Source organism: Pristiophorus japonicus, chromosome 9, assembly GCF_044704955.1.
Source record: "Pristiophorus japonicus isolate sPriJap1 chromosome 9, sPriJap1.hap1, whole genome shotgun sequence".
NCBI lineage: Eukaryota > Metazoa > Chordata > Chondrichthyes > Pristiophoridae > Pristiophorus > Pristiophorus japonicus.
In genome coordinates, this window is record NC_091985.1 from 223,761,173 (window position 1) to 224,005,740 (window position 244,568).

At 46.8% G+C, this 244,568-nt stretch overlaps 3 protein-coding genes, 12 non-coding genes and 1 pseudogene across 22 annotated transcripts; 12 read left to right on the forward strand and 4 right to left on the reverse strand.

Moving 5' to 3' along the window:
• Positions 1 to 7,779: 7,779 nt before the first annotated feature.
• Positions 7,780 to 7,893, reverse strand: LOC139274434 (U5 spliceosomal RNA). The gene has a single exon (XR_011595492.1). It is a non-coding gene; the product is annotated as a U5 spliceosomal RNA (small nuclear RNA).
• Positions 7,894 to 18,586: 10,693 nt separating this feature from the next.
• On the forward strand, positions 18,587 to 18,700 carry LOC139274431 (U5 spliceosomal RNA). The gene has a single exon (XR_011595489.1). It is a non-coding gene; the product is annotated as a U5 spliceosomal RNA (small nuclear RNA).
• An 8,284-nt stretch (positions 18,701 to 26,984) lies between these two features.
• Positions 26,985 to 27,098, forward strand: LOC139274468 (U5 spliceosomal RNA). Its single transcript, XR_011595526.1, has one exon. It is a non-coding gene; the product is annotated as a U5 spliceosomal RNA (small nuclear RNA).
• A 7,357-nt stretch (positions 27,099 to 34,455) lies between these two features.
• On the forward strand, positions 34,456 to 34,569 carry LOC139274437 (U5 spliceosomal RNA). The gene has a single exon (XR_011595495.1). It is a non-coding gene; the product is annotated as a U5 spliceosomal RNA (small nuclear RNA).
• Positions 34,570 to 37,989: 3,420 nt separating this feature from the next.
• Positions 37,990 to 38,103, forward strand: LOC139274438 (U5 spliceosomal RNA). The gene has a single exon (XR_011595496.1). It is a non-coding gene; the product is annotated as a U5 spliceosomal RNA (small nuclear RNA).
• A 7,358-nt stretch (positions 38,104 to 45,461) lies between these two features.
• LOC139274456 (U5 spliceosomal RNA) lies at positions 45,462 to 45,575 on the forward strand. Its single transcript, XR_011595514.1, has one exon. It is a non-coding gene; the product is annotated as a U5 spliceosomal RNA (small nuclear RNA).
• Positions 45,576 to 52,957: 7,382 nt separating this feature from the next.
• Positions 52,958 to 53,071, forward strand: LOC139274457 (U5 spliceosomal RNA). Its single transcript, XR_011595515.1, has one exon. It is a non-coding gene; the product is annotated as a U5 spliceosomal RNA (small nuclear RNA).
• A 7,382-nt stretch (positions 53,072 to 60,453) lies between these two features.
• LOC139274458 (U5 spliceosomal RNA) lies at positions 60,454 to 60,567 on the forward strand. Its single transcript, XR_011595516.1, has one exon. It is a non-coding gene; the product is annotated as a U5 spliceosomal RNA (small nuclear RNA).
• Positions 60,568 to 67,949: 7,382 nt separating this feature from the next.
• On the forward strand, positions 67,950 to 68,063 carry LOC139274459 (U5 spliceosomal RNA). Its single transcript, XR_011595517.1, has one exon. It is a non-coding gene; the product is annotated as a U5 spliceosomal RNA (small nuclear RNA).
• Positions 68,064 to 75,445: 7,382 nt separating this feature from the next.
• On the forward strand, positions 75,446 to 75,559 carry LOC139274460 (U5 spliceosomal RNA). The gene has a single exon (XR_011595518.1). It is a non-coding gene; the product is annotated as a U5 spliceosomal RNA (small nuclear RNA).
• A 7,363-nt stretch (positions 75,560 to 82,922) lies between these two features.
• LOC139274439 (U5 spliceosomal RNA) lies at positions 82,923 to 83,036 on the forward strand. The gene has a single exon (XR_011595497.1). It is a non-coding gene; the product is annotated as a U5 spliceosomal RNA (small nuclear RNA).
• A 7,381-nt stretch (positions 83,037 to 90,417) lies between these two features.
• LOC139274461 (U5 spliceosomal RNA) lies at positions 90,418 to 90,531 on the forward strand. The gene has a single exon (XR_011595519.1). It is a non-coding gene; the product is annotated as a U5 spliceosomal RNA (small nuclear RNA).
• Positions 90,532 to 107,403: 16,872 nt separating this feature from the next.
• On the reverse strand, positions 107,404 to 199,427 carry LOC139273780 (zinc finger protein 664-like). Of its 8 annotated transcripts, none has more exons than XR_011595345.1 (5): positions 131,155 to 131,252; positions 130,295 to 130,381; positions 122,356 to 122,470; positions 113,761 to 113,841; positions 107,404 to 108,412 (listed from the first exon to the last, which is right to left on the reverse strand). XR_011595345.1 is itself a non-coding variant. In XM_070890874.1 (3 exons), the coding sequence occupies exon 3, from the start codon at positions 179,034 to 179,036 to the stop codon at positions 178,572 to 178,574; it is 465 nt and encodes a 154-aa protein (XP_070746975.1). In that variant the 5' UTR covers positions 179,037 to 179,391; positions 186,733 to 186,885; positions 199,267 to 199,427; the 3' UTR covers positions 177,825 to 178,571. The 8 variants fall into 8 exon arrangements, 2 of the variants coding, with proteins under 2 accessions (XP_070746975.1, XP_070746976.1); XR_011595347.1 differs by lacking the exon at positions 131,155 to 131,252 and adding an exon at positions 130,751 to 130,817; XR_011595349.1 differs by lacking the exons at positions 130,295 to 130,381; positions 131,155 to 131,252 and adding an exon at positions 199,267 to 199,427.
• Positions 137,878 to 138,543, reverse strand: LOC139273774 (histone H1-like). Its single transcript, XM_070890852.1, has one exon. The coding sequence runs from the start codon at positions 138,541 to 138,543 to the stop codon at positions 137,878 to 137,880; it is 666 nt and encodes a 221-aa protein (XP_070746953.1).
• Positions 147,406 to 147,644, reverse strand: LOC139274351 (U2 spliceosomal RNA; annotated as a pseudogene).
• Positions 199,428 to 240,251: 40,824 nt separating the features above from the next.
• LOC139274164 (histone H2B 1.2-like) lies at positions 240,252 to 243,384 on the forward strand. Its single transcript, XM_070891203.1, has 2 exons — positions 240,252 to 240,266; positions 243,025 to 243,384. The coding sequence occupies exons 1-2, from the start codon at positions 240,252 to 240,254 to the stop codon at positions 243,382 to 243,384; spliced, it is 375 nt and encodes a 124-aa protein (XP_070747304.1).
• Positions 243,385 to 244,568: the final 1,184 nt, after the last annotated feature.

A 244,568-nucleotide genomic window follows, 5' to 3' on the forward strand; every position in this document is an offset into this window, starting at 1 on the left:
AATCTGCCCTGCACCCCCTCTTTCCTGAGATGTGCTGTCCAGAACTCAGTACACTAGATGGAGTCTAACTAGGGCTCCATATACCACAAGCAAAACATCCTGCCCATTGTATTCCAAATGCCTCGAGATAAAGGACAACATTCCTTTATCCTGTTTGATTCTTTTTTTCCTTGTCTACCGGCATTCAGTGATTTGTGTGCCTGGGCACTTAAAACCCCTTCCTCCTCCACACTTCCTAGCTTCCCACCATTTAGAAAATACTCTGATCTATCTTTGTGGGTGGAAAAGCAGGACTTCGAAACATCGCTTTAAGTTAAATTGTGAGAGAAGGATTCTGGGACACGGGGTAACACTGGGAGATGATAAACTTAGGACTAATCTCAGGAAGTTCTTCTTCACCCAGAGAGTGAGCAAAACTTGGAGCAGACTCCGGGTGGAGCTGGAGGTGACACTCACTGCCAAGGCCAACCTCCTTCCACTGGGCCTGGGCTGTGCTCTCCGTGGGCCTTCTGTCATCAGGACCATCAGGCCGGGTGGTCCTGTGTTGTATTTCACACAGTAAGAACAATCCGAAGAGTGTGTGAATGTGAGGCTTCAGTGTGAGAGGAACCGACTTCCTCAGACAGTGCTGTGGTCAGAAAGTTTCACAAATGAAATGCAGATTGCCCATGTCATTGCTGCAGTGATTTCACCGCCAGATTCCCCGCCCCGCCCCCACCCAAGGCAGGATCCCAATATCGGGCGGTAACTGGACCCTATGCTTCCGCCACATATTGGATTCGGGAAACCAGGAGAAAACTCTGCCGGGATCATGGTGGGGTCACTCTGAATGTCTATGAGCCAAGGGATGAAATCCAGCTTCCAGGACAGATGTTTGTCTTTCCGCATTCGGGAGTAAAGTAGCACCTACACAGAGCACACAGAGTAAAACAGGTTGAGCTGAATCCAAATGGAGCAACGGAACTCGCCCAATGTTCCCTCCATTCATTGTTCTCTCTCCGCACCGCCCAGGCCCTATAAGGGTTGATCCGCCCTCAGGGCCTTTCACTGCCTCTGGGTCACTGCACTTGTGGCAGGCGAGGCTCGCTGGCGCCATCTGCTGGTAAGGACTCAACACACCTTCGGGCTCTTTCCCCACCGCTGGGTCACTGTACCTGCCTCGGGCCAGCGCGGTTCTCTGGCGCCCTCCCCTGGCCCGCTGTGTATTGTAAGATTGGTCTTTCCCCACCGGTGAGTCTTTGTACATTTCTTTACTTTACATTTCAAGGTACGATTCTTAATGTCCAGGATACATTATGGTACGTTCATCAAGTTACATTACATGTGTCACCATACGGTACACAGTAAGGGTACAGTTACATTTGTTTCCAACATGCATTACGCAACAGAACTTGCATTATACATGGCACTACATAGGTTTTTGCAGATCATGGTGCTCTATGTATACAAAAGCTTTACCATTGCAGCCCGAGGGGAGTTTTATACTGATTCCAGCCCCTGGGTTTTCCGTGGCAGAAGAGATTTAAACTGTGCCCCTTCCCCACCGTGCCTTTGCGGCGGCTGCACCAATTTTTAGTGCGTCCCTCAGCACGTAATCCTGGATCTTGGATTGCTCCAGTCTGCAACACGCAGACATGGACATCTCCTTGCTCTGGAAGACCAGCAAGTTTAGGCAAGACCAAAGTGCGTCTTTCACCAAATTGATGGCCCTCCAGCAGCAGGTGATGTCTGTCTCGGTGCGTGTCCCTGGGAACAGCCCGTAGAGCACAGAGTCCTGTATTATGGAGCTGCTTGGGATGAACCTCGACAGCAACCACTGCATCTCTTTCCAGACCTGCCTTGCAAAGGCACAATCCTGAAGGAGATGGGTGACAGTCTTGTCCACCCGCAGCCGACTCGGGGGCACCATGCCGTGTTGCTGAGACGTCGGCTGTGCATGAACGCTCTGACGGGTAGGGCCCTCCTCACTGCCAACCAAGCTACGTCTTGGTGCTTGTGTGAAAGCTCTGGCGATGAGATGTTCTGCCAAACGAGTTCGACAGTCCGCTCAGGGAACCACCCGACAGGGTCCACCCTCTCCTTCTTTCGTAGGGCGTCCAGGACCTTACGTGCTGACCACTGTTTTATGGCTTTGTGGTCAAATGGGTTTTTTGTGAAAAACTTTTCCATGAAGGACAGGTGGACAGGCATGGTCCAACTGGTGGGGGCGTTTTGCAGCAGCGTGGACAGGCCCATTCTTCGCAACAAAGGGGACAGGTAGAACCACAGCACGTAGTGACACTTGGTGTTTGCGTACCGGGGGTCTGTGCACAGCTTGATGCAACCGCACACAAAGGTGGCCCTCAGGATGAGGGCCACGTTCGGAACATCCTTTCCACCACTGTCCAGGGATTTGTACATTGTGTCTCTGCGGACACAGTCCATTTTGGACCTCCAGACAAAGTGGAAGATGGCCCGGGTGACTGCCGCGGCACAGGAGCGAGGGATGGGCCAGACCTGTGCCACGTGTAGCAACCCCGAGAGTAGCTCACTCCTGATGACCAGGTTCTTTCCTGCCATGGAGAGGAAGCACAGCTTCCACCATCCTAGTTTTTGCTTCACTTTGGCGATACGCTATTCCAAGTTTTTGGCGCATGCCCCATCCGCTCCGAACCATATTCCCAACACCTTCAGGTAATCTGGCTTAATGGTGAAGGGAATAAAGGATCGGTCAGCCCAGTTGCCAAAGAACATGGCCTCACTTTTGCTGCAATTGACCTTCACTCCCGAGGCCAGTTCAAACTGGTCGCAGATTGTGAGCAATCTGCGGACTGACTGCGGATCCGAGCAAAAGATGGCTACGTCATCCATGTACAGGGAGGTCTTGACCTGAGCGCCTCTGCTGCCTGGGATCGTCACCCCTCTAATGCCTGCATCCTTCCTGATGGACCCGGCAGAGGGGTCGATACAACACACAAACAAGACAGATGAGAGAGGACAGCCTTGCCTGACTCCAGATCTGATCGTAAAGCTTTCAGTTTCCCACCCGCTGATTAGAACTGCGCTACTGATGTCTCTGTAGAGCAGTTGGATCCAATTGCGGATACCCGCCCCAAACCCCATTTTGGAGAGCACGTCCATCAGGTACGTGTGCGATATCCTGTCAAAGGCCTTCTCCTGTTCTAAGCTGATTAAGCAGGTGTCCACCCCACTGTCCTGCACGTAGGCGATCGTATCCCTGAGTAGCACCAGGCTATCAGAGACCTTCCTGCCAGGGACAGCGCAGGTCTGGTCCGGGTGAATCACCAGCTCAAGAGCAAACTTGCGCCTGTTGGCGATGACCTTTGCCAGGATCTTGTAGTCCACATTGAGCAGTAAAATGGGCCGCCAGTTTTTGATTTCCTCCCTCTCCCCCTTCTGCTTGTAGATGAGGGTGATGATGCCTTTCCTCATCGATTCTGACATATTGCCAGCCAGAAGCATACCCTCGTACACTTCCAGCAGGTCTGGGCCCATCCAGTCCCACAGAGCCGAATACAACTCGACCGGTAAGCCATCGCTTCTGGGAGTTTTACTCGTTGCAAGAGACCAGACGGCCTTTGTCATCTCATCCAGAATTAATGGGTGGTCCACACTCTCCCGCTCGCTGTCGTTTAGGACCTCCGTGATAGACGACAGGAACGACTGGGAGGCCGTGTGGTCTGTGGGCTTGACGTCGTACAGCCTGGCATAGAAGGATTTGCTGATCCTCAGCATGTCAGGCTGCGAAAACGTCACAGAACCGTCTTCTCCCTTTAGGCTGGTGATCACAGAGCTCCCCCTGTGTACCTTTTGGAATAAGAAGCGCGAACATGTCTCATCCTGCTCGATGGAGCGGACTCTGGAGCGGAAATGATTTTGGAGGACTCTGAGGCAAAGAGCAAGACTTGCTGGCCCTTCACCTCTTCGAGTTCCTCCGCGACATCGACTCCCATCGACTGCAACAGGAGCAGGTTTTGCATGCTCTTCTGGAGTTGGGACAATTCCCTCTGTCTCCCTCTCGCCTCCTGAACACCATTGCGGATGAAAAACCTCTTGATGTTTGTCTTGATTGTTACCCACCAGTGCATCGGGGAATCGCAGAGGGGTTTTACGGTTCTCCAACCTTTGTAATCCCTCTTGAGTTCCTCCACGTTTTCCGGAGTCAACAGTTTCACGTTCAGCTTCCATATCCCTTTGCCAACTTTCTGGTTTTCCTGTGGGCAAAAGTCGGCCAGTAGGAGGCAGTGGTCAGAGAAGAACACCGGTGTGACATCGGTGGATCTGACCTTGAGCGTGTGGGACACAAACAGGAAGTCTATTCTGGAACGGACGGACCCGTCTGGTCTCGGCCAGGTGTATCTGCGCGGTGCTCCGTCTGCAGGGTTGCTGAAGATGTCGCACAGCTTGGCGTCTTTTACAGCATCCATCAGGAGTTTGGACGTGGCATCCAGTTTGCTGTCGTCTCTGCTGGATCGTCCAGCCGCGTTGATGATGCAGTTGAAGTCACCACCCAGAATGACCGGCCTGGACGTCGCCAGCAGCAGTGGGAGCTGCTGGAAGAGGGCCAGCCACTCGCTTCTGAGAGGCGAGACATACACGTTAATTTTTGTACATTACATCTGCTACGAGGAGGCGGATGCCCACCACCTCCTTAACTTCAGTGATGGTGAAGTGGCCTCCCCGCAGCAGAATGCCTAGGCCGGAAGACCAGCAGTCGTTACCTCCTGACCATATGGATGGTCCATGGGCCCACCATCGTGACCACTGCCGGTAACTGCTGAAGTGCAGCAGCCTGCACTCCTGCAAGAACAGCAGGTCTGCTTTGACCTTGGCGAGGTACCCCAAGGTGGAAACACATCGTGTAGTGGATTTTACGCTACGCACGTTAATAGATGCAATTTTTAAATCTATGTTTAAGTTACAGGTTACAGTTCAAAACATTTACATTTCAAATAAACTGTCCTTTACGTTGGAGACCTGTCCAGTGGCCGGTTCCTGCAAACATAGATTTTCAATGTAAAAGTCTACTTCACCTGGGCTGGCATACTGGTCTTTTTTTTAATTTCAAAATATACTTTATTCATATAAAAATTTGTACAGTACATTCAAAAGCAGTTCAGTACATTTAGCTGCGGTCAGCAATCCCATACACTACATTTGGGTGCTGACAGCAGTTCCATTCGATACATTTCCTTGCTTTTCATTTCAAGTACAATTCGGTACAATACGGGATACATTGTAGTACATTCGCCAAATTACATTACATGTGTCACTATACAGGACACGGAATGGCTGATGATACATTTACATATTTTCTTTTCAACGTGCATTATGAAACAGACCTTGCATTGTACATGGCACTACATAGGTGTTTATAGATGATGGTGCTCCATGTGCACAAAAAAGAAGTTACAAGTACGGCCCGAGGGGAGTTTTGAACAGATTCCTGCCCCCGGGTTTATCGTGGCAGAAGGGCTTTAAACTGTGGCCCTTCCCCACAGTGCCTTTGCGGCAGCTGCACCAATTTTAAGTGCGTCCCTCAGCACGTAATCCTGGATCTTGGATTGCACCAGTCTGCAACACGCAGACATGGACATCTCCTTGCTCTGGAAGACCAGCAAGTTTCGGCAAGACCAAAGAGCGTCTTTGACTGAGTTGATGACCCTCCAGCAGCAGGGATGTCTGTCTCAGTGTGTGTCCCTGGGGACAGTCCGTAGAGCACAGAGACTTGTGTTCCGGAGCTGCTTGGGATGAACCTCGACAGCAACTACTGCATCTCTTTCCAAACCTGCCTTGCGAAGGCGCAATCCTGAAGGAGATGGGTGACAGTCTCGTCCGCCCTGCAGTCGACTCGGGGGCACTGTGCCATGTTGCTGAGACGTCGGCTGTGCATGAACGCTCTGATGGGTAGGGCCATCCTCACCGCCAACCAAGCTACGTCTTGGTGCTTGTGTGAAAGCTCTGGCGATAAGACGTTCTGCCAAATGAGTTCGACAGTCCACTCAGCGAACCACCTGACAGGGTCCACCCTCTGCTTCTTTCGTAGGGCGTCCAGGATGTTACGTGCTGACCACTGTTTTATGGCCTTGTGGTCAAAGGGGTTTTTTGTGAAAAACTTTTCCACGAAGGACAGGTGGACAGGCAACAATGGGGACAGGTAGAAACTCAGCACGTAGTGACACTTGGTGTTTGCGTACTGGGGGTCTGTGCACAGCTTGATGCAGCCGCACACAAAGGTGGCCATCAGGATGAGGGCCACGTTCGGAACATCCTTTCCTCCACTGTCCAGAGATTTGTACATTGTATCTCTGCGGACATGCTCCATTTTGGACCACCAGACAAAGTGGAAGACGGCCCGGGTGACTGCCGCGGCACAGGAGCGAGAGATGGCCAGACCTGTGCCACGTGCAGCAAACCCGAGAGCACCTCACTCCTGATGACCAGGTTCTTTCCTGCCATGGAGAGGAAGCGCAGCTTCCACCATCCCAGTTTTTGCATCACTTTGACGATACGCTCTTCCAGGTTTTTGGCGCATGCCCCGTCTGCTCTGAACCATATTCCCAACACCTTCAGGTAATCTGGCTTAACGGTGAAGGGGATAAAGGATCGGTCAGTTGCCAAAGAACATGGCCTCACTTTTGCTGCGATTGACCTTCGCTCCCAAGGCCAGTTCAAACTGGTCGCAGATTGTGAGCAATCTGCGGACCGACTGCGGATCCGAGCAAAAGATGGCCACGTCATCCACGTACAGGGAGGTCTTGACCTGAGCGCCTCCGCTGCCTGGGATCGTCACCCCTCTAATGCCCGCATCCTTCCTAATGGACCCGGCAAAGGGCTCGATACAACACACAAACAAGACAGACGAGAGAGGACAGCCTTGCCTGACTCCAGATCTGATCAGAAAGCTTTCAGTTTCCCACCCGTTGATTAGAACTGCGCTACAGTTATACAGGGTATTGGTGAGACCACACCTGGAATACTGCGTGCAGTTTTGGTTTCCATATTTACGAAAGGATATACTTGCTTTGGAGGCAGTTCAGAGAAGGTTCCAGAGATGAGGGGGTTGACTTATGAGGAAAGGTTGAGTAGGTTGGACCTCTACTCATTGGAATTCAGATGAATGAGAGGTAATGGTATTGAAACGTATAAAATTATGAGGGGGCTTGACAAGGTGGATGCAGAGAGGATGTTTCCACTGATGGGGGAGACTAGAACTAGAGGGCATAATCTTAGAATAAAGGGCCACCAGAGATGAGAAGGAATTTCTTCTCTCAGAGGCTTATAAATCTGGAATTTGCTGCCTCGGAGAATTGTTGAAATTTGAACATTGAATAAATTTAAGACAGAAATAGACAGATCCTTGAGTGATAAGGGGAGCGGGCGGGGAAGTGGAGCTGAGTCCATGATCAGATCAGCCATGATCTTATTGAATGGCGGAGCAGGCTGAAGAGCCGTATTACCTACTCCTATTTCTTATGTTCAGCTCTGTCAAGCCCGTGTGGTGGCTGGTGTACAAAGACCACTACACGTGAAAACAATCCACACACAGGCATCTTCCCACGCTCCAAGATTTAGTTCGGGATCTGGAGTTTTAAGATTCTTCTGAAAGCTGGTGACCCCCAGGTGGGCAAGTTAACTCCCACAAACAAGTGCTTTACTCCGACATTGACAACTACAACAAGTAGAACCAGTAGCCAAATCATCAGTAGTTATCGCAACCTGTATAAAGCCACACCTACTACATAACGCAAAGATCAGTCTATTTTTGAACAATAAGACAGCCCCACTAAAGCAGGGCCTCGAAAAATTAATTAAAACTCTGAATGTTACTCTCCACGGAAATCTTTAGTAAAAGGCGAAAGATTTATACGATCTGAAGAGAAACCAGAGGGTACTGATTATTCCGGCGCAGCTCCTCGCCCCCAAGCGACGGTTTGCCTCTTTAACGTTGGGCTGAGCCGCTAGAACTAACTTCTAGAAAAGATATATTACCACAAATCAATACAGCGCGAGGGAAAGTAACTGGAAACTTCAGTGTCCGTGAAAATCAGTTAAACCTGAAGTTTATTTTAGTTTCTTGCTAAGTATTATGTAGAACATTGTGGGTATGTAAATGAGCTTGAGCTTTGTGTGGGCTGGGTTTACAATGACGTGTCCAATTCTTCGGTACAACTTTACTTCGGGTTTTTATTCTCTCTCAGTGTGTTTGAAGCTTAAGGTAAACATTTTGGATCAGTGCGGTTTCTGCTCGTGAGCAAACGTGTTTTAGTTCATACAGGAAGTCATTAACACAATGAGAGCAGACACAGAGCTCAGAGCCGTGCACTGTCCACGTCTAGTATCCATTTCACTGATTTCAATGATATAAACCAGACTTGTTACTGTATTGGTCTGAATTTTTTTACATTTCAAAATATACTTTATTCATATATAAATTTGTACAGTACATTCAAAAGCAGTTCAGTACATTTAGCTGTGGTCAGCAATCCCACACACTACATTTGGCTGCTGACGGCAGTTCCGTTCGATACATTTCCCTGCTTTTCATTTCAAGTACAATTCGGTACAATACGGGATACATTGTAGTACATTCGACAAATTACATTACATGTGTCACTATACAGGACACGGAATGGGTGACGGTACATTTACATTTTTTTTTCTTTTCAACGTGCATTACGAAACAGACCTTGCATTGTACATGGCACGACATAGGTGTTTACAGATCATGGTGCTCCATGTACACAAAAAAGAAATTACAAGTACGGCCCGAGGGGAGTTTTGAACTGATTCCTGCCCCAGGGTTTACCGTGGCAGAAGGGCTTTAAATGGTGGCCCTTCCCCACTGTGCCTTTGCGGCGGCTGCACCAATTTTAAGTGCGTCCCTCAGCACGTAATCTTGGATCTTGGATTGCGCCAGTCTGCAACACGCAGACGTGGACATCTGCTTGCTGTGGAAGACCAGCAAGTTTTGGCAAGACCAAAGAGCGTCTTTGACCGAGTTGATGGCCCTCCAGCAGCAGGTGATGTCTGTCTCGGTGTGTGTCCCTGGGAACAGCAAGTAGAGCACAGAGTCTCGTGTTACGGAGCTGCTCGGGGTGAACCTCGACAGCAACCATTGCATCTCTTTCCAAACCTGCCTTGCGAAGGCGCAATCCTGAAGGAGATGCGTGACAGTCTTGTCCGCCCCGCAGCCGACTCGGGGGCACCGTGCCATGTTGCTGAGACGTCGGCTGTGCATGAATGCTCTGATGTGTAAGGCCCTCCTCACCGCCAACCAAGCTACGTCTTGGTGCTTGTGTGAAAGCTCTAGCGATGAGACGTTCTGCTAAACGAGTTTGAAAGTCAAAAAATTCCAGAAGATTCGTCAAGCATGATTTCTCTTTTATAAATCCATGCTGACTTGGACCGATCCTGTCACTGCTTTCCAAATGCGCTGCTATTTCATCCTTAATGATTGATTCCAACATTTTCCCCACTGCTGATGTCAGGCTAACCAGTCTATAATTACTCGTTTTCTCTCTCTCTCCTTTTTTAAAAAGTGGTGTTATATTAGCTACCCTCCAGGTCCATAGGAACTGATCCAGAGTCGATAGACTGTTGGAAAATGTTCAACTATCAGGCACCGGGGATTTATCGGCCTTCAATCCCATCAATTTCCCTAACACAATTTCCCGCCTAATAAGGATAGCATTCTGTTTCTCCTTCTCACTAGACCCACTGTCCCCTAGTACATTCGGAAGGTTATTTGTGTCTTCCCTCGTGAAGACAGAACCGAAGTATTTGTTAAATTGGTCTGCCATTTCTTTGTTCCCAATTATAAATTCACCTGAATCCGACTGCAAGGGACCTACGTTTGTCTTCACTAATCTTTTTCTCTTCACATATTTATATAAGCTTTTGCAGTCAGTTTTTATGTTCCCTGAGAGCTTCCTCTCGTACTCTATTTTCCCCCTCTTAATTAAACACTTAGTCTTCCTCTGTTGAATTCTAAATTTCTCCCAGTCCTCAGGTTTGTTGCTTTTTCTAGCCAATTTATTTGCCTCTTCCTTGGTTTTAGCACTATCCTTAATTTCCCTTGTTAGCCACAGTTGAGCCACCTTCCCCATTTTATTTTTTTATTTCAGACAGGGATGCACAAGAGCTGAAGTTAATCCATGTGATCTTTAAATGTTTGCCATTGCTTATCCACCATCAACCCTTTAAATATCCTTTGCCAGTCTATTCTAGCCAATTCACACCTCATACCGTCGAAGTTACCTTTCCTTCTGCTGTGTATCTGTAAAGCATGCACTCCCATGTTCCACCACCAGGGAGCTCATCCCCTGAAGTCCCAAGGGATCTCAGCATCCCTTGGGAGCACTGTAAATAAGCCAGCCCCTAAGACCTGTTCCTCACTTTGGAGTGTCTTATTAAAGACTGAGGTCACTGTTACTTTAACCTCCCTCTGTGCAGCCTCATCTGTGTTAGGAACACAATAACTGGCGGCAAGAATACGAATCCAACGCAAAGATGCAGCAAATCGTGGGAATCCTGGAGAAATTCTCGGAGGGTGAGGACTGGGAATTTTTAAAATTTTTTTTAAACATTTTTTTATTCGTTGCCAATCTTTCCAATTCTTTGTCAAATCACAAATGCCAGAGGTCACCTTGCACACATCAAGGATCACTCTGCACCAATGCTCTTAGCCAAAAGGCCTGGAGCCACTGCACTGTTCCTGGAAGTACTGCAATACCAGGTTTGTGCCGTGGATGGGTCAAACTACCCCACCCACCTCCTATTTCCAAAAAGCATAGAAGAATCACCTTCATGATCCAGGGAGAACCACGTTGGGGTCATGGTTACTCCCCTGTCAGGTCAGTTACGCATGATCTTAGCCAAAAGGCCACTGGGAAGCCTTTGTCGAATGGCTAGACCAGTACTTTGTAGCCAAGGAACTGGACGGAGAAGGAAGCGCTGAAAAAAGGAGAGCGGTTCTCCTCACAGTCTGTGGGGCACCGACCTACAGCCTCTTGAAGAATCTTCTGGCTCCTGTGAAACCCACAGATAAGTCATATGAGGAGCTGTGTACACTGGTTCGGGAGCATCTTAACCCGAGGGAGAGCATGCAGATGACGAGGTATCAGTTCTATATGTGCCAGCGATCTGAAGGTCAGGAAGTGGCGAGCTACGTTGCCGAGCTAAGGCGACTTGCAGGACAATGTGAGTTTGATGGCTACCTGGAGCAAATGCTCAGAGACTTATTTGTACTGGGCATTGGCCATGAGACTATCCTATGAAAACTTTTGACTGTAGAGACACCGACCCTCAGTAAGGCCATTGCGATAGCACAGGCATTTATGTCCACCAGTGATAACAGCAAACAAATCTCTCAGCACACAAGTGCGAGCAATGTTCATAAATTAACTGGAATTGTGTTTGCGAGCAGAAATGTGCAGGGCAGAACCCACGAGTCTGCAACTGCCAGCAGGCCTCAGGTGGCTCAGATGACTCAGAGTCCCCAACAAAGGATGAATGCAAGGCAATTCACACCTTGTTGGCATTGTGGAGGCTTGAATTCAGCCTATTCATGAAGCTTCAAAGGGTATGTTTGCAAGAGCTGTGGAACAATGGGGCACCTCCAACGAGCTTGCAAACGAGCTCCAAACTCTGCAAAACCTGCTAACCACCTCGTGGCAGAGGAAGATCGGTCCATGGTGGATCAAAGCAATTTCGAGCCTCAGAGAGAGGAGGCAGATGCTGAAGTACACGGGTGCACATATTTTCGACAAAATGTCTACCTATAATGCTAAACGTAAAATTGAATGGCTTACCTGCAGCCATGGAATTGGACACTGGTGCAAGCCAATCAATCATGAGTAAAAAGATGTTTGAGAGACTGTGGTGCAACGAGGCATTCAGACCAGCCCTGAGCCCCATCCACACAAAACTGGGAACGTACACCAAAGAGCTTATCATCTGCCCTGGGCAGCGCCATGGTCAAGGTCACCTACGAGGGCACAGTGCATGAACTGCCACTCTGGATTGTCCCAGGCGATGGCCCCACACTGCTTGGAAGGAGCTGGCTGGGCAAAATCCACTGGAACTGGGATGACATCCGAACGCTATCACATGTTGATGAGGCGTAATGTACCCAGGTTCTTAACAAATTTCCTTCCCTTTTTGAGCCAGGCATTGGAAACTTTTCTGGGGTGAAGGTGCGGATCCACTTGGTCCCAGAGGCATGACCCATTCATCACAAGGCGCGAGCGGTACCTCACATGATGAGGGAGAGAGTGGAAATCGAGCTGGACAGGCTGCAACGCGAGGGCATCATCTCCCCTGTGGAATTCAGTGAGTGGGCCAGCCTGGTTGTTCCAGTACTCAAAAGTGATGGCACGGCCAGGATTTGCGATGATTATAAAGTAACTATTAATCGTTTCTCGCTACAGAACCAATACCCACTACCTAAGGCAGACAACCTATTTGTGACGCTGGCAGAAGGCAAGACATTCACCAAGCTCGACCTGACTTCAGCCTACATGATGCAGGAGCTGGAGGAGTCTTCAAAGGGCCTCACCTGCATCAACACGCACAAGGGACTATTAATCTACAACAGATGCGCATTTGTAATTCAGTCGGCTGCAGCGATCTTCCAGAGAAACATGGAGAGCCTACTCAAGTCGGTACCACACATGGTGGTCTTTCAGGACGACATATTGGTCACGGGTCGGGACACCGCCAAGCACCTACAAAACCTGGAGGAGGTCCTCCAGCGACTGGATCGCATATGCTGCGGCTGAAGAGGTTGAAATGCATCTTCATGGCAACAGAAGTGGAGTTTTTGGGGAGAAAGATCGCGGCGGATGGCATTCGGCCCACAGATGCCAAGACAGAGGCTATCAGGAACGCACCCAGGCCACAGAACGTCACGGAGCTGCGGTCGTTCCTGGGACTTCTCAACTATTTTGGTAACTTCCTACCGGGGTTAAGCACCCTTTTAGAGCCCCTACATGTGTTATTGCGCAAAGGTGAGAACTGGGTATGGGGAAAAAAAACAAGTAATTGCTTTTGAGAAAGCCAGAAACATTTTATGCTCCAACAAGATGCTTGTATTGTATAACCCATGTAAAAGACTTGTGCTAGCATGTGACGCATCGTCGTATGGAGTTGGGTGTGTATTACAACAAGCTAACGTTGAGGGGAAGTTGCAAGCTGTCGCCTATGCTTCCAGGAGCTTGTCTACGGCCGAGAGGGCCTACAGCATGATTGAGAAAGAGGCATTAGCGTGTGTGTTCAGGGTAAAGAAAATGCATCAGTACCTGTTTTGCCTCAAATTTGAGCTGGAAACTGATCACAAGCCCCTCACATCCCTGTTCTCTGAAAACTAGGGGATAAATACTCATGCCTCAGCCCACATACAAAGGTGGGCACTCGCACTATCAGCGTATAACTATACCATCCGCCACAGGCCAGGCACTGAGAACTGCGCGGATGCTATCAGTCGGCTACCATTGCCCAACACAGGGGTGGAAATGGCGCAGCCCGCAGACTTGTTGATGGTCATGGAAGCGTTTGAAAATGATAAATCACCTGTCACGGCCCGCCAGATTAGGACTTGGACCAGCCAAGATCCTCTGCTGTCCCGAGTAAAAAACTGTTTACTGCATGGGAGCTGGGCCAGCATCCTAGGTGAAATGCAAGAGGCAATCAAGCCATTCCAGCGGTGAAAGGACGAGCTGTCCATTCAGGCAGACTGCCTGTTGTGGGGTAACTGAGTAGTGCTGCCAAAAAAGGGCAGGGAGATGTTAATCTCGGATCTCCACAGCACACACCCGGGTATGGTAATGATGAAAGCGATAGCCAGGTCCCACGTGTGGTGGCCCGGTATCGACTCTGACTTAGAGTCCTGTGTATGGCAATGCAGCATATGTGCTCAGTTGAGCAACGTGCCCAGAGAGGCACCACTAAGTTTGTGGTCCAGGCCCTCCAGACCTTGGTCAAGGATCCATGTCGACTATGCGGGCCCATTTCTCGGTAAAATGTTCCTGGTGGTGGTGGATGCTTTTTCAAAATGGATTGAATGTGAAATAATGTCGGGAAACACCATCACCACCACCCTCGAAAGCCTGAGGGCCATGTTTGCCACCCACGGCCTGCCTGACATACTGGTCAGTGACAACGGGCCATGTTTTACCAGTGCCGAATTTAAAGAATTCATGACCCGCAATGGGATCAAACATATCACCTCGGCTCCGTTTAAACCAGCCTCCAATGGGCAGGCAGAGCAGGCAGTGCAAACAATCAAACAGAGCCTTAAATGAGTAACAGAAGGCTCACTCCAAACCCGCCTGTCCTGAATACTGCTCAGCTACCGCACAAGACCCCACTCGCTCATAGGCATGCCCCCGGCTGAGCTACTCATGAAAAGGACACTTAAAACCAGACTCTCGCTGGTTCACCCCAACCTGCATGATCAGGTAGAGAGCAGGCGGCAGCAACAAAATGTAAACGATGGTCGTGCCACTGTGTCACTGGAAATTGATCTGAATGACCCTGTGTATGTGCTAAACTATGGACATGGTCCCAAGTGAATCGCGGGCACGGTGATAGCTATGAAAGGAGTAGGGTGTTTGTAGTCAAACTAGACAATGGACAAATTTGCAGAAAGCATCTGGACCAAACGTGGCTGCAGTTCACAGACTGCCCTGAACAACTCACAGCAGACATCACCTTTTTCAAGCCCACAACACACACCCAAAGGATCAATGACTACACGCCAGACCAGAAAATCGAATCCATCATGCCCAACAGCCCAGCAAGGCCAGGGTCACCTAACAGCCCAGCAAGGCCAGGCTCACCTAGCAGCCCTGCAGGGCCAACAACATGCCAGCCCAGCGAGGGCACAGCCAACACACCAGAACAGACATTTATACTGAGGCAGTCCACCAGGGAAAGAAAGGCTAAGCATGGGCAAGGAAACCTCCTACTGATTACTACCTACCACTCTCCCTCAGCTGGTGAATCAGTACCCCACTATATTGAACACCACTTGAAAGAAGCACTGAGAGTAGCAAGGATTGATTGAGTCCTGAAGGACATAGCTGCCAGATTGGGCCTGCGACACAATTATCACAGCCCCAGGAGATAGCTGCAGGGGTTTCTCAGGGCAGTGCCCTAGGCCCAATCATCTTGAGCTGCTTCATCAATGACCTTCCCTATGACCATCATAAGATCAGAAGTGGGAATGTTTGCTGATGACTGCACAGTGTTCAATGCCATTCGCAACTATTCCAATAATGAAGCAGTCCATACCCACATGCAGCAAGATCTGGATGAGATTCAGGCTTGGGCTGATAAGTGGTAAGTAACATTCACGCCACACAAGTGCTATCTCCAACAAGCCAGAGTCTAACCATCATCCCATGACATTCAATGGCATTACCATCGCCGAATTCCCCACCATAAGCATCCTAGGAGTCCATTGACCAGAAATTTAAATGGACCAGCCAAATAAATAATGTGGGCAACAAGAGCCGGTCAGAGGCTGGGCATTCTGCGGCAAGTGTCTCACCTCCTGACTTCCCAAAGCCTTTACACCATCTACAAGGCACAAGTCAGGAGTGTGATGGAATGCTCTCCACTTGCCTGGATGAGTGCAGCTGCAACAACACTCAAGAAGCTCGAAACTATCCAGGGCAAAGCAACCTGTTTGATTGGCATCCCATCCACCACCTTAAACATTCACTCCCTCCATCACCGACATACTGTGGCTGTCATGTGTACCATCTACAAGATGCACTGCAGCAATTCACCAAGGCTTCTTTGGCAGCACCTCCCAAACCCACAACCTCTACCACCTAGAAGGACAAGGTCAGTAGGCGATTGGGAACACCATTACCTCCAAGTACCCCTCCAAGTAACACACCATCCTGACTTGGAAATATATCGCCGTTCCTTCATCGGCGCTGGGTCAAAATCATGTAACTCCCTCCCTAACAGTACTATGGGAGTTCCTTCACTACCTGCAGTGGCACCAGCGACCTGAAAGACTTGCACGGGATTTGGACCAGCGCCAGATCCAGGTCACCATGAAAGTGGATGCCAGCAAAACCATCCTGCACCCCCCCTCCAGCTTTGCCATCGGAGGAATTCGGGGCGACATGGTGTACGCTGGCCAACCCAACGTGTGCCGGACCTGCGGGAAGGCAGGCCATGTGGCGGCAAGCTGCAAAACTGTCATCTGCCGAAACTGCAAGAACAAAGGCCAACAGACAAAGGACTGTAAGGAGACCAAGTGCTGCAACCTCTGTGGTCTGGCTGGGCACCTTTACAAAAACTGCCCCAAACACAGCTTCAGCTATGCACAGGCAGCAAAGAACATTGCACCAGAGGAGGAGGAAGCTGAGGAACACAATGTTCCAGAGGAGACCTACACCCTCCCCCCGACCAGTGCCCTGAGCAAAGAAGCAATCGCCCTCGTGGACTCGGAACAAGTCAGGGAGGAAGAGAAGCCTGCTACGGCGAGCTGCGAGACACCAGCACCCAGCAGTGAAGCTCTCCCCCAGCGCACCGAGTCCAGGAATGAGGAGACAGCAGATGATGAAGCGGGATGGGAGACCATCAAGAAAAAGGCCTGCTAGCGTAAGGAGAACAGGCAAGCAAGGGCCCCTGCGGAAACGAAAGGGAAGAGGCGGCTAACGTCCACAACAGACAGCAGCGACGGCAGCTCGTCTGATGATGAAAGGCGAGACAAAGCCCCTCACTACCGCCACCAGAACAAGAGGCAATACGCCAACCCACAGCCACAGGTGACCGGGAGCAGTGAAATGACCAGCACAGCCCCGCTCCGGAAACCCGGGAGCAGTGAAGCACCCAGCGCACACGAGCTCCGGAACACCGGGAGCAAAGAAGCGACCAACACAGACCAGCTCCGGGATAACGGGAGCAATGAAGTGCCCAGCACACCCACCTCCGGAATACCAGGAGCGACGCAGCGATCGCAGCACACCAGCTCGAGATCACTGCGACTGATGAAAAGAGGGAACCACCAACACCCGGCGAGGACAGTGCAGAGGACATATCGGACTTTCTGACAACACTGCACCAGTCCCCGGGTGGAAACACTCCCACGGTAGAGGACGACCATTGCAAGGAAATGGCGGACGAGACTGTCATGCATCTCCTTCAGGATTGCGCTTTTGCAAGGCAGGTTTGGAAAGAGATGCAGTGGTTGCTGTCGAGGTTCATCCCAAGCAGCTCCATAACACAGGACTCTGTGCTCTACGGACTGTTCCCAGGGACACACACCGAGACAGACATCACCTGCTGCTGGAGGGCCATCAACTCGGTCAAAGACGCTCTTTGGTCTTGCCGAAACTTGCTGGTTTTCCAGAGCAAGGAGATGACCATGTCTGCGTGTTGCAGACTGGCGCAATCCAAGATCCAGGATTACGTGCTGAGGGACGCACTTAAAATTGATGCAGTCGCCGCAAAGGCACGGTAGGGAAGGGCCACAGTTTAAAGCCCTTCTGCCACGGAAAAGCTGGGGGCAGGAATCAGTACAAAACCCCCCTCGGGCTGTATTTGTAATTTACTTTTTGTGTACATGGAGCGCCATGATCTGTAAACACCTATGTAGTGCCAGGTACAATGCAAGGTCTGTTGCGAAATGCATGTTGAAAAGAAAAATGTAAATGTACCATCACCCATTCCGTGTCCTGTATAGTGACACATGAAATGTAATTTGTTTGAATGTACTACAATGTATCCCGTATTGGACCGAATTGCACTTGAACTGGAAAACAAGGAAATGTAACGAACGGAACTGCCGTCAGCACCCAAATAATAGTGTATGGGATTGCTGACCGCAGCTAAATGTATTGAAATGCCTTTGAATATACTGTACAGATATTTTTTTTATTAATAAAGTATATTTTGAAATAAAAAAAACAGTGCAAAGAAATGTATCGAACGGAACTGCCGTCAGCACGCAAATGTAGTGTATGGGATTGCTGACCGCAGCTAAATGTACTGAACTGCTTTTGAATGTACTGTACAAATTTTTATATGAATAAAGTATATTTTGAAATTTAAAAAAAGTATTCAGACCAATACATCAACAAGTCTGGTTTATATCATTGAAATCAGTGAAATGGATACTAGACGTGGACAGTGCACGGCTCTGAGCTCTGTGTCTGCTCTCATTGTGTTAATGACTTCCTGTATGAACTAAAACACGTTTGCTCACGAGCAGAAACCGCACTGATCCAAAATGTTTACCTTAAGCTTCAAACACACCGAGAGAGAATAAAAACCCGAAGTAAAGTTGTACCAAAGAATTGGACACGTCATTGTAAACCCAGCCCGCACAAAGCTCAAGCTCATTTACATACCCACAATGTTCTACATAATACTTAGCAAGAAACTAAAATAAACTTCAGGTTTAACTGATTTTCACGGACACTGAAGTTTCCAGTTACTTTCCCTCGCGCTGTATTGATTTGTGGTAATATATCTTTTCTAGAAGTTAGTTCTAGCGGCTCAGCCCAACGTTAAAGAGGCAAGCCGTCACTTGGGGGCGAGGAGCTGCGCGGGAATAATCAGTATATTCTGGTTTCTCTTCAGATCGTATAAATCTTTCGCCTTTTACTAAAGATTTCCGTGGAGAGTAACATTCAGAGTTTTAATTAATTTTTCGAGGCCCTGCTTTAGTGGGGCTGTCTTATTGTTCAAAAACAGACTGATCTTTGCATTATGTAGTAGGTGTGGCTTTATACAGATTGCGATAACTACTGATGATTTGGTTATTTACTTGTTGTAGTTGTGAATGTCGTAGTAAAGCACTTGTTTGTGGGAGTTAACTTGCCCACCTGGGGTTCGCCAGCTTTCAGAAGAATCGTAAAACTCCAGATCCCGAACTAAATCTTGGAGCGTGGGAAGATGCCTGTGTGTGGATTGTTTTCACGTGTAGTGGTCTTTGTACACCAGCCACCACACGGGCTTGACAGAGCTAAACATAAGAAATAGGAGTAGGTAATACGGCTCTTCGAGCCTGCTCCGCCATTCAATAAGATCATGGCTGATCTGATCATGGACTCAGCTCCACTTCCCCGCCCGCTCCCCATAACCCCTTATCACTCAAAAAAATTGTCTATTTCTGTCTTAAATTTATTCAATGTCCCAACTTCAACAGCTCTCCGAGGCAGCAAATTCCAGATTTATAAGCCTCTGAGAGAAGAAATTCCTTCTGATCTCTGTTTAAATGGGCGGCCCCTTATTCTAAGATTATGCCCTAGTTCTCTAGTTCTAGTCTCCCCCATCAGTGGAAACATCCTCTCTGCATCCACCTTGTCAAGCCCCCTCATAATTTTATATGTTTCGATAACATCACCTCTCATTCTTCTGAATTCCAATGAGTAGAGGCCCAACCTACTCAACCTTTCCAAATAAGTCAACCCCCTCATCTCTGGAATCAACCTATTGAACCTTCTCTGAACTGCCTCCAAAGCAAGTATATCCTTTCGTAAATATGGAAATCAAAACTGCACGCAGTATTCCAGGTGTGGTCTCACCAATACCCTGTATAACTGTAGCGCAGTTCTAATCAACGGGTGGGAAACTGAAAGCTTTCTGATCAGATCTGGAGTCAGGCAAGGCTGTCCTCTCTCGTCTGTCTTGTTTGTGTGTTGTATCGAGCCCTTTGCCGGGTCCATCAGGAAGGATGCGGGCATTAGAGGGGTGATGATTCCAGGCAGCGGAGGCGCTCAGGTCAAGACCTCCCTGTACGTGGATGACGTGGCCATCTTTTGCTCGGATCCGCAGTCGGTCCGCAGATTGCTCACAATCTGCGACCAGTTTGAACTGGCCTTGGGAGCGAAGGTCAATCGCAGCAAAAGCGAGGCCATCTTCTTTGGCAACTGGGCCGACCGATCCTTTATCCCCTTCACCGTTAAGCCAGATTACCTGAAGGTGTTGGGGATATGGTTCCCAAAACCTGGGAAGAGCGTATCGCCAAAGTGAAGCAAAAACTGGGATAGTGGAAGCTGCGCTTCCTCTCCATGGCAGGAAAAAACCTGGTCATCAGGAGTGAGGTGCTCTTGGGTTTGCTGCACATGGCACAGGTCTGGCCCATCTCTCGCTCCTGTGCCGCGGCAGTCACCCAGGCTGTCTTCCACTTTGTCTGGAGGTCCAAAATGGAACGTGTCCGCAGAGACACATGTACAAATCTCTGGACAGTGGAGGAAAGGATGTTCCGAACGTGGCCCTCATCCTGATGGCCAGCTTTGTGTGCGGCTGCATCAAGCTGTGCACAGACCCCCAGTATGCAAACACCAAGTGTCACTACGTGCTGAGTTTCTACCTGTCCCCTTTGTTGTCTGTCTACCTGTCCTTCGTGGAAAAGTTTTTCACAAAAAAACCCTCTGACCACAAGGCCATAAAACAGTTGTCAGCACGTAAGGTCCTGGACGCCCTACGAAAGAAGGAGAGGGTGGACCCTGTCGGGTGGTTCCCTGAGCGGACGGTCAAACTCGTTTGGCAGAACATCTCATCGCCAGAGCTTTCACACAAGCACCATGACATAGCTTGGTTGGCGGTGAGGAGGGCCTTACCTGTCAGAGCGTTCATGTACAGCCGACATATCATCAACATGGCACGCTGCCCCTGAATCGGTTGCGGGGCGGACGAGACTGTCACCCATCTCTTTCAGGATTGTGCCTTCGCAAGGCAGGTTTGGAAAGAGATGCATTGGTTGCTGTCGAGGTTCATCCCAAGCAGCTCCGTAACACAGGACTCGGTGCTCTACGGGCTGTTCCCAGGGACACACACCGAGACAGACATCACCTGCTGCTGGAGGGCCATCAACTCGGTCAAAGACGCTCTTTGGTCTTGCCGAAACTTGCTGGTTCTACAGAGCAAGGAGATGTCCATGTCTGCGTGTTGCAGACTGGCGCAATCCAAGATCCAGTGCTGAGGGACGCACTTAAAATTGGTGCAGTCGCCACAAAGGCACGGTGGGGAAGGACCACAGTTTAAAACCCTTCTGCCATGGAAAACCCGGGGGCAGGAATCAGTATAAAACTCCTCTCGGGCCGTATTTGTAATTTACTTTTTGTGTACATGGAGCACCATGATCTGTAAACACCTATGTAGTGCCATGTACAATGCAAGGTCTGTTGCGAAATGCATGTTGAAAAGAAAAAAAAAATGTAAATGTACCGTCACCCATTCTGTGTACTGTATAGTGACACATGAAATGTAATTTGTTTGCATGTACTACAAGGTATCCCATATTGGACCGAATTGCACTTGAACTGGAAAACAAGGAAATGTAACAAACGGAACTGCCGTCAGCACCCAAATAATAGTGTATGGGATTGCTGACCGCAGCTAAATGTATTGAAATGCCTTTGAATGTACTGTACAGATTTTTTTATGAATAAAGTATATTTTGAAATTAAAAAAAAACAAGCACCATGACGTAACTTGGTTGGCGGTGAGGAGGGCCTTACCCATCAGAGCGTTCATGCGCAGCCGACGTCTCAGCAACACGGCACGGTGCCCCCGAGTCGGCTGCGGGGCGGACGAGACTGTCACGCATCTCCTTCAGGATTGCGCCTTCGCAAGACAGGTTTGGAAAGAGATGCAGTGGTTGCTGTCGAGGTTCATCCCAAGCAGCTCCGGAACACAAGACTCTGTGCTCTATGGGCTGTTCCCAGGGACACACACCGAGGCAGACATCACCTGCTGCTGGAGGGCCATCAACTCGGTCAAAGACACTCTTTGGTCTTGCCAAAACTTGCTGGTCTTCCAGAGCAAGGAGATGTCCACGTCTGCGTGATGCAGACTGGCGCAATCCAAGATCCAGGATTACATGCTGAGGGACGCACTTAAAATTGGTGCAGCCGGCACAAAGGCACGGTGGGGAGGGGCCACAGTTTAAAGCCATTCTGCCACGGTAAACCCGGGGGCAGGAATCATTTCAAAACTCCCCTCGGGCCGTACTTGTATCTTCCTTTTTGTGTACATGGAGCACCATGATCTGTAAACACCTATGTCGTGCCATGTACAATGCAAGGTCTGTTTCGTAATGCACATTGAAAAGAAAAAATGTAAATGTACCATCACCCATTCTGTGTACTGTATAGTGACACATGTAATGTAACTTGTTGAATGTACTACAATGTATCCCGTATTGTACCAAATTGTACTTGAAATGAAAAGCAAGGAAATGTATCAAACGGAACTGCCGTCAGCACCCAAATGTAGTGTATGGGATTGCTGACAGCAGCTAAATGTACTGAACTACTTTTGAATGTACTGTACAAATATTTATATGAATAAAGTATATTTTGAAATTAAAAAAAAGACCGGTATGCCAGCCCAGGTGAAGTAGACTTTTACATTGCAAATCTATGTTTGCAGGAACCGGCCACTGGACAGGTCTCCAACGTAAAGGACAGTTTTTTGAAATGTAAATGTTTTGAACTGTAACCTGTAACTTAAACATAGGTTTAAAAATTGCATCGATTAACGTGCGTAGCGTAAAATCCACTACACGATGTGTTTCCACCTTGGGCTACCTCGCCAAGGTCAAAGCAGACCTGCTGTTCTTGCAGGAGTGCAGGCTGCTGCACTTCAGCAGTTACCGGCAGTGGTCACGATGGTGGGCCCATGGACCATCCATATGGTCAGGAGGCAACGACTGCTGGTCTTCCGGCCTAGGCATTCTGCTGTGGGGAGGCCACTTCACCATCACTGAAGTTAAGGAGGTGGTGGGCATCTGCCTCCTCGTAGCAGATGTAATGTACAAAAATTAACGTGTATGTCTCGCCTCTCAGAAGCGAGTGGCTGGCCCTCTTCCAGCAGCTTACACTGCTGCTGGCGACGACCAGGCCGGTCATTCTGGGTGGTGACTTCAACTGCATCATCGATGCGGCTGGACGATCCAGCAGAGCCGACAGCAAACTGGACGCCACGTCCAAACTCCTGATGGATGCTGTAAAAGACGCCAAGCTGTGCGACATCTTCAGCAACCCTGCAGACGGAGCACCGCGCAGATACACCTGGCCGAGACCAGACGGGTCCGTCCGTTCCAGAATAGACTTCCTGTTTGTGTCCCACACGCTCAAGGTCAGATCCACCGATGTCACACTGGTGTTCTTCTCTGACCACTGCCTCCTACTGGCCGACTTTTGCCCACAGGAAAACCAGAAAGTTGGCAGAGGGATATGGAAGCTGAACGTGAAACTGTTGACTCCGGAAAACGTGGAGGAACTCAAGAGGGATTACAAAGGTTGGAGAACCGTAAAACCCCTCTGCGATTCCCCGATGCACTGGTGGGAAACAATCAAGACAAACATCAAGAGGTTTTTCATCCGCAATGGTGTTCAGGAGGCGAGAGGGAGACAGAGGGAATTGTCCCAACTCCAGAAGAGCATGCAAAACCTGCTCCTGTTGCAGTCGATGGGAGTCGATGTCGCGGAGGAACTCGAAGAGGTGAAAGGCCAGCAAGCCTTGCTCTTTGTCTCAGAGTCCTCCAAAATCATTTCCGCTCCAGAGTCCGCTCCATCGAGCAGGATGAGATATGTTCGCGCTTCTTCTTCCAAAAGGTACACAGGGGGAGCTCTGTGATCACCAGCCTAAAGGGAGAAGACGGTTCTGTGACGTTTTCGCAGCCTGACATGCTGAGGATCAGCAAATCCTTCTATGCCAGGCTGTACGACGTCAAGCCCACAGACCACACGGCCTCCCAGTCGTTCCTGTCGTCTATCACGGAGGTCCTAAACGACAGCGAGCAGGAGAGTCTGGACCACCCGCTAACTCTGGATGAGATGACAAAGGCCGTCTGGTCCCTTGCAACGAGTAAAACTCCCAGAAGCGATGGCTTACCGGTCGAGTTGTATTGGGCTCTGTGGGACTGGATGGGCCCAGACCTGCTGGAAGTGTACGAGGGTATGCTTCTGGCTGGCAGTATGTCAGAATGGATGAGGAAAGGCATCATCACCCTCATCTACAAGCAGAAGGGGGAGAGGGAGGAAATCAAAAACTGGCGGCCCATTTTACTGCTCAATGTGGACTACAAGATCCTGGCAAAGGTCATCGCCAACAGGCGCAAGTTTGCTCTTGAGCTGGTGATTCACCCGGACCAGACCTGCGCTGTCCCTGGCAGGAAGATCTCTGATAGCCTGGTGCTACTCAGGGATATGATCGCTTACGTGCAGGACAGTGGGGTGGACACCTGCTTAATCAGCTTAGAACAGGAGAAGGCCTTTGACAGGATATCGCACACGTACCTGATGGACGTGCTCTCCAAAATGGGGTTTGGGGCGGGTATCCGCAATTGGATCCAACTGCTCTACAGAGACATCAGTAGCGCAGTTCTAATCAGCGGGTGGGAAACTGAAAGCTTTACGATCAGATCTGGAGTCAGGCAAGGCTGTCCTCTCTCGTCTCTTGTTTGTGTGTTGTATCGAGCCCTTTGCCGGGTCCATCAGGAAGGATGCAGGCATTAGAGGGGTGACGATCCCAGGCAGCAGAGGCGCTCAGGTCAAGACCTCCCTGTACATGGATGACGTAGCCATCTTTTGCTCGGATCCGCAGTCGGTCTGCAGATTGCTCACAACCTGCGACCAGTTTGAACTGGCCTCGGGAGTGAAGGTCAATTGCAGCAAAAGTGAGGCCATGTTCTTTGGCAACTGGGCCGACCGATCCTTTATTCCCTTCACCATTAAGCCAGATTACCTGAAGGTGTTGGGAATATGGTTCGGAGCGGACGGGGCATGCGCCAAAAACTTGGAATAGCGTATCGCCAAAGTGAAGCAAAAACTGGAATGGTGGAAGCTGTGCTTCCTCTCCATGGCAGGAAAGAACCTGGTCATCAGGAGTGAGCTACTCTCGGGGTTGCTACACGTGGCACAGGTCTGGCCCATCCCTCGCTCCTGTGCCGCGGCAGTCACCCGGGCCGTCTTCCACTTTGTCTGGAGGTCCAAAATGGACTGTGTCCGCAGAGACACAATGTACAAATCTCTGGACAGTGGTGGAAAGGATGTTCCTGAGGGCCACCTTTGTGTGCGGTTGCATCAAGCTGTGCACAGACCCCCGGTACACAAACACCAAGTGTCACTACGTGCTGTGGTTCTACCTGTCCCCTTTGTTGTGAAGAATGGGCCTGTCCACGCTGCCGCAAAATGCCCGCACCAGTTGGACCATGCCTATCCACCTGTCCTTCATGGAAAATTTTTCACAAAAAACCCATTTGACCACAAAGCCATAAAACAGTGGTCAGCACGTAAGGTCCTGGACGCCCTACGAAAGAAGGAGAGGGTGGATCCTGTCGGGTGGTTCCCTGAGCAGACTGTCGAACTCGTTTGGCAGAACATCTCATCGCCAGAGCTTTCACACAAGCACCAAGACGTAACTTGGTTGGCAGTGAGGAGGGCCCTACCCGTCAGAGCGTTCATGCACAGCCGACGTCTCAGCAACACGGCATGGTGCCCCCGAGTCGGCTGCGGCTGGACAAGACTGTCGCCCATCTCCTTCAGGATTGTGCCTTTGCAAGGCAGGTCTGGAAAGAGATGCAGTGGTTGCTGTCGAGGTTCATCCCAAGCAGCTCCATAACACAGGACTCTGTGCTCTACGGGCTGTTCCCAGGGACACGCACTGAGACAGACATCACCTGCTGCTGGAGGGCCATCAATTCGGTCAAAGACGCTCTTTGGTCTTGCCAAAACTTGCTGGTCTTCCAGAGCAAGGAGACGTCCACATCTGCGTGTTGCAGACTGACGCAAACCAAGATCCAGGACTACGTGCTGAGGGACGCACTAAAAATTGGTGCAGCCGCCGCAAAGGCACAGTGGGGAAGGGCCACCATTTAAAGCCCTTCTGCCACGGTAAACCCTGGGGCAGGAATCAGTTCAAAACTCCCCTCGGGCCGTACTTGGAACTTCTTTTTTGTGTACATGGAGCACCATGATCTGTAAACACCTATGTCGTGCCATGTACAATGCAAGGTCTGTTTCGTAATGCACGTTGAAAAGAAAAAAAAATTTAAATGTACCGTCACCCATTCCGTGTACTGTATAGTGACACATGTAATGTAATTTGGCGAATGTACTACAATGTATCCCGTATTGTACCGAATTGTACTTGAAATGAAAAGCAAGGAAATGTATCGAACGGAACTGCCGTCAGCAGCCAAATGTAGTGTGTGGGATTGCTGACCGCAGCTAAATGTACTGAACTGCTTTTGAATGTACTGTACAAATTTTTATATGAATAAAGTACATTTTGAAATTTAACAAAATTCAGACCAATACAGTAACAAGTCTCGTTTATATCATTGAAATCAGTGAAATGGATAATAGACGTGGACAGTGCATGGCTCTGAGCTCTGTGTCTGCTCTCATTGTGTTAATGCTTCCTGTATGGGTGGGTGGGGTGGCTTGACCCATCCACCTCCATGGCACGAACCTGGTATTGCAGTACTTCCAGGAACGGTGCAGTGGCTCTTGGCCTTTTGGCTAAGAGCATTGGCGCAGAGTGATCCTTGAATGCGCCCAAGGTGACCTCTGGCGTTTGTGATTTGACAAAGAATTGGAACGATTGGCTACGAATTTCAAAAAAAAACTAAAACACGTTTGCTCACGAGCAGAAACCGCACTGATCCAAAATGTTTACCTTAAGCTTCAAATCACACCGAGAGAGAATAAAAACCCGAAGTAAAGTTGTACCGAAGAATTGGACACGTCACTGTAAACCCAGCCCACACAAAGCTCAAGCTCATTTACATACCCACAATGTTCTTCATAATACTTAGCAAGAAACTAAAATAAACTTCAGGTTTAACTGATTTTCACGGACACTGAAGTTTCCAGTTACTTTCCCTCGCGCTGTATTGATTTGTGGTAATATATCTTTTCTAGAAGTTAGTTCTAGCGGCTCAGCCCAACGTTAAAGAGGCAAGCCGTCGCTTGTGGGCGAGGAGCTGCGCGGGAACAATCAGTACTCTCTGGTTTCTCTTCAGATCGTATAAATCTTTCGCCTTTTACTAAAGATTTCCGTGGAGAGTAACATTCAGAGTTTTAATTAATTTTTCGAGGCTATGCTTTAGTGGGGCTGTCTTATTGTTCAAAAACAGACTGATCTTTGCGTTATGTAGTAGGTGTGGCTTTGTACTGGTTGCGATGACTGCTGATGATTTGGCTATTGGTTCTACTTGTTGTAGTTGTGAATGTCGTAGTAAAGCACTTGTTTGTGGGAGTTAACTTGCCCACCTGGGGGTCGCCAGCTTTCAGAAGAATCTTAAAACTCCAGATTCCGAACTAAATCTTGGAGCGTGGGAGGATGCCTGTGCGTGGATTGTTTTCACGTGTAGTGGTCTTTGTACACCAGCCACCAGACAGGCTTGACAGAGCTAAACATAAGAAATAGGAGTAGGTAATATGGCTCTTCTTCTGCTCCGCTATTCAATAAGATCATGGCTGATCTGATCATGGACTCAGCTCCACTTCCCCGCCCGCTCCCCTTATCACTCAAGAAACTGTCTATTTCTGTCTTAAATTTATTCAATGTTCAAATTTCAACAGTTCTCCGAGGCAGCAAATTCCAGATTTATAAGCCTCTGAGAGAAGAAATTCCTTCTCATCTCTGGCGGCCCCTTATTCTAAGATTATGCCCTCTAGTTCTAGTCTCCCCCATCAGTGGAAACATCCTCTCTGCATCCACCTTGTCAAGCCCCCTCATAATTTTATACGTTTCAATACCATTACCTCTCATTCATCTGAATTCCAATGAGTAGAGGTCCAACCTACTCAACCTTTCCTCATAAGTCAACCCCCTCATCTCTGGAACCTTCTCTGAACTGCCTCCAAAGCAAGTATATCCTTTCGTAAATATGGAAACCAAAACTGCACGCAGTATTCCAGGTGTGGTCTCACCAATACTCTGTATAACTGTAGCGCAGTTCTAATCAACGGGTGGGAAACTGAAAGCTTTCTGATCAGATCTGGAGTCAGGCAAGGCTGTCCTCTCTCGTCTGTGTTGTATCGAGCCCTTTGCCGGGTCCATTAGGAAGGATGCGGGCATTAGAGGGGTGACGATCCCAGGCAGCGGAGGCGCTCAGGTTAAGACCTCTCTGTATGTGGATGATGTGGCCATCTTTTGCTCGGATCCGCAGTCGGTCCGCAGATTGCTCACAATCTGCAACCAGTTTGAACTGGCCTTGGGAGCGAAGGTCAATCGCAGCAAAAGTGAGGCCATGTTCTTTGGCAACTGACCGATCCTTTATCCCCTTCACCGTTAAGCCAGATTACCTGAATGTGTTGGGAATATGGTTCGGAGCGGACGGGGCATGCGCCAAAAACCTGGAAGAGCGTATCGTCAAAGTGATGCAAAAACTGGGATGGTGGAAGCTGCGCTTCCTCTCCATGGCAGGAAAGAACCTGGTCATCAGGAGTGAGGTGCTCTCAGGTTTGCTGCACTTGGCACAGGTCTGGCCCATCTCTCGCTCCTGTACCAGGGCAGTCACCCGGGCCGTCTTCCACTTTGTCTGAAGGTCCAAAATGGAGCGTGTCCGCAGAGATACAATGTACAAATCTCTGGACAGTGGAAGAAAGGATGTTCCGAACGTGGCCCTCATCCTGATGGCCACCTTTGTGTGCGGCTGCATCAAGCTGTGCACAGACCCCCAGTACGCAAACACCAAGTGTCACTACATGCTGAGTTTCTACCTGTCCCCATTGTTGCCTGTCCACCTGTCCTTCGTGGAAAAGTTTTTCACAAAAAACCCCTTTGACCACAAGGCCATAAAACAGTGGTCAGCACGTAACATCCTGGACGCCCTACGAAAGAAGCCGAGGGTGGACCCTGTCGGGTGGTTCGCTGAGCGGACTGTCGAACTCGTTTGGCAGAACGTCTTATCGCCAGAGCTTTCACACAAGCACCAAGACGTAGCTTGGTTGGCGGTGAGGAGGGCCCTACCCGTCAGAGCGTTCATGCACAGCCGACGTCTCAGCAACACGGCACAGTGCCCCCGAGTCGACTGCAGGGCGGACGAGACTGTCACCCATCTCCTTCAGGATTGCGCCTTCGCAAGGCAGGTTTGGAAAGAGATGCAGTAGTTTCTGTCGAGGTTCATCCCAAGCAGCTCTGGAACACAAGTCTCTGTGCTCTACGGACTGTTCCCAGCGACACACACTGAGACAGACATCCCTGCTGCTGGAGGGTCATCAACTCAGTCAAAGACGCTCTTTGGTCTTGCCGAAACTTGCTGGTCTTCCAGAGCAAGGAGATGTCCATGTCTGCGTGTTGCAGACTGGTGCAATCCAAGATCCAGGACTACATGCTGAGGGACGCACTTAAAATTGGTGCAGCTGCCGCAAAGGCACAGTGGGGAAGGGCCACAGTTTAAAGCCCTTCTGCCACGATAAACCCGGGGGCAGGAATCTGTTCAAAACTCCCCTCGGGCCGTACTTGTAACTTCTTTTTTGTGTACATGGAGCACCATCATCTATAAACACCTATGTAGTGCCATGTACAATGCAAGGTCTGTTTCATAATGCACGTTGAAAAGAAAATATGTAAATGTACCATCAGCCATTCCGTGTCCTGTATAGTGACACATGTAATGTAATTTGTCGAATGTACTACAATGTATCCCGTATTGTACCGAATTGTACTTGAAATGAAAAGCAAGGAAATGTATCGAATGGAACTGCTGTCAGCACCCAAATGTAGTGTATGGGATTGCTGACCGCAGCTAAATGTACTGAACTGCTTTTGAATGTACTGTACAAATTTTTATATGAATAAAGTATATTTTGAAATTAAAAAAAAGACCAGTATGCCAGCCCAGGTGAAGTAGACTTTTACATTGAAAATCTATGTTTGCAGGAACCGGCCACTGGACAGGTCTCCAACGTAAAGGACAGTTTATTTGAAATGTAAATGTTTTGAACTGTAACCTGTAACTTAAACATAGATTTAAAAATTGCATCTATTAACGTGCGTAGCGTAAAATCCACTACACGATGTGTTTCCACCTTGGGCTACCTCGCCAAGGTCAAAGCAGACCTGCTGTTCTTGCAGGAGTGCAGGCTGCTGCACTTCAGCAGTTACCGGCAGTGGTCACGATGGTGGGCCCATGGACCATCCATATGGTCAGGAGGCAACGACTGCTGGTCTTCCGGCCTAGGCATTCTGCTGTGGGGAGGCCACTTCACCATCACTGAAGTTAAGGAGGTGGTGGGCATCCGCCTCCTCGTAGCAGATGTAATGTACAAAAATTAACGTGTATGTCTCGCCTCTCAGAAGCGAGTGGCTGGCCCTCTTCCAGCAGCTCACACTGCTGCTGGCGACGAACAGGCCGGTCATTCTGGGTGGTGACTTCAACTGCATCATCGATGCGGCTGGACGATCCAGCAGAGCCGACAGCAAACTGGACGCCACGTCCAAACTCCTGATGGATGCTGTAAAAGACGCCAAGCTGTGCGACATCTTCAGCAACCCTGCAGACGGAGCACCGCGCAGATACACCTGGCCGAGACCAGACGGGTCCGTCCGTTCCAGAATAGACTTCCTGTTTGTGTCCCACACGCTCAAGGTCAGATCCACCGATGTCACACTGGTGTTCTTCTCTGACCACTGCCTCCTACTGGCCGACTTTTGCCCACAGGAAAACCAGAAAGTTGGCAGAGGGATATGGAAGCTGAACGTGAAACTGTTGACTCCGGAAAACGTGGAGGAACTCAAGAGGGATTACAAAGGTTGGAGAACCGTAAAACCCCTCTGCGATTCCCCGATGCACTGGTGGGAAACAATCAAGACAAACATCAAGAGGTTTTTCATCCGCAATGGTGTTCAGGAGGCGAGAGGGAGACAGAGGGAATTGTCCCAACTCCAGAAGAGCATGCAAAACCTGCTCCTGTTGCAGTCGATGGGAGTCGATGTCGCGGAGGAACTCGAAGAGGTGAAAGGCCAGCAAGTCTTGCTCTTTGTCTCAGAGTCCTCCAAAATCATTTCCGCTCCAGAGTCCGCTCCATCGAGCAGGATGAGACATGTTCGCGCTTCTTCTTCCAAAAGGTACACAGGGGGAGCTCTGTGATTACCAGCCTAAAGGGAGAAGACGGTTCTGTGACGTTTTCGCAGCCTGACATGCTGAGGATCAGCAAATCCTTCTATGCCAGGCTGTACGACGTCAAGCCCACAGACCACACGGCCTCCCAGTCGTTCCTGTCGTCTATCACGGAGGTCCTAAACGACAGCGAGCAGGAGAGTCTGGACCACCCGCTAACTCTGGATGAGATGACAAAGGCCGTCTGGTCCCTTGCAACGAGTAAAACTCCCAGAAGCGATGGCTTACCGGTCGAGTTGTATTCGGCTCTGTGGGACTGGATGGGCCCAGACCTGCTGGAAGTGTACGAGGGTATGCTTCTGGCTGGCAGTATGTCAGAATGGATGAGGAAAGGCATCATCACCCTCATCTACAAGCAGAAGGGGGAGAGGGAGGAAATCAAAAACTGGCGGCCCATTTTACTGCTCAATGTGGACTACAAGATCCTGGCAAAGGTCATCGCCAACAGGCGCAAGTTTGCTCTTGAGCTGGTGATTCACCCGGACCAGACCTGCGCTGTCCCTGGCAGGAAGATCTCTGATAGCCTGGTGCTACTCAGGGATACGATCGCCTACGTGCAGGACAGTGGGGTGGACACCTGCTTAATCAGCTTAGAACAGGAGAAGGCCTTTGACAGGATATCGCACACGTACCTGATGGACGTGCTCTCCAAAATGGGGTTTGGGGCGGGTATCCGCAATTGGATCCAACTGCTCTACAGAGACATCAGTAGCGCAGTTCTAATCAGCGGGTGGGAAACTGAAAGCTTTACGATCAGATCTGGAGTCAGGCAAGGCTGTCCTCTCTCGTCTGTATTGTTTGTGTGTTGTATCGAGCCCTTTGCCGGGTCCATCAGGAAGGATGCAGGCATTAGAGGGGTGACGATCCCAGGCAGCAGAGGCACTCAGGTCAAGACCTCCCTGTACATGGATGACGTAGCCATCTTTTGCTCGGATCCGCAGTCGGTCCGCAGATTGCTCACAATCTGCGACCAGTTTGAACTGGCCTCGGGAGTGAAGGTCAATTGCAGCAAAAGTGAGGCCATGTTCTTTGGCAACTGGGCCGAGCGATCCTTTATTCCCTTCACCATTAAGCCAGATTACCTGAAGGTGTTGGGAATATGGTTCGGAGCGGACGGGGCATGCGCCAAAAACTTGGAATAGCGTATCGCCAAAGTGAAGCAAAAACTGGAATGGTGGAAGCTGTGCTTCCTCTCCATGGCAGGAAAGAACCTGGTCATCAGGAGTGAGCTACTCTCGGGGTTGCTACACGTGGCACAGGTCTGGCCCATCCCTCGCTCCTGTGCCGCGGCAGTCACCCGGGCCGTCTTCCACTTTGTCTGGAGGTCCAAAATGGACTGTGTCCGCAGAGACACAATGTACAAATCTCTGGACAGTGGTGGAAAGGATGTTCCTGAGGGCCACCTTTGTGTGCGGTTGCATCAAGCTGTGCACAGACCCCCGGTACACAAACACCAAGTGTCACTACGTGCTGTGGTTCTACCTGTCCCCTTTGTTGCGAAGAATGGGCCTGTCCACGCTGCCGCAAAATGCCCGCACCAGTTGGACCATGCCTGTCCACCTGTCCTTCGTGGAAAAGTTTTCACAAAAAACCCATTTGACCACAAAGCCATAAAACAGTGGTCAGCACGTAAGGTCCTGGACGCCCTACGAAAGAAGGAGAGGGTGGATCCTGTCGGGTGGTTCCCTGAGCAGACTGTCGAACTCGTTTGGCAGAACATCTCATCGCCAGAGCTTTCACACAAGCACCAAGACGTAACTTGGTTGGCAGTGAGGAGGGCCCTACCCGTCAGAGCGTTCATGCACAGCCGACGTCTCAGCAACACGGCATGGTGCCCCCGAGTCGGCTGCGGGTGGACAAGACTGTCACCCATCTCCTTCAGGATTGTGCCTTTGCAAGGCAGGTCTGGAAAGAGATGCAGTGGTTGCTGTCGAGGTTCATCCCAAGCAGCTCCATAACACAGGACTCTGTGCTCTACGGGCTGTTCCCAGGGACACGCACCGAGACAGACATCACCTGCTGCTGGAGGGCCATCAATTCGGTCAAAGACGCTCTTTGGTCTTGCCAAAACTTGCTGGTCTTCCAGAGCAAGGAGACGTCCACATCTGCGTGTTGCAGACTGACGCAAACCAAGATCCAGGACTACGTGCTGAGGGACGCACTAAAAATTGGTGCAGCCGCCGCAAAGGCACAGTGGGGAAGGGCCACCATTTAAAGCCCTTCTGCCACGGTAAACCCTGGGGCAGGAATCAGTTCAAAACTCCCCTCGGGCCGTACTTGGAACTTCTTTTTTGTGTACATGGAGCACCATGATCTGTAAACACCTATGTCGTGCCATGTACAATGCAAGGTCTGTTTCGTAATGCACGTTGAAAAGAAAAAAAAATTTAAATGTACCGTCACCCATTCCGTGTACTGTATAGTGACACATGTAATGTAATTTGGCGAATGTACTACAATGTATCCCGTATTGTACCGAATTGTACTTGAAATGAAAAGCAAGGAAATGTATCGAACGGAACTGCCGTCAGCAGCCAAATGTAGTGTGTGGGATTGCTGACCGCAGCTAAATGTACTGAACTGCTTTTGAATGTACTGTACAAATTTTTATATGAATAAAGTACATTTTGAAATTTAACAAAATTCAGACCAATACAGTAACAAGTCTGGTTTATATCATTGAAATCAGTGAAATGGATACTAGACGTGGACAGTGCACGGCTCTGAGCTCTGTGTCTGCTCTCATTGTGTTAATGCTTCCTGTATGGGTGGGTGGGGTGGCTTGACCCATCCACCTCCATGGCACGAACCTGGTATTGCAGTACTTCCAGGAACGGTGCAGTGGCTCTAGGCCTTTTGGCTAAGAGCATTGGCGCAGAGTGATCCTTGAATGCGCCCAAGGTGACCTCTGGCGTTTGTGATTTGACAAAGAATTGGAACGATTGGCTACGAATTTCAAAAAAAAAACTAAAACACGTTTGCTCACGAGCAGAAACCGCACTGATCCAAAATGTTTACCTTAAGCTTCAAATCACACCGAGAGAGAATAAAAACCCGAAGTAAAGTTGTACCGAAGAATTGGACACGTCACTGTAAACCCAGCCCACACAAAGCTCAAGCTCATTTACATACCCACAATGTTCTTCATAATACTTAGCAAGAAACTAAAATAAACTTCAGGTTTAACTGATTTTCACGGACACTGAAGTTTCCAGTTACTTTCCCTCGCGCTGTATTGATTTGTGGTAATATATCTTTTCTAGAAGTTAGTTCTAGCGGCTCAGCCCAACGTTAAAGAGGCAAGCCGTCGCTTGTGAGCGAGGAGCTGCGCGGGAATAATCAGTACCCTCTGGTTTCTCTTCAGATCGTACAAATCTTTCGCCTTTTACTAAAGATTTCCGTGGAGAGTAACATTCAGAGTTTTAATTAATTTTTCGAGGCTCTGCTTTAGTGGGGCTGTCTTATTGTTCAAAAACAGACTGATCTTTGCGTTATGCAGTAGGTGTGGCTTTGTACTGGTTGCGATGACTGCTGATGATTTGGCTATTGGTTCTACTTGTTGTAGTTGTGAATGTCGTAGTAAAGCACTTGTTTGTGGGAGTTAACTTGCCCACCTGGGGGTCGCCAGCTTTCAGAAGAATCTTAAAACTCCAGATTCCGAACTAAATCTTGGAGCGTGGGAGGATGCCTGTGCGTGGATTGTTTTCACGTGTAGTGGTCTTTGTACACCAGCCACCAGACAGGCTTGACAGAGCTAAACATAAGAAATAGGAGTAGGTAATATGGCTCTTCTTCTGCTCCGCTATTCAATAAGATCATGGCTGATCTGATCATGGACTCAGCTCCACTTCCCCGCCCGCTCCCCTTATCACTCAAGAAACTGTCTATTTCTGTCTTAAATTTATTCAATGTTCAAATTTCAACAGTTCTCCGAGGCAGCAAATTCCAGATTTATAAGCCTCTGAGAGAAGAAATTCCTTCTCATCTCTGGCGGCCCCTTATTCTAAGATTATGCCCTCTAGTTCTAGTCTCCCCCATCAGTGGAAACATCCTCTCTGCATCCACCTTGTCAAGCCCCCTCATAATTTTATACGTTTCAATACCATTACCTCTCATTCATCTGAATTCCAATGAGTAGAGGTCCAACCTACTCAACCTTTCCTCATAAGTCAACCCCCTCATCTCTGGAACCTTCTCTGAACTGCCTCCAAAGCAAGTATATCCTTTCGTAAATATGGAAACCAAAACTGCACGCAGTATTCCAGGTGTGGTCTCACCAATACTCTGTATAACTGTAGCGCAGTTCTAATCAACGGGTGGGAAACTGAAAGCTTTCTGATCAGATCTGGAGTCAGGCAAGGCTGTCCTCTCTCGTCTGTGTTGTATCGAGCCCTTTGCCGGGTCCATTAGGAAGGATGCGGGCATTAGAGGGGTGACGATCCCAGGCAGCGGAGGCGCTCAGGTTAAGACCTCTCTGTATGTGGATGATGTGGCCATCTTTTGCTCGGATCCGCAGTCGGTCCACAGATTGCTCACAATCTGCAACCAGTTTGAACTGGCCTTGGGAGCGAAGGTCAATCGCAGCAAAAGTGAGGCCATGTTCTTTGGCAACTGACCGATCCTTTATCCCCTTCACCGTTAAGCCAGATTACCTGAAGGTGTTGGGAATATGGTTCGGAGCGGACGGGGCATGCGCCAGAAACCTGGAAGAGCGTATCGTCAAAGTGATGCAAAAACTGGGATGGTGGAAGCTGCGCTTCCTCTCCATGGCAGGAAAGAACCTGGTCATCAGGAGTGAGGTGCTCTCGGGTTTGCTGCATGTGGCACAGGTCTGGCCCATCTCTCGCTCCTGTGCCACGGCAGTCACCCGGGCCGTCTTCCACTTTGTCTGGAGGTCCAAAATGGAGCGTGTCCGCAGAGATACAATGTACAAATCTCTGGACAGTGGAAGAAAGGATGTTCCGAACGTGGCCCTCATCCTGATGGCCACCTTTGTGTGCGGCTGCATCAAGCTGTGCACAGACCCCCAGTACGCAAACACCAAGTGTCACTACGTGCTGAGTTTCTACCTGTCCCCATTGTTGCCTGTCCACCTGTCCTTCGTGGAAAAGTTTTTCACAAAAAACCCCTTTGACCACAAGGCCATAAAACAGTGGTCAGCACGTAACATCCTGGACGCCCTACGAAAGAAGCCGAGGGTGGACCCTGTCGGGTGGTTCGCTGAGCGGACTGTCGAACTCGTTTGGCAGAACATCTCATCGCCAGAGCTTTCACACAAGCACCAAGACGTAACTTGGTTGGCAGTGAGGAGGGCCCTACCCGTCAGAGCGTTCATGCACAGCCGACGTCTCAGCAACACGGCATGGTGCCCCCGAGTCGGCTGCGGGTGGACAAGACTGTCACCCATCTCCTTCAGGATTGTGCCTTTGCAAGGCAGGTCTGGAAAGAGATGCAGTGGTTGCTGTCGAGGTTCATCCCAAGCAGCTCCATAACACAGGACTCTGTGCTCTACGGGCTGTTCCCAGGGACACGCACCGAGACAGACATCACCTGCTGCTGGAGGGCCATCAATTCGGTCAAAGACGCTCTTTGGTCTTGCCAAAACTTGCTGGTCTTCCAGAGCAAGGAGACGTCCACATCTGCGTGTTGCAGACTGACGCAAACCAAGATCCAGGACTACGTGCTGAGGGACGCACTAAAAATTGGTGCAGCCGCCGCAAAGGCACAGTGGGGAAGGGCCACCATTTAAAGCCCTTCTGCCACGGTAAACCCTGGGGCAGGAATCAGTTCAAAACTCCCCTCGGGCCGTACTTGGAACTTCTTTTTTGTGTACATGGAGCACCATGATCTGTAAACACCTATGTCGTGCCATGTACAATGCAAGGTCTGTTTCGTAATGCACGTTGAAAAGAAAAAAAAATTTAAATGTACCGTCACCCATTCCGTGTACTGTATAGTGACACATGTAATGTAATTTGGCGAATGTACTACAATGTATCCCGTATTGTACCGAATTGTACTTGAAATGAAAAGCAAGGAAATGTATCGAACGGAACTGCCGTCAGCAGCCAAATGTAGTGTGTGGGATTGCTGACCGCAGCTAAATGTACTGAACTGCTTTTGAATGTACTGTACAAATTTTTATATGAATAAAGTACATTTTGAAATTTAACAAAATTCAGACCAATACAGTAACAAGTCTGGTTTATATCATTGAAATCAGTGAAATGGATACTAGACGTGGACAGTGCACGGCTCTGAGCTCTGTGTCTGCTCTCATTGTGTTAATGCTTCCTGTATGGGTGGGTGGGGTGGCTTGACCCATCCACCTCCATGGCACGAACCTGGTATTGCAGTACTTCCAGGAACGGTGCAGTGGCTCTAGGCCTTTTGGCTAAGAGCATTGGCGCAGAGTGATCCTTGAATGCGCCCAAGGTGACCTCTGGCGTTTGTGATTTGACAAAGAATTGGAACGATTGGCTACGAATTTCAAAAAAAAAACTAAAACACGTTTGCTCACGAGCAGAAACCGCACTGATCCAAAATGTTTACCTTAAGCTTCAAATCACACCGAGAGAGAATAAAAACCCGAAGTAAAGTTGTACCGAAGAATTGGACACGTCACTGTAAACCCAGCCCACACAAAGCTCAAGCTCATTTACATACCCACAATGTTCTTCATAATACTTAGCAAGAAACTAAAATAAACTTCAGGTTTAACTGATTTTCACGGACACTGAAGTTTCCAGTTACTTTCCCTCGCGCTGTATTGATTTGTGGTAATATATCTTTTCTAGAAGTTAGTTCTAGCGGCTCAGCCCAACGTTAAAGAGGCAAGCCGTCGCTTGTGAGCGAGGAGCTGCGCGGGAATAATCAGTACCCTCTGGTTTCTCTTCAGATCGTACAAATCTTTCGCCTTTTACTAAAGATTTCCGTGGAGAGTAACATTCAGAGTTTTAATTAATTTTTCGAGGCTCTGCTTTAGTGGGGCTGTCTTATTGTTCAAAAACAGACTGATCTTTGCGTTATGCAGTAGGTGTGGCTTTGTACTGGTTGCGATGACTGCTGATGATTTGGCTATTGGTTCTACTTGTTGTAGTTGTGAATGTCGTAGTAAAGCACTTGTTTGTGGGAGTTAACTTGCCCACCTGGGGGTCGCCAGCTTTCAGAAGAATCTTAAAACTCCAGATTCCGAACTAAATCTTGGAGCGTGGGAGGATGCCTGTGCGTGGATTGTTTTCACGTGTAGTGGTCTTTGTACACCAGCCACCAGACAGGCTTGACAGAGCTAAACATAAGAAATAGGAGTAGGTAATATGGCTCTTCTTCTGCTCCGCTATTCAATAAGATCATGGCTGATCTGATCATGGACTCAGCTCCACTTCCCCGCCCGCTCCCCTTATCACTCAAGAAACTGTCTATTTCTGTCTTAAATTTATTCAATGTTCAAATTTCAACAGTTCTCCGAGGCAGCAAATTCCACATTTATAAGCCTCTGAGAGAAGAAATTCCTTCTCATCTCTGGCGGCCCCTTATTCTAAGATTATGCCCTCTAGTTCTAGTCTCCCCCATCAGTGGAAACATCCTCTCTGCATCCACCTTGTCAAGCCCCCTCATAATTTTATACGTTTCAATACCATTACCTCTCATTCATCTGAATTCCAATGAGTAGAGGTCCAACCTACTCAACCTTTCCTCATAAGTCAACCCCCTCATCTCTGGAACCTTCTCTGAACTGCCTCCAAAGCAAGTATATCCTTTCGTAAATATGGAAACCAAAACTGCACGCAGTATTCCAGGTGTGGTCTCACCAATACTCTGTATAACTGTAGCGCAGTTCTAATCAACGGGTGGGAAACTGAAAGCTTTCTGATCAGATCTGGAGTCAGGCAAGGCTGTCCTCTCTCGTCTGTGTTGTATCGAGCCCTTTGCCGGGTCCATTAGGAAGGATGCGGGCATTAGAGGGGTGACGATCCCAGGCAGCGGAGGCGCTCAGGTTAAGACCTCTCTGTATGTGGATGATGTGGCCATCTTTTGCTCGGATCCGCAGTCGGTCCACAGATTGCTCACAATCTGCAACCAGTTTGAACTGGCCTTGGGAGCGAAGGTCAATCGCAGCAAAAGTGAGGCCATGTTCTTTGGCAACTGACCGATCCTTTATCCCCTTCACCGTTAAGCCAGATTACCTGAAGGTGTTGGGAATATGGTTCGGAGCGGACGGGGCATGCGCCAGAAACCTGGAAGAGCGTATCGTCAAAGTGATGCAAAAACTGGGATGGTGGAAGCTGCGCTTCCTCTCCATGGCAGGAAAGAACCTGGTCATCAGGAGTGAGGTGCTCTCGGGTTTGCTGCATGTGGCACAGGTCTGGCCCATCTCTCGCTCCTGTGCCACGGCAGTCACCCGGGCCGTCTTCCACTTTGTCTGGAGGTCCAAAATGGAGCGTGTCCGCAGAGATACAATGTACAAATCTCTGGACAGTGGAAGAAAGGATGTTCCGAACGTGGCCCTCATCCTGATGGCCACCTTTGTGTGCGGCTGCATCAAGCTGTGCACAGACCCCCAGTACGCAAACACCAAGTGTCACTACGTGCTGAGTTTCTACCTGTCCCCATTGTTGCCTGTCCACCTGTCCTTCGTGGAAAAGTTTTTCACAAAAAACCCCTTTGACCACAAGGCCATAAAACAGTGGTCAGCACGTAACATCCTGGACGCCCTACGAAAGAAGCCGAGGGTGGACCCTGTCGGGTGGTTCGCTGAGCGGACTGTCGAACTCGTTTGGCAGAACGTCTTATCGCCAGAGCTTTCACACAAGCACCAAGACGTAGCTTGGTTGGCGGTGAGGAGGGCCCTACCCGTCAGAGCGTTCATGCACAGCCGGCGTCTCAGCAACACGGCACAGTGCCCCCGAGTCGATTGCAGGGTGGACGAGACTGTCACCCATCTCCTTCAGGATTGCGCCTTCGCAAGGCAGGTTTGGAAAGAGATGCAATATTTTCTGTCGAGGTTCATCCCAAGCAGCTCCGGAACACAAGTCTCTGTGCTCTACGGACTGTTCCCAGGGACACACACTGAGACAGACATCCCTGCTGCTGGAGGGTCATCAACTCAGTCAAAGACGCTCTTTGGTCTTGCCGAAACTTGCTGGTCTTCCAGAGCAAGGAGATGTCCATGTCTGCGTGTTGCAGACTGGTGCAATCCAAGATCCAGGACTACGTGCTGAGGGACTTAAAATTGGTGCAGCTGCCGCAAAGGCACGGTGGGGAAGGGCCACAGTTTAAAGCCCTTCTGCCACGATAAACCCGGGGGCAGGAATTTGTTCAAAACTCCCCTCGGGCCGTACTTGTAACTTCTTTTTTGTGTACATGGAGCACCATCATCTATAAACACCTATGTAGTGCCATGTACAATGCAAGGTCTGTTTCATAATGCACGTTGAAAAGAAAATATGTAAATGTACCATCAGCCATTCCGTGTCCTGTATAGTGACACATGTAATGTAATTTGTCGAATGTACTACAATGTATCCCGTATTGTACCGAATTGTACTTGAAATGAAAAGCAAGGAAATGTATCGAATGGAACTGCTGTCAGCACCCAAATGTAGTGTATGGGATTGCTGACCGCAGCTAAATGTACTGAACTGCTTTTGAATGTACTGTACAAATTTTTATATGAATAAAGTATATTTTGAAATTAAAAAAAAGACCAGTATGCCAGCCCAGGTGAAGTAGACTTTTACATTGAAAATCTATGTTTGCAGGAACCGGCCACTGGACAGGTCTCCAACGTAAAGGACAGTTTATTTGAAATGTAAATGTTTTGAACTGTAACCTGTAACTTAAACATAGATTTAAAAATTGCATCTATTAACGTGCGTAGCGTAAAATCCACTCCACGAAATGTTTCCACCTTGGGCTACCTCGCCAAGGTCAAAGCAGACCTGCTGTTCTTGCAGGAGTGCAGGCTGCTGCACTTCAGCAGTTACCGGCAGTGGTCACGATGGTGGGCCCATGGACCATCCATATGGTCAGGAGGCAACGACTGCTGGTCTTCCGGCCTAGGCATTCTGCTGTGGGGAGGCCACTTCACCATCACTGAAGTTAAGGAGGTGGTGGGCATCCGCCTCCTCGTAGCAGATGTAATGTACAAAAATTAACGTGTATGTCTCGCCTCTCAGAAGCGAGTGGCTGGCCCTCTTCCAGCAGCTCACACTGCTGCTGGCGACGACCAGGCCGGTCATTCTGGGTGGTGACTTCAACTGCATCATCGATGCGGCTGGACGATCCAGCAGAGCCGACAGCAAACTGGACGCCACGTCCAAACTCCTGATGGATGCTGTAAAAGACGCCAAGCTGTGCGACATCTTCAGCAACCCTGCAGACGGAGCACCGCGCAGATACACCTGGCCGAGACCAGACGGGTCCGTCCGTTCTAGAATAGACTTCCTGTTTGTGTCCCACACGCTCAAGGTCAGATCCACCGATGTCACACTGGTGTTCTTCTCTGACCACTGCCTCCTACTGGCCGACTTTTGCCCACAGGAAAACCAGAAAGTTGGCAGAGGGATATGGAAGCTGAACGTGAAACTGTTGACTCCGGAAAACGTGGAGGAACTCAAGAGGGATTACAAAGGTTGGAGAACCGTAAAACCCCTCTGCGATTCCCCGATGCACTAGTGGGAAACAATCAAGACAAACATCAAGAGGTTTTTCATCCGCAATGGTGTTCAGGAGGCGAGAGGGAGACAGAGGGAATTGTCCCAACTCCAGAAGAGCATGCAAAACCTGCTCCTGTTGCAGTCGATGGGAGTCGATGTCGCGGAGGAACTCGAAGAGGTGAAAGGCCAGAAAGTCTTGCTCTTTGTCTCAGAGTCCTCCAAAATCATTTCCGCTCCAGAGTCCGCTCCATCGAGCAGGATGAGACATGTTCGCGCTTCTTCTTCCAAAAGGTACACAGGGGGAGCTCTGTGATCACCAGCCTAAAGGGAGAAGACGGTTCTGTGACGTTTTCGCAGCCTGACATGCTGAGGATCAGCAAATCCTTCTATGCCAGGCTGTACGACATCAAGCCCACAGGCCACACGGCCTCCCAGTCGTTCCTGTCGTCTATCACGGAGGTCCTAAACGACAGCGAGCAGGAGAGTCTGGACCACCCGCTAACTCTGGATGAGATGACAAAGGCCGTCTGGTCCCTTGCAACGAGTAAAACTCCCAGAAGCGATGGCTTACCGGTCGAGTTGTATTCGGCTCTGTGGGACTGGATGGGCCCAGACCTGCTGGAAGTGTACGAGGGTATGCTTCTGGCTGGCAGTATGTCAGAATGGATGAGGAAAGGCATCATCACCCTCATCTACAAGCAGAAGGGGGAGAGGGAGGAAATCAAAAACTGGCGGCCCATTTTACTGCTCAATGTGGACTACAAGATCCTGGCAAAGGTCATCGCCAACAGGCGCAAGTTTGCTCTTGAGCTGGTGATTCACCCGGACCAGACCTGCGCTGTCCCTGGCAGGAAGATCTCTGATAGCCTGGTGCTACTCAGGGATACGATCGCCTACGTGCAGGACAGTGGGGTGGACACCTGCTTAATCAGCTTAGAACAGGAGAAGGCCTTTGACAGGATATCGCACACGTACCTGATGGACGTGCTCTCCAAAATGGGGTTTGGGGCGGGTATCCGCAATTGGATCCAACTGCTCTACAGAGACATCAGTAGCGCAGTTCTAATCAGCGGGTGGGAAACTGAAAGCTTTACGATCAGATCTGGAGTCAGGCAAGGCTGTCCTCTCTCGTCTGTCTTGTTTGTGTGTTGTATCGAGCCCTTTGCCGGGTCCATCAGGAAGGATGCAGGCATTAGAGGGGTGACGATCCCAGGCAGCAGAGGCGCTCAGGTCAAGACCTCCCTGTACATGGATGACGTAGCCATCTTTTGCTCGGATCCGCAGTCGGTCCGCAGATTGCTCACAATCTGCGACCAGTTTGAACTGGCCTCGGGAGTGAAGGTCAATTGCAGCAAAAGTGAGGCCTTGTTCTTTGGCAACTGGGCCGACCGATCCTTTATTCCCTTCACCATTAAGCCAGATTACCTGAAGGTGTTGGGAATATGGTTCGGAGCGGACGGGGCATGTGCCAAAAACTTGGAATAGCGTATCGCCAAAGTGAAGCAAAAACTGGAATGGTGGAAGCTGTGCTTCCGCTCCATGGCAGGAAAGAACCTGGTCATCAGGAGTGAGCTACTCTCGGGGTTGCTACACGTGGCACAGGTCTGGCCCATCCCTCGCTCCTGTGCCGCGCGAGTCACCCGGGCCGTCTTCCACTTTGTCTGGAGGTCCAAAATGGACTGTGTCCGCAGAGACACAATGTACAAATCTCTGGACAGTGGTGGAAAGGATGTTCCGAACGTGGCCCTCATCCTGAGGGCCACCTTTGTGTGCGGTTGCATCAAGCTGTGCACAGACCCCCGGTACACAAACACCAAGTGTCACTACGTGCTGTGGTTCTACCTGTCCCCTTTGTTGCGAAGAATGGGCCTGTCCACGCTGCCGCAAAATGCCCGCACCAGTTGGACCATGCCTGTCCACCTGTCCTTCGTCGAAAATTTTTCACAAAAAACCCATTTGACCACAAAGCCATAAAACAGTGGTCAGCACGTAAGGTCCTGGACGCCCTACGAAAGAAGGAGAGGGTGGATCCTGTCGAGTGGTTCCTTGAGCGGACTGTCGAACTCGTTTGGCAGAACATCTCATCGCCAGAGCTTTCACACAAGCACCAAGACGTAGCTTGGTTGGCAGTGAGGAGGGCCCTACCCGTCAGAGCGTTCATGCACAGCCGACGTCTCAGCAACACGGCATGGTGCCCCCGAGTCGGCTGCGGGTGGACAAGACTGTCGCCCATCTCCTTCAGGATTGTGCCTTTGCAAGGCAGGTCTGGAAAGAGATGCAGTGGTTGCTGTCGAGGTTCATCCCAAGCAGCTCCATAACACAGGACTCTGTGCTCTACGGGCTGTTCCCAGGGACACGCACCGAGACAGACATCACCTGCTGCTGGAGGGCCATCAATTCGGTCAAAGACGCTCTTTGGTCTTGCCAAAACTTGCTGGTCTTCCAGAGCAAGGAGACGTCCACATCTGCGTGTTGCAGACTGACGCAAACCAAGATCCAGGACTACGTGCTGAGGGACGCACTAAAAATTGGTGCAGCCGCCGCAAAGGCACAGTGGGGAAGGGCCACCATTTAAAGCCCTTCTGCCACGGTAAACCCTGGGGCAGGAATCAGTTCAAAACTCCCCTCGGGCCGTACTTGGAACTTCTTTTTTGTGTACATGGAGCACCATGATCTGTAAACACCTATGTCGTGCCATGTACAATGCAAGGTCTGTTTCGTAATGCACGTTGAAAAGAAAAAAAAATTTAAATGTACCGTCACCCATTCCGTGTACTGTATAGTGACACATGTAATGTAATTTGGCGAATGTACTACAATGTATCCCGTATTGTACCGAATTGTACTTGAAATGAAAAGCAAGGAAATGTATCGAACGGAACTGTCGTCAGCAGCCAAATGTAGTGTGTGGGATTGCTGACCGCAGCTAAATGTACTGAACTGCTTTTGAATGTACTGTACAAATTTTTATATGAATAAAGTACATTTTGAAATTTAACAAAATTCAGACCAATACAGTAACAAGTCTGGTTTATATCATTGAAATCAGTGAAATGGATACTAGACGTGGACAGTGCACGGCTCTGAGCTCTGTGTCTGCTCTCATTGTGTTAATGCTTCCTGTATGGGTGGGTGGGGTGGCTTGACCCATCCACCTCCATGGCACGAACCTGGTATTGCAGTACTTCCAGGAACGGTGCAGTGGCTCTAGGCCTTTTGGCTAAGAGCATTGGCGCAGAGTGATCCTTGAATGCGCCCAAGGTGACCTCTGGCGTTTGTGATTTGACAAAGAATTGGAACGATTGGCTACGAATTTCAAAAAAAAACTAAAACACGTTTGCTCACGAGCAGAAACCGCACTGATCCAAAATGTTTACCTTAAGCTTCAAATCACACCGAGAGAGAATAAAAACCCGAAGTAAAGTTGTACCGAAGAATTGGACACGTCACTGTAAACCCAGCCCAAGCTCATTTACATACCCACAATGTTCTTCATAATACTTAGCAAGAAACTAAAATAAACTTCAGGTTTAACTGATTTTCACGGACACTGAAGTTTCCAGTTACTTTCCCTCGCGCTGTATTGATTTGTGGTAATATATCTTTTCTAGAAGTTAGTTCTAGCGGCTCAGCCCAACGTTAAAGAGGCAAGCCGTCGCTTGTGAGCGAGGAGCTGCGCGGGAACAATCAGTACCCTCTGGTTTCTCTTCAGATCGTATAAATCTTTCGCCTTTTACTAAAGATTTCCGTGGAGAGTAACATTCAGAGTTTTAATTAATTTTTCCAGGCTCTGCTTTAGTGGGGCTGTCTTATTGTTCAAAAACAGACTGATCTTTGCGTTATGTAGTAGGTGTGGCTTTGTACTGGTTGCGATGACTGCTGATGATTTGGCTATTGGTTCTACTTGTTGTAGTTGTGAATGTCGTAGTAAAGCACTTGTTTGTGGGAGTTAACTTGCCCACCTGGGGGTCGCCAGCTTTCAGAAGAATCTTAAAACTCCAGATTCCGAACTAAATCTTGGAGCGTGGGAGGATGCCTGTGCGTGGATTGTTTTCACGTGTAGTGGTCTTTGTACACCAGCCACCAGACAGGCTTGACAGAGCTAAACATAAGAAATAGGAGTAGGTAATATGGCTCTTCTTCTGCTCCGCTATTCAATAAGATCATGGCTGATCTGATCATGGACTCAGCTCCACTTCCCCGCCCGCTCCCCTTATCACTCAAGAAACTGTCTATTTCTGTCTTAAATTTATTCAATGTTCAAATTTCAACAGTTCTCCGAGGCAGCAAATTCCACATTTATAAGCCTCTGAGAGAAGAAATTCCTTCTCATCTCTGGCGGCCCCTTATTCTAAGATTATGCCCTCTAGTTCTAGTCTCCCCCATCAGTGGAAACATCCTCTCTGCATCCACCTTGTCAAGCCCCCTCATAATTTTATACGTTTCAATACCATTACCTCTCATTCATCTGAATTCCAATGAGTAGAGGTCCAACCTACTCAACCTTTCCTCATAAGTCAACCCCCTCATCTCTGGAACCTTCTCTGAACTGCCTCCAAAGCAAGTATATCCTTTCGTAAATATGGAAACCAAAACTGCACGCAGTATTCCAGGTGTGGTCTCACCAATACTCTGTATAACTGTAGCGCAGTTCTAATCAACGGGTGGGAAACTGAAAGCTTTCTGATCAGATCTGGAGTCAGGCAAGGCTGTCCTCTCTCGTCTGTCTTGTTTGTGTGTTGTATCGAGCCCTTTGCCGGGTCCATTAGGAAGGATGCGGGCATTAGAGGGGTGACGATCCCAGGCAGCGGAGGCGCTCAGGTTAAGACCTCTCTGTATGTGGATGATGTGGCCATCTTTTGCTCGGATCCGCAGTCGGTCCGCAGATTGCTCACAATCTGCAACCAGTTTGAACTGGCCTTGGGAGCGAAGGTCAATCGCAGCAAAAGTGAGGCCATGTTCTTTGGCAACTGACCGATCCTTTATCCCCTTCACCGTTAAGCCAGATTACCTGAAGGTGTTGGGAATATGGTTCGGAGCGGACGGGGCATGCGCCAAAAACCTGGAAGAGCGTGTCGTCAAAGTGATGCAAAAACTGGGATGGTGGAAGCTGCGCTTCCTCTCCATGGCAGGAAAGAACCTGGTCATCAGGAGTGAGGTGCTCTCGGGTTTGCTGCATGTGGCACAGGTCTGGCCCATCTCTCGCTCCTGTGCCACGGCAGTCACCCGGGCCGTCTTCCACTTTGTCTGGAGGTCCAAAATGGAGCGTGTCCGCAGAGATACAATGTACAAATCTCTGGACAGTGGAAGAAAGGATGTTCCGAACGTGGCCCTCATCCTGATGGCCACCTTTGTGTGCGGCTGCATCAAGCTGTGCACAGACCCCCAGTACGCAAACACCAAGTGTCACTACGTGCTGAGTTTCTACCTGTCCCCATTGTTGCCTGTCCACCTGTCCTTCGTGGAAAAGTTTTTCACAAAAAACCCCTTTGACCACAAGGCCATAAAACAGTGGTCAGCACGTAACATCCTGGACGCCCTACGAAAGAAGCCGAGGGTGGACCCTGTCGGGTGGTTCGCTGAGCGGACTGTCGAACTCGTTTGGCAGAACGTCTTATCGCCAGAGCTTTCACACAAGCACCAAGACGTAGCTTGGTTGGCGGTGAGGAGGGCCCTACCCGTCAGAGCGTTCATGCACAGCCGACGTCTCAGCAACACGGCACAGTGCCCCCGAGTCGACTGCAGGGCGGACGAGACTGTCACCCATCTCCTTCAGGATTGCGCCTTCGCAAGGCAGGTTTGGAAAGAGATGCAGTAGTTTCTGTCGAGGTTCATCCCAAGCAGCTCCGGAACACAAGTCTCTGTGCTCTACGGACTGTTCCCAGGGACACACACTGAGACAGACATCCCTGCTGCTGGAGGGTCATCAACTCAGTCAAAGACGCTCTTCGGTCTTGCCGAAACTTGCTGGTCTTCCAGAGCAAGGAGATGTCCATGTCTGCGTGTTGCAGACTGGTGCAATCCAAGATCCAGGACTACGTGCTGAGGGACGCACTTAAAATTGGTGCAGCTGCCGCAAAGGCACGGTGGGGAAGGGCCACAGTTTAAAGCCCTTCTGCCACGATAAACCCGGGGGCAGGAATCTGTTCAAAACTCCCCTCGGGCCGTACTTGTAACTTCTTTTTTGTGTACATGGAGCACCATCATCTATAAACACCTCTGTAGTGCCATGTACAATGCAAGGTCTGTTTCATAATGCACGTTGAAAAGAAAATATGTAAATGTACCATCAGCCATTCCGTGTCCTGTATAGTGACACATGTAATGTAATTTGTCGAATGTACTACAATGTATCCCGTATTGTACCGAATTGTACTTGAAATGAAAAGCAAGGAAATGTATCGAATGGAACTGCTGTCAGCACCCAAATGTAGTGTATGGGATTGCTGACCGCAGCTAAATGTACTGAACTGCTTTTGAATGTACTGTACAAATTTTTATATGAATAAAGTATATTTTGAAATTAAAAAAAAGACCAGTATGCCAGCCCAGGTGAAGTAGACTTTTACATTGAAAATCTATGTTTGCAGGAACCGGCCACTGGACAGGTCTCCAACGTAAAGGACAGTTTATTTGAAATGTAAATGTTTTGAACTGTAACCTGTAACTTAAACATAGATTTAAAAATTGCATCTATTAACGTGCGTAGCGTAAAATCCACTACACGATGTGTTTCCACCTTGGGCTACCTCGCCAAGGTCAAAGCAGACCTGCTGTTCTTGCAGGAGTGCAGGCTGCTGCACTTCAGCAGTTACCGGCAGTGGTCACGATGGTGGGCCCATGGACCATCCATATGGTCAGGAGGCAACGACTGCTGGTCTTCCGGCCTAGGCATTCTGCTGTGGGGAGGCCACTTCACCATCACTGAAGTTAAGGAGGTGGTGGGCATCCGCCTCCTCGTAGCAGATGTAATGTACAAAAATTAACGTGTATGTCTCGCCTCTCAGAAGCGAGTGGCTGGCCCTCTTCCAGCAGCTCACACTGCTGCTGGCGACGAACAGGCCGGTCATTCTGGGTGGTGACTTCAACTGCATCATCGATGCGGCTGGACGATCCAGCAGAGCCGACAGCAAACTGGACGCCACGTCCAAACTCCTGATGGATGCTGTAAAAGACGCCAAGCTGTGTGACATCTTCAGCAACCCTGCAGACGGAGCACCGCGCAGATACACCTGGCCGAGACCAGACGGGTCCGTCCGTTCCAGAATAGACTTCCTGTTTGTGTCCCACACGCTCAAGGTCAGATCCACCGATGTCACACTGGTGTTCTTCTCTGACCACTGCCTCCTACTGGCCGACTTTTGCCCACAGGAAAACCAGAAAGTTGGCAGAGGGATATGGAAGCTGAACGTGAAACTGTTGACTCCGGAAAACGTGGAGGAACTCAAGAGGGATTACAAAGGTTGGAGAACCGTAAAACCCCTCTGCGATTCCCCGATGCACTGGTGGGAAACAATCAAGACAAACATCAAGAGGTTTTTCATCCGCAATGGTGTTCAGGAGGCGAGAGGGAGACAGAGGGAATTGTCCCAACTCCAGAAGAGCATGCAAAACCTGCTCCTGTTGCAGTCGATGGGAGTCGATGTCGCGGAGGAACTCGAAGAGGTGAAAGGCCAGCAAGTCTTGCTCTTTGTCTCAGAGTCCTCCAAAATCATTTCTGCTCCAGAGTCCGCTCCATCGAGCAGGATGAGACATGTTCGCGCTTCTTCTTCCAAAAGGTACACAGGGGGAGCTCTGTGATCACCAGCCTAAAGGGAGAAGACGGTTCTGTGACGTTTTCGCAGCCTGACATGCTGAGGATCAGCAAATCCTTCTATGCCAGGCTGTACGACGTCAAGCCCACAGACCACACGGCCTCCCAGTCGTTCCTGTCGTCTGTCATGGAGGTCCTAAACGACAGCGAGCAGGAGAGTCTGGACCAGCCGCTAACTCTGGATGAGATGACAAAGGCCGTCTGGTCCCTTGCAACGAGTAAAACTCCCAGAAGCGATGGCTTACCGGTCGAGTTGTATTTGGCTCTGTGGGACTGGATGGGCCCAGACCTGCTGGAAGTGTACGAGGGTATGCTTCTGGCTGGCAGTATGTCAGAATCGATGAGGAAAGGCATCATCACCCTCATCTACAAGCAGAAGGGGGAGAGGGAGGAAATCAAAAACTGGCGGCCCATTTTACTGCTCAATGTGGACTACAAGATCCTGGCAAAGGTCATCGCCAACAGGCGCAAGTTTGCTCTTGAGCTGGTGATTCACCCGGACCAGACCTGCGCTGTCCCTGGCAGGAAGATCTCTGATAGCCTGGTGCTACTCAGGGATATGATCGCTTACGTGCAGGACAGTGGGGTGGACACCTGCTTAATCAGCTTAGAACAGGAGAAGGCCTTTGACAGGATATCGCACACGTACCTGATGGACGTGCTCTCCAAAATGGGGTTTGGGGCGGGTATCCGCAATTGGATCCAACTGCTCTACAGAGACATCAGTAGCGCAGTTCTAATCAGCGGGTGGGAAACTGAAAGCTTTACGATCAGATCTGGAGTCAGGCAAGGCTGTCCTCTCTCGTCTCTTGTTTGTGTGTTGTATCGAGCCCTTTGCCGGGTCCATCAGGAAGGATGCAGGCATTAGAGGGGTGACGATCCCAGGCAGCAGAGGCGCTCAGGTCAAGACCTCCCTGTACATGGATGACGTAGCCATCTTTTGCTCGGATCCGCAGTCGGTCTGCAGATTGCTCACAACCTGCGACCAGTTTGAACTGGCCTCGGGAGTGAAGGTCAATTGCAGCAAAAGTGAGGCCATGTTCTTTGGCAACTGGGCCGACCGATCCTTTATTCCCTTCACCATTAAGCCAGATTACCTGAAGGTGTTGGGAATATGGTTCGGAGCGGACGGGGCATGCGCCAAAAACTTGGAATAGCGTATCGCCAAAGTGAAGCAAAAACTGGAATGGTGGAAGCTGTGCTTCCTCTCCATGGCAGGAAAGAACCTGGTCATCAGGAGTGAGCTACTCTCGGGGTTGCTACACGTGGCACAGGTCTGGCCCATCCCTCGCTCCTGTGCCGCGGCAGTCACCCGGGCCGTCTTCCACTTTGTCTGGAGGTCCAAAATGGACTGTGTCCGCAGAGACACAATGTACAAATCTCTGGACAGTGGTGGAAAGGCTGTTCCAAACGTGGCCCTCATCCTGAGGGCCACCTTTGTGTGCGGTTGCATCAAGCTGTGCACAGACCCCCGGTACACAAACACCAAGTGTCACTACGTGCTGTGGTTCTACCTGTCCCCTTTGTTGTGAAGAATGGGCCTGTCCACGCTGCCGCAAAATGCCCGCACCAGTTGGACCATGCCTGTCCACCTGTCCTTCGTGGAAAATTTTTCACAAAAAACCCATTTGACCACAAAGCCATAAAACAGTGGTCAGCACGTAAGGTCCTGGACGCCCTACGAAAGAAGGAGAGGGTGGATCCTGTCGGGTGGTTCCCTGAGCAGACTGTCGAACTCGTTTGGCAGAACATCTCATCGCCAGAGCTTTCACACAAGCACCAAGACGTAGCTTGGTTGGCAGTGAGGAGGGCCCTACCCGTCAGAGCGTTCATGCACAGCCGACGTCTCAGCAACACGGCATGGTGCCCCCGAGTCGGCTGCGGGTGGACAAGACTGTCGCCCATCTCCTTCAGGATTGTGCCTTTGCAAGGCAGGTCTGGAAAGAGATGCAGTGGTTGCTGTCGAGGTTCATCCCAAGCAGCTCCATAACACAGGACTCTGTGCTCTACGGGCTGTTCCCAGGGACACGCACCGAGACAGACATCACCTGCTGCTGGAGGGCCATCAATTCGGTCAAAGACGCTCTTTGGTCTTGCCAAAACTTGCTGGTCTTCCAGAGCAAGGAGACGTCCACATCTGCGTGTTGCAGACTGACGCAAACCAAGATCCAGGACTACGTGCTGAGGGACGCACTAAAAATTGGTGCAGCCGCCGCAAAGGCACAGTGGGGAAGGGCCACCATTTAAAGCCCTTCTGCCACGGTAAACCCTGGGGCAGGAATCAGTTCAAAACTCCCCTCGGGCCGTACTTGGAACTTCTTTTTTGTGTACATGGAGCACCATGATCTGTAAACACCTATGTCGTGCCATGTACAATGCAAGGTCTGTTTCGTAATGCACGTTGAAAAGAAAAAAAAATTTAAATGTACCGTCACCCATTCCGTGTACTGTATAGTGACACATGTAATGTAATTTGGCGAATGTACTACAATGTATCCCGTATTGTACCGAATTGTACTTGAAATGAAAAGCAAGGAAATGTATCGAACGGAACTGCCGTCAGCAGCCAAATGTAGTGTGTGGGATTGCTGACCGCAGCTAAATGTACTGAACTGCTTTTGAATGTACTGTACAAATTTTTATATGAATAAAGTACATTTTGAAATTTAACAAAATTCAGACCAATACAGTAACAAGTCTCGTTTATATCATTGAAATCAGTGAAATGGATACTAGACGTGGACAGTGCATGGCTCTGAGCTCTGTGTCTGCTCTCATTGTGTTAATGCTTCCTGTATGGGTGGGTGGGGTGGCTTGACCCATCCACCTCCATGGCACGAACCTGGTATTGCAGTACTTCCAGGAACGGTGCAGTGGCTCTAGGCCTTTTGGCTAAGAGCATTGGCGCAGAGTGATCCTTGAATGCGCCCAAGGTGACCTCTGGCGTTTGTGATTTGACAAAGAATTGGAACGATTGGCTACGAATTTCAAAAAAAAACTAAAACACGTTTGCTCACGAGCAGAAACCGCACTGATCCAAAATGTTTACCTTAAGCTTCAAATCACACCGAGAGAGAATAAAAACCCGAAGTAAAGTTGTACCGAAGAATTGGACACGTCACTGTAAACCCAGCCCACACAAAGCTCAAGCTCATTTACATACCCACAATGTTCTTCATAATACTTAGCAAGAAACTAAAATAAACTTCAGGTTTAACTGATTTTCACGGACACTGAAGTTTCCAGTTACTTTCCCTCGCGCTGTATTGATTTGTGGTAATATATCTTTTCTAGAAGTTAGTTCTAGCGGCTCAGCCCAACGTTAAAGAGGCAAGCCGTCGCTTGTGAGCGAGGAGCTGCGCGGGAACAATCAGTACCCTCTGGTTTCTCTTCAGATCGTATAAATCTTTCGCCTTTTACTAAAGATTTCCGTGGAGAGTAACATTCAGAGTTTTAATTAATTTTTCCAGGCTCTGCTTTAGTGGGGCTGTCTTATTGTTCAAAAACAGACTGATCTTTGCGTTATGTAGTAGGTGTGGCTTTGTACTGGTTGCGATGACTGCTGATGATTTGGCTATTGGTTCTACTTGTTGTAGTTGTGAATGTCGTAGTAAAGCACTTGTTTGTGGGAGTTAACTTGCCCACCTGGGGGTCGCCAGCTTTCAGAAGAATCTTAAAACTCCAGATTCCGAACTAAATCTTGGAGCGTGGGAGGATGCCTGTGCGTGGATTGTTTTCACGTGTAGTGGTCTTTGTACACCAGCCACCAGACAGGCTTGACAGAGCTAAACATAAGAAATAGGAGTAGGTAATATGGCTCTTCTTCTGCTCCGCTATTCAATAAGATCATGGCTGATCTGATCATGGACTCAGCTCCACTTCCCCGCCCGCTCCCCTTATCACTCAAGAAACTGTCTATTTCTGTCTTAAATTTATTCAATGTTCAAATTTCAACAGTTCTCCGAGGCAGCAAATTCCAGATTTATAAGCCTCTGAGAGAAGAAATTCCTTCTCATCTCTGGCGGCCCCTTATTCTAAGATTATGCCCTCTAGTTCTAGTCTCCCCCATCAGTGGAAACATCCTCTCTGCATCCACCTTGTCAAGCCCCCTCATAATTTTATACGTTTCAATACCATTACCTCTCATTCATCTGAATTCCAATGAGTAGAGGTCCAACCTACTCAACCTTTCCTCATAAGTCAACCCCCTCATCTCTGGAACCTTCTCTGAACTGCCTCCAAAGCAAGTATATCCTTTCGTAAATATGGAAACCAAAACTGCACGCAGTATTCCAGGTGTGGTCTCACCAATACTCTGTATAACTGTAGCGCAGTTCTAATCAACGGGTGGGAAACTGAAAGCTTTCTGATCAGATCTGGAGTCAGGCAAGGCTGTCCTCTCTCGTCTGTCTTGTTTGTGTGTTGTATCGAGCCCTTTGCCGGGTCCATTAGGAAGGATGCGGGCATTAGAGGGGTGACGATCCCAGGCAGCGGAGGCGCTCAGGTTAAGACCTCTCTGTATGTGGATGATGTGGCCATCTTTTGCTCGGATCCGCAGTCGGTCCGCAGATTGCTCACAATCTGCAACCAGTTTGAACTGGCCTTGGGAGCGAAGGTCAATCGCAGCAAAAGTGAGGCCATGTTCTTTGGCAACTGACCGATCCTTTATCCCCTTCACCGTTAAGCCAGATTACCTGAATGTGTTGGGAATATGGTTCGGAGCGGACGGGGCATGCGCCAAAAACCTGGAAGAGCGTATCGTCAAAGTGATGCAAAAACTGGGATGGTGGAAGCTGCGCTTCCTCTCCATGGCAGGAAAGAACCTGGTCATCAGGAGTGAGGTGCTCTCAGGTTTGCTGCACTTGGCACAGGTCTGGCCCATCTCTCGCTCCTGTACCAGGGCAGTCACCCGGGCCGTCTTCCACTTTGTCTGAAGGTCCAAAATGGAGCGTGTCCGCAGAGATACAATGTACAAATCTCTGGACAGTGGAAGAAAGGATGTTCCGAACGTGGCCCTCATCCTGATGGCCACCTTTGTGTGCGGCTGCATCAAGCTGTGCACAGACCCCCAGTACGCAAACACCAAGTGTCACTACGTGCTGAGTTTCTACCTGTCCCCATTGTTGCCTGTCCACCTGTCCTTCGTGGAAAAGATTTCCACAAAAAACCCCTTTGACCACAAGGCCATAAAACAGTGGTCAGCACGTAACATCCTGGACGCCCTACGAAAGAAGCCGAGGGTGGACCCTGTCGGGTGGTTCGCTGAGCGGACTGTCGAACTCGTTTGGCAGAACGTCTTATCGCCAGAGCTTTCACACAAGCACCAAGACGTAGCTTGGTTGGCGGTGAGGAGGGCCCTACCCGTCAGAGCGTTCATGCACAGCCGACATCTCAGCAACACGGCACAGTGCCCCCGAGTCGACTGCAGGGCGGACGAGACTGTCACCCATCTCCTTCAGGATTGCGCCTTCGCAAGGCAGGTTTGGAAAGAGATGCAGTAGTTTCTGTCGAGGTTCATCCCAAGCAGCTCCGGAACACAAGTCTCTGTGCTCTACGGACTGTTCCCAGGGACACACACTGAGACAGACATCCCTGCTGCTGGAGGGTCATCAACTCAGTCAAAGACGCTCTTTGGTCTTGCCGAAACTTGCTGGTCTTCCAGAGCAAGGAGATGTCCATGTCTGCGTGTTGCAGACTGGTGCAATCCAAGATCCAGGACTACGTGCTGAGGGACGCACTTAAAATTGGTGCAGCTGCCGCAAAGGCACGGTGGGGAAGGCCCACAGTTTAAAGCCCTTCTGCCACGATAAACCCGGGGGCAGGAATCTGTTCAAAACTCCCCTCGGGCCGTACTTGTAACTTCTTTTTTGTGTACATGGAGCACCATCATCTATAAACACCTATGTAGTGCCATGTACAATGCAAGGTCTGTTTCATAATGCACGTTGAAAAGAAAATATGTAAATGTACCATCAGCCATTCCGTGTCCTGTATAGTGACACATGTAATGTAATTTGTCGAATGTACTACAATGTATCCCGTATTGTACCGAATTGTACTTGAAATGAAAAGCAAGGAAATGTATCGAATGGAACTGCTGTCAGCACCCAAATGTAGTGTATGGGATTGCTGACCGCAGCTAAATGTACTGAACTGCTTTTGAATGTACTGTACAAATTTTTATATGAATAAAGTATATTTTGAAATTAAAAAAAAGACCAGTATGCCAGCCCAGGTGAAGTAGACTTTTACATTGAAAATCTATGTTTGCAGGAACCGGCCACTGGACAGGTCTCCAACGTAAAGGACAGTTTATTTGAAATGTAAATGTTTTGAACTGTAACCTGTAACTTAAACATAGATTTAAAAATTGCATCTATTAACGTGCGTAGCGTAAAATCCACTACACGATGTGTTTCCACCTTGGGCTACCTCGCCAAGGTCAAAGCAGACCTGCTGTTCTTGCAGGAGTGCAGGCTGCTGCACTTCAGCAGTTACCGGCAGTGGTCACGATGGTGGGCCCATGGACCATCCATATGGTCAGGAGGCAACGACTGCTGGTCTTCCGGCCTAGGCATTCTGCTGTGGGGAGGCCACTTCACCATCACTGAAGTTAAGGAGGTGGTGGGCATCCGCCTCCTCGTAGCAGATGTAATGTACAAAAATTAACGTGTATGTCTCGCCTCTCAGAAGCGAGTGGCTGGCCCTCTTCCAGCAGCTCACACTGCTGCTGGCGACGACCAGGCCGGTCATTCTGGGTGGTGACTTCAACTGCATCATCGATGCGGCTGGACGATCCAGCAGAGCCGACAGCAAACTGGACGCCACGTCCAAACTCCTGATGGATGCTGTAAAAGACGCCAAGCTGTGCGACATCTTCAGCAACCCTGCAGACGGAGCACCGCGCAGATACACCTGGCCGAGACCAGACGGGTCCGTCCGTTCCAGAATAGACTTCCTGTTTGTGTCCCACACGCTCAAGGTCAGATCCACCGATGTCACACTGGTGTTCTTCTCTGACCACTGCCTCCTACTGGCCGACTTTTGCCCACAGGAAAACCAGAAAGTTGGCAGAGGGATATGGAAGCTGAACGTGAAACTGTTGACTCCGGAAAACGTGGAGGAACTCAAGAGGGATTACAAAGGTTGGAGAACCGTAAAACCCCTCTGCGATTCCCCGATGCACTGGTGGGAAACAATCAAGACAAACATCAAGAGGTTTTTCATCCGCAATGGTGTTCAGGAGGCGAGAGGGAGACAGAGGGAATTGTCCCAACTCCAGAAGAGCATGCAAAACCTGCTCCTGTTGCAGTCGATGGGAGTCGATGTCGCGGAGGAACTCGAAGAGGTGAAAGGCCAGCAAGTCTAGCTCTTTGTCTCAGAGTCCTCCAAAATCATTTCCGCTCCAGAGTCCGCTCCATCGAGCAGGATGAGACATGTTCGCGCTTCTTCTTCCAAAAGGTACACAGGGGGAGCTCTATGATTACCAGCCTAAAGGGAGAAGACGGTTCTGTGACGTTTTCGCAGCCTGACATGCTGAGGATCAGCAAATCCTTCTATGCCAGGCTGTACGACGTCAAGCCCACAGACCACACGGCCTCCCAGTCGTTCCTGTCGTCTATCACGGAGGTCCTAAACGACAGCGAGCAGGAGAGTCTGGACCACCCGCTAACTCTGGATGAGATGACAAAGGCCGTCTGGTCCCTTGCAACGAGTAAAACTCCCAGAAGCGATGGCTTACCGGTCGAGTTGTATTCGGCTCTGTGGGACTGGATGGGCCCAGACCTGCTGGAAGTGTACGAGGGTATGCTTCTGGCTGGCAGTATGTCAGAATCGATGAGGAAAGGCATCATCACCCTCATCTACAAGCAGAAGGGGGAGAGGGAGGAAATCAAAAACTGGCGGCCCATTTTACTGCTCAATGTGGACTACAAGATCCTGGCAAAGGTCATCGCCAACAGGCGCAAGTTTGCTCTTGAGCTGGTGATTCACCCGGACCAGACCTGCGCTGTCCCTGGCAGGAAGATCTCTGATAGCCTGGTGCTACTCAGGGATATGATCGCTTACGTGCAGGACAGTGGGGTGGACACCTGCTTAATCAGCTTAGAACAGGAGAAGGCCTTTGACAGGATATCGCACACGTACCTGATGGACGTGCTCTCCAAAATGGGGTTTGGGGCGGGTATCCGCAATTGGATCCAACTGCTCTACAGAGACATCAGTAGCGCAGTTCTAATCAGCGGGTGGGAAACTGAAAGCTTTACGATCAGATCTGGAGTCAGGCAAGGCTGTCCTCTCTCGTCTCTTGTTTGTGTGTTGTATCGAGCCCTTTGCCGGGTCCATCAGGAAGGATGCAGGCATTAGAGGGGTGACGATCCCAGGCAGCAGAGGCGCTCAGGTCAAGACCTCCCTGTACATGGATGACGTAGCCATCTTTTGCTCGGATCCGCAGTCGGTCTGCAGATTGCTCACAACCTGCGACCAGTTTGAACTGGCCTCGGGAGTGAAGGTCAATTGCAGCAAAAGTGAGGCCATGTTCTTTGGCAACTGGGCCGACCGATCCTTTATTCCCTTCACCATTAAGCCAGATTACCTGAAGGTGTTGGGAATATGGTTCGGAGCGGACGGGGCATGCGCCAAAAACTTGGAATAGCGTATCGCCAAAGTGAAGCAAAAACTGGAATGGTGGAAGCTGTGCTTCCTCTCCATGGCAGGAAAGAACCTGGTCATCAGGAGTGAGCTACTCTCGGGGTTGCTACACGTGGCACAGGTCTGGCCCATCCCTCGCTCCTGTGCCGCGGCAGTCACCCGGGCCGTCTTCCACTTTGTCTGGAGGTCCAAAATGGACTGTGTCCGCAGAGACACAATGTACAAATCTCTGGACAGTGGTGGAAAGGCTGTTCCAAACGTGGCCCTCATCCTGAGGGCCACCTTTGTGTGCGGTTGCATCAAGCTGTGCACAGACCCCCGGTACACAAACACCAAGTGTCACTACGTGCTGTGGTTCTACCTGTCCCCTTTGTTGTGAAGAATGGGCCTGTCCACGCTGCCGCAAAATGCCCGCACCAGTTGGACCATGCCTGTCCACCTGTCCTTCGTGGAAAATTTTTCACAAAAAACCCATTTGACCACAAAGCCATAAAACAGTGGTCAGCACGTAAGGTCCTGGACGCCCTACGAAAGAAGGAGAGGGTGGATCCTGTCGGGTGGTTCCCTGAGCAGACTGTCGAACTCGTTTGGCAGAACATCTCATCGCCAGAGCTTTCACACAAGCACCAAGACGTAGCTTGGTTGGCAGTGAGGAGGGCCCTACCCGTCAGAGCGTTCATGCACAGCCGACGTCTCAGCAACACGGCATGGTGCCCCCGAGTCGGCTGCGGGTGGACAAGACTGTCGCCCATCTCCTTCAGGATTGTGCCTTTGCAAGGCAGGTCTGGAAAGAGATGCAGTGGTTGCTGTCGAGGTTCATCCCAAGCAGCTCCATAACACAGGACTCTGTGCTCTACGGGCTGTTCCCAGGGACACGCACCGAGACAGACATCACCTGCTGCTGGAGGGCCATCAATTCGGTCAAAGACGCTCTTTGGTCTTGCCAAAACTTGCTGGTCTTCCAGAGCAAGGAGACGTCCACATCTGCGTGTTGCAGACTGACGCAAACCAAGATCCAGGACTACGTGCTGAGGGACGCACTAAAAATTGGTGCAGCCGCCGCAAAGGCACAGTGGGGAAGGGCCACCATTTAAAGCCCTTCTGCCACGGTAAACCCTGGGGCAGGAATCAGTTCAAAACTCCCCTCGGGCCGTACTTGGAACTTCTTTTTTGTGTACATGGAGCACCATGATCTGTAAACACCTATGTCGTGCCATGTACAATGCAAGGTCTGTTTCGTAATGCACGTTGAAAAGAAAAAAAAATTTAAATGTACCGTCACCCATTCCGTGTACTGTATAGTGACACATGTAATGTAATTTGGCGAATGTACTACAATGTATCCCGTATTGTACCGAATTGTACTTGAAATGAAAAGCAAGGAAATGTATCGAACGGAACTGCCGTCAGCAGCCAAATGTAGTGTGTGGGATTGCTGACCGCAGCTAAATGTACTGAACTGCTTTTGAATGTACTGTACAAATTTTTATATGAATAAAGTACATTTTGAAATTTAACAAAATTCAGACCAATACAGTAACAAGTCTCGTTTATATCATTGAAATCAGTGAAATGGATACTAGACGTGGACAGTGCATGGCTCTGAGCTCTGTGTCTGCTCTCATTGTGTTAATGCTTCCTGTATGGGTGGGTGGGGTGGCTTGACCCATCCACCTCCATGGCACGAACCTGGTATTGCAGTACTTCCAGGAACGGTGCAGTGGCTCTAGGCCTTTTGGCTAAGAGCATTGGCGCAGAGTGATCCTTGAATGCGCCCAAGGTGACCTCTGGCGTTTGTGATTTGACAAAGAATTGGAACGATTGGCTACGAATTTCAAAAAAAAACTAAAACACGTTTGCTCACGAGCAGAAACCGCACTGATCCAAAATGTTTACCTTAAGCTTCAAATCACACCGAGAGAGAATAAAAACCCGAAGTAAAGTTGTACCGAAGAATTGGACACGTCACTGTAAACCCAGCCCACACAAAGCTCAAGCTCATTTACATACCCACAATGTTCTTCATAATACTTAGCAAGAAACTAAAATAAACTTCAGGTTTAACTGATTTTCACGGACACTGAAGTTTCCAGTTACTTTCCCTCGCGCTGTATTGATTTGTGGTAATATATCTTTTCTAGAAGTTAGTTCTAGCGGCTCAGCCCAACGTTAAAGAGGCAAGCCGTCGCTTGTGAGCGAGGAGCTGCGCGGGGACAATCAGTACCCTCTGGTTTCTCTTCAGATCGTATAAATCTTTCGCCTTTTACTAAAGATTTCCGTGGAGAGTAACATTCAGAGTTTTAATTAATTTTTCCAGGCTCTGCTTTAGTGGGGCTGTCTTATTGTTCAAAAACAGACTGATCTTTGCGTTATGTAGTAGGTGTGGCTTTGTACTGGTTGCGATGACTGCTGATGATTTGGCTATTGGTTCTACTTGTTGTAGTTGTGAATGTCGTAGTAAAGCACTTGTTTGTGGGAGTTAACTTGCCCACCTGGGGGTCGCCAGCTTTCAGAAGAATCTTAAAACTCCAGATTCCGAACTAAATCTTGGAGCGTGGGAGGATGCCTGTGCGTGGATTGTTTTCACGTGTAGTGGTCTTTGTACACCAGCCACCAGACAGGCTTGACAGAGCTAAACATAAGAAATAGGAGTAGGTAATATGGCTCTTCTTCTGCTCCGCTATTCAATAAGATCATGGCTGATCTGATCATGGACTCAGCTCCACTTCCCCGCCCGCTCCCCTTATCGCTCAAGAAACTGTCTATTTCTGTCTTAAATTTATTCAATGTTCAAATTTCAACAGTTCTCCGAGGCAGCAAATTCCAGATTTATAAGCCTCTGAGAGAAGAAATTCCTTCTCATCTCTGGCGGCCCCTTATTCTAAGATTATGCCCTCTAGTTCTAGTCTCCCCCATCAGTGGAAACATCCTCTCTGCATCCACCTTGTCAAGCCCCCTCATAATTTTATACGTTTCAATACCATTACCTCTCATTCATCTGAATTCCAATGAGTAGAGGTCCAACCTACTCAACCTTTCCTCATAAGTCAACCCCCTCATCTCTGGAACCTTCTCTGAACTGCCTCCAAAGCAAGTATATCCTTTCGTAAATATGGAAACCAAAACTGCACGCAGTATTCCAGGTGTGGTCTCACCAATACTCTGTATAACTGTAGCGCAGTTCTAATCAACGGGTGGGAAACTGAAAGCTTTCTGATCAGATCTGGAGTCAGGCAAGGCTGTCCTCTCTCGTCTGTCTTGTTTGTGTGTTGTATCGAGCCCTTTGCCGGGTCCATTAGGAAGGATGCGGGCATTAGAGGGGTGACGATCCCAGGCAGCGGAGGCGCTCAGGTTAAGACCTCTCTGTATGTGGATGATGTGGCCATCTTTTGCTCGGATCCGCAGTCGGTCCGCAGATTGCTCACAATCTGCAACCAGTTTGAACTGGCCTTGGGAGCGAAGGTCAATCGCAGCAAAAGTGAGGCCATGTTCTTTGGCAACTGACCGATCCTTTATCCCCTTCACCGTTAAGCCAGATTACCTGAATGTGTTGGGAATATGGTTCGGAGCGGACGGGGCATGCGCCAAAAACCTGGAAGAGCGTATCGTCAAAGTGATGCAAAAACTGGGATGGTGGAAGCTGCGCTTCCTCTCCATGGCAGGAAAGAACCTGGTCATCAGGAGTGAGGTGCTCTCAGGTTTGCTGCACTTGGCACAGGTCTGGCCCATCTCTCGCTCCTGTACCAGGGCAGTCACCCGGGCCGTCTTCCACTTTGTCTGAAGGTCCAAAATGGAGCGTGTCCGCAGAGATACAATGTACAAATCTCTGGACAGTGGAAGAAAGGATGTTCCGAACGTGGCCCTCATCCTGATGGCCACCTTTGTGTGCGGCTGCATCAAGCTGTGCACAGACCCCCAGTACGCAAACACCAAGTGTCACTACGTGCTGAGTTTCTACCTGTCCCCATTGTTGCCTGTCCACCTGTCCTTCGTGGAAAAGATTTCCACAAAAAACCCCTTTGACCACAAGGCCATAAAACAGTGGTCAGCACGTAACATCCTGGACGCCCTACGAAAGAAGCCGAGGGTGGACCCTGTCGGGTGGTTCGCTGAGCGGACTGTCGAACTCGTTTGGCAGAACGTCTTATCGCCAGAGCTTTCACACAAGCACCAAGACGTAGCTTGGTTGGCGGTGAGGAGGGCCCTACCCGTCAGAGCGTTCATGCACAGCCGACATCTCAGCAACACGGCACAGTGCCCCCGAGTCGACTGCAGGGCGGACGAGACTGTCACCCATCTCTTTCAGGATTGCGCCTTCGCAAGGCAGGTTTGGAAAGAGATGCAGTAGTTTCTGTCGAGGTTCATCCCAAGCAGCTCCGGAACACAAGTCTCTGTGCTCTACAGACTGTTCCCAGGGACACACACTGAGACAGACATCCCTGCTGCTGGAGGGTCATCAACTCAGTCAAAGACGCTCTTTGGTCTTGCCGAAACTTGCTGGTCTTCCAGAGCAAGGAGATGTCCATGTCTGCGTGTTGCAGACTGGTGCAATCCAAGATCCAGGACTACGTGCTGAGGGACGCACTTAAAATTGGTGCAGCTGCCGCAAAGGCACGGTGGGGAAGGCCCACAGTTTAAAGCCCTTCTGCCACGATAAACCCGGGGGCAGGAATCTGTTCAAAACTCCCCTCGGGCCGTACTTGTAACTTCTTTTTTGTGTACATGGAGCACCATCATCTATAAACACCTATGTAGTGCCATGTACAATGCAAGGTCTGTTTCATAATGCACGTTGAAAAGAAAATATGTAAATGTACCATCAGCCATTCCGTGTCCTGTATAGTGACACATGTAATGTAATTTGTCGAATGTACTACAATGTATCCCGTATTGTACCGAATTGTACTTGAAATGAAAAGCAAGGAAATGTATCGAATGGAACTGCTGTCAGCACCCAAATGTAGTGTATGGGATTGCTGACCGCAGCTAAATGTACTGAACTGCTTTTGAATGTACTGTACAAATTTTTATATGAATAAAGTATATTTTGAAATTAAAAAAAAGACCAGTATGCCAGCCCAGGTGAAGTAGACTTTTACATTGAAAATCTATGTTTGCAGGAACCGGCCACTGGACAGGTCTCCAACGTAAAGGACAGTTTATTTGAAATGTAAATGTTTTGAACTGTAACCTGTAACTTAAACATAGATTTAAAAATTGCATCTATTAACGTGCGTAGCGTAAAATCCACTACACGATGTGTTTCCACCTTGGGCTACCTCGCCAAGGTCAAAGCAGACCTGCTGTTCTTGCAGGAGTGCAGGCTGCTGCACTTCAGCAGTTACCGGCAGTGGTCACGATGGTGGGCCCATGGACCATCCATATGGTCAGGAGGCAACGACTGCTGGTCTTCCGGCCTAGGCATTCTGCTGTGGGGAGGCCACTTCACCATCACTGAAGTTAAGGAGGTGGTGGGCATCCGCCTCCTCGTAGCAGATGTAATGTACAAAAATTAACGTGTATGTCTCGCCTCTCAGAAGCGAGTGGCTGGCCCTCTTCCAGCAGCTCACACTGCTGCTGGCGACGACCAGGCCGGTCATTCTGGGTGGTGACTTCAACTGCATCATCGATGCGGCTGGACGATCCAGCAGAGCCGACAGCAAACTGGACGCCACGTCCAAACTCCTGATGGATGCTGTAAAAGACGCCAAGCTGTGCGACATCTTCAGCAACCCTGCAGACGGAGCACCGCGCAGATACACCTGGCCGAGACCAGACGGGTCCGTCCGTTCCAGAATAGACTTCCTGTTTGTGTCCCACACGCTCAAGGTCAGATCCACCGATGTCACACTGGTGTTCTTCTCTGACCACTGCCTCCTACTGGCCGACTTTTGCCCACAGGAAAACCAGAAAGTTGGCAGAGGGATATGGAAGCTGAACGTGAAACTGTTGACTCCGGAAAACGTGGAGGAACTCAAGAGGGATTACAAAGGTTGGAGAACCGTAAAACCCCTCTGCGATTCCCCGATGCACTGGTGGGAAACAATCAAGACAAACATCAAGAGGTTTTTCATCCGCAATGGTGTTCAGGAGGCGAGAGGGAGACAGAGGGAATTGTCCCAACTCCAGAAGAGCATGCAAAACCTGCTCCTGTTGCAGTCGATGGGAGTCGATGTCGCGGAGGAACTCGAAGAGGTGAAAGGCCAGCAAGTCTAGCTCTTTGTCTCAGAGTCCTCCAAAATCATTTCCGCTCCAGAGTCCGCTCCATCGAGCAGGATGAGACATGTTCGCGCTTCTTCTTCCAAAAGGTACACAGGGGGAGCTCTGTGATTACCAGCCTAAAGGGAGAAGACGGTTCTGTGACGTTTTCGCAGCCTGACATGCTGAGGATCAGCAAATCCTTCTATGCCAGGCTGTACGACGTCAAGCCCACAGACCACACGGCCTCCCAGTCGTTCCTGTCGTCTATCACGGAGGTCCTAAACGACAGCGAGCAGGAGAGTCTGGACCACCCGCTAACTCTGGATGAGATGACAAAGGCCGTCTGGTCCCTTGCAACGAGTAAAACTCCCAGAAGCGATGGCTTACCGGTCGAGTTGTATTCGGCTCTGTGGGACTGGATGGGCCCAGACCTGCTGGAAGTGTACGAGGGTATGCTTCTGGCTGGCAGTATGTCAGAATCGATGAGGAAAGGCATCATCACCCTCATCTACAAGCAGAAGGGGGAGAGGGAGGAAATCAAAAACTGGCGGCCCATTTTACTGCTCAATGTGGACTACAAGATCCTGGCAAAGGTCATCGCCAACAGGCGCAAGTTTGCTCTTGAGCTGGTGATTCACCCGGACCAGACCTGCGCTGTCCCTGGCAGGAAGATCTCTGATAGCCTGGTGCTACTCAGGGATATGATCGCTTACGTGCAGGACAGTGGGGTGGACACCTGCTTAATCAGCTTAGAACAGGAGAAGGCCTTTGACAGGATATCGCACACGTACCTGATGGACGTGCTCTCCAAAATGGGGTTTGGGGCGGGTATCCGCAATTGGATCCAACTGCTCTACAGAGACATCAGTAGCGCAGTTCTAATCAGCGGGTGGGAAACTGAAAGCTTTACGATCAGATCTGGAGTCAGGCAAGGCTGTCCTCTCTCGTCTCTTGTTTGTGTGTTGTATCGAGCCCTTTGCCGGGTCCATCAGGAAGGATGCAGGCATTAGAGGGGTGACGATCCCAGGCAGCAGAGGCGCTCAGGTCAAGACCTCCCTGTACATGGATGACGTAGCCATCTTTTGCTCGGATCCGCAGTCGGTCTGCAGATTGCTCACAACCTGCGACCAGTTTGAACTGGCCTCGGGAGTGAAGGTCAATTGCAGCAAAAGTGAGGCCATGTTCTTTGGCAACTGGGCCGACCGATCCTTTATTCCCTTCACCATTAAGCCAGATTACCTGAAGGTGTTGGGAATATGGTTCGGAGCGGACGGGGCATGCGCCAAAAACTTGGAATAGCGTATCGCCAAAGTGAAGCAAAAACTGGAATGGTGGAAGCTGTGCTTCCTCTCCATGGCAGGAAAGAACCTGGTCATCAGGAGTGAGCTACTCTCGGGGTTGCTACACGTGGCACAGGTCTGGCCCATCCCTCGCTCCTGTGCCGCGGCAGTCACCCGGGCCGTCTTCCACTTTGTCTGGAGGTCCAAAATGGACTGTGTCCGCAGAGACACAATGTACAAATCTCTGGACAGTGGTGGAAAGGCTGTTCCAAACGTGGCCCTCATCCTGAGGGCCACCTTTGTGTGCGGTTGCATCAAGCTGTGCACAGACCCCCGGTACACAAACACCAAGTGTCACTACGTGCTGTGGTTCTACCTGTCCCCTTTGTTGTGAAGAATGGGCCTGTCCACGCTGCCGCAAAATGCCCGCACCAGTTGGACCATGCCTGTCCACCTGTCCTTCGTGGAAAATTTTTCACAAAAAACCCATTTGACCACAAAGCCATAAAACAGTGGTCAGCACGTAAGGTCCTGGACGCCCTACGAAAGAAGGAGAGGGTGGATCCTGTCGGGTGGTTCCCTGAGCAGACTGTCGAACTCGTTTGGCAGAACATCTCATCGCCAGAGCTTTCACACAAGCACCAAGACGTAGCTTGGTTGGCAGTGAGGAGGGCCCTACCCGTCAGAGCGTTCATGCACAGCCGACGTCTCAGCAACACGGCATGGTGCCCCCGAGTCGGCTGCGGGTGGACAAGACTGTCGCCCATCTCCTTCAGGATTGTGCCTTTGCAAGGCAGGTCTGGAAAGAGATGCAGTGGTTGCTGTCGAGGTTCATCCCAAGCAGCTCCATAACACAGGACTCTGTGCTCTACGGGCTGTTCCCAGGGACACGCACCGAGACAGACATCACCTGCTGCTGGAGGGCCATCAATTCGGTCAAAGACGCTCTTTGGTCTTGCCAAAACTTGCTGGTCTTCCAGAGCAAGGAGACGTCCACATCTGCGTGTTGCAGACTGACGCAAACCAAGATCCAGGACTACGTGCTGAGGGACGCACTAAAAATTGGTGCAGCCGCCGCAAAGGCACAGTGGGGAAGGGCCACCATTTAAAGCCCTTCTGCCACGGTAAACCCTGGGGCAGGAATCAGTTCAAAACTCCCCTCGGGCCGTACTTGGAACTTCTTTTTTGTGTACATGGAGCACCATGATCTGTAAACACCTATGTCGTGCCATGTACAATGCAAGGTCTGTTTCGTAATGCACGTTGAAAAGAAAAAAAAATTTAAATGTACCGTCACCCATTCCGTGTACTGTATAGTGACACATGTAATGTAATTTGGCGAATGTACTACAATGTATCCCGTATTGTACCGAATTGTACTTGAAATGAAAAGCAAGGAAATGTATCGAACGGAACTGCCGTCAGCAGCCAAATGTAGTGTGTGGGATTGCTGACCGCAGCTAAATGTACTGAACTGCTTTTGAATGTACTGTACAAATTTTTATATGAATAAAGTACATTTTGAAATTTAACAAAATTCAGACCAATACAGTAACAAGTCTCGTTTATATCATTGAAATCAGTGAAATGGATACTAGACGTGGACAGTGCATGGCTCTGAGCTCTGTGTCTGCTCTCATTGTGTTAATGCTTCCTGTATGGGTGGGTGGGGTGGCTTGACCCATCCACCTCCATGGCACGAACCTGGTATTGCAGTACTTCCAGGAACGGTGCAGTGGCTCTAGGCCTTTTGGCTAAGAGCATTGGCGCAGAGTGATCCTTGAATGCGCCCAAGGTGACCTCTGGCGTTTGTGATTTGACAAAGAATTGGAACGATTGGCTACGAATTTCAAAAAAAAACTAAAACACGTTTGCTCACGAGCAGAAACCGCACTGATCCAAAATGTTTACCTTAAGCTTCAAATCACACCGAGAGAGAATAAAAACCCGAAGTAAAGTTGTACCGAAGAATTGGACACGTCACTGTAAACCCAGCCCACACAAAGCTCAAGCTCATTTACATACCCACAATGTTCTTCATAATACTTAGCAAGAAACTAAAATAAACTTCAGGTTTAACTGATTTTCACGGACACTGAAGTTTCCAGTTACTTTCCCTCGCGCTGTATTGATTTGTGGTAATATATCTTTTCTAGAAGTTAGTTCTAGCGGCTCAGCCCAACGTTAAAGAGGCAAGCCGTCGCTTGTGAGCGAGGAGCTGCGCGGGGACAATCAGTACCCTCTGGTTTCTCTTCAGATCGTATAAATCTTTCGCCTTTTACTAAAGATTTCCGTGGAGAGTAACATTCAGAGTTTTAATTAATTTTTCCAGGCTCTGCTTTAGTGGGGCTGTCTTATTGTTCAAAAACAGACTGATCTTTGCGTTATGTAGTAGGTGTGGCTTTGTACTGGTTGCGATGACTGCTGATGATTTGGCTATTGGTTCTACTTGTTGTAGTTGTGAATGTCGTAGTAAAGCACTTGTTTGTGGGAGTTAACTTGCCCACCTGGGGGTCGCCAGCTTTCAGAAGAATCTTAAAACTCCAGATTCCGAACTAAATCTTGGAGCGTGGGAGGATGCCTGTGCGTGGATTGTTTTCACGTGTAGTGGTCTTTGTACACCAGCCACCAGACAGGCTTGACAGAGCTAAACATAAGAAATAGGAGTAGGTAATATGGCTCTTCTTCTGCTCCGCTATTCAATAAGATCATGGCTGATCTGATCATGGACTCAGCTCCACTTCCCCGCCCGCTCCCCTTATCACTCAAGAAACTGTCTATTTCTGTCTTAAATTTATTCAATGTTCAAATTTCAACAGTTCTCCGAGGCAGCAAATTCCAGATTTATAAGCCTCTGAGAGAAGAAATTCCTTCTCATCTCTGGCGGCCCCTTATTCTAAGATTATGCCCTCTAGTTCTAGTCTCCCCCATCAGTGGAAACATCCTCTCTGCATCCACCTTGTCAAGCCCCCTCATAATTTTATACGTTTCAATACCATTACCTCTCATTCATCTGAATTCCAATGAGTAGAGGTCCAACCTACTCAACCTTTCCTCATAAGTCAACCCCCTCATCTCTGGAACCTTCTCTGAACTGCCTCCAAAGCAAGTATATCCTTTCGTAAATATGGAAACCAAAACTGCACGCAGTATTCCAGGTGTGGTCTCACCAATACTCTGTATAACTGTAGCGCAGTTCTAATCAACGGGTGGGAAACTGAAAGCTTTCTGATCAGATCTGGAGTCAGGCAAGGCTGTCCTCTCTCGTCTGTCTTGTTTGTGTGTTGTATCGAGCCCTTTGCCGGGTCCATTAGGAAGGATGCGGGCATTAGAGGGGTGACGATCCCAGGCAGCGGAGGCGCTCAGGTTAAGACCTCTCTGTATGTGGATGATGTGGCCATCTTTTGCTCGGATCCGCAGTCGGTCCGCAGATTGCTCACAATCTGCAACCAGTTTGAACTGGCCTTGGGAGCGAAGGTCAATCGCAGCAAAAGTGAGGCCATGTTCTTTGGCAACTGACCGATCCTTTATCCCCTTCACCGTTAAGCCAGATTACCTGAAGGTGTTGGGAAAATGGTTGGGAGCGGACGGGGCATGCGCCAAAAACTTGGAAGAGCGTATCGTCAAAGTGATGCAAAAACTGGGATGGTGGAAGCTGCGCTTCCTCTCCATGGCAGGAAAGAACCTGGTCATCAGGAGTGAGGTGCTCTCAGGTTTGCTGCACTTGGCACAGGTCTGGCCCATCTCTCGCTCCTGTACCAGGGCAGTCACCCGGGCCGTCTTCCACTTTGTCTGAAGGTCCAAAATGGAGCGTGTCCGCAGAGATACAATGTACAAATCTCTGGACAGTGGAAGAAAGGATGTTCCGAACGTGGCCCTCATCCTGATGGCCACCTTTGTGTGCGGCTGCATCAAGCTGTGCACAGACCCCCAGTACGCAAACACCAAGTGTCACTACGTGCTGAGTTTCTACCTGTCCCCATTGTTGCCTGTCCACCTGTCCTTCGTGGAAAAGATTTCCACAAAAAACCCCTTTGACCACAAGGCCATAAAACAGTGGTCAGCACGTAACATCCTGGACGCCCTACGAAAGAAGCCGAGGGTGGACCCTGTCGGGTGGTTCGCTGAGCGGACTGTCGAACTCGTTTGGCAGAACGTCTTATCGCCAGAGCTTTCACACAAGCACCAAGACATAGCTTGGTTGGCGGTGAGGAGGGCCCTACCCGTCAGAGCGTTCATGCACAGCCGACATCTCAGCAACACGGCACAGTGCCCCCGAGTCGACTGCAGGGCGGACGAGACTGTCACCCATCTCTTTCAGGATTGCGCCTTCGCAAGGCAGGTTTGGAAAGAGATGCAGTAGTTTCTGTCGAGGTTCATCCCAAGCAGCTCCGGAACACAAGTCTCTGTGCTCTACGGACTGTTCCCAGGGACACACACTGAGACAGACATCCCTGCTGCTGGAGGGTCATCAACTCAGTCAAAGACGCTCTTTGGTCTTGCCGAAACTTGCTGGTCTTCCAGAGCAAGGAGATGTCCATGTCTGCGTGTTGCAGACTGGTGCAATCCAAGATCCAGGACTACGTGCTGAGGGACGCACTTAAAATTGGTGCAGCTGCCGCAAAGGCACGGTGGGGAAGGCCCACAGTTTAAAGCCCTTCTGCCACGATAAACCCGGGGGCAGGAATCTGTTCAAAACTCCCCTCGGGCCGTACTTGTAACTTCTTTTTTGTGTACATGGAGCACCATCATCTATAAACACCTATGTAGTGCCATGTACAATGCAAGGTCTGTTTCATAATGCACGTTGAAAAGAAAATATGTAAATGTACCATCAGCCATTCCGTGTCCTGTATAGTGACACATGTAATGTAATTTGTCGAATGTACTACAATGTATCCCGTATTGTACCGAATTGTACTTGAAATGAAAAGCAAGGAAATGTATCGAATGGAACTGCTGTCAGCACCCAAATGTAGTGTATGGGATTGCTGACCGCAGCTAAATGTACTGAACTGCTTTTGAATGTACTGTACAAATTTTTATATGAATAAAGTATATTTTGAAATTAAAAAAAAGACCAGTATGCCAGCCCAGGTGAAGTAGACTTTTACATTGAAAATCTATGTTTGCAGGAACCGGCCACTGGACAGGTCTCCAACGTAAAGGACAGTTTATTTGAAATGTAAATGTTTTGAACTGTAACCTGTAACTTAAACATAGATTTAAAAATTGCATCTATTAACGTGCGTAGCGTAAAATCCACTACACGATGTGTTTCCACCTTGGGCTACCTCGCCAAGGTCAAAGCAGACCTGCTGTTCTTGCAGGAGTGCAGGCTGCTGCACTTCAGCAGTTACCGGCAGTGGTCACGATGGTGGGCCCATGGACCATCCATATGGTCAGGAGGCAACGACTGCTGGTCTTCCGGCCTAGGCATTCTGCTGTGGGGAGGCCACTTCACCATCACTGAAGTTAAGGAGGTGGTGGGCATCCGCCTCCTCGTAGCAGATGTAATGTACAAAAATTAACGTGTATGTCTCGCCTCTCAGAAGCGAGTGGCTGGCCCTCTTCCAGCAGCTCACACTGCTGCTGGCGACGACCAGGCCGGTCATTCTGGGTGGTGACTTCAACTGCATCATCGATGCGGCTGGACGATCCAGCAGAGCCGACAGCAAACTGGACGCCACGTCCAAACTCCTGATGGATGCTGTAAAAGACGCCAAGCTGTGCGACATCTTCAGCAACCCTGCAGACGGAGCACCGCGCAGATACACCTGGCCGAGACCAGACGGGTCCGTCCGTTCCAGAATAGACTTCCTGTTTGTGTCCCACACGCTCAAGGTCAGATCCACCGATGTCACACTGGTGTTCTTCTCTGACCACTGCCTCCTACTGGCCGACTTTTGCCCACAGGAAAACCAGAAAGTTGGCAGAGGGATATGGAAGCTGAACGTGAAACTGTTGACTCCGGAAAATGTGGAGGAACTCAAGAGGGATTACAAAGGTTGGAGAACCGTAAAACCCCTCTGCGATTCCCCGATGCACTGGTGGGAAACAATCAAGACAAACATCAAGAGGTTTTTCATCCGCAATGGTGTTCAGGAGGCGAGAGGGAGACAGAGGGAATTGTCCCAACTCCAGAAGAGCATGCAAAACCTGCTCCTGTTGCAGTCGATGGGAGTCGATGTCGCGGAGGAACTCGAAGAGGTGAAAGGCCAGCAAGTCTAGCTCTTTGTCTCAGAGTCCTCCAAAATCATTTCCGCTCCAGAGTCCGCTCCATCGAGCAGGATGAGACATGTTCGCGCTTCTTCTTCCAAAAGGTACACAGGGGGAGCTCTGTGATTACCAGCCTAAAGGGAGAAGACGGTTCTGTGACGTTTTCGCAGCCTGACATGCTGAGGATCAGCAAATCCTTCTATGCCAGGCTGTACGACGTCAAGCCCACAGACCACACGGCCTCCCAGTCGTTCCTGTCGTCTATCACGGAGGTCCTAAACGACAGCGAGCAGGAGAGTCTGGACCACCCGCTAACTCTGGATGAGATGACAAAGGCCGTCTGGTCCCTTGCAACGAGTAAAACTCCCAGAAGCGATGGCTTACCGGTCGAGTTGTATTCGGCTCTGTGGGACTGGATGGGCCCAGACCTGCTGGAAGTGTACGAGGGTATGCTTCTGGCTGGCAGTATGTCAGAATCGATGAGGAAAGGCATCATCACCCTCATCTACAAGCAGAAGGGGGAGAGGGAGGAAATCAAAAACTGGCGGCCCATTTTACTGCTCAATGTGGACTACAAGATCCTGGCAAAGGTCATCGCCAACAGGCGCAAGTTTGCTCTTGAGCTGGTGATTCACCCGGACCAGACCTGCGCTGTCCCTGGCAGGAAGATCTCTGATAGCCTGGTGCTACTCAGGGATATGATCGCTTACGTGCAGGACAGTGGGGTGGACACCTGCTTAATCAGCTTAGAACAGGAGAAGGCCTTTGACAGGATATCGCACACGTACCTGATGGACGTGCTCTCCAAAATGGGGTTTGGGGCGGGTATCCGCAATTGGATCCAACTGCTCTACAGAGACATCAGTAGCGCAGTTCTAATCAGCGGGTGGGAAACTGAAAGCTTTACGATCAGATCTGGAGTCAGGCAAGGCTGTCCTCTCTCGTCTCTTGTTTGTGTGTTGTATCGAGCCCTTTGCCGGGTCCATCAGGAAGGATGCAGGCATTAGAGGGGTGACGATCCCAGGCAGCAGAGGCGCTCAGGTCAAGACCTCCCTGTACATGGATGACGTAGCCATCTTTTGCTCGGATCCGCAGTCGGTCTGCAGATTGCTCACAACCTGCGACCAGTTTGAACTGGCCTCGGGAGTGAAGGTCAATTGCAGCAAAAGTGAGGCCATGTTCTTTGGCAACTGGGCCGACCGATCCTTTATTCCCTTCACCATTAAGCCAGATTACCTGAAGGTGTTGGGAATATGGTTCGGAGCGGACGGGGCATGCGCCAAAAACTTGGAATAGCGTATCGCCAAAGTGAAGCAAAAACTGGAATGGTGGAAGCTGTGCTTCCTCTCCATGGCAGGAAAGAACCTGGTCATCAGGAGTGAGCTACTCTCGGGGTTGCTACACGTGGCACAGGTCTGGCCCATCCCTCGCTCCTGTGCCGCGGCAGTCACCCGGGCCGTCTTCCACTTTGTCTGGAGGTCCAAAATGGACTGTGTCCGCAGAGACACAATGTACAAATCTCTGGACAGTGGTGGAAAGGATGTTCCGAATGTGGCCCTCATCCTGAGGGCCACCTTTGTGTGCGGTTGCATCAAGCTGTGCACAGACCCCCGGTACACAAACACCAAGTGTCACTACGTGCTGTGGTTCTACCTGTCCCCTTTGTTGTGAAGAATGGGCCTGTCCACGCTGCCGCAAAATGCCCGCACCAGTTGGACCATGCCTGTCCACCTGTCCTTCGTGGAAAATTTTTCACAAAAAACCCATTTGACCACAAAGCCATAAAACAGTGGTCAGCACGTAAGGTCCTGGACGCCCTACGAAAGAAGGAGAGGGTGGATCCTGTCGGGTGGTTCCCTGAGCAGACTGTCGAACTCGTTTGGCAGAACATCTCATCGCCAGAGCTTTCACACAAGCACCAAGACGTAGCTTGGTTGGCAGTGAGGAGGGCCCTACCCGTCAGAGCGTTCATGCACAGCCGACGTCTCAGCAACACGGCATGGTGCCCCCGAGTCGGCTGCGGGTGGACAAGACTGTCACCCATCTCCTTCAGGATTGTGCCTTTGCAAGGCAGGTCTGGAAAGAGATGCAGTGGTTGCTGTCGAGGTTCATCCCAAGCAGCTCCATAACACAGGACTCTGTGCTCTACGGGCTGTTCCCAGGGACACGCACCGAGACAGACATCACCTGCTGCTGGAGGGCCATCAATTCGGTCAAAGACGCTCTTTGGTCTTGCCAAAACTTGCTGGTCTTCCAGAGCAAGGAGACGTCCACATCTGCGTGTTGCAGACTGACGCAAACCAAGATCCAGGACTACGTGCTGAGGGACGCACTAAAAATTGGTGCAGCCGCCGCAAAGGCACAGTGGGGAAGGGCCACCATTTAAAGCCCTTCTGCCACGGTAAACCCTGGGGCAGGAATCAGTTCAAAACTCCCCTCGGGCCGTACTTGGAACTTCTTTTTTGTGTACATGGAGCACCATGATCTGTAAACACCTATGTCGTGCCATGTACAATGCAAGGTCTGTTTCGTAATGCACGTTGAAAAGAAAAAAAAATTTAAATGTACCGTCACCCATTCCGTGTACTGTATAGTGACACATGTAATGTAATTTGGCGAATGTACTACAATGTATCCCGTATTGTACCGAATTGTACTTGAAATGAAAAGCAAGGAAATGTATCGAACGGAACTGCCGTCAGCAGCCAAATGTAGTGTGTGGGATTGCTGACCGCAGCTAAATGTACTGAACTGCTTTTGAATGTACTGTACAAATTTTTATATGAATAAAGTACATTTTGAAATTTAACAAAATTCAGACCAATACAGTAACAAGTCTCGTTTATATCATTGAAATCAGTGAAATGGATACTAGACGTGGACAGTGCATGGCTCTGAGCTCTGTGTCTGCTCTCATTGTGTTAATGCTTCCTGTATGGGTGGGTGGGGTGGCTTGACCCATCCACCTCCATGGCACGAACCTGGTATTGCAGTACTTCCAGGAACGGTGCAGTGGCTCTAGGCCTTTTGGCTAAGAGCATTGGCGCAGAGTGATCCTTGAATGCGCCCAAGGTGACCTCTGGCGTTTGTGATTTGACAAAGAATTGGAACGATTGGCTACGAATTTCAAAAAAAAACTAAAACACGTTTGCTCACGAGCAGAAACCGCACTGATCCAAAATGTTTACCTTAAGCTTCAAATCACACCGAGAGAGAATAAAAACCCGAAGTAAAGTTGTACCGAAGAATTGGACACGTCACTGTAAACCCAGCCCACACAAAGCTCAAGCTCATTTACATACCCACAATGTTCTTCATAATACTTAGCAAGAAACTAAAATAAACTTCAGGTTTAACTGATTTTCACGGACACTGAAGTTTCCAGTTACTTTCCCTCGCGCTGTATTGATTTGTGGTAATATATCTTTTCTAGAAGTTAGTTCTAGCGGCTCAGCCCAACGTTAAAGAGGCAAGCCGTCGCTTGTGAGCGAGGAGCTGCGCGGGGACAATCAGTACCCTCTGGTTTCTCTTCAGATCGTATAAATCTTTCGCCTTTTACTAAAGATTTCCGTGGAGAGTAACATTCAGAGTTTTAATTAATTTTTCCAGGCTCTGCTTTAGTGGGGCTGTCTTATTGTTCAAAAACAGACTGATCTTTGCGTTATGTAGTAGGTGTGGCTTTGTACTGGTTGCGATGACTGCTGATGATTTGGCTATTGGTTCTACTTGTTGTAGTTGTGAATGTCGTAGTAAAGCACTTGTTTGTGGGAGTTAACTTGCCCACCTGGGGGTCGCCAGCTTTCAGAAGAATCTTAAAACTCCAGATTCCGAACTAAATCTTGGAGCGTGGGAGGATGCGTGTGCGTGGATTGTTTTCACGTGTAGTGGTCTTTGTACACCAGCCACCAGACAGGCTTGACAGAGCTAAACATAAGAAATAGGAGTAGGTAATATGGCTCTTCTTCTGCTCCGCTATTCAATAAGATCATGGCTGATCTGATCATGGACTCAGCTCCACTTCCCCGCCCGCTCCCCTTATCACTCAAGAAACTGTCTATTTCTGTCTTAAATTTATTCAATGTTCAAATTTCAACAGTTCTCCGAGGCAGCAAATTCCAGATTTATAAGCCTCTGAGAGAAGAAATTCCTTCTCATCTCTGGCGGCCCCTTATTCTAAGATTATGCCCTCTAGTTCTAGTCTCCCCCATCAGTGGAAACATCCTCTCTGCATCCACCTTGTCAAGCCCCCTCATAATTTTATACGTTTCAATACCATTACCTCTCATTCATCTGAATTCCAATGAGTAGAGGTCCAACCTACTCAACCTTTCCTCATAAGTCAACCCCCTCATCTCTGGAACCTTCTCTGAACTGCCTCCAAAGCAAGTATATCCTTTCGTAAATATGGAAACCAAAACTGCACGCAGTATTCCAGGTGTGGTCTCACCAATACTCTGTATAACTGTAGCGCAGTTCTAATCAACGGGTGGGAAACTGAAAGCTTTCTGATCAGATCTGGAGTCAGGCAAGGCTGTCCTCTCTCGTCTGTCTTGTTTGTGTGTTGTATCGAGCCCTTTGCCGGGTCCATTAGGAAGGATGCGGGCATTAGAGGGGTGACGATCCCAGGCAGCGGAGGCGCTCAGGTTAAGACCTCTCTGTATGTGGATGATGTGGCCATCTTTTGCTCGGATCCGCAGTCGGTCCGCAGATTGCTCATAATCTGCAACCAGTTTGAACTGGCCTTGGGAGCGAAGGTCAATCGCAGCAAAAGTGAGGCCATGTTCTTTGGCAACTGACCGATCCTTTATCCCCTTCACCGTTAAGCCAGATTACCTGAAGGTGTTGGGAATATGGTTCGGAGCGGACGGGGCATGCGCCAAAAACCTGGAAGAGCGTATCGTCAAAGTGATGCAAAAACTGGGATGGTGGAAGCTGCGCTTCCTCTCCATGGCAGGAAAGAACCTGGTCATCAGGAGTGAGGTGCTCTCGGGTTTGCTGCATGTGGCACAGGTCTGGCCCATCTCTCGCTCCTGTGCCACGGCAGTCACCCGGGCCGTCTTCCACTTTGTCTGGAGGTCCAAAATGGAGCGTGTCCGCAGAGATACAATGTACAAATCTCTGGACAGTGGAAGAAAGGATGTTCCGAACGTGGCCCTCATCCTGATGGCCACCTTTGTGTGCGGCTGCATCAAGCTGTGCACAGACCCCCAGTACGCAAACACCAAGTGTCACTACGTGCTGAGTTTCTACCTGTCCCCATTGTTGCCTGTCCACCTGTCCTTCGTGGAAAAGTTTTTCACAAAAAACCCCTTTGACCACAAGGCCATAAAACAGTGGTCAGCACGTAACATCCTGGACGCCCTACGAAAGAAGCCGAGGGTGGACCCTGTCGGGTGGTTCGCTGAGCGGACTGTCGAACTCGTTTGGCAGAACGTCTTATCGCCAGAGCTTTCACACAAGCACCAAGACGTAGCTTGGTTGGCGGTGAGGAGGGCCCTACCCGTCAGAGCGTTCATGCACAGCCGACGTCTCAGCAACACGGCACAGTGCCCCCGAGTCGACTGCAGGGCGGACGAGACTGTCACCCATCTCCTTCAGGATTGCGCCTTCGCAAGGCAGGTTTGGAAAGAGATGCAGTAGTTTCTGTCGAGGTTCATCCCAAGCAGCTCCGGAACACAAGTCTCTGTGCTCTACGGACTGTTCCCAGGGACACACACTGAGACAGACATCCCTGCTGCTGGAGGGTCATCAACTCAGTCAAAGACGCTCTTTGGTCTTGCCGAAACTTGCTGGTCTTCCAGAGCAAGGAGATGTCCATGTCTGCGTGTTGCAGACTGGTGCAATCCAAGATCCAGGACTACGTGCTGAGGGACGCACTTAAAATTGGTGCAGCTGCCGCAAAGGCACGGTGGGGAAGGGCCACAGTTTAAAGCCCTTCTGCCACGATAAACCCGGGGGCAGGAATCTGTTCAAAACTCCCCTCGGGCCGTACTTGTAACTTCTTTTTTGTGTACATGGAGCACCATCATCTATAAACACCTGTGTAGTGCCATGTACAATGCAAGTCTGTTTCATAATGCACGTTGAAAAGAAAATATGTAAATGTACCATCAGCCATTCCGTGTACTGTATAGTGACACATGTAATGTAATTTGTCGAATGTACTACAATGTATCCCGTATTGTACCGAATTGTACTTGAAATGAAAAGCAAGGAAATGTATCGAATGGAACTGCTGTCAGCACCCAAATGTAGTGTATGGGATTGCTGACCGCAGCTAAATGTACTGAACTGCTTTTGAATGTACTGTACAAATTTTTATATGAATAAAGTATATTTTGAAAGAAAAAAAAAGACCAGTATGCCAGCCCAGGTGAAGTAGACTTTTACATTGAAAATCTATGTTTGCAGGAACCGGCCACTGGACAGGTCTCCAACGTAAAGGACAGTTTATTTGAAATGTAAATGTTTTGAACTGTAACCTGTAACTTAAACATAGATTTAAAAATTGCATCTATTAACGTGCGTAGCGTAAAATCCACTCCACGAAATGTTTCCACCTTGGGCTACCTCGCCAAGGTCAAAGCAGACCTGCTGTTCTTGCAGGAGTGCAGGCTGCTGCACTTCAGCAGTTACCGGCAGTGGTCACGATGGTGGGCCCATGGACCATCCATATGGTCAGGAGGCAACGACTGCTGGTCTTCCGGCCTAGGCATTCTGCTGTGGGGAGGCCACTTCACCATCACTGAAGTTAAGGAGGTGGTGGGCATCCGCCTCCTCGTAGCAGATGTAATGTACAAAAATTAACGTGTATGTCTCGCCTCTCAGAAGCGAGTGGCTGGCCCTCTTCCAGCAGCTCACACTGCTGCTGGCGACGACCAGGCCGGTCATTCTGGGTGGTGACTTCAACTGCATCAGCGATGCGGCTGGACGATCCAGCAGAGCCGACAGCAAACTGGACGCCACGTCCAAACTCCTGATGGATGCTGTAAAAGACGCCAAGCTGTGCGACATCTTCAGCAACCCTGCAGACGGAGCACCGCGCAGATACACCTGGCCGAGACCAGACGGGTCCGTCCGTTCCAGAATAGACTTCCTGTTTGTGTCCCACACGCTCAAGGTCAGATCCACCGATGTCACACTGGTGTTCTTCTCTGACCACTGCCTCCTACTGGCCGACTTTTGCCCACAGGAAAACCAGAAAGTTGGCAGAGGGATATGGAAGCTGAACGTGAAACTGTTGACTCCGGAAAATGTGGAGGAACTCAAGAGGGATTACAAAGGTTGGAGAACCGTAAAACCCCTCTGCGATTCCCCGATGCACTGGTGGGAAACAATCAAGACAAACATCAAGAGGTTTTTCATCCGCAATGGTGTTCAGGAGGCGAGAGGGAGACAGAGGGAATTGTCCCAACTCCAGAAGAGCATGCAAAACCTGCTCCTGTTGCAGTCGATGGGAGTCGATGTCGCGGAGGAACTCGAAGAGGTGAAAGGCCAGAAAGTCTTGCTCTTTGTCTCAGAGTCCTCCAAAATCATTTCCGCTCCAGAGTCCGCTCCATCGAGCAGGATGAGATATGTTCGCGCTTCTTCTTCCAAAAGGTACACAGGGGGAGCTCTGTGATCACCAGCCTAAAGGGAGAAGACGGTTCTGTGACGTTTTCGCAGCCTGACATGCTGAGGATCAGCAAATCCTTCTATGCCAGGCTGTACGACGTCAAGCCCACAGGCCACACGGCCTCCCAGTCGTTCCTGTCGTCTATCACGGAGGTCCTAAACGACAGCGAGCAGGAGAGTCTGGACCACCCGCTAACTCTGGATGAGATGACAAAGGCCGTCTGGTCCCTTGCAACGAGTAAAACTCCCAGAAGCGATGGCTTACCGGTCGAGTTGTATTCGGCTCTGTGGGACTGGATGGGCCCAGACCTGCTGGAAGTGTACGAGGGTATGCTTCTGGCTGGCAGTATGTCAGAATGGATGAGGAAAGGCATCATCACCCTCATCTACAAGCAGAAGGGGGAGAGGGAGGAAATCAAAAACTGGCGGCCCATTTTACTGCTCAATGTGGACTACAAGATCCTGGCAAAGGTCATCGCCAACAGGCGCAAGTTTGCTCTTGAGCTGGTGATTCACCCGGACCAGACCTGCGCTGTCCCTGGCAGGAAGATCTCTGATAGCCTGGTGCTACTCAGGGATACGATCGCCTACGTGCAGGACAGTGGGGTGGACACCTGCTTAATCAGCTTAGAACAGGAGAAGGCCTTTGACAGGATATCGCACACGTACCTGATGGACGTGCTCTCCAAAATGGGGTTTGGGGCGGGTATCCGCAATTGGATCCAACTGCTCTACAGAGACATCAGTAGCGCAGTTCTAATCAGCGGTGGGAAACTGAAAGCTTTACGATCAGATCTGGAGTCAGGCAAGGCTGTCCTCTCTCGTCTCTTGTTTGTGTGTTGTATCGAGCCCTTTGCCGGGTCCATCAGGAAGGATGCAGGCATTAGAGGGGTGACGATCCCAGGCAGCAGAGGCGCTCAGGTCAAGACCTCCCTGTACATGGATGACGTAGCCATCTTTTGCTCGGATCCGCAGTCGGTCCGCAGATTGCTCACAATCTGCGACCAGTTTGAACTGGCCTCGGGAGTGAAGGTCAATTGCAGCAAAAGTGAGGCCATGTTCTTTGGCAACTGGGCCGACCGATCCTTTATTCCCTTCACCATTAAGCCAGATTACCTGAAGGTGTTGGGAATATGGTTCGGAGCGGACGGGGCATGCGCCAAAAACTTGGAATAGCATATCGCCAAAGTGAAGCAAAAACTGGAATGGTGGAAGCTGTGCTTCCTCTCCATGGCAGGAAAGAACCTGGTCATCAGGAGTGAGCTACTCTCGGGGTTGCTACACGTGGCACAGGTCTGGCCCATCCCTCGCTCCTGTGCCGCGGCAGTCACCCGGGCCGTCTTCCACTTTGTCTGGAGGTCCAAAATGGACTGTGTCCGCAGAGACACAATGTACAAATCTCTGGACAGTGGTGGAAAGGATGTTCCTGAGGGCCACCTTTGTGTGCGGTTGCATCAAGCTGTGCACAGACCCCCGGTACACAAACACCAAGTGTCACTACGTGCTGTGGTTCTACCTGTCCCCTTTGTTGCGAAGAATGGGCCTGTCCACGCTGCCGCAAAATGCCCGCACCAGTTGGACCATGCCTGTCCACCTGTCCTTCGTGGAAAAGTTTTCACAAAAAACCCATTTGACCACAAAGCCATAAAACAGTGGTCAGCACGTAAGGTCCTGGACGCCCTACGAAAGAAGGAGAGGGTGGATCCTGTCGGGTGGTTCCCTGAGCAGACTGTCGAACTCGTTTGGCAGAACATCTCATCGCCAGAGCTTTCACACAAGCACCAAGACGTAACTTGGTTGGCAGTGAGGAGGGCCCTACCCGTCAGAGCGTTCATGCACAGCCGACGTCTCAGCAACACGGCATGGTGCCCCCGAGTCGGCTGCGGGTGGACAAGACTGTCACCCATCTCCTTCAGGATTGTGCCTTTGCAAGGCAGGTCTGGAAAGAGATGCAGTGGTTGCTGTCGAGGTTCATCCCAAGCAGCTCCATAACACAGGACTCTGTGCTCTACGGGCTGTTCCCAGGGACACGCACCGAGACAGACATCACCTGCTGCTGGAGGGCCATCAATTCGGTCAAAGACGCTCTTTGGTCTTGCCAAAACTTGCTGGTCTTCCAGAGCAAGGAGACGTCCACATCTGCGTGTTGCAGACTGACGCAAACCAAGATCCAGGACTACGTGCTGAGGGACGCACTAAAAATTGGTGCAGCCGCCGCAAAGGCACAGTGGGGAAGGGCCACCATTTAAAGCCCTTCTGCCACGGTAAACCCTGGGGCAGGAATCAGTTCAAAACTCCCCTCGGGCCGTACTTGGAACTTCTTTTTTGTGTACATGGAGCACCATGATCTGTAAACACCTATGTCGTGCCATGTACAATGCAAGGTCTGTTTCGTAATGCACGTTGAAAAGAAAAAAAAAATTAAATGTACCGTCACCCATTCCGTGTACTGTATAGTGACACATGTAATGTAATTTGGCGAATGTACTACAATGTATCCCGTATTGTACCGAATTGTACTTGAAATGAAAAGCAAGGAAATGTATCGAACGGAACTGCCGTCAGCAGCCAAATGTAGTGTGTGGGATTGCTGACCGCAGCTAAATGTACTGAACTGCTTTTGAATGTACTGTACAAATTTTTATATGAATAAAGTACATTTTGAAATTTAACAAAATTCAGACCAATACAGTAACAAGTCTGGTTTATATCATTGAAATCAGTGAAATGGATACTAGATGTGGACAGTGCACGGCTCTGAGCTCTGTGTCTGCTCTCATTGTGTTAATGCTTCCTGTATGGGTGGGTGGGGTGGCTTGACCCATCCACCTCCATGGCACGAACCTGGTATTGCAGTACTTCCAGGAACGGTGCAGTGGCTCTAGGCCTTTTGGCTAAGAGCATTGGCGCAGAGTGATCCTTGAATGCGCCCAAGGTGACCTCTGGCGTTTGTGATTTGACAAAGAATTGGAACGATTGGCTACGAATTTCAAAAAAAAACTAAAACACGTTTGCTCACGAGCAGAAACCGCACTGATCCAAAATGTTTACCTTAAGCTTCAAATCACACCGAGAGAGAATAAAAACCCGAAGTAAAGTTGTACCGAAGAATTGGACACGTCACTGTAAACCCAGCCCACACAAAGCTCAAGCTCATTTACATACCCACAATGTTCTTCATAATACTTAGCAAGAAACTAAAATAAACTTCAGGTTTAACTGATTTTCACGGACACTGAAGTTTCCAGTTACATTCCCTCGCGCTGTATTGATTTGTGGTAATATATCTTTTCTAGAAGTTAGTTCTAGCGGCTCAGCCCAACGTTAAAGAGGCAAGCCGTCGCTTGTGAGCGAGGAGCTGCGCGGGAATAATCAGTACCCTCTGGTTTCTCTTCAGATCGTACAAATCTTTCGCCTTTTACTAAAGATTTCCGTGGAGAGTAACATTCAGAGTTTTAATTAATTTTTCGAGGCTCTGCTTTAGTGGGGCTGTCTTATTGTTCAAAAACAGACTGATCTTTGCGTTATGCAGTAGGTGTGGCTTTGTACTGGTTGCGATGACTGCTGATGATTTGGCTATTGGTTCTACTTGTTGTAGTTGTGAATGTCGTAATAAAGCACTTGTTTGTGGGAGTTAACTTGCCCACCTGGGGGTCGCCAGCTTTCAGAAGAATCTTAAAACTCCAGATTCCGAACTAAATCTTGGAGCGTGGGAGGATGCCTGTGCGTGGATTGTTTTCACGTGTAGTGGTCTTTGTACACCAGCCACCAGACAGGCTTGACAGAGCTAAACATAAGAAATAGGAGTAGGTAATATGGCTCTTCTTCTGCTCCGCTATTCAATAAGATCATGGCTGATCTGATCATGGACTCAGCTCCACTTCCCCGCCCGCTCCCCTTATCGCTCAAGAAACTGTCTATTTCTGTCTTAAATTTATTCAATGTTCAAATTTCAACAGTTCTCCGAGGCAGCAAATTCCAGATTTATAAGCCTCTGAGAGAAGAAATTCCTTCTCATCTCTGGCGGCCCCTTATTCTAAGATTATGCCCTCTAGTTCTAGTCTCCCCCATCAGTGGAAACATCCTCTCTGCATCCACCTTGTCAAGCCCCCTCATAATTTTATACGTTTCAATACCATTACCTCTCATTCATCTGAATTCCAATGAGTAGAGGTCCAACCTACTCAACCTTTCCTCATAAGTCAACCCCCTCATCTCTGGAACCTTCTCTGAACTGCCTCCAAAGCAAGTATATCCTTTCGTAAATATGGAAACCAAAACTGCACGCAGTATTCCAGGTGTGGTCTCACCAATACTCTGTATAACTGTAGCGCAGTTCTAATCAACGGGTGGGAAACTGAAAGCTTTCTGATCAGATCTGGAGTCAGGCAAGGCTGTCCTCTCTCGTCTGTCTTGTTTGTGTGTTGTATCGAGCCCTTTGCCGGGTCCATTAGGAAGGATGCGGGCATTAGAGGGGTGACGATCCCAGGCAGCGGAGGCGCTCAGGTTAAGACCTCTCTGTATGTGGATGATGTGGCCATCTTTTGCTCGGATCCGCAGTCGGTCCGCAGATTGCTCACAATCTGCAACCAGTTTGAACTGGCCTTGGGAGCGAAGGTCAATCGCAGCAAAAGTGAGGCCATGTTCTTTGGCAACTGACCGATCCTTTATCCCCTTCACCGTTAAGCCAGATTACCTGAAGGTGTTGGGAATATGGTTCGGAGCGGACGGGGCATGCGCCAAAAACCTGGAAGAGCGTGTCGTCAAAGTGATGCAAAAACTGGGATGGTGGAAGCTGCGCTTCCTCTCCATGGCAGGAAAGAACCTGGTCATCAGGAGTGAGGTGCTCTCGGGTTTGCTGCATGTGGCACAGGTCTGGCCCATCTCTCGCTCCTGTGCCACGGCAGTCACCCGGGCCGTCTTCCACTTTGTCTGGAGGTCCAAAATGGAGCGTGTCCGCAGAGATACAATGTACAAATCTCTGGACAGTGGAAGAAAGGATGTTCCGAACGTGGCCCTCATCCTGATGGCCACCTTTGTGTGCGGCTGCATCAAGCTGTGCACAGACCCCCAGTACACAAACACCAAGTGTCACTACGTGCTGAGTTTCTACCTGTCCCCATTGTTGCCTGTCCACCTGTCCTTCGTGGAAAAGTTTTTCACAAAAAACCCCTTTGACCACAAGGCCATAAAACAGTGGTCAGCACGTAACATCCTGGACGCCCTACGAAAGAAGCCGAGGGTGGACCCTGTCGGGTGGTTCGCTGAGCGGACTGTCGAACTCGTTTGGCAGAACGTCTTATCGCCAGAGCTTTCACACAAGCACCAAGACGTAGCTTGGTTGGCGGTGAGGAGGGCCCTACCCGTCAGAGCGTTCATGCACAGCCGACGTCTCAGCAACACGGCACAGTGCCCCCGAGTCGACTGCAGGGCGGACGAGACTGTCACCCATCTCCTTCAGAATTGCGTCTTCGCAAGGCAGGTTTGGAAAGAGATGCAGTAGTTTCTGTCGAGGTTCATCCCAAGCAGCTCCGGAACACAAGTCTCTGTGCTCTACGGACTGTTCCCAGGGACACACACTGAGACAGACATCCCTGCTGCTGGAGGGTCATCAACTCAGTCAAAGACGCTCTTTGGTCTTGCCGAAACTTGCTGGTCTTCCAGAGCAAGGAGATGTCCATGTCTGTGTGTTGCAGACTGGTGCAATCCAAGATCCAGGACAACGTGCTGAGGGACGCACTTAAAATTGGTGCAGCTGCCGCAAAGGCACGGTGGGGAAGGGCCACAGTTTAAAGCCCTTCTGCCACGATAAACCCGGGGGCAGGAATCTGTTCAAAACTCCCCTCGGGCCGTACTTGTAACTTCTTTTTTGTGTACATGGAGCACCATCATCTATAAACACCTATGTAGTGCCATGTACAATGCAAGGTCTGTTTCATAATGCACGTTGAAAAGAAAATATGTAAATGTACCATCAGCCATTCCGTGTCCTGTATAGTGACACATGTAATGTAATTTGTCGAATGTACTACAATGTATCCCGTATTGTACCGAATTGTACTTGAAATGAAAAGCAAGGAAATGTATCGAATGGAACTGCTGTCAGCACCCAAATATAGTGTATGGGATTGCTGACCGCAGCTAAATGTACTGAACTGCTTTTGAATGTACTGTACAAATTTTTATATGAATAAAGTATATTTTGAAAGAAAAAAAAAGACCAGTATGCCAGCCCAGGTGAAGTAGACTTTTACATTGAAAATCTATGTTTGCAGGAACCGGCCACTGGACAGGTCTCCAACGTAAAGGACAGTTTATTTGAAATGTAAATGTTTTGAACTGTAACCTGTAACTTAAACATAGATTTAAAAATTGCATCTATTAACGTGCGTAGCGTAAAATCCACTACACGATGTGTTTCCACCTTGGGCTACCTCGCCAAGGTCAAAGCAGACCTGCTGTTCTTGCAGGAGTGCAGGCTGCTGCACTTCAGCAGTTACCGGCAGTGATCATGATGGTGGGCCCATGGACCATCCATATGGTCAGGAGGCAACGACTGCTGGTCTTCCGGCCTAGGCATTCTGCTGTGGGGAGGCCACTTCACCATCACTGAAGTTAAGGAGGTGGTGGGCATCCGCCTCCTCGTAGCAGATGTAATGTACAAAAATTAGCGTGTATGTCTCGCCTCTCAGAAGCGAGTGGCTGGCCCTCTTCCAGCAGCTCACACTGCTGCTGGCGACGACCAGGCCGGTCATTCTGGGTGGTGACTTCAACTGCATCATCGATGCGGCTGGACGATCCAGCAGAGCCGACAGCAAACTGGACGCCACGTCCAAACTCCTGATGGATGCTGTAAAAGACGCCAAGCTGTGCGACATCTTCAGCAACCCTGCAGACGGAGCACCGCGCAGATACACCTGGCCGAGACCAGACGGGTCCGTCCGTTCTAGAATAGACTTCCTGTTTGTGTCCCACACGCTCAAGGTCAGATCCACCGATGTCACACTGGTGTTCTTCTCTGACCACTGCCTCCTACTGGCCGACTTTTGCCCACAGGAAAACCAGAAAGTTGGCAGAGGGATATGGAAGCTGAACGTGAAACTGTTGACTCCGGAAAATGTGGAGGAACTCAAGAGGGATTACAAAGGTTGGAGAACCGTAAAACCCCTCTGCGATTCCCCGATGCACTGGTGGGAAACAATCAAGACAAACATCAAGAGGTTTTTCATCCGCAATGGTGTTCAGGAGGCGAGAGGGAGACAGAGGGAATTGTCCCAACTCCAGAAGAGCATGCAAAACCTGCTCCTGTTGCAGTCGATGGGAGTCGATGTCGCGGAGGAACTCGAAGAGGTGAAAGGCCAGAAAGTCTTGCTCTTTGTCTCAGAGTCCTCCAAAATCATTTCCGCTCCAGAGTCCGCTCCATCGAGCAGGATGAGACATGTTCGCGCTTCTTCTTCCAAAAGGTACACAGGGGGAGCTCTGTGATCACCAGCCTAAAGGGAGAAGACGGTTCTGTGACGTTTTCGCAGCCTGACATGCTGAGGATCAGCAAATCCTTTTATGCCAGGCTGTACGACGTCAAGCCCACAGACCACACGGCCTCCCAGTCGTTCCTGTCGTCTATCACGGAGGTCCTAAACGACAGCGAGCAGGAGAGTCTGGACCACCCGCTAACTCTGGATGAGATGACAAAGGCCGTCTGGTCCCTTGCAACGAGTAAAACTCCCAGAAGCGATGGCTTACCGGTCGAGTTGTATTCGGCTCTGTGGGACTGGATGGGCCCAGACCTGCTGGAAGTGTACGAGGGTATGCTTCTGGCTGGCAGTATGTCAGAATCGATGAGGAAAGGCATCATCACCCTCATCTACAAGCAGAAGGGGGAGAGGGAGGAAATCAAAAACTGGCGGCCCATTTTACTGCTCAATGTGGACTACAAGATCCTGGCAAAGGTCATCGCCAACAGGCGCAAGTTTGCTCTTGAGCTGGTGATTCACATGGACCAGACCTGCGCTGTCCCTGGCAGGAAGATCTCTGATAGCCTGGTGCTACTCAGGGATACGATCGCCTACGTGCAGGACAGTGGGGTGGACACCTGCTTAATCAGCTTAGAACAGGAGAAGGCCTTTGACAGGATATCGCACACGTACCTGATGGACGTGCTCTCCAAAATGGGGTTTGGGGCGGGTATCCGCAATTGGATCCAACTGCTCTACAGAGACATCAGTAGCGCAGTTCTAATCAGCGGGTGGGAAACTGAAAGCTTTACGATCAGATCTGGAGTCAGGCAAGGCTGACCTCTCTCGTCTCTTGTTTGTGTGTTGTATCGAGCCCTTTGCCGGGTCCATCAGGAAGGATGCAGGCATTAGAGGGGTGACGATCCCAGGCAGCAGAGGCGCTCAGGTCAAGACCTCCCTGTACATGGATGACATAGCCATCTTTTGCTCGGATCCGCAGTCGGTCCGCAGATTGCTCACAATCTGCGACCAGTTTGAACTGGCCTCGGGAGTGAAGGTCAATTGCAGCAAAAGTGAGGCCATGTTCTTTGGCAACTGGGCCGACCAATCCTTTATTCCCTTCACCATTAAGCCAGATTACCTGAAGGTGTTGGGAATATGGTTCGGAGCGGACGGGGCATGCGCCAAAAACTTGGAATAGCATATCGCCAAAGTGAAGCAAAAACTGGAATGGTGGAAGCTGTGCTTCCTCTCCATGGCAGGAAAGAACCTGGTCATCAGGAGTGAGCTACTCTCGGGGTTGCTACACGTGGCACAGGTCTGGCCCATCCCTCGCTCCTGTGCCGCGGCAGTCACCCGGGCCGTCTTCCACTTTGTCTGGAGGTCCAAAATGGACTGTGTCCGCAGAGACACAATGTACAAATCTCTGGACAGTGGTGGAAAGGATGTTCCGAACGTGGCCCTCATCCTGAGGGCCACCTTTGTGTGCGGTTGCATCAAGCTGTGCACAGACCCCCGGTACACAAACACCAAGTGTCACTACGTGCTGTGGTTCTACCTGTCCCCTTTGTTGCGAAGAATGGGCCTGTCCACGCTGCCGCAAAATGCCCGCACCAGTTGGACCATGCCTGTCCACCTGTCCTTCGTGGAAAATTTTTCACAAAAAACCCATTTGACCACAAAGCCATAAAACAGTGGTCAGCACGTAAGGTCCTGGACGCCCTACGAAAGAAGGAGAGGGTGGATCCTGTCGGGTGGTTCCCTGAGCGGACTGTCGAACTCGTTTGGCAGAACATCTCATCGCCAGAGCTTTCACACAAGCACCAAGACGTAGCTTGGTTGGCAGTGAGGAGGGCCCTACCCGTCAGAGCGTTCATGCACAGCCGACGTCTCAGCAACACGGCATGGTGCCCCCGAGTCGGCTGCGGGTGGACAAGACTGTCACCCATCTCCTTCAGGATTGTGCCTTTGCAAGGCAGGTCTGGAAAGAGATGCAGTGGTTGCTGTCGAGGTTCATCCCAAGCAGCTCCATAACACAGGACTCTGTGCTCTACGGGCTGTTCCCAGGGACACGCACCGAGACAGACATCACCTGCTGCTGGAGGGCCATCAATTCGGTCAAAGACGCTCTTTGGTCTTGCCAAAACTTGCTGGTCTTCCAGAGCAAGGAGACGTCCACATCTGCGTGTTGCAGACTGACGCAAACCAAGATCCAGGACTACGTGCTGAGGGACGCACTAAAAATTGGTGCAGCCGCCGCAAAGGCACAGTGGGGAAGGGCCACCATTTAAAGCCCTTCTGCCACGGTAAACCCTGGGGCAGGAATCAGTTCAAAACTCCCCTCGGGCCGTACTTGGAACTTCTTTTTTGTGTACATGGAGCACCATGATCTGTAAACACCTATGTCGTGCCATGTACAATGCAAGGTCTGTTTCGTAATGCACGTTGAAAAGAAAAAAAAAATTAAATGTACCGTCACCCATTCCGTGTACTGTATAGTGACACATGTAATGTAATTTGGCGAATGTACTACAATGTATCCCGTATTGTACCGAATTGTACTTGAAATGAAAAGCAAGGAAATGTATCGAACGGAACTGCCGTCAGCAGCCAAATGTAGTGTGTGGGATTGCTGACCGCAGCTAAATGTACTGAACTGCTTTTGAATGTACTGTACAAATTTTTATATGAATAAAGTACATTTTGAAATTTAACAAAATTCAGACCAATACAGTAACAAGTCTGGTTTATATCATTGAAATCAGTGAAATGGATACTAGACGTGGACAGTGCACGGCTCTGAGCTCTGTGTCTGCTCTCATTGTGTTAATGCTTCCTGTATGGGTGGGTGGGGTGGCTTGACCCATCCACCTCCATGGCACGAACCTGGTATTGCAGTACTTCCAGGAACGGTGCAGTGGCTCTTGGCCTTTTGGCTAAGAGCATTGGCGCAGAGTGATCCTTGAATGCGCCCAAGGTGACCTCTGGCGTTTGTGATTTGACAAAGAATTGGAACGATTGGCTACGAATTTAAAAAAAAAACTAAAACACGTTTGCTCACGAGCAGAAACCGCACTGATCCAAAATGTTTACCTTAAGCTTCAAATCACACCGAGAGAGAATAAAAACCCGAAGTAAAGTTGTACCGAAGAATTGGACACGTCACTGTAAACCCAGCCCACACAAAGCTCAAGCTCATTTACATACCCACAATGTTCTTCATAATACTTAGCAAGAAACTAAAATAAACTTCAGGTTTAACTGATTTTCACGGACACTGAAGTTTCCAGTTACTTTCCCTCGCGCTGTATTGATTTGTGGTAATATATCTTTTCTAGAAGTTAGTTCTAGCGGCTCAGCCCAACGTTAAAGAGGCAAGCGTCGCTTGTGGGCGAGGAGCTGCGCGGGAATAATCAGTACCCTCTGGTTTCTCTTCAGATCGTATAAATCTTTCGCCTTTTACTAAAGATTTCCGTGGAGAGTAACATTCAGAGTTTTAATTAATTTTTCCAGGCTCTGCTTTAGTGGGGCTGTCTTATTGTTCAAAAACAGACTGATCTTTGCGTTATGTAGTAGGTGTGGCTTTGTACTGGTTGCGATGACTGCTGATGATTTGGCTATTGGTTCTACTTGTTGTAGTTGTGAATGTCGTAGTAAAGCACTTGTTTGTGGGAGTTAACTTGCCCACCTGGGGGTCGCCAGCTTTCAGAAGAATCTTAAAACTCCAGATTCCGAACTAAATCTTGGAGCGTGGGAGGATGCCTGTGCGTGGATTGTTTTCACGTGTAGTGGTCTTTGTACACCAGCCACCAGACAGGCTTGACAGAGCTAAACATAAGAAATAGGAGTAGGTAATATGGCTCTTCTTCTGCTCCGCTATTCAATAAGATCATGGCTGATCTGATCATGGACTCAGCTCCACTTCCCCGCCCGCTCCCCTTATCACTCAAGAAACTGTCTATTTCTGTCTTAAATTTATTCAATGTTCAAATTTCAACAGTTCTCCGAGGCAGCAAATTCCACATTTATAAGCCTCTGAGAGAAGAAATTCCTTCTCATCTCTGGCGGCCCCTTATTCTAAGATTATGCCCTCTAGTTCTAGTCTCCCCCATCAGTGGAAACATCCTCTCTGCATCCACCTTGTCAAGCCCCCTCATAATTTTATACGTTTCAATACCATTACCTCTCATTCATCTGAATTCCAATGAGTAGAGGTCCAACCTACTCAACCTTTCCTCATAAGTCAACCCCCTCATCTCTGGAACCTTCTCTGAACTGCCTCCAAAGCAAGTATATCCTTTCGTAAATATGGAAACCAAAACTGCACGCAGTATTCCAGGTGTGGTCTCACCAATACTCTGTATAACTGTAGCGCAGTTCTAATCAACGGGTGGGAAACTGAAAGCTTTCTGATCAGATCTGGAGTCAGGCAAGGCTGTCCTCTCTCGTCTGTCTTGTTTGTGTGTTGTATCGAGCCCTTTGCCGGGTCCATTAGGAAGGATGCGGGCATTAGAGGGGTGACGATCCCAGGCAGCGGAGGCGCTCAGGTTAAGACCTCTCTGTATGTGGATGATGTGGCCATCTTTTGCTCGGATCCGCAGTCGGTCCGCAGATTGCTCACAATCTGCAACCAGTTTGAACTGGCCTTGGGAGCGAAGGTCAATCGCAGCAAAAGTGAGGCCATGTTCTTTGGCAACTGACCGATCCTTTATCCCCTTCACCGTTAAGCCAGATTACCTGAAGGTGTTGGGAAAATGGTTGGGAGCGGACGGGGCATGCGCCAAAAACCTGGAAGAGCGTATCGTCAAAGTGATGCAAAAACTGGGATGGTGGAAGCTGCGCTTCCTCTCCATGGCAGGAAAGAACCTGGTCATCAGGAGTGAGGTGCTCTCGGGTTTGCTGCATGTGGCACAGGTCTGGCCCATCTCTCGCTCCTGTGCCACGGCAGTCACCCGGGCCGTCTTCCACTTTGTCTGGAGGTCCAAAATGGAGCGTGTCCGCAGAGATACAATGTACAAATCTCTGGACAGTGGAAGAAAGGATGTTCCGAACGTGGCCCTCATCCTGATGGCCACCTTTGTGTGCGGCTGCATCAAGCTGTGCACAGACCCCCAGTACGCAAACACCAAGTGTCACTACGTGCTGAGTTTCTACCTGTCCCCATTGTTGCCTGTCCACCTGTCCTTCGTGGAAAAGTTTTTCACAAAAAACCCCTTTGACCACAAGGCCATAAAACAGTGGTCAGCACGTAACATCCTGGACGCCCTACGAAAGAAGCCGAGGGTGGACCCTGTCGGGTGGTTCGCTGAGCGGACTGTCGAACTCGTTTGGCAGAACGTCTTATCGCCAGAGCTTTCACACAAGCACCAAGACGTAGCTTGGTTGGCGGTGAGGAGGGCCCTACCCGTCAGAGCGTTCATGCACAGCCGGCGTCTCAGCAACACGGCACAGTGCCCCCGAGTCGATTGCAGGGCGGACGAGACTGTCACCCATCTCCTTCAGGATTGCGCCTTCGCAAGGCAGGTTTGGAAAGAGATGCAATATTTTCTGTCGAGGTTCATCCCAAGCAGCTCCGGAACACAAGTCTCTGTGCTCTACGGACTGTTCCCAGGGACACACACTGAGACAGACATCCCTGCTGCTGGAGGGTCATCAACTCAGTCAAAGACGCTCTTTGGTCTTGCCGAAACTTGCTGGTCTTCCAGAGCAAGGAGATGTCCATGTCTGCGTGTTGCAGACTGGTGCAATCCAAGATCCAGGACTACGTGCTGAGGGACTTAAAATTGGTGCAGCTGCCGCAAAGGCACGGTGGGGAAGGGCCACAGTTTAAAGCCCTTCTGCCACGATAAACCCGGGGGCAGGAATTTGTTCAAAACTCCCCTCGGGCCGTACTTGTAACTTCTTTTTTGTGTACATGGAGCACCATCATCTATAAACACCTATGTAGTGCCATGTACAATGCAAGGTCTGTTTCATAATGCACGTTGAAAAGAAAATATGTAAATGTACCATCAGCCATTCCGTGTCCTGTATAGTGACACATGTAATGTAATTTGTCGAATGTACTACAATGTATCCCGTATTGTACCGAATTGTACTTGAAATGAAAAGCAAGGAAATGTATCGAATGGAACTGCTGTCAGCACCCAAATGTAGTGTATGGGATTGCTGACCGCAGCTAAATGTACTGAACTGCTTTTGAATGTACTGTACAAATTTTTATATGAATAAAGTATATTTTGAAATTAAAAAAAAGACCAGTATGCCAGCCCAGGTGAAGTAGACTTTTACATTGAAAATCTGTTTGCAGGAACCGGCCACTGGACAGGTCTCCAACGTAAAGGACAGTTTATTTGAAATGTAAATGTTTTGAACTGTAACCTGTAACTTAAACATAGATTTAAAAATTGCATCTATTAACGTGCGTAGCGTAAAATCCACTACACGATGTGTTTCCACCTTGGGCTACCTCGCCAAGGTCAAAGCAGACCTGCTGTTCTTGCAGGAGTGCAGGCTGCTGCACTTCAGCAGTTACCGGCAGTGGTCACGATGGTGGGCCCATGGACTATCCATATGGTCAGGAGGCAACGACTGCTGGTCTTCCGGCCTAGGCATTCTGCTGTGGGGAGGCCACTTCACCATCACTGAAGTTAAGGAGGTGGTGGGCATCCGCCTCCTCGTAGCAGATGTAATGTACAAAAATTAACGTGTATGTCTCGCCTCTCAGAAGCGAGTGGCTGGCCCTCTTCCAGCAGCTCACACTGCTGCTGGCGACGACCAGGCCGGTCATTCTGGGTGGTGACTTCAACTGCATCATCGATGCGGCTGGACGATCCAGCAGAGCCGACAGCAAACTGGACGCCACGTCCAAACTCCTGATGGATGCTGTAAAAGACGCCAAGCTGTGCGACATCTTCAGCAACCCTGCAGACGGAGCACCGCGCAGATACACCTGGCCGAGACCAGACGGGTCCGTCCGTTCTAGAATAGACTTCCTGTTTGTGTCCCACACGCTCAAGGTCAGATCCACCGATGTCACATGGTGTTCTTCTCTGACCACTGCCTCCTACTGGCCGACTTTTGCCCACAGGAAAACCAGAAAGTTGGCAGAGGGATATGGAAGCTGAACGTGAAACTGTTGACTCCGGAAAATGTGGAGGAACTCAAGAGGGATTACAAAGGTTGGAGAACCGTAAAACCCCTCTGCGATTCCCCGATGCACTGGTGGGAAACAATCAAGACAAACATCAAGAGGTTTTTCATCCGCAATGGTGTTCAGGAGGCGAGAGGGAGACAGAGGGAATTGTCCCAACTCCAGAAGAGCATGCAAAACCTGCTCCTGTTGCAGTCGATGGGAGTCGATGTCGCGGAGGAACTCGAAGAGGTGAAAGGCCAGAAAGTCTTGCTCTTTGTCTCAGAGTCCTCCAAAATCATTTCCGCTCCAGAGTCCGCTCCATCGAGCAGGATGAGACATGTTCGCGCTTCTTCTTCCAAAAGGTACACAGGGGGAGCTCTGTGATCACCAGCCTAAAGGGAGAAGACGGTTCTGTGACGTTTTCGCAGCCTGACATGCTGAGGATCAGCAAATCCTTCTATGCCAGGCTGTACTACGTCAAGCCCACAGGCCACACGGCCTCCCAGTCGTTCCTGTCGTCTATCACGGAGGTCCTAAACGACAGCGAGCAGGAGAGTCTGGACCACCCGCTAACTCTGGATGAGATGACAAAGGCCGTCTGGTCCCTTGCAACGAGTAAAACTCCCAGAAGCGATGGCTTACCGGTCGAGTTGTATTCGGCTCTGTGGGACTGGATGGGCCCAGACCTGCTGGAAGTGTACGAGGGTATGCTTCTGGCTGGCAGTATGTCAGAATGGATGAGGAAAGGCATCATCACCCTCATCTACAAGCAGAAGGGGGAGAGGGAGGAAATCAAAAACTGGCGGCCCATTTTACTGCTCAATGTGGACTACAAGATCCTGGCAAAGGTCATCGCCAACAGGCGCAAGTTTGCTCTTGAGCTGGTGATTCACATGGACCAGACCTGCGCTGTCCCTGGCAGGAAGATCTCTGATAGCCTGGTGCTACTCAGGGATACGATCGCCTACGTGCAGGACAGTGGGGTGGACACCTGCTTAATCAGCTTAGAACAGGAGAAGGCCTTTGACAGGATATCGCACACGTACCTGATGGACGTGCTCTCCAAAATGGGGTTTGGGGCGGGTATCCGCAATTGGATCCAACTGCTCTACAGAGACATCAGTAGCGCAGTTCTAATCAGCGGGTGGGAAACTGAAAGCTTTACGATCAGATCTGGAGTCAGGCAAGGCTGTCCTCTCTCGTCTGTCTTGTTTGTGTGTTGTATCGAGCCCTTTGCCGGGTCCATCAGGAAGGATGCAGGCATTAGAGGGGTGACGATCCCAGGCAGCAGAGGCGCTCAGGTCAAGACCTCCCTGTACATGGATGACGTAGCCATCTTTTGCTCGGATCCGCAGTCGGTCCGCAGATTGCTCACAATCTGCGACCAGTTTGAACTGGCCTCGGGAGTGAAGGTCAATTGCAGCAAAAGTGAGGCCATGTTCTTTGGCAACTGGGCCGACCGATCCTTTATTCCCTTCACCATTAAGCCAGATTACCTGAAGGTGTTGGGAATATGGTTCGGAGCGGACGGGGCATGTGCCAAAAACTTGGAATAGCGTATCGCCAAAGTGAAGCAAAAACTGGAATGGTGGAAGCTGTGCTTCCTCTCCATGGCAGGAAAGAACCTGGTCATCAGGAGTGAGCTACTCTCAGGGTTGCTACACGTGGCACAGGTCTGGCCCATCCCTCGCTCCTGTGCCGCGGCAGTCACCCGGGCCGTCTTCCACTTTGTCTGGAGGTCCAAAATGGACTGTGTCCGCAGAGACACAATGTACAAATCTCTGGACAGTGGTGGAAAGGATGTTCCGAACGGGCCACCTTTGTGTGCGGTTGCATCAAGCTGTGCACAGACCCCCGGTACACAAACACCAAGTGTCACTACGTGCTGTGGTTCTACCTGTCCCCTTTGTTGCGAAGAATGGGCCTGTCCACGCTGCCGCAAAATGCCCGCACCAGTTGGACCATGCCTGTCCACCTGTCCTTCGTGGAAAATTTTTCACAAAAACCCATTTGACCACAAAGCCATAAAACAGTGGTCAGCACGTAAGGTCCTGGACGCCCTACGAAAGAAGGAGAGGGTGGATCCTGTCGGGTGGTTCCCTGAGCAGACTGTCGAACTCGTTTGGCAGAACATCTCATCGCCAGAGCTTTCACACAAGCACCAAGACGTAGCTTGGTTGGCAGTGAGGAGGGCCCTACCCGTCAGAGCGTTCATGCACAGCCGACGTCTCAGCAACACGGCATGGTGCCCCCGAGTCGGCTGCGGGTGGACAAGACTGTCACCCATCTCCTTCAGGATTGTGCCTTTGCAAGGCAGGTCTGGAAAGAGATGCAGTGGTTGCTGTCGAGGTTCATCCCAAGCAGCTCCATAACACAGGACTCTGTGCTCTACGGGCTGTTCCCAGGGACACGCACCGAGACAGACATCACCTGCTGCTGGAGGGCCATCAATTCGGTCAAAGACGCTCTTTGGTCTTGCCAAAACTTGCTGGTCTTCCAGAGCAAGGAGACGTCCACATCTGCGTGTTGCAGACTGACGCAAACCAAGATCCAGGACTACGTGCTGAGGGACGCACTAAAAATTGGTGCAGCCGCCGCAAAGGCACAGTGGGGAAGGGCCACCATTTAAAGCCCTTCTGCCACGGTAAACCCTGGGGCAGGAATCAGTTCAAAACTCCCCTCGGGCCGTACTTGGAACTTCTTTTTTGTGTACATGGAGCACCATGATCTGTAAACACCTATGTCGTGCCATGTACAATGCAAGGTCTGTTTCTTAATGCATGTTGGAAACAAATGTATCTGTACCCTTACTGTGTACCGTATGGTGACACATGTAATGTAACTTGATGAACGTACCACAATGTATCCTGGATATTAAGAATCGTACCTTGAAATGTAAAGTAAAGTAATGTACAAAGACTCACCGGTGGGGAAAGACCAATCTTACAATACACAGCGGGCCAGGGGAGGGCGCCAGAGAACCGCGCTGGCCCGAGGCAGCTGCAGTGACCCAGCGGTGGGGAAAGAGCCCGAGGGTGTGTTGAGTCTTTACCAGCAGATGGCGCCAGGGAGCCTCACCTGCCACAAGTGCAGTAACCCAGAGGCAGTGAAAGGCCCTGAGGGCGGATCAACCCTTATAGGGCCTGGGCTGTGCGGAGAGAGAACAATGAATGGAGGGAACATTGGGCGAGTTCCGTTGCTCCATTTGGATTCTGCTCATCCTGTTTTACTCTGTGTGCTCTGTGTAGGTGCTACTTTACTCCCGAATGCGGAAAGACAAACATCTGTCCTGGAGGCTGGATTTTATCCCTTGGCTCATAGACATCCAGAGTGATCCCATCATGGTCCCGGCAGAGTTTTCTCCTGGTTTCCCGAATCCAATATGTGGCGGAAGCATAGGGTCCAGTTACCGCCCGATATTGGGATCCTGCCTTGGGTGGGGGCGGGGCGGGGAATCTGGCGGTGAAATCACTGCAGCAATGACATGGGCAATCTGCATTTCATTTCTGAAACTTTCTGACCACAGCACTGTCTGAGGAAGTTGGTTCCTCACACACTGAAGCCTCACATTCACACACTCTTCGGATTGTTCTTACTGTGTGAAATACAACACAGAACCATCCGGCCTGATGGTCCTGAGGACAGGAGGCCCACGGAGAGCACAGCCCAGGCCCAGTGGGAGGAGGTTGGCCTTGGCAGTGAGTGTCACCTTCAGCTCCACCCGGAGTCTGCTCCAAGTGTTGCTCACTCTCTGGGTGAAGAAGAACTTCCTGAGATTAGTCCTACGTTTATCATCTCCCAGTGTTACCCCGTGTCCCAGAGTCCTTCTCTCACAATTTAACTTAAAGCGATGTTTCGAAGTCCCGCTTTTCCACCCACAAAGATAGATCAGAGTATTTTCTAAATGGTGGGAAGCTAGGAAGTGTGGAGGAGGAAGGGGTTTTAAGTGCCCAGGCACACAAATCACTGAATGCCGGTAGACAAGGAAAAAAGAATCAAACAGGATAAAGGAATGTTGTCCTTTATCTCGAGGCATTTGGAATACAATGGGCAGGATGTTTTGCTTGTGTTGTATGGAGCCCTAGTTAGACTCCATCTAGAGTACTGAGTTCTGGATAGCACAACTCAGGAAAGAGGGGGTGCAGGGCAGATTCACCAGACTAATACCCGGGGCTCAGAGGGTTAATTTAAGAGGACAGATTTCACAAACCTGGCCTATATTACCTTGAGTATAGAAGGTTAATGGTGAACTGATTGAGTTTTTTTAATGTTAGGATAAGTTGATAGAGTAGATAGAGAGAAACCATTTCCTCTGGTCCAGAAGAAGGGTGCATAACCTTAAAGTTAGGTGCTGTGTTGAAAAACACTTCTTCACACAACGGTAGTGCAAATATGGAATACTCTTCTTCAGGCTGTGGGTCAGCCTTTGAGACTGAGATTGACAAATATTTGTTGGGTAAGGGTATCGATGGGAAGGATGCAGATGTGGAGAATATTTCCGCTTTGGATGGTGCCAGCTCCAGCTCGCGGTGTTGTGCTGATTATTCGACTGTCCTGATGACAGGAGGCCCGTGGAAAGAACAGCCCAGGCCCCAGTGGGAGGTGGTTGTTCTTGGCAGTGAGTGTCACCTCCAGCTCCACACGAAGTCCGCTCCAAATGTTGCTCACTCTCTGGGTGGAGAAGAATTCCTGAGATTGGTCCTAAGTTTATCATCTCCCAGTGTTACCCCGTGTCCCAGAGTCCTTCTCTCACAATTTAACTTAAAGTGATGTTTCGAAGTTCCGCTTTTCCACCTGCATAACAATCTTTTTCCGAGCTCCTTCCAGCTTCTCCTTTTCAGTTTGTGAAACCCATGTTTCCCCAGTCTATCTCAAACCTCAGTCCTTTGACACCAGCATCAGCCTTTGCCACTTCCCCGCACTGCCTCCAGTGCCTGGAGGTCTCCCCAGTGTTTTGCAGATAACGAGCTGTCCAGAAAATGGCCAGGACCAAGCAGACATCCCTCTAAACCTCTGGAGGCAAATCTCCTCGCAAGCAGCAACCTGCCGAGTGGTGAGAGAACCCCAGGAGCGGGGGATAGAGGAGTATAAACAGGGACAGCGAATGACAATTGTGCTCCCACTGTGAGGAGCCAGTGTCTCAGAGACTGTGAACAAACTCTGTCCCAGTGTGAGGAGCCAGTGTCTCAGAGACTGGGTGTTACTGTGGACAGAGAGTGTCCCAGTGTGAGGAGCCAGTGTCTCAGAGACTGGGTGAGGCTGTGGATACACAGTGTCTAAATGTGAGCAACCAGTGTCTCAGAGACTGGGTGAGACTGTGGATACACAGTGTCCCAGTGTGAGGAGCCAGTGTCTCAGAGACTGAATGAGTATGTGGACACGCTCTGTCCCAGTGTGAGGAGCCAGTGTCTCAGAGACTGAATGAGACTGTGGACACGCTCTGTCCCAGTGTGAGGAGCCAGTGTCTCAGAGACTGGGTGAGACTGTGGACACACAGTGTCCCAGTGTGAGGAGCCAGTGTCTCAGAGACTGAATGAGACTGTGGACACGCTCTGTCCCAGTGTGAGGAGCCAGTGTCTCAGAGACTGAATGAGACTGTTGACACACAGTGTCCAAATGTGAGGAACCAGTGTCTCAGAGACTGGGTGAGACTGTGGATACACAGTGTCCCAGTGTGAGGAGCCAGTGTCTCAGAGACTGAATGAGACTGTGGACACGCTCTGTCCCAGTGTGAGGAGCCAGTGTCTCAGAGACTGAATGAGACTGTGGACACGCTCTGTCCCAGTGTGAGGAGCCAGTGTCTCAGAGACTGGGTGAGACTGTGGACACACTCTGTCCCAGTGTGAGGAGCCAGTGTCTCAGAGACTGAATGAGACTGTGGACACACAGTGTCCCAGTGTGAGGAGCAAGTGTCTCAGAGACTGGGTGAGACTGTGGACACACAGTGTCCCAGTGTGAGGAGCCAGTGTCTCAGAGACTGGAAGCAGGAAGTGTTCCTGGAACCAGTCTGAAGTCCTGCTGTGAAATTAAATCTGGACCAGGCCTGGCTCGAATCACCTTCCCTCTCCATTAGTGCAGAACTGCCAGCAACAAAGATCTGAAATCTTTATCAAGGAACATTTTAATCCTAATTCCAATTTCATCTTCTCCAGTAATACATCATTGAGAGTCGGGAATAAGGAATGTTATAATCTTTCACACAAACATCCTTCCATTAAGCAAACGCCAAAGATGTGAATTAAATTTGAGCTGACAGGTTGTGTTTCCCATTCTGTGAAGGAGTGGCCTGCTCTATCCTCAGACACTCCGGAGCTGCCACCGTCCCATGTTTTAGAATCAAACAGAACCCATTGTCTCACCGGTTACATCAGTTGTCGCCACGGTCCACATGAAGGAAGTCCAAGGGACTGCCCCGTGTCGCCCCGCACTGTACAGAGGGGACATGTTGTGCTGGGATTGGTAAGCTCCATCCCTCTTGCTTTATTATCTCATAAATTCAGCGTCAGTTCTTTATATTATCGGCCCACACCACGGAAAATACTCCTGACCCTGCAAATGGGGCACTAAATCCGCCTGAGAGAGACAACAATGGGGCTGGTGTGGGGCATGAAACCATGTTGTACTGGGAGGCTCTCTGAGTCTGTGTCTAAGGCCCATGTGCTGCCTTTGGCCGATACTACAATGGGGCTGGTGTGGGGAGTGAAACCATGGTGCATTGGGAAACTCTCTGAGTGTGTGTCTGAGGCCATTGTACTGCCTTTGGCCGACACTACAATGCCATCCCAGCACAGTGTTAGAGTTTGAATATTACACCCCGGGAGATGCTGGGTAGATTCAGATTATTGCAGAATATAACTGGAGCCAGTAAACTCAGAAAGCCCACCAGTGGGTGAAAGCCCTTTGCTCCGGGGTGTAAAAATAAACATTTCCTGCTGAAATCACTGGCCATGGTGGGGAGAGGCTCGGCTTTGCTCAGAGTGGCCGGAGATCAGTGAATTCGGTGAAGAGAGTCTCAGAGCAATTGATCCTGGTGCTGAATTTCCACCAAGCGACACCAGACCTCAAGGTCCCATTCAACTGTGGACAGACTCCAAGAGCTGTTCTCATGTGCTCTGATTCTCTGGGACTATCCCTTTGTGTATAATGGTCTGTCGGGAATGTTTCCTCTCTTTAAAGAGCCGTGATAGAATCCTTCAGTGCTTTGCACTCCCTCCGTGGTCTGTGGGGATCTGCAGACGGATCCTCTGCTAGGGTCCAATTCGTTGTCTCACGGGAGCAGTCACACCAGCAAGGCATCACTCACAGTTTTACTCCTGTGCCCTCAGCCCCACAGGTTTAACTCTATGATCAGTAAGTTCTGGAATCTAATCCTTTTTAATCAGTAATATTTCTCTATTTGGAGTTCCAGCTCCGACTCACTCCCCTAGTTTACCAGGAGTTCACTGATCAGGTGTCCCTTCATTTCTTTGCAAAGGTTGTTATTTTCCCATCCTGTGATCCCGGGTCAGCAGCAGAAGTCACGGTACATGGTTATTAAGGAACAGACACCAGATTAGAAAGTGTGTCATTCTATATCCGCCCTTCTGTCTGTTTCCTCTGCCTCACCCAGCTGTTAGAGCGGGGCGTATTTGCACTTCCAGGGGCACAGCCGTTGGTCAGTTTTACCCTCCTGCCCATAACACAATTATTCTCAGACCATTCATCAAGTTCCCTCCAAACTCACCGGGTGTCTGGCATTACAATGTGGTACATTACACACAATAATGCCTTGTTATTATCTCATGTGTGTCCTTAATGTGGACCGTTACAACCCAGAATAGACGGCAGTTATACCTGATCTGGGCGGCTGGGATTGCTGTTTATATTTGTTAACATTGCACTGGTACACCGTGGCTGCAGTGTGTACCAAATACAAGATGCAGTAACTTGCCATGGCTTCCATCACCTAGACCTGGGCTGGGCAATTATATGGGCTGAAGAGCCACTTAACAAGTTTTGTTGAGCTGTTGAGGGCTGCCCACCAATGTTGGTCCTGAGGTGCGTGGCCGCACGGTCAGCAACAATCGCGCGGTCCCGTGCAGGCCCCTCCCCACCTGTCGCTGGAAGAGACACTGCGCATGTGCGGCAGCCTAGTATTCGATCAGCAAATTTAAAGGGACCGTATGCGGAAAAAAATTAGAGGGAACATTTGATCAACATGAACATTGCATGAACATTGCATAAACATAAATCAGATAGTAGTCAGATGCTATCTTACATACACAACATGAATTCGATACAGCCTAGAAATGAATCAAAGATAAAAGTTGAAAATGTTGTGGTATCTTCTGGTCTCTGTAAATCAGTGCTGTGAAATAGAACAGTAGCCTCTTTAGAGCCTGTATCAGCTTCAATTCCCCATTTCACTCATCCTTATGTCCCTCTGCAAAGATTACTAATGCCGGCCCAATTGGTGACAGATGAGAACTCCCCTGCCGTCATACTCTGGATACAGGGAGAGGAAAGATGCAGCGCCAGTCACTTTCTTCGGTAAAAGATCTGTGGAGATGAGCAGCCATGACTCTAAAATGGATAGGGCATATTCTAGTACGCAGTGCATTCTGGGTACGTACGTCCGCCATTGGGGCCCAGACTCACGGAACGGATCCTTTTAATCGGTCCAGGGAGAATCGATTTTGCGAATTATTAATTTGAATGAAGTAATACTATGGTTTTTCCTTGGCTGCAGTTCGGGACTGTCTCTGACCCATGCGAAGTGAAAGTGGATAGACGAATGTGCAGCTCGAGCTCCGGCTCACGTTCTATTTCTGACCCATCCAGCGGGCCGGATAGAATGACATGGCGGGCCAGATATGGTCCACGGGCTGTATTTTGGCCACCACTGCTCTACACTGTCCCTCAAACACTCTCAAGTCACGTACAGCTTGGCTTACATACAGAGTAAACCATATGTAAACTACCAGCAAACACTCCCAAGTCAGGTACAGTACGTGTTAGATACGTTTCAGATACAGGGTAAAGTTCGCTCGACCCAGTTACATCAAAAACTTCCAGGGCAGCTAGACAGGGTTAGATACAGAGTAAATCTCACTGTATAGTCGTTCATCAAACAGAACGAACTCAGATACAGCATGAGGCCGAAGCAACCTGCCGCTCCTCTGACACCATCCAATGAATCACACAATGTACAGCATGGTATGAATACAGGACAGAAATCCCTGTACATGTAAGGATCACGCACTCCCAGGTGAGGTATGAGCTAACTTTACAAACCATTCCCTGCCGGAATCATTGGCCATGGAAGGGAGAGGCTCGGCTTTGCTCAGAGTGGCCGGAGATCAGCGAATTCGGGGAAGAGAGTCTCAGAGCAATTGATCCTGGCGCTGAATTTCCACCAATCGACACTGGATCTCAAGATCCCATTCAGCTGTGGACAAACTCCAAGAGCTGTTCCCATGTGTTCTGAATCTCTGGGACTATCCCTTTGTGTTTAATGGTTTATCTGGAATATTTCCTCTCTTTAAAGAGCCGTGATAGAATCCTTCAGTACCTTGCACTCCTTACATGGTCTGTGGGGATCTACAGCCGGATCCTCTGCTGGGATCTAATGCGGAGTCTCACGGGAGCCGTCACAGCCATCAAGGCCTCACTCACAGTTTTACTCCCGCGTCCTTAGCCCCACGGGTTTAACTCTATGAATAGGAAGTTCTGGAATCTAACCCTTTTTAATCATTAGTATTTCTCTATTTGGATTTCCAGCTCCGACTCACTCCCCTAATTTACCAGGAGTTCACTGATCAGGTGTCCCTTCATTTCATTGCGATGGTTGTTATTTTCCCCATCTTGTGATCCCCGGGTATGCAGCAGAGGTCGCGGTACATGGTTATAATGGAATGGACAGCAGATTGGAAAGTCTTTCATTCTATATCCGCTCTTCTGTCTGTTTCTTCTGCCACACACAGCTGTAAGAGCGGGGTGTATTTGCATTTCTAGGAGCACAGCCAGTGGTCAGTCTTACCCTCCTGCCCATAACACAATTATTCTCAGACCATTCATCAAGTTCCCTTCAAATTCTCCGGGTCTCTGGCATTATAATGTGGTACATTACACACAACAATGCCTTGTTATTATATTATGTGTGTCCTTAATGTGAACCATTACAACCCCCTGCCGCCGCCCGCTCTCCCCCTGCCGCTGTCGTGGCTCAGCGCGAGGCTCGGCGGCTTAGCTCTCTCTCCCCCTGCCCAAACGCTTCTGCTGCTTCTCGCCCCGCCGCTTCTCTCCCATCCCGTCCCTTCTCTCCCCATGCATGACAGAACACGTCCGGGTTGCTGTCAGCAGCTGACCTCCCGTGGTCCGGAAAATTATATGGTCCGGCACTAGTCAGGTCCCAAGGATGCTGGGCCAGAGACGTCCAACTGTTTAACATTTGGTCCTCTCATCCATTGATATATATTGTGAATAGCTGAGACCCAAGCACCAATCCTTGTGGTACACCACCAGTTACAGCCTGCTAATCTGAAAATGAACCTTTTATTCCTACTCTCTGTTTTCTGTCCATTAACCAATCCTCAATTCATGCTAGTATATTGCCCCCAATCCCTTGAGCCCTAACTTTGTTCAATAACCTCATGTGGCACCTTATCGTATGCCTTCTGAAAATCTAAATACGCCGCATCCACTGGTTCCTACTTATCTGTTCTGCTAGTTACAACCTCAAAAAACTCTTAACAGATTTCTCAAACATAATTTCCTTTTCATAAAGCCGTGTTGATTCTGCCTAATCTTAATATTCACTAAGTGCCTATTACCACATCCTTAATAATAGAATTCAGCATTTTCCCTACTGCTGATGTCAGGCTAACTGCTCTATAGTTCCCCGTTTTCTCTCTCCCTCCTTTCTTAAATAGCCCAGTTACATTTGCTACCTTCCAAACCATGGGAACCGTTCTAGAATCTATGGAATTTTGGAACATGACAACCAATGCATCCACTATTTCTCGCTACCCTTTTCAATACTCTAGGATGTAGGGCATCAGGTCCAAATGATTTATCGGTTTTCAGTCCCATTATTTTCGCCAATACCATTTTTTTACTAATACTAATTTCTTTTAGTTCCTCATTCTCGCTAGACCCTGGGTTCTCCAATTTCTTTGCACCTTCTTCCATGAAGACAGACACAAAGTATGCGGTTAATTTCTCTGCCATTTCCTTGTTCCCCATTATAATTTCTCCTGTCTCAGCCTGTAGAGGACCCACATTTATTTTTGCTAATCTTTTCCTTTTTACATACCTATAGAAGCTTTTGCAGTCTCTTATTTTGTCTCTTGATAGTTTACTCTCTTATTCTAGTTGCCTTTTTTTTCCTCAATTTCCTGATCCTCCTTTGCTGAATTCTAAAATCTTTCCATGCTTACTGCTCTTTTTGGCATCATTATAAGCATCTTACTTTCATCTAATACTATCTTTAGCTTCTCTTGTTGGCCACGATTGGACCACTATGCCTGTGGGGTTTTTTGTGCCTTAAATGAATGTATGTTTGTTGTAAATTATGAATAAATTTTTAAAATGCTAGCCATTCCTTTTCTACCATCATACCTTTTAATGTAGTTTCTCAATCTACCTTAGCCAACTCTCCCCTCATACCTACATAGTTTCCTTTGTTTAGATTTAAGATCATAGTTTTGATTTAAGTAAATCACTTTCAAACTTAATGCAAAATTCTATCATGTTATGGCCACTCTTCCCCAAGGGCCACTTTCCTACAAGATTATTAAGTAACTCTTTCTTATTGAACAATACTAGATCTAAAATAGCCTGTTCCCTAGTTGGTTCCTCAACATATTGATCTAGAAAACCATCTTGTATACCTTCCATGAATTCATCCTCCACACTATTACTGCAAGTTTGGTTTTCCCAGTCTATATGCAGATGAAAGTCCCCCATGATTACTGTATTACCTTTGTTACAAGCACCATTAATTTCCTGATTTATACTGTGCCCTACATTACCACTATAAACAACGCCCCCCCCCCAATGTTTTCTGCCCCTTGCTCTTTCTTAGCTCGACCCAAACTGATCCTACTTCTTGATTTTCCGAGCTAAGATCCTTTCCCTCTGCTGTCTTTAGCCCATCCTTTATCAGGGTTGCGCCTCCTCCTTTTTCATTTTGCCATTTCTTCTAAAAGTTCGGTATTCTGGAATATTTAGTTCCCAACCATGGTCACGTTGCAACCATGTCTCCATAATGGCTATTAGATCAAACCTATTAATTTCTATCTGTGCTATTAATTCATCTATTTTATTGTGAATATTTCATGCATTCAGGTATAGTGCCTTTAGCTTAGACTTTCTTCTATTTTTCCTTGATGTCTCCTCAGTCAGTAATGCCCTATTACCTTTGTTACTCTCTCTGTCCCTTCCTGACCCATTCTGCTTATTTTTACCCAAAATTCTGCTCTGCTCTGGAGTCTTGACATCTCTCTTCTCTTGTTGCCTTTTCTCTGTATCTAAACCGTGCTGTACTTTCCTGGATCTCCCCACCCTGCCTTAATTATTTTAAAGCCCTGTTTACTGCCCTAGTTATTCGATTCGCCAGGACACTGGTTCCTGCCCAGTTCAAGTGGAGCCCATCACAAGGAAAGAGCTCCCTCTTTGCCCAGTGCTGGTGCCAGTGCGCGTAAAGCAAAATACCTGCCTCCCACATAACCATTTGAGCCACACATTTAACATTCTAATCTGCTTATCCCTGTAACAATTGGTGTGTGGCTCAGGTAACAATCCAGAGATTATTACCTTTGAGGTTCAGCTTTTTCATTTGGACCCCAACTCCTCCATCTCTTTCAGCAGAAATTCATTCCTAGTCCTACCTACGTCGTTGGTTCCTACATGGTCGACAACAACTGGATCCTACCCTTCCCATTCCAAGTTCTGACCCTGATCTGTCCCTGGGCGGGGGCAGAGTGTGCTGTCTCTGTGGAGTGCAGTATGTTCAGTGTCTGACCCTGAGCTGCCCCAGGGAGGGGGCAGTGTGTAAGGTCCCTGTGGGATGAGTGAGTTCAGTGTCTGACCCGGAGTTGCCCACATTTCTCATGCTCTCGGGGGCAGTCACTCTCCGCACAGTCAGAGTTAGTTGGAGGGACAGCATCATCTACTGGACACCGGCGGTATTTCAAGGAACATCATGTCCGGCTCCATCCCAGAGAAATCCAAAACCAACCCGCAGATTCAATTCATTTTATTATCAATGTTAACAAAGTTTAGCTCCATTTGTTGCAACTTCCAGTATTTGAAGAAATCCCTTTAAAAAGATTTAAGTATGGATGCAAACACAATCAGCATTATTTTTATCTGACCCTTTTCCCATTGATTAAATGGTCAAATATCCAGAATATTAAACTCCAGCCTAGTTATAGAGGTCATCAATATCAACAGAAAGAAACTCCAACTGTCAGAATGGACACGATTCAGTCTGGGATAACAGCAGAATCCAAACCCTGCAATCACTTGTGAATTCGCTGGTGTCTTAGCAGGTAGGATGACCGAACGTATTCTTTCCCACACACGGAGCAGGTGAACGGCTTCTCCCGAGAGTGAACTCACTGATATACCATCAAATGGGATGACCGAGCGAATCCCTCCCCACACACAGAGCAGGTGATCGGGCTCTTCCCAGAATGAACTTGCTGGTGAGTTAGAAGGTTGGAATAACAAGTGAATCCCTCCCCACACACAGGGCAGGTGTACGGTCTCAACCTGGTGTGAATTCGCTGGTGTGTCAACATGTCGCTTGACCGAGTGAATCGATCCCCACACACGGAGCAGATCAACAGCCTCTTCACAGTGTGACTGCGTTGATGTTTTTCCAGTTCAGACGGGGATCTGAATCTCTTCCCACAGTCCCGCGGTTTCTTCATGGTATGGTTGTCCTTGTGTCGCTCCAGGTTGATCAGTTGAAGCCTCATCCACACACAGAACACGTGTATGGTTTCTCCCCGCTGTGAATGGCGAGATATTTTTTTCAGGCTGTGTAACTGGTTAAAGCTCTTTCCACAGGCAGTGCACTGGAACACTCTCACTCGGGTGTGTGTGTGTCTTGGTGCTTTTCCAGTCACACTGATGTTTGAAATCTGTTCCCACAGACAGAACAGACAAACATTTCTCCTTCCAACATTCAAAGGTCGATGATATTCAGGTCCTGAGGAATCGAGTGACTGTTAGATTTTGACGTGATGTTTGGTTCGAGTTTCCCATCTGCAAATCCTGCCCTTCTGATACCCTGGAAAAGGAGTTTACAAAAATCATTACTGTAAGTACAGGACAGAAATTCAGAACAATTCTAGATTTCATGGAACATTCTTGCCTCCCGTGTTCCTCCAAATCCCCATCCCATACACTCTCCATCCTCCCTGTCCTGAAATTCAAACACAAACACATCGAATATCTGAAGACAGCTTATCCTCCGCACCCAGTTTTCACCAACAACTCTGGCTGGGTTCAGTTCTACACTCACTGGTTCCCCTCCCTCTCCTCCCCTGAAGGTGCTGACTCTGGCTGGATTCAGTTCTACACTCACTGGTTCCCCTCCCTCTCCTCCCCTGAAGGTGCTGACTCTGGCTGGGTTCAGTTCTACATTCATTGGTGCCCCTCCCTCTCCTCCCCTGAAGGTGCTGACTCTGGCTGGGTTCACTGGGACCCTGAAGCCCTGCCCACACATTGCTCTTTTGCAAAGATGGCCACACATGGGTGCTACAGCTCCATGAATCTCGATGGCAGCGCACAAACCTGTAGCTTTCTTTTATTAATAATAATAACTTTTATTTATATAGCACCTTTAATTTAGTACAATGTCCCAAGGTGTTTCACAACAGTGTTACAAGACGAATTAGCCCAACATCTGTTGCAGGACATTTGGAAAAGCATAATTCAGTCAAGCAGAGTCAGCATGGTTTTTGAAAGGGAAATCATGTTTGACTCATTTTCTGGAGTTCTTTGAGGATGTAATGGGCAGGGTGGAAAAAGGGGGAACCAGTGAATGTGGTGTATTTGGATTTCTGGAAGGCATTCGATAAGGTGCCGCATAAAAGGTTACTGCACAAGATGAAAGTTCACGGGTTGAGGATATTATATTACCATGGATAGAGGATTGGTTAACTAATAGAAAACAGAGAGTCGGGATAAATGGATCAATTTCCAGTTAACAAACATTAACTAGTGCAGTGCCGCAGGGATTGGTGCTGGGGCCTCAACTATTTACAATCTATACTAATGATTTGGATGAAGGGACGGAGTGTAATGTAACCAAGTTTGCTGATGATAAAAAGATGGGTGGAAAAGCAAGTTGTGAGGACACACAAGATCTGCAAAAGGATATAGAAGAGCTAAGTAAGTGGGCAAGAATTTGGAAGATGGAGTATAATGTGGGAAAATGTGAGGTTGTCCAATTTGGCAGAAAAAATAAAAAAGTAAATTTTTATTTAAATGGAGAAAAATTGCAAAGTGCTGCAGTACCGAGGGACCTGGACATCCTTGTGCATGAAACACAAAAAGTTAGTATGCAGGTACAGCAAGTAATCAGGAAGGCAAATGGAATGTTGGCCTTTATTGCAAGGGGAATAGAGTATAAAAGCAGAGAAGTCCTGCTACAACTGGACAGGGTATTGGTGATGCCACACCTAGAGTACTGCATACAGTTTTGGTCTCCTTATTTAAGAAAGGATATACTTGCATTGGAGGCTGTTGTTCAGAGAAGGTTCACTAGGTTGATTCCGGAGATGAGTAGGTTGATTATGATTATGAAGGGTCTATACTCATTGGAGTTCAGAAGAATGAGAGCTGATCTTATTGAAACATACAAGAAAATGAGGGGGCTCGACAAGGTGAATGCAATGAGAATATTTACACTCATAGGGTGAATCTAGAACTAGGTGACATAGTTTCAGAATAAGGGGTTGCCCATTTAAAACTGAGGTGAGGGGTTGTAAATCTGTGGAATTCTCTGTCCAGAGAGCTGTGGTGGCTGGGTCATTAAACATATTTAAGGCAGAGATAGACAGTATTTTGAGTGATAAGGGAATAAAGGGTTATGAAGAGCAGGCAAGGAAGTGGAGATGAGTCTATGATCAGACCAGCCATATTCTTATTAAATAACGGAGCAGGCTCGAGGGGCCAAATGGCGTGCTCCTGCTCCTATTTCTTATGTTCTTATGTTCTCATTACACTGTACCAGATCTAAGATAGCTTGCTCCCTGGTCGGTTCCACAATGTACTATTTAAGGAAACTATCCCAGATACATGCTATGCTCAAGGCCTATTTGGTTTGTTCAATTAATATGAGGATTAAAATTGCCCATGATTATTCCCATTCATTTTTTACAAGCCTCCATTATTTCTTGATTTATACTCCATCCAACAGTGTAGTTACTGTTAGGGGGCCTATAGATGAGGCCCACCAGTGAGTGTAGTATTTATTCTGTATCTGTCAGTCTCTGGTTAGTGAGTGTGGCTTTTCCTTTGTACCTGTAAGTTTATGGTATGGAAGAGAGGTTTTCACTCTGTACATGTCAATTACTGGTAAGTGAGTGTGGGGTTCATTCTGTATCTTTCATTCTCTGGTATGTGAGTGTCAGATTTACACAGTCCCTGTCATTTTCTGATATGTGAGTGTGGGTTTTACCTGTGTCTGTCTGTTTCTGATATGTCTGTGGGTTTTACACTCTCTCTCTCAGTCTGTGGTATGTGAGTGTGAATTTACTCTGTATATAACAGTTTTTGTTGTGTGAGTGTGGATTTCACTCTATACTTGTCAGTCTCTGGTATGTTAGTTTGCGATTCCTCTTTGCCACTGGACCAAGACCTAGCTCTGTCAAGCCCATGTGGTGGCTGGTGTGCAACGGTCATCACACGTTAAAAAAATCCACACACAGGCATCTTCCACCCTTCAAGATGTAGTTTGGGATCTGGAATATTAGGTCCTTCACTGAAAAAACTGTGAACTCATCCCTTTTTGGCATGGAAGCAAGTCATCCTCGCTTCGAGGGACTGCCTATGATGATGAATTTGCGATTCCTCTATCCCAGTCAGTTTCTGTTATGTGAATGCGAGCTGTATTCTGTACCGATCGGTTTCTGAAATGTGAGTGTGCATTTTACTCTGTCCATGTCTGTTTCTACACTGTGATTGTGGGTTTTCCTCTGGCACTGTCAATTTTTGGTATTTGAGTGTTGATTTTCTTTGTGAGTGCGGTTTTACTCTTTCTTTGTCAGTATTTGATGTGTGAGTGTGGGTTGTAATCTGTATCTGTCCGTTACTGGTGTGCGAGTGTGGTTTTCACACTCTACCTTTCAGTCTCTGGTATATGTGTGGATTGTATCTGTAAATTTCAATCTCTGGTAGGTGAGTGTGGGTTTTACTCTTGGTCAGTTTCAGGTAATGTGGGCTTTTGTCTGTATCTGTCAGTTTCTGGTATTTGAGTGGGGCTTCATTCTGCACCTTTCAGTTTCCCTGATGTGAGAGTGGGTTTTATTCTGTGTTTGCCAGTTTCTGGTATGTGATTGTGGGTTTTGTCCTGTACCTGATATTTATATGCTAGAAACTATAAGTTGATATTGTTGTTTCATTCTGCACCTTTCAGTATCTCTTGTGTGAGTGTGGATTTTACTCTGTACCCATCAGCTTGTGTTATATGAGTAAGTGTTTTAATCAATACAATACCTCCCAGTTTCTGGTAAGGGAGTGCATATTTCAGTCTGTATCTATCACTCTCGAGGATGTGTGTGAGAGTTTTATTCTTTATCTGTCATTCTCTGGGATTTGAGTGTGGGTTTTTCTGTGTATCTGTCAGTTTCTGGTATATGGGTTTGGGTATTATTTGTATGTGTCAATCTCGGTAACATGAATGTGTATTTTTTTCTGTATCTTTCACTCTCTGGGATGTTAATGTGCGTTTTATTCTTTATCTGCCACTCACTTTTATGAGTGTGTGGATTTTACTCTACAGCTGTCATTCTCTGGGATGTGAGTGTGATCTTCACTCTGTATCTATTAGTCTTTGGTGTGAGTATGGGTTTTACTCTGTATCTGTCAGTCTATGGTATGTGAGTGTGGGTTTTACTCTGTATCTGTCAGTCTCTGGGATGTGTATGTGGGTTTCCCACCTGTCAGTTGCTGTTATGTGAATGTGTGTTTTATTCAAGTATGAATGTGGATTTCACTCTGTACCTGTCAGTCTCTTGTGTGTGAGTGTGGCACTTTTTAGCTGTACCTGTCTGTTTCTGTTATGAGTGGGGTTATATTCTATAGGTCACAGTTTCTGTTATGTGAATGTGGAGTTTACCACATTCTACCTGTCTGTCACTGGTATGTGAATGTGTGTATGTTTTCTGTACCTATCAGTTGCTATTATATGAATGTTGATTTCATTCTGTGCCTTTAAGTGTCTGATACAGCTATGGTATTGTGGGTTTGACATTGAATCAGTCAGTCACTTTCAGGTGAGTGCTGATTTTACTCTCTATCTGTCACTCTCTGGTATGTGTTTTATTCTGTATCTGTCCGTCTCTGGGAAGTGAGTGTGGGTTTTATTCTGTATCTGTGTTTCTGATATTTGAGTAAGGGTTTTAATCAGAACCTGTAAGTTTTTTGTTATGAGTGTTATTTTCAGTCTGTATCTATCAGTCTCTGGAATGTGAGTGTGGGTATTACTCTGGATCTATCAGTCTCTGGAATGCAAAAGTGTTTTTTTTCTGTACCTGTCAGTTTCTGGTGAGTGACTGTGGAGTTCACTCTCTAACCATCTGGCTCTGGTATGTGAGTGTGAGTATTTGTCTGTAGCTGTAAGGGCCTGTATGGGAGCGTGGGTTTCACTGTCAGTCAGTCAATCTCAGGTACTGGAAGTATTTGTGATTCTCTCTCAATCTGTCATTCAATGTGTCTGAGTGTATGAATCATTATGTTTCTCTCAGTCTCTGGTACTGTGTGTGAGTGTGGGATTGATTATGTATCTGTTAGACTGGTGATGTGTGAGAGTATGGGATTGATTATGTATCTGTTAGACTGGTGATGTGTGTGAGTGTGGGATTCATTATGTATCTGTTAGACTGGTGATGTGTGTGAGTGTGGGATTGATTATGTACCTGTTCGACTGGTGATGTGTGCGAGTGTGGGATTCATAATGTAATTGACAGTCTCTTGTACTGAGCTATTCTTGCTCTGTGTGACTGTTGGATTTAGTTCCTTCTCCACCTGCTGTAGGCGGATGATAGTTTGAGATTATCTGTGACTGTCTCAGGAGGAGGTTTGGTTCAGTCCATTACCTCCATTTCTCTGCTCTTGTATGTTAGCTGTTGGGTTTGACAGTCAGTGTACAGACACCAGTGTGGATTGACACTGTGTCAGTGTCTATCTCTTCGTGTGTGTGAGTAAGGGGGTGAAATTGGATCTGCCTTTCAATGCGATATGATTGGACTTTGAAACAACATATTATTGTACTGCTCCAAGTGACTGTGGGATTCATAATGTAACTCTGAAAATTCGGATCACTGTGGGACTGACAGCTTCTGCTGCCTGTGACAATATGATTGAGGTCAGTTCTGTGTCTCTGCGCTCTGTGAGTGATAATGTACTTACTGAGAAGGAGTTGCCTGCACTGTTCCTTGTGTTCCGGGTTGAGGAAAGATCAAATTTATTCTGGCTTGGTGAAGTATTTTGCTTTGAGAATAATAATAGGAGAACACTATTAGTTATGATATGGACAGGTGATGGAGAGAATATAAAAAGAGTTATAATTAATGTGTTTGTTTATAACAAAGTAAAGTATCTCGAGAGAGGAATCTGTGTCATCTGACCTCACTGCAGTACAGTGGCACTCAGATTCACCACACCAGGTGTGTAGGATGGTTCTATAGTAAGTTATCAGCATCCAGACACAACCCAAACCCAGCACTGGTCCATGAATGGGACCACCTGATTGGCACAGTCCAGGTTTATATCTCCCACTCCCATGGAACGACGTGTAAAATTCTGAATTGCTTCCTGGAATATAATCACAGTTACCTGGGCTGTACAACAATTGTTCTCAGTCTATTGAAACCGCGTTGCGGACCGGTGTCATTAACAGAATGTCAGTGACCGGTTCCTGATGTATCTGAGGGAACGACAATGTATCTCTCGATCACCAGCAACACGGTTCTGAGAATTCAACGCACCGAAACAAAATAACCCATTTTTGAAAAGTCTCCTGTCACACTCCTCTTCTGGTGCCTGCAATAGATGCACTTTGTGACATCCTCAGTCAGGCTGTGTTTCCACTGTTCACTGTCCAAGAACAACAGACACTGAGATTGGAACTGAATCAGGAACATTCATTACTGATTTGGAGAAAGAAAGCAGCACTGATTTGAAAGAGCGAGGTGATTTACTTTCTCTATTACCGTACACCGTACACACACAGCCCGAGAATGGACTCTCCCTTCCCCCACTCACTCCATGTTCCAGAACTAGTTCCTGCTCCACTCCACCTCGTACAGACAGCCCCCGACTGCCGTTGAACTTACCCCGACTCAAAGCCCATCTGTGGATTCAGTCCCAATGCGATGAGCTACTGGAAGGAGGCTGCTGTTTGCTCCCTTACTCGGGCCCGGGATATCTCCGCTCCCTGATGTGTTCAATGATCATCAGCCCAGCACAGAGGAAACAGCAGCCGCTGACAGGGCTGGAGGAGGGGAGCTCGCCTGGGCCCTTCCCGTCAGTTTAAACACTGTGTGGGGAGGGGAGGAGCAGCATGTATTTAGCGCATACTCAGACCATCTTTTTGTCACAAATTAAATTAACAAAAATGGGATTGTTTCATAAGTTGCTTTTATCACTAATTAAATGGGCCACATTGAAAAAACGATTGAGAGAGCCTGACACTGGGGTAAGAATGCCTAAACTGTTTCACTTGTTCTGTCAGTCTCTGGTGTGTGTGTGTGTTTCGCTGTCAGTTTCTAATAGGCAGGTATGGGTTTTACTTGCATATTATTGTTCAGATACATAGATGTGGGTTTCATACTGTACCGGTCAGTTTCTGCTATGTGAATGTGGGATTTATTCTGTAACTCTCTGTTTCTGGTATTTGAGTGTGTGTTTTATTCTGTACCTGTCAGTTTTTGTGAAGTGATTATGAGATTTATTCTGTACCTGTCAGTCTCTGCTACGTAAGTTGGGACTTATTGTGTACCTGTCAAGTTTTGACATGTGAGTATGGGTTTTATTCTGTGTCATAACAACATAAGAAATAGAAACAGGAGTAGGCGATATGGCCCCTCGAGCCTGCTCCGCCATTCAATAAGATCATGGCTGATCTGATCATGGACTCAGCTCCACTTCCCTGCCCGCTCCCCATAACCCCTTATCATTTAAGAAACTGTCTATTTCTGTCTTAAACTTATTCAATGTCCCAGCTTCCACAGCTCTCTGAGGCAGCGAATTCCACAGATTTACAACCCTGAGAGAAGAAATTCTCCTCATTTCAGTTTTAAATGGGCGGCCCCTTATTGTAAGATCATGCCCTCTAGCTCGAGTCTCCCCCACCAGTGGAAACATCCTCTCTGCATCCACCTTGTCAAGCCCCCTCATAATCTTATACGTTTCGATAAGATCACCTCTCATTCTTCTGAACTCCAATGAGTAGGGGCCCAACCTACTCAACCTTTCCTCATAAGTCAACCCTCTTATCCCCGGAATCAACCTAGTGAACCTTCTCTGAACTGCCTCTAAAGCAAGTATATCCTTTTGTAAATATGGAAACCAAAACTGCACGCAGTATTCCAGGTGTGGCCTCACCAAAACCTTGTATAACTGTAGCAAGACTTCCCTGCTTTTATAATCCATCCCCTTTGTAATAAAGGCCAAGATACCATTGGCCTTCCTGATCACTTACTGCACCTGCATACTATCCTTTTGTGTTTCATGCACAAGTACCCCCAGGTCCGCTGTACTGTGGCACTTTGCAATCTTTCTCCATTTAAATAATAACTTTCTCTTTGATTTTTTCTGCCAAAGTGTATAACCTCACACTTTCCAACATTGTACTCCATCTGCCAAATTTTTGCCCACTCACTTAGCATGCTATGTTCTTTTGCAGATTTTTTGTGTCCTCCTCACACATTGCTTTTCCTCCCATCTTTGTATCATCAGCAAACTTGGCTAGGTTACACTCAATCCCTTCTTCCAAGTCATTAGTATAGATTGTAAATAGTTGGGGTCCCAGCACTGATCCCTGTGTGATAGAGTATTCAAACAGGCTCATTTAGACAGGCTGTGAAAAAACACAGGCCATATTGCATTAAGTCATCAATCAACTTGACATTTTAGGACCTTGGGTAGGGAGCCAATTAAAAGGTTAAAAAAGACTAATAATTGAGCCAATAAGGTCCAAGAAGGCGAGTTCTTTTCTGTAAATTGAACCGGGCATAAATACAGCCATTTTGACCATGTGGTCCCAGTAAGACAAAGGATATGGCAATCAGCCAGCAGCTTGTTGCTCTCTGCCAAGATTAAAAAGTTAAAACTACCATCGGAGTTCGTATTTCAATGGAAATTAAGAGATCTAACACTGTGACACCCCACTAGTTACTGGTTGCCAACCAGAGAATGAACCATTTATCCCGATTCTCTGTTCTGTTAGTTAGCCAATCCTCTATCCATGCTAATATATTACCCCCAAACCCTTGAACTTTTATCTTGTGCAGTAACCTTTTATGTGGCACCTTGTCAAATGCCTTCTGAGAGTCCAAATGCACCACATCCACTGGTTCCCCTTTATCCACCCTGTTCATTACATCCTCAAAGAACTCCAGCAAATTTGTCAAAAAACGGGATGAGGTCCTACAAGACGAATTTAGGGAGCTAGGAGCTAAATTAAAAGTAGGACCTCAAAAATATTAATCTCAGCATTGCTACCAGTGCCACGTGCAAATCAAAGTAGGAATCGCAGGATAGCTCAGATGAATACGTGGCTTGAGAAGTGGTGCAGAAGGGAGGGATTCAAATTCCTGGGACTTTGAAACTGGTTCTGGGGGAGGTGGAACCAGTACAAACCGGACGGTCTGCACCTGGGCAGGATCTGAACCAATGTCCCAGGGGGAGTGCTTGTTAGTGCTGTTGGGGAGGAGTGAAACTAATATGGCAGCAGGATGGGAACCTATGCAGGGAGATGGAGGGAAGTAGAATGGGGACAGAAGCAAAAGATAGAAAGAAGAAAACTAAAAGTGGAGGGCAGAGAAACCCAAGGCAAAAAGCAAAAAGGGCCAAATTACAGCAAAATTCTAAAGGGACAAAGTGTGTTAAAAAGACAAGCCTGAAGGCTCTGTGCCTCTATGCGAGGAGTATTCGGAATAAGGTGGACGAATTAATTGCACAGATAGCAGATTACGGATATGATGTAATTGGCATCATGGAGACATGGCTCCAGGGTGACCAAGGCTGGGAACTCAACATCCAAGGGTATTCAATATTTAGGAAGGATAGACAGAAAGGAAAAGGAGGTGGGGTGGCATTGTTGGTTAAAGAGGAAATTAATGCAATAGTAAGGAAGGACATTAGCCTGGATGATGTGGAATCGCTATGGGTGGAGCTGCGGAATACCAATGGGCAGAAAACACAAGTGTGAGTTGTGTACAGACCACCAAACAGTAGTAGTGAGATTGGGGACAGCATCAAACAAGAAATTAGAGATGTGTGCAATAAAGATACAGCAGTTATCATGGGCGACTTTAATCTACATATTGATTGGGCTAACCAAACTGGTAGCAATGCGGTGGAGGAGGATTTCCTGCAGTGTATTAGGGATGGTTTTCTAGACCAATATGTCGAGAAACCAACTAGAGGGCTGGCCATCCTAGACTGGGTGATGTGTAATGAGAAGGGACTAATTAACAATCTTGTTGTGCGAGGCCCCTTGGGAAGAGTGACTATAATATGGTAGAATTCTTTAAGATGGAGAGTGACACAGTTAATTCAGAGATTAGGGTCCTGAACTTAAGGAAAGGTAACTTTGATGGTATGAGACATGAATTGGCTAGAATAGACTGGCAAGTGATACTTAAAGGGTTGACGGTGGATAGGCAATGGCAAACATTTAAAGATCACATGGATGAACTTCAACAATTGTACATCCCTGTCTGGAGTAAAAATAAAATGGGGAAGGTGGCTCAACTGTGGCTAACAAAGGAAATTAAGGATAGTTGTTAAATCCAAGAAAGAGGCATATAAATTGACCAGAAAAAGCAGCAAACCTGAGGACTGGTAGAATTTTGTAATATAGCAGAGGAGGACAAAGGGTTTAATTAGGATGGGAAAAAGAGAGTATGAGAGGAAGCTTGCTGGGAACGTGAAAACTGACCGCAAAAGCTTCTATAGATATGTGAAAAGAAAAAGAAAAAAAACCAAACAAACAAAAAAGTGAAAACAAATGTAGGTCCCTTGCAGTCAGATTTGGGTGAATTTGTAATGGGGAACTAAGAAATGGCGGACCAGTTAAACAAGTACTTTGGTTCTGTCTTCACGAAAGAAGACACAAATAACCTTCCGGAAATACTAGGGGACCAAGGGTCTAGTGAGAAGGAGGAACTGAAGGAAATCCTTATTAGGCGGGAAATGGTGTTAGGGAAATTGATGGGATTGAAGGCCAATAAATCCCTGGGCCCTGATAGTCTTCATCCCAGAGTACTTAAGGAAGTAGCCCTAGAAATAGTGGATGCATTGGTGACATTTTCCAACAGTCTATCGACTCTGGATCAGTTCCTATGAACTGGAGGGTAGCTAATGTAACACCACTTTTTAAAAAAGGAGGGAGAGAGAAAATGGATAATTGTAGACCGGTTAGCCTGACATCAGTAGTGGGAAAAATGTTGGAATAAATTATTAAAGATGAAATAGCAGCACATTTGGAAAGCAATGATGGGATCAGCCCAAGTCAGCAGGGATTTATGAAAGGGAAATCATGCTTGACAAATCTAGAATTTTTTTAGGATGTAACTGGTAGAGTGGGCAAGGGAGAACCAGTGGATGTGGTGCATTTGGACTTTCAAAAGGCTTTTGACAAGGTCCCACACAAGAGATTGGTGTGCAAAATTAAAGCACATGGTATTGGGGGTAATGTACTGACGTGGATAGCGAACTGGTTGGCAGACAGGAAGCAGAGAGTTGGAATAAACGGGTCCTTTTCAGAATGGCAGGCAGTGACTAGTGGGATACCGCAGGGTTCAGTGCTGGGACCCCAGCTATTTACAATATACATTAATGATTTGGATGAGGGAATTGAGTGTAATATCGCCAAGTTTGCAGATGACACTAAGCTGGGTGGCAGAGTGAGCTGTGAGGAGGACGCTAAAAGGCTGCAGGGTGACTTGGACAGGTTAGGTGAGTGGGCAAACGCATGGCAGAATCAGTATAATGTGGATAAATGTGAGATTATCCACTTTGGTGGTAAAAACACAAAGGCAGAATATTATCTGAATGGCGGCAGATTAGGAAAAGGGGAGGTGCAGCGAGACCCTGGGTGTCATGGTACATCAGTCATTGAAATTTGGCATGCAGGTACAGCAGGTGGTGAAGGCGGCAAATGGTATGTTGGCCCTCATAGCTAGGGGATTTGAGTATAGGAGCAGGGAGGTCTTACTGCAGTTGTGCAGAGCCTTAGTGAGGCCTCACCTGGAATATTGTGTTCAGTTTTGGTCTCCTAATCTGAGGAAGGACGTTTTTGCTATTGAGGAAGTACAGCGAAGATTTACCAGACTGCTTCCCGGGATGGCAAAACTGACATATGAGGAGGGACTGGATCGACTCGGACTGTATTCACTGAAATTTAGAAGGATGAGAGGGGATCGCGTCGAACATTTTCAATTCTGACGGAACTGGACAGGTTAGATGCAGGAAGAATGTTCCCGATGTTGGGGAAGTCCAGAACCAGGGGACATAGTCTAAGGAGAAGGGCTAAGCCATTTAGGACTGAAATGAGCAGAAACTTCTTCACTCAGAGAGTTGTTAACCTGTGAAATTCCCTACCGCATGGAGTTGTTGATGCCAGTTCATTGGATATATTCAAGGGAGAGTTAGATAAGGCCCTTACGGCTAAAGGGATCAAGGGGTATATATAGAGAGAAAGCAGGAAAGGGGTACTGAGGTGAATGATCAGCCATGATCTTATTGAATGGTGGTGCAGGCTCGAAGGGCCGAATGGCCTACTCCTGCACCTATTTTCTATGTTTCTATGACTTCCCCTTCATTATTCCATGCTGACTCTGCCTGACCGAATTTTGCTTATCCAAATGACCTGCTACTGCTTCTTTAATAATGGACTCCAACATTTTCCCAACCACAGATGTTAGGCTAACTGGTCCATTGTTTCTTGCTTTTTGTCTGCTTCCTTTTTGAAATAGGGGCGTTACATTTTCAGTTTTCCAATCTACTGGGACCTCCGCAGAATCCAGGGAATTTTGGTAAATTACAACCAATGCATCCATTATCCCTGCCGCTACTTCTCTTCAGACCCTCGGATGCAAGACATCAGGTCCAGGGGATTTATCTGCCTTTAATCCCATTACCTTACTGAGTACCATCTCCTCCCCCCTATAGCCACTTGACTATCCACTGTTGGAATATTGTTAGTGCCCTCTACCATAAAGACTGATACAAAATATTTGTTCAGAGTTTCTGCCATCTCCATGAGCCCCATTACTAATTCCCCGGTCTCGTCCTCTAAGGGACCAACATTTACCTTAGCCACCCTTTTCCTTTTTATATACCTATAGAAACTCTTGCTGTCTGTTTTTATATTTTGTGCTAGTTTACTTTCATAGTCTATCTTCCCTTTCTTAGTCATTTTTTTAGTCATTCTTCGCTGGCTTTTAAAAGCTTCCCAGTCTTCTGTCCTCCCACTAGTTTGGCCACTTTGTACGCCCTTGTTTTTAGTTGGATACTGTCCTTTATTTCTGTCAGTTGGTCAGTTTCTGGTATGTGTGTGTGGGTTTTATTTTGTATCTGTCAGTTTCTGGTATCTGAGTGTGGTCTTTATCTGTATCTGTCAGTTTCTGTTATGTCAGTGTGTGTTTTATCATGTACCGGTCAGTTTCTGGTAGATGAGTGTGTACTTTAACCTATATCATCAGCTTCTGGTATGTGAATGTGGATATTGACCAGTATCTGTCAGTTTTTTGGATCAGAGTGTGAATTGCATTCTGTACCTGTCAGATTCTGGCATGGGAGTATTGGGTTTAATTGGTACCTGTCAGTTTCTGGAATCTGTGTGTTGATTGTATTCTGTACCTGTCAGTTTCTGTTATGTGAATGTGGGTTTTATTCTGTACTTGTCAGTTCCTGCTGTGCGAGTGTAGGAATTAATATGTACCTGTCAGTTTCTGGGATGTGATTGTGTTTTTTTTTGTACCTGTCAGTTTGTGGTAGATGTGCGGGGTGTCAGTTTCTGGTATCCGAGTGTGGATTTTTACCTTTATATGTCAGTTTGTGCAATGTGAATGTGGGATTCATTCTGTATCTCTCAATCTGGGGTAAGCGAGTGTGTGTTTCCTCTGTACCTGTTAGTTTCTGGTATGTGAGTGTGGGTTTTATTCTGTATCTGTCACTTTCTGGTATGTGAGTGTGGGTTTTATTCTGTACCTGTCAGTTTATAGTATGTGAGTGTGGGTTTTATTCTGTATCTCATATTCTGGGGTAAGTGAGTGGGTGTTTCCTCTGTACCTGTCAGTTCCTGGTATGCGAGTTGTTTGATCCTACATCTGTGAAATTTACAGATCAGAGACTACCCCAACAGACAATAGTTTTTTGCATTATATTGGATGAATGAGATTCAGAAATATTTGGAGTAGAGACGAGCTATTAGTACATGATATAAACCATAGCTGTCAGGGGTACAGTGAGTGTGCAATTCATTCTGTATCTGACAGTCAGGGGTACAGGGGGTGAGTGTGGGATTCACTCTGTATCTGAGTCTGTGGTACAGTGAGTGAGTGTGGGATTCACTCTGTATCTGAGCCTGTGGTACAGTGAGTGAATGTGGGATTCACTCTGTATCTATCAGTCAGGGGTACAGGGAGTGAGTGTGGGATTCACTCTGTATCTATCAGTCAGGGGTACAGGGAGTGAGTGTGGGATTTATTCGGTATCTGTCATAAATGCAAGTGTTTGTTGTTGCTGTAGAAATGAAACTTTTCAGTTACTTACGGTGGTTAACATTTACGCAGAAGAAAATGTCAGAAGCAGCCTCGTGGATAACCATCGGGAAAGTGCTGTTGCTGGTGAGATCACGATTTGCTCGATGCAAACTTGGCTAATAACTCTAGAGGTGATGGAAAAGAAAGCAACATTTGGGGACGTTTGAGCGAGATGAGAAAACATAATCAGTGCGAGGAGCCTGATCAGAGAGCTGGTGGGCAAGAAGCATTGAGCTCCTGTTTACTGCCGATGCTATTTCCAAAACAACGGGGAAGAACAGTCCCTGGATCTTGGAACTTGGAGGCCTTTCAGCACATGGAACCTGGAGGCAAATCATACCTTCGAGCCTGTTACATAAGGAACAGGAGGAGGCCATTCAGTCCCTCGAGCCTGTTACATTGGAACAGGAGGAGGCCATTCAGTCCCTCGAGCCTGTTACATAAGGAACAGGGGGAGGCCATTCAGTCCTTCGAGCCTGTTACATTGGAACAGGAGGAGGCCATTCAGTCCCTCGAGCCTGGTGATAGGAAGGGACAATATGTATGAATATAAAGGGGCTGCAGGAGGGGTCAGAACTAAAAATCATGGTTTAAAAACTAGTATTAAAACACTTTACCTAAACGCACGCAGCATTCGAAACAAAGTAAATGAGTTGATGGCACAAATCATTACAAATGGGTACGATTTGGTGGCCATTACAGAAACGTGGTTGCAGGGTGGCCAAGACTGGGAATTAAACATACAGGGGTATCTGACAATTCTGAAAGATAGACAAGAAGGGAAAGGAGGTGGGGTAGCTCTGTTAATCAAGGATAATATCAGGGCAGTTGAGAGAGACGATATTGGCTCTAATGAACAAAATGTTGAATCATTGTGGGTGGAGATTAGAGATAGTAAGGGGAAAAAGTCACTGGTGGGCGTAGATTATAGGCCCCCAAATAATAACTTCACGGTGGGGCAGACAATAATAAAGGGAATAATGGAGGCATATGAAAAAGGAACGGCAGTAATCATGGGCGATTTTAACCTACATATCGATTGGTCAAATAAAATCGCACGGGGTAGCCTTGAGGAGGAATTCATAGAATGCATACGGGATTGTTTCTTCATACAGTATGTTACAGAACCTACAAGGGAGCAAGCTATCTTAGATCTGGTCCTGTGTAATGAGACAGGAATAATAAACGATCTCTGAGTAAAAGATCCTCTCAGAATGAGTGATCACAGTATGGTTGAATTTGTAATGCAGATTGAGGGTGAGGAAGTAGTGTCTCAAACGAGCATACTATGCTTAAACAAAGGGGACTACAGTGGGATGAGGGCAGAGTTGGCTAAAGTAGACTGGGAACACAGACTAAACGGTGGCACAATTGAGGAACAGTGGAGGACTTTTAAGGAGTTCTTTCATAGTGCTCAACAAAAATATATTCCAGTGAAAAAGAAGGGCAGTAAGAGAAGGGATAACCAGCCATGGATAACCAAGGAAATAAAGGAGAGTATCAAGTTAAAAACCAATGCGTATAAGGTGGCCAAGGTTAGTGGGAAATTAGAAGATTGAGAAAATTTTAAACGACAGCAAAGAATGACTAAGAAAGCAATAAAGAAAGGAAAGATAGATTACAAAAGTAAACTTGCGCAAAACATAAAAACAGATAGTAAAAGCTTTTACCGATAGATAAAATGGAAAAGAGTGACTAAAGTAAATGTTGGTCCCTTAGAAGATGAGAAGGGGTATTTAATAATAGGAAATGTGGAAATGGCTGAGACCTTGAACAATTATTTTGCTTCGGTTTTCACAGTGGAAGACACAAAAAACATGCCAAAAATTGCTGGTCACGGGAATGTGGGAAGGGAGGAGCTTGAGACAATCACTATCACTAGGGGGGGTAGTGCTGGACAGGCTAATGGATCTCAAGGTAGACAAGTCCCCTGGTCCTGATGAAATGCATCCCAGGGTATTAAAAGAGACGGAAGTTATAGCAGATTCATTCCTTATAATCGACCAAAATTCTCTGGACTCTGGGGAGGTACCAGCAGATTGGAAAGCAGCTAATGTAACGCCTTTGTTTAAAAAAAGAGGGCAGACAAAAGGCAGGTAACTATAGGCTGGTTAGTTTAACATCTGTAGTGGTGAAAATTCTTGAAGCTATCATTAAGGAAGAAATAGCGGGACATCTAGATAGGAACAGTGCAATCAAGCAGATGCAACATGGATTTATGAAGGGGAAATCATGTTTAACTAATTTACTGGAATTCTTTGCGTATATAACGAGCATGGTGGATAGAAGATGTGGTGTATTTAGATTTCCAAAAGGCATTCGATAAGGTGCCACGCAAAAGGTTACTGCAGAAGATAAAGGTACGCGGAGTCAGAGGAAATGTATTAGCATGGATAGAGAATTGGCTGGCTAAGAGAAAGCAGAGAGTCGGGATAAATGGGTCCTTTTTGGGTTAGAAATCGGTGGTTAGTGGTGTGCCACAGGGATCGGTGCTGGGACCACAACTGTTTACAATATACATAGATGACCTGGAAGAGGGGACAGAGTGTAGTGTAACAAAATTGGCAGATGACACAAAGATTAGTGGGAAAGTGTGTTGTGTAGAGGACACAGAGAGGCTGCAAAGAAATTTAGATAGGTTAAGTGAATGGGCTAAGGTTTGGCAGATGGAATACAATGTCGGAAAATGTGAGGTCATCCACCTTGGAAAAAAAAAACAGTAAAAGGGAATATTATTTGAATGGGGAGAAATTACAACATGCTGCGGTGCAGAGGGACCTGGGGGTCCTTGTGCATGAATCCCAAAAAATTAGTTTGCAGGTGCAGCAGGTAATCAGGAAGGCGAATGGAATGTTGGCCTTCATTGCGAGAGGGATGGAGTACAAAAGCAGGGAGGTCTTGCTGCAACTGTATAGGATATTGGTGAGGCTGCACCTGGAGTACTGCGTGCACTTTTGGTCACCTTACTTAAGGAAGGATATACTAGCTTTGGAGAGGGTACAGAGACGATTCACTAGGCTGATTCCGGAGATGAGGGAGTTACCTTTTGATAATAGATTGAGTAGACTGGGTCTTTACTCATTGGAGTTCAGAAGGATGAGTGTTGATCTTATAGAAACATTTAAAATAATGAAAGGTATAGACAAGATAGAGGCAGAGAGGTTGTTTCCACTGGTCAGGGAGACTAGAACTTGGGAGCATAGCCTCAAAATACGGGGGAGCCAATTTAAAACCGAGTTGAGAAGGAATTTCTTCTCCCAGAGGGTTGTGAATCTGTGGAATTCTCTGCCCAAGGAAGCAGTTGAGGCTAGCTCATTGAATGTATTCAAATTACAGATAGATAGATTTTTAACCAATAAGGGAATTAAGGGTTATGGGGAGCGGGCGGGTAAGTGGAGCTGAGTCCACGGCCAGATCAGCCATGATCTTGTTGAGTGGCGGAGCAGGCTCGAGGGGCTAGATGGCCTACTCCTGTTCCTAATTCTTATGTTCTTATGAGCCTGTTATATAAGGAACAAGGGGAGGCCATTCAGTCCCTCGAGTCTGTTACATTGGAACAGGAGGAGGCCATTCAGTCCCTCGAGTCTGTTACATAAGGAACAGGAGGAGGCCATTCAGTCCCTCAAGCCTGTTACATTGGAACTGGAGGAGGCCCATTCAATTCCTCGAGTCTGTTACATTTGGAACAGGGGGAGGCCATTCATTAGAAGTGGAGGAGGCCCATTCAGTCCTTGGATCCTGTTACACAGGAACAGTAAGCCATTCTGCCCTTCGACTCTGTTACATTAGGAACTGGAGTGGGCCTTTTAGCCCTGGAGTTTGCTTTACAGGAATAGATGGACACCATTCAGCCCCTCAAACCTGTTACAAATGAATAATAGGAGGCCATTCAGACCCTCAAGTTTGTTGCATAGAAACAGGAGGTGGGCATTCAGAACCACAGCCTTGCTATAAAGGAATTGGTGGAGGCGATGCATCGACTGGATACTGTTACACAGGAATAGAGGAGGCCATCCATCCTCTGGAGCCTTTCACATCGGAACAGGAGTAGGCCATTCAGACCCTCAAGAATGTTATGTAGGAACTGGAGGAGGCCATTCAGCCCACCGACAATGTTATAGGAACTGGAAGAGGACAATAAGCCAGTCGCACATGTTATATTGCAACTGGAGGAGGCCACTCATCCCATTTAACTTATTACACAGGAACAGGAGGTGGCTGTTCAGCACTGAATGTTGTTAGACAGGAACAGGATGAGGCTATTCTTCCCCTCGAGCCTGTTACATTGGATCAGGAGGATGCCATTCAGCCCTTCCATTCTGTTATATGGGAAGAGGAAATTCAGCCTCTCTAACATTAGAAACACGAGCAGACCACGCAGCCTTTGATTCTGTGACATGGGAACAGCAGGAAGTTTTTCATCCCCTCGTGCTTCTTACATTAGGAACAGGAGAAGACCCTCAGTCCCTTGGGTCTGTTACATCGGAACAGGAGTAGGCCAATTCCACCCCTCGGAACTGTTAACCAGGAACAGGAGGTGCCCATTCAGCACCTCCAGCCTGTTAGAGGAATTGGAGGAGGTCTTTCAGCCCCTCGCACATGTTATATAGGAACTGGGGGAGGATATTCAGCCCCTCAAGCATGTTAAATTAGGATCACAAGCAGGCCATTCAGCCCTTTGACCCTGTGACATGGGAACAGGAGAAGGCCGTTCAACCCTTCGAGGAAGTCATATAGGGACTGGAGGAGGCCATACAGCAACTCAAGCTGATTACATTAGGAACTGGAGAGGGCCATTCAGCAATTGGAGTTAGAAAGCAGTAGGAGGAAGCAATTCTGCCCCTCGGGTCTGTTACATTAGGAATAGGACAAGGGCATTCATCCCCGCGGGACTGTTTCAGGGGAACAGGAGGAGGGCATTCAGCCTCTCGAGCTTGTTACATAGGAACTGGAGGAGACTATTTAGCCCCTGGAGTCTGTTACACAGGAATAGAAGTGGCTATTCAGCCCCTGGAATCTGTTTCATAATGGGGAACAAAGAAATGGCGGACCAATTAAACAAGTACTTTGGTTCGGTATTCACTAAGGAGGGCATTAACAACCTTCCGGATATAAGAGGGGTCAGAGGGTCTAGTAAGGAGGAGGAACTGAGGGAAATCCTTATTAGTCGGGAAATTGTCTTGGGGAAATTAATGGGATTGAAGGCCGATAAATCCCCAGGGCCTGATGGGCTGCATCCCAGAGTACTTAAGGAGGTGACCTTGGAAATAGCGGATGCATTGACAGTCATTTTCCAGCATTCCATTGACTCTGGATCAGTTCCTATCGAGTGGAGGGTAGCCAATGTAACCCCACTTTTTAAAAAAGGAGGGAGAGAGAAAACAGGGAATTATAGACCGGTCAGCCTGACATCGATAGTGGGTAAGATGATGGAATCAATTATTAAGGATGTCATAGCAGCGCATTTGGAAAGAGGTGGCATGATAGGTCCAAGTCAGCATGGATTTGTGAAAGGGAAATCATGCTTGACAAATCTTCCAGAATTTTTTGAGGATGTTTCCAGTAGAGTGGACAAAGGAGAACCAGTTGATGTGGTATATTTGGACTTTCAGAAGGCTTTCGACAAGGTCCCACACAAGAGATTAATGTGCAAAGTTAAAGCACATGGGATTGGGGGTAGTGTGCTGACATGGATTGAGAACTGGTTGTCAGACAGGAAGCAAAGAGTAGGAGTAAATGGGTACTTTTCAGAATGGCAGGCGGTGACTAGTGGGGTACCGCTGTGAATGTTTAAAAATGTATAGAGACATTGAAGTTGAGAACGTGGGAATTGTATAGGGACAGTACAAGCTAACAAAGAATTCATGGAGGAATAGCCATGACATCTCAGACTCGAGACTGCGAAATGTTACAACACTAACACATATTGAAACAAAACCCACAGCTTGCAGAAAAACCTCAAGGTCTTATTAAATCATGTTATTAACCTGAAACATTAACAGAAGATCTTTGTTTAAAATCAGACCATACTTAGGTCGGCTTATGAGTGGACAAAGGGAAAGAGGGATCAAAAGGGATCGGCTGGACTAGGATGTCACTCTAGCCCTATCTTGTTATCTTTTGCCGAAAATGTATAACCGTCGTCCCTTTACAATGTAACGTCACTTTGTCCGTAGGAAGTGGGTGCGATCTATCAGAGTTGCATTCCTTCTGTCTGATAAGGTCCCCGATCGGGATTTGCTTTTTAAATAAAAGCTTGCTTTTTTTAAAAGCATAAACGGTATTCGTTTCAGTAATTTTGCTGAACCAGATTGAGAGAAAAGAATCTACATTTACACCGCAAGGTTCTGTGCTGGGGCCCCAGCTGTTTACACTGTACATTAATGATTTAGACGAGGGGATTAAATGTAGTATCTCCAAATTTGCGGATGACACTAAGTTAGGTGGCAGTGTGAGCTGCGGGGAGGATGCTATGAGGCTGCAGAGCGACTTAGGTAGGTTAGGTGAGTGGGCAAATGCATGGCAGATGAATTATAATGTGGATAAATGTGAGGTTATCCACTTTGGTGGTAAAAACAGAGAGACAGACTATTATCTGAATGGTGACAGATTAGGAAAAGTGGAGGTGCAACAAGACCTGGGTGTCATGGTACATCAGTCATTGAAGGTTGGCATGCAGGTGCAGCAGGCGGTTAAGAAAGTAAATGGCATGTTGGCCTTCATAGCGAGGGGATTTGAGTACAGGGGCAGGGAGGTGTTGCTACAGTTGTACAGGGCATTGGTGAGGCCACACCTGGAGTATTGTATACAGTTTTGGTCTCCTAACCTGAGGAAGGACATTCTTGCTATTGAGGGAGTGCAGCGAAGGTTCACCAGACTGATTCCCGAGATGGCGGGACTGACCTATTAAGAAAGACTGGATCAACTGGGCTTGTATTCACTGGAGTTCAGAAGAATGCGAGGGGACCTCATAGAAACGTTTAAAATTCTGATGGGTTTAGACAGGTTAGATGCAGGAAGAATGTTCCCAATGTTGGGGAAGTCCAGAACCAGGGGTCACAGTCTAAGGATAAGGGGTAAGCCATTTAGGACCGAGATGAGGAGGAACTTCTTCACCCAGAGAGTGGTGAACCTGTGGAATTCTCTACCACAGAAAGTTGTTGAGGCCAATTCAATAAATATATTCAAAAAAGAGTTAGATGTAGTCCTTACTACTAAGGGGATCAAGGGGTATGGTGAGAAAGCAGGAATGGGGTACTGAAGTTGCATGTTCAGCCATGAACTCATTGAATGGCGATGCAGGCTAGAAGGGCCGAATGGCCTGCTCCTGCACCTAGTTTCTATGTTTCTAACTAAAGGAGGCCATTTATCCCATTCTAGCCTGATACATAGGTACAGGGAAAGGTCATTCTGCCCCTAGAGCTTGTTACATATGAACAGGAGAAAGCCATTATGTCCCTCGTGTTTATTACATTAGGAACATGAGAAGACCACTCAGTATCTCTGGTCTGTTAAATTAGGAACAGAAGGTGGCTATTAACCCCCTCAGGCCTGTTACACAGGAATAGGAGCAGGCCATTCAGCACCACAAACATGTTTAATTCGGATAATCTGTGTGTACCTGCACACTAGAGGCCCAGGGCAGAATGGGCCAGCCCACACTGTGATATGTGTGCGCATTAGATCCGTGCAGCAGAGCAGGTCTCCAGTCATCTTGGTTAACCCTTGCCACTGGATAAAGGCCGAGCTCTGTCAAGTTCGTGTGGTGGCTGATGTGCAACGGTCACCACACGTTAAAACAAACCAGGCACAGGCATCTTGCACCCTTCAATTGGAGTTCAGGACTGGAATATCGGGTCCTTCATTGAAACATCTGTGAACTCATGTGGAAGCAAGTCACCCTCGTTCAAGGGACTGCTGTGATGATGACACTGTGATAGGTACCGTACCTACTGTGTTTACAAGCAGCTGGTTACACTGTTCCAAATGTTTCAGGTGGAAGAAACTTCACATTTCCGGTTCCTTCAATTCCTTGCCTGTCGGAATAAAATGTATTTCTGATCATTCAACAACAGGAGAGGTAGAAAAGACTAAAGTGATGAATATAATCGTTCACTTAATATTCATTATGAACATTCACAAAGGGAAGCCAGCGATACAAACAGTGTCAGTGTCTGACTCCACTGCAGTACTCAGCTTCTGCACACCAAGTGTGTTGGGCAGATTTGCAGCAAGTTACTGACATCCAGACACAACCCAACCCCTGCCCTGCTTCAGGAATGGGACGACCCGATGGAGCACGGACTTTTACACAGCTCAGATTGCTGCTCCCCTCTCCCAGGGCACTAACCGTTCAACCAAAAACAAAGAGCCGCTGTTTAAAACGTGTCCTTCACATTTCTCACCCGGTGCCTGCAATAGATGCTCCTTGTATAAATCCTCAGTGTCCGGCTCTGCTTCCACTGCTCGCTGTCCAATGACAACAAACATGGTGAGACTGGAACTAAAGCAGGAACGTTCACTACTGGTTTGCAGGGAGAAAGCAGCAATGATTGTCAACAGCAGATCCTTCCCATTCTGTCTCCCTTACCCGGGACACACGCTGTCCACACACAGCCCGAGAATGGCCTCTCCCTTCCCCCACTCACTCCACGCACTGAGACCAGTTCTTGATCCACTCCGCCTGTTATACACAGACCCCGACTCCCCCTGAACTTCCCCCGGACTCAGTGCCGATCTCTGAGCCCATCTGCGGACACGCTCCCAAAGCGATGTGCTGCTGTAAGGAGGCTGCTGCTCGCTGCCTTACCCCGGGACCTCGGTGTCTCCATTCCCGGCTGTTTAAACCATCTGCTTCCGCTCACTGAGTGAATGGCGCTCACAGACTGGGGGAGGGGAGGGCGCACGCGCTCTTCTGCTCACTGGAAATCGACACAGGGGGCGGGGCTTATCCCCGCATGCGCAGCTCTCTGCAATAATTCAGCCTTTAAAAATCAAAGTGAACTTTTCCCAATTTACTTTTAGCAAAATCTGAGCAAAGGAACTGGGCCTGGGGGGCAAGGACAGAGAACGTTTATCATTATCATCATCATAGGCAGTTCCTCGGAATCGAGGAAGACTTGCTTCCACTCCTGAAGTGAGTTCTTTGTTGGCTGAACAGTCCAATACGAGAGCCACAGACTGTGTCGCAGGTGGGACAGACAGTCGTTGAGGGAACGGGTGTGTGGGACTGGTTTGCCACACGCTCTTTCCGCTGCCTGCGCTTGGTTTCTGCATGCTCTGAGCGATGAGACTTGAAGTGCTCAGCGCCCTCTCGGATGCACTTCCTCCACTTCGGGCCGTCTTTGGCCAGGGACTCCCAGGTGTCAGTGGGGATGTCGCACTTTATCAGGGAGGCTTTGAGGGTGTCCTTGTAATGTTTCCCTTGCCCACCTTTGGCTCATTTGCCATGAAGGAGCTCCGCATAGAGCACTTGCTTTGGGAGTCTCGTGTCTGGCATGTGAACTATGTGGCCTGCCCAGCGGTGCTGATCGAGTGTGGTCAGTGCTTCAATGCTGGGAATGTTAGCCTGGACAAGGACGCTGATATTGGTGCACCTGCCCTCCCAGGGGATTTGTACGATCTTGCGGAGATATCATTGGTGATATTTCTCCAGAAACTTGAGGTGTCGGCTGTACATGGTCCATGCCTCTGAGTCATACAGGAGGGCAGGTATTACCACAGTCCTGTAGAACACGAGCTTGGTGGTAGGCCTGAGGGCCTGGTCTTCGAACACTCTTTTCCTCAAGCGGCCGAAGGCTGCACTTACACACTGCAGGGGGTGTTGAATCTCATCATCAATGTCTGCTTTTGTTGATACAAGGCTCCCGAGGTATGGGAAATGATCCATGTTGTCGAGGGCTGCACCGTGGATCAAGGACAGGCTGATGGAGGACCTTTGTCTTTCAGATGTTTAGCGTAAGGCCCATGCTCTTGAATGCCTCAGTAACTACATCGACTATATCCTGGAGTTCAACTTCAGAATGTGTGCAGACGCAGGTGTCATCCGCGTGCTGTAGCTCAACGACAGAGGTTGGGGTGATCGTGGACCTGGCCTAGAGGCGGCAAAGTTTAAACAACTTCCCACTGGTTCTGTAATTTAGTTCCACTGCAATGGGGAGCTTGTTGACTGTGAGGTGGAGCATGGCAGCAAGGACGATTGAGAAGAGGGTTGGAGCAATGACACAGCCCTGTGTGACCCCGGTCCGGACGTGGATTGGGTCTGTAATGGATCCATTGGTAAGGATCATGGCCTGCATGTCCTTTGGAGCAGCTGAAGGATGTTGACAAACTTTTGGGAGCATCCGAAATGGAGGAGGAAGTTCCATAGACCCTCGTGGTTGACATTGACAAAGGCCTTTGTAAGGTTGAAAAAGGCCATGTATAAGGGCTGGCGCTGCTCCCTGCATTTTTTCTGCAGCTGTCGCGCTGCAAATATCATGTCCATTGTGCCCCGGGCAGCGTCAGAGAGGCCTATAAAAGGCTTGGCATTGGAGAGGTGGGAATTCGAGCAGCGGGAGTTTGGAGCAGTGTCGGAGATGCCTATAAAAGGCTCGGCATTGGAGAGGCGGGCGTTCGAGCAGTGGGAGTCTGGGGCAGCATCGGAGAGGCCTATAAAAGGCCCAACATTCGGAGAGGCGGGTGTTCGAGCAGTGGGAGTCTGGGGCAGCATCGGAGAGGCCTATAAAAGGCCCAACAGTCGGAGAGGCGGGTGTTCGAGCAGCGGGAGTCTGGGGCAGCATCGGAGAGGCCTATAAAAGGCCCAACAGTCGGAGAGGCCAGCTGGTGCAGGTGCAGCTGCAGAAGGTAAACAAAGAAGTAGAATAAATCGCAAGGTGACGTCACAGCCAAGGGGGTAAGTGATTGGCTGGTGATTGGTGAGTAGTTTTTCTTTTTCTTTTCCCTATCAGTAGGTAACCTTTATCATTGTTGTTTCCAAATTAAGTTGATCTAAGGGTTAAGCCTTGGCAGGAGAGCTCGGACAGGTGTCATGCTCCTCCTGTGCTATGTGGGAATGCAGGGATGTTTCCAGTGTCCCTGATGGCTACATTAGCAGGAAGTGTACTCTGCTGCAGCTCCTGACAGACTGCATTGTGGCACAGGATCTGCGGGTGGATTCTCTCTGGAGCATGCACGATGCTGAGGATGCCATGAATAGCACGTTTAGTGAGTTGGTCTTACCACAGGTCAGGGTTACACGACAGATAGGGAATGGATGACCAACAGGAAGAGCAGTGGAAGGAAGGTAGTGCAGATTTCCCTGTGGTCATCCCCCTCCAAAACAGATACACCACTTTGGGTATTGTTGGGGGGGATGACTCATCAGGGCAGGACAACAGCAGCCAAGTCCATGGCACCGTGGGTGGCTCTGCTGCACAGGAGGGCAGGAAAAAGAGTGGGAGAGCTATAGTGGTAGGAGATTCTATTGTAAGGGGAATAGATAGACGTTTCTGTGGCCACAATCAAGACTGCAGGAAGGTATGTTGCCAAAGGGTGGAAAACGCTAGTGGGAGTTGTGTACAGACCACTCAACAGTAGTAGTGAGGTTGGGGACAGCATCAAACAAGAAATAAGGGATGTGTGCAATAAAGGTACAGCAGTTATCATGGGTGACTTTAATCTACATATAGATTGGGCTGACCAAACTGGTAGCAATACAGTGGAGGAGGATTTCCTGGAGTGTGTTAGGAATGGTTTTCTCGACCAATATGTCGATGAACCAACTAGAGGGGGTGGGGGGGGGCATCCTAGATTGGGTGATGTGTAATGAGAAAGGACTAATTAGCAATCTTGTTGTGCGAGGCCCCTTGAGGAAGAGTGACCATAATATGGTAAAATTCTTTATTAAGATGGATAGTGCCACAGTTACTTCAGAGACTAGGATCCTGAACTTGAGGAAAGGTAACTTCGATGGTATGAGATGTGAATTGGCTAGAATAGACTGGCAACTGATCCTTAAAGGGTTGATGGTGGATAGGCAATGGCAAGAATTTAAGGATCACATGGATGAACTTCAACAATTGTACATACTTGTCTGGAGTAAAAATAAAATGGGGAAGGTGGCTCAACCGTGGCTAACAAAGGAAATTAAGGATAGTGTTAAATCCAAGGAAGCGTCATATAAATTGGCCACAAAAAGCAGAAAACTGAGGACTGGGAGAAATTTAGAATTCAGCAGAGGAGGACAAAGGGTTTAATTAGGAAGGGGAAAATAGAGTATGAGAGGAAGCTTTCCGAGTACATAAAAACTGACTGCAAAAGCTTCTATTGATATGTGAAGAGAAAAAGATTTGTAAAGACAAACATAGGTCCCTTGCAGTCAGATTCAGGTGAATTTATAATGGGGAACAAAGAAATGGCAGACTAATTGAACAAATACTTTGCTTCTATATTCATGAAGGAAGACACAAATACTCTTCTGGAAGTACTAGTGGACCGAGGGTCTAGTGAGAAGGAGGAACTGAAGGATATCCTTATTAGGCGGGAAATTGTGTTAGGGAATTTGATGGGATTGAAGGCCGATAAATCTCCGGGGCATGATAGTCTGCATCCCAGAGTATGTAAGGAAGTGGCCCTAGAAATAGTGGATGCATTGGTGGTCATTTTCCAACATTCTATCGACTCTGGATCAGTTCCTATGAACTGGAGGGTAGCTAATGTAACACCACTTTTTAAAAAATGAGGGAGAGAGAAAATGGATAATTATAGACAAGTTAGCCTAACATCAGTAGTGGGGAAAATGTTGGAATCAATTATTAAAAATGAAATAACAGCGCATTTGGAAAGCAGTGACAGGATCGGTCAAAGTCAACATGAAAGGGAAATCATGCTTGACTAATCTTCTGGAATTTTTTCAGGATGTAACTAGTAGAGTGGACAGGGGAGAACCAGTGGAGCTGGTGTATTTAGCCTTTTGACAAGGTCCTACACAAGAGATTGGTTTGCAAAATTAAAGCACATGTTATTGGGGTAATGTACTGACGTGGATAGAGAACTGGTTGGCAGACAGGAAGCAGAGAGTCGGGATTAACGGGTCCTTTTCAGAATGGCAGGCAGTGACTAGTGGGGTGCTACAGGGCTCAGTGCTGGGACCCCAGCTATTTACAATATACATTAATGATTTGGATGAGGGAATTGAGTGTAATATCTCCAAGTTTCCAGATGACACTATACTGGGTGGTGGTGTGAGCTGTGAGGAGAATGCTAAGAGGCTGCAGGGTGACCTGGACAGGTTAGGTGAGTGGGCAAATGCATGGCAGATGCAGTATAATGTGGATGAATGTGAGGTTATCCACTTTGGGGGCAAAAACACAAAGGCAGAATATTATCTGAATGGCGGCAGATTAGGTAATGGGGAGGGGGGGGGGGGCGGGGGTGCAATGAGACCTGGGTGTCATGGTACATCAGTCATTGAAAGTTTGCATTCAGGTACAGCAGGTGGTGAAGAAGGCAAATAGTATGTTGGCCTTCATAGCTAGGGGATTTGAGTATAGGAGCAGGGAAGTCTTACTACAGTTCGACAGGGCCTTGGTGAGGCCTCACCTGGAATATTGTGTTCAGTTTTGGTCTCCTAATCTGAGGAAGGACGTTCTTGCTATTGAGGGAGTGCAGCGAAGGTTCACCAGACTGATTCCGGGGATGGCTGGACTGACATATGAAGAGAGACTGGATTGACTGGGCTTTTATTCACTGGGGTTTAGAAGGATGAGAGGGGATCTCATAGAAACATTTCTCCGGCAACACCGAATGAGGAAATCTATGCTCTGCCACGGGGAAGTAGAGGTCAGAGCGACGCAAAGCCGATGTCAGTTTCCGAAAAAATTAAAGGGCTCATCAGTTAATCGTCAATAACTTCCATGTGAACGGAGCTGGTATATGAACACACGATCAGTAATCAGTCCCACACCCTCTGCCCGTCCCTACAATGGGTTAATGAACACGAAGCTCTGGTAATAGGAGATGGCAGCTCTTTCCTTTACTGATTTGTTGGCTCTGAAAAGAGCCGTTGTTGCACTTGGTGCTGAAGCTTGGAGCCGAGGCAGGGAGAGTCTAAGCGCGCTCCCCGCGGATGCGGCGGGCGAGCTGGATGTCTTTGGGCATGATGGTGACTCGCTTGGCGTGGATGGCGCATAGGTTGGTGTCCTCAAAGAGCCCCACCAGGTAAGCCTCACTGGCCTCCTGCAGGGCCATGACGGCCGAGCTCTGGAAGCGCAGGTCGGTCTTGAAGTCCTGAGCGATCTCCCGCACCAGGCGCTGGAAGGGCAGTTTGCGGATCAGCAGCTCGGTGGATTTCTGGTAGCGGCGGATCTCCCTCAGAGCCACGGTGCCGGGTCTGTAGCGATGAGGCTTCTTCACTCCGCCCGTGGCCGGAGCGCTCTTCCGGGCCGCTTTGGTCGCCAGCTGTTTGCGAGGAGCTTTCCCTCCGGTGGATTTGCGCGCTGTCTGCTTGGTCCTGGCCATTTTCTGAACGGACCTCAACACAATCTGGGACAAAGGAACTGTTAATGCGGAGCCTCCTCTGGGGCCTCCTTTTAAAGTGTGTGAGGGTCCGCCCCGGGGCTGTGATTGGCTGCAACCCGACCGCCAATCAAGTTTGACCCAAGCACCGAAAGTGAAAATGAAGGGCGGGGATTACTGGATCCTGATTGGCTGAACTGAAACTGACAGTTGGTCAATTTCAAAAAGCCCGCCAATTTCAGAATATCAACCAACAGAGATTAAATAAAATCTAATTTCCCGCCAGCAATTTAAGAATCCCGCTCTTTATAACGGCGATTGTGCCCCATTATAAGTCACCAATCCCATTCTGTCACATTCCGGTTTGAATTCTGAAGCCTCTAGCTTTCTGCAGCCGCCAATTTCAAACCGTTTTCCCACAATAGAACCGAAACACAGCGCTCCGCACAAATCCTAACAGACTCGGAATTCATCTTCAAGACTTCCAGGAACCAGAAGCTTTTAAATAAGGTCCCGTTACAATTAACAATCGCGAATATTCCCGCCTATATACAGCCCCTTCCCTGTCAATCTCAGACCTTGTTCCATCTCCCCACACTTCCTCTCACAGACGGGTTCAGCAGTTTACAAACACCTTATTCCAGCTGATTTGGAGAATGTGGTGTTTGGGGTTTGAGTTGTGAGGCGGGGTATCTCCGCCAGTATCACCGTCTCACAGACTCTCCCTCTGAACCTGTGAAATGACAATGACCAGGAACTGAGACTGGAGCCGAACACATCCCCAGTTACAGTGAGGCTCGGACCGGACATCCCATTCTCTGTGTGTTTTATTGCAGACACTGGGGGAAGGGTGGGTGCAGCCAATGTCAGCGAGTCACCAGGGATCCTGGCTTCATGTTCAATAATTTCTGTCTGAAATCTGAGCCCGGCCCCGTGACAGGGATCATTTGATTCGGGGATCAGCTCTTTTCTGAGGCGCGTGGGTGGCTCTGACAAGAGCCTTTGGGTTCAGATGTTTACAAGTTGCACTTTTTATTTACTTTTTGTGCGCTGCTTTCTTGGGTCTTGCTGATTTGGCCTTGGCCCTCGGTTTTTCCACCTTTTTGGCCGCCTTCACCTTTGCGCCCGAGGCCTTCTTGGGGCTCTTGGGCTTCGCTGCAGCCGGCTTCTTCCCAGCCGCCGCTTTCGCTGACTTTTTTGCTGTTAGCGCCTTCTTGGTGCTGGTTTTCTTGGCTGGAGATTTCTTGGCTGCTGGTTTCTTGGCCGGAGATTTCTTGGCTGCTGGTTTCTTGGCTGGAGATTTCTTGGCTGCTGGTTTCTTGGCTGGAGATTTCTTGGCTGCTGGTTTCTTCACCTTCCTTCCCACTTTCCCCTGGTTTTCCTTCTTAGCGACTTTGAAGGAGCCCGAGGCGCCCGTGCCCTTGGTCTGCACCAGGAAGCCATTTGTCACATTCCTCTTGATACTGAACCTGATCTGGGACCCGCGCTTCTCCACATCCACGCCTTTGGCCGTCAGAGCCTTCTTTATCGCGGCCAGGGACATCCCCTTACGATCGCTGCCATCGGCCACAGCCTTTAGGATCTGTTCGCCCAACGTGGGACCGGCTGGCTTGGAGCGGGGAGCCGCCTTCTTCTTGCTGGGAGCCTTGATTTGAGTGGCGGCGGCAGGAGGGGCCGTTTCGGCGGCTGCAGTGTCAGTCATGTCTGCGGCTCTGTGGAAAATCTCTCTGACAGTCAGAGCTCGGTCAGGAATGAAACGGGAGGCGGCGGCACAGAGCAACTTAAAGGCAGCGAGCGGACGGGGCGGAGACATCCTGCTGTCAGCTCCCCGCCCCTCCAGCCTCTCTGTGTTTCTCTCTCTTCATTAACTGTCCGATTCCAATTCAACCCTGGCCCTCCAGATTCCCAGACTGGCCTCTTTCTGTTCCGAACACCGGGATGTTTGCTGTCGAGAAAGTTTCATCCGAATTGAAGGCAGCAATTTGGATTTAAACCCGTTTCATTGCTGCACTGATCGCGCTCTCTCACCCGATCGCGGACATTTTTTCTGTTTTTTGATTGAAATTTGAAATCAAATCAAACTTGACGTTTAATTCCCACTTTAGACCTGAGCAGGGGAGCAGGGCGATCCTGTGACAGGGAAATCTTTGAATTTTACACAAGAGAGACTCTGGAATCCGGCGATGAGACGGACACACAAACACAGTGACATTAGTCTCACCCGGCCGCCCCTTTAACACACTCTCGCTCACACAATGTTCACATCTGCACATTCACAACACAAACTGTCCCAGATTTACAGCTCCCAGCACAAGGTTTCCTCTCCGCTCGGCCTGTGCTGCCGATTCTCGGGGTTAGTTGTAGTTTCCCAGCTCAGTAAGTGTTAAACACTCCGAGGCCGGCGCTCCTCACAATATCTGTTCCCCAGATTCAGGAGCAGGAGCCAATCACAGCAGTGGCTGGCTTAACCCATATCTGCTGTTAAGTTGTTATACTGTTCGAATGCAGAAACATGTTTGATTAACATGAAAATATAAATTATATGTTCACCGTCCCTCCAGCATTTCTTTGTCTCTCTCACCTCCTAAGCTGAGGGACATTTAACAGTAACTAGTGTCCTATCCATCCCATGCTCATCACCCAGAGACGTGTCTCCATATTACGCTCAATACTAGTGTCAGACATTCATGTACCGCACTACGAAAGATAGAGACACACACACACTTTATCAGTCTTACACTTGGTATCAGTGTTCCCATATTACGCTCAATACTAGTGTCAGACATCCATGTACAGCACTAGAGAGAGAAACAGAAACAGTATCAGGATTGTACTTCCAATAGTGTTTCCACATCATGCTCAATAGCGTTATCCCGCCTTCACAGACAGTACAAGAGAAAGAGGATTGTAACAGAGTCAGAGATGGGGGGAGAGTGCTGAGCGAGAGACAGCAAAGATCGAGGTCGGGCAGTGAGACACAGAAACATGCACAGTATCAGTTCCAGACTGACCTGTGAGGTCCGGTTTTATCCTGAAAGTCCCCATTGGAGAGACAGAGATGCAGTCCCCTCTCTCACTGATATTGTACCACAGAGGGAGGCATTATTAATTCCACACTGTGGGACAGTGTCAGAGAGTGAGAGAAACAATGCCCCACATTTAACCCTCGCTTCCCTGTTGTAGTCTCTGTAATTTTGCAGCTCAGGGCTGTTCGGTATTATTCTCAGTGACCGAGTGTTTCACTCCAATTAAATTAACCTGGGACTTTTACTGTCAGATATTAACTCCTGCACAGTCCCAGCAAACACTCCTGCTCCCTCACCCCTCCGATGTTTCTGCAGGATTGCTTTGTGAAGACGGGCTCACGAAGAGAAAAACACCCTGCATGGCATGATCCAAAATTGAGCATCTCAAAGGGACAAGGTCCCCAGCTTTCAACATTCTCTGTCCTCCAGGCCTCCATAACCAGTGCCTGCCAAGAGATACTTGGTCACTCAACCAGAAAACACCAGGACTGGTTTGATAAGAATGATCAGGAGATCCAAGAACTAATAGATCGCAAGCACAGAGCATTTCTGAGCCTCAAGCAAAAACACAACTCGGGAGCAGCAAAGCAACATTACAGGTGGCTCAAGTCTGAGGTCCAACAAAAAACCTGGGACCTAACAAACAGCTGGTGGATGGAGAAAGCACAGGAGTTACAACAACTAGCCAACAGCCATGATGTGCTAGGATTCTTCATCACAGTCAAGGCCACCTATGGTCCAAACTCCCAAGGCCCCACCCCACTGCTGGCCAAGAACGGGGAAACCGTCAAGGACACCAAGGCTGTCAGGGCCTGCTGGAAGGAGGACTTCAAAGATCTCCTCAATCAAGACTCTGCCTTTGAGTCGAGTGTTCTCAATTCCATCCCGCAGCTTGCGACCCACCACCACCTCAGCGAAACCCCAATGGTGCATGAGGTTGGAAAAACCATAAGACAGCTCAAGAACAACAAGGCTATGGGAGCGGATGGAATCCCTGCTGAGACACTAAAGTATGGTGGAGAGGCGCTGTTGACGCAGATACATGACCTCATCTTTCTCATCTGGAGTGAGGAGAGCATGCCGGGAGATCTCAGAGATGCAGTGATCATGACCAGCATTAAAAAAGGGGACAAGTCCACTGCGGCAATTACAGGGGAATCTCCCTGCTATCAACCACTGGGAAGGTTGCTGCTAGAGTCCTCCTCAACCATCTTCACCCTGTGGCCGAGGAGATCCTCCCAAAGTCACAGTGCGGAGTTCGTCCCCTATGGTGCATAGAAACATAGGAACATAGAAAATAGGTGCAGGAGTAGGCCCTACGAGCCTGCACCACCATTCAGTAATATCATGCCTGATCATTCAACTCAGTACCCCTTTCCTGCTTTCTCTCCATAACTCTAGATCCCTTTAGCCGTAAGGGCCATATCTAACTCCCTCTTGAATATATCCAATCAACTGGCATCAACAACTCTCTGCAGTAGGGAATTCCACAGGTTAACAACTCTATGAGTGAAGAGGTTTTTTCTCATATCGGTCCTAAATGGCTTACCCCTTATCCTTAGACTGTGACCCCTGGTTCTGGACTTCCCCAACATCAGGAACATTCTTCCTGCATCTAACCTGTCCAGTCCCGTCAGAATTTTTCGGATCCTGTATGTTGTGCATCGCTCGCTGATGCAGTGCGGGCTAAACTGACTGGCTTAGCAGCGAAATACAGAGCCCGGGAACGGCCGGAGCTCCCGAGAACAAAACCAGCATTCAAACTATCTCAAACCAGACCAGAATTAAACTAGGCCCTTTTATTACTACATTAATTCATCATCGCCGACTCGTTTTCAGACAGATTAAAGAATATTTAAAGAACCGGTGGCGGTATTTATACAATTGTTGAGTGACAACTGTAGTTCAATTATTCGCTGTTAACGGGAAGAATGTATGTGTGAGCAGAGAACCGTAATGCAGAGACCGGGAACTGAAAACTCCCGCATACGGATAAGGGGGTAAATCATTTAGGACTGAGATGAGGAGAAACTTATTCACTCAAGAGTTGTTAACCTGTGGAATTACCTACCGCAGAGAGTTGTTGATGCCAGTTCGTTAGATATATTCAAGAGGGAGTTTGATGTGGCCCTTATGGCTAAAGAGATATTGAGAGAAAGCAGAAAAGGGGTACTGAGGGAATAATCAGCCATGATCTTATTGAATGGTGGTGCAGGTTCGAAGGGCCGAACGGCCTGCTCCTGCACCTATTTTCTATGTTTACAGGTCTAAAACAGGCCAATCTATCGGTACATGAATTAAAGGGCTCTGACTCCATTAAGACAGTAAGCAGCCCTTTCACAGATACTGTGGGTGGCTCTGAAAAGAGCCTTTGGGTTATTAGATTAAATCTTGTCCGCTTTACTTGGTCTTGGACGAAGTGGTGGTTTTCTTGGGCAGCAGCACAGCCTGGATATTCGGCAGCACTCCGCCTTGAGCGATGGTCACCTTTCCCAGCAGCTTGTTGAGTTCCTCGTCGTTGCGGATGGCCAGCTGCAAGTGTCTGGGGATGATGCGGGTCTTCTTGTTGTCGCGGGCCGCGTTGCCGGCCAGCTCCAGGATTTCAGCGGTCAGATACTCGAGCACAGCAGCCATGTAGACCGGGGCTCCGGCACCCACACGCTGAGCGTAGTTCCCCTTTCGCAGGTGCCTGTGAACACGGCCCACAGGGAACTGCAGTCCGGCTCGGGAGGACCGAGACTTGGCCTTGGCGCGAGCTTTACCGCCTGTTTTTCCTCTTCCAGACATTTCCACGATCCACAGACAAAGAATGAGAAACTCCTCCCACATCTGCCCTTCTTATAGCTTCTGGAGGGATGCAGGGAGCGAACTTGTGATTGGTCGCTCTGAAGTGGATTTCATTGGTCTTTTCCGCTGACCAATCACAGTCTGTTTAGCCCGCCAATGAAAAGAAGGCGAAAATTACTGTTGGACTTCCAACGAATCTTCAATTTCAAAAACCCCGCCAATAATTTTTACAATGCGGATTATGATAAATTCACCATTAGCCAAAGATTTCCAAACACTTTTTATTTCCTTTTGCCGTATTCCATATTACCTTCCAAATTCCAGGATGTTACAATCAGGTTTAAATTCGGGTTCAGTTTCAAATGTTCTGTAACGGGACACATTCCAGCTCAATCTTTGTACAATTTGGGAATCACAGATCATGGATCGATCCTCCGCACAGGCGGGAGTGAGACCTGAACTGGGAGTTCTTCTGTGAAAAGAGAAGAGGGACACAGGGTTCAAACTCCCTGTTCTGGTCTCTGTAAAAACTCCCAGTCTGGGCTGTTGCACTCGGAATTTCGGATTAATAAGCGGGTTGAACCGAATTAGAATTTTTTTTATATTGTAAAGGGTTTGAGAGAGAATGAGGTGACTAAAGTCTGAGTTTCACCTCCTAAGACAAGATCATAATTCATTGACAGGCGGCCAGGGACAGTGTGTACAGTTTACTGGGAGGGAAATTTATCAGAGAAGCTAAGGTTGAACCGGACAGTAAAACCGCTTATGAGAATTCAAATCTAACTCAACTTTAAATGTTGTTAAACATTTGCTCAGGAAATAATTACAGTAAATTGAGTTAAAAGGGTGATGTGTTTGTGCAGCTCTTTCAGAGACGTTGTGGGTGGCTCTTAAAAGAGCCGTTGGGTTTCTGGTTTGTTGTATCAGGACAGCGTGGAGTTTTACTTGGAGCTGGTGTACTTGGTCACCGCCTTTGTCCCTTCCGACACGGCGTGCTTGGCCAGCTCCCCGGGCAGCAGCAAGCGCACGGCGGTCTGGATCTCCCGGGAGCTGATGGTGGATCGCTTGTTGTAATGAGCCAGGCGGGAAGCCTCACCCGCGATGCGCTCAAAAATATCGTTCACAAACGAGTTCATGATGCCCATGGCCTTGGAGGAGATGCCGGTGTCGGGGTGAACCTGCTTCATCACTTTGTAGATGTAGATGGAGTAACTCTCCTTCCTCGATTTCCTGCGCTTCTTACCGCCCTTCGGTGGTGTTTTCTTGATCACTTTCTTGGCGCCTTTCTTGGCAGTAACTGATTTCTTCTCTTCAGGCATTGTCTTGTTCAATTCAACCCAGACATGACGTAAACTTAGCTCGGAGCTCGTATTATATAGGCAGCCCCACACTCCACCCACAGCCCTATGCTAATGAGGGATGGTGAAGGCAACGATTGTGATTGGTTCACTCGCTGCGTTGTCAATTTCCATTGTTCTGTAATTCTCTGATTGGTCTCTTTAAACATCCAATCAGATTTACTGCTCGCCACAATCTCAAATTCTTGATTTATGTCATCAGTTACATCCCCTCCCGAGCCATATTCTGTTCTTTATCGATCTAGATGTCTACATGTTCGACAGACATTGACCGGTTTGTAACCGAGATTGCCTGAGGGTCACTTCTGGTCAGGACTTGGGAGTCCTTCTATGAGGCAAAAGGCCCTCACTGTCCTTCCGCCCACCATTTAATTCAACACCTTTCTTATCTGTCACTGCTGTAACTACATTAGTTGTTTCAGTGTTACCTTCACCTGGAATATGCCGTACCTTCTGTGCCGTAAAGGGCCCATTTCCCTTAGCACAGGAAGCATAAATTTCAAGTAATTGGTAGTGGATTTAGAGGGGAAATATCTTCACGCAGAGGGTGGCTGCGGTCTGAAACTCACTGCCTGAAAGGGTGGTAGAGGCAGAAAACCTCACCACATTTAAAACTACTTGGACGTGCACTTGAAGTGCCGTAACCTGCAGGGTTACGGACCTAGAGCTGGAAAGTGGGATTCGGCTGGATAGCCTTTTGTTGGCCGGCACGGACACGATGGGCCGAAGTGGCCTCATTCCGTGTTGTAAGCTTCTATGATAAATGTCTATAATTCTGAAACTAAAAGGATATTCCGTCCATCGTGCATATGCTGATTTAAAACATATAGACCTTGGCGAAAAATATATATCTAAACCGAACAAAATGTAAATGAACTATATCTCCCTCCCTGCATCCAATCCCCTCCTGTCTCCTTCCCTCCCCCCGTGAGGCGGTGGGTGGCATTTCGACGAGCCTTTGCTTTGTGCTTGGGGGAAGAGGGTCGCATTGAATCCATAGAAAGTGCGGCCCTGCCGTTTCAGAGTGTACACCACATCCATGACAGTGACTGTCTTGCGCTTGGCTGCTCAGTGTAGGCCTAAACTGACAGGCTTAGGAGAAATACACAGCCCGGAACGACCGGAGATCCTGGGAACAGAACCAGCATTCAAACTCTCAAACCAGACCAGAATTAAACTAGGCCCTTTTAATAACCGCCTAATTTCTTCATACAGCTTTCATTGATAGATTAAATAATATTTAGGGAACCGGTTGCGGTATTTATACAATTTTTGAGTCTCTGACAACTGTAGTTTAATTATTAGCTGCTAACTAAAACAGTTTGCGTGAGCAGAGAACCGTAATGCAGATACCAGGAACTGAAAACTCCCGCATACGTCTGAAATAGACCAATTTATTGGTACCTGAACACAAGGTCTCGATTAATACAGTAAGCAGCCCTTTCACAGATACTGTGAGTGGCTCTGAAAAGAGCCTTTGGGTTATTAGTTTAAATCTTGTCCGCTTTACTTGGTCTTGGACGAAGTGGTGGTTTTCTTGGGCAGCAGCACAGCCTGGATATTAGGCAGCACCCCGCCCTGAGCGATGGTCACCTTTCCCAGCAGCTTATTGAGCTCCTCGTCGTTGCGGATGGCCAGCTGCAGGTGTCTAGGGATGATGCGGGTCTTCTTGTTGTCACGGGCCGCATTGCCAGCCAGCTCCAGGATTTCAGCGGTCAGATACTCGAGCACAGCAGCCATGTAGACCGGGGCTCCGGCACCCACACGCTCAGCGTAGTTCCCCTTTCGCAGGAGCCTGTGAACACGGCCCACAGGGAACTGCAGTCCAGCCCGGGAGGAGCGAGACTTGGCCTTGGCCCGAGCTTTACCGCTGGTTTTTCCTCTTCCAGACATTTCCACGATCCGCAGGTTCAGACAAGGAATGAGAAACTCCTCCTATATCTGCCCTTCTTATAGATTCTGGATGGATGCAGGGAGCAAACTTGTGATTGGCCACTCTGTCGTGGATTTCATTGGCTGTTTCCGATGACCAATCACAGCCTGTTTAGTCCAGCAATGAAAAGAGGGCGGAAATTACTGGTTCCCAACAGCCAGAACCTAACGATTTTTTAAATTCAAAAATCCCGCCAATAATTGTTAAAATTGCGGATTATGTTAGTAACTTCACCATTAGCCAAATACTTCAAAACACTTGGTTTCCTTTTGTCTTATTCCATGTTCCCCATGCAAATTCCAACCTGTTACAATCAGGATTAAATTCGGCTTCAGTTTCAAACTGTCTGTAACGGGCGGGACTCAGTCCCCACTGATTCTGTAACGGGACACATTCCAGCTCCATCTTTGTAAAAGTGAACTTGTTTTCACAGGAGCTGCTGTGGGAGTGAGACCAGAACGGAGAGTCCTTCTGTAAAAAGAGAAGAGGGACAGAGTTCAAACTGCTCTGTTCTAGTCTCTAAGAACTCCCATTCTGGGTTGTTACACTGCGGGGAGTCTTGGGTTAATAAACGGACTGAGCGCAACGGAATAAAAAAACACGTGAAAAGGGCTTGAGTGAGAATGTGACTGAAATCGGAGTTTCCCCGTCCCCCAAAATAAATTCGTCGGCAGGCGCTGTGAATGAACGGGTCTGAAAACAAAGGGAAAGAGACCAGGGACCGTGTTTGTAGTTTACTCACTGCAGGAAATTCCAGTGACGCCAAGGTCAAGCCGGTCAGTGAAGCTACTTATGAGAATTCAAAAGTAAATCTACAGCTGGAACTACAAAGGTTCTCACACACACTTGTTCGGGAAATAATTACAGTAAATTCAGTCTAAAGGCTGATGTGTTTGTGCAGCTCTTTCAATGATGTTGTGGGTGGCTCTTAAAAGAGCCGTTGTGTTTGGGGTTTGTTCTGTCAGGACAACGTGGAGTTTTACTTGGAGCTGGTGTATTTGGTCACCGCCTTTGTCCCTTCCGACACGGCGTGCTTGGCCAGCTCCCCGGGCAGCAGCAGGCGCACGGCGGTCTGGATCTCCCGGGAACTGATGGTGCGGCGCTTGTGGTAATGGGCCAGGCGGGAAGCCTCACCCGCAATGCGCTCGAAAATATCGTTCACAAACGAGTTCATGATGCCCATGGCTTTGAAGGAGATGCCGGTGTCTGGGTGAACCTGCTTCATCACTTTGTAGATGTAGATAGCATAACTCTCCTTCCTCGACTTTCGGCGCTTCTTGCCGCCCTTTGGTGGTGTTTTCTTGATGACTTTCTTGGCACCCTTTTTCGAATTTGGTTTCTTTTTTTTTTGAAATTCGTAGCCAATCGTTCCAATTCTTTGTCAAATCACAAACGCCAGAGGTCACCTTGGGCCCATTCAAGGATCACTCTGCGCCAATGCTCTTAGCCAAAAGGCCTAGAGCCACTGCACCGTTCCTGGAAGTACTGCAATACCAGGTTCGTGCCATGGAGGTGGATGGGTCAGGTCCCCCATACACCTCCGTGGAGGTGGATGGGTCAAGCCACCCCACCCACCTCCTATTTCCAAAAAAGCAAGCATATACCTTCCTGATCCAGGGAGAACCACCTTGGGGTTATGGTGGTTACCCCCCTGTCAGGTCAGTTACGCATCATCTTAGCCAAAAGGCCGAGAAGCGATAGCCGTTTCGCTTAGTACAATCCTCCATTACGGTCACTGGGTCACACTATCCTTTCTTTCCTCAGGCATCGTCTTGTTCATTCAGGCACGGATATGAAGAAAATCTTGCTCTGGGCTCGTATTATATAGGCAGCCCCACACTCCGCCCACAGCCCTATGCTAATGAGGGATGGGCGAAGACAATGACTGTGATTGGTTCATTGGCTGCGTTGTCAATTTCCATTGTTCTGTATCTCTCTGATTGGTATCTTTAAACATCCAATCAGATTTATTGCTCGCCACAATCTCAAATTCTTGAATTAGGTCAACAATTTATACTCCCGATTTATACTCCGTTCTTTATGTTTCTATTCTGCTCTCAGGCAAAAATGGTTAATGACGGCCGGACTTATGAGGAAGGTTCATTCACGTTTTTTTTCTATATATACATTCAATAATCTGAACAGCTGTGTTTGTCGATCTACATTTCTACATGTTCGAGACATTGACCGGTTTGTAACCGAGATTGCCTGAGGGTCACTTCTGATCAGGACTTGGGAGTCCTTCTATGAGGGCAATGTCTCCATCGTTTAATTCAACACCTTTCTTATCTGTCACTGCTGTAACATGGATGTAACAGTATGGATTTATGAAGGGGAAGTCATGTTTGACAAATTTGCTAGAATTTGAGGATGTCACGAACAGGGTGGATAATGGGGAAGCAGTGGATGTGGTGTATTTGGACTTCCAGAATGCATTTGACAAGGTGCCACATAAAAGGTTACTGACTGCACAAGATAAAAGTTCACGGGGTTGGGGGTAATATATTAGCATGGATAGAGGATTGGCTAACAAACAGAAACCAGAGAGTGGGGATAAATGGTTCATTCCCGGGTTGGCAATCAGTAACCAATGGGATGCCACAGGGATCAGTGCTAGGACTCCAACTATTTATGATCTATATTAATGACTTGGAAGAAGGGACCGAGTGTAACGCAGCCAAGTTTGCTGACGATACAAAGATGGGAGGAAAAGCAATGGGTGAGGAGGACACAAAAATTCTGCAAAAGGACATAGACAGGCTAAGTGAGTGAGCAAGGATTTAGCAGATGGAGTATAATATTGGAAAGTGTGAGGTCATGCTCTTTGATTTTTTTCTGCCAAAGTGCAAGTTATTATTTCAATGGAGAAAGATTGCAAAGTGCTGCAGTGCAGCGGGACCTGGGGGTACTTGTGCATGAAACACAAAAGGTTAGTATGCAGGTACAGCAAGTGATCAGGAAGGCCAATGGAATCTGGCCTTTATTGCAAAGGGGATGGAATATAAAAGCAGGGAAGTCTTGCTACAGTTGTACAGGGTATTGGTTAGGCCACACCTGGAATACTGCATGCAGTTTTGGTTTCCATATTTACAAAAGGATATACTTGCTTTGGAGGCAGTTCAGAGAAGTTTCACAAGGTTGATTCCGGAATGAGGGGGTTGACTTGAGGAAAGGTTGAGTAGGTTGAGCCTCTACTCATTGGAATTCAGAAGAATGAGAGGTGATCTTATCGAAACATATAAGATTATGAGGGGTCTTAACAAGGTGGATGCAGAGAGGATGTTTCCACTGCTAGGGGAAACTAGAACTAGAGGGCATGATCTTAGAATAAGAGGTCACCCATTTAAAACTGAGATGAGGAGAAATTTCTTCTCTGAGGATTGTGAATCTGTGGAATTCGCTGCCTCAGAGAGCTGGGACATTGAATAAATTTAAGACAGAAACAGACAGTTTTTTAATGATAAGGGAATAAGGGAATATGAGGCAGGGAAGTAGACCCAAGTCCATGATCGTATTAAATGGCGGAGCAGGCTCGAGGGGCCGTATGGCCTACATTTGCTCCTATTTCTTATGTTCTTATGTTCTTATGTTCTAACTACATTAGTTTTTTCAGTATTACCTTCATCTGGAATGCCCCGTAAATGTCTATGATTTGAAGACTAAAAGGACATTCTGTCCATCGTGCATATGCTGATTTAAAACACCTAACACTACAATATAGATCTTGGCAAAAAACATATCTATACAGAACAAAATGTAAATCAACTATCTCGCCCCCGTTCCCCAGGTCACTGCTCTCTCTGTGAGGAGGTGGGTAGCTCTGAGAAGAGTCTTTGTGTTGTGTTTGGGGGAAAGGGTCACGTTATTCAGCCGCCGAATCCATAGAGAGTGCGGCTCTGCTGTTTCAGAGCGTACACCACACCCATGGCAGTGACAGTCTTGCGCTTGGCGTGCTCAGTGTTGGTGACCGCATCCCTGATCACATTCTCCAGAAAAACCTTCAGCACCCCGCGGGTCTCCTCGTAGATCAGGCCCGAGATCCGCTTGACACGGCCACGGCGAGCCAGGCGGCGGATGGCTGGTTTAGTGATGCCCTGGATGTTATTACGGAGCACTTTATGGTGCCATTTGGCTCTGCCTTTACCCAGTCCTTTGCCTCCTTTACCTCCTCCAGTCATGATGATTCTTTACTGAAATCGCCGCTGAATGTTAATCTCTCGCCTTACCCATTGTCTGTTGAGACCACCAATGAAACGAGGGCGGAAATTCCTGTCCTCAACAGTCACACCTCGAACGATTTTTAATTTCAAAAACACCGCCAATAATTTTTTAAAGTGCGGATTATGTTAATAAATGCACCATTAGCCAAAGGTTTACAAACAGGTTTTACTTCATTTTATTTTATTCCATATTTCCCTTACTAATTCCAGGCTGTTACAATCAAAATTAAATTCGCGTTCACTGTCAATCTGTCTGTAACGGACGGCAATCAATCCTCACTGATTCTGTAACAGGACACATTCCAGCTCAAACTGTGTAAAAGTTGGGAATCACAAATCATGGATTGATCTTCCGCACAGGCGGGAGTGAGACCAGAACTGGGAGCCCTTCTGTGAAAAGGGAAGAGGGATAGAGTGTTCACACTGCTCCCATTCTGGTCTCTGTACGAACTCCCATTCTGGGTTTTTACATTGCAGGGAGTCCCGAGTTAATAAACGGATTGACCGTAACAGGAATTGAAAAATAAACTTGTAAAGGGCTTGCGAGAGAATGAGGTGACTGAAATCTGAGCCTCATTCCCTAAACAAGCTCTTAATTCCTCGGCAGGCGCTGTAAATGGGAACGAGCGACAAGGAATCGTGTTTTTAGCTTGAATGGCGGGAAATTCAACAGCGGTCCTAACGTCGAACCAGACAGTGAAGCTGCTTATGAGAATTCAAAACTAATTCCACAGCTGGAACTGCAAAGGTTCCCAAACACACTTGTTAAGGAAATAATTACAGTAAATTGAGTCTAAAGGGTGATGTGCTTTAGGTCTTTCAGAGAGGTTGTGGGTGGCTCTTAAAAGAGCCGTTGTGTTTCTGGTTTGTTCTCTCAGGACAGCGTGGAGTTTTACTGGGAGCTGGTGTACTTGGTTACCGCCTTTGTCCCTTCCGACATGGCGTGTTTGGCCAGCTCCACAGGCAGCAGCAGGCGCACGGTGGTCTGGATCTCACCGGAACTGATGGTGTCAGATTATGGTATGAGAGTGTGTATTTTATTCTGTACCTGTCTATCTCTGGTATATGAATGTGGGGTTTAACCTGTACCTGTCAGTTTCTGGTATGTGAGTGTGGGTTTAATCTGTACATATCAGTTTCTGGTATATGAGTGTGGGGTTAATCTGTACCTATCAATTTCTGGTCTATTATTGTGGGCTTTAATCTGTACCTATTAGTTTCTGGTATGCGAGTGTGGGTGATATTCTGTATCTGTCTATTTCTGGTATGAGAGAATGGTTTTCAGATGTACCTTTCAGTCTTTGATATGTGAAAGTGGGGATTAATCTGTACCTGTCAGTTCCTGGTAGTTGAGTGTTGGTTTTATCCCATAGCTGTCAGTTTCTGGTCTATGTGTGGGGTTTAATCTGTAACCATCAGTTTCTGATAAAAAGTATGTGTTTTAATCTGTACCCGTCAGTTTCTGGTCGATGAGTGTGGGTTTAATCTATACCCATCAGTTTCTGGTGTGCAAGTGTGGGTTTTATTCTGTATATTTCAGTATCTGGTATATGAATGTGATATGTTTCAATAGTGAAACAGCATTTGATCCTACCGCTCTGTGTGGCTGTAAGATTCACAATGAAACTCAGCCACTTCGGATCACTGTTGGACTGACAGCTTCTGCTGCCTGTGATAACAGGATTGAGGTCAGTTCTGTGTCTCTGCGCTCTGTGAGTGATAATGTACTTACTGTATGCGAGAAGGAGCTCCCTGCGCTTTTTCTTGTGTTCTGGGTGGAAGAAATATCATATTTATACTGGCTCAATGAAGTATTTTGCTTTGAGAATAATAATACCATAAAAATATTAGTTATGATATGGACAACTGATGGGGAAAATATAAAATAAAGTTGTAATGAATGTATATGTTTATAATAAAGTAAAGTATCTGGAGAGAGGAAACTGTGATACAAACAGTGTCCTTGTCTGACCTCACTGCAGTACAGCGGCACTCAGATTTTCCACACCAGGTGTGTAGGACGGTTCTATAGAAAGTTATCAGCATCTAGACACAACCCAAACCCAGCACTGGTCCATGAATGGGATCACCCGATTAATACAATCGAGGTTTATATCCTCCACTCCCATAGGACTACCTCTAAAATTCTGAATCACCTTCTGGATTATAACCACAGGTACCTGGGCTGTACAACAATTGTTCTCAGTTTATTGGAACCGAGTTAAGTGCCTGTGCAGTCAACAGAATGTCACAGAGCCCGGATCATGATGTATCTGAGGGAGCGACAATATATCTCTCGATCACCTTCAATACGGTTCTGGAGAACTCAACACACTGAAACAAAATTACCAAATTTGAAATGTCTACTTTCTGTCCTGGTGCCTGCAATAGATGCACTTTGTGATACTCCTCACATCCTCACTGTCAGGCTGTGTTTCCACTGTTCAATGTCCAAGAAGGGCAGACACGGTGAGATTGGGACTGAATCAGGAACATTCACTACTGGTTTGGTGACAGAAACCAGCAATGATTTGAAAGAGTGTGGTGATTAACTTTCTCTGTTACCTTACACTGTACACACACAGCCCGGGATATCCCCGCTCCCTTCCCCCACTCACTCCACGTTCCCGAACTACTTCCTGCTCCATTCTGCCTCTTACAAACAGCCCCCGATTCCCTGACACAAAGCCCATTTGCGGACACAGTCCCAACGCGATGAGCTGCTGTAAGGTGGCTGCTGTTTGCTCCCTTACTCTGGCCCAGGATATCTCCGCTCCCTGATGTGTTCAACGATTATCAGCCCAGCACAGAGGAAATGGCAGCCACTGGCAGAGTTGGGGGAGGAGAGGTCGCATGGGCCCTTCCCGTCGGTTTAAACACTGGGCGGGGAGACGAGTGGCCGGGGGTGGGGGGGGAGCAGGCAAATATTTCAATGCTCGAGTGTGAAGTTTGGAGGTGGATCTGGAAGCTCAGAGGCCGCTGTCTCTGCTCAATCTGTCACCCTGTATAGTTCAGACTATGGGATGTGAGTGTGTGTTTTACACTGTGCAGTTCAGACTATGGGATGTGAATGTGTGCTTTACAGTGTATCGTTCAGACTATGGGATGTGAGTGTGGGTTTTACACTGTATAGTTCAGACTATGGGATGTGAGTGTGTGTTTTATACTGTATAGTTCAGACTATGGGATGTGAGTGTGGGTTTTACACTGTATAGTTCAGACTATGTGATGCGAGTGTGTGTTTTACACTGTATAATTCAGACTATGGGATGTGAGTGTGTGTTAAATTTTACATGAATCAAAAAGCAGGATGTTTAAAAGAGGAGAGACTAGCAAATATAGTTATTCAGGGGGATTTGAGTGTCATTGTACACAAATCACATATAGTTAACTTGCAGCTACTGCAAGCAATTAGGAAGGTAAAGGATATGTTGGCCTTTATTACAAGGGGTTTGGAGTATAAGAGTAAAGAAATGTGGCTGCAATTATGTAGGGCTTTGGTGAGACCACACCTGGATTACTGGGCACAGTTTTGGTCTCATTGCCTAAGGAAGGATATTAGAGGGGGTGCAACATTGAATCCTGGGATAGGGAGATTGAGTGAAATGCACCTATACACTCTGGAGTTTAGAAGAATGAGAGCTGAGCTCATTGAAACCTAAAAAAAATCTTAGAAGTCTTGGCAGGGTAGATGCTGTGAGGATGTTTCCCTTTGCTGGATAGTATCGATCTAGGGGTCATAGTCTCAGGATAAGGGATTGGACACTTAGGACTGAGATGAGGAGCAATGTATTCACTCAGAGGGATGTGAATCTTTGGAATTCTATACACATAGGTCTGAGACAGTCAGTCATTGAGTATATTCAAGACAGAGAACAAAGGGAATCAAGGGAAATGGGTATCAGGCAGGAGTTCAGGGTGAAGTTCAGCCATGAATGTAATGAATTGTGGAGCAGGCTCGAGCGGCCTTACAGCCTACTATTTCTTATTCTCTTACAGCTGTCAGTATCTGCTACGTGAGTGTTGTTCTTTCTTCAGTTTTTGGTGGGCAAAAGTGGGTTTTATTATACACCATGTCAGCTTCTGGAATGTGACTGCAAGTTCCACTCTATTTTTGCCTGTCTCCGGGATGTGAGTGTGGATTTTACTCTGTACCTGTCGGTCTCTGGTATGTCAATGTGGGTATTATCCTGTACCTGTCAGTTTCTCGTATGTGATTGGGGATTTATTCTGTACTTGTCAGTTTCTGTTATGTGAGTTTTATTCTGTACCTGTTATTTTCTGAATTTGTAACATGGGTTTTCCTCTGTACCTGCCAGTTTCTGGGATGTGAGTGTTAAGTTTTTGTCTGTACCTGTCTGTTTCCGGTATAGGAATGTAGGTAAAACTATGTAGTTCTCAGTCTCTGGGATGTGAGTGTGCGTTTTACTCTGTATCAGTCACGTCTTTGGTATGTGAGTGGGTTTTATTCTATAGCTGTCTTTCTCTGCTATGCGAGTGTGATTTTACACTTTATCATTCAGACTCTGGTATGTGAGTGGGGTTTTATTCTGTACCTGTCATTTTCTCGTATGTTAACGTGGGCTTTAATCAGTACCTGGCAGTTTCTGATATGCGAGAGTGGATTTTAGCCTGTATCTGTCAGTTTATGATATCTGAGAGTGGGTATCTCTCATTGTCTTTTATGTAAGTGTAAGTTTTACTCTGTATAGCTAAGTCTCGGATATGGGAGTGCAGAATTTACTCTATAGCTGTCTGTCTGTGTGATGCAAGTGTGGATTTTACTCTGTATCTGTTAGTCTCTGATGTGAGAGTGAGAGTTTTACTCTGTATCTGTCAGTTTCTGGTATGCAAGTATGGTTTTCCTCTATCATTCAGGCTCTGGGATGAAAGTGAGAGTTTTACTCTGTATGTTAATATCTGCGATGTGAGTCTGGGTTGTACTCTGCAACTTTCATTTTCTCAAATCTGAGTTGGGTTTTATTTTGTCCCTGTCAGTTTCTAGTATATGAATAGGGGTTTTAATCTGTACCTGTCAGTTTCTGCTGTGATAGTGCTGCTTTTGTGCTGTATCTGTCAGTTTCTGATGTGTGAGTCTGTTTTAATCTGTACCTGTTAGGCTGTGGGATGTGAGCGTGTGTTTGACTCTGCATCGGTCAGTGTCTTTTATGTGGCTGTTGATTTTGCTCTGTAGCTGTCACTCTCTGGGGTGTGAATGTGGGTTTGACTCTGTAGCTGTCATTTTCTCATGTGTGAGTGTGTCATAGACTGTATGTGTCACTCTCTGTGGTGTGAGTGTGGGCTTTACTCTGTATCTGTCAGTCTTTGGAATGTGAGTTTGGTTTTAATCTTTACCTGTCAGTTTCTGGTATGTGTCTGTTGTTGTTACTCTCCAATTGTGAGTTTCCAGGATGTGATTGTGTATTTTAATCAGTACCTGCCAGTTTCTTGTACAGGAGTGTGGATATTAGTCATATCTTCCAGTCTCTGGTATGTGAGTGTGTGTTTTACTTTATAGCTGTCTGACTCTGGGATGCAAGTGTGTATTTTATTCTGTATCGGCTGGTTTACAGAATGTATTAACAAAAACTGAGAGGTACAGAATAAAAGTTATGTGAATATCCATTTTACTCTGCACCAGTCACTTTTCGATATGTGAGTGTGGATTTTAACCGATATCTGCCAGTCAGTCAGTGTGTTACCATATGTGATTGTGATTCAATCTCAATCCGTCATTCACTGTGCCCGAGAGTATGTATCATTCTGTCTCTCTCAGTCCCTGGCACTGTTTGTAGGTGTGGAATCCATTCTGTGTCTCTCAGTCCCTGGCACTGTGTGTGGGTGTGGGGTCCATTCTGTGTCTCTCAGTCCCTGGGACTGTATGTAGGTGTGGGGTCCATTCTGTGTCTCAGTCCCTGGCACTGTTTGTAGGTGTGGGATCCATTCTGTGTCTCTCAGTCCCCGGCACTGTTTGTGGGTGTGGGGTTCACTATGTCTCTGTTAGAATGGTGATGTGTATGAGTCCGAGAGTTATTATGTAATTGACAGTCTCTTGTTGTCAGCTATTCTTGCTGTGTGACTGTTGGATTCTGTTCCTTCTTTCGGCCTATGCTAGTTTGAGATTATCTGTGATTATCTCAGGAGGAGGTTTGGTTCAGTCCATTACCTCCGTTTCTCTGCTCTTGTATGTTAGTTGCTGGGTTTGAGAGTCAGTGTACAGACCCCATTGTGGATTGACACCGTGTCAGTCAGTCCTTGTGTGTGAGTAAGGGAGTGAAAATGGATCTGCCTCTCAGAGCGTTATGTTTGGACTTTGAAACAACATCTTATTGTACTGTTCCAAGTGACTGTGGGATTCATAATGTAACTCTGGGATTCGGATCACTGTGGGACTAGACAGCTTCTGCTACCTGTGACAATATGATTGAGGTCAGTTCTGTGTCTCTGCGCTCTGTGAGTGATAATGTACTGACTGTGTGTGAGAAGGAGCTGCCTGCACTGTTCCTTGTGTTCCAGGTGGCGGAAAGATCACATTTATTCTGGGGGTGAAGTAATTTGCTGAGAATAATAATATGAGAAAAATATTAGGTACAAGTCATGGACAGGTGCTTGTAGACTATAACAATAAAGTTATAATTAATGTGTTTCTTTATAATAAAGTAAAGTATCTGGAGAGAGGAATGCGCGATACAAACAGTGACATTGTCTGACCTCACTGCAGTACAGCGGCACTCAGATACTCTCATCATCATCATCATAGGCGGTCCCTCGAACCAGGATGACTTGCTTCCACGTGAGCTCACAGATGTTTCAATGAAGGACCTGATATTCCAATCCTGACTCCAATTGAAAGGGTGGAAGATGCCTGTGCGTGGATTTTTTTAACGTGTGGTGACCATTGCACATCAGCCACCACACAGGCTTGACAGAGCTAGGACTTTATCCAGTGGCAAGGGTTGACCAGGACTGGCGACCTGCTCGGCTGCACAGACCTAGTGCGCACAGACCCAGTGTGGGCTGGCCTGTGCTGCCCCTGGGCCATCAGCTCTTCTGGGCCCTGTACCCTCATTCGCCACACCTCCGTCACAATCTAACGCCGCTCCTCCGCCACAAACATTTGCCGCACCTCCGCCATGATCTCCCACCGCACATCCACACCAAACATTCGCCGAACCTCCGCCACGATCACCCACCGAATCTCAGCCACGATCCCTCAATGCCCCTCCACCTCGATCACTCACCACACCTCCGCCACGACCATGAGCAGAGGAGCGGGACGGTCGTGGTGGAGGTGTGGTGAGTGATCAGATTCACCACACCAGCTGTGTCAGACGGTTCTATCATCAGTTATCAGCATCCAGACACAACCCAAACCCAGCACTGGTCCATGAATGGGAACACCCGATTGGCACAGTCCAGCTTTACATCTCCCACTTCCATGGGACAATCTGTAAAATTCTGAATCGCTTCCTGGATTATAACCACAGATATCTGGGCTGTACAACAATTGTTTTCAGTCTAATGAAACAGAGCTGAGAGCCTATACAGTTAACAGAATGTCACAGATGTATCTGAGGGAGCGACAATGTATCTCTCGATCACCTGCAACACGGTTCTAGAGAATTCAACGCACCGAAACAAAATAACCGATTATTGAAATGTCTCCTGTCACACTCCTCTCCTGGTGCCTGCAATAGATGCACTTTGTGACACTCCTCAGTCAGGCTGTGTTTCCACTGTTCAATGTCCAAGAACAACAGACACTGAGATTGGAACTGAATCAGTAACATTGACTACTGATTTGGGGAAAGAAAGCAGCACTGATTTGAAAGAGCGAGGTGATTTACTTTCTCTGTTACCTTACACTGTACACACACAGCCCGAGAATGGCCTCTCCCTTCCCCCACTCACTCCATGTTCCAGAACTAATTCCTGCTCCACACCACCTCTTACAGACAGCCCCCGACTGCCGCTGAACTTACCCCGACTCAAAGCCCATCTGTGGACACAGTGCTAATGTGATGAGCTGCTGTAAGGAGGCTGCTGTTTGCTCCCTTACTCGGGCCCGGGATATCTCCGCTTCCTGATGTGTTCAACGATCATCAGCCCAGTACAGAGGAAACGGCAGCCGCTTACAGAGCTGGGGGAGGGGAGCTCACATGGGCCCTTCCCGTCGGTTTAAACACTAGGCGGTGAGAGGGGGGAGCAGCATGTATTTAGTGCATGCTCAGACCATCTTTTTGTCACTATTTAAATCAGCAAAAATGGGATTGTTTCACAAGTTGCTTTTATCACTAATTAAATGGGCCACATTGAGAGAATTTTAATTATAATCCGAATTACCAACAAAATGATTCGGTGAGCCGGACACTGGAGTGGGATTTCCTAGAGAGTTTTACTCTTTCCGTCAGTCTCTGGTGTGTGAGTTTGTCCCTGTCAGGGACTGTGATAGGGGACTATGGGTTTTACTTGCTGCATATTATTGTTCTGATAACTGGGTGTGGGTTTTATTCTGTACCTGTCAGTCTCTGCTATGTGAGTGTGTGTTTTATTCTGTATCTCTTAGTTTCTGCTATGTGAGTGTGGGTTTAATTCTGTTCCTATCAGTTTATGCTATGGGAATGTGGGTTTAATTCTGTACCTGTCAGTCTCTGCTATGTGAGTGCGGGTTTTACTCTACCTGTCAGCTTCTAGTATGAGAGTGTAGGTTTTTTTTGTACCCGTCAATCTCTGGAATGTGAGTTTGGGTTTATTCTATTTTAACCTGTCTATGAAACCTGCTCCCTCGCGGCATAGGTGTCCTCTGGAAATAAACTCAGCAGATCAGTACGTGTCGCTTGCCGATTATTCAAAAGTTTCAGATAAATGCACAAAATGACCAAACTGCTTCAAAAGCAGACACAGGCTGTCAAAAATAATGGAAAACAAGGCCCAGTAGATTTAGAGAGAGAGCTCGGGCTTGTGGGAATCCATCACTGGATCGTTCACATAAGCCGAGTGGATTAATTTGGTGATAGTACGAATTCACTGGTAGGTATTCGGTGAGTAAGGTAAATAATCACCAGATTGGAATATAGCTTTTTCTTGTAACATCACAGATAAGTGGATTGCAAGCAGGGTGGAGGAATTTGGTGATAGTAGGAATTCATTGCAAATTATTGACCTGGTTAGGAAATTGACTGAGCTGTAGGAGACAGAGGGTAGGGACAAAGGTTGGTTCTCAAGTTGGCAGGATGTGGTGTCCCACAGGGATCTGTGTTGGGGATTCAACTATCCCTAGTATTTATTAATGACTTAGTTGATGGCAATAGAAAGTCATATATCTAAATTTGCCGCTGACACAAAAAAAAGATGGCATTGCAGGCAGTGTAGTTGAAAGCATCAAATTTCAAAGGGATAGCGATAGATTAAGTTAATGGGCAAAACTGCGTCAAATCGATTTCAATGTAGACAAATGTGAGGTCATCCACTTTGGACCTAAAAAGGATACAAGAGGGTACTTTCTAAATGGTAAAAAGCTAAAAACAGTGGAGGTCCACAGAGACTTGGGAGTCCAGGTACAGAGATCATTAAAATGTCATGAACAAGTACAGAAAATAATCAGAAAGGCTGATGGAACGCTGGTTTTTACATCTAGAGCACTAGAATACTAGGGGGTAGAGGTTATGCTGCAGCTATACAAAGCCCTGGTTAGCCAACACCTGGAGCATTGTGAGCAGTTCTGGGCACCATGCCTTAGGAAGGTTATATTGGCCTTGGAGCGAGTGCAGCGTAGATTTACCACAATGATACTTGGACTCCAAGATTTAAGGTATGAGGAAAAATTACACAAATTAGGGCTGTATCCCCGAGAATTTAGGTTAAGGGCTGATCTGATCGAAGTTTAAGATATTAAACGGAACAGATGGGGTAGAGAGAGAGAAACTATTTCGCTGGTTGGGGATTCTAGGACTCGGGACAGTCTAAAAATTAGAGCCAGAACTTTTAGCAGTGAAATGAGGGAACACATTTATACATAATGGGTGGTAGAAGTTTGGAACTTGCTTCCTCAAACACCAATTGATGCTAGGTCAGTTGTTAATTTTAAATCGGAGATTGATAGCTGTTTGTTAACTAAAGGTATTAAAGGATCTGATCAAAGGTGGGTATATGGAGTAAGGTCACAGATCAGCCATCATCTCATTGAATGGGGGAATAGGCCCGAGGGGCTCAATGGCCTACTCCTGTTCCTATGGAGCAGTTGCCAGGACCGGTGAAATAATCCAAATAGAGATTCATTTGCTGAGACTCTGCAGCAGTTGTTTTCTGCTGTTAAATACCAGAATCAAATTGATCAGAATGCACCAATTGAAACAGAAAATCAGCACTTTCTGGGGAGGTGAATGGCCGAGACACATTGATACTGAACTGCATTTAGTGAGCAACAGAACAAGGAGGAAGAGACAATCTCACACAGACACATACACACACGTAGAGACATACCCACAGAAGCACATACACAAGCACGTACACATTCATATATCAAAATATATACATAAACACATACACAGCTACAAAGATTGACACACATACACTTCTCTAACGGCGAGAAGCTAGGAGCTGTGGATGAGCAGAGATTTTTCGGGGGAGGGGTATAAAAGGATACGGAGGTAAAGCAGGTGGAAGGAGTTGAGAATGTGAATAGAAGAGTTGTGAATGTGTCAGTTGAATAGGATCATGGGAAGATGGCTAAAAGAAAATGTCAAGCTGAGATATTTGCAATGTCGACACAAAAAGGGGTTACTCAGAGTTGTGGTCAAACACGAGTTACGCAAAAAGCAAAGTCAGGCATGAGTCAGACGAGGGGCTGCTAATAACCAGCCATAAAATAGGGAAATGCTATGTAAAATCGAAACTATAAACACATCCCTGGAGCCCGCCCTATTTGGAGAGTTGTTAGCCTGCAATTGGGTATGCTATTGGGGGAAGTCGACCAATGATTGTATAAACTGAGTGTCACTCAAATACGTTCTGCTGTAACAATGTATAAATATTGAGCTTTTGTACTGTTACGGGCCTTGTCAGGAGAGAGGTGGACAGGCTCAAATCGAGGGTGTTCCCTTTATATTAACAGGTCCCGGCCGGAGAATCTCTAATAAAGGTCTTATGTTGCTAAGACTAAAAGTGTTCGTGTGTCAGTGAATTCGCTGAAACAGATTGAAGGGAAAAGAATCCAGTATCTACAGAGTTAAGAGACAGATCAGCCCTGATCTCACTGAATGGGGGAACAGGCTCGAGGAACTGAATGGCCTGTTCCTGTTCCGATGTTCCTTCCTCCAGTTTATCTCCAGTGTCACTATCAAGCACTCCCAGGGCACATCCTCATTACCTTGGCATTACTACTGTCACTCTGTCCCCAGCCCGACTCCAGACCATTTCTGTTCCTGAATTTATAAACTAGGAAAATGTAGAAACGATAAATCCTCAGGACTGGATGAATTGCATCCGCGCAAACTAAACCATGCAAAGGAAGAGCGCATCGAGAGAATTGTGTTCAGTTCTGGACCTCACGAATGATGTATTAGCTTTGGCGGGTGTGCAGCACAGATTCAGCAGATTGATACCGGGGCTAAAAGGATTAAATTATGAGGGCAGGTGGCATAGACAAGTCTTTTACTTCCTTGAAGATAGAAAATGAAGGATGATATCATTGACACGTTTAAGATGATAGAGAGATACTATTTCATCTGGTGGGAGAGTCCAGAACAAGGGGAATAAACTTAAAAGTTAAAGCTAGGCCATTCAGGAGTGAGGCCAGAATGCACTTCTTCACACAAAGGTCAGTCGCAATCTGGAAATCTCTCCCCCAAAAAGCTGGAGCTCAACTGAAACATTCAAGACTCAGACTGACTGATTTTTGTTAGGTTGGGTTCTGTGTCTGTATATTGACACACAAAGACAAACACACACACAAACATGCTGAAACACACACATGGGTGAAGGGTGTAGGTGGACTGAAAGGGATTAAGCAGACTTTTAAAGGCACTTGTTCGTCAGTCCATCTGCCAATTTCGGGCCTGGTTTGGTACAAATCTGACCTCTCACCAAGGACTCTGTTTGAACTCACCACATTCATTTTACACAAGTCCTTCAGATTGGTAGGGGTGAAAGGTCAGTATTTTGACCCTTTGTGATACCCAGCTCATTGCTGAAGATTGTTTCGAGTGCTGTACCATGTCTTTTCAGAATTCACTATAAAATTACATCGTATTTACTTCACAGAAACAGGCCGTTCTGCCCAACATGTTCATGATGGTGTTTATGCTCCACACGAGCATTCTCTCACCTTAGTTCACCTCACCCTATCATATCCTTCTATTCCTTTCTCTCTCATGTACGTATCTAGCTTCCCCTTAAAGGCGCTCAGCTATTCACCTTAACTCCACGTGCTAGCAAGCTCTACATTCTAACCACTCTCTGGGTAAAGAGGTTTCTCCTGAATTTCTTATTGGATTTATTAGTGACTATCTTATATTTAGTTCCTAGTTTTGGACTCCTCACACGTGGTAACATCTTCTCTACATCTACCCTAACAAACAGCTTCTTAATTATAAAGATCTCTATGAGCCTTCTCTTTTCTAGAGAAAGAGCCCCAGCATATTCAGCCATTCTGGATACTTATAACCTCTCACTTCTGGTGTCATCCTTGGAAATCTTTTTTGCAACAGCCACAGTGCCTGTATATCTTTTTCATAATATGGAGACCAAAACTGAACACAGTATTCCAAGTGTGGTCTAATCAAGTTCTATATATGTTTAACAAAACTTCTCTGCTTTGTAATTCTCTTACTCTAGAAATGAGACCCAGTGCTTTATTTACATTTCCATTGCCTTGTTAACCTGCTTTTAATGATTTGTGCATCTGTTCCCCTCGATCACTGGTGGGCAAAATACAGCCCATGGGCCATATCTGGCCCAAGACATTCTATCCGTCCTGCTGGATGGGACAGAAATAGAACACGAGCCAGATCTCGAGCTGCACATTCGTCTATCCATTTTCACTTCTCATGAGTCAGAGACAGACCCGAACTGCAGCCAAGGAAAAAACATAGTAATACTTCATTTAAATTAATAATTCGCCAAAGCGATTCTCTCTGGCCCGATCTTAAAAAGGATCCGTTGAGTAATTCTAGGCGCCAATGGCAGACATCAGTACCCAGAATGCACTGCGTACTAGAATATGCCCTATGCAATTTAGAGTGGAGTCATGGCTGCTCATCTCCACAAATCTTTTACCGAAGAAAGTGACTGGCGCTGCATCTTTCTTCTCCCGGTACAATGGCAGGGGAGTTCTCATCTTGCACAAATTGGGACGGCATTAGTAATCTTTGCAGAGGGACATAATGATGACTGAGGTGGGAAAATGATGCTGATATAGGCTCTAAAGGGGCTACAGTTCTATTTCACAGCACTGATTTACAGAGACCAGAAGATACCACAACATTTTCAACTTTTATCTTTGATTCGGTCCAAGTCAGCATGGATTATGAAAGAGAAATCATGCTTGAGAAATCGTCTAGAATTGTTTGAGGATGTAACTAGTAGAATGGACAAGAGAGAGCCTGTGGATGTGGCGTATTTAGACTTTCAAAAGGCTTTTGACAAGGTCCCACTCAAGAGATTAGTGTGCAAAATTAAAGTACATGGTATTGGGGGTAATGTACTGATGTGGTTGGCAGACAGGAAGCAAAGAGTAGGAATAAACAGGTCTTTTCAGAATGGCAGGCAGTGACTAGTGGGGTACCGCAAGGTTCAGTGCTGGGACCCCAGTTATTTACAATATACATTAATGATTTAGACGAAGGAATTGAATGTAACATCTCCAAGTTTGCAGATTACACTAAGCTGGGTGGCAGTGTGAGCTATGAGGAGGATGCTAAGAGGCTGCAGGGTGACTTGGACAGGTTAGGTAAGTGGGCAAATACATGGCAGATGCGATATAATGTAGATAAATGTTTGGTGGTAAAAACAGGAAGGCAGATTATCTGAATTATGACAGGTTAGTAAAAGGGGAGGTGCAACGAGACCTGGGTTTCATGGTACATCAGTCATTGAAAGTTGGCATACACGTACAGCAGGCGGTGAAGAAGGCAAATGGCATGTTGGCCTTCATAGCGAGAGGATTTGTGTATAGGAGCAGAGAGGTCTTACTATAGTTGTTCAGGGCCTTGGTGAGGCCACACCTTGAATATTGTGTACAGTTTTGTTCTCCTAATCTGAGGAAAGACATTCTTGCTATTGAGGGAGTGCAGCGAAGGTTCACCAGACTGATTCCTGGGCTGACAGGACTGACATATGAAGAAAGACTGGATCGACTAGGCTTATATTCAATGAAATTTAGAAGAATGATAGGGGATCTCATAGAAACATATAAAATTCTGACGGGATTGGACAGGTTAGATGCAGGAAGAATGTTCCCGATGTTAGGGAAGTCCAGAACCAGGGGTCATAGTCTAAGGATAAGGAGTAAGCCATTTAGGACCGAGATGAGAAGAAACTTCTTCACTCAGAGAGTTGTGAGCATGTGGAATTATCTACCACAGGAAGTTGTTGAGGCCAGTTCGTTAGATATATTCAAAAGGGAATGAGATGTGGCCCTTACGGCTAAAGGGATCAAGGGGTATGGAGAGAAAGCAGGAATGGGGTACTGAAGTGCATGATTATAATGAATGGTGGTGCAGGCTCGAAGGGCCGAACAGCCTACTCCTGCACCTATTTTCTATGTTTCTATGTTTCATTTATAAGCAGTACCGGATACAAGTTGTGTATGTAAGATAGCATCTGACTACTACATGAATTTATGTTTATGCAATGTTTTATTTTTTTGTGCACGGTCCCTTTAAATGTGCTGCACAGCCGGGCACGATGCAGCTGCACATGCGCAGTGTCTCTTCCAGTGGCAGGAGCTGGGGATCAGTCTGTGCGGGACCCAGCGATTGGTGGAATATTGGTAGGCGGCACTCAACAGCTCACCAAAACTTTGTTAAGTGGCCCTCCAGCCCAAATAATTGACCCCCCTGCCCTAGATCTCTTTGCTCCTCAACACCATTTAGATACTTTTTTCCCGAAAATGGAGTACTTGCATTTATATTGCACCTTTCACCACCACCACACATCTCAAAACAAAGCTTTAAAGCAAATGAAGTACTTTTGGAGCGTAGTCATTGTTGTAATGTGGGAAACTCAGCACCAATTTGCACACAGCAAGCTCCCACAAACAGCAATGTGGTGAGAACATAAGAAATAGGAGCAGGAGTAGGCCATTCGGCCCATTGAGCCTGCTCCGCCATTCAATAAGATCATGGCTGTTCTGATCATGGACTCAGCTCCACTTCCCCGCCCGCTCCCTGTAACCCTGTATTCCCTTATCACTCAAAAATCTGTCTATCTCCACCTTAAAGATATTCAAAGACCCAGCCTCCACAGCTCTCTGGGGCAGAGAATGCCACAGATTTACAACCCTCAGAGAAGAAGTTCCTCCTCATCTGAGTTTTAAATGGGCCCCTTATTCTGAGACTATGTCCCCTAGTTTTAGTTCCTCTATGAGTGGAAATATCCTTTGTGCATACACCTTGTCGAGCCCCCTCATTATCTTGTATGTTTCGATATGATCACCTCTCATTCTTCTGAACTCCAATGTGAATAGGCCCAATCTACTCAACCCATCTTCATAAGTCAACCTAATGAACCTTCTCTGAACAGCCTCTAATGCAAGTATATCCTTCCTTAAATACAGAGACCAAAACTGTACGCAGTACTCCAGGTGTGGCCTCACCAATACCCTGTACAGTTGTAGCAGAACTTCTCTGCTTTTATACTCTATCCCCCTTGCAATAAAGGCCAACATTCCATTTGCCTTCCTGATTACGTGCTGTACCCCATACTAACTTTTTGTGTTTCATGCACAAGGATGCCCAGGTCCCTCGGTACTGTAACACTTTGCAATTTTGCTCCATTTAAATAATAATTTGCTTTTTAATTCTTTCTGCGAAAGTGGACAACCTCACACTTTCCCACATTATACTCCATCTGCCAAATGTTTGCCCACTCACTTAGTCTATCGATATCCCCTGCAGATTTTGTGTGTCCTCCTCACAACTTGCTTTCCCACCCATCTTTGTATCATCAGCAAACTTGGCTACATTACACTCGGTCCCTTCATCCAAGTCATTAATATAGATTGTAAATAGTTGAGGACCTAGCACCCTGCGACACCCCACCATTCACTGTTGGCCAACCGGAAAATGACCCATTTATCCCAACTCTCTGTTTTCTGTTAGTTAGCCAATCCTCTACCCATGCAAATATATTGCCCCCTATCCCGTGAACTTTTATCTTGTGCAGTAACCTTTTATGTGGCACCTTATCGAATGCCTTCTGGAAATCCAATTAAACCACATCCACTGGTTCCCTCTTATCCACCCTGCTCGTTACATCCTCAAAGAGCTCCAGCAAATTTGTCAAACATGATTTCCCTTTCATAAAACCATGCTGACTCTGCTTGATTGAATTGTGCTTTTCCAAATGTCCTGCTACTGCTTCCTTAATAATGGACTCTAGCATTTTCCCAACGACAGATGTTAGGCTAACTGGTCTATAGTTTCCTGCTTTTTGTCTGTCTCCTTTTTCTTTTAAATAGGGGCATTATATTTGCGGTTTTCCAATCCAATGGGACCGCCCCAGAATCCAGGGAATTTTGGTAGATTACAACCAATGCATCCACTATCTCTGCAGCCACCTCTTTTAAGACCCCAGGATGTAAGCCATCAGGTCCTGGGGACTTGTCTGCCTTTAGTCCCATTATTTTACCGAATACTACTTCATTAGTGATAGTGTTAAGTTCCTCCCTCCATACAGTCCTTTGATTATCCAATATTGGGATGTTTTTAATGCCTTCTACCATGAAGACCGATGCAAAATATTTGTTCAACATCTCTGCGATTTCCCTGTTCTTCATTATTAATTCCCCATCTCATCCTCTCGGGGATAACGACCAGACAATCTGTTTTTGTAATGTTGAAGGATAAATACTGGCCAGGAGACCGGGAATAACTCCTCTGCACTTCCTCGAAATAGTGTCATGGGACCTTTCACATGCACCTGAGGGAGCAGACGGGGCTGTGGTTTAACGTCGCTTCTGAAAGACGGCACCTGATAGTGCAGCACTCCCTCAGCACTGCACTGGATTGTCAGCCTAGATTTTTGTGCTCAAATCCCTGGTGTGGGAATTGTACCCACAATCTTATAACTCAGAGGTGAGAGTGCTACTCACTGAGCCACAGCTGACACAGCTGAGTACCTGGCCTCCTTATTCCACCTACCAAAATGCACCACGTCACAGCTATTTATATTGGAAGTAGAATCATAGAAGTTTACAGCACAGAAGGAGGCCATTTTGGCACATCGTGCCAGCCAACAAGAGGCTATCCAGCTGTAACCCTGCAGGTTGCGACACTTCAAGTGCACATCCAAGTATTTTTTTAATGTGGGTGAGGGTTTCTGCCTCTACCACCCTTTCAGGCAGTGAGTTCCAGAATCCCACAAACCTCTGCGTGAATAAATTTCCCCTCAAATTCCCTCTAAATCTTCTACCAATTATTTTAATTTATGCCCACTGGTTGTTGAACCCTCTGCTAAGGGAAATAGGTCCTTTCTATCCTCTATATCTAGGCCCTCATAATTTTATACACCTCAATGAGGTCTCCTCTCAGCCTCCTCTGTTCCAAGGAAAACAAATCCAGCCTATCCAATCTGTCCTCATAGCTAAGATTCTCCACTCCCGGCAACATAAATCTCCTCTGTACCCTCTCCAGTGCAATCATGTCCTTCCTTTAATGTAGTGACCAGAACTGCACGCAGTACTCAGCTTTTTTAAAAAAAAAACAGTTCAAGCATAACCCCCTGCTCTTGTATTCTGTGCCTCGGCTAATAAAGGCAAGCATTCCGTATGCATTCTTAACCACCTTATCTACCTGTACTGCTACTTTCAGGGATCTGTGGACATGCACTCCAAGGTCCCTTTGTTCCTCTACACTTCTCAGTGTCCTACCATTTAATGTGTATTCCCTTTCCTTGTTAGCCCTCCCCACTTGCATTACCTCACACTTCTCTGGATTAAATTCCATTTGCCACAGTTTTGACCAGTTGATTGATATTTTTTTGCAGTCCTCAGCTTTCTTCATTATCAACCACACAGCCGATTTTAGTATCATCTGCAAAATTCCTAATCATACCCCCTATATTCAAGTCTATATTCAAGTATATCACAAAAAGCAAGGGACCTAGTACTGAGCCCTGCAGAACCCCACTGGAAACATCCTTCCAGTCACAAAAACATCCATCAACCATTACCCTTTGCGTCCTGCCTCTGAGCCAATTTTGGATCCAACTTGCCACTTTGCCCTGGATCTCATGGGCTTTTACTTTCGTGACCAAACAGCCATGTGGGACTTTATCAAAAGCTTTGAAAAATCCATATACACTACATCATACGCTTGGCCCTCATCCACCCTCCTGGTTACCTCCTCGAAAAATTCAATCAAATTAGTTAGACACGACCTTTCCTTAACAAATCCGTGCTGTCTGTCCTTGATTAAGCCGTGTCTTTCTAAGTGAAGATTTATCCTGTCCTTCAGGATTTTTTCCAATAATTTTCCTACCACTGAGGTTGGGCTGACTGGTTTGTAATTACTCAGCCTATCCCTATCTCCCTTCTTAAACAAAAGTACCACATTAGTAGTCCTCCAGCACCATATCTAAAGCCAGAGAGGATTGGAAAATGGTGGTTGAGCAGTTATAATGAGGGATGTTCAAGAGGCCAGAATTTGAGGAGCAAGATATCTTGTGAGGTTGTGAGGCTGAAAAAGATTACAGAGATAGGGAGGAGCGAGACCATGGAATGATTTGTAAACAAGGATGAGAATTTTGAAATCGAGGCTTTGTTTAACTGGGAGCCAATGGAGGTCAGAAAGCACAGGAGTGATGGGTGATCTTGACTTGATGTGGGTTAGTACATGGGGGACTGAGATTTGGATGACTTCAAGCTTACGTAGTGAGGAATGTGGGAGACCGGCCAGGAGTGAGTTGGAGTAGTCTAGAGGTAAAAAAGGCATGGATGAGGGTTTCAGCAGCACAAGAGCTGAGGCAGGAGCGGAGGTGGGTAATGTTATGGAGGTGGAAAAAGGTGGTTTTAGTTATGCCGCGGATATGTGGCTGGAAACTCATTTCAGGGTCAAATATGACACCTAGGTTGTGAACAGTCTTGTTCACCCTCAGATTGATGCTAAAGAGAGGGATGGAGTCAGTGGTTAGGGAACGCAGTTTGTGGCGGGGACCAAAGATAATGGCTTCGGACTTTCCAATAGTTAATTGGAGAAAATTTCTGCTCATCCAGTACTGGATGTCGGACAAGCAATCTGACAATTTAGATACCAAGCATGGGTCAAGACAAGTGGTGGAGAGGTAGAGCTGGGTATCGTCAGCGTACATGTAGAAACTGACTCCGTGTTTTCAGATGATATCGCCAAGGGGCAGCATATAGATGAGAAATAAGAGGGAAACAAGGACAGATCCTTGGGGGACACCAGAGGTAACAATGCAGGAGTGGGAAGAGAAGCCATTGCACGATATTTTCTGGCTACGGTTAGATAGGCAACAATGGAACCAGGCGAGTGCAGTCCCACCTAGCTGGACATTGATGGAGAGGCGTTGGAGGAGGATGGAGTAGTCAACTGTGTCAGAGGTGCAGCAGAGGTTAGAACCTAAAGCAAGTTTTCCACTAGATTAACAGTGACTCCAATCCACTTATGTTATAAGAACACAAAAAATAGGAGCAGGCCATTCGGCCCCTCGAGCCTGATCCACCATTCAATAATATCATAGCTGATTTTCTACCTCAACTCCACTTTCCTTATATCCCTTCACCCCTTAATATTCAAAAATGTATCAAGCTGCCTTGAATATACTCAAACACTGAGCATCCATAGCCCTTTGGGGGAGAGACTTCCAAAGATTCACCATCCTCTGAGTGAAGAAATTTATCTTCATCTCAGCCCTAAATGGCCGACACTTATTCTGAGATTGTGACTCCTGGTTCCAGACTCCCAGCCAGAGGAAATATCCTTCCTGCATCTACCCTGTCAAGCCCTTTAAGAATTGTGTATGTTTCAATTAGATCACCTCTCATTCTTCTAAACTACAGAGAATATAGGCCTAATCTACTCAATCTCTCTTCATAGGACAATCCCCCATCCCAGGAATCAATCTGGTGAACCTCCATTCCTCAATGGCAAGTATATCCTTTTTTAGGCAAGGAGATCAAAACTGTACACAATACTTCAAATGTGGTCTCACCAGGGCAGTATGTAATTGCAGTAAGACATCTTTACTCTTACACTCAAATCCTTTTAAAATAAAGGTCAACATACCATTTGCTTTCTTAATTGCTTCCTGTACCTGCATGTTAACTTTCAGTGATTCATATACATGGACACCCAGGACCCTCTGAACAGCATTTTCCAATCTTTCAGCATTTACAAACTACTCTGCTTTTCTATTTTTCCTACCAAAGTGGATAACTTCACATTATATTCCATTTTCCATCTTCTTGCCCACTCACTTAGCCCATCTATATCCCTTTGAAGTTTCTTTGCATTTTGCATCATCCTCAAAACTTACATTCCCACCTAGCTTTGTATCATCAGCAAACTTGGATATCATCCAAATCATTGATATAGATTGTGAATAGCTGGGGCCCAAGCCCTGATCCCTACGGTACCACTCCACTAGTTACAGCCTGCCAACCCGAAAATTACCCGTTTATTCCGACTCTGTTTTCTGTCCATTAACCAATCCACAATCCATGCTCGTGTCCACAGTAAATGACACAAGGTCAGCCCGCTGATTGGAACCTCGGGCACCCTGAGCTTGATCTCCGGTGTCTCCAGTCCCGACTGCCCCCTTACATCAGTCTCCCCTCACTTTTATACCCTGCAGTGATCCATCTCTGGCACCTGACTCTTCTTTGTCTTCTCTGCTGGGTTTTGGCAGGAAGCTGGGAAAAGAAGCTGGAACTTCTCTAATCTGTGATTTACAAGGACACTTTCCCTGGTTACCAGCAGTTACTTTTCTTCAGCAATTTTCTGATTATCCCTAAACTCCCCTGCCTGCTGTTAGTTATTTCTTATAGTTTCATAATTATAGGTATAAACATCACACATTATAATCTAACCTATTCTATTACTCACTCTGGTTTAAGCTTATATTGTCCTGTACTATTTTATGATTTTATAACCAATCCTCAATCCATGCGAGTATAGTACCCCCAATCTTATGAGCTCTAATTTTGTTTAATTATCTCTTGTCGAATGCCTTCTGAAAATCCAAATACACCACATCCACTAGTTCCCCCCTTATCTATTCTGCTAGTTACCACCTCAAAAAATGTTAACAGATTTGTCAAACATGATTTCAGTTTTATAAATCCGTATTGACTCTGCCCAATCCTGTTATTATTTTTAATAGTGCCCTGTTACCACATCGTTATAACAGATTCTAGCATTTTCCTTACTACTGATGTCAGACTAACTGGTCTGTGATTCCTTGTTTTCTCTCTCCCTCCTTTCTTAAATAGTGGGGTTATATTTGGTACCTTCCAATCTGCACGAAGGGAGAGAGAGCGAATGAGTGAGACAAAGATTGACACGGAAGGGAGAGAGAGCTGGACAGAGTGAGATCAAACAGACAGCAAAGTAAGTGAGACTTAAATCCAAAAGGGGGAGTGGGAGAGACAGAATGAGGCAGAGAAAGAAAGGAAAGGAAGAGAAGGTATTGGCCGGGATGGCAAGGGAGAAGAGAATGGGGCAAAAAGAGAGAGGGGCGAAAGAGGCGGAGAGAGGTAGACTGAGAGCATAGCAGAAAGAGGAACAGAGAAGCAGAGAAGAGAAAGGTGGAAAGAGTGAGACAGTGAGTCAGAGAGAAATGAGAGAGGTAGAGGTCTTATTGAATGGCGGAGCAGGCTCAAGGGGCCAAATGGCCTACTCCTGCTCCTATTTCTTATGTTCTTAATAGAGCAAATGTGAATTAGAGAGAGAGACAACAAGGTGGGGGGAGAGAGAGAAATTGAGAAAGAAACAGGTGGAGATATGAGAGTGCTTTTTCGGCAGCCCCTCCCAAACCAGTGACCTCTACCATCTAGAAGGACAAGGGCAGCAAGCACATGGGAACACCACCACCAGCATGTTCCCCTCCAAGTCACACACCATCCTGATATGTAAGAATATCACCGTTCCTTCGTCGCTGGGTCAAAATCCTGGCACTCCCTCCCTCATCATCATCATAGGCAGTCCCTCGAATCGAGGATGACTTGCTTCCAAGTCAAAAAGTTCACAGGTGTTTCAATGAAGGACCTAAAATTCCAGGTCCCGTACTACATGTTGAAGGGTGGAAGATGCCTGTGCGTGGATTTTTTTTAACGTGTGGTGACCGTTGCACACCAGCCACCACACGGGCTTGACAGAGCTAGGTCTTGGTCCAGTGGCAAGGATTAACCAAAACGACTGGAGACCAGCTCTGCTGCACGGACCTAATGCGCACGTATGTCGCAGTGTGGCTGGCCTGTGCTGCCCCTGGGCCCTCGCCTCTTCTGAGCCCCAAACTCACGCCTCTCCTGGGCCACGGTCATGTCCCTCTACAATCTCTCGCCGCTCCTTCGCCCTGACCTCGCCGCTCCATCACACGGACTGCAGCGGTTCAAGAAGGTGGCTCACGACCATCTTCTCAAGGGCAATTAGAGATAGGTAATAAATGCTGGCCTTGCCAGCGAAGCCCACATCCCATGAACAAATTTTTTTTAAAGTCACCTTCTCTTTTCAAGAGGAAGAGACCCAGCCTTTTCATTCTTTCCTAATAGACATAACCTCGCATTTCTGGTATCATAATTGTAAATCTAATTTCCACCCTCGCCAATGCCTCTATCCTTTTTATAATATGGAGATCACAATTGTACACAGTGCTCCAAATGTGGTCTAAACGAGGTTTGATACAAGTTCAGCATAACTTAGCTACTTTTCAATTCAATCCACCTGGAAATAAACCCGAGTGCTTGGTTTGCTCTTTTTAACGGCCTTATTAACCTATGTCGCTACCTTTGGTGATTTTTGCATTTGTATTCTGAGATCACTTTGCTCTTCTGCCCCTTTAGATTCTGGTTTTCCAACTAATATGTGACCTCCTTATTTCTGTTACCAAAATGCAATATCTCACATTTGTCAATGTTGAAATTCATTATATGCCAATTCTGCAAGTATATTAATGTAATAAGACATGTAGTACAGCAGGGATTAGATACAGAGTAAAGCTCCCTCCACATTGACCCTTCAAATACTCCCAGGGCATATACAACATGGGTTAGTGACAGAGTAATGCTCCCTCTGCGCTGTCCCATCAAACATTCCCAGGTCATATATAGCACAGGCAAGGTACAGAGTTAAGTTCCCTCTACATATATAGAGGAAAGCTCCCTCTATACTCCCCATCAAACACGCCCAGGCCAACTACAGCCTGGTTTAGATACAGAATAAATCTCCTTCTCTACCATCCCAGGGCAGTTTCCAGTGGGCTTCCACAGGGCTCAGTACTTGGTCCCTTGCTTTTTGTGATATATATATAATCAATGATTTGGACTTGAATATAGGAGGTATGATTAAGAAGTTTGCAGATGATACAAAAATTGGCCCTGTGCTTGATAATGAAGAAGCGGTAGACTGCAGGAAGATATCAATGGACTGGTCAGGTGGGCAGAACAGTGCCAAATGGAACTCAATCCGGAGAAGTGTGAGGTGATGCATTTGGGGAGGGCTAACAAGGAAATGGAATACACAATAAATGGTAGGACACTGAGAAGTGTAGAGGGACAAAGGGGGGTGGTTAAGAAGGCATACGGGATACTTGCCTTTATTAGCCGAGGCACAGAATAGAAGAGTAGGGAGATTATGCTTGAACTGTATAAAATACTACTCAGGCCACAGTTAGAGTACTGCGTGCAGTTCTGGTCACCACAGTACAGGGAAGATGTGACTGCCCCAGAGAGGGTAGAGGAAATTTATGAGGATGATGCCTGGACTGGAGAATTTTAGCTATGAGGAAAGATTGGATAGGCTGGGGTTGTTTTCTTTGGAACAGAGGAGGCTTAGGAGACCTAATTGAGGTGTATAAAATTATGAGGGGCCTAGATAGAGCAGATAGGAAGGACCTATTTCCCTCAGCAGAGGGTTGAATAACCAAGGGACATAGCTTTCAAGTAAGTGGTAGGAGGTTTAGAGGGGATTTGAGGAGAAATATTTTCACCAAGGGTGGTGGGGGTCTGAAACTCACTGCCTGAAAGGGTGGTAGAGGCAGAAACCCTCATAGCATTTAAAAAGTACTTGGATATGCACTTGAAGTGCCGTAAGCTACAAGGCTACGATCCAAGAGCTGGAAAGTGGGATCAGGCTGGAAAGCTCTTTGTCAGCAAGCACAGACATGATGGGCTGAACGGCCTCCTTCTGTGCTGTAAATTTCTATGATTCTCTGATTGCAAGGCTAGGAGAGGCACTCTTGAAGGTATGGGGAGCTCGGACTTATCTGTGGGAGTAACAGACGGCAAGAGAACTCAAATAATCCCGAGCAATGCGGTGTTAGTCATGGCTCAGTGGTAGTCTCTGAGTCAGTAGGTTGTGGGTTCAAGTCCACCCCCAGAGCATGGAGCATAAAATCTAGGCCGACATTCCAATGCAATGCAGATGGAGCGCTGCACTGTCAGGGGTGCCGTCTTTCACATGAGGCCCCATAAGAGCATAAGAAATAGGAGCAGGAGTCGGGCATTTGGCCCCTTGAGTCTGCTCCATCATTCAATAAGATCATGGCTGATCTGATCTGATCTTGCCTTCAACTCCACTTCCCTGCCCGCTCCTCATAACCCTCGACTCCTTTATCGTTCAAAAATCTGTCTATCTCCACCTTAAATATATTTAATGACCCAGCTTCCACAGCTCTCTGGGGCAGAGAATTCCAAAGGTTCATGTTCCTCTGAGAGAAGAAATTCCTCCTCATCTCTATTTTAAATAGGCGACCCCCTATTCTGAAACTATGACCCCTAGTTTTAGATTCCTCCACAGGGGGGAGCATCCTCTCTGCATCTACCCTGTCAAGCCCCCTCAGAATCTTATACGTTTCAATAAGATCACCTCACATTCTTCTAAACTCCAATGAATATAGGCTCAACCTGCTCAACCTTTCTTCATAAGACAACCCTTTCATCTCAGGAAACAACCTCGTGAACCTTCTCTGAACTGCCCCCAATGCAAGTATATCTCTCCTTAAATAAGGAGACCAAAACTGTACGCAGTACTCCAGGTGTGGTCTCAACAACAGTGTAGTTGTAGCAGGATTTCCCTACTTTTATACGCATCCCCCTTGCAATAAAGGTCAACATTCCATTTGCCTTCTTAATTACGCTGTACCTGCATGCTAACTTTTTGTGTATCATGCACAAGTACCGCAGATCCCTCTGTGTTGCAGCATTTTCTAATCTCTCCTCATTTAAATAATAATTTGCTTTTTTATTTTTCCTACCAAAGTGGATGACCTCACATTTTCCCACATTATACTCCATCTGCCAAACTTTTGCCCACTCACTGAGCCGATCTATATCCCTTTATTTGCATCTTCCTCACAACTTGCTTTCCCACTTATCTTTGTATCATCAGCAAGTTTAGCTACATTCACTCGATCCCTTCATCTAAGTCATTAATATAGATTGTAAATAGTTGAGGCCCCAGCACTGATCTCTGTGGCACCCCACTAGTTACAGTTTGCCAGCCTGAAAATGACCCATTTATCCCTACGCTCTGTTTTCTGTTTGTTAGCCAATCCTCTATCCATGCTAATATATTACCCCCAATCCCATGAGCTCTTATCTTGTGCAGTAACCTTTTATGTGGCACCTTATCGAGTGCCTTCTGGAAATCCAAATACACGACATCTACTGGTTCCCCTTTATCCACCCTGTTCGTTACATCCTCAAAGAACGCCATCAAATTTGTCAAACATGATTTCCCTTTCATAAAACCATGCTGACTCTGCTTGACTGCATAATGATTTTCTAAATAATGGACTCTAGCATTTTCCCAATGACATGTTAGTCTAACTGGTCTACAGTTTCCCGCTTTCTGTCTCCCTCCATTCTTAAATAGGGGAATTACATCTGCTGGGACCTCTCCAGAATCCAGGGATTTTTGGTAGATTACAACCAATGTGGCCACCATCTCGGCAGCCACTTCTTTTAAGACCCGAGGATGCAGGCTATTAGGACCAGGGGACTTGTCCACCTTTAGTCCCATTAGTTTGCCTAGTACCTTTTCTCCCCAGCAATAGTGATTGTTTTAAGTTCTCCCCTCCCAATAGCCCCTTGATTATCAATTATTGAGATGCTTTCAGTGTCTTCTACAGTGAAGACCGATACAAAATATTTATTCAAATTCTCTGCCATTTCCTTGTTTCCCATTATTAATTCCCCAGTCTCATCTTCTAAAAGGACCAACTAAGCTACTCGCTTCCTTTTTATATACCTGTAGAAGCTCTTACTGTCTGTTTTTATATTTCTTGCTAGTTTACTCTCAATCTATTCCCTTTTTTTCCGTCGTCCTTTACTATTTTCTAAAAAGTTCCCAATCTTCTGGCCTTTCATTAATCTTCGCAACATTGTATGCCTTTGTTTTCAATTTGATACCACCCATTACTTCTTAGTTAGCCACGGATGGTTCATCCTTCTTAGAGTCTTTCTTTCTCATTGGAATATATCTTTTCTGAGCTATGAAATATCTCCTTAAATGTCTGCCACTCCTTATCTACTGTCTTACCCTTCCTTTGTAATTGCCTTTATTTTTCAGGGCACTATTTTGAGACCCAAGTTTCTCACCCTCAAACCGAATTTGGAATTCTACTATACTATGATCACTCTTCCCAAGAGGATCCTTTACTATGAGATCATGAATTAATCCCAGTCTCATTACACATTACCAATTCTAAAATAGTCTGCTCCCTGGTTGGTTCCATAGCGCATTGTTCTAAGAAAACATCCCGAATACATTCTATGAACTCTTCCTCAAGGCCACCTAATCTTTATATTGATATATCCAATCAATATAAAGATTTAAATCGTCTATGCTTATTGCAGTACCTTTCTTATAAGCCTCCATTATTTCTTCATATATATGCTGTCCTGCAGTGTAGCTATTGATAGGGAGCCCATAGACTACTCCCACCAGTGACTTCTTTCCCTTATTATTTCTTATCTCCACCCAAACTGACCTACATCTTGATCTTCTGAGAATCAGAACCATCTGACCTCTCAAGAGGGCGTAAAAGATTCCATGACGTTATTTCGAAGAAATCTCTCTGGTGTCCAAGCTAACATTTATCCCTCAACCAACATCACTAAAACAGAGGCCGTGAAAGGCACTTTATAAATACAAAGGAGAAAAGGAACAGTCGATAACAGGACATCAATTAGTCTCCTCGTGGAGAAATCAAGGAATCGACTCACTGTATGTAGGAAACAAAGCTGATTTATTTGATCGTTGTTTGACAGAGGGTGCAGAAAAGATTTACAAGAATGATTCCAGGGATGAGGGACTTAAGTTACATGGATAGACTGGTGAAGCTGGGGTTGTTCTTCTTAGAACAGAGAAGGTTGAGAGGAGATTTGATAGAGGTGCTCTAAAATCATGAGGGGTCTGGACAGAGTAGAGAGAAAATATTCCCATTGGCGGAAGGATTGAGAACCAGAGGACACAGATTCAAGGTGATTGGCAAAAGAACCAAAGGCGACATGAGAAAAAACTTTGTTTTAAGCAGCGAGTGTTTAGGATCTGTAATGCACTGCCTGTAAGGCTGGTGGAGGCAGATTCAATCGTGGCTTTCAAAAAGGGAATTGGATAAGTACCTGAAATAAAACATTTGCAGGGCTACAGCGAAAGGGTGGGGAGTGGGACTTGCAGAGAGCCGGCACGGGCTCGATGGTCCGAAAGGCCTCCTTCTGTGCTGTAACCATTCTATGATTCTATGATATCCAGAAAATTAAACTCCAGCCCAGTTATAGGGATTAATTACACCAGCAGCAACAAACTCCAACTGTCTGAGTGAACATGGTTCAGTCCTGGATGTGATTAACGGCAACAATAAAAGCAGAGTCCAACCCCTGCAGTCACTTTTGAACTCGCTGATGTGACTGAAGGTTGGATAAACGAGTGAAGCCCTTCCCACACTCAGAGCAGATGAACGGCCTCTCCCCAGTGTGAATGCGTTGGTGTCTCAGATGATGAGATGATTTAGCAAACCGTTTCCCACATACGGTACAGACGAACGGTCTCTCCAGTGTGAACATGCTTGTGTTCAATGAGGTGTGAAGATGCAGCGAATTTCTTCCCACACACGGGACAGGTAAACGGCCTCTCCCCTGTGTGAACATGCTGGTGTCTCACCAAGCTGGATGAACAAGTGAATCCTTTCTCACACACGGAGCAGGTGAACGGTCTCTCCCCAGTGTGAATTCGCTGGTGTGCCAGCAGGCTGGATGAATAAGTGAAGCCCTTCCCACACACAGTGCAGGTGAACGGCCTCTCCCCAGTGTGAACTCGCTGGTGTTCAGTGAGGTGGGATGAACGAGTGAATCCCTTCCCACACGTGGGGCAGGTGAACGGCCTCTCCCTGGTGTGACTGCGTCGATGAGTTTCCAGTGCAGAGGGGCAATTGAATCCCTTCCCACAGTCTCCACATTTCCACGGATTCTCCATGGTGCAGGTGTCCTTGTGTCTCTCCAGGTTTGACGATCAGTTGAAGCCTCGTCCACACACAGAACACGTGTATGGTTTCTCCCCGCTGTGAATGATGCGATGTTTTTTCAGGCTGTGTAACTGGTTGAAGCTCTTTCCACAGTCAGTGCACTGGAACACTCTCACTCGGGTGTGTGTGTCTCAGTGCTTTTCCAGTCACACTGATGTTTGAAATCTTTTCCCACAGACAGAGCAAACAAACGTTTCTCCTTTCACATTCAAAGGCCGATGATATTCAAGTGAATCGAGTGACTCTGTCAGATCTTGATATAATTGATTTGAGTTTTCTGTCTGTAAATCCTCCTCTTCTAATATCCTGTAAAAGGTGTTTACGAAAGTCAGCACTGGAAGTGCAGGATAGAAATTGAGGACAGACAATCCTACTTTTTATGGAACATTCTTTCCTCTCTTGTTCCCCAAAGCTGTAAATTCCCATCCCACACACTCTCCCTCCACCCTGTGCTGAAATCCAAACTCATCGCACCACCTCCATCATTTCTTTCTTCCATCTGCAGTTTTCTCACTTCCTCTTCTCTGGTTGGGTTCAGTTCTACATCCCGTCTGTGCAGACTGAGTATAAATGAGGAAATGATTTTCTCTCGAGGTCACTGAGACCCTAAAGCCCCACCCACCCTCTGTTCCTGTACCAAGATGGCCACGCAGGCACGCTGATCGTGTCTAAGAATTCAGCTATTTACCCCGAGCAGTCGGGTCCATCATCGCGGGTCAAACATGTGTCCTGCCGGCTCATATTAGATGCCTGGGGCCTACACCAGGTGTTTATGAAGCTGCCCAGCCCACCCAGGGGTCTAATTCCTCCGCTGAGCCCACAAGCTCCTACTGACTCGCGGAATGTCTCTTCCACCTCAGACCACCTCCACCACTGGCAATGCGCCTGTTCAGAGCACAGCCCGGTCCCGTGTCTGGGCTCCTGGTGTCATTGATAGAGCGCTTTACCCCTGCGCGGGTAGATTCTGGTTACAGAAGTAAACGTTGCAACATTTGGTAGTAAAAGGGATTCATTCAGGACAGACAGCAGGGATGATTGCAGGAAATAACACAGTGTAGTGAGAAAGGAAATACAGTGGATGTTGTGTAGATGGATTGTCATATGGATTGTTTGATAAGGTGCCGGACAGGAGGCTTGTTGATCAAATTAAGGCTCATGGTATTAAATGGAGTGGGGCTGCGTGGAGAGGAAGTTGGGTAAAGGGCAGAAAACAGAGAGTAGTGGTTAATGGATGTTCTTCAGACTGGAGGGATGTAAACAGTGGTGTCCCCCATGGTCAGTGTTGGGATCATTGCTCTTAATATAGAGACAGGATCTGGGTTAGGGAATAAGCACATAAGAACTAGAAGCAGGAGTAGGCCATTTGGCCCCTCGAGCCTGCTGCACCATTCAATAAGATCATATTGATTCATCAATTGATCCACCGCTACGAAAAACAATAAGAATAAAACCGGACGGACCACCCGGCATCGACCTCCGCACCGGCTACGGACACGACAACAGCCCACCCAGCCCAGTCTTTCTCACCAACATCTGGGGACTTGTGCCAAAATTGGAAGAGATGGCCCAGACTAGTCAAGCAACAGCCTGACATCGTCATGCTCACAGAATCATACCTTTCAGCCAATGTCCCAGACTCCTCCATCACCATCCCTGGGTATGTCCTGTTCCACCGGTGGCGGTACAGTAGTATACAGTCGGGAGGGTGTGGCCCTGGAGTCCTCAACATTGACTCCGAACCCCATGAAGTCTCCTGGCTTCAGGTCAAGCATGGACAAGGAAACCTCCTGCTTATGACCACCCACCGCCCTCCCTCAGCTGATGAATCAGTACTCCTCCATGTTGAACACCACTAGGAAGAAGCACTGAGAGTAGCAAGGTGCACAGAATGTACTCTGGGTGGGGGACTTCAATGTCCATCAAGACTGGCTCGGTAGCACCACTACTGACTGAGCTGGCCGAGTGCTGAAGGACAGCTGCTAGACTGTGCCTGCAGCAGATGATGAAAGAACCAACACGAGTAGAAAAAAAGACTTGCGCCCATCCCTTTGGAAAGGGCACAAGAGCGGGAGCAGCGGTAAGTCTACAAAGGGCGTGAGTCAGCCGAGCAGACAGCCGAAACAGCACCAAGTGACCTGGGAGGATAAGAAGTAAAAAGATTCACAATGTGATGTCGCAGAAAAGCAGGGAAGTGATTGGTTGGTCAGTTTTTCTCTCTTTTCTTCGGCATTGGTTTAAATTAAGAGCTGGGATTAAAAATCTAAACTTTCAAAATGTGAAAAATTAATTAAATACATTAGAGATGGCAGGGCAGGCGATGTGTTACTGCTGCTGCATGTGGGAGCTGGTTGACCCCATCTGCAGTAAGTGTTGGCTACTCGAGGAACTTCGGCTCCGCGTTGATGAGCTGGAGTCCGAGCTGCAGACACTGCGACACATCAGGGAGGGGGAGAGTTACCTGGACCCTGTGTTCCAGGAAGCAGTCCCACCCCTTAGATTAATTAATTTAAGTTTGGTCCGTGGTTAGGGACAGGATGGTGTGGCTACAAGCGAGGCAGCTGTGCGGACCCAAGAGATAGTGATGGAGGTGCCTCAGTCCTTGCAATTGTCCAACGGTACGAGATTCTTGCTCCCTGTTTGGACGAGGGCAGGGACTGCAAGGAGGATGAGCAAACTGACCACAGTGCCGTGGTACAGGAGGCTATTCAAGTAGGGGGAGTAAAAAGAAATGTTGTAGTGATCGGAAACAGTATAGTTTCGGAGATAGATACTGTTCTCTGCAGCCGAGTGCGTGAGTCCCGAAGGCTGTGATGCCTGCGCGGTGCCAAGGTTCAGGACATCTCCTCTGGGCTGAAGAGGGATTGGAGTACGAGGGGGAAGATCCAGTTGTCGTGGTCCACGTAGGTACCAATGACATAGGCAGAACAAAGAAAGGGGTTCTGCTGAAGGATTTTGAGCAGCTAGGGGCTAAATTAAAAAGCAGAACCACAAAGGCAATAATCTCTGGATTACTACCTGAGCCACGAGCAAATATATTTTGGTGAGAAGGAAAGACTTTAAGCGACGAGAGAACTATCCGCGGTTAATGAAGGAAGTAACGGATGGTATCAAATTGAAAACAATGGCATACAAAGTGGCCAAGGTTAGTGGGAGGCCAGAGCATTGGCAAATGTTTTTAAAAACAGCAAATGATGACTAAAGAAATAATAAAGAGAGGGAAGGTAGATTATGAGAGTAAACTAGCAAGCAATATAAAAAGAGCTTCTACAGGTATGTAAAAAGGATAGGGTAGCTAAAGTAAACGTTGGTCCTTAGAGGATGAGACTGGGGAATTAATAATGGGGAACAGGGAAATGGCAGAGACTTTGAACAAATATTTTGTATCAGTCTTCACGGTAGAAGACATTAAAAACACCCCAATAATAGATAATCAAGCGGCTATAGCGAGGGAGGAACTTAAAGCAATCACTAAAGAAAAAGTGCTCAGTAAAATAATGGGATGAAAGGTGGAAAAGCCCCCTGGATCTGATGGCTTGCAACCTCGGGTCTTAGTAAAGCTCTCTCTACACTGTCCCATCAAATACTCCCAGGGCCGGCATAGCACAAGTTGGATACAGAGTAAAGGTCCCTCTATACTGGCCCATCAAACAATGCCAGAACAGGTACAGCACAGGTTAGGTACAAAGTAAAAATCCCTCTACATTTCCCTAACAAACACTCCCAGGGGAGGTACAGCACAGGTTAGATACAGAGTAAAGCTTGCTCTACACCGGCCAACAAACACTCCAAGGGCAGGTAAAGCATGGGTTAGGCAGAGGGTAAAGCTTCCTCTATTCTCCCCGATCAAACAATGCCAGGACAGGTACAGCACGGGTTCGATGTAGAACAAATCTCCCTCTAAACTGCCCCATCAAACATTCCTCGGGCAGGTACAGTCCGGATTCGATATAGCAGAAAGCTCCCACTATACTGTCCCATCAAACACAACGAGGGCAGGTAGAGTACGGGTTAGATACAGAGGAAAGCTCCCTCTGCAGTGTCCCATCAATCACTCACAAGGCAGGTACAATGTTGATTTCTGAGTTATTTTCCTTCAATCTGGTTCAGTGAAATCACTGAGTCGAATACCGTTGTGCTTTAAACAAAGCAGTCTTTATTTCTTACCGGCCGAGACTTATCAGACAGAAGGAGTACTCTCTTGATAGAGCGTACACACTTCCTACGGACAAGTGACGTTACATTGTAAAGGGACGACGGTTATACATTTTCGGCAAAAGATAACAAGATAGGGCCAGAGTGACATCCTAGTTCAGCCTATCCCTTTTGATCCCTCTTTCCCTTTGTCAACTCATAAGCCGACCTAAGTATGGTCTGATTTTAAACAAAGACCTTCTGTTAATGTTTCAGGTTAATAACATGATTTAATAAGACCTTGAGGTTTTTCTGCAAGCTGTGGGTTTTGTTTCAATATGTGTTAGTGTTGTAACATTTTGCAGTCTCGAGTCTGAGATATCATGGCTATTCCTCCATGAATTCTTTGTTAGCTTATACTGTCCCTATACAATTCCCACGTTCTCAACTTCAATGTCTCTATACATTTTTAAACATTCACAGTTACAGTCCAGATTGGTTGTGATAACAAATCGATGTTCCACCGATTCTTCCTGGTAACCCATTTTAACCGGTTCTGACACCGGGAATGTAGATACTTGTTCCAGGAATCCTGACAGTTCCTGTGTTTCAGTGAAGGTGGGGAGTTTAAGCTTTGATTGTACAGAAGACATGAAGGCTCCCGTATCTATCAAGAAGGGTTGCCACTCATTCCGAATTTTTAACAATATCATCGGTTCGTCATCCGGGGAGGGTCCCTGCACAATCAAGTTGCGTAGTCAATACGAATCGGGGGACGGTTGGCCAAAGAGGTTGTTCTGGGAGAAGTTAGTGTAAGATCCCCGTCCTCTTCCCCCCTTGCCTCCCTCCTCTTCCTTTTTTGTGCTGACGGGAGGGACAATTTCTATTCCAATGTTCTTCTTGCCCACAAATAAAGCATCCATCTCGTCTTTCCCAGCCTCGACCTCTTCCCATACCAGGCCGGAGACAGTAGGGTGGTCCGTAATTAGCAGGGCCCAGGCCATTTGGGTGTTTGATATAACCGTATCCCTGTTTATCCACCCAACCCTGCACGCAACACTGCGGTTCCATCTGGTATCACCTTGGGTCGGGTTTTGGTCCTTCACCCGAGGCGGCTCTTCCTTTCTAGTCACGTATTCAGTCTTGACCTGGGTTGGGGGCGCACCTCCCCCCTCTCCTTTCTTTTCCTGCCAATAATATTTAACCGCCCTTTCCATCTGGGCGTTACTGATATCTGCCCAATTCATATTATTTGTCCGGATAGCGTGAGCAATCGAATAGGGCAGGCACTGAAGTAGGATAGCGCAGAATTGAGGAGAATCCTCTCCTGCCCTGAAGGCATTATCTCCTGATTGACTTCCGTATATTTCAATAAATCTTTCCATGAATTCATCGGCAGTTTCTTCTCGTTTGGGTTTAGTTTCTAATACTGCGGCCATACTGATGGGCTTCTGAAGGGTCGTGGTGAGAGCATTAAAGATAGCGTTTAGGCGATCCTGGACATCGTTAGGGTGAGCAACCAACAATGCATCATGAGTAGCACGTCCTAGGTGAGTTAGAAATCGGGCATGCTCAGTTGGGCTCAGGGTTTGCTTTACCAGGGCCCACAGGTCCCTTGATTCTGCATTATATCCATGCATGTCGAGGTTACTCCGTGAAATCGGAGGTCAGGGTTAAGTTGGGTTTGTGGATCCCTTTCAGCTTATTTATCTTAGCCTTTTAACTCTTCAATTTGTTTTGTTTGTGTATCTATTTCTTTATTGTATCAGGCAAGTATTATTACATAAGCTAGTTCTGTTTTAATTTTTATTCTGACTATCGCACCATTCCTCTGTTAGGAGAGTCTTTTTTCTATTAAGAAATCCAAATTGATAATGTTCAGTATGAAACGGCTGTCAATGGAAAGGGTTAACTCCTTTACAGGTTTGTAAGAAGACCTGATGTCATTACGTGACTTCACGTAACCATCTGAAAAAAAAATCTTTTCATCAGGAAAGGCAGCATTTGATTAAACTCCAATATTTTTTAACTTCTTATTCAAGTACCTGCCAAACATATTTTTTTAATTGATTTAAAACGAGACCACAAATTTTTAATAGCTATTTGTTTACTGAAATTCAATTTCGTTATCAGCCTCGGTCAATGCAAAGCCAACCATTTTAACTAAGTAGTCTATGGATACATTTCTCAGAGGTCCCAGTGGAACTCTGAGTACGTTTCTCGTGCGTGCACTCTTTCTTTAAGACGTCTACGGTTTTTAATATGTCTTCCTTCTGTCAATGAAAGCCCTAATTTAATGGAGTTTTTCTGCCAACTCGACAGGAGTGATTTTTTTTTAGACTGCAGTGGAATTTTTCTCATAATTTAAAATCTCAGAACACATTTTTTTTTTCCAGCACCTAATTAGTACGTTACGTCTTTTCCATAACTAGAGGGAAGTCTGGCACGTTCATCTACACTCACTGATTCCTGCTATTGTTGTTGATGTACAAAATTTTAAATAAATGACACTGCCCTCCAAACAGCACTTAATTACAATTGTTGACATTTACACGTAGGCTGTGGACTGCTTTTCGTTATCTCAATTGTTCCAGCCTCAAGGTCGTGTTATTTAATATAATATATTTTTTTGAATCCTTTTGAATCCATCTCAGTATGTTCTGTGCCTCTCTGAATATCTCAAAATCCCAATTCAAACTTTGTAATTCAATAAGGTTCACACTCTTAAACTTCCCACATACAGGACAACACTACGAAGGGTTTAAAAAAAACTTTCATTCTGTTTGAAAAAGTGGGTGGAGCTAAAACAAACCACAACTCCCCGGCTTCCCACAGTAAAAATCACACAAGCATTTCTCATTTAAAACAGATGTTCACAAGAGTCTCTCTTCTTTCCTATTAATTTTTGGATCCATGACCTTTCAGGGAATTCGTAGTTTTATCTAAATTACCCATCCTGTGTCGCCGCACGTTGGATCAAGGTCCTAATTAGCCAGGTCCTGATTGTCTCCACGTCGCCCCGTGGTGGTTTCAGTTATCTTACCCAGAGCCTAGGCGGACCAAGTGATATACAAGATCGACGCCGTATCTGGCGTAAGTACAATTTAAAATTTACACAGTCTCGCGTAGTCCCGCGGCTTAATTTTACGTAATTCCCTAACCTCCGCGTTTCCCTACGCGGTTCGCGCGATTCTCTCTCTCTCTCTCTCTCTCTCTCCGCGTTGCCGCGCGGTTTTACTTGGGCCTCGAACCCACAGACACTGGGCCTCGAACCCAGGCAGGCTCTGGGCCTCGAGCCCAGGCAGGCTTACCTATTCTAACTTATCTTTTCTAGTCGCCGCTTGCTTTGCGTCACCGCGCAATTTCCCTATCTCTATCCCTATTCTAAGTTTGAAAGGTATTCACCAGATTGTCCTGGATCTCGTTCAGACACTACCTGAGAACCAGCGAGTGGCTAAACTTTCCTCAGACTTTTGAAACTGGGGGAAACTGGAGCAGTATTGAAAATATACTTACTCCAGTGGCCACTTTCCCCTCGTCTCGTCCAAGGCTAGTCTGGCTCTTAATTCGCAAGTTTTCGGCAGTCGTCCGTTGAGATCCCACTTCTGACACCAAATGTTGATTTCTGAGTTCTTTTCCTTCAATCTGGTTCAGTGAAATTGTGGATATCTGAACGGAATATATGGAATTAAGGACAGTAAAGTAAACGGGATATATGAAAATGTATAAGCCATGGAAGAATAGCTGGGAGAATGTCAGATTGCAAATAGTGCAACATCAGCATAGCTAACAGTCTGTCTCAAGGTTTCAAGTCACTAATCCTGCCAATAATATATAATTGTAACATGAAATACATCTGCAGAATTGCAAGGTCTCAGTAAATAGTCACACCATTAGATTGAAACATTTGGAGGCAATACTTGAGCTTTCAAGAAGAACATCTCATATAGATTGACTAATGAGTGGCTGAGTTAGACTGTCAATCCATTTGTATTTTGTTATCTGATTTCAAAACTGTATAACTGTTAACGCTTTACGATGTAACTACACCTATCCGTAGGGAGTGTGTACGCTCTATCCAGAGAGTATATCTTCTGTCTGATAGGTCTTACTGGCCGGTAATAAAGACTGCTTTGTTCAAAGCACAAGAGGTATTCGACTCAGTAATTTTACTGAACCAGATTGAAGTAAAAGAATCCAGGAATTAACATTTGGTGTCAGAAGTGGGATCTCAACGGACGACTGCCGAAAACTTGCGAATTAAGAGCCAGATTAGCCTTGGACGAGACGAGGGGAAAATGGCCACTGGAGTGAGTATGATTTCAATACTGCTCCAGTTTCCCCCGGTTTCAAAAGTCTGAGGAAAGTTTAGCCACTCGCTGGTTCTCAGGTAGTGTCTGAACGAGATCCAGGACAATCTGGTGAATACCTTTCAAACTTAGAATAGGGATAGAGATAGGGAAATTGTGCGATGACGCAAACCAAGCGGCGACTTGGAAAGATAGTTAGAGCTAGATAGGGATAGATGATCAATCATGGATCCAAAAAAAAAATTAATAGGAAAGAAAAGAGACTCTTGTGAATGTCTGTTTAAATGAGAAATGCTTCTGTGATTTTTACTGTAGAAAAAAAGCCTGGGAGTTGTGGTTTGTTTTATCTCAAACAGAATGAAAGTTTGTTTTAACCCTTCGTAGTGTTGTCCTGTATGTGGGAAGTTTAAGAGTGTGAACCTTATTGAATTACGTATATTCGGATGATAAGTTGCGGAGCCAGGAAATGCCCAAAGGATAGATTTGTTAAAAAAGAAAAAATTACATGGTCCCGGTGGTTAAAAAAAAAAAGAAAAACTTGTTGAAAGCAAACATTCAGAGAAGGCACAGCAAAACAACTGAGATGGATTCAAAAGGATTTAAAAAAAAAAATAGGGGTAAGTGTTAGAAGTCTTTGTCTATTTTGTAAATCGCGCGGCGACGCGAACCGCGCGGCGATGCGGGTAAGTGTTAGAAGTCCTTGTAAGTTTAAAGTATCTTAACTCGCGCGGCGACGCGAGCCACGGGTCGACGCGGATTGCGCGGCGACATGAACTGCGAGGCAACGCGGATTGCGCGGCGACGTGAACTGCGAGGCGACGTGGTAGTTTAGTATTGAAATCGCGCGGTGACGCGAACCGCGCGGCGACGCGGGTAAGTGTTAGCATTAGTAAAGTTTGGTTATTTGGAGTTAGTTAAAGTCCGTGTTAGTTCTGTAAAGTCTGTGTCTATTTTTAAGTTTGTTTAAATTGCATGACGACATGAACGCGTAGCGACACAGTAATACGAGGGGCAGTGTGAAAATGGGTAATCAGTTAGATAAAACCACGGATGCGGATAATCCGCTACAAAAGCTATGTGAGGAATTCCCTGAAAGAGCTGAAGACTTTAGAAAATTATCAGGAGCCCTGAACAAATTATTAGGGGATGACCAGTGGCCTCTAAGTGACACTAGAAGCGTAGAGGTAAAAAAAAAAGCACAGGGATTAATTTGGAGAAGGGGACGAGGAAAAGGGGATAAAAAATTTAATTGCAACCTGGCGACATTATTGTCAGAAATTAAAAGATGCATCACTTCTATCGAGTTGGCAAACAAATGCTATTAAATTAGGACTTGCATTGACAGAGGGAACACATGTTAAAACTGTAGACGTCTTTAAAAAAAAAGAATGAATGTGCGCACGAGAAACTTGCTAAGAGATCCTCTGGGACCTCTGAGAAAGGTATTGATCAACTACAAGTTAAAATGGCTGGCTTTGTGTTAACCGAGGCTGATGATGAAATTGATGAGTGGCCACTGACTCAGCGCCCAACAGCGCCTCCCGCACCCCCTGGCCTCTTGCTCCAGTCCTCTTCCCAACACCCTCCACCTAACACTCCGGTAAAAAGAGTTAGGAACAACCACATATCACCAAAGCAACTAACCCAAACTGACTCCTCATCCTCTGATAGCGATTCGGATCCCCAGTTTACAAGCAATATAGCCGAAAGGACCAGATCTCACACTCGAAAGGGCAGAACTATATCTCGACATCACAAACAGTCCCGTAAATCTTCGAGTCAACCTACCAGTCCAAGTTGTGAAAGACATAGCAAACACCCCCGCCGATCGAGACGCAGAACTGTCAAGCAGTCAGACAGCTCTGAAACATCCTCCGGCCTAGAAATGATTTCCAAGATCCCAAAGTCCCGACACCAATTCCCTGTCAGACCAATGCCAAACCCTGATGCACAATAAGCTGCAGACCACCTCTCTATAGATGTCTGTGATCTTCAAACAACTATTTGATTGCTCACGCTATCCGGATAGATGGAAAGGGCAGTTAGATATTATTGGCAGAAAAAGAAAGGGGAGGGGGGAGGTGCGCCCCCAACCCGGGTCAAGACTGAATACGTGACTAGAAAGGAAGAGCCATCTCGGGAGGAAGGATCAATAGAACCGTAGTGTGCCATACAGGATTGGATGGATAAGCAAGGATACGGTTATACTAAACAACCAAACGGCCCGAGCCCTGCTAATAAACCTCCCTATTGTCCCCGGCATGGTATGGGAAGAGGCCGGGACTGGGTAAGAGGAATTGACTGTTTTAATTGTGGGCAGGAAGGACATTGGAATAAAAATTGCCCCTACCGTCAACATGGAAAAGGAAGAGGAGGAAGAGGAGGGGGGCAAGGGGGGAGAGGAGGATCTTACACTTAACTTCTCCCAGAACAACCCCTTTGGTCAATTGTCCCCCGATTGACTACGCAGCTTGATTGTGCAGGGATCCTCCCCGGACGACGAACCCATTTTGAATGAGTGGCAACCCTTTTTGATAGATACGGGAGCCTTCATGTCTTCTGTACAATCAAAGCTTAAACTCCCTGCTTCTACTGAAACACAGGAACTTTCAGGATTCCTGGGACAAATCTCGACATTCCCAGTGTCAGAACCGGTTAAAATGGGTTACCAGGAAGAATCGGTGGAACATCGAGTTGTTATCACAACCAATCTGGACTGTAACTTGATGGCTAGAGACCCCCTTTGCAAATTCCAGTTGCATTTGGAGTGTGGAGATAATGGGATTATTGTAAAACAGGAAACCCTTAAGCGGCAGTATTAAAACACTAGAACCCCTCAGTGGTGGTCTCTGGACCTGCCGCAGGCACCCGATCACGTGACCCGAGCATACGATCCCAGTGGAAAGAATCAGGACCTGCAGAACTTTTATCAGGATCACGAAGGGGAAGTGAAGGGAATTCTATTAAGGGCTAGAGTGACTGGACTGGAAAGAGAGGCAGATTTTGTGGAAGTGGATAAGAATCTGTGGAAACAGCCCCTAACAATGGCACCGCATATTGCTCGTGAAGTATTAGCCCCTCACCATGCTAAAGATTTGGGAGTTATGGTACGTAAGGCCATAGATGAGGCTGACCCTACCAGCCGGGATGTGCAAATTGTAAAACATGGCCGAACAGTCCAATTTAATGGGGACCCCGAGAAAGTATTAACAACTCTACGGCATCATACTGGCTTGGACATACCTGATTATGTGGATCCTCATGTGTGGGCAGAGGACCCCTTCCAAGTGGGTTATACTCCCATTAATTGAGATCCCAGTGCAGGGCAATGTGGACTGGCCCTCTATCCGACAGAACCCACTGAAATCACAGGCAATCCTAAACTGACTTTTCGGCACTGTACTGCAATTAATCCGGCCTGTTTTCTTACTGAGCCACCCCAAGATGAGGAAGAACCCAGTCATGATTGTTTATGTATGTTGACGGAAGTACTTCTATTAATCCAGAAGATACACGAATCTCAGGATACGCCATAGTAAACCAGGAGAATCAGGTCTTGGAATTCTGCTCAACAATTCGCCCTCACCCAAGCCTGTATCTTGGCCAAAGATCTCAAAGTCAATATCTATACCGACTCTAGGTATGCCTTTGGGGTGGCGCATGATTTCGGACAATTATGGAAAAATAGGGGATTCCTAACCTCACAGGGGAATGAGATATCTCAAACATCTGATTTGTTGCAAGCCCTCATGTTCCCCAAACGCATTGCCATTGTCAAATGTACCGCCCAACCTACCGGAAATTCTCTGGTTGATATAGGGAATCGTTGTCCTGACCAAGAGGCCAAACAGGCCTCTCGTGACCAACAGATGGTAGTGCCCAAAATTATGAGTCAGACTAAAAATCCTGCGAAGGATAAGTTAGCCTCGGAAAAACCAATGCCAACCATCCAAGATGTTATAAAAGCACAGGGGGACGCTCCTGAAAAAGATAAACTGTTGTGGAAATATTATGCATGTACTTATGACAATGTTTCTAAACTCTGGACCACTCCCGCGGAACAGACTTGCATGTCTGACGAGTTGGCCTCATGGGTTATAGAATGTCTGCATTTTGCTACTCATTGTGGAGCAAGGACCACGAGTGACACACTTTTGGCTACTTGGTGGCACCCTAAACTCCAGGCGCTCACCCAGAACATCAGTAGTCGTTGCCTGGTTGGCCAGCAACATAATCCAGGGAAGGGAGTCCCCTGTGATTGGGGTAAAACGCCCCTACCCGAAGGTCCCTTTGAGACATTTCAGTTGGACTACATTGAGTTGCAAAAAGTTCAGTGTTACAGATATGTGTTAGTAATAGTAGATGTGTTTAGCAGATGGATTGAAGCCTACCCTAACCTGGACAATAAGACTCAGACTGTTGTTAAGGTGTTAATGAGGGAAATTGTTCCTAGATATGAGATCTCAGCTAGACTGATGACCACCTATGTTCTTTCTCTGACTCAGGCTCTGCGACTAGTTCACAACCAGGTTCAAGATGCTCACCTCGACCTCCCAGTTTTACCCGAATTGTCCCTCGTGGCACCAGGGAAGTATGGATTCGGAAGGGATTAGAGCCACAATAGGAGGGGCCTTTTTAGGTTTCACTCACTACCCCCACTGCAGCCAAGGTTGAGGGGAAAAGTGCCTGGGTTCACCTGCACCACTGCAAGCTCATCACCATTTAAACAAATTTTGCTGGTTAGTCTAATTCCTGTTTCTGTTCCAGATCTCCTCCTCCCTATAGCTGAACAAGGCAGTTGAAGGAGGATCAGTTTGAACTCTTACCTGTCAGACAGCCAAATACACTGACGGAGACCTGAAGGGAAACGTGAAAACAGAACTCTTTTATCAGCTAAATAATTGGACTATTTATAAGATGAGACTGTGTCTGTATGCTACTGTCTGCATAATAGTGTTGATATATGACAGTTTTGGTGCACGGGAAGGAAGACAAAGGCGAGAGCTCCATGTAAACACCTTTTTGTATATGTCTTACGTTTATGCGGAAAAAGGGCACTTCACTAGATGCTGGGTGTGTTCACATATCCCTATATATTCCAAAGGGGGAATTCCTTTGCGCACCGTTCCCCTGACCCTAACTGAGACTGTTAGATGGATTCAAAGAAACGATATTGGAACAGGTAGCTAACCGCACTGCTGAGGCTCTGGAGGGCATCACAGCTGAAATGGTAGCGATAAGGACCGTAGCATTACAAAACCGAATGGCCCTCGATTACCTGTTAGCTGAGAAAGGGGGAACGTGTGCCCTGATAGGATCTGAATGTTGCACTTACATTCCTGATAGTTCAGAAAACATAACCCACCTTGCCGATCACATAAGGAGGGAGGTGAAAAAGTTATCCACACCAGCAAAAGAACTTAGCAGGTTTGATTGGTTTCTGGGTGGATCTTGGAGATCCTATCTAATACATGGGGCAATTGTTCTCATCAAAATAATTACCTGCTGTTTGATTGTTGGTTGCCTTAACCTCTGCTGTAAAGCAATGACAAGGTTAGCAGACCCTCTTGTGGTCAAGGGTTCCCGGGTTATGATCCAACAAACTAGAGAACTACTCAACAATGCAATACTCATAGAATGATCCTAAATGTTATCATAGAATGATAAAAGGGGGGATGTGGATATCTGAACGGAATATATGGAATTAAGGACAGTAAAGTAAACGGGATATATGAAAATGTATAAGCCATGGAAGAATAGCTGGGAGAATGTCAGATTGCAAATAGTGCAACATCAGCATAGCTAACAGTCTGTCTCAAGGTTTCAAGTCACTAATCCTGCCAATAATATATAATTGTAACATGAAATACATCTGCAGAATTGCAAGGTCTCAGTAAATAGTCACACCATTAGATTGAAACATTTGGAGGCAATACTTGAGCTTTCAAGAAGAACATCTCATATAGATTGACTAATGAGTGGCTGAGTTAGACTGTCAATCCATTTGTATTTTGTTATCTGATTTCAAAACTGTATAACTGTTAACGCTTTACGATGTAACTACACCTATCCGTAGGGAGTGTGTACGCTCTATCCAGAGAGTATATCTTCTGTCTGATAGGTCTTACTGGCCGGTAATAAAGACTGCTTTGTTCAAAGCACAAGAGGTATTCGACTCAGTAATTTTACTGAACCAGATTGAAGTAAAAGAATCCAGGAATTAACAAAATCACTGAGTCGAATACCGATTGTGCTTTAAACAAAGCAGTCTTTATTTCTTACCGGCCGAGACTTATCAGACAGAAGGAGTACTGTCTTGATAGAGCGTACACACTTCCTACGGACAAGTGACGTTACATTGTAAAGGGACGACGGTTATACATTTTCGGCAAAAGATAACAAGATAGGGCTAGAGTGACATCCTAGTTCAGCCTATCCCTTTTGATCCCTCTTTCCCTTTGTCCACTCATAAGCCGACCTAAGTATGGTCTGATTTTAAACAAAGACCTTCTGTTAATGTTTCAGGTTAATAACATGATTTAATAAGACCTTGAGGTTTTTCTGCAAGTTGTGGGTTTTGTTTCAATATGTGTTAGTGTTGTAACATTTTGCAGTCTCGAGTCTGAGATTTTCATGGCTATTCCTCCATGAATTCTTTGTTAGCTTATACTGTCCATATATAATTCCCACGTTCTCAACTTCTCGACTTTAATGTCTGTATACATTTAATATCCAGTTCACTTCACTGTCTTTATTGCTTATACATTTTCACATATCCACACAGCACGGGTTATGCAGAGAGTAAAGTTCTCTCTACACTGTCCCATCATACAGTACCAGGGCAGGTACAGCATGGGTTAGATACAGCGTAAAGCTCTCTGTACACTGTCCCATCAAACACTCCAAGGGCACGTACAGCATGGGTTAGATACAGAGTAATACTCTCTCTACACTGTCCCATCAAACATTCCCAGGGCAAGTACAGCAAGTATTAGATACAGAACAAATCTCCCTCTACACTGTCCCATCCATCACTCCAAGGGCAGGTATGGAACATAAGAAATAGGAGCAGAGTAGACCATTTGACCCCTCGAGCCTGCTCCGCCATTCAATAAGATCATGGCTGATCAGATTCAGGCCTTCACTCCACTTCCCTGCCCGCTCCCCATAATCCTTGACTCCCTTATCTTTCAAAAATCTGTCTATCCCCACCTTAAATACATTCAATGACCCAGCCCCCACAGCTCTCTGAGGTAACGAATTCCAAAGATTCACAACCCTCAGAGAATAAACACCTCCTGATTTCCCTTTTAAATGAGCGACCCCTTATTCTGAAACTATGCCCCCTAGTGCTAGATTCCCTCACGTGGGGAAACATCCTCTCTGTATCTACCCTGTCAAGCCCCCTCAGAATCTTATACGTTTCAATAAGATCACCTCTAAGTCTTCGAAACTCCAATGTGTACAGGCCCAACCTGCTCAACCTTTCTCATTATGACAACCCCTTCATCTCAGCAATCAACCTCGTGACCTTCTCTGAACTGCCTCCAGTGCAAGTATATCCTTCCTGAAATAAGGAGACTAAAACTGTATGCAGTACTCCAGTTGTGGTCTTACCAATGCCATGTACAGTTGCAGCAGGACTTCCCTACTTTTATACTCCATCTCCCTTGCAATAAAGGCCAACATTCCATTTGCCTTCCTAATTAATTGCAGTAACTGCATGCTAAATGTTTGTGTTTCATGTACAAGGACCCCCAGATCCCTCTGTACCACCGCATTTTGTAATCTCTCACAATTTAAGTAATAATTTGCTTTTTTATTACTCCTACTAACATGGATACCCTCACATTTTCCCACATTATACTCCATCTGCCAAAGCTTTGCCCACTCACTTAGCCTATCTATATTTGTTTGTAAATTCTTTGCGTCCTCCTCACAACTTGCTAGGTTAGCACAGGTTAGATACACAGTAAACCTCCCTCTACATTATCCCATCAAACACTCCCAGTGCAGGTACAACACGGGTTAGGTGCAGAGTAAAGCTCCCTCTGCACTGTCCCAAAAACACTCCCGGGGCAGGTACAGCACGGGTTAAATACAAAGCAAAGCTCCCTCTACACTGTCCCATCAACACTCACAGGACAGATATAGCACGGATTGGATACAGCGTAAAGTTCCCTCCACACTGTCCCATCAAATATTTCCAAGGCGGGTACAGTAAACGTTAGATACAGCATAAAGCCCAATTTACACTGTCCCGTCAAACACTCCCAAGGCAGGTAACAGCACGGATTAGATACAGAGTAAACCTCCATTTACACTGTCCCATCAAACAATGCCAGGGCAGGCACAGCACAGATTAGATACTGAGTTTCCCATGTGGTGGCTGGCGTGCAACGGCCACCACACGTTAAAAAGAGCCACGCACAGGCATCTTCCACCCTTCAGGATGTAGTTCAGGATCTGGAATATTAGGTCCTTCATTGAAACACCTGTGAACTCATCCTTTTTTGGCGTGGAAGCAAGTCATCCTCGTTTGCAGATGACACTAAGCTGGGTGGCAGTGTGAGCTGTGAGGAGGATGCCAAGAGGCTGCAGGGTGACTTGGACAGGTTAGGTGAGTGGGCAAATGCATGGCAGATGCAGTATAATGTAGATAAATGTGAGGTTATCCACTTTGGTGGCAAAAACAGGAAGGTAGAATATTATCTGAATGGTGACAGATTAGGAAAAGGGGAGGTGCAACGAGACCTGGGTGTCATGGTACATCAGTCATTGAAAGTTGACATGCAGGTACAGCATGCGGTGAAGAAGGTAAATGGCATGTTGGTCTTCATAGCGAGAGGATTTGAGTATAGGAGCAGGGAAGGCTTACTGCAGTTGTACAGGGCCTTGGTGAGGCAACACCTTGAATATTGTGTACAGTTTTGGTCTCCTAATCTGAGGAAGGACATTCTTGCTATTGAGGGAGTGCAGCGAAGGTTCACCAGACTGATTCCCGGGATGGCAGGACTGACATATGAAGAAAGACTGGATCGACTAGGCTTATATTCACTGGAATTTAGAAGAATGAGAGGGGATCTCACAGAAAAATATAACATTCTGACGGGATTGGACAGGTTAGGCGCAGGGAGAATGTTCCCAATGTTGGGGAAGGCCAGAACCAGGGGTCACAGCCTAAGGATAAGGGGGCAGCCATTTAGAACCGAGATGAGGAGAAACGTCTTCACTCAGAGAATTGTAAACCTGTGGAATTCTCCATCACAAAACGTTGTTGAGGCCAGTTCATTAGTTATATTCAAAAGAGAGTTAGATGTGACCCTTTTAGCTAAAGGGATCAAGGAGTATGGAGAGAAAGCAGGAATGGGGCACTGAAGTTGCATGATCAGCCATGATCATATTGAATGGTGGTGCAGGCACGAAGGTCCGAATGGCCTACTCCTGCTCCTATTTTCTATGTTTCAAGGTACTGCTAATGATGATGATGAGATACAGAGTAAACCTCTCTCTACACTGTCCCATCAGATACAACTCGGGCAGGTAGAGTACAGGTTAGATTCAGAGGAAAGTTTCCCCGACAGCGACCCATCAAAGCTCACAGGGCAGGCAGAGCACGGGTTAGATACAGAGCAAAGCTCCTTCTACACTGTCCCAACAAATAATTCCAGGTCAGGTACAGCACGGGTTCGGTAAAGAGCGAAGCTCCCTTTATACTGTCCCATCAAGCACTCCCAGGGCAGGGACAGCACGAATTAGATACACAGTAAATCTGTATCAGAGGAAACTGTACCCCAGTGAGAGTCAGTGCCAGAGGAAACTGTTCCCCAGTGAGAGTCAGTGCCAGAGGAAACTGTACCCCAGTGAGAGTCAGTGCCAAAGGAAACTGTATCCCAGTGAGAGTCAGTGCCAGAGAAAAATGTACCCCAGTGAGTGTCAGTACCAGAGGAAACATGCAGCAGAGCTTGGTGTCCAGCCGTCTTGGATCCCCTTGCCATTGGACCAAGATCTCGTTCTGCCAAGCCCTTGTGGTAGCCGGTGTGCAATGGCCACCTCACGTTAAAATAATTCATGCTGTTAGCAATACAAAACAATCCTCTTCCTCTGCAGTTATCAGTCTATTGCAATTCCCCATACCTGCAGTTTTGTTATTTTACAATTTAAAATATCTTCAGTTATCAGCAACAAATTGCATTTATATCGCGCCTTAAACATAGTAAAATGTCCCAAGGCACTTCACAGGACCGTTAGCAAACAGAATTTGATACCCAGTCACGTAAGGAAATACTACCACAGGATTAAAAGCTTGTTCAAAAGGGTAGGTATTAAGGAGCATTTTGAAGGTGACGAGATTTAGGGAGGGAATTCCAGAGCTTATGGCCTCGGCAGCTGAAGGTATGGCCACCAATATTGGAGGGATGAAAATTGGGACTGCTCAAGAGGCCAGAATTGGAGGAATGCAAATATCTCTGAGGGTTGCAGGGCTGGAGGAGGTTACAGCAATCGGGAGGGGCAAGGTCCTGGACGGATTTCAAAACAAGGTTGAGCATTTTGAAATCGATGGAGCAGGAGCCAATGTAGTTCAGTGAGCACAGGGGTGATGGGTGAATGGAAATTGGTACAAGTTGGGATGAGAGGGCTGAGGACAGATTGAGTTGAATAGGCCTATATTCTCTGGAGTTTAGAAGAATGGAAGGTGATATCATTGAAACATAGAATTGACAAGGGCTGGATAGTCTAGAGCTAGCAGTCCTAGTATTAGGATAAGAGATCGGCCATTTAAGACTGAGATAAGATATTTCTTCACTTAAGAGTTGTGAATCTTTGAAATTCTGTATTGAATAGAGATCTTACTGAATGGCGGAGCAGACGGGAGGGGCCGTATGGCCTACGCCTGCTGCTACTTCTTGTGTTCTTGAGTAAGGAATACGGGCAGGAGTGTTTTAGATAAGCGTAAGCTTGCGGAGAGTGCGAGGTGTGAGGCCGATCAGGATAGCATTGGAAATAGTCCAATGTAGCGGTAACAGAGGCATGGATGAGGGTTTGAGCAGTTGAGCTGAGGAAGGGGCAGAGACCGGCGATGTTATGGAGTTGGAAGTAAACGTACTTGGTGATTGAGGGAATATGGGTTCGGAAGCTCATCTCAGGGTCAAGTACGACGCCAATCAATAAATTGCAACTCTCCATATCTGTGTTTCAGTTTATTAGAATACTACATACCTCGAGTGATCAATGCTTCAATAGTAGTACTTATCAATATATTTTCTGTTAATTCCAAATGTTCATGAATGAATAATTGATTCTGTCAGTAATAGGCCGTGCTGGTATTTCAGATTGGTTTGTGCATCGTGATCAATGAATTGACTATGATGCTTCCAGTTCAATCTTTCCAATGGCTTTCTCACCAGATGGGAAATATTTGAACATTGAGATCTGATGGTGTCGGTGTGAGTTCAGCCCCACCGAATGTACAGAGACGGGTCCATCTGCTGGTCTCTGCCTCAAACTGGAGTCATCTCTTAGATCAAAGCCCTTTACTCTAAAACACACACAAGATTCACTGTGACTGTGTTTCGAGACAGAAAGTGATCTCACTTCACATCCCATTGCACGGCCCTCATGCTGGATAATTGTGCTTGGTGGTCAGTCTCTCCCAGTCTCATTTCCTGTCTTACCTTGTAACCTGTGTGTACTGTCTACAGGACCGGTGTGTATCTGAGTAAATGGCACTTTCTCTTACCTTTCTCCCCAGTCGATCTATTGAAGCGCATTCAATCGGAAGGGGCTCACTGGTTGGTGCTCTCACAATCCTGTGCTGGTTCACCTGCTGTTGTTCCTCAGTCCACAATTCCTGTTTCCTTCCAGCTGTGGAACTTTCTCAATCACTCCGCCATTCACCGGGAGATCTAATTAAGAAAGGGCAGAAAATTAGAAGAATATTAATGTTGTGAAGTGGAATGTAGTGTAAAGTGTTTTTCCAATGTTTCAGAAAAGTCTATGTCCAGTATTTTGTTTGATTTTATCCTATTCCTCAAGATTCCTGTCCCGCCCGTCTGGACTTACAGAAAATCACCAGAATTCTCCCCGGGTTACACGCTGTCTGATCTCACTGGGCCCCCGGGTTACACACCGTCTGATCTCACTGGGCCCCCGGGTTACACACTGTCTGATCTCACTGGGCCCCCGGGTTACACACTGTCTGATCTCACTGGGCCCCCGGGTTACACACCGTCTGATCTCACTGGGCCCCCGGGTTACACACTGTCTGATCTCACCGGGCCCCCGGGTTACACACTGTCTGATCTCACTGGGCCACCGGGTTACACACCGTCTGATCTCACTGGGCCCCCGGGTTACACACTGTCTGATTTCACTGGGCCCCCGGGTTACACACTGTCTGAGCTCACTGGGCCCCCGGGTTACACACCGTCTGATCTCACTGGGCCCCCGGGTTACACACTGTCTGAGCTCACTGGAAGTTTCAGTCTATCTCCTGCATGTCCCCAAATCCTGAGCTCCGGGGCTGTGTTCAGTTTGGTGTTTTTCCTCACAGACTCACCGCACCCTCCCCGCCCGCCGGCCGGCCGGCCGGCCGACCGAGCGCTCTGCCCCGGCCCCAGCCGCCCACCATCAGTCCGGTTCCCTGCGGCCCCGGTTCCCCACATTGTCGAACCGCTGGTTACAGCAAACTGCCCGGCATCCGGGGACTGAGGGAAAGCGGCACCGAGCACAGAGCGCGTTCTGCATAAACTAATGACCTTCAGAGAATTCCCGGTCGTCTATTGGCTGCACGAAGCGATTGCCAGCCACTCTCACCAATAGGAGTCGGCAGCGCCGCAGAGCCCCGCCCACTGTGATGAAGGCGCGCTGGGGAGCTCGGGGATCACGTCGTTCCTGATTTCAAAAATTGCGGCCGTTTAACCGTTACCTAGAGACGTCACAGGTGGCGTCGTTGCTGTGGGGCGGGACCGCTCGCCGTGCGCCTGCGCCGGATACAAAACATACATTTCACACCGAGCCACAGAAGAAGAAATTGCGGCAGATGACCAAAAGCTGGGTCAAAGAGGTAGGTTTTTAAGGAGGGTCTGAAAGTAGGAAAGAGGCGGAGAGGTTTAGGGAGGGAGTTCCAGAACTCGGGGCCCAGGCAGCTGAAGGGTCGGACACCGATGGTGGAGCGATTATAATCAGAGATGGTCAAAAGGGCAGAATTTGAGGAGTGCAGACATCTTGTGGGCTGCAACAGATTCCCGAGATCGGGAGGGGCGAGGCCCTGGAGTGATTTGTAAAAAGTGATTTGTGATTATTAACAGCAACAACTTTTAACAGTGAGTCTTGTTTATTTGTACACGGGACGTGCTGGCAACGGAAGAATGACCATAATCTGATCGAATGTTACATTAAGTTTGAAAGTGATTTTGTTAAATCAGAAACTGGGGTCTTAAATTTAAACAAAGCAAACTTTTTAGGTATGAGGGGTGAGTTGGCTAAGATAGATTCGGAAACTACATTAAAAGGTATCAAGATAGATAAGCAATGGCTTGCTTTAAAGAATTAATACATAATTTACAATAATTACATTCCTTTTAAGGCACAAGACCCCCACAGGAAAGGTGGTCCAACCGTGACTAAGAAGTGAAGTTAAAGATAGCTTTAGATCAAAGGAAGAAGCTTATAATGTTGCCAAAAAGAGCAGTAAGCCTGGGGATTGGGAGCATTTTAGAATTCAGCAAAGGAGGACCAAGAAACTGATCAAGAAAGGGGAAATAGAAAATGAGAGTAAACTAGCGAGAGACATAAAAACAGACTGTAAATCCTTTTGTAGGTATGTTAAAAAGGAAAAATTAGCAAAAGTAAATGTGAGTCCCCTACAGGCTGAGAAATTTATAATGCAGAACAAGGAAATGGCAAAGAAATTAAACAAATACTTTGGGTGGAAAATTGTGGTTGGAAGCTTCTTTTGGGTGACCGCATCTGACCAGAATTTAAAAAAAAATTGCCTGGTGGTCTCAGAGGAACATAGGATTGCGGTCGGAGTCCGAGTTTCGTAGTGCAGTGTACAGGAACATGTCTTCCAGGTATGTATTTGTATCCTAGGATCACGTGGACCCGGACCACCAATGGACATCTAGTATTCTCATTGATAATAATGGGAGCTCTGGTTGTATGAGCTCCCATTGCTTTCAACAACAACAACTTTATTTATATACCGCTTTTAACATAGTAAAATGTCCCAAGGCACTTCAGTGTTATAAGACAAAGCAAATAAATTTGACACTTAGCCACATAAGAAGAAATTACAGCAGATGACCAAAATCTGGTCAAAGAGTAGCTTTAAGGGGCATCTTAAAGGGGGAAAGAAATGTCCAGAGGCAGAGAGGCTTAGGGAGGGAGTTCCAGAGCTTAGGGCCCAGGCAGCTGAAGGCATAGCCACCGATGTTGAACAGTTCTAATCAGGAATGCTCAAGAGGGCCAATTTTGAGGAACGCAGACATCACGTGGCATTGTGAGGCTGAAAGAGATTACAGATTAGAGATTGGAAGGGGTGAGGCCATGGAGGGATTTGTAAACAAGGATGAGAATTTTGAAATCGAGGCATTGCTTAACTGGGAGCCAATGTAGGTCAGCAAGCACGGGGGGTGATGGGTGATCGGGACTTGGTGCAAGTTAGGACATGGGCTGCCGAGTTTTGGATGACCTCAAATTTACATAAGAACATAAGAAATAGGAGCAAATGTATGGCCATGAGGCCCCTCGAGCCTGCTCCGCCATTTAATACGATCATGGCTGATCTGATCATGGACTCTGGTTTAATTCCCTGCCCGCTCCCCATAACCCCTTATTCCCTTCTCGGTTAAGAAACTGTCTATCTCTGTTTTAAATTTATTCAATGTCCCAGCTTTCACAGCTCTGAGGCAGTGAATTCCACAGATTTACAACCCTCAGAGGAAATTTCTCCTCATCTCTGTTTTAAATGGGTGGCCCCTTATTCTAAGATTATGCCCCCTAGTTCTAGTCTCCCCTATCAGTGGAAACATCCTCTCTGCATCCATCTTGTCAAGCCCCCTCATAATCTTATAGGTTTCGATAAGATCACCTTTCAATCTTCTGACTTCCAATGAGTCGAGGCTCAACCTACTCATCCTTTCCTCATAAGTCAACCCCCTCATCTCTGGAATCAACCTCGTGAATCTTCTCTGAACAGCCTCCAAAGCAAGTATATCCTTTCATAAATAAGGAAACCAAAACTATATGCAGTATTCCAGGTGTGGCCTCACCAATACCCTGTAGAACTATAGCAAGACTTCTCTACTTTTATACTCCATCCCCTTTGCAATAAAGGCCAAGATTCCATTGGCCTTCCTGATTACTTGCTGTACCTGCATACTAACCTTTTGTGTTTCATGCACAAGTACCCCCAGGTCCTGCTGTACTGCAGCACTTTGCAATTTTTCTCCATTTATAAAATAACTTGCTCTTTTTGATTTTTTTTCTGCCAAAGTGCATGACTTCACAATTTCCAACATTATACTCCATCTGCCAAATTTTTGCCCACTTACTTAGCCTGTCTATGTCCTTTTGCATATTTTTTGTGTCCTCTTCACACATTGCTTTTCCTCCCATCTTTGTATCATCAGCAAACTTGGCTACGTTACACTTGGTCCTTTCTTCCAAGTTGTTAATATAGATTGTAAATAGTTGGGGTCCCAGCACTGATCCCTGCGGCACGCCACTGGTTACTGATTGCCAACCAGAGCATGAACTATTTATCCCAACTCTCTGTTTTCTGTTAGTTAGCCATGCTAATATATTACCCCAACCCTGTGAACTTTTATCTTGTGCAGTAATGTTTTATGTGGCACCTTGTCAAATGCCTTCTGGAAGTCCAAATACATCACATCCACTGGTTCCCCTTAATCCACCCTTCTCGTTACATCCTCAAAGACTTCTAGCAAATTTGTCAAACATTACTTCCCCTTCATATATGCAAATATGTTTGATTAACGTGAAAATATAAATTGTGTTCAACGCCCCACCAGTGCCTCTTTGTCTGTCTCTCTCTCCTCCTAAACTGAGGGACATTTAACAATGATCTATCCATCCCATCCTCATCACCCAGAAATGGCTATCCGAGTGAGCGGCAGAGAGACAGGCATAGTATCAGTCTTAAACACCCTAACTGTGTCTGTATATTAGGCTCAATACTAGTATCACACATTCATGTATAACACCAGTGGGGGGAAGAGAGACACACACATTATCAGTCTTACACTTGGCATCAGTGTCTCCATATTACGCTCAGTAACAGTGCCACGCTGTCATGTGTAGCACCAGAGAGAGAAACAGTGTCTGACATATCAAGAAAGACTGGATCAACTGGGCTTGTATTCACTGGAATTCAGAAGAATGAGAGGGGATCTCCTAGAAACATTTAAAATTCTGACTAGTTTTGACAGGTTAGATGCAGGAAGAATGCTCCCAATGTTGGGGAAGTCCAGAACCAGGGGTTACAGTCTAAGGATAAGGGGTAAGCCATTTAGGACCGAGATGAGGAGAAACTTCTTTACCCAGAGAGTGGTGAACCTGTGGAATTCTCTACCACAGAAAGTTGTTGAGGCCAATTCACTAAATATATTCAAAAAGGAGTTAGATGTAGTCCTTACTACTCGGGGGATCAAGGAGTATGGTGAGAAAACAGGAATGGGGTACTGAAGTTGCATGTTCAGTCATGAACTCATTGAATGGTGGTGCAGGCTTGAAGGGCCAAATGGCCTACTCCTGCACCTATTTTCTATGTTTCTATGTGCCAGTGTTGTACTCACAAGTGTGTCCACATCACGTGAAATAACAGTATCCCGCCTTCACAAACAGTACGAGTGCGAGAGAGAGCCATGCACAGTATCAGTTCCAGGCTGACCTGTGAAGTCTGCTTTTATCCTTTGGGGGGGGGACAGAAGTTAAAGTCTCTCTCTGATATTGTACCACAGACGGACACACTATTAATCCCACACTGCGGGACAGTGTCAGAGAATGAGAGAAACAATGGGCCCAAGTTTCCACATTATTTGCGCCTGATTTTTAGGAGCAACTGGTGGAGAACGGACTATCTTAGAAATCGCAATTCTCCACATTTTTTTTTCTGCAGTTCTAGTCAGTTAGAACAGTTTCACTTTGGAACAGAATTTTTTCTTCAAAAGGGGGCGTGTCCGGCCACTGACGCCTGATTTCAAAGTTTCCACAGTGAAAACGTACTCCAAACTAACTTAGAATGGAGCAAGTGAAGATTTTTGTAGAACTGAAAAAACCTTGTCTACACATTAAAAAATCAGGCGCAGGTTACAAATTAGGCGTCCAGAACGAGGTGGGGGGGGAGGGGAAGTCATTAAATTCTATAATAAATCCTTATTTATACTTATACAAATATTATACAAATAAATCCAACCTGAATAAAAATTTATAAGCAAAGAAAAGATTAAATAAACCATCTTCCAACCTGTGTGAAAGTGCTTCAGCCAGGGAGAATGCAGGAAGCCTCACAAGTTGAGGCAGCCGTTCGTTCCGGGGGGGGGGGAGGAGGAAGCCGGTCGTTCCCGCGGGGAGGGAAACAGCTGCCTCAACTTTCTGAGGCTTCCTGCAGCCTTCTCACTGCTGCAAGAAGCCTCAGTGCTGATGTGCTGATGGCAATGTGCTTTTATTAAAAAATGTTCAAAAATTAAACAAATGGCCGAGTGCCAATGTTTCCTTCACACTGCGCGAGCGCGAACGCTCCAACGCGCACGCGCAGGATTGCCAGCAGGAAAAAAACTAATTTAAATGGTACCCGCCCCCTCCCACTTACAAAATCGGCGCGAGTGGTAGGCTCCGCCCCCCTGGGCGCCGCGCCAAGCAGACATGGAGCTGCAGGGCGCTCCAGAATCGCGCGTTTTTTTTCCGGCGTGAAAAACGGGCGCCCAGCTCGGAGGGGCGCCTGTTTTTTATCGTGTGGAAACTTGAGGCCAATGTCCCACATTTAACCCTCGCTTGCCTGTTGTACTCTCTGTAATCTTGCAGCTCGGGGCCGTTCGGTATTACTCTCAGTGACCGAGTGTTTCACTTTGATTAAATTTACAGCAAAGAAGGAGGCCATTCGGCCCATCATGTCCGTGCTTGCTGACAGAGCTTTCAAGCCTGATCCCACTTTTCAGCTCTTGGATCGTGGACTTGTAGGTTACGGCACTTCAAGTGCATATCCAAGTACTTTTTAAATGCTATGAGGGTTTCTGCCTCTACTACCCTTTCAGGCAGTGAGTTTCAGACCCCCACCAATCTTGGTGAAAATATTTTTCCTCAAATCCCCACTAAACCTCCTACCGCTTACTTTAAATCTATGCCCCTTGGCCATTCAACTCTCTGCTGAGGGAAATAGGTCCTTCCTATCTGCTCTATCTAGGCCCCTCATAATTTTATACATCTCAATTAGGTCTCCTAAGCCTCCTCTGTTCCAAAGAAAACAACCCCAGCCTATCCCAATCTTTCCTCATAGCTAAAATTCTCCAGTCCAGGCAACATCCTTGTAAATTTCCTCTACCCTCTCTGGGGCAGTCACATCTTTCCTGTACTGTGGTGACCAGAACTGCAAGCAGTACTCTTAACTGTGGCCTAAGTAGTTTTTTTATATAGTTCAAGCATAACCTCCCTAATCTTCTATTCTATGCCTCGGCTAATAAAGGCAAGTATCCCGTATGCCTTCTTAATCACCTTATCTACCTGTCCTGCTACCTTCTGGAATCTGTGGACATGCACTCCAAGATCCCTTTGTCCCTCTACACTTCTCAGTGTCCTACCATTTATTGTGTATTCCATTTCCTTGTTAGCCCTCCCCAAATGCATTACCTCACACTTCTCCGGATTGAGTTCCATTTGGCACTGTTCTGCCCACCTGACCAGTCCATTGATACCTTCCTGCAGTCTACCGCTTCTTCATTATCAAGCACAGGGCCAATTTTTGTATCATCTGCAAACTTCTGAATCATACCTCCTACATTCAAGTCCAAATCATTGATTATATATATATATATCACAAAAAGCAAGGGACCAAGTACTGAGCCCTGCGGAAACCCACTGGAAACTGCCCTGGAGGGTGTAGAAGGAGATTTACTCTGTATCTAAACCAGGCTGTAGTTGGCCTGGGAGTGTTTGATGGGGAGTATAGAGGGAGCTTTACTCTCTCTATGTTGAGGGAACTTAACTCTGTGCCTTGCCCGTGCTATATATGACCTGGGAATGTTTGATGGGACAATGCAGAGAGAGCATTACTCTGTCACTAACCCGTGTTGTCTATGCCCTGGGAGTGTTTGAAGGGTCAGTGTGGAGGGAGCTTTACTCTGTATCTAATCTGTGCTGTACTACATGTCTTATTACATTAATATATTTGCAGAATTGGCATATAATGAATTTCAACACTGATAAATGTGAGGTATTGCATTTTGGTAACAGAAATAAGGAGGTCACATATTCGTTGGAAAACCAGAATCTAAATGGGGCAGAAGAGCAACGTGATCTCTGAATACAAATGCAAAAATCACCAAAAGTAGCGACATAGGTTAATAAGGCCGTTAAAAAGAGTAAACCAAGCACTCGGGTTTATTTCCAGGGGGATTGAATTGAAAAGTAGCTAAGTTATGCTGAACTTGTATCGAACCTTGGTTAGACCACATTTGGAGTACTGTGTACAATTGTGATCTTTATATTATAAAAAGGATATAGAGGAATTGGCGAGGGTGGAAATTAGATTTACAATTATGATACCAGAAATGCGAGGTTATGCCTATTAGGAAAGGATGAACAGGCTGGGTCTCTTCCTCTTGAAAAGAGAAGGTGACTTTAAAAAAAAATTTGTTCATGGGATGTGGGCTTCGCTGGCAAGGCCAGCATTTATTACCCATCTCTAATTGCCCTTGAGAAGATGGTCGTGAGCCACCTTCTTGAACCGCTGCAGTCCGTGTGATGGAGCGGCGAGGTCAGGGCGAAGGAACCTGCGAGAGATTGTAGAGGGACATTATCGGGGCCGAGGAGAGGCGTGAGTTTGGGGCCCAGAAGAGGCGAGGGCCCACGGGCAGCACGGGCCGTCCACACTGCGATATACGTGCGCATTAGGTCCGTGCAGCAGAGCTGGTCTCCAGTCGTTTTGGTTAATCCTTGCCACTGGACCAAGACCTGGCTCTGTCAAGCCCGTGTGGTGGCTGGTGTGCAACGGTCACCACACGTTAAAAAAAATCCACGCACAGGTATCTTCCACCCTTCAACATGTAGTACGGGACCTGGAATTTTAGGTCCTTCATTGAAACACCTGTGAACTTTTTGACGTGGAAGCAAGTCATCCTCGATTCGAGGGACTGCCTATGATGATGATGATGAGGGAGGGAGTGCCATGATTTTGACCCAGCGACGAAGGAACGGTGATATTCTTACATATCAGGATGGTGTGTGACTTGGAGGGGAACGTGCTGGTGGTGGTGTTCCCATGTGCTTGCTGCCCTTGTCCTTCTAGATGGTAGAGGTCACTGGTTTGGGAGGAGCTGCCGAAGAAGCACTCTCATATCTCCACCTGTTTCTTTCTCAATTTCTCTCTCTCCCCCCACCTTGTTCTCTCCTCTCTCTCTCTCTCTCTCTCTCTCTCTCTCTCTCTCTCTCTCTCTCTCTCTCTCTCTCTCTCTCTCTCTCTCACATTTGCTCTATTATGAACATAAGAGATAGGAGCAGGAGTAGGCCATTTGGCCCTTTGAGCCTGCTCCGCCATTCAATAAGATCTCTACCTCTCATTTCTCTCTGCCTCACTGTCTCTCACTCTTTTCACCTTTCTCTTCTCTGCTTCTCTGTCCCTCTTTCTGCTATGCTCTCAGTCTACCTCTCTCCGCCTCTTTCACCCTTCTCTCTTCTCTCTGCCCCATTCTCTTCTCCCTTGCCATCCCGGCCAATACCTTCTCTTCCTTTCCTTTCTTTCTCTGCCTCATTCTGTCTCTCCCACTCCCCCTTTTGAATTTAAGTCTCACTCTGTCTCACTTACTTTGCTGTCTGTATGATCTCACTCTGTCCAGCTCTCTCTCCCTTCTGTGTCAATCTTCCTCTCTCTCATTCGTGTTCTCTCCCTTCGTGCAGATTGGAAGGTACCAAATATAACCCCACTATTTAAGAAAGGAGGGAGAGAGAAAACAAGGAATCACAGACCAGTTAGTCTGACATCAGTAGTAAGGAAAATGCTAGAATCTGTTATAAGGATGTGGTAACAGGGCACTATTAAAAATAATAACAGGATTGGGCAGCGTCAATACGGATTTATAAAACTGAAATCATGTTTGACAAATCTGTTAGCATTTTTTGAGGTGGTAACTAGCAGAATAGATAAGGGGGGGGAACCAGTGGATATGGTGTATTTGGATTTTCAGAAGGCATTCGACAAGAGATAATTAAACAAAATTAGAGCTCATAAGATTGGGGGTACTCGCATGGATTGAGGATTGGTTATAAAATCATAAAATAGTACAGGACAATATAAGCTTAAACCAGTGTGAGTAATAGAATAGGTTAGATTATAATGTGTGATGTTTATACCTATAATTATGAAACTATAAGAAATAACAACTAACAGCAGGCAGGGGAGTTTAGGGATAATCAGAAAATTGCTGAAGAAAAGTAACTGCTGGTAACCAGGGAAAGTGTCCTTGTAAATCACAGATTAGAGAAGTTCCAGCTGTCTTTTCCCAGCTTCCTGCCAAAACCCAGCAGAGAAGACAAAGAAGAGTCAGGTGCCAGAGGTGGATCACTGCAGGGTATAAAAGTGAGGGGAGACTGATGTAAGGGGGCAGTCGGGACTGGAGACACTGGAGATCAAGCTCAGGGTGCCAGAGGTTCCATCCAGCGGGCTGACCTTGTGTCATTTACTGTGGACACGAGCATGGATTGAGGATTGGTTAATGGACAGAAAACAGAGTCGGAATAAACGGGTAATTTTCGGGTTGGCAGGCTGTAACTAGTGGAGTGGTACCGTAGGGATCAGGGCTTGGGCCCCAGCTATTCACAATCTATATCAATGATTTGGATGATATCCAAATTTGCTGATGATACAAAGCTTGGTGGGAATGTAAGTTTTGAGGATGATGCAAAATGCAAAGAAACTTCAAAGGGATATAGATGGGCTAAGTGAGTGGGCAAGAAGATGGAAAATGGAATATAATGTGAAGTTATCCACTTTGGAAGGAAAAATAGAAAAGCAGAGTAGTTTGTAAATGCTGAAAGATTGGAAAATGCTGTTGTTCAGAGGGTCCGTGGGTCCATGGGTATGAATCACTGAAAGTTAACCTGCAGGTACAGGAAGCAATTAAGAAAGCAAATGGTATGTTGACCTTTTATTATAAAAGAATTTGAGTATAAGAGTAAAGATGTCTTACTGCAATTACATACTGCCCTGGTGAGACCCCATTTGAAGTATTGTGTACAGTTTTGATCATCTTGCCTAAGAAAGGATATACTTGCCATTGAGGAATGGAGGTTCACCAGACTGATTCCTGGGATGGGGGGATTGTCCCATGAGGAGAGATTGAGTAGATTAGGCCTATATTCGCTGTAGTTTAGAATGAGCGGTGATCTAATTGAAACATACACAATTCTTAAAGGGCTTGACAGGGTAGATGCAGGAAGGATATTTCCTCTGGCTGGGAGTCTGGAACCAGGAGTCACAATCTCAGAATAAGTGTCGGCCATTTAGGGCTGAGATGAAGATAAATTTCTTCACTCAGAGGATGGTAAATCTTTGGAAGTCTCTCCCCCAAAGGGCTATGGATGCTCAGTGTTTGAGTATATTCAAGGCAGCTTGATACATTTTTGAATATTAAGGGGTGAAGGAATATGAGGAAAGTGGAGTTGAGGTAGAAGATCAGCTGTGATATTATTGAATGGTGGATCAGGCTTGAGGGGCCGAATGGCCTGCTCCTATTTTTTGTGTTCTTATAACGTAACATAAGTGAATTGGAGTCACTGTTAATCTAGTGGAAAACTTGCTTTAGGTTCTAACCTCTGCTGCACCTCTGTCACAGTTGACTACTCCATCCTCCTCCAACGCCTTTCCATCAATGTCCAGCTAGGTGGGACTGCACTCGCCTGGTTCCATTCTTACCTATCTAATCGTAGCCAGAAAATATCGTGCAATGGTTTCTCTTCCCACTCCTGCATTGTTACCTCTGGTGTCCCCCAAGGATCTGTCCTTGTTTCCGTCTTATTTCTCATCTATATGCCGCCCCTTGGCGATATCATCTGAAAACACGGAGTCAGTTTCTACATGTACGCTGACGATACCCAGCTCTGCCTCTCCACCCATGTCTCGACCCATGCTTGGTATCTAAATTGTCAGATTGCTTGTCCGACATCCAGTACTGGGTGAGCAGAAATTTTCTCCAATTAACTATTGGGAAGACCGAAGCCATTATCTTTGGTCCACGCCACAATCTGCGTTCCCTAACCACTGACTCCATCCCTCTCCTTAGCATCAATCTGAGGGTGAACAAGACTGTTCACAACCTAGGTGTCATATTTGACCCTGAAATGAGTTTCCAGCCACATATCCGTGGCATAACTAAAACCACCTTTTTCCACCTCCATAACATTACCCACCTCCGCTCCTGCCTCAGCTCTTGTGCTGCTGAAACCCTCATCCATGCCTTTGTTACCTCTAGACTTGACTACTCCAATTCACTCCTGGCCGGTCTCCCACATTCCTCACTACATAAACTTGAAGTTATCCAAATCTCAGCCCCCCATATACTAACCCACATCAAGTCAAGATCACCCGTCACTCCTGTGCTTTCTGACCTACATTGGCTCCCAGTTAAACAAAGCCTCGATTTCAAAATTCTCATCCTCGTTTACAAATCATTCCATGGTCTTGCTCCTCCCTTTCACTGTAATCTTTTTCAGCCTCACAACCCCGCAAGATGTCTTGCTCCTCAAATTCTGGCCTCTTGAACATCCCTCATTATAACTGCTCAACCACCATTTTCCAATCCTCTCTGGCTTTAGATATGGTGCTGGAGGACTACTAATGTGGTACTTTTGTTTAAGAAGGGAGAAAGGGATAGACCGAGTAATTACAAACCAGTCAGCCTAACCTCAGTGGTGGGAAAATTATTGGAAAAAATCCTGAAGGACAGGATAAATCTTCACTTAGAAAGACATGGATTAATCAAGGACAGTCAGCACGGATTTGTTAAGGGAAGGTCGTGTCTAACTAACTTGATTTAATTTTTCGAGGAGGCAACCAGGAGGGTGGATGAAGGCCAAGCGTATGATGTAGTGTATATGGATTTTACAAAGCTTTTGATAAGGTCCCATGTGGCAGATTGGTCACGAAAGTAAAAGCCCATGAGATCCAGGGCAAAGTGGCAAGTTGGATCCAAAATTGGCTCAGAGGCAGGACGCAAAGGGTAATGGTTGATGGATGTTTTTGTGACTGGAAGGATGTTTCCAGTGGGGTTCCGCAGGGCTCAGTACTAGGTCTCTTGCTTTTTGTGATATGCTTGAATATAGACTTGAATATAGCGGGTACGATTAGGAAGTTTGCAGATGATACTAAAATCGGCTGTGTGGTTGATAATGAAGAAAGTTGAGGACTGCAGGAAGATATCAATCAACTGGTCAAAATAGTGGCAAATGGAATTTAATCCAGAGAAGTGTGAGGTAATGCATGTAGGGAGGGCTAACAAGGAAAGGGAATACACATTAAATGGTAGGACACTGAGAAGTGTAGAGGAACAAAGGGACCTTGGAGTGCATGTCCACAGATCCCTGAAAGTAGCAGTAAAGGTAGATAAAGTGGTTAAGAATGCATACGGAATGCTTGCCTTTATTAGCCGAGGCACAGAATACAAGAGCAGGGGGTTATGCTTGAAATGTTTTTTTTAAAAAAAGAACTGAGTACTGCGTGCAGTTCTGGTCACCACATTCAAGGCAGGACATGATTGTACTGGAGAGGGTACAGAGGAGATTTATGAGGCTATTGCCGGGAGTGGAGAATCTTAGTTATGAGGACAGATTGGATAGGCTGGATTTGTTTTCCTTGGAACAGAGGAGGCTGAGAGGAGACCTCATTGAGGTATATAAAATTATGAGGGCCTAGATATAGAGGATAGAAAGGACTTATTTCCCTTAGCAGAGGGTTCAACAATCAGTGGGCATAAATTAAAATAATTGGTAGAAATTTAGAGGGGATTTGAGGGGAAATTTATTCACGCAGAGGGTTGTGGGATTCTGGAACTCACTGCCTGAAAGGGTGGTAGAGGCAGAAACCCTCACCCACATTAAAAAATACTTGGATGTGCACTTGAAGTGTCGTAACCTGCAGGGTTACAGCTGGATAGCCTCTTGTTGGCCGGCATAATGTGCCAAAATGGCCTCCTTCTGTGCTGTAAACTTCTATGATTCTACTTCCAATATAAATAGCTGTGACGTGGTGCATTTTGGTAGGTGGAATAAGGAGGCCAGGTACTCAGCTGCGCTTCCTCGAAATAGTGTCATGGGACCTTTCACATGCACCTGAGGGAGCAGACGGGGCTGTGGTTTAACGTCGCTTCTGAAAGACGGCACCTGATAGTGCAGCACTCCCTCAGCACTGCAATGGATTATCAGGTAGAAGGCATTAAAAACATCCCAATAGTGGATAATCAAAGGACTATATGGAGGGAGGAACTTAACACTATCACTAATGAAGTAGTACTCGGTAAAATAATGGGACTAAAGGCAGACAAGTCCCCAGGACCTGATGACTTACATCTTTGGGTCTTAAAAGAGGTGGCTGCAGAGATAGTGGATGCATTGGTTGTAATCAACCAAAATTCCCTGGATTCTGGGGCGGTCCCAGTGGATTGGAAAACCGCAAATGTAACGCCCCTATTTAAAAAAGGAGGCAGACAAAAAGCAGGAAACTATAGACCAGTTAGCCTAACATCTGTCGTTGGGAAAATACTAGAGTCCATTATTAAGGAAGCAGTAGCAGGAAATTTGGAAAAGCACAATTCAATCAAGCAGAGTCAGCATGGTTTTATGAAAGGGAAATCATGTTTGACAAATTTGCTGGAGCTCTTTGAGGATGTAACGAGCAGGGTGGATAAGGGGGAACCAGTGGATGTGGTTTAATTGGATTTCCAGAAGGCATTCGATAAGGTGCCACATAAAAGGTTACTGCACAAGATAAAAGTTCACGGGATAGGGGGCAATATATTTGCATGGATAGAGGATTGGCTAACTAACAGAAAACAGAGAGTCGGGATAAATGGGTCATTTTCTGGTTGGCCAACAGTGAATGGTGGGGTGTCGCAGGGTGCTAGGTCCTCAACTATTTACAATTTATATTAATGACTTGGATGAAGGGACCGAGTGTAATGTAGCCAAGTTTGCTGATGATACAAAGATGGGTGGGAAAGCAAGTTGTGAGGAGGACACACAAAATCTGCAGGGGATATAGATCGACTAAGTGAGTGGGCAAACATTTGGCAGATGGAGTATAATGTGGGAAAGTGTGAGGTTGTCCACCTTTCACAGAAAGAATTAAAAAGCAAATTATTATTTAAATGGAGCAAAATTGCAAAGTGCTACAGTACCGAGAGACCTGGGCATCCTTGTGCATGAAACACAAAAAGTTAGTATGGGGTACAGCACATAATCAGGAAGCCAAATGGAATGTTGGCCTTTATTGCAAGGGGGATAGAGTATAAAAGCAGAGAAGTTCTGCTACAACTGTACAGGGTATTGGTGAGGCCACACCTGGAGTACTGCGTACAGTTTTGATCTCTGTATTTAAGGAAGGATATACTTGCATTAGAGGTTGTTCAGAGAAGGTTCATTAGGTTGACTTATGAAGATGGGTTGAGTAGATTGGGCCTATACACATTGGAGTTCAGAAGAATGAGAGGTGATCACATCGAAACATACAAGATAATGAGGGGGCTCGACAAGGTGGATGCACAAAGGATATTTCCACTCATAGGGGAACTAAAACAAGGGGACATCGTCTCAGAATAAGGGGCCCATTTAAAACTATGAGGAGGAACTTCTTCTCTGAGGGTTGTAAATCTGTGGCATTCTCTGCCCCAGAGAGCTGTGGAGGCTGGGTCTTTGAATATCTTTAAGGTGGAGATAGACAGATTTTTGAGTGTTAAGGGAATACAGGGTTACAGGGATCGGGCAGGGAAATGGAGCTGAGTCCATGATCAGAACAGCCATGATCTTATTGAATGGCGGAGCAGGCTCAATGGGCCGAATGGCCTACTCCTGCTCCTATTTCTTATGTTCTCATCACATTGCTGTTTGTGGGAGCTTGCTGTGTGCAAATTGGTGCTGCGTTTCTCACATTACAACAATAACTACGCTCCAAAAGTACTTCATTTGCTTTAAAGCTTTGTTTTGAGATGTGTGGTGGTGGTGAAAGGTGCAATATAAATGCAAGTACTCCATTTTCAGGAAAAAAAGTATCTAAATGGTGTTGAGGAGCAAAGAGATCTCGGGCAGGGTGGGCAATTATTTGGGCTGGAGGGCCACTTAACAAAGTTTTGGTGAGCTGTTGAGTGCCGCCCACCAATATTCCACTAATCGCTGGGTCCCGCACAGACTGATCCCCAGCTCCTGCCACTGGAAGAGACACTGCGCATGTGCAGCTGCATCGTGCCCAGCTGTGCAGCAAATTTAAAGGGACCGTGCGCAAAAAAATTAAAACATTGCATAAACATAATTTCATGTAGTAGCCAGATGCTATCTTACATACACAACTTGTATCCGGTACTGCTTATAAATGAAACATAGAAACATAGAAAATAGGTGCAGGAGTAGGCTGTTCGGCCCTTCGAGCCTGCACCACCATTCAATATGATCATGGTTGATCTGCACTTCAGTACCCCATTCCTGCTTTCTTTCCATACCCCTTGATTCCTTTAGCCGTAAGGGCCACATCTCACTCCCTTTTGAATATATCTAACGAACTGGCCTCAACAACTTTCTGTGGTAGATAATTCCACATGCTCACAACTCTGAGTGAAGAAGTTTCTTCTCATCTCGGTCCTAAATGGCTTACCCCTTATCCTTAGACTATGACCCCTGGTTCTGGACTTCCCTAACATCGGGGACATTCTTCCTGCATCTAACCTGTCTAATCCCGTCAGAATTTTATATGTTTCTATGAGATCCCCTATCATTCTTCTAAATTTCATTGAATATAAGCCTAGTCGATCCAGTCTTTCTTCATATGTCAGTCCTGTCAGCCCAGGAATCAGTCTGGTGAACCTTCGCTGCACTCCCTCAATAGCAAGAATGTCTTTCCTCAGATTAGGAGAACAAAACTGCATACAATATTCAAGGTGTGGCCTCACCAAGGCCCTGAACAACTATAGTAAGACCTCCCTGCTCCTATACACAAATCCTCTCGCTATGAAGGCCAACATGCCATTTGCCTTCTTCACCGCCTGCTGTACGTGTATGCCAACTTTCAATGAGTGTACCATGAAACCCAGGTCTTGTTGCACCTCCCCTTTTACTAACCTGTCATAATTCAGATAATCTGCATTCCTGTTTTTACCACCAAACATTTATCTACATTATATCGCATCTGCCATGTATTTGCCCACTCACCTTGTTGATACGGATTATTTTCCCTTCAATCTGTTTCAGCAAATTCACTGACACACGAACACTTTTAGTCTTCGCAACATAAGACCTTTATTAGAGATTCTCCGGCCGGGACCTGTTAAGATAAAGGGAACACCCTCGATTTGAACCTGTTCACCTCTCTCTTGACAAGTCTCGTAACAGTACAAAAGCTCAATATTTATACATTGTTACAGCAGAACATATTTGAGTGACACTCAGTTTATACAATCATTGGTCGGCTTCCCCCATAGCATACCCAATTGCAGGCTAACAACTCTCCAAATAGGACGGGCTCCAGGGATGTGTTTAAAGTTTTGTTTTACATTGCATTTCCCTATTTTACGGCTGGTTATAGCAGCCTGTCATCTGACTCATGCCTGACTTTGCTTTTTCGCGTAACTCGTGTTTGACCACAAATCTGAGTAACCCCTTTTTGTGTCGACATTGCAAATATCGCAGCTTGACATTTTCTTTTAGCTATCTTCCCATGATCCTCTTCAACTGACACATTCACAACTTCTTCATGCACATTCACAACCTTAACTGTCCAAGTCACCCTGCAGCCTCTTAGCATCCTCCTCATCGCTCACACTGCCACCCAGCTTAGAGTCATCTGCAAACTTGGAGATGTTACATTCAATTCCTTCATCTAAATCATTAATGTATATTGTAAATAGCTGGGGTCCCAACACTGAACCTTGCAGTACCCCACTAGTCACTGTCTGCCATTCTGAAAAGGATCTATTTATTCCTACTCTTTGCTTCCTGTCTGCCAACCACGTCAGTACATTACCCCCAATACCATGTGCTTTAATTTTGCACACTAATCTCTTGAGTGGGACCTTGTCAAAAGCCTTTTGAAAGTCTTAAATATACCACATCCACTGGCTCCCTCTTGTCCACTCTACTAGTTACATCCTCAAACAATTCTAGACGATTTGTCAAGCATGATTTCCCTTTCATAAATCCATGCTGACTTGGACCGAATCAAAGATAAAAGTTGAAAATGTTGTATCTTCTGGTCTCTGTAAATCAGTGCTGTGAAATAGAACTGTACCTCCTTTAGAGTCTGTGTCAGCATCATTTTCCCACCTCAGTCATCACTATGTCCCTCTGCAAAGATTACTAATGCCGTCCCAATTGGTGCGAGATGAGAACTCCCCTGCCATTGTACCGGGAGAAGAAAGATGCAGAGCCAGTCACTTTCTTCGGTAAAAGATTTGTGGAGATGAGCAGTCATGACTCCACTCTAAATTGCATAGGGCATATTCTAGTACGCAGTGCATTCTGGGTACCGACGTCTGCCATTGGCGCCTAGAATTACTCAACGGATCCTTTTAAGATCAGGCCAGAGAAAATCGCTTTGGCGAATTATTAATTTAAATGAAGTATTACTATGTTTTTTCCTTGGCTGCAGTTGGGGTCTGTCTCTGACTCATGAGAAGTGAAAGTGGATAGACGAATGTGCAGCTCGAGATCTGGCTTGCGTTCTATTTCTGTCCCATCCAGCGGGACGGATAGAATGTCTTGGCGGGCCAGATATGGCCCATCGGCTGTATTTTGCCCACCAGTGATCTTGGGGAACAGATGCACAAATCATTAAAAGCAGGTTAACAAGGCAAAGGAAATGTAAATAAAGCACTGGGTTTCATTTCTAGAGTAAGAGAATTGCAAAGCAGAGAAGTTTTGTTAAATGTATATAGAACCTTGGTTGGACGACACTTGGAATACTGTGTTCAGGTTTGGTCTCCATATTATGAAAAAGATATACAGGCACTGTGGCTGTTGCAAAAAAGATTTCCAAGGATGACACCAGAAGTGAGAGGTTATAAGTATCCAGAATGGCTGAATATGCTGGGGCTCTTTCTCTAGAAAAGAGAAGGCTCATAGAGATCTTTATAATTATGTAGCTGTTTGTTAGGGTAGATGTAGAGAAGATGTTACCACTTGTGAGGAGTCCAAAACTAGGAACTAAATATAAGATAATCACTAATAAATCCAATAAGGAATTCAGGAGAAACCTCTTTACCCAGAGAGTGATTAGAATGTAGAGCTTGCTAGCACATGGAGTTAAGGTGAATAGCTGAGCGCCTTTAAGGGGAAGCTAGATATGTACTTGAGAGAGAGAAAGGAATAGAAGGATATGATAGGGTGTGGTGAACTAAGGTGAGATAATGCTCGTGTGGAGCATAAACACCGTCATGGACATGTTGGGCAGAATGGCCTGTTTCTCTGAAGTGAATACTATGTAATTCTATCGTGAATTCTGAAAGTACATGGTACAGCACTCGAAACAATCTTCAGCAATGGGCTGGGTGTGTCAGAGGGTCAAAATACTGACCTTTCACCCCTACCAATCTGAAGGACTTGTGTAAAATGAATGTGGTGAGTTCAAACAGAGTCCTTGGTGAGAGGTCAGATTTGTACCAAACCAGGCCCGAAATCGGCAGACGGACTGACGAACAAGTGCCTTTAAAAGTCTGCTTAATCCCTTTCAGTCCACCTACACCCTTAACCCATGTGTGTGTTTCAGCATGTCTGTGTGTATGTGTGTTTGTCTTTGTGTGTCAATATACAGATATAGAACCCAACCTAACAAAAATCAGTTAGTCTGAGTCTTGAATGTTTCAGTTGAGCTCCAGCTTTTTGGGGGAGAGATTTCCAGATTGCGACTGACCTTTGTGTGAAGAAGTGCATTCTGGCCTCACTCCTGAACGGCCTAGCTTTAACTTTTAAGTTTATTCCCCTTGTTCTGGACTCTCCCACCAGATGAAATAGTATCTCTCCATCATCTTAAACATGTCAATGATATCATCCTTCATTTTCTATCTTCAAGGAAGTAAAAGATTTGTCTATGCCACCTGTCCTCATAATTTAACCCTTTTAGCCCCGGTATCAATCTGCTGAATCTGTGCTGCACCCCCGCCAAAGCTAATACATCATTCGTGAGGTCCAGAACTGAACACAATTCTCTCGATGGGCTCTTCCTTTGCATGGTTTAGTTTGCGCGGATGCAATTCATCCAGTCCTGAGGATTTATCGTTTCTACATTTTCCTAGTTTATAAATTCAGGAACAGAAATGGTTTGGAGTAGGGCTGGGGATAGAGTGACAGTAGTAATGCCAAGGTAATGTAGAGGGTGCTCAGTATTGTATGTGCCCTGGGAGTGCTTGATAGTGACACTGGAGATAAAGTGGAGGAAGGAACATCGGAACAGGAACAGGCCATTCAGCTCCTCGAGCCTGTTCCCCCATTCAGTGAGATCAGGGCTGATCTGTCTCTTAACTCCTTCCACCTGCTTTACCTCCGTATTCTTTTATACCCCTGCCCTGAAAAATCTCTGCTCATCCACAGCTCCGAGCTTCTCGTCAGTTAGAGAAGTGTATGTGTGTCAATCTTTGTGGCTGTGTATGTGTTTATGTATATATTTTGATATATGAATGTGTATGTGCTTGTGTATGTGCTTCTGTGGGTATGTCTCTACGTGTGTGTATGTGTCTGTGTGAGATTGTCTTTGTTCTGTTGCTCACTAAATACAGTTCAGTATCAATGTGTCTCGGCCATTCACCTCCCCAGAAAGTGCTGATTTTCTGTTTCAATTGGTGCATTCTGATCAATTTGATTCTGGTATTTAACAGCAGAAAACAACTGCTGCAGAGTCTCAGCAAATGAATCTTTATTTGGATTATTTCACCAGTCCTGGCAAGTGCTCCATAGGAACAGGAGTAGGCCATTGAGCCCCTCGAGCCTGTTCCCCCAATCAATGAGATGATGGCTGATCTGTGACCTTACTCCATATACCCACCTTTGACCAGATCCTTTAATACCTTTAGTTAACAAACGGCTATCAATCTCCGATTTAAAATTAATAACTGACCTAGCATCAATTGGTGTTTGAGGAAGCAAGTTCCAAACTTCTACCACCCATTATGTATACATGTGTTCCCTCATTTCACTGCTAAAAGTTCTGGCTCTAATTTTTAGACTGCCCCAAGTCCTAGAATCCCCAACCAGCGGAAATAGTTTCTCTCTATCTACCCCATCTGTTCCGCTTAATATCTTAAACTTCGATCAGATCAGCCCTTAACCTAAATTCTAGGGGATACAGCCCTAATTTGTGTAATTTTTCCTCATACCTTAAATCTTGGAGTCCGAGTATCATTGTGGTAAATCTACGCTGCACTCGCTCCAAGGCCAATATAACCTTCCTAAGGCATGGTGCCCAGAACTGCTCACAGTGCTCCAGGTGTTGGCTAACCAGGGCTTTGTATAGCTGCAGCATAACCTCTACCCCCTAGTATTCTAGTGCTCGAGATGTAAAAACCAGCATTCCATCAGCCTTTCTGATTATTTTCTGTACTTGTTCATGACATTTTAATGATCTCTGTACCTGGACTCCCAAGTCTCTGTGGACTTCCACTGTTTTTAGCTTTTTACCATTTAGAAAGTACCCTCTTGTATCCTTTTTAGGTCCAAAGTGGATGACCTCACATTTGTCTACATTGAAATCGATTTGACGCAGCTTTGCTCATGAACTTAATCTATCGCTATCCCTTTGTAATTTGATGCTTTCAACTACACTGCCTGCAATGCCATCTTTCTTTTGTGTTCAGTGGCAAATTTAGATATATGACTTTCTATTGCCATCAACTAAGTCATTAATAAATACTAGGGATAGTTTAATCCCCAACACAGATCCCTGTGGGACACCACATCCTGCCAACTTGAGAACCAACCTTTGTCCCTACCCTCTGTCTCCGACAGCTCAGTCAATTTCCTAACCAGGTCAATAATTTGCAATGAATTCCTACTATCACCAAATTCCTCCACTCTGCTTGCGATCCACTTATCTGTGATGTTACAAAAAAAAGCTAAATTCCAATCTGGTGATTATTTACCTTACTCACTGAATACCTACCAGTGAATTCGTATTATCACCAAATTAATCCACTTGGCTTGTGTGAACGACCCAGTAATGGATTCCCACCAGCCCGAGCTCTCTCTCTAAATCTACTGGGCCTTGTTTTCCATTATTTTTGACAGCTTGTGTCTGTTTTTGAAGCAGTTTGGTCATTTTGTGCATTTATCTGAAACTTTTGAATAATCGGCAAGCGATTCGTACTGATCTGCTGAGTTTATTTCCAGAGGACACCTATGCCGCGAGGGAGCAGGTTTCATAGCCAGGTTAAAATAGAATAAACCCAAACTCACATTCCAGAGATTGACAGGTACAAAAAAAACCTACACTCATACTAGAAACTGACAGGTAGAGTAAAACTCGCACTCGCATAGCAGAGACTGACAGGTACAGAATAAAACCCACATTCCCATAGCAGAGACTGACAGGTACAGAATAAAACCCACACTCACACATTAGAAACTGACAGGTACAGAGTAAAATGCACACTTTCACAACATAGACTGACAGCTACAGAATAAAACCCACACTCTCCCACCATAAACTGAGGATAAAAACCCACACTCGCATACGAGAAGCTGACAGGTCGAGTAAAACCCATTTTTGCATAGCAGAGACTGACGAGTCCAGAATGAAACCGACATTCCCATAGCATAAACTGATAGGAACAGAATTAAACCCACACTCACATAGCAGAAACTAAGAGATACAGAATAAAACCCACACTCACATAGCAGAGACTGACAGGTACAGAATAAAACCCACATTCCCATAGCAGAGACTGACAGGTACAGAATAAAACTCTCACCCAGTTATCAGAACAATAATATGCAGCAAGTAAAACCCATAGTCCCCTATCAGAAATGACAGGGACACACTCACACACCAGAGACTGACGGAAAGAGTAAAACTCTCTAGGAAATCACACTCCAGTGTCCGGCTCACCGAATCATTTTGTTGGTAATTCGGATTAGAAACATAGAAACATAGAAAATAGGTGCAGGAGTAGGCCATTCGGCCCTTCTAGCCTGCACCGCCATTCAATGAGTTCATGGCTGAACATTCAACTTCAGTACCCCATTCCTGCTTTCTCGCCATACCCCTTGATCCCCCTAGCAGTAAGGACCTCATCTAACTCCTTTTTGAATATATTTAGTGAATTGGCCTCAACAACTTTCTGTGGTAGAGAATTCCACAGGTTCACCACTCTCTGGGTGAAGAAGTTCCTCCGCATCTCGGTCCTAAATGGCTTACCCCTTATCCTTAGACTGTGACCCCTGGTTCTGGACTTCCCCAACATTGGGAACATTCTTCCTGCATCTAACCTGTCTAACCCCGTCAGAATTTTATATGTTTCTATGAGGTCCCCTCTCATTCTTCTGAACTCCAGTGAATACAAGCCCAGTTGATCCAGTCTTTCTTGATAGGTCAGTCCCGCCATCCCGGGAATCAGTCTGGTGAACCTTCGCTGCACTCCCTCAATAGCAAGAATGTCCTTCCTCAAGTTAGGAGACCAAAACTGTACACAATACTCCAGGTGTGGCCTCACCAATGCCCTGTACAACTGTAGCAACACCTCCCTGCCCCTGTACTCAAATCCCCTTGCTATGAAGGCCAACATGCCATTTGCTTTCTTAACCGCCTGCTGCACCTGCATGCCAACCTTCAATGACTGATGTACCATGACACCCAGGTCTCTTTGCACCTCCCCTTTTCCTAATCTGTCACCATTCAGATAATAGTCTGTCTCTCTGTTTTTACCACCAAAGTGGATAACCTCACATTTATCCACATTATACTTCATCTGCCATGCATTTGCCCACTCACCTAACCTATCCAAGTCGCTCTGCAGCCTCACAGCATCCTCCTCGCAGCTCACACTGCCACCCAACTTAGTGTCATCCGCAAATTTGGAGATACTACATTTAATCCCCTCATCTAAATCATTAATGTACAGTGTAAACAGCTGGGGCCCCAGCACAGAACCTTGCGGTACCCCACTAGTCACTGCCTGCCATTCTGAAAAGTCCCCATTTACTCCTACTCTTTGCTTCCTGTCTGACAACCAGTTCTCAATCCATGTCAGTACACTACCCCCAATCCCATGTGCTCTAACTTTGCACATCAATCTCTTGTGTGGGACCTTGTCGAACGCCTTCTGAAAGTCCAAATATACCACATCAACTGGTTCTCCCTTATCCACTCTACTGGAAACATCCTCAAAAAATTCCAGAAGATTTGTCAAGCATGATTTCCCTTTCACAAATCCATGCTGACTTGGACCTATCATGTCACCTCTTTCCAAATGCACTGCTATGACATCCTTAATAATTGATTCCATCATTTTACCCACTACCGATGTCAGGCTGACCGGTCTATAATTCCCTGTTTTCTCTCTCCCTCCTTTTTTAAAAAGTGGGGTTACATTGGCTACCCTCCACTCCATAGGAACTGATCCAGAGTCAATGGAATGTTGGAATTAAAATTCTCTCAATGTGGCCCATTTAATTAGTGATAAAAGCAACTTGTGAAACAATCTCATTTTTGCTGATTTAAATAGTGACAAAAAGATGGTCTGAGCATGCACTAAATACATGCTGCTCCTCCCTCTCACCGCCCAATGTTTAAACCGACGGGAAGGGCCCATGTGAGCTCCCCTCCCCCAGCTCTGTCAGCGGCTGCCGTTTCCTCTCTGCTGGGCTGATGATCGCTGAACACATCAGGAAGCGGAGATATCCCGGGCCCGAGTAAGGGAGCAAACAGCAGCCTCCTTACAGCAGCTCATCACATTAGCACTGAGTCCACAGATGGGCTTTGAGTCGGGGTAAGTTCAGCGGCAGTCGGGGGCTGTCTGTAAGAGGTGGAGTGGAGCAGGAATTACTTCTGGAACATGGAGTGAGTGGGGGAAGGGAGAAGCCATTCTCGGGCTGTGTGTGTACAGTGTAAGGTAACAGAGAAAGTAAATCATCTCGCTCTTTCAAATCAGTGCTGCTTTCTTTCCGCAAATCAGTAGTGAATGTTCCTGATTCAGTTCCAATCTCACAGTGTCTGTTGTTCTTGGACATTGAACAGTGGAAACACAGCCTGACTGAGGAGTGTCATGAAGTGCATCTATTGCAGGCACCAGGAGAGGAGTGTGAAAAGAGACACTTCAATAATCGATTATTTTGTTTTGGTGTGTTGAATTCTCTAGAACCGTGTTGCAGGTGATCGAGAGATACATTGTCGCTCCCTCAGATACATCTGTGACATTCTGTTAACTGTACAGGCTCTCAGCTCTGTTTCATTAGACTGAAAGCAATTGTTGTACAGCCCAGGTACCTGTGGTTATAATCCAGGAAGCGATTCAGAACTTTACAGATTGTCCCATGGAAGTGGGAGATATAAACCTGGACTGTGCCAATCGGGTGTTCCCATTCATGGACCAGTGCTGGGTTTGGGTTGTGTCTGGATGCTGATAACTTACTATAGAACCGTCTGACACAGCTGGTGTGGGGAATCTGATCACTCACCACACCTCCACCACGACCGTCCCGCTCCTCTGCTCATGGTCGTGGCGGAGGTGTGGTGAGTGATCGAGGCGGAGGAGCATTGAGGGATCGTGGCTGAGATTCGGTGGGTGATCGTGGCGGAGGTTCGGCGAATGTTTGTAATGGATGTGCGGTGGGAGATCATGACGGAGGTGCGGCGAATGTTTGTGGCGGAGGAGCGACGAGAGATTGTGACGGAGGTGCGGCGAATGAGGGTACAAGGCCCAGAAGAGCCGATGGCCCAGGGGCAGCACAGGCCAGCCCACACTGGGTCTGTGCGCACTAGGTCTGTGCAGCCGAGCAGGTCTCCAGTCCTGGTCTACCCTTGCCACTGGATAAAGTCCTAGCTCTGTCAAGTCCATGTGGTGGCTGATGTGCAACGGTCACCACACGTTAAAAAAATCCACGCACAGGCATCTTCCACCCTTTCAATTGGAGTCAGGATTGGAATATCAGGTCCTTCATTGAAACATCTGTGAGCTCACGTGGAAGCAAGTCATCCTGGTTCGAGGGACCGCCTATGATGATGATGATGATGATGAGAGAATCTGAGTGCCGCTGTACTGCAGTGAGGTCAGACAATGTCACTGTTTGTATCGCGCATTCCTCTCTCCAGATACTTTACTTTATTATAAAGAAACACATTAATTATAACTTTATTGTTATAGTCTACAGGCACCTGTCCATGACTTGTACCTAATATTTTTCTCATATTATTATTCTCAGAGCAAAATACTTCACCCCCAGAATAAATGTGATCTTTCCGCCACCTGGAACACAAGGAACAGTGCAGGCAGCTCCCTCTCACACACAGTAAGTACATTATCACTCAGAGCGCAGAGACACAGAACTGACTTCAATCATATTGTCACAGGTAGCAGAAGCTGTCTAGTCCCACAGTGATCCGAATCCCAGAGTTACATTATGAATCCCACAGTCACTTGGAACAGTACAATAAGATGTTGTTTCAAAGTCCAAACATATCGCTCTGAGAGGCAGATCCATTTTCACTCCCTTACTCACACACAAGGACTGACTGACACGGTGTCAATCCACACTGGTGTCTGTACACTGACTCTCAAACCCAGCAACTAACATACAAGAGCAGAGAAACGGTGGTAATGGACTGAACCAAACCTCCTCCTGACATAATCACAAATAATCTCAAACTAGCATAGACATAAAGAAGGAACAGAATCCAACAGTCACACAGCAAGAATAGCTGGCAACAAGAGACTGTCAATTACATAATAACTCTCGCACTCTCACACATCACCATTCTAACAGAGACATAGTGAACCCCACACCCACAAACAGTGCCGGGGACTGAGAGACACAGAATGGATCCCACACCCACAAACAGTGCCAGGGTTTGAGAGACACAGAATGGACACACCCACAAACAGTGCCAGGGACTTAGACACAAAATGGACCCCACACCCACAAACAGTGCCAGGGTTTCAGAGACACAAAATGGACCCCACACCCACAAATAGTGCCAGGGACTGAGAGACACAGAATGGATCCCACACCCACAAACAGTACCAGGGACTGAGAGACACAGAATGGACCCCACACCCACACACAGTACCAGGGACTGAGAGACACAAAATGGACCCCACACCCACAAACAGTGCCAGGGACTGAGAGAGACAGAATGGACCCACACCTACAAACAGTGCCAGGGACTGAGAGACACAGAATGATACATACTCTCGGGCACAGTGAATGACGGATTGAGATTGAATCACAATTACATATGGTAACACACTGACTGACTGGCAGATATAGGTTAAAATCCACACTCACATATCGGAAAGTGACTGGTGCAGAGTAAAATGGATATTCACATGACTTTTATTCTGTACCTCTCAGTTTTTGTTAATACATTCTGTAAACCAGCAGATACAGAATAAAATACACACTTGCATCCCAGAGTCAGACAGCTATAAAGTAAAACACACACTCACATACCAGAGACTGGAAGATATGACTAATATCCACACTCCTGTACAAGAAACTGGCAGGTACTGATTAAAATACACAATCACATCCTAGAAACTAACAATTGGAGAGTAACAACAACAGACAAATACCAGAAACTGACAGGTAAAGATTAAAACCAAACTCTCATTCCAAAAACTGACACATACAGAGTAAAGCCCACACTCACACCACAGAGAGTGACACATACAGTCTATGACACACTCACGTGAGAAAATGACAGCTACAGAGTCAAACCCACATTCACATCCCAGAGAGTGACAGCTACAGAGCAAAATCAACAGCCACATAAAAGATACTGATCGATGCAGAGTCAAGCACACACTCAAATCCCACAGCCTAACAGGTACAGATTAAAACAGACTCACACATCAGAAACTGACAGATACAGCTCAAAAGCAGCACTATCACAGCAGAAACTGACAGGTACAGATTAAAACCCCTATTCATATACTAGAAACTGACAGGTACAAAATAAAACCCAACTCAGATTTGAGAAAATGAAAGTTAGAGTACAACCCAGACTCACATCGCAGATATTAACATACAGAGTAAAACTCTCATTTTCATCCCAGAGCCTGAATGATAGAGGAAAACCACACTTGCATACCAGAAACTGACAGATACAGAGTAAAACTCACACACTCACATCAGAGACTAACAGATACAGAGTAAAATCCACACTTGCATCACACAGACAGACAGCTATAGAGTAAATTCTGCACTCCCATATCCGAGACTAAGCTATACAGAGTAAAACTTACACTTACATAAAAGACAATGAGAGATACCCACTCTCATATCATAAACTGACAGATACAGGCTAAAATCCACTCTCGCATATCAGAAACTGCCAGGTACTGATTAAAGCCCACGTTAACATACGAGAAAATGACAGGTACAGAATAAAACCCCACTCACATACCAGAGTCTGAATGATAAAGTGTAAAATCACACTCGCATAGCAGAGAATGACAGCTATAGAATAAAACCCACTCACATACCAAAGACGTGACTGATACAGAGTAAAACGCACACTCGCATCCCAGAGACTGAGAACTACATAGTTTTACCTACATTCCTATACCGGAAACAGACAGGTACAGACAAAAAGTTAACACTCACATCCCAGAAACTGGCAGGTACAGAGGAAAACCCATGTTACAAATTCAGAAAATAACAGGTACAGAATAAAACTCACATAACAGAAACTGACAAGTACAGAATAAATCCCCCAATCACATACGAGAAACTGACAGGTACAGGATAATACCCACATTGACATACCAGAGACCGACAGGTACAGAGTAAAATCCACACTCACATCCCGGAGACAGGCAAAAACAGAGTGGAACTCGCAGTCACATTCCAGAAGCTGACATGGTGTATAATAAAACCCACTTTTGCCCACCAAAAACTGAAGAAAGAACAACACTCACGTAGCAGATACTGACAGCTGTAAGAGAATAAGAAATAGCAGGCGGTAAGGCAGCTCGAGCCTGCTCCACAATTCATTACATTCATGGCTGAACTTCACCCTGAACTCCTGCCTGATACCCATTTCCCTTGATTCCCTTTGTTCTCTGTCTTGAATATACTCAATGACTGAGCATCTCAGACCTATGTGTATAGAATTCCAAAGATTCACATCCCTCTGAGTGAATACATTGCTCCTTATCTCAGTCCTAAGTGTCCGATCCCTTATCCTGAGACTGTGACCCCTAGATCTAGACTATCCAGCAAAGGGAAACATCCTCACAGCATCTACCCTGCCAAGACTTCTAAGATTTTTTTTTAGGTTTCAATGAGCTCCGCTCTCATTCTTCTAAACTCCAGAGTGTATCGGTGCATTTCACTCAATCTCTCTAACCCAGGATTCAATGTTGCACCCCCTCTAATATCCTTCCTTAGGCAATGAGACCAAAACTGTGCCCAGTAATCCAGGTGTGGTCTCACCAAAGCCCTACATAATGGCAGCCACATTTCTTTACTCTTATACTCCAAACCCCTTGTAATAAAGGCCAACATATCCTTTACCTTCCCAATTGCTTGCAGTAGCTGCAAGTTAACTATATGTGATTTGTGCACAATGACACTCAAATCCCCCTGAATAACTACATTTGCTAGTCTCTCCTCTTTTAAACATTCTGCTTTTTGATTCATATAAAATTTAACACACACTCGCATCACATAGTCTGATCAATACAGTGTAAAACCCACACTCACATCCCGTGGTCTGAACTATACATTGTAAAACACACACTCACATCCCATAGTCTGAACTATACAGGGTGACAGATTGAGCAGAGACAGCGGCCTCTGAGCTTCCAGATCCACCTCCAAACTTCACACTCGAGCATTGAAATACTTGCCTGCTCCCCACCACCCCCGGCCACTCGTCTCCCTGCCCAGTGTTTAAACCGACGGGAAGGGCCCATGCGACCTCCCCTCCCCCAACTCTGCCAATGGCTGCCATTTCCTCTGTGCTGGGCTGATAATCGTTGACCACATCAGGGAGCGGAGATATCCTGGGCCAGAGTAAGGGAGCAAACAGCAGCCACCTTACAGCAGCTCATCGCGTTGGGACTGTGTCCGCAAATGGGCTTTGTCAGGGAATCGGGGGCTGTTTTGTAAGAGGCAGAATGGAGCAGGTAGTAGTTCGGGAACATGGAGTGAGTGGGGGAAGGGAGCGGGGATATCCCGGGCTGTGTGTGTACAGTGTAAGGTAACAGAGAAAGTTAATCACCACACTCTTTCAAATCATTGCTGGTTTCTGTCACCAAACCAGCAGTGAATGTTCCTGATTCAGTCCCAATCTCACCGTGTCTGCCCTTGGACATTGAACAGTGGAAACACAGCCTGACAGTGAGGATGTGAGGAGTGTCACAAAGTGCATCTATTGCAGGCACCAGGACAGAAAGTAGACATTTCAAATTTGGTAATTTTGTTTCGGTGCGTTGAGTTCTCCAGAACCGTGTTGAAGGTGATCGAGAGATACATTGTCGCTCCCTCAGATACATCAGGATCCGGGCTCTGTGACATTCTGTTGACTGCACAGGCACTTAACTCGGTTCCAATAGACTGAGAGCAATTGTTGTACAGCTCAGGTACCTGTGGTTATAATCCAGAAAGCGATTCAGAATTTTAGAGGTAGTCCTATGGGAGTGGAGGATATAAACCTCGATTGTATTAATCGGGTGATCCCATTCATGGACCAGTGCTGGGTTTGAGTTGCGTCTGGATGCTGATAACTTTCTATAGAACCGTCCTACACACCTGGTATGGAAAATCTGAGTGCCGCTGTAAATGTTAATTCCTGGATTCTTTTACCTCAATCTGGTTCAGTAAAATTACTGAGTCGAATACCTCTTGTGCTTTGAACAAAGCAGTCTTTATTACCGGCCAGTAAGACCTATCAGACAGAAGATATACTCTCTGGATAGAGCGTACACACTCCCTACGGATAGGTGAAGTTACATCGTAAAGCGTTAACAGTTATACAGTTTTGAAATCAGATAACAAAATACAAATGGATTGACAGTCTAACTCAGCCACTCATTAGTCAATCTATATGAGATGTTCTTCTTGAAAGCTCAAGTATTGCCTCCAAATGTTTCAATCTAATGGTGTGACTATTTACTGAGACCTTGCAATTCTGCAGATGTATTTCATGTTACAATTATATATTATTGGCAGGATTAGTGACTTGAAACCTTGAGACAGACTGTTAGCTAAGCTGATGTTGCACTATTTGCAATCTGACATTCTCCCAGCTATTCTTCCATGGCTTATACATTTTCATATATCCCGTTTACTTTACTGTTCTTAATTCCATATATTCCGTTCAGATATCCACATCCCCCCTTTTATCATTCTATGATAACATTTAGGATCATTCTATGAGTATTGCATTGTTGAGTAGTTCTCTAGTTTGTTGGATCATAACCCGGGAACCCTTGACCACAAGAGGGTCTGCTAACCTTGTCATTGCTTTACAGCAGAGGTTAAGGCAACCAACAATCAAACAGCAGGTAATTATTATGATGAGAACAATTGCGCCATGTATTAGATAGGATCTCCAAGATCCACCCAGAAACCAATCAAACCTGCTAAGTTCTTTTGCTGGTGTGGATAACTTTTTCACCTCCCTCCTTATGTGATCGGCAAGGTGGGTTATGTTTTCTGAACTATCAGGAATGTAAGTGCAACATTCAGATCCTATCAGGGCACACGTTCCCCCTTTCTCAGCTAACAGGTAATCGAGGGCCATTCGGTTTTGTAATGCTACGGTCCTTATCGCTACCATTTCAGCTGTGATGCCCTCCAGAGCCTCAGCAGTGCGGTTAGCTACCTGTTCCAATATCGTTTCTTTGAATCCATCTAACAGTCTCAGTTAGGGTCAGGGGAACGGTGCGCAAAGGAATTCCCCCTTTGGAATGTATAGGGATATGTGAACACACCCAGCATCTAGTGAAGTGCCCTTTTTCCGCATAAACGTAAGACATAAACAAAAAGGTGTTTACATGGAGCTCTCGCCTTTGTCTTCCTTCCCGTGCACCAAAACTGTCATATATCAACACTATTATGCAGACAGTAGCATACAGACACAGTCTCATCTTATAAATAGTCCAATTATTTAGCTGATAAAAAGAGTTCTGTTTTCACGTTTCCCTTCAGGTTTCCGTCAGTGTATTTGGCTGTCTGACAGGTAAGAGTTCAAACTGATCCTCCTTCAACTGCATTGTTCAGCTATAGGGAGGAGGAGATCTGGAACAGAAACAGGAATTAGACTAACCAGCAAAATTTGTTTAAATGGTGATGAGCTTGCAGTGGTGCAGGTGAACCCAGGCACTTTTCCCCTCAACCTTGGCTGCAGTAGGGGTAGTGAGTGACACCTAAAAAGGCCCCTCCTATTGTGGCTCTAATCCCTTCCGAATCCATACTTCCCTGGTGCCACGAGGGACTATTCGGGTAAGCATCTTGAACCTGGTTGTGAACTAGTCGCAGAGCCTGAGTCAGAGAAAGAACATAGGTGGTCATCAGTCTAGCTGAGATCTCATATCTAGGAACAATTTCCCTCATTAACACCTTAACAACAGTCTGAGTCTTATTGTCCAGGTTAGGGTAGGCTTCAATCCATCTGCTAAACACATCTACTATTACTAACACATATCTGTAACACTGAACTTTTTGCAACTCAATGTAGTTCAACTGAAATGTCTCAAAGGGACCTTCGGGTAGGGGCGTTTTACCCCAATCACAGGGGACTCCCTTCCCTGGATTATGTTGCTGGCCAACCAGGCAACGACTACTGATGTTCTGGGTGAGCGCCTGGAGTTTAGGGTGCCACCAAGTAGCCAAAAGTGTGTCACTCGTGGTCCTTGCTCCACAATGAGTAGCAAAATGCAGACATTCTATAACCCATGAGGCCAACTCGTCAGACATGCAAGTCTGTTCCGCGGGAGTGGTCCAGAGTTTAGAAACATTGTCATAAGTACATGCATAATATTTCCACAACAGTTTATCTTTTTCAGGAGCGTCCCCCTGTGCTTTTATAACATCTTGGATGGTTGGCATTGGTTTTTCCGAGGCTAACTTATCCTTTGCAGGATTTTTAATCTGACTCATAATTTTGGGCACTACCATCTGTTGGTCACGAGAGGCCTGTTTGGCCTCTTGGTACAATGGCAATGCGTTTGGGGAACATGAGGGCTTGCAACAAATCAGATACTAACTGTTTATGAGATATCTCATTCCCCTGTGAGGTTAGGAATCCCCTATTTTTCCATAATTGTCCGAAATCATGCGCCACCCCAAAGGCATACCTAGAGTCGGTATAGATATTGACTTTGAGATCTTTGGCCAAGATACAGGCTTGGGTGAGGGCGAATAGTTCAGCTTGTTGAGCAGAATAGGCGGTTTCAAAGTGGCAGATTCCAAGACCTGATTCTCCTGGTTTACTATGGCGTATCCTGAGATTCGTGTATCTTCTGGATTAATAGAAGTACTTCCGTCAACATACATAAACAATCATGACTGGGTTCTTCCTCATCTTTGGTTGGCTCAGTAAGAATACAGTCTGGATCTTCCATTGGTACATCAACTAAATCTTCCCTGACTGATGTGGCCTCTTAAATTAAAGATAAACAATCATGACTGGGTTCTTCCTCATCTTGGGGTGGCTCAGTAAGAAAACAGGCCGGATTAATTGCAGTACAGTGCCGAAAAGTCAGTTTAGGATTGCCTGTGATTTCAGTGGGTTCTGTCGGATAGAGGGCCAGTCCACATTGCCCTGCACTGGGATCTCAATTAATGGGAGTATAACCCACTTGGGAGGGGTCCTCTGCCCACACATGAGGATCCACATAGTCGGGTATGTCCGAGCCAGTATGATGCCATAGAGTTGTTAATACTTTCTCGGGGTCCCCATTAAATTGGACTGTTCGGCCATGTTTTACGATTTGCACATCCCGGCTGGTAGGGTCAGCCTCATCTATGGCCTTGTGTACCATAACTCCCAAATCTTTAGCATGGTGAGGGGCTAATACTTCACGAGCAATATGCGGTGCCATTGTTAGGGGCTGTTTCCACAGATTCTTATCCACTTCCACAAAATCTGCCTCTCTTTCCAGTCCAGTCACTCTAGCCCTAAATAGAATTCCCTTCACTTCCCCTTCGTGATCCTGATAAAAGTTCTGCAGGACCTGATTCTTTCCACTGGGATCGTATGCTAGGGTCACGTGACAGGGTGCCTGCGGCAGGTCCAGAGACCACCACTGAGGGGTTCTAGTGGTATAATACTGCCGCTTAAGGGTTTCCTGTTTTACAATAATCCCGTTATCTCCACACTCCAAATGCAACTGGAATTTGCAAAGGAGGTCTCTAGCCATCAAGTTACAGTCCAGATTGGTTGTGATAACAACTCGATGTTCCACCGATTCTTCCTGGTAACCCATTTTAACCGGTTCTGACACTGGGAATGTCGAGATTTGTCCCAGGAATCCTGAAAGTTCCTGTGTTTCAGTAGAAGCAGGGAGTTTAAGCTTTGATTGTACAGAAGACATGAAGGCTCCCGTATCTATCAAAAAGGGTTGCCACTCATTCAGAATGGGTTCGTCGTCCGGGGAGGATCCCTGCACAATCAAGCTGCGTAGTCAATCGGGGGACAATTGACCAAAGGGGTTGTTCTGGGAGAAGTTAGTGTAAGATCCTCCTCTCCCCCCTTGCCCCCCTCCTCTTCCTCCTCTTCCTTTTCCATGCTGACGGTAGGGGCAATTTTTATTCCAATGTCCTTCCTGCCCACAATTAAAACAGTCAATTCCTCTTACCCAGTCCCGGCCTCTTCCCATACCATGCCGGGGACAATAGGGAGGTTTATTAGCAGGGCTCGGGCCGTTTGGTTGTTTAGTATAACCGTATCCTTGCTTATCCATCCAATCCTGTATGCAACACTGCGGTTCTATTGATCCTTCCTCCCGAGATGGCTCTTCCTTTCTAGTCACGTATTCAGTCTTGACCCGGGTTGGGGGCGCACCTCCCCCCTCCCCTTTCTTTTTCTGCCAATAATATTTAACTGCCCTTTCCATCTGTCCGGATAGCGTGAGCAATCAAATAGTTGTTTGAAGATCACAGACATCTATAGAGAGGTGGTCTGCAGCTTGTTGTGCATCAGGGTTTGGCATTGGTCTGACAGGGAATTGGTGTCGGGACTTTGGGATCTTGGAAATCATTTCCAGGCCGGAGGATGTTTCAGAGCTGTCTGACTGCTTGACAGTTCTGCGTCTCGATCGGCGGGGGTGTTTGCTATGTCTTTCACAACTTGGACTGGTAGGTTGACTAGAAGATTTACGGGACTGTTTGTGATGTTGAGATATAGTTCTGCCCTTTCGAGTGTGAGATCTGGTCCTTTCGGCTGTATTGCTTGTAAACTGGGGATCCGAATCGCTATCAGAGGATGAGGAGTCAGTTTGGGTTTGTTGCTTTGGTGATATGTGGTTGTTCCTAACTCTTTTTTACTGGAGTGTTAGGTGGAGGGTGTTGGGAAGAGGACTGGAGCAAGAGGCCAGGGGGTGCGGGAGGCGCCGTTGGGCGCTGAGTCAGTGGCCACTCATCAATTTCATCATCAGCCTCGGTTAACACAAAGCCAGCCATTTTAACTTGTAGTTGATCAATACCTTTCTCAGAGGTCCCAGAGGATCTCTTAGCAAGTTTCTCGTGCGCACATTCATTCTTTTTTTTTTTAAAGACGTCTACAGTTTTAACATGTGTTCCCTCTGTCAATGCAAGTCCTAATTTAATAGCATTGTTTGCCAACTCGATAGAAGTGATGCATCTTTTAATTTCTGACAATAATGTCGCCAGGTTGCAATTAAATTTTTTTATCCCCTTTTCCTCGTCCCCTTCTCCAAATTAATCCCTGTGCTTTTTTTTTTACCTCTACGCTTCTAGTGTCACTTAGAGGCCACTGGTCATCCCCTAATAATTTGTTCATAATTTGTTCAGGGCTCCTGATAATTTTCTAAAGTCTTCAGCTCTTTCAGGGAATTCCTCACATAACTTTTGTAGCGGACTATCCGCATCCGTGGTTTTATCTAACTGATTTCCCATTTTCACACTGCCCCTCGTATTACTGTGTCGCTACGCGTTCGTGTCGTCGTGCAATTTAAACAAACTTACAAATAGACACAGACTTTACAGAACTAACACGGACTTTAACTAACTCCAAATCTAACACTTACCCGCATCACCGCACGGTCCGCGTCGCCGCACGATCTTAATACTAAACTACCACGTCGCCTCGCAGTTCACGTCGCCCCGCAATCCGCGTTGCCTCGCAGCTCACGTCGCCTCGCAATCCGCGTTGCCTCGCAGTTCACGTCGCCGCGCAATCCGCGTCGACCCGTGGCTCGCGTCGCCGCGCGAGTTAAGATACTTTAACTTTACTTTAAACACTTACCCGCATCGCCGCACGGTCCGCATAGCCGCGCGATCTACAAAATAGACAAAGACTTCTAACACGTACCCGCATCACCGGACGGTCCGCATAGCCGCACGATCTACAAAATTACCCGCATCACCGCACGGTCCGCATAGCCGCACGATCTACAAAATTACCCGCATCACCGCACGGTCCGCATAGCCGTGCGATCTTAATACTAAACTTAAAACTCTAAACACTTTAAGACTTACAGACTTACTGCCATTAGCACTGACTTTCGCGATTCGCGTTGCTGCGCCTCTGCGTCACTACGCGTCGGCGTCACTGCGCGTTTACGTCACTGCGCGTCTACGTCACTGCGCGTTGACGTCACTGCGCGTTCGCTTCGCTGCGCGTTTACGTCGCTGCGCGTTCGCTTCGGCCCTTCTCTCGGCCGCGCGTTCGCGTCGGCCCTACCTTCCGAGTTGCTGCGGGGTTTTTTTTTTAAATTCAATCAGAGCCTAGACGGGCCAAGTGATATACAAGGTCGACGTCGTACCTGAGTTGAACACCTATCCTCTATTTAAATCCCCATTTTATTCCCTGTGAGCCTAATTTTCTAATTTTGATTTCTTATGAGCCTCAATTAATTTATTTTAGTCTCCAAATTTCCCTATCCTTTGACGTTACTGCGCAGTTTAAATTCAATCAGTCAATGAAAGCCCTAATTTAATGGAGTTTTTTTTTCTGCCAATTGGACAGGAGTGATTTTATATTTTTCATAATTTAAAATCTCAGAACATTTTTTTCTTTCAGCACCTATTTAGTACGTTACTTTTTTTTTATAACTAGAGAGAAGTCTGGCACGTAAGCTGTGGACTGCTTTTCGTTATCTCAATTGTTCCAGCCTCAAGGTCGTGTTATTTAATATAATTTTTAAAAAAAAAAATCCTTTTGAATCCATCTCAGTTGTTTTGCTGTGCCTTCTCTGAATGTTTTCTTTCAACAAGTTTTTCTTTTTTTTAACCACCGGGACCATGTAATTTTTTTCTTTTTTTTTCAACAAACCTATCCTTTGTGCATTTCCTGGCTCCGTAACTTATCATCCGAATATACGTAATTTAGTAAGGTTCACACTCTTAAACTTCCCACATACAGGACAACACTACGAAGGGTTAAAACAAACTTTCATTCTGTTTGAGATAAAACAAACCACAACTCCCCGGCTTTTTTTTACAGTAAAAGTCACAGAAGCATTTCTCATTTAAACAGAAATTCATAAGAGTCTCTTTTCTTTCCTATTAATTTTTTTTGGATCCATGATTGATCATCTATCCCTATCTAGCTCTAACTATCTTTCCAAGTCGCCGCTTGGTTTGCATCATCGCACAATTTCCCTATCTCTATCCCTATTCTAAGTTTGAAAGGTATTCACCAGATTGTCCTGGATCTCGTTCAGACACTACCTGAGAACCAGCGAGTGGCTAAACTTTCCTCAGACTTTTGAAACCGGGGGAAACTGGAGCAGTATTGAAATCATACTCACTCCAGTGGCCATTTTCCCCTCGTCTCGTCCAAGGCTAGTCTGGCTCTTAATTCGCAAGTTTTCGGCAGTCGTCCGTTGAGATCCCACTTCTGACACCAAATGTTAATTTCTGGATTCTTTTACCTCAATCTGGTTCAGTAAAATTACTGAGTCGAATACCTCTTGTGCTTTGAACAAAGCAGTCTTTATTACCGGCCAGTAAGACCTATCAGACAGAAGATATACTCTCTGGATAGAGCGTACACACTCCCTACGGATAGGTGAAGTTACATCGTAAAGCGTTAACAGTTATACAGTTTTGAAATCAGATAACAAAATACAAATGGATTGACAGTCTAACTCAGCCACTCATTAGTCAATCTATATGAGATGTTCTTCTTGAAAGCTCAAGTATTGCCTCCAAATGTTTCAATCTAATGGTGTGACTATTTACTGAGACCTTGCAATTCTGCAGATGTATTTCATGTTACAATTATATATTATTGGCAGGATTAGTGACTTGAAACCTTGAGACAGACTGTTAGCTAAGCTGATGTTGCACTATTTGCAATCTGACATTCTCCCAGCTATTCTTCCATGGCTTATACATTTTCATATATCCCGTTTACTTTACTGTTCTTAATTCCATATATTCCGTTCAGATATCCACACTGTACTGCAGTGAGGTCAGACAAGGACACTGTTTGAATCACGGTTTCCTCTCTCCAGATACTTTACTTTATTATAAACATATACATTCATTACAACTTTATTTTATATTTTCCCCATCAGTTGTCCATATCATAACTAATATTTTTCTGGTATTATTCTCAAAGCAAAATACTTCATTGAGCCAGTATAAATATGATATTTCTTCCACCCAGAACACAAGACAAAGTGCAGGCAGCTCCTTCTCGCATACAGTAAGTACATTATCACTCACAGAGCGCAGAGACACAGAACTGACCTCAATCCTGTTATCACAGGCAGCAGAAGCTGTCAGTCCAACAGTGATCCGAAGTGGCTGAGTTTCATTGTGAATCTTACAACCACACAGAGCGGTAGGATCAAATGCTGTTTCACTATTGAAACATATCACATTCATATACCAGATACTGAAATATACAGAATAAAACCCACACTTGCACACCAGAAACTGATGGGTATAGATTAAACCCACACTCATCGACCAGAAACTGACAGGTACAGATTAAACCACACACTTTTTACCAGAAACTGATGGTTACAGATTAAACCCCACACATGGACCAGAAACTGACAGCTATGGGATAAAACCAACACTCAACTACCAGAAACTGACAGGTACAGATTAAACCACACACTTTTTATCAGAAACTGATGGTTACAGATTAAACCCCACACATAGACCAGAAACTGACAGCTATGGGATAAAACCAACACTCAACTACCAGGAACTGACAGGTACAGATTAATCCCCACTTTCACATATCAAAGACTGAAAGGTACATCTGAAAACCACTCTCTCATACCAGAAACAGACAGATACAGAATATCACCCACACTCACACACCAGAAACTAATAGGTACAGATTAAAGCCCACAATAATAGACCAGAAATTGATAGGTGCAGATTAACCCCACACTCATATACCAGAAACTGATATGTACAGATTAAACCCACACTCGCATACCAGAAACTGACAGGTACAGGTTAAACCCCACATTCGCATACCAGAAATTGAAATGTATAGAATAAAATACACACTCACATATAAACTGACAGTTACAGAAAAAATACACAGTCACGTACCAGAGACTGACAGGTACAGATTAACTCCACAGTCATATACCAGAACCGAGAGGTACAGAATAAACCCACACTCACCTAGCAGCTGATAGGTGCAGATTAACCCACACTAACATACCAGAGACAAATGGATACAGAATAAACACCACACTCAAATACTAGGGAGTGACAGGTACAGATTAAAACCCACAATCACATAACCGAAACTGAGAGGTAGAGAGTAACCCCAACAATCATATACCAGTAACTGACAGGTACAGATTAAATGCCACATTCATATACCAGAGATAGACAGGTACAGAATAAAATACACACTCTCATACTATAATCTGACACCATCAGTTCCGGTGAGATCCAGACCGCCGTGCGCCTGCTGCTGCCTGGGGAGCTGGCCAAGCACGCCATGTCGGAAGGGACAAAGGCGGTGACCAAGTACACCAGCTCCCATTAAAACTCCACGCTGTCCTGAGAGAACAAACCAGAAACACAACGGCTCTTTTAAGAGCCACCCACAACCTCTCTGAAAGACCTAAAGCGCATCACCCTTTAGACTCAATTTACTGTAATTATTTCCTGAACAAGTGTGTTTGGGAACCTTTGCAGTTCCAGCTGTGGATTTAGTTTTGAATTCTCATAAGCAGCTTCACTGTCTGGTTCGACGTTAGGACCGCTGTTGATTTTCCCGCCATTCATGCTACAAACACGATTCCTTGACGCTCATTCCCATTTACAGTGCCTGCCGAGGAATTAAGAGCTTGTTTAGGGAATGAGGCTCAGATTTCAGTCATTCTCTCGCAAGCCCTTTACAAGTTTATTTTTCAATTCCTGTTACGGTCAATCCGTTTATTAACCCGGGACTCCCTGCAGTGTAAAAACCCAGAATGGGAGTTTGTACAGAGACCAGAACGGGAGCAGTGTGAACACTCTATCCTTCTTCCCTTTTCACAGAAGGGCTCCCAGTTCTGGTCTCACTCCCGCCTATGCGGAAGATCAATCCATGATTTGTGATTCCCAACTTTTACACAGTTTGAGCTGGAATGTGCCCTGTTACAGAATCAGTGGGGATTGATTGCCATCTGTTGCAGACAGATTGACAGTGAACGCGAATTTAATTTTGATTGTAACAGCCTGGAATTAGTAAGGGAAATATGGAATAAAATAAAAGGAAGTAAAACCTGTTTGTAAACCTTTGGCTAATGGTGCATTTATTAACATAATCCGCACTTTAAAAAATTATTGGCGGTGTTTTTGAAATTAGTAATCGTTCGAGGTGTGACTGTTGAGGACAGTAATTTCCGCCCTCGTTTCATTGGTGGTCTCAACAGACAATGGGTAAGGCGAGAGATTAACATTCAGCGGCGATTTCAGTAAAGAATCATCATGACTGGAGAGGAGGTAAAGGAGGCAAAAGACTGGGTAAAGGCAGAGCCAAAGTGTTCCGTAATAACATCCAGGGCATCACCAAACCAGCCATCCGCCTCCTGGCTCGCCGTGGCCGTGTCAAGCGGATCTCGGGCCTGATCTACGAGGAGACCGTGGGGTGCTGAAGGTTTTCCTGGAGAATGTGATCAGGGATGCGGTCACCAACACTGAACACGCCAAGCGCAAGACGGTCACTGCCATGGATGTAATGTACGCTCTGAAACAGAGCCGCACTCTCTATGGATTCGGCGGCTGAATAACGTGACCCTTTCCCCCAAACACAACACAAAGGCTCTTCTCAGAGCCACCCACCTCCTCACAGAGAGAGCAGTCATTTGGGGAACGGGGGCGAGATAGTTGATTTACATTTTGTTCTGTATAGATATGTTTTTTGCCAAGATCTATATTGTGGTGTTGGGTGTTTTAAATCATCATATACACGATGGACAGAATGTCCTTTTAGTCTTCAAATCATAGACATTCACGGGGCATTCCAGATGAAGGTAATACTGAAAAAACTAATGTAGTTAGAACATAAGAACATTAAAAACATAACATAAGAAATCGGAGCAAATGTAGGCCATACGGCCCCTCGAGCCTGCTCCGCCATTTAATACGATCATGGACTCTGGTCTACTTCCCTGCCCCATATTCCCTTATCATTAAGAAACTGTCTGTTTCTGTCTTAAATTTATTCAATGTCCCAGCTCTCTGAGGCAGCGAATTCCACAGATTCACAGTCCTCAGAGAAGAAATTTCTCCTCATCTCAGTTTTAAATGGGCGACCTCTTATTCTAAGATTAAGCCCTCTCGTTCTAGTTTCCCCTAGCAGCGGAAACATCCTCTCTGCATCCACCTTGTTAAGCCCCCTCATAATCTTATATGTTTCGATAAGATCACACCTCATTCTTCTGAATTCCAATAAGTAGAGGCCCAACCTACTCAACCTTTCCTCAAGTCAACCCCCTCATTCCGGAATCAACCGTGTGAAACTTCTCTGAACTGCCTCCAAAGCAAGTATATACTTTTGTAAATATGGAAACCAAAACTGCATGCAGTATTCCAGGTGTGGCCTCACCAATATCCTGTACAACTATAGCAAGACTTTCCTGCTTTTATACTCCATCCTCTTTGCAATAAAGGCCAGATTCCATTGGCCTTCCTGATCACTTGCTATACCTGCATACTAACCTTTTGTGTTTCATGCACAAGTACCCCCAGGTCCTGCTGCACTGCAGCACCTTGCAATCTTTCACCATTGAAGTAATAACTTGCACTTTGGAAGAAAAAAATCAAACAGCATGACCTCACACTTTCCAATATTATACTCCATCTGCCAAATCCTTGTTCACTCTCTTATGTCCTTTTGTAGAATTTTAGTGTCCTCCTCACCCATTGCTTTTTCTCCCATCTTTGTATCGTCAGCAAACTTGGCTGCGTTACACTCGGTCCCTTCTTCCAAGTCGTTAATATCGATCATAAATAGTTGGGGTCCTAGCACTGATTCCCTGTGGCATCCCATTGGTTACTGATTGCCAACCCGGGAATGAACTATTTATTCCCACTATCTGGTTTCTGTTTGTTAGCCAATCCTCTATCCATGCTAATATATTACCCCCAATCCTGTGAACTTTTATCTTGTGCAGTCAGTAACCTTTTATGTAGCACCTTGTCAAATGCGTTCTGGAAGTCCAAATATACCACATCCACTGCTTCCCCATTATCCACCCTGTTCGTGACATCCTCAAAGAATTCCAGCAAATTTGTCAAACATGACTTCCCCTTCATAAATCCATGCTGTTACATCCATGTTACAGCAGTGACAGATAAGAAAGGTGTTGAATTAAACGATGGGAGGAAGGCAGCATCAGGGCGGAAGGACAGTGAGGGTCCCTTGCCCTCATAGAAGGACTCCCAAGTCCTGATCAGAAGTGACCCTCAGGCAATCTCGGTAACAAACCGGTCAATGTCTCGAACATGTAGAAATGTAGATCGACAAACACAGCTGTTCAGATTATTGAATGTATATATGGAAAAAAACGTGAATGAACCTTCCTCATAAGTCCGGCCGTCATTAACCATTTTTGCCTGAGAGCAGAATAGAAACATAAAGAACGGATTATAAATCAGGAGGGGATGTAATTGATGAGCTAATTTAAGAATTTGAGATTGTGGCGAGCAATAAATCTGATTGAATGTTTAAAGAGACCAATCAGAGAGATAGAGAACAATGGAAATTGACAACGTGGCCAATGAACCAATCACAGTCATTGCCTTCACTTATCCCTCATTAGCATAAGGTTGTGGGCGGAGTGTGAGGCTGCCTATATAATGCGAGCCCGGAACAAAATTTCCTTCATATCTACCTGACTGAACAAGACGATGCTCGGCCTTTTGGCTAAGATCTGCATAACTAACCTGACCAGCCACCATGACGTCCGGGTGGTTTCTCCCTGGTCAGGAAGGTATATGCTTACATTTTTGTAAACAGGAGGTGGGTGGGATTGGTGACCCATCCACCTCCACGGAGGTGTGTGGGGGACCTGACCCATCCACCTCCATGGCACGAACCTGGTATTGCAGTACTTCCAGGAACGGTGCAGTGGCTCTAGGCCTTTTGGCTAAGAGCATTGGCGCAGAGTGATCCTTGACTGGTGCAGGGTGACCTCTGGCGTTTGACAAAGAATTGTAACGATTGGATAACGATTGGACATGAATTATAAAAAAAAAGAAGCCAGCTTCGAAAAAGGGTGCCAAGAAAGTCATCAAGAAAACATCACCAAAGGGCGGCAAGAAGCGCCGAAAGTCGAGGAAGGAGAGTTATGCTATCTACATCTACAAAGTGATGAAGCAGGTTCACCCCGACACCGGCATCTCCTCCAAGGCCATGGGCATCATGAACTCGTTTGTGAACGATATTTTCGAGCGCATCGCGGGTGAGGCTTCCCGCCTGGCCCATTACAACAAGCGCCGCACCATCAGCTCCCGGGAGATCCAGACCGCCGTGCGCCTGCTGCTGCCCGGGGAGCTGGCCAAGCACGCCGTGTCGGAAGGGACAAAGGCGGTGACCAAATACACCAGCTCCAAGTAAAACTCCACGTTGTCCTGACAGAACAAATCCCAAACACAACGGCTCTTTTAAGAGCCACCCACAACGTCTCTGAAAGAGCTGCACAAACACATCATCCTTTTAACTCAATTTACTGTAATTATTTCCTGAGCAAATGTTTGACAACATTTAAAGTTGAGTTAGATTTGAATTCTCATAAGCGGTTTTACTATCCGGTTCAACCTTAGCTTCTCTGATAAATTTCCCTCCCAGTAAACTGTACACACTGTCCCTGGCCGCCTGCCAATGAATTATGATCTTGTTTTAGGAAGTGAAACTCAGACTTTAGTCACATCTCCCTTTAGACTGAATTTACTGTAATTATTTCCCGAACAATTGTGTTTGAGAACCTTTGTAGTTCCAGCTGTAGATTTAGTTTTGAATTCTCATAAGCAGCTTCACTGACCGGCTTGACCTTGGTGTCGCTGGAATTTCCTGCAGTGAGTAAACTACAAACACGGTCCCTGGTCGCTTTCCCTTTGTTCTCAGACCCGTTCATTCACAGCGCCTACCGACGAATTTATTTTTGGGGGGCAGGGAAACTCTGATTTCAGTCACATTCTCACTCAAGCCCTTTTCACGAGTTTTTTTATTCCGTTGCGCTCAGTCCGTTTATTAACCCGAGACTTCCCGCAGTGTAACGACCCAGAATGGGAGTTCTTAGAGACTGGAACAGGGGCAGTTTGAACACCCTGTCCCTCTTCTCTTTTTACAAAAGGACTCTCGGTTCTGGTCTCACTCCCACAGCAGCTCCTGTGAAAAGAAGTTCACTTTTACAAAGATTGAGCTGGAATGTGTCCCGTTACAGAATCAGTGGGGACTGAGTCCCGCCCGTTACAGACAGTTTGAACCTGAAGCCGAATTTAATCCTGATTGTAACAGGCTGGAATTTGCAAGGGAAACATGGAATAAGATAAAAGGAAACAAAAAGTGTTTTGAAGTATTTGGCTAACGGTGAAGTTACTAACATAATCCGCAATTTTAACAATTTTTGGCGGGATTTTTGAATTTAAAAAATCGTTAGGTTCTGGCTGTTGGGAACCAGTAATTTCCGCCCTCCTTTCATTGGTGGACTAGACAGACTGTGATTGGTCATCGGAAACAGCCAATGCAATCCACGACAGAGTGACCAATCACAAGTTTGCTCCCTGCATCCCTCCAGAAGG

Excerpts from the sequence above, each read along its gene's own strand:
- LOC139273774 (XM_070890852.1), bottom strand. The coding sequence starts at position 138,543 with ATGACTGACACTGCAGCCGCCGAAACGGCCCCTCCTGCCGCCGCCACT.
- LOC139273780 (XM_070890875.1), bottom strand. The coding sequence starts at position 179,036 with ATGGAGAATCCGTGGAAATGTGGAGACTGTGGGAAGGGATTCAATTGC.